The 239,544-nt window shown below is 44.6% G+C and overlaps 1 protein-coding gene and 2 pseudogenes across 2 annotated transcripts; 2 read left to right on the top strand and 1 right to left on the bottom strand.

The window, feature by feature from the left end:
* Nucleotides 1-85,163: 85,163 nt before the first annotated feature.
* LOC101045645 (DNA dC->dU-editing enzyme APOBEC-3H pseudogene) lies at nt 85,164-85,856 on the top strand (annotated as a pseudogene).
* A 33,696-nt stretch (nt 85,857-119,552) lies between these two features.
* On the bottom strand, nt 119,553-213,228 carry MELK (maternal embryonic leucine zipper kinase). 2 transcript variants are annotated; one of them, XM_039474913.2, is made up of 18 exons: nt 213,081-213,228; nt 203,648-203,743; nt 202,307-202,392; nt 195,782-195,898; nt 191,786-191,929; nt 188,895-188,963; nt 186,666-186,758; nt 183,174-183,272; nt 161,554-161,622; nt 158,345-158,443; nt 148,926-149,012; nt 147,058-147,189; nt 140,967-141,089; nt 132,795-133,026; nt 128,282-128,378; nt 127,379-127,547; nt 122,575-122,678; nt 119,553-120,076 (listed from the first exon to the last, which is right to left on the bottom strand). In XM_039474913.2, the coding sequence occupies exons 2-18, from the start codon at nt 203,703-203,705 to the stop codon at nt 119,899-119,901; spliced, it is 1,956 nt and encodes a 651-aa protein (XP_039330847.1). In that variant the 5' UTR covers nt 203,706-203,743; nt 213,081-213,228; the 3' UTR covers nt 119,553-119,898. The 2 variants fall into 2 exon arrangements, with proteins under 2 accessions (XP_039330847.1, XP_074251149.1); XM_074395048.1 differs by lacking the exon at nt 213,081-213,228 and adding an exon at nt 212,892-213,063.
* Nucleotides 173,475-173,624, top strand: LOC120366533 (U4 spliceosomal RNA; annotated as a pseudogene).
* Nucleotides 213,229-239,544: the final 26,316 nt, after the last annotated feature.

Raw genomic sequence — 239,544 nt, 5'->3', positions numbered from 1 at the left:
CAGCGTTGGCTGTTCTGAGTCTGAGGGAGGTCAGTGTGTGGAGGAGGCAGGAGGGGCCTGAACAGGTGACTTCTCACAGCCACATCAGGCCAAGGCAATGGAGGGACTTGGTGACAGCGTAGTCCTACACTGATGACTTGGGTTCTGAATTTCCTGAGAAAGGTCATTCTCCAGTAGCAACTTGGCTCATCAGCCCAAGGCAAGAGGGCACTGAAACCCAAAAGGGAGACCCGTGGATGTGTTCGAATGCTGCTGGCCTCAAAGTTCAGCTCCAGGGTCCCCTCCTCTAAGAAGCCTTCTGGGACACCCCTGCTGGCCAGCATCCCCCCCGTTTCCTTGGTTTCTGTCCTCATCCCACAGTGGCACACCCTTCAGACTATGCAGCGGGCATTCCCTGCCACTTCCTGTCTCCCTGCTGAGCTGTAGTTTCCCACAGCAGGCTTCTTGTGCTCTGCATTTTCCACTTTAGCAGACTCCATGTTTACTTGCTGAACATCTGCATGGATAAATGAATGAAAACTGCCTGTAGGGGAAAAAAAAAAAATCAAAAGAATACAATATTTCACAAAAACCCTCCAAACAGCCTCATATGGGGAGGCAAGTTGGGATACCCCAGCTGGGTGGCAGTACACATCCACATTCTAGACAGGACTCCAGAACCACGCAGGGGAAGGCTCAGCAAAGCACCAACGTTAACCTAGACTCTGTAGCCTGGCTGTTTAGTTTACTTCCCAACTTGGAACTTAACAGCTTTGTGACTTTAGCCAAGTTATCTGTCTAAATTATGTATGCCTTAGTTGCCCCATCTGTAAAATGAGGGTGATAAAATAGTTACCCTCATAAAATAGTGTGTTATTTGTAAAGTGCTTAAAGTAGTGCTTAGCACAATGTAATGAGCCCATATCCCCCTCCTCTTGGACCCACTCAAAGTCTGCTGCCTTTCTGTGTCTCATCCCCCCGCCCTGCCACAGACACCTTGCCTCTCTCACCTCGGAAACCAAGCTGCACTGGGTCAATGAGGGCCCCTGGTGGCCAAAGTGTGGAACTGTCTGACCATTGTTTCTTCACCGCCTCTGCCCTTATTTAACCCCACAGAATACTGACTATACCAAGTACCCCTTCTCCTTGCCTCTTACTGTTCACAACTCAGTGTATGCTCCCCAGGTGGCCCTTCATTCATAGACACACAACCTCTCTAGACTGTGTCCAGCTACCTTCCACTAAACTTCCTCCCTCGTCTCTGTTATTCTTCCTCCTCCCATCCTACCCCATTTTGTTACACCTGAGAGGCTGAAGTCTGTTTGGGCTGATAAGCTTACTAGTAACGCTGTGCTGCACTGTTCACAAGCCCACAGGTGGCTATTTACATTTAAATTTCAATTCCCTAGCATTTAGATACATTCACTAAAATTAAATAAAATTAAAAATTCAGTTCCTCTGTTGTATTACCCGCATTTCAAATGCTGAATAGCCACATGTAGTTAGTGGTGACGCAGTGCAGATAGAAAACAGTTTTATCATTTCAGGGAGTTCTATTGGACGACACTGGTCTACATCCCCCTAAATAAGAGAGAAGTGCAATTTTCAGCTTCTAAAAGAAAAACACATAATAAAGAACCAGTTATTTCCTTATCTCTCTATATATGTTCAACACAGATACATACATGCCTGTCTGTGTGTGTGTGTGTGTGGAGACAGAGAGAGTTTTCATGCATTATAACCACAAACCCCTTTTAAAAGTATTTGGAAGCCCTTGGAACTTCATAAATGTGTCTGACTATCATCTCTCATCTAATTCGACCTGCTTCTTCTAGAGCATCAATATTCAAGATAAATAACAACCAACTCTTCTTTCCTTCCTTCCTTCCTTTTTTGAGACAGGGTCTTGCTCTGTTGCCCAGGCTGGACTGCAGAGGTGCAATCATAGCTCATTTCAGCCTCAATCTCCTGGGCTCAAGAGATTCTTCCACCTCAGCCTCCCGAGTAGCTGAGACTACAGGCATGCACCACCATGCCTAATTTTATTTTTATTTTTAGTAGATATGAAGTCTCACTATGTTGCCCAGGCTGTTCTCAAACTCCTGAGCTCAAGTGATCCTCCAGCCTCAGCCTCCCAAGTGTTGGGATTACAGGTGTGAGTCACCATGCCCAGCCGACAACCCATTTCTTATACAGCTTTGTGAACTTAAAATTTGTTTCCTCACTGGTAGTATAGCTACCATGTTAGTGCAGCTGTAATCCAGCCACTGAATAGCTGTGTGATTTTGAACACATCCCTTACTCTCCTGGACCTGTCACCAAATGGATGATTGCAGGGGGTTACTGAGTCCCTTTTTAGCTCTAAGAAAAGTTTTGCTTCTAGAGTTGTTTTTTCATCTCATGAATGTAGAGAAGCTTGTATTAAATGGCCATTAGGGTTCACAAAAATTGATTACATAGCCTTTGTGGGCTGGCGTGGGAACCAAGTGACCATTTCACATCTATTTCTATAGAAACACGCACCCCAAGTTCCAAGCACTGCTCATGTCTCCATTGGGGCAGTCAGTACCTACAGCTCAGTGCTCTAAGCCCAGGAGCCTGTGGCAGCTGATAATGATGACTAAAGGCTTGGCCTGGGAGGCCAGGGAGGGAGCAGTGAATAATGTCTACCACCACTCCTTCCTCCAACGCAGACATAAAATATGCTCTTAAAATCGCCTGATTAGTACTAGAGAGAAAAGGTGCCAGGTAGACTTTGTTAGACAAAGACAACTGTTCCTGCTCTTATTCAGCTGTTCATGGTGTGTTAATGTTAATCCCACTGACAACGGCAGGGATAGGCCTAGGCTGGTATGCCCTTCCTCTGTGTAACCAAGTCCTTACAAGGCAGATAGTGGGGGTGTCCACACTACATGCAACAGTCCAGGAGACGGATGTCTTTCCTCCTGGAGAAGCCCAACATTTTCATTCCAACTTTTCTGGAAAAACAGCTTGGAAGGGGATCGCTCTATAGCATGTGAGAGCCTGACCCACCCCTGCTCCCAGCTGACTGGGCCAAAGACAGACATCTACACAAGCTGGCCCCATCAGACTGTCTCCTCTGAAAATCTGGGATCAGGACACTCTGACACTGGCCAAGGAGCCACAGGGAATGGCATAGGAAGGCCTTGGAAGTTTGAGGGCTGAAGCTACCATTTTGTGGAGGCCTTGATGGGCCTTGTGCAAGCAGATGATGAGCAGAAAAGCCAGATCTGAGAGCAGTAGAATGAAATGGGAGCTCAGACAGTAGCAAAGTGAGAAACCAGGCATCCAGTAGTGGACGGTGGCACTGTGGAAAGGGGAGATGTCTGAGGTCTGTCCAGTTCTGTACCTTTTGGTAACTGGGTGCCACAGAAGCCCCCAGTGTCTTCACAGCTCCTCCCCTTCTTTTAAGCCTGAGCTCCCAGTGGGCTTCTGTACCTTGTCTTGAAATGATTCCTACCCAGTCTCTCAAGAGTCTCAAAACAGAGCTATGACAAAGTGAATGGATTTTGCTTGTCTTTGCCTTTCTGCTTCCAGGGTTAATTTTTGTTGTTGTTGTTGCTGTTATTGTTGTTGTTTGTTTTGAGATGGAGTCTCACTCTGTCGCCCAGGCTGGAGTGCAGTGGTATGAACTTGGCTCACTGCAACCTCCGTCTACCATGTTCAAGCGATTCTTTGGCCTCAGCCTCCCAAATTGCTGGGATCACAGGCACATGCCACCGGTCTTGGCTAATTTTTGTATTTTTAGTAGGGATGGGGTTTTGCCATGTTGGCCAGGCTAGTCTTGAACTCCTGACCTCAGGAGATCCACCTGTCTTGGCCTCCCAAAGTGCTGGAATTCCAGGCATGAGCCACCACACACAGCCAGGGTTAATTTTTTTAAACACTGTTTGAATATAGCCTGAGGTCCCCAAAGGAGGAAACTAAATATGCAGAGAAACACTCAGGAATGGGTGAGCAAGCACTTTGGGGTTCCTCTCTCATGTGCCAGGCCTAAGTAAAGGACAGAGGGGTGCCCTTCCCCTTCTATTTCCAAATCTTAGCCTGGCTCCAGGGCTCTGCTCAGTGCCACTGCTTCCTTACGGCCTTCCCAGATCTACACACACACGCACACGCCCCCCAGCCAGGGCAAGGCTTGCTGTCTCCCAACTCCTGGGGGATAGTCCCACACCTCCATCTGACTATTCCTACTTACTGCCTTGTGTGACAGTCTGTGCATCTGGTCCTGTCCCTTACAAGCATGTGAGGTCCTTGGGAACAGAAGCTGGCTCCTGCCCACCTAACCAGTTTGGTCGGATTGACTGATATTTAGACCATCTGTTTGGTTTTGACGCATCCAGCCTCATAGGCGTTCACACAAAGCCATGGCACCAAAACCAAGTCTCTGGAATGCTCTGGAGGGTGACTGGGCACAACTCCCTCTTTTTGTAAATGAGGACACTGAGACTGAGCGAGGTTACTGAGGTGTGCACCTTGACTTTCTGCATTCCTGAGATGGCTAATCTCACTTCTCCCAGAAGCCATCTCAGATGCTCTCCATTGACATAAACATCTCCCACCGCCCAGCCTAGCTCTGTGAGACGTTATTCCATCCAATCATGGCCAAGGGAGGCATCCCAGATAAAGAAGTAAGAAGCAGCCCCAATTCTTCACTAGTGAAACTGGTGGGTTTCACTAGTTTGACAGATTTGCTCACTGAAATGACTGATGGAACATCATCACTGTTTGTGGCTTTTTGGACCCTTAATGCAGGGAACGCAGCATTTGTCCCTACATTTCTCATGTGGTTAAACAGCTAAGGGGCAGTTCAACATGACCTCCAAAAGGATGGGTTCTTGGCCAGCTCTGTAAGCTTTGCTTTTCTAATGAAGAACATTGCACATGATTATCAAATGTTCATCACCAAACATGAAAAAGTGTCATAATAGGGACCGGATGAACTTCTGATACCTATAGCATAGGTTACATATAAACTAAACCAATAGCACAAAAACACTAGTTGATTAAATTTTGGTTCTGTCTTCTGGATCAGGGATGATCAATAGGTTTCCTCTCAGTTGCCAGTGGTCATTGTTTGGTGGCAGTTACACCTGTGTTAAGAAGGATCCCGAGGGAGGTCCAGCATAAGGTGCTAATGGATGACTAGGACTTCACAGAGTAGAAATTGGGACACTGGGAAAGGTCATTCTAGCAAAGGGACATGGCAAATGCTCAGCCACATAACCATCCATGGGAACATTCACACCAAGCACCCTGGGAGCACTTGGTTCCTGACCCAAAACAGACTACAAGCCTGAGGGTTGGGGCGCGAACAGCCACTGGGAAATTTGAGTGAGAGCATGCCTGAAGGGCGGTGGTGGCCCAGAGGCCCCTGTAAGCTGTGATGGCAGGGAAATCTGAGGAGAGTCAGCTGCAGTGCAATTTTGCAAGGTCACTGTGACTCCCTCCTGCCAGGGGCTCCCTCTCCTCGCCCAGGAGGAACAAGACTGTGCCTGCTTCATCAAGAAACTCAATGTTCATTAAGGCTGTGATTCCCAGCCTTGCAGGCAGTGCCAACGTGGTAGTCCCTTAAGCCCTTCAAACGTCTGTCTATCCATCCCGGAGACTAGGTCCCCAGATTAAAGAAAGCCCAGGGATGTGGTCCCACAGCCCAGCCCCCAGGAGGCTTGCACAGCAGGGCTTAGGTCTTGCCTCTGGCCTGTGGCCCCCTTCATTCCCCTTCTCCTCATCTCCCACCACTCCCTCACCTGCAGGTGGACGTTTGACTCCAGCATTTGAAAAAAATAAAAAGTGACAGTGTGGAGCCATATTCAGGGCTGAGCTACAAAGGATTCACGCAATTATCTTTGTCAGAATTCATTTTGTCAACGCCCCTCTCCTTTTCGGGTTGCATGCCACTGATATCTTTGGGAAGTTTGAGGAGACTGAGAATAAAGTGAGGGAAATGCCAGCGACCTCTCCAGGGGGAAGTGGCTCCAGAGTGGCACAAGAAGGGACAAAGGCAGTGTGAAGGCAGAGCAGCGATGGGAGAAGAGCCACCAAAAGTCCCTGAGTCACAGTGGGAAAGGACCTTAGAGGCATCTGCTCAACCCCTGGCCTGATGTCACAGTCCCGCAATTCAAGGACAGGGCCCCATCAGAGTTGAGACCACTACAGCATTCAGGGGTGTGGGCAGCCCTAGAACATTCTTTCAGTCTGGCCTAGGACTCCCTAGAGAGACCATAGGTCCAAGCCTAGAACCATCCAGGAAAGGGCAGCCTCATGCGTAAGTCAGCCACACACAGGCTATCCCAGCCATTCACCCATATCCTTCCCACACATGCACACACGTGCTCTGCGCGTGCGCGCGCGCGCGCGCGCACACACACACACACACACACACACACCCCCTCCGCCAATGGAGAATCTAGATGCTCACTACACCTAAGTGTGCAGAGAAGCTCATGCATCCAGCTCATACTTCCGCCCCGCACTCCAGGCCTGGATGTCCAAGTCAATGGGCAATGCCTCTTTGAATAAATAATGGGCATCTCAAACTTAGCCTGTGAAAAACTGAGCACCTGATCTTCTCCCCCAGCCTCCTCTACACCTAGGCTTCCTCATCCCAGCTAACCACAACTCTGTCCTTTGAGTTGCTCTCACTAGTATCCTCAGAATCATTCTTGCTTCCTCTATTTCAGCCAAACCCCACATCAGATCTGTCAGCAAGTCCCATCAGCTCTGCTTTCTTTCAAGGTAAGTCCAAAGTCTGACCACTTCTCACACCTCCCCTGCCTCCACCTTGGTCCAGCCCCCACCCTCTCTCATCTGGATCGTGTGCCGCTGGCTCACAGCAGCCTACGTAAGCCTTAGGAGGTAAGCCCAACCACGCCACTCTTCTCAAACACACCTCTTCTCATGGCTGGATGCCACGTATACCCCTTAGACTCCTCTTCAGAAATACAGAACTTACCCCCCAGATGTTGAGAGTGGCACCAACCACCAGCCCACAGCCATCACTCCCTCAGGCACTGCCTCAGCTAAAAGTCACACCCCCTCTTCCAGGCAGCCTGCACCCAATGCCTGATCAACACCGGGGTGTAAGGCCTGGCCATCTCACCCCAACTCAGGTTGCCTGTGGAAGGTGAGCCTGTCTTCAGACCTCCCTGCAGGAGGCCTCCCACAAGGCTGCATCACAGCTCAGCTTCTCCCTCTGCCTTGTCTGCTTCCCTTCCTTCTTTCCTTTTCCTTTCCCTTAACTCTTCCTTTCCCTTCCATAGGTGTTGATCCCAAGAGAACTCCATAACAAACATTCTGCCCACTAACCTTCATCTCAGAGTCTACTTCCCGGGGAGCGAAACCCGTGACGAAGACCCCACGTGGCCTGTCCCTCTTTCTCCTGCTTTCACCACTCTCCCCTCACTCACTCTGCTCCAGTCACACTGGCTTCCTTGCTGTTCCTTAGCATGACAGGCGTGCCCCAGCCTCAGGGCCTTTGCCTGTGCTCCCCACTCTGCCTGGGAGCTTTCCCCACATCTCTACATAGCTCACTCCTCAACTCTTTCATGTCTTTACTCAGATATCAACTTCTCACGGAGGCCTTCCTTGGCCAGCCCATCTACAACTGCAATAGCCCTAACACTTCTATCCCCTCCCTATTTAATTTTCTCCTTAGCCATCACACTAGATGCATATACTGTGCTTTGCTCATTGTCTCCCCAGTAGAGTGTAAGCTCCATGAGGTCAGGAATCTTTGTTTTTTTTTTGTTCAGTGTGGTATCCCCAGTACTAGAATAGTGGGTGACACGTAATAGGTGCTCATTAGACGTATGTTGAATAAATGAATTCGATACAATGTTGTGAAATCTATCCTTTCATTCATTCACCCATTAATCCATCTCTCCACTCTTCAAGAATGTACTGAGCATCTTCTCTGGACATACCAGGCTAGGTATTGTGGGAAACTCACACACACACACACACACACACACACACACACACACACACACACCCCTCTCTGTCAATGGTTTCATGGTCCAGGAAGAAGAGGAACTATATGTGGCTGAAAGGACTCAGAGGAGCAAAAGGTCCTGCCACCTGGGAAATGAGCCCTGGGAGCCTTCCAAAAAGAGGACATGGGAGGACAGGGAGAATTCAGAGAGGGGGGCATGGAGGGAGGACACCCAAGCCAAGGGAAGGATAGGATCCAAGCTGTGGATTTCAGTGTGGAGCACAGCTCAAAGGGCACAGAGCTTTGGAAGACACTAGGAGAGACTCCTGGGATGGTTAGTGAGGCCAGCTGATGAAGACATCAGACCTTTACCTCATGGACAGTGGGGAACCCATAAAGGTCTCTGTGCAAAAGGCTGATATGATTACAAATACTCCACTTTCCAGGCAGACAGTGCAGTCATCAAAGATGGAGAAGGCCTAGAAGGAGCATCAGAAGTCGGGCTGCAGGGTGCAGAGAGCTGGCTCCAGTCCAGTATCATCACCAACTGTGCAGGTGATATTTGGTGAGACCAAACCACATTTCCTCCTTTTTGGCCCACTGGTACCTGTCATAGAACCCCAGCATCACTGAGCTGCAGGGACCTCAGAGGTCATCTAGTCCAGGTTTCTAAACACCGGGCTGGGAAATCAATTTACTGAGCTGTGAGTGTTTTTAAAATGAAATAGAAGGAAAAGGACTATGTCAGAGTACATAACTTATAGTAAAGGTAAAACTGCTTTGCAAAACTTCTGTTTCAGTTGTGTGTGTGTGTGTGTGTGTGTGTGTGTGTGTGTGTGTGTGTGTGTGTTGGTTCACAATATAAATCCCTGTCTGTGGGTCACAGTAATCAATGTTTGAAAGCCATTGATTTAGTCCACTCCTTTTCCACTGTGTGAATTTCCCTTACAGCATTCTCAGTAAACCACATGGCCACTGTTGACCACCTCCAGGAGGAGGATGCAGACCACCTCCCAAAGCAGAAGCCCCTTCTTTTGGCTGCTCTGTGCCTACGAAGTATTTCCTCACACTGATCTCAGATCTGCCTGTTTTCCTTCTTCCCGTTGGTCTTTTCTAGCTCTCTGAATATCTTTCTGAAATAAATTCAATCCCATTTCGATAACAGCATTAACAGAATTGAAGACAACTCTGCAGGACTCGTGACCGTGCTCTTTCAAGATGTCAGGGCTCACCTATTTCTACTGCCTGCCAGCACTCCTTCTCCAAGAAGCAAGACCCGAGTTTTCATTCCAGGCAACCACCCCAACTCCACTCACAATCAACACGGCTTCAGTGGGACGGACCCCAGCACCTGCTCCAGAGATGGCTAATGGGAGCACCACAGACACAGGGACAGGCTCCAGAGTGGATACATGATCCAAGCTGAGCCAACGAAAGACAGTCAGGGACTTTCACTGAAGCTATTAGGAAAAATGGTAGGGTGCTAAGATGGTAGACTATACTAAGTCCACGACTGCAGTGAACATCTTTACCAAAGCCTAGGGCAAATCTGCCAAAGGCAATGAAGCCACTGCAGAGGAAAGTAAAGAAAGAGGACAAAGAGAAAGAGAGACAGAGAGGAAGAGATGCTGAAGTCCTCATCCTCAGTACCCGGAAACTGGGTCTTTATGGACATAATCAAGTTAAAATCAGGTCATTAGAGTAATCCCTAATCCAATATGACTGCCTTCCTTATAAAACAGAGAAACTTGGACACAGAGACAGACACGGGAAGATGGGGTGGAGACACAAGGAAAATACCACATAAAGACAGAGGATTGGCACGATGCCCCTGTAAGTCAAGCATGCCAAGGAATTCTGGCAAACCACCAGAAACCAAGATGAGGAAGGATGGATCCCTACAGACCTCAGAGGGAGCATGGCCCTGCCAGCACCTTGATTTCAGACTTCCAGCTCCAGAACTACGAAACAATACATTCTGCTGTTCTAAGCCCCACCATTTGTGGCACTTTGTTACAGCCGCCTAGGACACGTGTTCAGCTGCTTACATTCACCTGGTACCTACCGTGTGCACCACACTGATAAGAGAACATTACAGATATTCACTCACTTAACAGCCACAGTAGCCCTAGAAAGCAGTGCTATTTTTATCCCCATTTTCTAAGAGAGGAAACTGAGGCACAAAGATGTTAAGTCACTCACCCAAGGTCACAGAGCTCATAAGAGGTGAGGCCAGGCTCCAAGTCCAGGCAGGGCTGACTACTAGACAATATTCTCTCTCAAGGGACTGAGGCATCCTGATGATGCTGGAAAGGCTCAGAGCCCATGGGTCCAATGTCAGTGATGGAGTCAACAGATATTTGTTTTTGCTTATGTTCTGGAGGTTCAGGGGTTTTATTTTGGTTTTTGGTTTTTCTGAGACAGGCTCTCACCCTGTCACTCAGGCTGGAGTGCAGTGGCATGACCATGGCTCTACATCCTCTGCTTCCCAGGCTCAAGTGATCCTCTCTCCTCAGCCTCCCAAGTAGCTGGGATCACAGGTGGCCACCACCACACCCGGCTAATTTTTGTATATTTTGTAGATATGGGGTCTCACTATATTGCAGAGGTGGGTCCCAAACTCCTGACCTCAAGTGATTGACCCACCTCAGCTTCCCAAAGTGCTGGGATTAAAGGCTGAATCACTGCACCCGGCCAGGTTATTGCTTAAGTTCTTTTGATTTGGGTTTCCATCACTAACCACCCCATCCCACCCCATGGGCGTCCCAGCTCTGCGGACCGTGCTCTACAGTATATGTCTCAGGCACTTTGTCATCCCACCCTCTCCATACCTCCCCTGGGTGCACTACCATTTGAGGATGTCCTTTATTTCTTGCCTTGTAACAAAGTTTCTTAAAAATGACACATGGGCCAGGCGCGGTGGCTCAAGCCTGCAATCCCAGCACTTTGGGAGGCCGAGGCGGGTGGATCACGAGGTCAAGAGATCGAGACCATCCTGGTCAACATGGTGAAACCCCGTCTCTACTAAAGATACAAAAAATTAGCTGGGCATGGTGGCACGTGCCTGTAATCCCAGCTACTCAGGAGGCTGAGGCAGGAGAATTGCCTGAACCCAGGAGGCGGAGGTTGCAGTGGGCCGAGATCGCGCCATTGCAGTCCAGGCTGGGTAACAAGAGCGAAACTCCGTCTCCAAAAAAAAAAAAAAAAAAATGACACATGGGCGGCCGGGCAAGATGGCTCACGCCTGTAATCCCAGCACTTTGGGAGGCCAAGGCAGGTGGATAATGAGGTCAGAAGTTCAAGACCAGCCTGACCCATACGGTGAAACCCCATCTCTACTAAAAATACAAAAATTAGCCAGCATGGTGGTGTGCACCTGTAGTCCCAGCTACTCAGGAGGCAGAGGAAGGAGAATCACTTGAACCCAGGAGGTGGAAGTTGCAGTGAGCCAAGACTGCACCACTGCACTCCGGCTTAGGCAGAGTGAGACTGTCTCAAAAAAAAAAAAAAAAGTGGGGGGAGCTCTCTGGACGGTCCTCAGGGTTCAAAAAGCAAAGAGTGGCTGGAAGGGGCAGCAGGGAGCCTGAAGGGAGTTTCCTGAAAAATTCTTCAGAGAAAATCTCTCTCCCAAGTTTGAAGCAGAGAGAATGAAAGGAAAGCGGAATGACAACAAATACACAAGAAGGTCATGTGTGACCTCAGGGAACTGGGCATCCGCACAGACTTGGGGGTTGACTAGAAGAGATGGAAGGAGGAAGGAGGACAAGGAGGAGACCTTGTCAATGTCTCCTTCCCCCACGTGCTCTTCAGGCCCTGTCAATCATTTCTCTGCAAGCATCTCTCCAATCCTGCCCTTTATCTCCTTTAAGAAATCCTGGAGCTGACCAAGTCCCACAAAGAGACTGTTCTAGTGCTCAAAGGGGAGGGAGACTTCCTGATGAGTACAATTTTTCAGGCTGGAGCACCACGATTTTGTGCAAGAACACAAAATCACATTCTGTAAAACCCAGAGGTCTGGAGAAGAGATACAGGAATTCGCCATCAGCTTTTGGTCCCTGTGCCCTGGAGGCAGGTGAAAGACAAAGTTTCAGGCCAAAAGATAAAAGTGTGATTAATAAGGAATGGGTGGTAAATGTTTGTAATTCGGGATCCCATACCATCAGAATGCAACACACTGAAGGAGGATTTGGAGAATTTCAGAGGCCTCTGATGGGAGGCAGTGGGGTAACACGTGCTCACCTTAGTGTTGATGACAGACAGGGTGAATGCAAGACAAAGGAGGAAGAGGTAGGATGCTGGGAGGGAAGACAGAAAACAGAAGCAATGAGGTGATGGGAAGAGAAGACAGGAGAGAAAACAGACAGTGAAAGAGAAATATAAGACGTGGAGGGGCTGGGACGGAATCGTTCCTGAGGCAGTGCGGAGGGTGGGACTGCCCACCACGTATGAGGGCAGAGATGCCCAGACCAAGGAAGGGCTCATCCGGCTGCATCGTGGGCACATAATGGGAGAACTGGGGCCCATAGGAATAGCAGAGGGGGCTAGAAGGCCAACAGATCCCACTAATAAACGACTGGCTAACCCTCATTAAACAGAACTTCACAAATGGCTTAATTTGAATTTCCAATACTTGATAGATTTCAAACCCAGAACAATTATTTCTGATGTAAAGGATCAATACACGGTTTCCTGAACTGAATCCTAAGGAAATGGAAACACTTCCAACAGGGTTGCTAGAATTAAAACTCTCTCAAATGCCAAATAGACACTGACTTACCTCTTTTTAAACAACTTTTTTGCAAGGCGAAGGTTAGCATTGTAAGGAAAGGCAGGATGAAAATTAATCTCATGTACTGTGACCTCCTCGGGCTGGGTTTGAATTACATTTCCACATGGCCTGTGAAGATCTTTCGTGTCTCTCGCTCCATTAGTTGGTGTACTTAGCAAAGGTCGGGTAATGAACAGGCGTACTTTTCTAGCCCAGAATGAGATCCTGGCACACAGCCTTCTCCTGCCTTCCCTGGTGTGTTGGAGGTCACCAGTGTGGGCGTGAGTCATCTCTGCACGCTCCCCGTCCTGAAAGTGCCTGCAGATGATGGACGCTAACTACCATTGTCACCACAGCTCCGGGAGGGCACAGGTCTCACGTGCTTCCTCAGTGCTCCGGGGGCCAGAGAGAATTTAGAGGAAATCCTCAAGTGTGTCTGTTTGACTTTTCCACAGGAGAAATTCATGTGTGCCTTTCAGGGAACTGCTTCATTTCAAGCAACTCTGCCAGCTGAAGTCAAAAGAGGGAGGAGGAAGCAGAGGATGACAAAGAAGAAGAAATGGCGAGGGATGCCAGCGTCATAAGAAAGCTTCCCATTCCCGACACCCAGCGCTTTCTGTCTGCTGGCCTCATTGACGGTTCACATTCATGTGGGTCCCTGAGCTTCACGGTCCACTGTGTCCTATTTCTTTGCCTTCAGAGTAGGATCTGAACTCACCCCTTTCGTAAGATGGCATTAGCCGAGAGGATGGGCAGACCTTGTGTTGGGTAATCATGTGCTCTTATTCTCCAGCAATGGAACCTCCCTGTTCTGGGGACATAGAGAGAGGAACTAGGTGTGGCCTTGCCCCAGGAAACTTAAAACTGAGGGAAGACGGATGTGTAACTCTTTGGCTGGCACACACCGGCACTGGGCACGCCGGTCATGCCCCCCCTCCACCTACAACCTGAGAGAACACAGCCCAGGTTTCCTGCCGTCAGAGAAGAATGTTCCACCTGTTTATGGAAGAGAATTCAGCTTATTCTCCGTCCTGCTTTTCCTCCTTCTGCCGCTTCTATCCTAGAAGTCATCCAGCCATCTGTTGGGTTATGCTTCCTCCAGTCTCTTTCCTCACTAGTTTGGAAGCTCCACATTCCATTCCTGGCTGTTTAGTGCTGACTCTTTGAACTTTTAAACACATACTGAATGTCATACTTCTCAAAGTCTGAAGAGAATGGGAACCTTTCATATCATACTCCTTCCACACTCCCCACACCCCAGACTTCTTTACCTAGGATGGTCGCCTGTCTTCAAACACACACAAAAGGCTGCTGCTTTTTTAGCTGATACTTGTGTGAAGGAGGAAGGAAGGAATGGGTAAGAACCAAGAAGACTGAACGGGGAAAAGCAAGGGGGAGGTGGCTGAGTCCAAGGACAGGAAATGGATGGTGGCTAGAGGAGTGCGGGGGAGCAATCCCCAGGCACAGTCTAAATGTCCAGGCCGCCGGACACATTGTCAACCAGCCACCCCATCTTCAGGTCCCCTGCTCTGAGACCTGGCCACCAGCAGTCCAGTGACTGAGTGAGGAAGAGTGCACTGGAGGGCACCTCCCCACTGTGCCAGAGGAGCCCCCGCAGGCAGTGAGGAAGGGCTCCATGCTGTTCTTTGGGATGAAAGCTAGCACACCAGAACAGCCAGGGCTGGGATAGTGGGGTTGACATCAAAGATCCCCAGATCTCTCCTCTCCATCCTCTGCCTCTCCTTTTCACTGGGCTAAGATTCTGCCAGTGACAAGCCCTCCCAAGGGAAAGAGAAACTGTGAGATGAGATGTGAAATCAGACAACGTTCAGAACCAGAGCCCGCCGCCGTGGCAGAGCCTCACCTCCCAAAACGCCCTTTGGAGGATCCACAGAGTTCCCCCCACCTTGCCAGCCTGTCTACTTATCATTATTATTTTTCCAGAACCAGCTATCGAGATGTATACAGAATATTCCTCATTCCATACCCAAGACTGAGAGTGATCTTTTTAAAATGGAAATTGGATCATATTCCTTCCCTGTGTAAAGTCCTTTGATTGCTTCCCATCTCCCTTAAAATAAAATCCAAGTCCTCACCATGCCCTGCAGGGCTCTCTGTGGCCTGGCCGCTGTCTGCTCCTCCCACTGGACGGCGTGCTGTTCTTCCCTTGCTCATCGTGCTCCAGCCCTGCACGGCAGCCTCTCTGATACTTGGAACGGCTGGTCTAGTTCCCAGCTCACACACTCTGCAGAGGAAGGTCCCTCCACTGAGAACACTGTCTCTCTTCTTCTCTTGTCCTGGCTCACTCCTTCTCATCTGTCAAATCTCAACCTCAATGTCACCCCCTCGGAGAACCTTCTCCAACCCCCCCATTGAAATTAAGCACCACCATCCTATATATTTTCTTCACACAGCACCATCTTTCTTTCTTTGTCGCGCTTCCCTCACTGTGCGATTACTTCTCCACGTGCAGTTTCCGTGTGTATTATCAGTCTTGTCCCACCAGGCTGCAGGTTCCACTGAAAAGGGCCCTGTCTTCTACACCACTGTTTCTCCAGCACCTAGAACAAGGCCCTGTACCTAAAGGCTACTCAGTAGTTATTTGTTAAGCAAATGAATGAATTTATTAAATAAACATTTAGTGAGCATTTCAAGGTTGTGATGACGATCAAGTGAGAAAAATGCTTATCACCATGAGCAGCCTCGTTACTATTTGTACCTGCAATAATAACTTACGATCGCATGAGCCAACCACCAGCCCATTTTGGGTTACTTCCAGTACAATCCGAACAACAGCAACAATGGAAAAGGTCAAGGTTCTGTTACACTTTGCACAGCAAGAAGCATTCACACTCTGATCATTTGGATTAATCTCCTGACTCAGGTTTGATCTATTTTTGTCGAGCAAGCAAATATATATTGATATTTGCAAAGAGCCTCACGCATGTGGTGCCTACTAAAATATGGCTGCATTTTCCATAATAATTGTTTCTAGAAGCTCATTCCCAGCTGTACTGGCTCATTTAGCTAATCTGCAGTAAGTATGGTATTGATCCCAGCACCAACGGAGGAGCACATTAACCTGGCCCAAGGAAGGGTGATCGCTTTGGCTGCATGGCCACTTCACAGGCTTGGCTGAGGTCTAAAAGCCACATTGAAATAGCCTGGAAGTCAGGCCTCTGCCCTCACCTCCCCCACCTCCTCTCCTGAGCAACACACATATTCGCAAAGGCAGGGAATCTGAGCTGGTCCCAAGGAGAGTGGCAGCGTGACAGCAGCCTCGCAAGGAGACATTATCCCTCCCATGAAAGGCTCTTGTCATTCATTCCTTCATTCGTTCATAAGAGACAATACATGACAAATGTAATAATACCCAACGCTCACTAAGATGAATCAATATTGATATTCTCATATGCTGCTTGCGGAAATGGGAATGAGCAAAATTATTTGAAAAGGCAATTTAGTAGAACGTATCAAAATGCTCATATGATTTGACCCTGTAATTCTACTTCTCTGAATATATTCTTAGGAAGTGGTCAGGGGTCTGCAGTATTGCTTATAATTATCAATGTCCAAAATTAGGGACTGGTTAACTGGCTAAGCTACTGTATATCTTTTCAGAGAATATTCTTCAGTCATTGAAAAGTATTTGTGATTTATCATGTAGGGAAGGGGTGAGGGGACAATCAGCTTTCAAAACAATGTGGATAACTTGTAGATCATTATCCCTAAAGTTTAAAACTCAATTTGCAGCCGGGCATGGTGGTTCACACCTATAGTCCCAGCTACTCCAGAGGTTGAAGTGGGAGGATTGCTTAAACCCAAGAGGTTGAGGCTACAGTGAGCCATGATGGAGCCACTGTACTCCAACCTGGGTGAAGTACAGAGCAAAACCCTGTCTCACTGTCTCAAAGAAAAAAACAAAACAAAAACAAAAAAAAAAACAAAAAAACAAGCTAAATGTGCTGATATACATAGAAAACTACTGGGTTGATCAAAGAAACGGTAGATGCACCCGAGAATGTTATGTTATTCTCCATTCTCTGTTTGAAATATTCCACAATTTTAAAAATGAAGAAAGATTGAGAAGATACATACCAAAATATTCACAGTGGATATGGGATTTTAGACTATCTTTTTCTCTGAAAGGCTGTCTCAATTTTCCAAATTTCCTAAACTTGTATTTTTTTTTAGGATCCAAAAAGAGAAAAAATAAGGCTTCCTCTGCCAACAAAGCAACATGGACACACAGTATCCAGTTGGCGAGCACCTGCCAAGGGCAGGGCCTGAGGAACAGCCATGAAACAGACATAGAAGGGTGAGAACAGGCACACCAGGCAGGAAGAAGAGCTCAGATACAAGCTCAAAAGTGGGAAAAAACGTTGTATGGGCCGGGCACTTTGGGAAGCCAAAGCAAGATGGATCAAGACCATCCTGGCCAACATGGTGAAACCCCATCTCTACTGAAAAATACAAAAATTAGCCAGGCGTGGTGGCAGGTGCCTGTAATCCCAGCTACTCAGGAGGCTGAGGCAAGAGAATCACTTGAACCTGGGAGATGGAGATTGCAGTGAGCCGAGATCGTGCCACTGCACTCCAGCTTAGCGACAGAGCGAGACTCCATCTCAAAAAAAAAAAAAAAAAGTCGTATGAACAAATTGGTAAATCCTTGTTTGGCTGTCAGGACCTGTGAAAGGTGTGGTAGGAAATCAGACTAGAAGGGTTGGAAACACCCAGAAATCAGACAATTGGGAGCCATAAAAGAGAGCTGAGGAAGAACAACGGAACCGAACGTGGTGTCAGGAGGCTCTGTGTTAGCCTGGCCCCACAGGTGGGAGTAGCGGGTGGTGGGGTGGGCTACACTGCAGCCATGGTTCTCAGTGGAGAGGCTGGAATGCAGTCAGGTGCTGAGCCAGGGCAGTGGCAGCAGAGCCACCAAGGAAACATCAACAGACAATTCCTGCCTGTCTCCCAAGACCTGGCACAGGCTCTCTGGAGTGATGGGAATAGCTTAAGCTGAGGTGCGAGACTGCCTGAGTTTGATCCTGACTTCACCACTCACTAGCTGTGTGACCATGGGCAAGTCACATAACCTTTCTGTGCCTTGGTGTTTTCATCTGCATAGTGAGGATTCTAATAGGAGGGTGTCATAGAGCTGTTGTGAGGATCCAGTGAGTTAATGCACATGCAGCATCTGGCCCAGGGCCTAGTACAGAGTAACAGCCCCATTAGCCAGCGTTGTTCCCTCTGACCCGAAGTCCACTCACAGTGCCCTGAGAAGAGCCTGCTGCCTGCAGGACCACTCGTACCTGCAAGGGGCACAAGCCAAGGCACACAGTGTGGGCTCTGTCTCTCTGATCCTCCCCAAAAAGTTATAAAAGAGTTACAATGTTAACCAAGTCAAGATCACGGAGAGACTGGAAGGATGCTGGAGAAAGGGCCAGTGGCCCAGCCTCCAGTCTCCGCGCTGCCATTAACTCCCTGAATCAGAATCCGAAGTCAGGCTGAGGATCTTTGTCCTGGGACGGAATCCCGAGGCCCCTGGCTGACGATAGCTCCTCTGGGAACGGCCTCCTCTTCTGGGCCCAGGGCCGCTTTTATAACTCCATCACCAGCCTGGGGCCAGGAAGTGAATGGGCATGGCTTCCCTTGTCTAAAGGGACCTTCAACAGAACCTATCCTGGGCCAAGATCCATCTACTCATAAGGAAATAAACAAAAACTCCAGTTACCCATCAGGTACACCTTGCACCCACCAGTTCCTAATGCAAGTACAAGTGGCTTCTTTAAAAATTAAAGGGTTGAAGGCAGAGCTGCCTTTGGTCTAAGTGGGCAGGAGAGGTTGGTGGGAGCAGGAAGTCCCCAGCAGCCCCATCTTCTCTCCTGTTTCCAGATCCATGGAAGTGATGAACAAGCTCATTACAAGGCAAAGGATATGCACAATCAATCCACACCTTTAGGGCTGGGCTACAATTTAAGGAGAGGAGATGAGAGGATAAATAAAAAGCCCTATTTTCGAGAGAGCCAGTTAAGCCTGGAGAGAGGCCATAATAATGTGCACACCAGCTCTGCTTAATTTGTCCCTGGCTCTCTCAAAATTGCCCCGAGATAATCAAAAGCAAGTGGAGAGGAACAGCACAGGCTCCAATGCAGGAATGGCTGTAGTCATTAGAACCCGACGCCTGGATCCCGCCATCAGGGAGCACGGCTGGGCACCATGGGGCCTCCCGCTGTCTTCCAGTGGCAGAAGACACTTTGGTTCTTCCTGTCTCACCCTTAAGTTGGAAAGCGTAGAACTGACACATCCACAACTGTATTTCTCAAATCATGTCTCAAAGAGATAAATGACTTCCTTCACCCGGCGTTGTCTGACCTGGGTCTGGGAATAGATACATTCATTTTATTTGAGAGCTGGAGCTCCATTTTTCTCCTGGCGCCATCTATAATCCCATCTTCTTCAATGTTTGAGGCACTCAATGTGATGAACGTGCCCCAGGCTCAGGGTGAGAGGAGGATGAAGCAGCTGATCTTCCGGCCAATCCCATGTGACAACCTGCTCTCAGGGCATGATGGATTCAAGAAGCCACCATGCAGATAAGTACCCTGGAAGGAACCGTACTTTGTTCCAAACAGGAATTCCTTCCTCTTCCTGCTAGCTTCTTCTTTACCTGGCTGTGGATGAGCTGAAGCCTGCCTCCAAGAATGGCGGGGCCCCTTCCACATCCCCAGCAGCAGGAGGTGAGGGCTGGCTGGGATCAAAGGAAGATAGGACAAGCAACCTGACCCTCACCAGACAGTCCAAACACTCAGCGCCTGCAAAGCTACGTGGGCCTGGAGAAAAATTCGCTATCAACAGTAATTCTTCTGGGGGATTCTCACATAGCAAGACCACAAAAGTGACCCTCTTCTGTCTCCTCACTGCCCATCCAGGTCAGTGCATTGGGGTCACCCAAACCCCACAAGCTTCACTTTTTTCATTCATGAGGAAGGGATCTTAACTCCTACCCTGCAAGGATTCGGAGGACCAAGAATATACACTGGTAAGATGTAAGGGCCATCACTATTCTGTCCTAACTGTGTCAAATCACAGCAGAGTGCCTGATTCAGTGTGTCTCAGCCAAAGCTACCCATCAGCACCATCAGGAAGCAGATAGGTAGGTAAGTAGGTAGGTAGGTAGATAATAGATATAGACAGATCGTGATGCCCAGGCCCCTGCCAGTGGAGCTGGTATCAGTATTTTTCAATGCGCAGCCAGGGCCAAGAAGCTCTGGCCCAGTTTTCTCATTCACCCATTCCTTTCTTCAGACCCAAGATCAGCTCCTTGTCAGCCATCAAATGGTTAACACAATTGGGTTCAGTGGGCTCCGGGGCAGCCCCTGCAGTGACCTTCATAAGGAGAGGCAAAGGAACAATGACACCCTGGTCATGACTTGTCAGAAGGGATATCGGCTTGAAGCAAAGACAATGGCGATGGCAAAGTAGTTGTTTTTGAGCCCACGTTGAGTGCTGGGCACTGTGCTGAGCACTGATGTGCACAGTGTCTCCTTCCATCCTCATTTTAACCCTCCAGGTGGCACTGATAGAAAGGCGACTTTAGTGATGAGAGCACTGAGACTTAGAGGGGTCGATAGCTGTCCACGGTCACATGGATCCTATGTGGCGGAAAAAGATTTCACCTATGGCCCCATGGTGGGGACACATTCATCACCCCACTTCCTTGATGTAACCTCATCTTAGTCAAGGAGAGGGCACAGGGAAACCCAGCCCAGAAGGCGGGAGCCAGCTTCAGCTGTGAGGTAGCTCTGGCAGAGCAGGAAGAGCGCATGCTCAGCTGACAGTCAGGTGTGGGTACACACCCGTGCTCTGAATCACTCCCAGCTGCTGACTTTCAGCACATGGTGGCAGAATGAGGCAAGCTCACAGAACGGTGACCCATTCGGATGGCAAGGGCCCGACCCCTGAGACCAAGATCTTCACAATCCTAATACACAGACTCAGGCAAAGAGTAAGCTGTGGAGGCTCCTCTCCACCAGTCCGTCATGCTTGCCCCACAGAAAGTCGCACATACATGTGTCCCTGTGCGTATGCGGGAGCTGTCCAAGGTCACTCACCAGTTACAGATAGAAATCTATTTGTAGTCTCAGGATGCTGGACTCTTAAGTGCAATGCTCCTTTTCTTAAAATGCAGAACTGCAGGAACCTTTGGCTAAGGACAGGCTCTCCCCCAGGTAAACAACCCTCCTGGTCCAATTCGGTCCCTGGACTGTTGGCCTAGATCAGCTTTATGGCTGCATGGTAGATGTGGTGGTTTGGTGCTCAGTATCCTTTCCACCCTCCTTCCAGTGGGCTGTCCTGTACCACAGGGTCAAGAAGACTCAAAGCTACATTTCTCAGATGCCCTGGCAGCTCAAAAGTGATTTGGGTACAGCGAATCAGAGGCACTTGAGTAAGCGGCTTTGGCAGATGAAGATGAGGCGGAGGCTGCACTGCCTCTGCTTCTGCTCCTTCAGCTTGTGCAGGGGTAACTGCAGGAGTCCCAGCAAGTCAAGAAGTGGAGCCCTGGGCATCACTGCTTTACTCTTGTGAAGATCACTGGTGACTGCTTCTGGATTCCCCTCCTTCCCTGACTGTGACAGAGGCGGGGGCTCCTCTGCCAGCCAATTCTACAGTGTTGTTCTGTGTGTCATTTGTGGAGACCTAGCTGAGACCCTGCTTCTCTCACCCCTCTATGATTCTGTAAGCACCTAGTCCCCTGTTTTAAATCCCTTTTGTCCTTAAACAACTAAAGGTACTTCTATTATCTGCAACTAAATGAACTGATTCATACAGGTACCCTCTCACCAATTTACCTGGGCCCAGGAATGGGACCAAAATGAATAAGGGGGAGACAGCACTGCACTGAACTAGGAGCCAGAGATGGAGACCTCTGCCTCTAGCCCACAGGGGCACCGGAGTGAGTCACCTGCCTGCCTTGAGCTTCTGTCTGCACATCTGTGCCGTGAAGACAGCCATGCAGCCCACACCCATAGGGCTGTCGCAAACACACTGGACTGGAAGCTTCAGATGCTTAGTCTGAGCGAGGAGAGAAGCTGCAAACAGGGAAACGGTCCTGGCAGATGATTCAGCCGTACAGTGGGTCACAGAGGAGGCACAGGTGCTGGAGTCCGAGAAGCATTCCTAGCAGGAGTCAGCACTGACAGGCTGGGGGAGGTGCGGTGGGAGAACCAACCAGAGCAAAGACCTAAGTGTGTCCAAGAGTCTTGGGAATTTGGGCAGTGGTAAAGTGGAGGGCAAGGTGAGGGCTGGGCTGCATTGGGAAGTGTCTCAGAAGGGCAGGAGGGCAGGGCCAGGCTGGGGACCCAGGCTTTCTTCTAGGGATTTCAGGAGCCCCAGTGGTACCAGGCAAATTTCACACCTACCAGCCTCTCAGCTCGTGCCTCTTCACAGCCGTAGCACCCAACTTCTTACGTGTCTCAACATCCACATAGGTGGGAGGGGCAAGTCCTGTTTGTCCCATTTTACAGATGAGAGAGCTGAGGCTCAGAGGTAGGAAGTGATCCAAGGTCACACAGGGAGCACATGGCGGGGAAGGAAGTAGAGAAAGTGAGCCAGGCCGGCCCTCCCCTGATGTTCAGTCCGGCTCTTCTCCACCAAGCCCCTGCAAGGCCCAGCTCGTGGGGAGGGGCTGGACCTGCTGCTGGAGCAACTGCTCTCACCTGGTTGGCTTCTGGCACACAGAGACCTGAGTTCAAGGCTGAAGAAGGGGCCTGGGCTTCTGAACAAAGACCCGGAGGCCTGGAGTGAGAACAATGGAGGCTCTGCCCACTCCCAACCCAAAGTCCTGCCAGTCTTGTGATTTTAGGAAAAGGGACATGGGACCTAGAGGTAGAAGGCTGATCCTAACTCTGTCCCTGACCCTGGGGAGGGCTCCCACCTCACTGAGTCTCAGCTTGCTTGTCTGGAAAATGGGGATAATGAACCTTACTTTTATTACTCTCAAGGTTTTTGGAGAAACGAAAGTGATCCTTGGAGAAGGGACACAGAAGCCCTTGGTCACCCCTAAGACCCAGTTGTCTGGGGTCTTCACTTGAGGCCAGGGGCGAGAGGGGTGGGGGCACATCTCTCCTGCCCCTTGGTTCCCATCTCTAACTGGTGCCCCCTTCCCCCTCTGCCCAGCCTGTGGGGAAGCCCCTGACATCTCTTTCCTGTCTGTGTCTTTGTCCTTCCTCAGGTCCCTTCTCTGAAAAATCAGGGGTGGGGTGGGACTGGGGGGTGTGGAGGCAAGGACAGTGGGAGGAAAAGCCTTCAGCAGCTCAGACTCCTTCCTGCTCTCTCGAAGGCAGAAGCCGAGACCCCTGTGAGCTGGGTTTGGTCACCATCTCACATGGCCAAGGTGCTCGCCCTGTTGTTTCCAGCATCTTAACACAGCGCAGTCACTGCTGCCATCCCACCAACAGCCCCGTGACGAGTTCCATCCCATTAACTCCTCCATATCACCATGGCAACACCGGCTCCCGACTCTCCCAAAGACAGGAGATAGGCATGCCACCAACACCAGGGTTGGACTGCGCTCCAGCCACAGCTACGCAGGGACCGGCAGAGACCTAAACTCATTCGCTGTTGTGGTAGCCACACTGCCGGAGTGCCTAGTCTGCACCCAGCACAGCACCTGCCTCCAGAAACAACCCCTCACCAAAGACACCCATGGCCACTGAGTGTTAGTTGGCACAGGGCTCTCAGCTTATTTTAGGTTAGGTTTCTCCATGATTGCTTGCCTGCCTTTTCTCTGTAAGGCGCTGAACTCTAAGCTGACTCAAGGCAAACCTGGAGTTTAGTAATTACACACAGCAGTTGTACATTCGTATTTTCTCACGACTCCCCAGGGTAAACCTCTAAAGCATATGGGGTGGCTCCCCGCACTTTATAGAAGAAATGAAAGCCTGGAGAGGTTAAGTGCCATGTCCAGGGTCACACTGCCATTAAGTGGAAGATTCACTATTTGAATTCAGGGCAGGGTTTTACTTGGTAGAGTTAACATTTATGTAGTTCTAATATGCCAGGCACTGTCTGTGCTTGATGCCTATTAACTCTTTTAATCCTCGTATCAACCCTATGCAGTAAGTACTATCAATAGCTCCGCCTTACAGATGAGGAAACTAAAGCCTAGAGAGGTGAGGTAAATTGCCCGGTCACACAGAAAGAGATGGAGCATGGACTCAAGGCCAGCAGTCTGGTCCTGAGTTTGTGTCCAGAATCACAATACCATGCTTGATTATAATTCTAATTATCCTCACTTCCAGTCGCACCCTGTCCCACCCTAAAGTCAAGAAATTGACCACCTGGCCATCCCTTCAATAGCCACGGCTGGCTCTCACTGAACCGGCTCGCCTCTCTCTCAAAAGAACTGGCTAGTTTTGAGGATTTTATCTCCCCAACCAGCCTGCTGCTTTTCCAATTTCCCTGGCTCAAAGTGATCCTGCATTTCCACTCGTCACACTGGGCTTTAAAATGCTCCCATTTGGAACAACAGCTGGGAATTGTCTTCCTTCAGAGAGAAGAGCCTTCCAATGCCCTCGCAAGGGAAGTCCCTCTTGTCCTCCCACACTCAGCCTGTCTCCAAAGACCATTAACGCAATCACTTAACAAGAGGCTGGCTCTAATAGAAAGAAAGAGGAGGAGCATTGTTAGTGGTTTGAAGGGGAAAAGAAATCATAAAATCCATCAAACCTGTATTTGTCTCATTAAAAGTGTTTCTAATTTATAATGTCCTGGAATGCAGATGCCACCCAGCTGTGCGGACCTGGTAGTACTGCCTGGCACACTGCCCCCACACACTCCTGGGCCCCCTCTCCCACCTCGCTGGGACTGCCATCAATTTCTGCTCATCAGCAGCACTTACAGTAAATGGATTCATTTGTGGCAATGGGAGCTGAGAGACAAAGGTGACAATATAATTAAGGTTTTTAATTCTATGCCTGAACAGTTAAGTCCAGAACTCATGATAATTAGCCGGCTGTAATGAAAGATCTTTAATCGTTATTTTCCCTTTGTTTCCTATAATTGTTCATTTTGGCCAACTACATTTGTCCTTTCATTTGAATCTGGCTGCACAGTTCTATGTCACTTCCATTATTCCTATAAACTCTAAAGAAAATATGTTGTGGAGCTGGTCATTTACAAAGTCGGTGGTGAGATGGCCTAGGGAGCTCGTTCATGCACATCTGCTGACGGGGGCCATGGCTACTTTCTGGAGGAGAGGAAAACTGGGCTCCCGAAATATCCACAGGACCGGGGATGTGTCTACAGAAAAGCAAGCACTCACAGGAGAGCGAGAAAGCAATAAGCCCTTCACAGCTAAACTGGCCATGAGCTGGTTTGCAAACTAGTTCTCAGAGAGATGATTGTTACTACACAGTTTCTTGATTCTCAGATGTATGCACTGTTTTTTTCACGTTAGCATTCCTCTTAGAATGTATCTTATAATTGGTGGTATATTTAATGTCATGTCTATCTTTTGTATTTCCTGAAAAGTTGTCAATTGACAGTGTTTCCGACGGTTGATGGCATCTTAGATTTGATAAATCATGATGAGCAACAAGTAACTTATTGAGGACCTGCTACGTCCCTGCTCTCATGGTCTCCACAAACTGGAGGGTCATCGACTCAGCCTCCTCTCCAATCGCTGCTGGGTGGCCAGAGAGGGCGTTTACCACTTGCTATGAACTGCTTGAACCCTGATTCAACTATGGATTCAGGTGGTCAGATTTCCTACAGGCAAGTGCCTCTCACGAACCAGAAAATGAAAGCAAGAAGGCTGGGGGTTTCTAGCAAGGAAACAGAAGAACCCAGGACTGCAAGTTCTGCCTCACAGCTGCCCAGGACTGGAGAAGAGCTCAGCTGGGGAAACTGGGTGGTGGGACTGTGCTGGAACAGAAAACCAGCCTAGGACAGATTATAGGGAACGCGCTGGGATCTGCGGGACACCTGGACAGACCTCTGTGGCTTGTGAGACATCCCATGTCATTCTCCCCTCCCTCCACTCCTTCTTTCAGTCCTGAAAGTCGTTTGCCCAAGGCCACATGCAAGCTCATATATTTCTGGAGAGGATTAGGACTCATCAGTGCCTCTTCTGATGTACTGCCCTTCAACTCACGGTTTTGGATGTTGCCTCATCTCAAATTGCCTCCAATTTCCGTAAAGAGGAAATTTCAGCCACTCCAATACAAATCTTCTTGCTCTTCTCCAATCTGTTCTACACACAAAGTCAGAGTAATTATTTGAAAATCACATGGCACTTCCCTGTAAAAATCTTCAGTGGCTTCCCAGTATCCAGAGAAAAAAACCCACTGAACTCCTGTTATAAAAACAGTCGAAGGAGTTCTGCACAGCCTGCTCTCCTCTGCTCTCACCTTGGGCCTCCCCCTCTAGCCTGGCTGCTGGGTCCTGCAGGCAGCACTCACTTCAGCTGTGGGCACTTCTCTCATGTTGTTCCCTCAGTGTGGGGACTTCTCCAACCGCCAGTGGTCCCTGCTCTCTAGTTCATCATTCAAATAGCACTACTGAAATGTCACTTTCCCAGTAGTGCTATTTGAATGATGCCCCATTATTTTGTTTCTTGACACACTTATTCAATGTGTAATTATAGACGAGGCTGCGGGTTTGTTTCCTGTGTTTCCGCCCACAGACGGTGAGGCCCATGAAGAGAGGGTCTGAAGGTATATCCTCAGAGCCCAGACCATTCAGATAGATCACCGTGTATATTCCTGCCTGCATTCTGAAAGCTCCCATGTCACTAAAACTGTGATAAAATAAATGCATTATGCAAAAGAAAGTGAAAGGAAGGGAAGCAAAGCAAGAGAAGAGAAAAAGGAGGAAGGAAGGAAGGAAGGGAGGGAGGGAGGGGAGGGAGGGAGGGAGGCAGGGAGGGAAAAGAGGGAGGGAGGCAGGGAGGGGAGAGAAAGAGAGAAGAAAAAGAAAGTGAAAAAGAGCCTAGACTTGTGCCTGGTACAGGAAGCGCCCAATCCATTTTGTTAAACCAGAGCTAACCCTTGAAGGCCTCTGCCTAGGTGAAAACGAACCTGCCAGGCACGGTGGCTCACACCTGTAATCTCAGCACTTTGGGAGGTCGAAGTGGGTGGATCAACTGAGGTCAGGAGTTTGAGACCAGCCTGGTCAACATGGTGAAAACCCGTCTCTACTAAAAATATAAAAATTAGCTGGGCTTGGTGGCAAGCTCCTGTAATTCCAGCTACTTGGGAGGCTGAGGCAGAGAATTGCTTGAACCTGGGAGGCGGAGGCTGCAGTGAGCCAAGATCACGCCAACGCACTCCAGCCTGAGAGGCCAGACCAAAACACCCTCTCAATAAACAAATAAATAAATAAAAAGGAACCTGAGGCAATGGAAGTCCCTGAAGGATGAAGTCTGGAGCCGTCACACAGGAAGGCAGCTGATGAAGGCGCAGCCCAGAGCCCTTAGGCCCTCTCAGGCCACCATGCAGCCCGGGTAGTCCCAAGAGTTCGCCCCCCAGGCGCCTAGGTCTCAAACGCGGAGGGGCGGGGCCTCCTCCGCGGGGGCGGGGCCCCGGCCCAGTTCCAGGGACGGGCGCTTCTTCAAGGCACCTCCTCATTGGCCACCCACTCGCCCAATGACGTTCCAACTCTCGGAGGTGGACGCTCTACTCACGTGGGCTCCTCTCTATGGTCCCACTTCCTCCCACCCAGAGTCTCCGGGGAACCACAACGCGTCACCCATGGGTGCCCGTGAAGCCGAGGCAACCTTCTGGACCCCAGCGCACTCTCTCGGCCTGCTCGAGCTCCTTATGCACAGGAAGGCTGACTCCTGGCCGAAGAGCAGGTTCGTCCATAATTCAGTCAACCGTCACTCAGCACCAGCTGTGTGCCAGGCTGCGTGCAGGCGCTCGGGCACAGGAGGTGATCGGTTTCTTTCTGCCCGTTCTCTCTTAGAACCGCCTCAGACACAGCCTGGGCTTAGTGACCTCCAAGTGTGGGACATCCTGTTCGCTCAGACGTCCCTCCTGATCTCCAGTCCACCTGCATGCTTGTCCCACAGTCGCCCTCCAGCCCAACCTGAGTCGTTCGTTTATTTACTCAAAAACTACTTAGCGATCACCTTCTAGAAGCCGACAGTGTGTAGTTCTGTGGATGGCGCTGTGAACGTGGCAGATGGAATTCCTGCTCTCTTATATGCTGGTTGGGCAAAGAAAGACAGAAACAAGTAAGCGATGGATGTGACTGTTTGCCATGCGGCGATCACAGCTGTGAGGAATGAAAGCCGGGCCCACGGAGGAGACCAAGTTTCCGCAGGTGGCTCTGGTCGGAGAAACCCAGTTCCCCCCACACCTGTTCCTCCGCTTTCGGTCAGTGGCGTCGCCAGTCTCTCTTGACCAGAAAACGTGGAGTCCCCAGCTCCTCCCCAGCCGGGCCGTGGACCCATCCCACGTCGCCGTCGCCCCGGCCCCTCCCTGCACGCCCGGCCGCCCTCCCCTTCGTCTCCCCATCTCTTCCCCTCGCCTCACTCGCGTCCCTCTAACCCATCTCCGCCTCCCACCCACAGCTGCTCAAAGACCTGCGCTGGCCACCAGGTGCTCTCCACAGAAACCTCATTCCAGCTCCACATTCAGTGTCCTCCACGATCCCGTCCTGACCAGCCCCCCCGTCTTAGCTTCCGTGACAACGTTTGCAACCCCGCGTGCTGCCCGGGCTGCGTGTTCACAGCGTTTGCCTCCCCTGGCCCCCGCTCACCGCTAGTCTCCTCCTCCACCCTTGGTGGCTCAGTGCCCGCGCCACCTGCCACCCACCACCGCCTCCGACACTCCCCCTCACACGCGCACACACACGCACACACACCACGCACCGCAGACACCACGCGCACACACCACACACACATCACACACACACACCACATACACATACCACATACACACCACACACACCACCTAGACCACACACACACACACCACAGACACCACGCACACACACCACACAGCACACACACACCACACACACCACTTACACATACACATACCACATACACACACACCACATACACCACACAGACCACACACACACACACACCACACACCACAGACACCAGGCCCACACGCCACACACACATCACACACACACGCCACACACACCACATACACATACCACATACACACACACCACACACACCACATAGACCACACACACACCACACATACACCACAGCACACACACCACAAACACCACAGACACCACACACCACAGCACACACACCACACACACCTCACGCACCACATACACCACAGCACACACATCACACACACACCACATACACACTACACACACACCACACACACCAAACACACACCACATACACACTACACACACACCACACACACCACCCACACCACACACACACCACACAACACATAGCACTCACACACCATATACACACACCACATACACCACATACACGCATCACACATAACACACACAACACACACACACCACTCATGCACCACACACCCCACACACACTACACACACCACACGCACCACTCACACGCCACATACACCACACACACGACACACACCATTCACACCACACACACCACACACCATAGCACATAACACACACAACAGCACACACACCACAGCACAGACACATCACACACACCAGAGTGCACACACCACACACACCACAGCACATACACACCAGAGCATACAAACACACCACTCACACCACACACACACCACACACCACAGCACACACAACACACAAAACACAACACACACACCCCAGCACACACACACCACACACACACCACAGACACCACAGCACACACACACACCAGAGCATACACACACACCACTCACACTACACACACCCTCACCCCACTCACACACCACAGCACACACACTACTCAACACACACCACTCACACACAATGTACACATACCACTCACACACCACACACACCACACGTACCACAGCACACACACACACCACTCAGACACCACACACACCACTCACACACCACAGCACACATGCACCACACACACAAACCATTCAACACACACCACTCATGCACAATACACACACCACACCACACACACAGCACTCACACCACACACCACACCACATATACACCACTCACACATCAAACACACACACTACTCACACCACAGCACACACACACCACTCACACACCACACACATCACAGCACACACACACCACAGCAGACACACACACCACACACACACACCACTCACACCATGGCTCACACACACTGCTCACATACCACAAACACACCACAGCACACATTCACTACATACCCCACTCACACACAAAGAACAGACACACACTACTCACACACTACATACACTACAGCACACACCATTCACACACATGACACATACACAGACCATTCACACACATACTAACACACATCACACACACACCATTCAGACCACAACACACACCACACACATCACACACACCACTCACCACATACACCACAGCACACACACACCACATAAACACACGACACACCACGCACACATCACTTACACATGCCACTCACACACAGCACACACGCCACCCATACCACACCACACACAAACATATCACATGCAAAGGCAACACACAGGTTACTCATCACAAATGCACCACATCATGCAGGCACACACCACACATATACCACACACACACAACACACAACAGACATACGGCACATGACACATCGCACAGAAACCCACCCCACACACACCACACAACTGTACACACCACACGCCTGTCGTCGTGGTTCCCCTTCCACCGAGGCTCTCTGCACCTCGCCTGCGCCCCTCTCACCCCGGCTGATGCTGAGCTGCTTCAGGACAACAGCACTTCCCCCACACGTGGCCCAAGGCGGTGCCGCCACAGAGGGTGACTGAGTGCATGCTGGCCCTGCCACCTGAGACTAAGCCCTCTGTGCCTCAGCTTCCCCATGTGTAAAATTCGGACTAACTGGGTGGATATATATGAGTACTTGAAACGGTGCTTGACCATCCTGCTGACTATGATGGTGACCTCTACTAGTCCCCTGTAGAGGAGTCAGAGAGACGGGGAGGAAGCAGATGCCAGCTCAGATCTCAGGGAGAGCCTTGGGGTCAGCCCCACTCCAGGTCTCTCCCAGGTCTCCCCTCCTGCTTGACAGGCTGGTAGGACCTTGAAGGAGACCCAGCTGGATGCTCTCCCCTAAAAAAGCTGGGGAGAGGCCTCTCCATACACATTGCACACACACCACGCACATGCACACCTGCCTCCATCCTGTGACTGAGCCCTGTTCCTCCACTTCCAGCAGCCGCCACCACCACCAGGGAAGGTGAGTCCTCAAGGTCACCCAACAGGTGCTGGGCCGCTGGGAAGCAGGTGTTGTCTTCAGCTGCTGGGGTCCTGAGGGAGCCAGCCATCACACTCCTCCAGGCACCTAGAGAGCTTATGGCCACCCTGGCAGGCTGTGCGAGGCGAGGGCCCCGCTCTCTCCCTCCCAGGATGGATGGGGTCCATTTGCGGCACAATGAGAAGTCGGGAGCTCACAGTCACCTTGAGCAAGGCCCTCCTCACCTGAGCAGCGCATCCCTCACTGGAGATGGCAGAAATGGTCACGTTGCTGCCTTCCCCTGTCTGCGTGACACCAGCCTGCCGCAAAGTGACTTCAAGGTCCTCTGTAACCCCCATAGAGGAACCCAGGCCTCCCTCCCGGCTCCAGACGAAAATCTGGGGAGTCCTATTGCCTCCCTATGCCCCCACTTCCCGCATGTGAAATGGCAGTGCAGCCAGCCTGGCTCCCTCCCGCACAGTGCTGCCCTGGCCAGCCGGGCTAGGGAGAGGGAGTGGGTAGGTAATGGAGACTGTCGCTATCCTCATCTCCCAGGAGGCAGGTGCCAGAACCTGGCCCCCGCCCAACCCCCTAAATATGACCCCCACCCCAGGTGGTCCTGCTCCAGAAGACAGAGAGGGCAGGATTTCAACCCACAGTTCCCCCCACCATTGACATCGAGCTGTTTGTCTACAGCTACTCAGCCAGGCAAACAACCCTTTGCATTTTGCGATTTCTTTCCTTCTTTTTGAGACAGAGTTTTGCTCTGTTCCCCAGGCTGGAGTGCAGTGGCGCAGTCTCGGCTCACTGCATCCTCCACCCGCCGGGTTCAAGCAATTCTTCTGCTTTCAACCTCCTGAGTAGCTGGGATTACAGATGCCCGCCACCACACCTGGCTGATTTTGGTATTTTCAGTAGAGATGGGGTTTCACCACGTTGGCCAGGCTGGTCTTGAACTCCTGACCTCAGGTGATCCACCCGCCTCAGCCTCCCAAAGTGCTGTGACTCAAGTAGGAGATCAATTCCATCTCAAGGCTGCTCATGAGCCTCCAAGGAGCCCACAGGGTACAGTGGTTAAAAGCACAGGTTCAAATACTGTCTCTTCTATTTATGAGCTGTGTGATCTTACACGCGTTTCCTACCCTCTCTGTGACTGTTTCTTCATCTATAAAATGGGAACAACAGCAGTTACCTTAGACAGTGACCTGGAGAATAAACGAGGTAATGAGTGTGAATGAAGGTGGTTAGGACCTTGCCCGGCACGTTGTTAATACTCAATGTGACACTCTCCCAGCGGGTCCTGCCCTTGGAGCAGCCTCCCTCAGGTGGACATCCACAACCTGGGGCTCCTGGAGCCAGCGAGCAGAGCCAAGAAGGCACAGGCTGAGGTGTCCGCCAGATGGGAATGTAAGACATGGCTCCACCAACTGGCTGTGTGAATTTGAGAAAGATACGTGTGAAATGGGCCATTTTCCCCAGAACCAGTGGAGCCTTTGTTTTCCCTTAGGACAAGTGGGAGGGAAAGAATAATGGCTGTGCCTGCGTCATAGAGCCTTGTGAGGATAGAGCAAGATAGTGGGTATTCGAGTCCTTTGGGGCTGAAGAGGGACTGCTCTAATCAGAGGCTCCACATCCAGGCAGGCAGCTGCAGGGGCCAGGCTTGCCTGAGCCTGAGGACATGCGCGACACACAGGAACCCCGGGGTGGGGGAGGGTGGAGGATCCGAGGGTCACAGATGCCTGATACCTTGATCAGGAGGGCCTCAGTGGGCTTGCAGCAGCACACCCTGGTGAGACCCCATCCTCTGACCCCAGGCGCTGAATTCCGGGCCTCTCTCCCCAGTGCCTGCCGAGGTCGCCATGACCGCAAATGCCACTCCTGAAGATTCACCCTGGCCGCAAGGCTGTTCCTGTGCCCTTGAATCTATTAAACAGAGCAAAGTGATTAATTATTTTACTGTCTTTATGGCATCAGCTTTAACTTGCTTCACATCCAGATTTCCAATTACATAAGCCAGAGTCTTCAACTCAGGAGGACGTGTGCTATTGAACTATTTATAATCAGAGTTTTTCAGAGCAGAGAAAGCTCTGCTAGGCAGGAGTTACACAACCAAAATGAATGATTTGGAGACCAAAAGACAACCTTCCCACAATCAGAGGGGTGTGAGATGCGGGTGAGGAGAACAGAGGTTGAGTCTGAATCAAGGATGGCAAACCACTTTCTCCTGAAGGGCATAGAACCCCAAGGGGAAGACATTAATTGGTGGCTGGTGTCAGGGAGACACACTCATGCCAACAGCAATCAAATGTAGCTTGGGGTAACTTAAGGTAACTGCTGTTGTTGTTCCCATTTTATAGATAAGGAAACAAAGAAACAGGCACAGAGAGGGTAGGAAACTGGTGTAAGATCACACAGCTCATAAATAGTAGAGACAGGATTTGAACCTGTGCTTTGAAGAAAATGATGTGACCTAGGTTACCCCAACCATGCCAACTCTGGGTGTAAATGGGGTCATTATTGATAACTAATGTTTCACTGTTTTGTTGTGCCCCCTCTACCTGATATTTCTGGCTGTCTAGCTGCTTCCAGTACCTCCTCAAGTATTTCTGGAAAACTCATGTTTGTACCAGTTATCCTAGCAGCTACTGCTACTCCTCCTTCTCCTTCAGCTTTCTGGCCAGTCATGGGAGAACACCCCTGCACACGCACACTGCCTCTATGCCACCTCCCACTGGGCAGCACCATCCTCACCACCATCTATCTGCACCCTGGATGGTCCACAGCCAGTCTGTGTCCCTGTGGGGACCGCCGCTTCCCTGCTCTGGCACTGTTCCAAGAAGGCTGGTGTTCCAATGCTTTTTAGAGGTTTTGTTTGGACCAACTCCCTCCCCAGAGGCTCCAGACACAAATCCATGGTAGGCTTGGACCAGGAAGAAAGTTCTTCACTCCTCCTCCTGACTGGTGGGTGACTCAGGCTGCTCCCAGGCTTAGTTTATCAACCTGGTTCTCCTTGCCACAGGTAGATTCCTGGGGGAATCTCCATTCAGTCCCCCACACAGGCTCCACTCAGGATCAAGCTGGGTAGCTGCCACAGGACCACAGGGGAACAGAAGCTGTGAGATTGTTGAGCTCTAGTTATAGGCCAAGTGTTGAGGCAGGCTGTGTCCTCACAGCACCCCATTAGGTACATGCCATTAGCCACATCGCACAGATAGCAAAACTGAAGCTCAGAGAGGGCGAGTAACTTGTTCGGGGTCCCACCACTAGAAGATTGTACCAGGCTCTACCAGGATTCATCCCAGGTCTATTGAATGCTATTTTTGTCCATTTGCACTGCTGTAATAGAATATCATAGACTGGGTAGTTATAAGAAACAGAAATTTCTTTCTCACAGTTTTGGGGGCTGGGAAGCTGAAGGTCAAGGCATCAGCAGATTTGGTGTCTGGTGGGAGCCTGCGTCCTTGTTCACAGATACCTGTCCTCTTGCTGTCTTCCTACATGGTGGAAGAAACAAAGAAGCACCCTCGGGCCTCTTTATGAAGGCACTAATCCCATTCAGGAGGGCTCTGCCCTCACAATCTAATCACCTACCAGAGGCAGCCCTCCAATACCATCATCTTGCGGTTAGGATTTCAACAGATGGCTTTGGGGACCTTTGGTAGGTTCAAGTTTTGACTTTCACTCCTGCTGCTGTTTAAGAGCACGAACTCAGTAATGCATTACCAGGACTTTATTTCATAGAAGAAATAAATGTTTTGTTTATTTGTTTTCTTCAAGGAAAGCAGTGGGCAGGACTCTCCTTGACAAACACGGGCACTGGCTTATTCCCTCCTGGAGTGTGTGTTTGCTGAAATAAAGCAGTAGTCTTTAAAAGACTACCCAAGAAAATGCATCATGCCTTCTTTAAAAAGCTGTGTGTGTGTGTGTGTGTGTGTGTGTGTGTGTGTGTGTGTGTTGTGTGTGTCTCCACGGAACTTCTTCCACTTCTTCCTGAGCACAGAGCTGGACTACATTTCCCAGCCTCACTTGGAGTTGGGCATGGCCATGTGATTGGTTCCCGCCAATGGAATGAAAGCAGACCCATGTGTTCTAGTTACAGCTCAGTCCACAAAAGCCTCCCCCAAGTGATCCTGCATGCTCCTTCCCTTTCATCAGTTTGGTACAAATGGGTGTCATGACTGTGGAAACCAGAGGTTGAAGGGAGAGGGCCGGGAGGTGAAGGAGCCTGGGTCCCTAAACCAACACTGAAAAAGGACCACCCACCTATCTAGAGTTGCCAGAATTAACAAAAACGAAAACAAAATATCTAGGTGAGTTTGAACTTCAGATAAGCAATGAATGCCTTTTTGGTATATATCCCAGCTTGGGGACAGAAGCAACCCCAGCCACCTTTCTGGACTAGTCCTAGACACAGAAAAACTGAATAGAGAGTTATCACTTAAAAAAAAATTACTTGTGGTTTATCTGAAATTCAAATTTAACTAGGTGTCATATTTTATCTAGTAACCTATACCTATCAGAACATGTGCCCAGTATTTTACAAGTGAGAAATAAACATCTGTTGTTTGGGCCATCATATAATTAGGAGTTTGTTATAGTAGCCAGCATTACCTTAACTAATGCCCTATCACTCTCCTAAGGCATCAGATATTAAATAATCCAGGCAGATGAGCTCAGTCTAGCCTGGTCAATGTACATGCAGGTGTACATGTCATCAGCTCTTCTTGCGTGGACTACTCTAGTTCAATAAGCCTTTGGGGTTTTCTCCCTTCCATGAACACATCTGGAGCACCTGGAAGGAAGAGAGAACTCACTCAGTTCTTGCCCAATCCCCACCTCCAGGAGCTCTCCACTTAGGGTAACCAGGAGGTCCACAAACAGGTGCAAACTAAGACTCAGAGAGCGCAGAGATTAGGTCATTCAGGGACCACAGGAGTGTGGGAGGGTTTTGGAGAACCGTAGCAAGAAAACTAGGTCCCTCTTGGAAACATGGCAATAGCCACCATCTTTGACACCCATAGAGCAAGCGCTTTGGTGGACAAATGACCAACCCTTTCACACTGGGACTGGCTAGATCAGGAGCTGTGGGGTCAGGAATATGGAATCTTGTAGTTGGGTTCTGGGACCCGTGGTGGGGGCTTCCTGGGAATTATTTCTAATGTGACCCAAAATAAAGAGCCAAGATTTTGAAGCTTCATAGACACAGGTTCAAATCCTGGCTTTGCTGCTTTTGAACTATCTGACCTTATTATGCAGAGTATTTCACCTCTCCCAGCCTCAGTTTCTGTCTCCATACAATGAGATAGCACCAAACAAGTACTGTAAAATTACCCAAGGTGATGAACCCAAAGCATTTAGCTCACGGTTTGTGCCTCTCTGAGGAGGTTCACTTCCTCTCTGAGGGTCTGGTACTTAAGAAGAGAGGTGAGGGGGAGCCTACCTTATTTATTACACCCCAGTTTTCCACTAATATGCATGTCCTCCACCCCTGCTTCCTTGGAACGTGGCCTAGAGACCACTGCAACCGTGCTTGGCTTGAAGGAGCTACGTTTCGGATGCCTCTATCTTTCTTTCCAATCAAGGACAAGAGTTTCCTCACCATAAAAACTGGGCTTCAAATAGAAGCTGGGCTCTAGGTCAGCCCACAAACCAGCCTCATTAATAATATTACTAAATCCCTGCCCCTTAATAGCAAAACAGACTTTAAGTGGGCTAGCCTGGAACCCAATCATTACTTCTAGCCTTGTTTCTTCAGGCCTGAGCCTTGCTCCTTCAAAAGTGTGAAATTCACACCCCAGGGATGGCAGGTGGGGCCTGAGCTCCAGCATCCAAATGCTCATTTCCAGTGCCCACAATTCACCTGCTGCTGGAAACGCTCCCGTTGATGCCTCTGGAGCCATTACCGTTTGTCAAGTTTATCTGCATTTAGGTGCAGTGGGGATTTATATGCTTCAATCTGTCTTTGCTTATGAAGCAATGGCCCAAAAAATGGTAATGACACCTCTGATGCTGCAGCATTACTGAATTCCTCACAGAGAGGATTGTCAGATCTAGCAAATAAGAACAGAACGCCCAGTTAAATTTGAATCACAGATAAACAATGTTAGTATGTAACGTAAGTATGTCCCACCTAAGCATGGGACATACTTATATTAAAAATTCTTGGCTGGGCACGGTGGCTCAAGCCTGTAATCCCAGCACTTTGGGAGGCCGAGGCGGGTGGATCACAAGGTCGAGAGATCGAGACCATCCTGGTCAACATGGTGAAACCCCGTCTCTACTAAAAATACAAAAAACTAGCTGGGCATGGTGGCGCGTGCCTGTAATCCCAGCTACTTAGGAAGCTGAGGCAGGAGAATTGCCTGAGCCCAGGAGGCGGAGGTTGCGGTGAGCCGAGATCGCGCCATTGCACTCCAGCCTGGGTAACAAGAGTGAAACCCCGTCTCAAAAAAAAAAAAAAAAAAAAAAATTCTTTGTTTATTTGCAATTCAAGTGTAACAGGGCATCTATATTGTATCTCACAACCCTTTCTCTGCATCCTTCTGGTGTACCTGGGCGATACCCAGCTAGAGAGTGTTCACAGTCAAGCAAGCAAGAACTGAGGTGGTCGGGCATCTCCCTCCTCAACCAGATTCCAACTTGGCTTTATGTGACACCTGCACCCATCCCAGCCTTCAGCAATAGGACCCCCTGCTTTTCCCTAAACACACACTTTCCCAGCTCCAGGCTTTTGCCCACACTCATCCTCTGCCTGGACCATCTGTTCCTCTGTCTCTTTTTCTCTTCTACCTTCCTGCTCCTTCAGAGCCGAGTCCCCAGGCCACCTTCTCTGTAACATGCCATGCTCCCCAGCCGGGTGATTCCTTCATCCTCTGCTTTGCCACAGTGCCCACTGTCTGTCACTCTCTTAGGACAATGAACACTTTCACTAGAGCAGATGCTTTCTTCAAAGCTCTGTGCCAGGCTCTGAGTTTGGCAGAGATGAGCAGGTCACAGACCCTTCCCTCAAGTAGCCCAAGATCGACAGGAGAAAAGAGATATGGGTAGAAATAGCCATAGAAGAAACCATTCTGGCTGCAAGGCTAGTCTAAGTGTAAGCTGGTGAAAGCAAGTGAGAAAGCAAGCAGAAAGCAATGCTCCATTTCATCTGGGGGTATTGGGGAAGACTTCCTGGAGGAGGTGGAATGGGGCTATGGTAGGACCAGTAGGAACTTCAACAAGGGACTGGAGTTCCAGGCAAGGGAGCAAATGAGCAAAAGCACGTGGCCAGAAAGGACAGGACTTACACCTGAAGAACAGCAAAAAGTGTGGGCAGCAGAGGTGTGGGTGTGAGTGTAGGTGTGGGTGATGTGAATATAAATCCAGACCTGTGAAGGCAAGGTCAGGGTGGGGGGTTGATGAATGACCCCAGTCCGGGGTCTCTGAATGATGTTCTAAATTGGCAGAATGATAGTGACTGTTTATTTTATACTTACCATGTAGCAGGCATTGTGCAGGGCACTTTATACATGTGTGATCTTATTTAATTTACCTCTCCCTCTAGCCCTACAGGGGAGATTTTGTTTTCATTTATAAATGTGGAAAATGAGAAATCAAGGACTTTGTCCAAGGTCACATAGCCTGAGAATATTGGATCTTGAACCCCAGTCTGTTTGATTCCAAAGTCTGTGTTCTACCCACACCATCCTGCCATCCCAAGGGCAATGGAGTGTCATCATAGACTTTGAGCAGAGGCACATTTGAGGCTTGGAACTGGCTTGGAAGGGGAGTGGCTGCAGATGGGTGGACCAGCTAGAGGCTGATTGTCACTCCTCAGATGAAGATGATAAGTCCCCAACACTCACTGGGCACTGAGATGGAGACAGGTTTAGTCAATTCATCTGGCAGGGGTGGGGGGCAGCAGGCTCCTGAACATCACACAGCTTTCCTTTGCTTCCTTCAAGAGCACCAGCGGGCTTCAGGCTGTGTTCCAACGGCATCAAACTTTTCTTAGTTCCTGAGCTTCCACAGTGCTCTCAGGGTAAGCCCAGCACACCTCATATCTGCCCATGAGGGGAGGAGGCCAGCCCCGAAGAAGGGGTACCCAGCCCCAAACTCTGCCCTTTAGGGTGACCAGCCATCCTAGTTTTATCAGGACAGGTTGGGGGAGATTCCCAGAGTGAGGGACTTTCAGTGGTAAACCCATTAAAGTCCCAGGCAAATTGAGATGAGTTGGTCACTCTACTGCCCAGTGAAGACATCCGTACAGGACACCTGTGCAGGAGGGTGACAACTGCAAAGAGACTAGGACACCCTGGGGTGACTCATGTTTGCCGTTGTCACTCTTCTGCATGGGTGTCTTCAAGTGCCTTCACTTCCTGGTGGCACCTGGAAAGAGGGGGATGTTTTTATTCTGTCTAGATTCAAAGCAGATAAGCTAAATTCTCTACAATGAAGTCAAGACTGCAGGTGGCTTTGTGTTTCTGTGTGTCTCTGTGTCTGTGCGTGTATCTGTGGAAATGTGCACAAGAGCTTGTATTGGGATGATGTGGGAAATCCTCAACTATTTACATGAAAATAAATATCCTTATTTATTTCAAGGGAATGGAAATTTGTGCAAAAATTATGTCCAAGGAAACTCATCTAGCATTTTTTTCTAAGAGCAAAAAAAAAAAAAAGAAAAAAGGATAAAAGAAAACTTGAACATTCAACAAAGAAAAATGGTTGAATTATGAAACTTGTATACAATAAAATATGGCAGTCATTACAAACTATATTATAAAAGATTAGGTGATGACAGTGGTAAATATTCATGATGTATAAAAAGAAGTTAATAACACAGTAGACATGATGTGACTTTTGTTTTGTTTTGTTTTGAGACAGAGTCTTGCTCTGTCGCCAGGCTTGAGTGCAGTGGCACGATCTCAGCTCAGTGCAACTTCCACCTCCCGAGTTCAAGCGATTCTCTTGCCTCAGCCTCCCAAGTAGTTGGGACTACAGGCACGTGCCACCACACCCAGCTAATTTTTGTATTTTTAGTAAGGATGGGGTGGGCACAATGGCTCACGCCTGGAATCCCAGCACTTTGGGAGGCCCAGGTGGGTGGATCACCTGAGATCGGGAGTTTGAGACCAGCCTGACAAACATGGAGAAACCCCGTATCTACTAAAAATGCAAAGTTAGCCAGGTGTGGTGGCGCATGCCTGTAACCCCAGCTACTCGGGAGGCTGAGGCAGGAGAATCGCTTGAACCTGGGAGGCAGAGGACACGGTGAGCTGAGACCGTGCCATTGCACACCAGCCTGGGTAACAAGAGCAAAACTCTATCTCAAAAAAAAAGAAAGTAGAGATGGGATAGCACCATGTTGGCCAGGATGGTCTCAATCTCTTGACCTCATGATCTGCCCACCTTGGCCTCCCAAAGTGCTGGGATTACAGGTGTGAGCTACCAGTCCCAGCTGTTTTTTAAATCCACTTTGTTTTTAAGAGCAGTGTTAGAGTGGCAGCAGAATTGAGCAGAAGGTGCAGAGTCCCTGTACATCCCGTGTGCCTGCACATGTACAGCCTCCCTGCTGCCAATGTCCCCACCAGAGTAGAGCATTTGTTACAGTCAATGACCCTACACTGACACATCATAATCACCCCAAGTCCACAGTTCATGTTAGGGTTCCCTCTTGGTGTCGTACTTTATATGGTTTGGACAAATGTATAATGACATATATCCATCATTAGAATATCAGAGTAGTTTCACTGCCCTAAAAATCCTCTGTGTTCTGCTTATTCGACCTTCTCTCTCCCTCTCTCCTGGCAACCACTGAGCTTTTCACTCTCTCCACAGTTTTGCCTTTTCCAGAATGTCATGCAGTATGTATCCTGTTCACATGGGCTTCTTTCACTCCATAACATGCATTGAAATTTCCTCCATGTCTTCTCATGGATTGATAGTTCATTCTTTTTTAGCACTGAGTAACATTCCATTATACATTGTCCAAACTCATCCGGCAGGGTGGAGCCCAGCAGGGCCCTGAACACACGTCCATGGTTTATTTATCCATTCACCTACCGAGGGATGTCTTAGCTGCTTCCAAGTTTTGAAAATTAGGAATAAAGCTGCTATAAATATCCATGTGAAGATGTTTTTGTAGACAAAATACAATTTCGATTTTTCAATTCCTTTGTTCTGGGCTTACACCAAGGAGCACGATTGCTGAGTTGTATGGTAAGAATAAGCTTAGTTTTTTGAAAAACCGCCAAATTGTCTTCCACAGTGGCCATACCATTTTGCATTCCCACCAGCAATGAATGGGAGTCCCCGTTGCTCCACACAGCCTGCTCTCCTTGTAAAGCTCCATGACAGGGCACAAATCTGAGATGTTACCTGGCAAGTCTCCTTGTCCTCCCAGGACCCCCATTCACCTTGCAACCGTCATTCCCCACGAGAGCCTGTCATACTCCACTCTGCTCCCACCACTATCCCTTGGGGTAGTTGTCAGAAAGGACCAAAGAACAGAAGTCCCAAGTTCTGAGGTTTTCAGTTCAGGATCCACGGTCAGAAGAGCAAGTCAGGAGGGCCATGACCCAGTAGAATCAGTTATCCACTGCCCACCGAGGCTGGATAAAAGGCACCCAAGCCTGGAGAGGAGGAGAAGTCTGCAGCTGAGGCTATAGACTTCTAGGTGTGGGGTAGCCCTGAACTCTGCCATCTACTCCTTTGGGCCAAATCTCATAGAAGGAGAAGAGGCTAGAAACCCCCAGATAAATGTGGACCTGCCAGGACACAGAGCTCCTGTGCCTACACCCAGTGCTGCCACGGAAGCAGTCACTGGAGAATACGTCAGTGACATGGTTCATCTAGACATGAGAGGCTCAGTGTAGCCCCCACCCCACACAGTTCCCTGCAGCCCCGTACTACACGGAAGGACATTCGGGACATTCTCACAACTCCCAAACGGGGCACTGAAGTTGGCTGGAAAAGAAGGTAAGGAGCCAGGGAGAGGTGCATGGCTAGGACAGCCCTCCCAAGAAGGGCATGGGCAGATGTGGCCACACTCAGTGGGTTTCCAGCCCAAAGAGGCCCCTCCTGCCCAGGCCAGGAGGGAAGAGGCAGAGCCACACAGCCCCTTTCTCACCACTCAGCATCAACCCAGAAGGTGGGACAGGTCTTAGCCCAAAGGAGTAGATTTGATTACCTCCTCTCCCCAGGCCAGCTCCCAGGAAGTTGAGAGCTTTCCAGAAGGGTTGTCTAGGATTCAACTCTCTCTAAACAGCAGCACCTTTCCTGCCACCCACCCATCACCCTAACAACCCACATCCCATAATAAACAATGGGAAGCATCAGCAAGAGAAGCCAGAAGAATAAACTTACAAATATGACCTTCATCCCAATTCAGAGATGTGTGCCCTTCAAGGTCTTGCCCAGTGACCTCCTGGGACCACATATGGCCAACCTCGCACCATCATGGTCAGAGGGCTCCAATCAGGGAGGCTTCAGAGCCACTGGGATCATTCGCAAAGCCCAGTCTTAGGAGAGAAGGCAAATACCACCACTGCATAGAGACACACGTGGAGAAGGTGAGGAATCTCAGATCAGACCACTCTATGCTCTCCAGTCTCAAAAGAAGGTCACAAAGGGTCCAGGATGAAAAGAGAACACAAAATACCCGTAAAGCTGTCTTACGTTCAGAACTTGTACTCCCAGCACTATGCAAGTTAACCCCTGCATTTTAGCATTTCATTGTTACAACAACCTAAGAGTAGGTGCTTCTATTTTCACTAAGTGCCTGAATATCCTGGTGTACCAGGACAGTTCTGGTCCACGCCTGCTGTCCCAATGTGCTTATTAAGAGTGCCAGCTTTCACTCAATAGTGTCCCCATCTGCGTGATCTTAACAGTCACCCTAATTATTAGCCCCTTTTGTAGGTGAAGAGACAGAGAAGTTAGGTGACCTCCCCCATGTCACACAGCTGGGATATGGTGGGGCTGAAACCCGGGCACAGTCTGTCCGACTCCAGGGAGAGCAGACTCTAGAGACTGCAGGCTGGTAGTGAGCACTAAAGAAGGGGATGGCCAGACAGGAGAGGCAGGGGTGAGATCACCCACCTTTCAGGTTTATGTTCCCAATATTTCTGAATAGACATGCATTCCTTTTTGCAAATCTCCCCATAAAAATAAAAGCCAATACAGTTTGTGACTGGGATATTCTCACAGACAAAGACAGTGAGCATCAGAGGGACAGAGGAATGTAGTCCAAGGTGCATGGAGCTCAGGGACTCTCCGCACTGAGACAGTGTGAAGGAAACCACCTCCCCAGCCTGTTCAGGCAGCATCTGGCCAGATGCCCCAGAGCCCTGTGTGTCTGTGCAGCCCCTTCTGCACCTGCTGTTGGTGGAGGGCTGGTGGAGGTGCAGCAGAAAAGACACTGTCCAACCTGGCAGCTGTTCTCTTCCACTCTCCCTCTCGGCACCACATATCTGCATCTGTGAAATGGGCCTGCTAATCCACGACCTTCCTGCTTCCTGGAGTTCTGCAAAAGGAAATAAAAGGAAAACTGGGTTTGGGGGTGTTTTCTAAAAGCGCAAGCCACAGGAGCCAACCAAGCCATCAGCACGAACACTCTACCAATGGACACTGCCAGGCCCTGTGATGTGGTCACCAGGGCCCACGACTAGAGCAGGACTCAGCTCAGCTGTGGGGGGAGCAGCGCATGGGGCTCATTTGGTTTGGGGTGATACATTCTCTTGTTAGTAGGAAGATTCCCTACCCATTCTTTTTTTTTAATCCCCCTCATAGAAGGGGTTGTGTTCTTTTTACTTTTTAAAGTAAATTTATGTAATCCCAGCACTTTGGGAGGCTGAGGCGGGTGGACCATGAGGTTAAGAGATCAAGACCATCCTGGTCAACATGGTGAAACCCCGTCTCTACTAAAAATACAAAAAATCAGCTGGGCATGGTGGCACGTGCCTGTAATCCCAGCTACTCAGGAGGCTGAGGCAGGAGAATTGCCTGAACCCAGGAGGCGGAGGTTGTGGTGAGCCGAGATCACGCCATTGCACTCCAGCCTGGGTAACAAGAGCAAAACTCCCATCTCAAAAAAAAAAAAAAAAAAATTAAGTAAATTTAAATGTAGTTCCCACCTGGGAGGAGAAGAAAATGGCAGCACTCAGCTCATGGTGTATTGATCGTGTTTCAGGCCAGACACTCCAACCTCCAACATGGAAAGGGGAAGTGAAGCTGAAAGGAAGCCATTGACAGGGGACCCCATGGTGCAGGAACAAGGGCATGATCCCGCTTGCAGCCCCTCCACTGGAAGGGGGCCCCTCCCAACTGAGGCAATGCACACACGAGTGGCCAAGCCTCCTCTGGAAGATGAGCCCTTCCTCTAGAAGCAGCCTCTCCCTTTCCACCCTCACCAACAGGAGGCAGCATGGCAACTTCCAGAGGAATGCTTACTTTCAAACGACAGTGGGACAGAGTGGGGGCCTCTGGGCCCACTCTGAGACCTTGCTGCTAAAGACAGATCCCATAGTATCTATAAACAGCATGTGAGGCTGGGCAATAAATGGAGCACTGGGTTAGGAATCCAAAGGCCCAAATCTGGAAAGTAAAATCTGTATGACTTAACCTCTAAGCTTCAGTTTCCTCATCCATGAAATGGGACCAATAAACCATGCTCTGATCACATCCCAGAATGGCAAAGCCCCTCCAATCTATGAACTGGTGAGGAAACTGAGTCCCATAGAAGGGGGTTTTATGATGCACCTACCTACCAGCCCAGTGCTTTCTTCTTGATCCTTCCCCTCTTTTCATACTCTCAAAAGAGATGCTCTGTTACTTTGTCCCCAGAACACTCTTCCTGTCATATCTGGAGTTTGATCCAAATTAATTCAGACGGAAGGTCTTTGGAGTTATTTTGTCCCCAGTGAAGGATGCCCAGTTCCTGCCTTCCCCACCCACAGCTTCCACAGTCACTCAGGTGTCAGTCTACCCTGGGTCGCTCCTTCTCACCCACGAGCCATCCAAGGTCACACTTGACAACGATTCCTGGATCACCGCAAGGGCATAGCTCAAAAGAAGTCCAGTGCTTTTCCCAACCACCTTCTCAAAAGGGCACCCTTCTCCCCACAAAGAAGCCAGGAGAGCAAGGTGACGCCTCCAAGGAATGCCATTTACAGGCAACCCTTAGCAGTGACAAGAGCAGGGCAATGACCTTCATAGGAATCCCTCGTAGTCACATTTCAGCCCTGGCCCGCGACAGGCTCCACTGACTCCTGGACATAAATTACTTGTTCATTATCAGGCCCCGACATGGGGAAGGATGTCGGCAGCTTGATTGTGTCTGATGCGGTGGCAGGCATTCTCAGGCTGGGCTGCCACTGTCCGTGGTGCTGCTTTGCATGGGCCAGCGCTGCTGCCGTCCTCACCAGGCAGGCTCAGGCCGCGAGCCACCCACCAGCTTGGTGTTTCATTCAGGCAGCCCCAGAGTCTTGGGTGCTGGGTGGGAGAGAGAATACACAAGTGCTCACAACAGGGTGGTCAGGGGTAAATGGAGATGGAAATTCAGCACCAATGTCAAGCCGCAGAGTCTGACTTGATACTTAGAGCCACCACTTACAGAGCCTTTGTTATAAGCCAGATACTGAGCTAAGTAAATTGACACTAGCTGGGATCCTTTGGTTGCAAGTGACAGAAACCCAGCTCCAACCCTCTAACCCAAAATGGAAATGTGTTGGGCAGTCCCTCAAATACTGAAACCTGAGGAAGAACAGGAATGGTGCTGGGCCACGAGTCAACTGGAACCAGGGATTCAAGTGCAATCCAAAGTCTCTCTCTCCTCCTATGCTTCTTTCCGGTTGTTCTTTTCTTTGTTACTTTTATTTTTTTAGACAGAGTCTCACTCTGTCACCCAGGCTGGAGTGCAGTGGCATGATATTAGTTCACTGCAACCTCCACCTCCCGGGTTCAAACTATTCTCATGCCTCAGCCTTCTGAGTAGCTGAGATTACAGGTGTACACCACCACACCCAGCTAATCTTTGTATTTTCAGTAGAGATGGTGTTTCACCATGTTGGCCAGGCTGGTCTCAAACTCCTGACCTTAGGTATCTGCCTGCCTCGGCCTCCCAAAGTTCTGGGATTGCAGGCGTGAACCACCAGGCCTAGCCCTGGTTGTTCTTTTCTGATGGATCAGCTGTACCCCACCTTGGCAAAGACAGGAACCCCCAGTACAGGCAACTTCAAGCTTACATCTTTTATCTTGACAACAGACAAAGGAGAGCCTTTCTTTCTCCAGCTAGAGAATAAAATCTCAAGGACAGACTCTGATTGGCTGCATTCAGTCATGTGCTCTGGACAGGGAAGTGAGTGTCATGACCCGCAGTCCTGAGAACAACCAGGAGCACTTCTTGGGAGAAGGGAAATGCTCAACTGGGCAGAAAAACCATAAAGTTCATGCAGATGTTACACACATTAGCTCAGCATTCCTCACAGCCATCCTGTGAAATAGGCACTGTTATAATCCCCATTTTGCAGGAGAGGAAACTGATAGAAAGGTTAAATTATCTGCCCACTGTCATCCAGTTAGAAAGTGGCAGGTATAGGCATCAAATCCAGGTCTAGCACAGGCTCTTTGCCTCCACTTATGAACAGAGACTTGACAACTTGAAGGAGACACTGGAAAATCTTCCCAGTCTAAACAAAGCTGAAGGGTCTGAGCTTAGGGTTTGGCTGCTAGACAAGGAGACATGGTGGGGGTGGCAGAGCATGGGCAGGGTCCACAGGTCCGCAGGGCCAGGTCCGTGCTTCTGGGTTGTCTCTCCTCTTTTTGCCATGAAGGAATGGTTACGGCAGAGATTAAACCAGAAGAGAAGTTCCAAACAATAGCTCAGGTGAGCTCAGGGGCTGTTGCGGGCTCCTCCACCTTGCTGGGGGTCTGCTCCACTGAGAAGCACTTCTCTCTGCTGCATGCCCTTCCCCTGCGGGAGGCTTTGTGCACAGAAAAAGAGGGCCTCCTGAGAGGTAGCCTCAGGTGCAAACAGGAAAAAGCAGCCCTGTATCTGGCCACATGTGCCAGAAGGGGAAAAGCCGCAACCCTACCTACCCCACCCCTCACTGGCCAAAACACACACAGCAATAAGAGGCTAAGAGAGCAGGGCAGAGCCCTTCATCACTTTGGCCATGACTGTTTTAGAGACCACTGCCCCCACCAACTCCCCGTCACCACCTGTCCTCTCCATCAGCTGTTTCCTGGAGTTAGTACTTTATACAATCCCAGAGTGAGGAGCAGGCAGGACTTGTGCTTCCATTTCACAGAGGAGCAAACTAAGGCCCAGAGAGGGTCTAACTTTCCCAAGAACACATAGCCAGTGTGTGGTTTTAATATTTTTGTCATCGCCATCGACATCTTCTCTTCCCCCACCAAAATAACAATAGTTTAGTAAAACACATAGTAATATTTACTCAATATCCGTATAACTGTGCTGGAATCGTTCCCTGGGTGGGGGCTGAGGTACAGCGGGGGCTCCTCAGGGACGCCTTTAGTCATCTGGGATGCACAGGGAAGTCTCAAGTGAAACTGCAGTTGCCAGGGAGGATTGTAGAGCAGCTCCCGGGCACTGACTCTGAGGGGAACATGGAGACCAGAACCTACCAGGGTTCAGGCCAGGAGGGCTGAGGCAGAACCACATAGGCAGCCTTGTCACCATGCAGATGGGGATACTGAGGCCCAGGGTGGAGGGCTTTGCCTGAGTGCATTCAGTGAAGGCTTGCATGAGGTGCTCCTCAGCTCCTTCTAGGGTATCCCGCTGCAACCAGAGAAGCCTTCCCTGGTCTCCCTGCCGGAATGGGTGGCACCTTCCTCGGAGCCTTCCCAAGACCTCCTTACCAGCGTTGCATGCTGTTCGATGCCTGATGCTTCATTCTCCCTCTGCCAGCCCTAGAACCCCTAGAGGGCAGGATGTGGCTGAGTCCCATCTGCTTCTCCCCCCCAGCATAGACAGCAGTTGCCTAAGAAGAATTTGAGGAACCGGAGCACCTCTGGGTCAAGCTGCCCATGCTGGGGGATCCCTCCCAGCTCTAGGAGGTTACCCTCTGGAGTAAAGAATCCCCAGAATCCTGGCTTCAGAGCAGAACTGATACAGAGCAGAACAGAAACCCACCAATGCTGGAAGGCCCAGGGGTTGCCAGGGCCTCAGCTTCCAGCAGCACTGCAGCCAGGGCTGTGCCCAGTCGTCTTTCTGCAAGACAGATGCCTTTGCCCAGAAAGTACTGCAGGGCAGCAAGGGCTAAGGGACTATCTGATCCAACCACATCCTCATCTCCTCATCCCTGAGCAGATAGAGCTGTCAGCCACTCTTCTACAACCACATCTAGTTCCCCAGAGCCAAGACCAGTGCTTGGCACACAAGAAGGATGGGAAATTTGCCGAATAAATAAAGAAATGTACCAAAGGACAGCTAAATTGGTCAGGAAGGAAATCTAACATTTATTGAGCACCACCTTTGATAAGCTAAGTGCTCCTCATAGCTTACCTCACTTAATACACAACCACCATCCTCATAACGAAATGACCCAACCAAAGCTCAGTGAAAAGAGGTGATGTGCCCAGTGTCACATCTGACCACAGACGGGGCTGTCTAGTCCCCTTGGAGTCTACAGGGAGAGTGCCCCAAGGACAGGAAGTGACTCTCGTTCACCATTGTCTCTCAGTGCCCAGCACAGGGTCTGGCCCAGAGGAGATGCCCAGCTGTCCTGAGGTTGTGGCTGGAGCCATGATGTCCCCTGGTTGGCAGCTGGGGGCCGTTCTCTGTGGCAGGGAAGAGACTGAAGCAGGCATGTCCCAGGCTTGGTCCCAGGGCCAGGAGGTCTCCTGAGGCAGAGCCCCCCCACCTCACAAGGGCTGCTCCTGCCTCCCGCTCACTGGCCCTCATAGGACGCACCCTGTGTTGCTAGCAGAGGGCTGCCGCAGCCAGTCTCTGGGCCAAACAAACCCCGAGGTCCCCAAAACTTTCCACTTCCACAAAGTGCTCTGATCTTGTCAAATTGCTACCAGAGGAGTCATAGCTGAGTGAGCACTTGCCAGGTTCCCGCAGCTCTCCTGAGAGCTGTCACCGTTCTCATCCATCATAATTGAAGCAGTCCACCTGCTCCGGGCCCATCTTTCAACTGCAATGATGGCTGAGATGCGATAGATGTGTCTTGTCATCACCTTGACTTTTTTTTGGAGAATGCAAAGGTCAGTGGGGCTTCTGGGGTGGGTGAAGGTGCTATGGACCCACCTTAGTGCAAGCCTTGACCCCCAGGGTGGAGGGCCGAGTGCCTCTCCCACCAAGTGCCAGTCCTCACAATGACCATCAGCTTTGTCAGGGCCAGAGGAGAATTAGAGCCTCCCTCCACCTTATGACCCTAGGTGCCCCCACCTGCCTACCATCTGGTTCTGCAGACAGACTCCAGAGGGGCAAGGGAGTTTGGGGGCACGGGCTCTTATGACACCCAGACCTGGCTGACCCTAAGATAGACACTTTTACACATGCCTTCTCCCAGCCATACCCATGGCCACAAGTCATGGACTTGCTTGTCGGGCAACAGAAATGGTTATCACTGGTTTTCTCCCTCAGGCCCATAAATTCAAGCAATGAGTGTGATTAGGTGCAGAAACACAGACTTCAGGCTGCCCTGCTTCTAGGACTCCAGCCCTAGATGGGCCAACAAAGTCACCTCCCTGAGCAGAGCTCTGCCCGTTCATGGTCCTCCTGCTCAGAGGCTGCCCAGGGCTCCCTCTGCATGCAGAAGAAAGACCAGACTCCTTGAAGGCTCTGGGCAATGTAGCACCAAAGAAGCAGGCAGCTTGAGAAGCAGTAGGTGCTCCAAAAAGAAATCAATGCCCACTTCATTTAAGAAAGAAATTCATTTTGTAGCCATCAGAGATGCCCAGGATACAAAGCAATGTCAAGGGAAGAATGAACTCCGTGTCTTCAGAGATCTCAAGTGTAGCTGGAATATCTCCAGGACGGCTGCTGCTGGGGCTCCCGAATGAGCTCAGCATTTTGAGGGGGAGGGGCTTGAGGTGGGCAGCCCTTCACATGTGTCCAGCCATGAGTTCTCTGCCACTCCCTCACCAGCCCTGTCTCACACTGCGACCCCTCCAGCCTTGACTCATGCAGTTTCTCCAGTCCGCAGGGCTCTGTCCCACCTTGCCATCTGCAGGCCCCTACTCCACTCTCCTTTCACTCAGCACCACATTTTCTAGCATGCACTCTGTACTGGGATGTGGAGATTATTAAAACATGGTTCCTGTTCCCAAAACCCCAACCAGCTGTCTCCCTCCTCCCACCTGCCAGGCTGCTGAGCACAGCCAGCCAGCATCAGGTGACGGTGCAGACCAGTGTGCTGCTCATTCCCACCCCTCCCCCTCAGAGCAACAGGGTCCCCTTCTGCCCATACTCACGGGTGTGAGCAGCCACAGGGGTTCTGGACGGCGGTGGGAGGAGTGTGGGGCAGCACAGGCCCCAGTTCAGGGGGGCTCTGCCTTGGAGAACCAAGAGGTCTACAGCACTTCCTGACCTCAGAATGTTCTGGGGCCAGACCCATAGTCTCAGTCAATAGTTCCGTGATTTCAGCCAAATACCAGTTTATTCTCCTCAGATCTGAGTCCCGGCCCCTTGCTTTATCCCCAGAAGGTCATCCCCTCACAGGCAGAGGAATCGGGGCCCTGGAGCTCATCTGTAATGAGATATACTGCACTTGCACCCTGAGCTCTAACGCCGTGATCATCTTGGAAACGTGAGGACCTTCCCTTAACAAGGGGATGTTGACCTGAGCAAATTTATTTTCCTCGTTGGTGCTGCATCCTATGCACTCCTGCTTACCTAAGAAGGGTTCTTGGGCCCCAGGGAGGTGCCCACAGACTGAGCAGAGGGAGGTGCAGAATGGGAGAGGCTGGGACAGTGGTCCCCTTCCCTCCTCCCAGCCGTAGTGAGAATCAGTTACGGCACAGCCGGGAAGAGGCTTCTGCCTCTAGGAGCCCTGGCAGAGACCAGATCAGAGCTGTGCACCTGCCCCCTTGCGGGAGGGGTGGGAAGCTGCACTTACCAGCAGGCATACCTGTTGGGAGAGCTCAGGATCCCTGCAATGGAAGGTTCTTCTCCTTTGGAGAGGGCGCTGCAGGTCTGAGCAGAGATTCTCAAAGCAAGGACTGGAGACAAAAAAAAAAGAAAGAAAGAAAAGATATATGGTTGAGAGGGTAGTTCGGGGTAGGAATTTCTTCAGCTCTCTACCCTCTTTCTCCCTATTGACATGATCAACAGACGTCAGTGTTCACTAAATCCGTCATAAAAAGGGTTCAGTGGCATCTGTCAGTTTTCTTAAAATATGAACTCCCCATCCTAAAAGGAGAAGCCTCAATGTTTACTCCATCTCATCCATTGAAACGAACAGCAGGACAAGGGCAGGGCGGCGACTGCCTGACCTTGGGCTGGCCAGAGCCTCTTCTGATGGCACGTGCTGCAGAGGAGAGAATAGGGGCTCCAGGATTGGAAGGGGGGCCCAAGGTCCAGTTTGACCGGTCCTGCTGGTTGCTTAGTGTCCCCATGTCTGTCTCTTCCCTCATTAGCCTGTGAACCCACTGAGACCAGAGTGAGGCTTGGTCACCTTTACTTCTCCAGGACCTAGCACTGAGAGTATTAGATATTTTAGGCACAATTTCATGATAGCAATTATGCCTTAATTTTTGATAGTGCTTTTTTTTTTTTTTTTTTTTGAGACAGTCTTGCTCTGTCACTCAGGTTGAAGTGCAATGGTACGATCTAGGCTCATTGCAACCCCCCTGCTTCACGGATTCAAGTGATTCTCCTGCCTCAGTCTCCTGAGTAGCTGGGATTACAGGCATGTGCCACCACACCTGGCTAATTTTTCTGTTCTTAGTAGAGATGAGGTTTCACCACGTTGGTCAGGCTGGTCTCGAATTCCTGACCTCGTGATCTGCTCACCTCGGCCTCCCAAAGTGTTGGGATTACAGGTGTGAGCCACCGCACCCCACCAGTACTGTGCTTTTGAAAGCACATTCCTATCAAGCACCTCATCTTACCCTTAAATCTCCCCTTTTGTAGCAGTGAGCCAAATATTATCCCCATCTGATGGATAAAGAAACTGAGATTCCATGAAATTCAGTTAAATGCCCACACTCTCCCATGCCATCCCACCTAGAAGCACACAGCTAATTAGTAGCAGCATCTGACCAGGCCCCTGCTCTGAATCCTTTTCCCGTGGTAAATTCTGCCACATTGAGATTGCCCAGGCATGGCTAGAAATCTTTGAGAAACGCCATAGCATGGGAAAGTTGCCTGACGACTATGACCTGGCATATATTATTCTGGTTTCTTCTGAAGGAAAATAAGGAAGATGGCACAAACTCGGGAACTTGACATTGACCCAGTCAAGACTGATGGTTGTGAGCAGCAAGGGACAGACATCAGCAAGAGGAGGCAGGGCCTGGGTGAGACCTTGGCATCCACATTTGCCAAAGCAAATGCCCATAGACAGTTACAATCAACCCTGAAAATCTGTGACCAGGAAGTAGAATTTAATGTAGTGGTGTAGAAACCTTTGCTTTCTGAGTCCCTGGGTTCTTTCCTTCCCTGCCTGCCAAGTGTTCAATGTTTGCCTTAGCCAACTTCTTTTAGCCGTGTGTGTGTGTGTGTGTGTGTGTGTGTGTGTGTGTGAAATTCTCTAAATTACCCAGTGCCAGCCGCTGCATCCGGGGCTCAGGTCCTGTTTCTTAATGATGATGGATGGCTTTGAAGACGCAGTGGATCAATAGGGTCTGAATTCCTAAACTCTTGACAAGAGCTGGAGAGAACACACATCTCAATGTCCACCCCAGAGAAGCAGCTGGGGCCCTGTCCCTCACAGTCCTCTTCTTCCATGGTCAGGTAAACCAGAGGTGGGGCCTTGTGGGTCACTCCGAGAGAGGGTCATTGTCCTTGGTCCACTGTGGGGCAGCAGTTGCCCCATGCATTCAAGAAACATTCAGCCATCTTATCTGGAAAGGGTCGTGCTTAGTGTCAGGGCAAGGGAGACGGAAAGAGGGAGGAGATGGTGAGGCCTGGCCCCTGTCCTAATGGAACTGAGCACCGTGAAGGAGACCCCACCATACAGAATGACCCCTATCCAGGGTAAGAGAATCATCTACCGCCGCGTGCTGCTGTGAGCCAGGTGTTACCGCCAGCTCTCAGCCTGCACCCTCTCATTTGGTCCTCAGCACTGGAGAAACTTGCTGCTGTCATCCCAGAAGGGGAAGCCGGTGAGGTCATCTGGTCAGGGCTGCAGAGCTGGTGAGGCGGAAGCAGAATTTGGGCTGGAATGCTCATCTACCGCAGATGGATAAAGAGGGAAATTACCTGGGCCTGGAGTGGGGGGCATGGAATCAGGGAAGATGAGGCTTGTGGGCCAGACCCTGGAGGACAAGAAGGATTTAGGGAAAAAAGAGAGAGAGAGAGAACATTCTAAGTAGACCCCATACCTGAAGCAAGGGCTGGGGACAGTCAGGAGAGGTTCCAGAAATAGAGAGAGATGCACCCAGCAGAGGCCACTCAGAGAGGGACAAGTGGAAGATAGAGCTGGAAAGGTGGTTCAGGGTCAAATGAGGCAAGACCAGGGAGCAGAAGGGGAGTTCCTTGAGTGGGGAGAGGGAGCCACAGAAGGTAAGGTCTTTGTGCAGGAGAGCCACCACCAGGGCAGTGAGCCCAGAAGAGCAGCCTGCACGTTGCATCGACCACGAGACAGAATCAGAGGGCGAAGCCGGGCACGGGAGGGATGGAGAGGCCTGGCCTCGGTGCCCTGGCCCCTGAGCGCCCCGCAGGTGCCACGGGAGGAGGAAGAAGGCTGGGAGGAGGCAGCTTGCTCCCCTCCACAGGTAAGTGATTGGATTAAGAGGCCTGTCTGACAGGATCTCCGTTCAGCCGCGGAGGCTAATCAACTTCCCCATCCTGTCTGCTAATAAATCCTGCTCCGGGGACCACTCGGCCTGATGATCTGTCCTCAGAGACCGCCGCAGCCTTCTTCTGGAGAACATCCTGCAGTCTATTAAGGCGGCCGCCGCGCGCTGTCAGGCCGCCGTCCCGGGGAGTCTCGGGAGGTGCCCATCACCCAGGTGCACCCGCCGGGACCCCAGCCTTTGTGCGGCCACCGCGGGGGCTGACAGCCGGCTCGCTCTGAGGGACCTGGACCCCCCAGCCCTGGCAGCTTCGATATGCCGCAGGCTCCGCGTGCATAAATTAGGAGGCGGCGATTGCGAGATCTATAATATCTATAGAGAAGATGTATAAATAAATTAAAGCTTTAATTATTTTCTTAGATTCGCTGTAGCTCTAGAGAGCTAGTGGAAAGCTGTAGGGGAAGCAGGGAAGGCCTGATTCTCTCCAGAAGACGCTCTAGTTTTCTTAGCTGCAGTGATTTCTTTTTCTCTTCTCTTCCTTCTCCTCCCCCAACCCCCAAAAGGCAAGAATTAGGGGGGTGGTCAGTGAAACAATGTCCTTTGTTGCTCAAGACGAAAAGCATATACCTTTTGACTTGCTTCCAAAAAGCATGCCCGCACCGGCATCTCCACCCCCACCCCAACACACACCCGCCCACCACCAGCTTTCTGTCTACAGACAGAGCTCAATCCCACATTTTCATCAGCTCTGGAAGAACCTCCAAGGGCATACTTAAACATGTGAAATACGCCAGAAATATTCAAGCGATCCCCATCTGACCCTGGGAGGGAGGAAGAAAGGACTGGGAAAGTAATAAAGTGTATTTATTTTTTAATCTAGATGACATGTGTTACATCATTTAAGAAGACAATTATTTTTAAAATTCAGCCTGCACACTTGGGTGATTGGAGGGGTCTGCCGCCCTGGAATCCATCAGAACCTCACTCCACTGCCGGGCCTGGGTCCACCCTCAAGGACAACTTACATTTTTAAACATTCAAAACCACGGAGGCAATTGTGAGAACTTTAGAAAGGCCTCATCACTAAGGAGCAGGAAGGGCAGGGGCCATTTATTACTGAGTCACCTTTCCCTGGAAAAGAGGGTTTCTAGTCTCAAGGCTCAGAGGATCCTAAGTACAGGCAGAGTTTCAAAACTTGGTGGAAGTTAGAGGGAGTTTCAGACGGCTGAACCTTCGCCAAACCACAAATATCTCTGAAACAAAATACTGGTTGTCTCGCTACGAAAACCCTGATAATCGCCCTCCAGAGTTGGAGTTCCTCCCTTTGTGCTGCGTGTGGCTGGTCCGGGGCCACAGCCTAGTGAGGGAGCAGCAGGATGGCCGCCCCGTCCTCGGAGGCCAAGCCCAACCCCTAACAGCCGGCTCCTGAACCGGTTTCTCACCCTCCTCCCTGCCCTCTCTCTGCTCTGGACACACGCCAGGAGGTCAGTGTACTAAAATGTGTGTCTGTTCAAAAGCATGCGTCCCTTTTCACTCAACAAATGTATTTCTAGGAATGCAATCTTAGACGTAATCAGAAAAAAATTATGCAAAGATTAGCCTCAAGGATGTTCACCACAGCATCATTTATGTTTGGTCAGATCATATGAAATTGCCATTTTTTAAGTCAAGAACAGTCCAATGTTAGAATTTTTATGTTGTTCAGTTAAAATTAAAACATTAACATTACTTTTGGCCAGGTGGGGTGACCCACACCTGTAAGCCCAGTGCTTTGGGAGGCCAAGGTGGAAGGGCTGCTTGATCCTAGGAGTTCAAGACCAACCTGGGCAACATGGTGAGACTCTGTCTCTCCAAAAAAAAAAAAAAAAACCAGAAAATTCATTGGGCTGGTGTCACTTGCCTGTGGTCCCACCTATTTGGGAAGCTGAGGAGGGAAGACTGCTTGAGCTGTGTTTGCACCACTGCACCCCAGCCTGGGCAACAGAGTGAGACTCTGTCTCAAAAAAAAAAAAGAAAAGGAAAAAAAGAAAGAAGGCTGGATGCGGTGGTTCACACCTGTAATCCCAGCACTTTGGAAGGCTGATCACATGATCTCAGGACTTCAAGACCAACTTGGGCAACATGACAAAGTCCCATCTCTAAAATTATGTATGTTATATATATAATTATATATAAAATATATATATAATTTTATATATAAATATGTGTATATATATTTCTTTTATATGTATAAGAAATGTATATATTTCTTATGTATATATAATTATATGTATATTTGTTGGAAAGTAGGTATTTCTTTTATATATATGTGTGTCTGTGTGTATGTATATATATAAATATATATGTAATAAAATCTTGGTGGAAGTTAGAGGGAGTTTGAGATGACCGAAACTTTCTTTTATATGTAATATAAAAGAAAGAAATACCTACATTTCCAATAATAGGGGGTGGTGACTCCATGTCAGCACATATTGAAATACTATGTGGCTGCTGGGAATTATGTTGCAGAAATATATTTAGTAGAAAAAGATTTTAGGATTATATGAAATGAAAAATAACGTGTACAGTCTGATCCCTTTTCTTTAAAAATGAAAAACACATATGTAGAGATAATGATGGCCTCCACGATGTTGAAAAGGGTTTTCCCTTGATAGTAGGATTGTACATGAGTTTTGTTTTCTTTTTTTTTGTTTATCTTTATTTTCTGGCTCTTATAACAAATGTGCACTACTTGTGTAATGATAAATGTAAGCAATACAAGGTGTTTTGTTTTTTTTTAAATAATAAAGCGTGGGGCTCCAAGTTGACTCTGTGATGCTGACCAAAGCTGACGAGAGGAGACTGCACCCGCCCCCACCTGGCCTCCGTGGCTCTGTGGTTGGCTGGAGTCATGACCAGGATCCCGGGACAGGGGTCACAGAGACGGGTGGCACTGGGTCATCCTCTTGGGCCAGGTCATCTGGGCAACCGCCAACCCCACAGGAGCTCCCTGGCTGCCCAGGTTCTGGCCTTAAGAGTAGAAGCAAGAGGGGCAGAAAACACATGGACAAGGATGGTTTTCACTTGAAGAAGAGCAGGACTTCTCACATCTGCATGTGGCTCCAGAGAAAGGCAGAGTGTAACCCAAGGGCAGTCACAGACCCACCACGGATTCCCCAAGCCTCCAGTCCTCCATCTTAATGGGGCCAGGTAATATTTGGGAACAATGTATCATTTGTCAGAGTCAGGTTCTTTTTTGTTTTGTTTTTTCACCGAAAAGAAATTAAAAACCTGCTGGGTTGGGAGAGAGAACCATGTCAGAAGTTGGATTCTGGAGAGGCCCTGAGTCCTGCCCTTCCCTAGGCTGAGGCCAGGATTAGAGGGATGACAAAAATCTCAGGTGGATTTGGAGAATCTTAAAATGGGAGAGTCCTGGGCCTCTTCCTCCATGTCTTCATGCCCACTGAGGATTCAGCCTGGCAGAGTTCCCAGGTGCCAAGTGTGGTGTGGGAGGGACAGAGTAGAAATGGCTATGTGTGGTGACCTAAGCAGAGAGGGCCTTAGGAGTCCCGTGGCTTCCTGTTGCAGAAGAGAGTAGCTGGATCTTCCATGCCCCTTAGCAGCCTCTAAAGTGGGTGAGATTGCTATCACCTCTGGAGAGGTGTGCTTTGAGAATGAGGGATGGTGGAGCAGCGGCCTTTGTCTCAAGGGCTGACAGCAGACATGAGTGTCTTCTAAAACACAAGGCAGCCCCCAGTTCTCTTTTGTCAAGGAACCGAGTGAACCCCCATCCAAAATTTAAACACAATCTGGCAGATGAAGGGGATGAAGAGAGAACCCAAAACAACTGAGATCACTTGGAATTCTCTGAGATAACCCTCCTGCCATGCAGCTGAATGACTCAGAAGAAAAAATAAGTTTGGGGCTGCATGCGGTGGCTCACGCCTGCAATCCCAGCACTTTGGGAGGCTGAGGTGGGTAGATCACTTAAGGCCAGGAATTCAAGACCATCCTGGCCAACATGGTGAAACCCTGTCTCCACTAAAAATACAAAAATTAGCTGGGCATGGTGGCACACACCTGTAATCCCAGCTACTTCAGAGGCTGAGGCATGAAAATCGCTTGAACCGGGAGGCAGAGGGTGCAGCGAGCCAAGATCGCACCACTGCACTTCAGCCTCAGCGACAGAGCGAGATTCTGTCTCAAAAAAAATTAAAAACAAAAATAAAAAATAAGTTCATATAGAGAAAGATAAAGTCATCTTTCTTCCAAACCTTGCAAAAGTTTGTGGCCTGAGGTTGGGTGAAACGATGGCAAGGTCCCCCTGAAAAGCACATTCTGTGGGTGACTTCTCAGGCGTTCAGGCAGCCAAGAGGCAAGAAAGGCCAGTGTGGACTGACAGGAAAGGCAGGCAGACTTGGTTGGACCCGGAAGAACCCTTAGAGACTATTGTGAACAACCTTTTGGCTAAACAGGTGGGGAAACTAAGGCAGAGGGGAACAGAGAGGTGCTTACGGACAAACATAAACCCAAGGAGCACCAGATGCAGAATCCAGCTCTTTCTATCCTCCAGGCACTACAAGTGGCCACAGAGCAACAGAGCAGAGTGGGGTTGGACGGGTGGGCACTGCAGAACTACCCCTGGGGCTGGGCCGGGCTGGCAGACAGTCCTCCAGTCCATGCTACACTCAGCGTCCAGCCCCTGGCTTGGGTATCCAGGTGCTCCGGTGCACACAGAGCCAGCTCATCTCCAGCCACGGTGTCCTGCTAATAATCACACTAACTGTCTCCACACCCGTCAGCACTAATCTTCCACACAGCCTGCCAGGGCCTGATTTATTAGCATGGAGGGCACGATCTTAAAGGGTCACAGCCCACCGCGGATCTCCAGCTCCTTTAGCAATAAGTGGCAGAACATATTTTCTCTGCTAACACTACTGTATGTTACAGGATAGATTATTTTAGGAATCAAGACTAAATTGAAACAAGGCAGGCTTGATTTTTTTCCCCCAGAACCATAGGAGAGGGTCATCTATCAGTGTGACGCAGTGGGCAAAGACGAGAGTGACTCCAAAGCCCGGGGCTCAGGTCTCTGTCTAGCATTTACTGGCCCAAGTGACCTTGGGCAAGTCATTTACACTCATCAAACCTCAGCCTCCTCAGCAATAAAGTGGGGGTACGGGCGGACAGTCCTCCATCCTAGAGAGTCTTACAAATCTAGCAGGGAAACACAAACCCACCAATGTGGGGAATGGGGAAACATACACATATGTATGGCCTTAAACATAGAAAAAACTGTTCCAATCCCTAAAAATCTTAGAAATACAGATTAAACCAATTAGAAACCATTTTTTCTTTTGAGACAGAGTCTCACTGTGTCACCCTGGCTAGAGAGCAGTGGCACGATCTCAGCTCACTGCAACCTCCGCCTCTGGGGTTCCAGTGATTCTCCTGCCTCAGCGTCCTGAGTATCTGGGATTACAGGCCCCCACCACCATGCCCAGCTAATTTTTGTATTTTTAGTACAGACAGGGTTTCACCATGTTGGTCAGGCTGGTCTCAAACTCCTGACCTCGTGAACCGCCCGCCTCAGCCTCCCAAAGTGCTGGGATTACAGGTGTGAGCCACTGCACCCAGCAGAAATAATTTTTGATAATCAAATTGACAAAAGATTAAAAGGTGATAAAAAGTCAGCATTGGTGAATGTGGGGAGATACGGACACTCTCAAACACTGAAAATACAAATCAGGACAACCTTCGTGTAGGGCAGATTTGGCCTTTAAAATGAGCTTGCCTTTGACACTGCAACTCCAAACATAGGAACTTGTTTAGAGGACTTCCTGTAAGGCCAGCATTTTGGGAGGCTGAGGCAGGAGGATTGCTTAAACCCAGGAGTTCAAGACCAGCCTGGTCAACAAAGTGGGACCTCATCTTTGTCTCTACTAAAAATCGAAAAAAATCAGTAGGGTGTGAGAGTACATGCCTGTGATCACAGCTACTTGGGAGCTGAGACAAGAGGATCACTTGAGCCCGGGAGGCTGAGGCTGCAGTGAGCCACGATCATGCCACTGCCCTCCAGCCTAGGTGACAAAGACCTCGTCTCAAATATGTGTATTTCAGACAAGGTCTGTCACCCAGGCCGGAGTGCAGTGGCACTATCTCAGCTCACTGCAACCTCCATCTGCCAGGTTCAGGTGATTCTCATGCCTCAGCCTTCCAAGTAGCTGGGATTAGAGGAACGTGCATAACACCCAGCTAATTTTTTGTATTTTTAGTAGAGATGGGGTTTCATCATGTTGGCCAGGTTGGTCTCGAGCTCCTAGCCTCAACCTCCCAAAGATCTAGGATTACAGGCATCAGCCAACTTTCCCCGCCAAAACCCTGTCTCAAATATTGTGTGTGTGTGTGTGTGTGTGTGTGTGTGTGTGTGTGTACATATATTTTTTTTAATTTAAAAAAAGGAAACACACCAAATATCTGATCATTAGGGACTGGTTAAAGTATGATACAACCATCTGATGGAATAGTGTGTATCCAGTTAAACACAGTTTCACAAAACCATTAGTAGTAACACAAAATTGTTTGTTAGGTTTTCTGAAAAGAAGGCTACAAAACAGTATGCAGAGTGGAATCTATGGAGAAAAAAATTACAAGAAAGAAAGGCTCCAAAATATTGACAGTGGAGCAATGAGATTGACAACTGAGCAATGGGATTGTAAATGGTTTTTGTCTTTTTTTTTTTTTTTTTTTTTGAGACGGAGTTTCGCTCTTGTCACCCAGGCTGGAGTGCAATGGCGCGATCTCGGCTCACCGCAACCTCCGCCTCCTGGGTTCAGGCAATTCTCCTGCCTCAGCCTCCTGAGTAGCTGGGATTACAGGCACGCGCCACCATGCCCAGCTAATTTTTTGTATTTTTAGTAGAGACGGGGTTTCACCATGTTGACCAGGTTGGTCTCGATCTCTCGACCTTGTGATCCACCCGCCTCGGCCTCCCAAAGTGCTGGGATTACAGGCTTGAGCCACCGCGCCCGGCCGGTGCCATTACATTTTTAAGTTTAAAGCAATAAAAGTTATTTATGGCAATAATAACTATTCTTTCTTCTCTGTCCCCAGGATGAAAGTAATGAACAAATGGGAAGAGCTAAAGAAACCCGACCACATAGAGGATGACAATGTCACTGCCCACCCACAGACCTTGCCTCTGTTCTGTGTCACATGCACTTGTTTGACTCTGCCAGACCTGATCATGCACTGCCTTCTCTTACAGCTATGTATATGCCCATCTCTCTTGGAGAGGTCACTGAAGGTGGGGATCACCTCCGCTTGCCATCACCACCTAGTCAGAGCTTGTGCGAGAATGGCGACCCAGTAAATGTCTGTTGAATTACTCTGAATGGCTGTCCCCTAGAGCTAAACTGCTTTGGAGGCACCTCCCTGCCTGCCAGGTACCTCTGGAGGGGTCCATGAACCTTGTCAGGGCCAGACCCAGGACAGCTCCAATCCATAACCCCTGCTCTCAGAACGGCTCCTCCTGGAAAGCCACCCGCAGCTTGCTGGTCCAGGAAAACCTGAACTACAATCCCTCCTCTGTGGGCAGTGGGTGCACAAAGGCTTTCCCAAATATGTGTTCCCTGGAACCTCTTAACCCAGGGCTTAGGTCAAGGATTCTCAGCCCACTATACAGACAAGGAAACAGGTTCTGAGAACTGGAAGCACCTGCCCACAGTAGAACCACTGAGAAGTAGAGGCTCTGCTCCCCAACCCAAGTCCAGTGCTCTGACTCCATGCTCACAGCATCCTCCTGAGCCCAGAGCAGCCAAAACCCAGACCCAAACAGATATTCTGAAACCTGCTGGCAGGGCTGGCTTTGGTCTCCAGCACCACCATTCACTAGCTATTGTTATGGCCTGAGAAGAACTCCGTGCTTTTTCTTTTTGACACAGAGTCTCACTCTGTAACCCAGGGTGGAGTGCAGTGGCACAATCTCAGCTCACTGTAACCTCTGCCTCCTGGGTTCAATCAATTCTCCCACCTCAGCCACCTGAGTAGCTGGGATTACAGGGGCATGCCATCACACCCAGCTCACTTTTTACATTTTTGGTAGCAATGGGGTTTCACCATGTTAGCCAGGCTGGTCTAGAACTCCTGACCTCAAGTGACCCACATGCCATAGCCTCCCAAAGTGCTGGGATTACAGACGTGAGCCAACATGCCCAGCCAGAACTCCATACTCCTATATTTGAGTCCTTGTGGATGAACCGTAACCTAGCTTAACAGGCAGGCAAGATTGAAAACCTAAGTTAGGAGTATGTGCCTGTAACAATAGCTGAGTTTTGGTCAATCCCAGCAGCATATTTCAATTGATAGACTGCTAAGTGTTTAAACTGTCTTAAAATAAGGCAAATGCCAAACTATAAGCAATTCAGCTGTTTCTGTACCTCACTTCTGATTTCTGTAAGTCACTTCCCTTTTTTTGTCTATACATTTGTTCTGACCAGGCAGCATCCCTGGAGTCTCCCTGAATCTGCTGTGATTCTGGGAGCTGCCTGATTTGTGAATCGTTCAGTGCTCAATTAAACTCCTTTAAATTGAATTTGGCTGAAGTTTTTCTTCTAATACTATGTAGCCTTGGAAAGTCACTTTCCTGCCCAGAGCCTGTTTTCTCATCTATAAAGTGGTCCTAATAACCTCTGTCTCAGAGGGTTCTTTAGTGATTACAGCATGGGAAGCTCTTTATACAAGATCTGATTCTGAGCATGCAATTTCTCTCCCCGGACAGATGAACTTTTGACAAAGGGCTGCCTTCAGACATGGCTGCCAGGCTGGACCCTGTTCTGTTTCTCTGTGGGAATGGCTCTGCCATCCTGTACCCTGAGCTCAGCAGGAGCTGCCCAGGAGGTTGGACGGCAAACAATGCCACAGCCTCCTCCCTCCACACCTCCACCCCTTACCCAAAAAAGGGCTCCAGATGCCTTCTATAGCTTCTTTCCAGGGCAGAGAGGGAAGGTGGGAATAATGAGAATAAGAGAGGAGACTGAGAGAGTTGGTCTCTGCCACAGGCTTCACTGGCATATATCACCTTCTATAGTGGGCTAAATCATGGCCCCATTATCAGGACTAATCCCTGGATTATCCTGTGCACTTACCTTATACAGCAAAATAGATTCTGCAGGTGTGGTTACATTGAAAATGAGATAGATGGCTGGGCCTGGTGGCTCACCCTTGTAATCCCAGCACTTTGGGAGGCCGAGGTAGGTGGATCATGAGGTCAGGAGATCAAGACCATCCTGGCTAACAGGGTGAAACCCCGTCTTTACTAAAAATACAAAAAATTATCCAGACATGGTGGTAAGTGCCTGTAGTCACAGCTACTTGGGAGGCAGAGGCAGAAGAATCGCTTGAACCTAGGAGGCGGAGGTTGCAGTGAGCCGAGACTGCGCCACTGCACTCCAGCCTGGGCAACAAAGCAAGACTCCCGTCACAAAAAAAAAAAAAAAGAAAGAAAGAAAGAAATCGGGGTAGATGTTCCTCTATTATCTGGGGGCGGGGGATAAATAGTCACAAGTGTCCTCATAAGAGAGAGGTGAGGAAGATTGAACAGAGGCAGAGGAAAAGGCAGTGTGGCCACAGAAGCAGAGACTGGAGAGATGTGGCCCCAAGCCAGGAACATGGGCAGCCACCAGGAACTGAAGAGACAAGGAAATGACTCTCCCTTAGAACCTGCAGAGGAGCGTGGCCACACCGGCACCTGCATTTCCACCCTGTAAAACTGATTTGGGACTTCTGGCCTCCAGAACTACAACAGAATAAATTTCAGTTGTTTGAAGCCACCAGCTGTGTGGCCATTTGTTACAGCAGTCACGGGAAACTGATACACTGACCGTTCCTGAGTCCACACAGAAGTTCTGTGATCCCGCGAGGTCAGGGATTTGAGACCAGCCTGGCCAACATGGTGAAGCCCCATCTCTACTAAAAATACAAAAATTAGCCAAATGTGGTGGCATGTACCTGTAGTCCCAGCTACTTGGGAGGCTGGGTCAGGAGAATTGCTTGAACCCAGGAGGAGGATGTTACAGTGAGCCAAGATTGCACCATTGCACTACAGCCTGGGCGTCACAGCAAGACTCCGTCTCAAAAAAAAAGAGAAGTTCTGTGATCCCAAACTCATAAACTCCAAGGACTAAACAAACCTTCCTGTTAAATCATGAAGAAAGTGACTCACTCAGGCCGGGCGCAGTGACTCAAGTCTGTAATCCCAGCCCTTTGGGAAGCTGAGGTAGGCGGATCACGAAGTCAGGAGTTCAAGACCAGCCTGTCCAACATAGTGAAACCACGTTTCTACTAAAAATACAAAAATTAGCTGGGTGTGGTAGTGAGTGCCTGTAGTCCCAGCTACTTAGGAGGCTGAGGCAGGAGAATGGCTTAAACCTGGGAGGTGGAGGTTGCAGTGAGCCGAGATCAGGCCACTGCACTCTAGCCTGGGCAACACAGTAAGACTCTTTTTCAAAAAAAAAGAAAGATAGAGAAAGTGACTCACTCTGGGTTTACCCACAGTCACTTGACATCAGATGTCACCTTCTGAATGCCAAAGGGCCAGTACAGGATCCAGCACAACCCTGGTGCTCTTGAAGAAGGGTCAGGAAATCCCAAAAGTGCTTCACCAGCCCCAGGACCCTGTGCCTAGCACAGCTTAGCTGTGCTCATTTATATGCAGGGCAATATGTTTACTTTTTTTTTTTTTTTTTTTTTTTGAGAAAAAAAGGGTCCTGATTCTTAAGGAAAAAAAAAGAAAGTGTTGGCATGGCCCTAAAGAATGCAGTTTTAGGAAATGAAACAGTAGCAGAATGAATTGCAAAAACTACTGGGCTAGTCTAATGTTTTCTCATATAGGCCAAGAAACGAATGCTCAGAGAGGGGAAGGAAGGGACTCACCCAAGGACACACAGCCAGTCAGCCAAGACGAAGCTGCAACTTGAGACTGCAGGTCTTCCTGCCCTGACACGCGCACACGCGCGCGCGCGCACACACACACACACACACACACACACACACCTTAGATTCCTAGTACTCCTCGTTTGCTAGCTTTCATCCTCAAGGAGCTTCTTGCATTTATTTCTAAGGGCTGCTGCAAGAAATGACCACAGACTGGGTGGCTTAGAACAACATCAGTGTATTGTCCCCTATTTCTGGAGGCCCAGAGTCCAGAACTAAGGTGTCGGCCAGCCACAGTCTCTCAGAAGACTCCAGGGGAGAAATCCTTCCTTGCCTCTTCTAATTGCTGGTGGTTCCTGGCAACTCATGTCATTCCTGGGCTTATGAGTTCCAGTACCTTCCTACAGCATTCTCCTCTGCATGTCTCTCTGTCTCCTTGTCTTACAAGGACACCCCTCACTGGATTAGGGCCCCCTAGTATGACCTCATCTTTATTTGATTACATCTGAAAAGAACCTGTATTGCATTCCCAGGTCCTGGGTGGACAAGATTTAGGGAAGGATGCTATTCAACCCAGTACACGTCTATTTATACTCTATATCTAGACAGATGAGGATCAGGGGTTTGAAAGCCCAGCCATAGCCTAATAATTAAACATCTGAAGCCTTCTCTCCGTGCGCCTCTCTGTCCTCTGCACGGTAGTAACCGCTGTCCAGTTCTTTGGCCCCATCTAGCCTGTGCGTTTTTTGCAGGCAAACGCTGTGTCCCCAGCCCCCTAACATAGCCCTGACACAAAGGAGGAACTTGGACCGATTTGCTGAACAAATGAATGAAATGAGACATTTGGAAGCCCAAATAATGTAACTTCCAGAAGCGAAACAGAAGCTAAGTGAATTGTAGCAATATCGGCGCTTGCTTCTCATCCTCTTGTAGCCTGCTGTTTTCACAATGGGCAACTGACCTGCTGGGAGTCCAGCAAATTTCCGGGGAATCTCCCTGTGGGAGTCAGGAACAAAGCTGGCATTTGGCAACTGGCCAGCAGGGGGCAGGGTGGTCTCAGGGACAGAGCCCTAGAGGCACGAGCTTGGCTCCACTTACCCAGCAGGCAAAGCCTCCCAGAATCAGAGCGTTTCCGATTGCAAGGACTCTGCAACCTAGTCCAACTCCTCTTTGTTCGTTTTTTGTTTTCCTTTTTTTTTTTTTCTTACTAGATCAGTACCGAGTCTTCTTTGAACAGATAAAAACTGAGGCCCAGACAGGGAAAGTGACTTGCCCAAGCTCAGACAGAGTTGGGATCCAGAACTCCAGACCCCATTCCCCGGGCCAATTCTAGTGTGGCATGCAGGCTTCAGTCTCCCTGGAACCAACCCTAAGCAAACAAAATATCAAAGAGCTGATCAATGCAACTTTTTAAAGGGGCGGCTCCCTGATTCAACTATATATACACAATGTATATGCTCTGACCCAGGGATGCCACTTCCAGAAATGTATCCTAGGTGCACACAAGGATGTTCATTGTGCTGTTTATAGTAGAGAAAAATTGAAATCAACATAAAAATTGGAAGCAACCAGTACAGGACTGCTTTAATAAATGATGACACGGCCAGGCGCAGTGGCTCACGCCTGTAATCCCAATACTTTGGGAGGCCAAGGCAGGTGGATCACTTGAGGTTAGGAGTTCAACACTAGCCTGGCCAACATGGTAAAACCTCATCTCTACCAAAAATATAAAAATTAGCTGGGCGTGGTGGCAGGTGCCTGTAATCCCAGCTACTCGGGAGCCTGAGGCAGAAGAACTGCCTGAATCCAGGAGGCGGAGGTTGCAGTGAGCTGAAATTACGCCATTGCACTACAGCCTGGGTGACAGAGTGAGACTCTGCCTCAATAAATAAATATATAAATAATGACATATCTGTGTTTGTGGAATACTGTGTAATCATTAAGAATAAATTTTAGAAGAATATGTATAAAGAAAAAATCATGCTAGAAAACTGAGGAAATAATACATATTGAACATTCTTAATATTTTAAAATTCTATGTGTATATAAAATATAATTTGTGGTTCCAGAGATACTCATTATTTAGCACTAATTTTCTATATATGTATATTTTTAAAATTAGACCTTACACTATTAAAATATTCACTTTAAATTAAATATATACCTAGTTTTATGCATACATACACACACACACTCAGACCTTAGACCTGGGTAAGTGTGTCCCTGCCTTGGATGTCACGACTCAAATTGTTCTGCACTTCATCAACATACATAGACAAATAGTTATTATGAAGACATAGGCACTTCTGTTACTTGGGACCTGATGATCAGGGCTGCAGAGCATAATCCTAAACATTAACTTGGGACTAACATCATTCGAGACCCAGGAAATGTGTCTCCAGCCCGTGCCCTCTGTCTTTGAGACAAAAGGGACAGAATCCCAATGCCACAACCCCACGCAGGCTGAGCTGTGGCTGACATCAGAGATGGACGATGCTTCACGGCACAGGGAAGATTTGAGCAGTGGATGTACTTAAGCATGTAAGAGAACAAATTAATTTCTCAAAAACTTCCCCTCAAGTGGCAGAAAATGCAGCATTTTCTTACATAACAAAGTATAGTCTCCCAGTAGTGCTAAGAGTCCATTTCCTTGCTTCTCTTCGTGTTCTAATTCGCGGTTCCAGAGGTACTCTAGCACTGTATCTGCATCAGCTGCACCCAACAGGGCTGAGGCAAATTTTGTGATAGCAAACAATTCACTGTACTCTGAAATTTGCCTGTGTGTAGGTCTAGACATAATATGCCATGAAGTATATTAATTCTTTACATTGATAACTATGGACTCTGGACCCTGGCCATTCAAATTGCATAGAGTTTTGTTATTTTTAATACTTAATGGAATTTAATCAAATGTTTAAAAAAATTTTAATGTCTACAGAAATAATTTTCATCTAAATTTTTAATATTTACTAATTGTAATTTGAATTTTGCCTTTTGGTCTTAACAGGTAATTTTGAATGTTTTAGAAAAGACGTCTTTCTTAGAAAAAAGTATTTAAATATTAAATACTTAAAACATATGGGATGTGGAACTCCAGTTGTACTCTTGCCCTGGGCCCTTCAAATGTTAGATCTAGACCTGTGTTTAGAAAATAGATTCTGATAGAAAATACACTAGGATGTCAAAGGAAGTTGACTCTAGATTATTGGATTGCTGTTATTTTTATTTTATTCTTTTGGATTTTTTTCTATTTTTCTAGGTTTTCTACAGTGACAAAATAGTACTTATCTATTCGCAAAAAAAAAAAAAAAGATAAATGTATATTTTCAAATGTTGCATCAGCCCTCAACCTCCTTCCGACATGGAAAGACTTTCTACCATCAACCAGGGTCCTGGCACAGGTATCTCATTCCACCCCCATCCCCATGACCACTCCAGACTTTCAGCAGGGGGGACCCCAGGGGTCCCCTCCTTCAGCCCACACTAAGCACTTGCCCCTTAGCTGGCACCCCAAGACTTCAGGGCTTCACAGCTTCACATAATGAGATACAGAAAGCTGTCCCTGAATGCTTTGTGGGTCACACTCTAGGCAAACAGTATTCTCAGCCTTGGGATTCCCCACCGCCCACACACACACACCTTACCCCCACGAGCATTAACTTAGTGCTGCCTTCAGGACTAGGTAGAAACTGATCACCCTCCCTGTAGTCTGTGCCGACCTCACATCACCCGTAGCAGGGTAGAAATGCCCCACCAGCTCGCCTTCCCCAAGTCTCCTCTGGAGGCTAGTCAGGCACAGCAGGTGGGAAAGGAGCCATCATGGTTCCATGGGCTGGTTCCGAAGCCAAGCAAATGGAATTTTTCCACATAAGAAACCCACAGTGAAGGAGAATGCTGCAAGTGTCCCTTGTAAAAAAGCAGCAGTAGGAACAGGGAGATGGAGAAGGCAGGACCTTCTCACTGGCTCCCATTCAGGCTCAGCAGTGCTCTCTAAGGAGTGTAACCTTACACCTGGAGCTTCCCCTACCTATCCCACTCCAACACCACTCCCACCCATCCCTGTCGCAGTGAGTCGCACTCACCCAGGGAGAGTTGCAGTCCCTTGTCAGACCATATATCCAGAAGGAAGCTCTTCCTGCAATTGGGAGAGGGAGACCTTGCCATCAAAGGGGGACCAGACAGGGTTCTTGAAGGTTGAAGTCAGGAAGGCCTCAGAGCTAGAATCAATCTCTCTGTTTACACAGAGACACAGAAAGTGCCACTGACTGGCCCAGAGCAATCATGTCACCATGAAAACCAAGAATTTTCTGGCACCCCCATACGGCCTGGAACTCTCCCTCACATTGTAATATTTTAAATTGAACATAGGATCCCTGCCATATTCCTCAAAGAGACATACTTACACTTCAGGGGTTTTTTTTTTTTTTTTTTTTTTTTTTTTTGAGACAGAGTTTCGCTCTTGTTACCCAGGCTGGAGTGCAATGGCGCGATCTCGGCTCACTGCAACCTCCGTCTCCTGGGTTCAAGCAATTCTCCTGCCTCAGCCTCCTGAGTAGCTGGGATTACAGGCACGTGCCACCATGCCCAGCTAATGTTTTGTATTTTTAGTAGAGATGGGGTTTCACCATGTTGACCAGGATGGTCTCGATCTCTTGACCTCGTGATCCACCCGCCTCGGCCTCCCAAAGTGCTGGGATTACAGGCTTGAGCCACCGCGCCCGGCCACTTCAGGGGTTTTTAGAAATGTATCTCCACCCAGAAGCCTGCACTGAGCTGCAAACTGAGCAATGGCAGAGACTTTAATGACCTTATTCACCACCGTAGCCTACAGGTTCCCAACGTGGTACCTGGTTCATTGATTCTGAGGTGGGTATCTTTTTTCACATTTTAATATCTCTGAAATTGAGATAAAACTTGCAGTCAATCATAAGTCAAAGTGTAATTGGCAGCATGTTTTTCCTTCATAGTAGGCAAATCATTGTGCAGTATACAATTAATTGATGGCATCTTATATTCAATGAAATATGGGAAAATACGGTCATAGTGGCCAAAACATATTTGTCAAATAAATGAACGTGCCAAGCACTATGCTAAGGTTCTACACGTACCATCTCACTTCCCCACCCCACTCCTCCTACAAGCACTATGCTAAGGTTCTACATGCACCATCTCACTTACCCTCCCCCAAATCCTCCTATGATGGAAATATTATTCCCATTTTATAGATCAGAAATTAAAACTAAGAGCAATTAAAACACCTGCCCCCCACCACACAGTAATGGTAGCCAGAATCAACATCCAGCTCCAGGGGGTCACAGTTTCGGCTGTAACCACTGAAAAGTCCAGCCTTCCAGGAGAATGCAGTTCCCTTTATTCCAAGTAAAGTATGGTGACCAACCATCTTGGTTTGCCCTGGTCCGAGGGTTCCTGGGACACAGGATTTTTAGTGCTAAAACTAGGATCAACCAGGGTGGTTGATCACCTGATCACCAAGATCAAGAGGCCCTCACTCCTCCTGCCCATCTCTGCCCGCTCCCTCCAGATGGCCTCCACCTCTTCCAGGGCCTGCACATGTGAACAGGTCTCCACCCCAGCTCTTGGGCCCCTAGGCCTGGCAGGAATTTCCAGGGCTTCGGTCCCTCTCTGAATGAACGGCTCCTCTACTTTTCTGAGCCAGGGAAGTTGCCAATGTCCCTCTACCTCTGAATGTCTCTCACCAATGGGTGCCAGATCTAGATGTTCATTGGACCTGTTGGGCTCTTCCCACAACTGATGCAACATCTGGCCAGGTTTCCCCACAGCTTCATTGAAATGATGTACCGGGCTCCGGCTCCTTAATTCCCATTTCACACTGCTACGTGGATTTCACAAGGAGCTCAACGTTCTCAGGTTCGGGAAGGCTGCTAATATTAGCACTTTTGGACCCAGATATGTAGGATCCTTTCCTGACAGAAACTTCTTAGCTCTCCTGACTGAGACTGCAGGAGTCCAGACAAGCCCCAAGTTTGTTCAGAAGGCCAAGTTACTGTTGGGCAATGCTTCCCAGTGGAATCCCAACCAGGGCTCTTATTCCAATGCAGAATCCTGGGCCTTGGCCCGGCTTGATACACCAATCTCCAGGGATAGAGCCCAGATGTCTGCAGCGGCAGGGGTATGATACATGCCGAAAGCTGTGAACCACAACTGAGGAGAGTTTCACACCATCACATGGACCCTGCCTCATGCTTCACCTCATTCCAGACCCTCCTGCAGCTGGGCCCCATTCAGGGACATCCAGAATCCTAGTTGACCACAGTCCCTTACTCTAGAACCTGTCACTGCTGACCCACAAGTTGGACAGGAGGTACCCAATAGCTCCATTCCTATTCAGGGGGATGACTATGGCCCCTAGGAAGAGCCTGCAGTCCAGTTAAAGTACTCACAGCAGCAGTTCCTGGAGCAGAGCACTACTTATCCATATAGGCAGCTTACACACCCTCTCCCGAATTCCCCTTCTCTCTATCACACCTCACCTGCCCTGCCTACTGTGCTCTCCCCTCTCCTCACCTGAGACACTCCCAGGACTCCCTGAATTCAGGTCTTTGGCGACTCCCTAGCAGTTCTTGTCCATTTTACATGAGCAGTTAATAGATGGTTATATGCCACCCCAACCTGACCGCAACTACAGAAATACAGAAGTCAGGGCTGGATTTTGCCCTCTGCTCTATCCCCAGTGCTTAGCACAGAGCTTGGCACATTGTAGGGACCTGAGAAATAATTGAGTAAATGAATATATAAATACGTCTCCACATAATCCAACAAAACAAGAACTATTATTACAATTTTTACAGCTGAGGAACCGAGGCGCAGGTTAAGTTTACTCACACTGCTCAGCTGCTAATCAGTGGGACACAACTGGAACCCACCCAGGGTCCCAGGCCTGCAAGCTCTTATCCACGACACCATTGCACCTCCGGGAGAGTCCGGGAGCTGGCAGGCCTGAGTCTAGTTTGGCAGCTGGTTTGCCCTCTGTCCTGAGACTGGGCAACATCACCACTTGTAAAATCTCACTTCCATTCCTGCTCCCAGGCTTCGACTTCTCCTTCTCTTTCTTTCTTCTCTCCCCTCTCTCCCTTCTCAGACATCCCCTGCCCACTGGGTCCACAGCCTGATAAAGTCACAAAGACCCAATAAGCCCTTCATAGGAAATTTTTCAGAATCAAGATAGAGTCATGTTGGAAACAGAAAAATCTCAGCATCCCACCCGGGTGAGTCAGAGAAACAAAGGCAAATAGATATCTAAAAGAATGGGTGCTTTCAAAAAAAAAGTCTGCCTTCAATATGAAAGAAAAATAAACAGAGAGGGGGAAAAGGCAGCTCCTGAAGATGAAGAAAATGAATATTGGAAAAACTTGGAGAAATAGATATAATAATGATCATTGGAAGCTGGCTTCTACCCTTTATAGCAAATCCTGATGAGATGCATCCTGAAGTGTAAACAGATTTGAACAATAAACTTATTGAACCATATACAATTATTTCTGGAGAGAAATGGATGAGCGGTTGGTTAGACAAATGGAAGAGGTGTGAATGATTCTTAACACTCTGATCTGGCAAAATGGTCCTTGGAAATTAATGGAACAAAAAATTATACCGGGGAAGAGAAGCATCATCAGGAGAAAGCACAAAACATAGGAACCATGAAATGAAAATGCATTCTTATGAATAAGAGAATTAATGAAATGAATTTAAGAAAAGGTCAAGTTGGGGAGAATATCAGACGGGCTACAGCTCCACAAAGCTTCTAAATTTACTGTGGCATTTGAAGCACAGGACATTGGAAGTATAAAGTCCCTGAGAAATCATTCCTTCCATCCCCTTTTTCTATAGATGAGAAACCTCAGGCCCAGGGAGGGCGAGTGACTTGCCCAAGGCCACATGGCTAGGTGGGTACAGGTCCTTATGCTGCATTAATGCCACATGTGGATGAAAGGAGGCTGTGCTTCCATCTTCTCTGGGCTGTTTTTAATGACAGTTGCCAGACATTAGACTCTAAAGTATAGTTTATTGCCCAATAAACTATTAAGCTTAGAGCTCTGCATAGACATGACCTGGGACCTGCCTGATCAGTAGAGGTCTGGACAGGCTCAGGCAGTGCACTCCATGCTAAGACCACATGGTCACGGTTCTTTAGATCCTTCTGACTAAACTGCCTGTTTTGACTGAATCAACTAAACAACGACATCCTAGTTCAGATTCTGGTATATTTATGACGCCTTCTCAATTCTCTTGCCAGGATCAATACCTCCTTCCTCTAACTCCCGTGGCTCCATGTTGACCAGTGTCTTTCTGGAATTTTAGATGTGCCTGTATGTCAAGTAGCAACTGGGGTCAGGGGCCACCTTTTCTTCATCCTCAATGTCTTTTGCAGCATCTGGCCAATGGCCAGGGCCCAGAGCTTTCTTGAAATGAAATAACTGTGTGAAATATGGTGCCAGGCCAAATGGACTCAGAGGCCAAAGTTTCCAGCACTGGCTTTATTGCTTTTATATGTCTATTCTTCCTAGGGAAACCCAGGGTAGTTTCTACCAAGGAACTTGTAGTAAAGGGTACTGGACTGTGCTCAGTCATGGGCTTGGAGTGGCTGGAATGCTGGCCTGTGAGAGGGGAGAGAGACTTCTCTTTGGTGATGGATGGACCTAGGGCCAAACTCCAGCTCTACTCCTTACCACTCTGGGCTTCATTTTCCTCATCTGTAACAAGAAGATCATAGGATTTACCTTCCAGAAATGAATGGGATTTATTCATTTATTTATTGACATGGAATCTTGCTCTGTTGCCCAGGCTGGAATGCAGTGGTGCCATCTCAGCTCGCTGCAACCTCTGCCTCCCAGGTTTAAGCAATTCTCCTGCCTCAGCCTCCTGAGTAGCTGGGATTACAGGCATGAACCACCACAACTGCCTAATTTTCAATTTTGGTTTTTTAAGATGGAGTCTCACTCTGCTGCCCAGGCTGGAGTGCAGTGGCATGATCTCAGCTCACTGCAATCTCCACCTCCCGGGTTCAAGCAATTCTCCTGCCTCAGCCTCCCGAGTAGCTGGGACTACAGGCGTGCGCTACCACACCTGGCTAATTTTTGCATTTTTAGTAGAGACAAGGTTTCACCGTGTTGGCCAGGCTTGCGTCAAACTCCTGACCTCAGGTAATCCACCGGCCTCAGCCTCTCAAAGTGCTGGGATTACAGGCGTGAGCCACTACACCGGGCCTAATTTTGTATTTTTTTTTTTTTTTTTTTTTTTTTTTTTTTTTTTGAGACGGAGTTTCGCTCTTGTTACCCAGGCTGGAGTGCAATGGCGCGATCTAGGCTCACCGCAACCTCCGCCTCCTGGGTTCAGGCAATTCTCCTGCCTCAGCCTCCTGAGTAGCTGGGATTACAGGCATGTGCCACCATGCCCAGCTAATTTTTTGTATTTTTAGTAGAGACGGGGTTTCACCATGTTGACCAGGATGGTCTCGATCTCTCGACCTCGTGATCCACCTGCCTCGGCCTCCCAAAGTGCTGGGATTACAAGCTTGAGCCACCGCGCCCGGCCCTAATTTTGTATTTTTTAGTAGAGACAAGTTTTAGCCATGTTGGCCAGGCTGGTCTCAAGCTCCTGACCTCAAATGATTCACCTGCCTCAGCCTCCCAAAGTGCTCAGATTACAGGTGTGAGCCACTGCACCCTGCCTTGAATGAGATTTAAATTTAACAATGTACAAATTACCTGGCCCATAAATACAGTAGCTTCATTCTTCATTGTGTGTGTTTTTTTCCCCCATTCTGTTTTAAAGAGACATGGTGAGATAGAAAAGGGCTCAAGCTTCAGAGCTAGGCTGACCCAGCCTTGGTTTGGAAGCCTCCTTCTCCACATACACTTGTTTGACTCGAGAAAGTTATTTAATATCTGCTGGTCTCAGTGTTATCATCTGCAGCATGGGTATAATAGTACCTACTTTATGTTCTTTGGGGGAGGATTAAAATGAGATTAGTAAAGTGCTGTGAATATTGCCTGGCAATTACTTCTAAACAAGTGGGTACTAGTATTATGTTATTCCATAGTCTGGGATGTGGTATGCCAGGCCCTCAGTTGGGGTTGGGCTTTGTGGTGGGCTCTGTGGATTTGGGGTCCCAGCTGAGAGGGCCTGCCAAGACCAAGGGGCAGAAGCTCTGTCAGCACCGCGGACAGCTCCACCGCCACTTGAGTGTGGCATTGTTCCTGAGGTTCAGGGTCCTATACTTTCAAAGGGATTCCTAGCACAGATAACTTTAAAGGAATTACGTTCCTAGTTCTCAACTTCCATATGAACTCTTTCCTGAAACTGATCTGCCTGTGGTAGAAACATCATGCCAGTTTTCTACTCCCACCTCCCCATCCGAAATCCCCTTCTTTGATGGTACAAAGAGACTCATCTTTGCACTATATGTTTTTCACACTGAATCTTATTACTGTGCATTGTCCTGCTGAGTCAAAACTGGGGTCAAATAAAGGGATCATTCGACAAATGATGTTCTCAATGTCACCTTTAATCAAGGCATTATAACCACGACTCCCAAATCCAGGGCCACCATATACAGATACGCAGGTTGTCCACTGCAAAACTCCAGGGGTTGCTATTTACATCACAGTCTCTGTGAATGACTCTCTGGAGTTTCGTAGTGCACAGCCTTCCTGGCTGTATGACAAGATTCTGATCCCATCCATATTATTGAGAGAAATGTTTTCAATAAAACTTAACTGTTTAATAATCAGTCATTAAAATTTGCAGTCCATTCATCTTATTTTAATCAAGTTTGTATTACTAACAGTTAAAATGATAACTCAATCCAAAAGAATTTTTAATACTTAGAGGCTTCTGTTCATAAGAAATAAAAAGTTCAATTTATATACATCTTTTTGTTGTGGAGAAGTATGATAGGAAAATCAATAAAAGACTTTCAAGCATAAAAATACATTACATTAGGATAAAATTCTGTGGGGGAAGTGGATTGGAAATACAATTTCCTACTGTTAAATAAGAGCTCATTTGTGTATTTTTTAAAAGGATGACTGTGGCCATCAAATCGTTATGATCTCTGTATTTTATTGAATACATTTAAAACAGCAATGTAAAAGTTTTATCTTACAATGTCTGTATTTATAATATACCAGACATTGCATCCTTTATAATTATTTTAAATTGTTATAAAATATTCTAAATGTAAAATGTTCAAGAAGGGATATAGATTTTCAAAATTGTTTTAGGCTGCACTGACCAAAAATGGCTAGCCCTACTTGATGCTGTCAACTCCCTTTAAACACTAGCCTGCCCCAGCAACTGGATGCATCCTCTGCACAAAAGAAAACATATTCTCTTTTGGATGTGTTTGTTCTTTGCTTCTCTTTAGACCCCACCCAGGCTCAGAAATAGGGACACTGTTGTGTGAGAAAGATAGTCTTTGGCTACCAGACTAGATATGCCTGCAAGTTTGCTGTCATTCCTTTCCTTGCTGAAGAACTTGGATTTTCTTCTGTATAACCTTGGGCAAGTGCTTGCCTCCCTTTGGGACCCCGCAATCTCCCTGTTAGGCAAATCAAGGGGTTCAATCAGGCCTCTTTCCACACAGAACCCAGCAGACTCGGGTGGTGGTTTGAGCTGGTTTCTCCCTCACCTAGGCTCCCTCACTGTGCAGCTACTACCACACCTGGTACACAGTAGGCCTACAGTAAATATTCCTAACCATGTGACAAACCCAAGCATAGAGAGATCTGCCTTTTCCCAATGGAAAGGTCCATAACAAAGTTTTTGACTAACACGTATAAACTTTTTTTTTTTTTTTTTTTTTTTTTTGAGACGGAGTTTCGCTCTTGTTACCCAGGCTGGAGTGCAATGGCACGATCTCAGCTCACCGCAACCTCTGCCTCCTGGGTTCAGGCAATTCTCCTGCCTCAGCCTCCTGAGTAGCTGGGATTACAGGCACACACCACCATGCCCAGCTAATTTTTTGTATTTTTAGTAGAGAGGGGGTTTCAACATGTTGACCAGGATGGTCGCGATCTCTTGACCTCGTGATCCACTGCCTCGGCCTCCCAAAGTGCTGGGATTACAGGCTTGAGCCACCGCGCCCGGCCACGTATAAACTTTTAAGACTACAGATGAAATAATCAAAGTTCTACTTATAATATTTAATTAATGTAAAATTTTAGTCATACTTACATTTAAATGCACTCACCTGGAATATATTAACATACCAATGTGTTCATCAGAAATTAAAATACTAATATAAAGTATTTGGCTAATTATATTTAGAAACACTGCTTCTTTTCCATGTTCACATTTAATTCATGAACCAATCGTATTCACTCTTCACATACATATCTGACATTAGTATCTTTGTCATCACTAAAAGCCACTTCTTGAATCATCTAGCACAGCTTTCCGGAGTGCATCATCTTCACTTCTATCTAAGTCATTGAAGATATAGGACGTTTTGCATCGTGGATGTTGCTGTTACTGGAAATTATACTCCTAGCCCCAAGTACCCATTCTCTATTCATGAGCTCTGCAAACGAACCACTTAATGTATTGTTTTTTGTTTTGTTTTTTTTTTTAGACCGAGTTTCGCTCTTGTTACCCAGGCTGGAGTGCAATGGCGCGATCTCGGCTCACCGCAACCTCCGCCTCCTGGGTTCAGGCAATTCTCCTGCCTCAGCCTCCCTAGTAGCTGGGACTACAGGCACGTGCCACCGTGCCCAGCTAATTTTTGTATTTTTAGTAGAGACAGGGTTTCACCATGTTGACCAGGATGGTCTCGATCTCTTGACCTCGTGATCCACCCACCTCGGCCTCCCAAAGTGCTGGGATTACAGGCGTGAGCCACCGCGCCTGGCAATGTATTGTTTTTTAAAGGGATTGTTAAAAGGCTTGTTTACAACATCCAACACTTGCAATTATAAGGAAAGATGACTAAATCTATGCTTCAAGTTTTCATCTCCATTTTTGCTCCAGTAAGTGACCTTTACAAGTATTTGAAACATAGGATCGATTAAAGTGACTTTGGACTTAAATATTGTTCCCAAATAGTGATTTGTGGGTCAAAATTAAATGAGAGTAAGGCCTGTAACCAGAGGGACTTGGTAAGGACTTGAATAGAAGGCAAATCCCTCTCTTTTTGAGACATAATGGGTGAATGGATGAACAGTTGGAAGTTGAGGTCTTTGGCTAAATTCAAGATCCTCTCTCCCATGTTGGGGTTTATGGAGGGCTAACCCCACAGGGTCCTCAGTGTCCTCCATTGGAATCTCCCCCAACTGACCTACCTACGTACTAGATTCCAGTTTGGGCAGAGAGACAGCCTAGTGGCAAGAGCTGTAATCCCTACCCAGACCCCAGCCAGGGAAAGGAAGACAGGCTGACCAGATGAAATGTCTGTACAAACAGCACACCAAGTTTTCTCTGCTGCCACGTGCTAAGTCTCCCAGCCAGGCTGTGAGGTGGGTGTTTATGTACATTTAGCCATGAGGAAATTAAAGTTCTGTACATTTTTCAACAGCACTTATAGAGACATGAAAATCCGGCCAATAATTATTCTCCTTAGTGGTTACAAACTTCTGCCCAGTGACTTGGAGATAGCTTTGGAGTTAGACATCCATGTTTAAATCTTTGTTCTTCTATTTAGAAGATGTATGATCAGTAGCAAGTCATTTAATCCTTCTGGGCTTCACTTTTGTACCCATAAAATTGGGATGATAATGCCGACCTCATAGTGTGTCACGAGGATTAAAATAATAGTTCTTAGCCCAGAAACCAGTACTTCTTACACACTGCCAGGAAGAAGCTGGAGCCAGTCAACTCATGTACTGAGGGTAGAGAACCAATATGGTCTGGCTCTGCATCCCCACCCAAATCTCATCTCGAATTGTAATCTGAATTGTAATCCCCAGGAGTTGAGGGAGAGACCTGATAGGAGGTGACTGGATCATGAGGGCAGTTCCTCCCATGCTATTCTCATAATAGTGAGTGAGTTCTCACGAGATCTGATAATTTTATAAGTGTTTAACACTTCTTCCTTCACATTCCCTCTCTCTCTCACCTGCTGCCATGTAAGACGTGCCTGCTTCCCCTTCTGCCATAATTATAAGTTTCCTGAAGCCTCACCAGCCATGCAGAACTGGGAGTCATTTAAATCTCTTTTGTTTATAAATTACCCAGTCTCAGGAGGTATTTCTTTATAGCAGTGTGAAAACAGGCTAATACAAGAAGGTAATATAAAAAGAGAACCAGTGTCTCCTTGGGAGCACACAGCTTTCTCTGGACAGCAAGTGACCACACTGTTTATCTCTGCACATGCAAAAATTGCAAGAAAGAAGATAAGCTTTAGTACTAAACTAGCCACCCAATGAGACACAGTACCAGTGATGGTAGCAGGGGTGTCAGCATGTGACGAGCATCTTGAATGCCCACAGCTTGTCTCTCTTAACACAAAAAAAAGATACAGTTCATTTTACAGAGGAGCAAAAAACAATACAATCAACTCTAATTCCCAGAGATAACTTCAGTGATTTTTTTGGCAGAAATTCTTCTAATTCTTTCCGTGTTGTTGCTTGGTGCTTTGTTTGTTTGTTCTTTTGGTTACAATCATAGGCTCACATTCTCCATAATATTTCATAACTTGCTTTTCTGACTTAACACTCCATGAACATATTTCCACGGCATTAACGAATATTTCACATCTTTTTAATGATTACATAAGGTTCAGTAGAATTGATTATGCCACACTTTTTAAAAACCAGCCCTTTTTTTTTTTTTTTTTTTTTTTGAGGCTTTTGGGTTGTTTTTAATTTTTTCCCTTTGCAAAGAAGGCCACTTTGAATTTTCGGGTGATTAAAGCACTTGTTCCCATCACTTTGGATTTCTCATCAGCTTAAGGAAAAAGCAATGTAATCATCATTCTCCTCAGTTGAGAGATGAGAAAACTGAGACTCACAAAGAAAAAGTGGCTTGCCCAGGGTCACTGAAAGGGCAGCATCCAATCCAGGTCTTCTGGGCTTCCAGACCAGTCAAATTCCTAACCTTTCTTTTTTTCTCATGGAGAAATGAATACTCAAAAGGATGCTTATGCCTTTTCCTCCCCAGGAGCATCTGGGTTTAAAGGGACCACGTAACCCAAGCCAGAAACCCTGACTTCCCAATGCAGTGTAGCTCCTTGTCTTCTTGCAATCCCGCCAGCCAGTTTTATTTTGATCATTGTAGTCATTGCATTATTATTTTCTTGTTTATTTACTTGTATTTTGACTGTCAGAGTGATTGGGAGTGAGAGGGGCCTGGGATACTAGACATCCTGCAAGGCAAGGATTGTGTTTAATTCAAACTGATTTTCTAGGGAGGTAACCAACATTTCGTTTTTTTGTTTTGTTTTCTAGAGACAAGTCTTGCTACGTTGTCCATGCTGATCTTAAACTCCTAGCCTCAAGTGATCCTCCTGTCTCAACCTCCTGAGTAGCTGGGTCTACGGGTACATGCCACCCTGCCTGGCTCAGTTTTTCTTTTTTTTTTTGAAAGACTATTTTACTTCCTCCAATTCATAATTTTGTCATTTCAGAAAATGACGTCATCAATGGCAATGCCATTCGTGGCATTTGAGTCACTGATGCTATCCCTCTATCAGTCTGCATTTGTGTCTGTCATATGGAAGGCAATTCTAAGTATATTTACCAATATGCTTTTTTCAGCCCTTATTTCAAAGTGTCAAAGATAAAGAGAAAACGTCATCAACATTCTGCAGGATATTATCTTTCCTCTTGCATTCAAACATTCTTTATAAATAAGTGTAAGTGCCTGAGTTCTTCACCGTGCTTTCTCATGCATATTGAAAAACATATATTTTTTAATTACTTTCCTTTTATTTCTTCCCAGGGTCCAACTGTGTTGAGAACCACTGGCTTGGTCCGCTTCCGCACTGGAAGACCAGCTCCAGGAAGGCAGGGCCTCATCTACTGCCCCAGCCCTCAGCCCTCAGCCCTCAGAAGAGCATGCAATGAAAATCAGGTGAACAAAGGCATGATGGAGGCATTAAAAGATTTTGAATGGAGAAGGTATTTCCAGGCAGAGTTCAGCTTTAACCAAGATGATTAGGTGACGTTTCTGAAATTCCTTTTCTCCAACTACAAATTAGGGTGGAAACCCCAATCTGCCTGGATATTGAGAGGATTCCAGGAGATCCCGGGTCTGGAGGCGGCTGGCCCGGTGCCTGGTGGAGGGGAGGGCTGAGTAAATGAGGGTTGTTGTTGTCATGATGAGATTTCTCAAGCAGTAAACCTTAACTCTCTATTTTCAGCTACTCCTCCTTCTCTGCTCAGAATCTGGGAGTTGTTACTAATACATTTTCCTAAGTACCTCCTATTCCCATTTATTTCCTGCCACTTCCCACACCCTGAGCCTGGGCCACCTTCAATAATCTCACTCTAATTGGAAATTGGGGCTGTCAGGATGACCTTCCTCTCCCCTCCCCGATTCTCACCTTCGTCCCCGTCCCCGTCTCTGACAGATGCGCACGTCCCCACAGCTCTGAGCAGAAGCCACCAACCAGGAGGGTGCTATGAGGGAAGACTCCCATGGGCACCGTGGTGGGCAGACCTGGTGCCCCAGACTTCAGCTGCCACGCAGGGAGTGAACCTGGCCCCTCTGCCAATTCTCCGTGATGAAATGCTGCCGCCCCCGGGGAGCCGTCTCCAGCCGTCCGCAGTGGCTCGGCAGCAGGTTTATCACACTCGCTGAGAGAAGACATAATCAATTCCCCAGCTGGCACTTTGCGCTGAATACCCACTTTTTCAGCTTGATAGCAGGACTAAATTAGTTATTTAGCAACTAGGCCCTAATTTAGAGCGAGCGAGAGCCTTGACAAGGATCATTGTTCAAGGCCATCCCCCCTTTGCCTTCAGATAGGAGGCCCACAAATCCCCAGAAGGTGATAAATAGACAATTAGAAAATAGATATATTTGGTTAGATCTACAAGGCTCCCTAGCGCTGTCAGCCTCACAATGAAGGGGGCCGGGGTAAATTGGTGGCCAATGAACACCAGCTGCACGGCCATCAGTCCTGCAGACACGCAGCCATATGTGGCCATTTATAGGCCGTCCTGAAGAATAGATCGGACCAATAAGACCAGAGGGAACTAAAAATACTTGACAAAGTTGGCTGCTCTTCATTTAACAAGAATAAAATATCTAATGGGGTGTAATGGAAGCCATCAATCACCTGCTGCCAGAGCCAGCCATAACACCACACTTTTAACTATTAATGCAACTTTTTTTCTCTAATAAGTGGAACAGGCACATCCGCTTTGTACACAGGGTGGATGTTTGGGGAGTGGAGATGAATGGGAGATGCTGGAGAGCTGTGGCCAAGGATGAATTCCGGCCTAAAAATAGGAAAGGGATGGTGGGGATGTGAAATGGTGTCGTTGCTATGGAAAACATTATGGCAGTTCCTTAAGAAGTTTAGAAGACTCACTGTATGATCCAGCAATTCCACTCCTAGGTGTTTACCCAAAAGACTTGAAAGCAGGACTCAAACAGATACTTGTACACCAGTGTTTATAGCAGCATTATTCACAATACCCAAAAGGTGGACACAACCCAAGCATCTACAAATGGACAAATGGATAAACAAAATGTAGCATATACACACATGGGAATACAACACAGCCTTCAAAAGGAAGGAAATTCTGACATATGCTACCACATGGGTGAACATTGAAAACTATTCTAAGTAAGATAAGTCATACACAAAAGAAAAAATACTGCATGATTCCACTTATATGAGGCATCTAGAGTTGTCAAATTCATAGACACAGAAGGTAGGATGGTGGTTACCAAGAGCTGGGAGGAGGGGAGAATGGGAAGTAATCATTTGATGATTATAAATATAGAGTTTCCATATGAAAAGATTTTAAAGTTCTGGAAACAGACAAAGATGATGGTTGTACAACTTTGTGAATGTACTTAGTGCTATTACATTGTATATTTAAAAATTGTATATTTAAAACCACAGATTTTATGTTGTTTCTTTTACCATAGTAAAAAATATATATATATTAACAGGAAAAAGAGAGCAGGCAAGACATTTGAAATCATCTGCTCAAATGGCAAACGTTGCTTTCAGCAGCTCGGGCTGTTTGGTTATTTCCTACAAGATGAGGTTTGTCAATCCATCTGCTTCTTTCAATTCCAAGAAGGAGTCACTGAGCCCTCCTCTGCATAGAACAAGGTTCTAGGATGTAGGATGTGTGGGAATCCGGCCATGCCTGCCCTCAAGAAGCTTTCTTTCTACTGAAGGAAACAGACACACTCAGAAAGAGTAAAAAGAACCACAAGAGCCTGCAGAACTGCGGAAGTGGCATAGGAGAGGGGAGAGGCAGAGATGGAAAAGGAAGGATGGGACCGGGGTAAGGAGGTTCTAGCACTCTTCATGAAAAGCAGGGCCTTTTGCTGTGGCGAGAAAAGGGAAGATTGAGCCACAAAGAGACAGAGGAAGGGCTCTCCAAGCAGAGGAAAGAATGTAAACAAAGGGAAAAATCCTGGTGACACTTGTAACCCACTGGGCAGGAGTGGACGACATGTAAAGGAGAGGGATAGAAGATGAGGTGGGCCAGGCATGGTGGCTCATGCCTGTAATCCCAGCACTTTGGGAGGCTGAGGCAGGCAGATCACTTGAGGCCAGGAATTCGGGACAGCCTGGTCAACATGGTGAAACCCCATCTCTACTAAAAATACAAAAAATGAGCCGGCCATGGTGATGGTGTGCACCTATAATACCAGCTACTCCAGTGACTGAGGCAGGAGAATTGCTCGAACCCAGGAGGTGGAGGTTGCAGTGAGCTGAGATCACACCACTGCACTCCACCCTGGGGCAGCATAGTGAGAGCCTATCTCAAAAAATAAATAATAAAATGAAAAATGAAAAAACAAAGGTGAGGTGGAAGATGAGGTTAAAATAAGTCAAGGAAAGCCTTCATTTATTCATTTGTTCATTCATTTTACAAATAATTGCTAAGTATGACATGCCAGATATTGGGATTTGTGAACAGAAAACCAAACACCTCATGTTCTCACTCATAAGTGGGTGTTGAACAATGAGAACACACAGATACAGGGAGGGGAACATCACACACCAGGGCCTGGGTTGTGGGGGCGGGTAGGGGAAGAATAGCAGGGGGTGGGGGGATTGGGGAGGGATAGCATTAGGAGAAATACCTAATGTAGATGACGGGGCGATGGATGTGGAAAACCACCACTATAGCACGCGTATACCTATGTAACAAAACTGCACGATCTGCACATGTACCCCAGAACTTCAAAAGTACACATTTATGTGGCCAACAAACATACGAAAAAATGCTCATCATCACTGGTCATTAAAGAAATGCAAATCAAAACCACATTGAGATACCATCTCACGCCAGTTAGAATGGTGATCATTAAAAAATCTGGAGACAGCAGATGCTGGAGAGGATGTGGAGAAATAGGAACACTTTTATACCATTGGTAGGAGTATAAATTAGTTCAACCATTGTGGAAGACAGTGTGGCAATTCCACCAGGATCTAGAAATAGAAATACCATTTGACCCAGCAATCTCATTACTGGGTACATACCCAAAGGATTATAAATTGTTTTGTTATAAAGATACATGCACACCTATGTTCACTGCGGCACTGTTTACAATAGCAAAGACTTGGAACCAACCCAAATACTTATCAACAACAGACTGGATAAAGAAAATGTGGCACATATACACCATGGAATACTATGCAGCCATAAAAAAGGGATGAGTTCATGTCCTTTGCAGGGACAAGCATGAATCTGGAAACCAGCATTCTCAGCAAACTGACACAAGAACAGAAAACCAAACACCACATGTTTTCACTCATAAGTTGGTGTTAAACAATAAGAACACATGGACACCAGGAGGGGAACATCACACACTGGGATCTGCTAGGGGAGGGATAGCAGGGAGTAGGGAGACTGGGGAGACTGGGGAGGGATAACATTAGGAGAAATATCTAATGTAGGTGACAGGGGTATGGAGGCAGCAAACCACCATGGCCTGTGTATGTAACAATCCTGCAAGATCTTCATTTATGTACCCCAGAACTTAGAGTAAAATGTAAAAGAAAAGAAATTGGTTGATTAAGTTCTACTGTGTTTGGTCTTATAATATCAGATTTAAGAATCACCTTACAGAGCAAGGGCCCTGGAAACAAAAGTGAAACAGCACCCCAGACAAGCAGAGACAAGTCTGCCAAGGAAGCTGTGGCCAGAAGCACAGATCAGAAACGTGATGCTTCTGCTAACAGCCAAAACATTCAGCTTACAGTTTAACAACTAGCGCCGCGTCAAAGGGCCTCACTACCCCAGGAGGACATACTTGTGTTACCAGCTGACGCCGCAGAATGGCTCCACGCCTACCAGAGGCTCCTTTGAAAACGAGAACAATCGCCATGCAGAAATTTGCTTTATTGACGAGATTGAGTCCACGGGACTGGACAAAACCCAGCGCTATGAAGTCACCTGTTACCTCACATGGAGCCCCTGTCCCTCCTGTGCCCAGAAGCTGGCTGCCCTCGCCAAGGCTCAAGAGACCATCTGAACCTGCGCATCTTCGCCTCCCGCCTGTACTACCGCTGGTGCTGGCGCTACCAGAAGGGGCTGCAGCTTCTGTGGGAATCCCAGATCCCCGTGGAGGCCATGGACCTCGCAGAGTTTATTGACTGCTGGGAAAACTTTGCGGATCATGAGGAACCACCTCCCTTCAACCCTTCTGAGAAGTTACAAGAGCTAGGTGAAACAAGTTAATCCATAAAGAGACGACTGGAGAGGATAAAGTCCCGGTTTGTGGATGATTTAGAGACTGGCTTGAGAAGTTTGCAGCTTGGACCTGGATCCCCCTCATCATCAAGAAGCGACTCAAGATGACTCTCCCTGGGGCATGTCATCGTATCATCACCTCATAGCCTGCTGGCCCTGTGAGCAAGCACCAAGCTCCTCAGTACCTGTTTCTTGCCCCAAACCTGGCCTTACGCAAGTACAGAAGACCTTTCTTTCCTCCTTCTTCTATTTTGCTTTTCTAAGTGGGTGAATAATTTTATAATTGAAAAAAATAAACATAATTTTTAAAGTCTGTAAAGAAAAAAAAAAGAATCATCTTACAGGACACCACTCTCTGTCCCACAACTTCATATGGAGAGAAGGGCCCAGATCCTCTTTACCTGGAATGACGATGTCTGCTTTTCACTCCGAGTGAAAGCCCTGACCTGAACTCATCTCCTAGTCCTGCAATGTGGCCGTGAAACCAATTCTGGCTGGCGGGGAAGAGGAGGAAAGAGAAAACTAGCACCTGCATCAGTGTTCAGCTGTAACGAATAGGAACAGCAGCCCAAGTGGGCCTGAGCAATGAGGAAATGGATTGGCTCCCATAACTAGCTCCCATAACTAGAAAATTAGCACCTGCATCAGTTAGGTGCTAGTTAGAAAACTAGCACCTAACTAGTTTTCCAACTAGCACCTGCATCAGTGTTCAGCTGTAATGAATGAGAACAGTAGCCCAAGTGGGCCAGAACGAAGAGGAAATGGGTTGGCTCTCATAAATGGAAGTTAGAAATACACCAGGCTCCTGTGTAAGTGGATTTGGAGGATTAGCCTTGCCATCAAGTATTCAAGAGCTTTCTGTGTCTATTGGAAATGGATTACTCACTAACAGATTTCCTTTTTCCAGAGCACACACCTAGAGTACATTTCCCAGCCTCCCTTGCAGGTAGATGTGGCCATTCTACATTCTAACTAATAGAACATGGGTAAAAGGGCACCTCCTCCAAGCCTAGGGCACAGAGACCCTCCCCGAATGCATGCCTCCATTGTGCCCTCCCTCATCTGCCAACCAGATCCAGAGGACCCATAGGTCCAAGAGAATTGCAGAACCACCCACCTGGAGCAAGGTGATTCAGGTGTTCAATTGCCAGGGCTGCCATAACAAAATACCACAGACTGGGTGCTTTAACTAACAAATGTTTTCTCTCGCGGTCTAGAGGCCGGAGGTCCAAATAACAAATAGTCCGCAGTTGGGTTTCTCCTTGTCTTGCCCACGGCTACCCTCTTGCTTTGGCCTCATCTTTTCCTCTGTGTGTGTACATCCCGGATGTTTTTGTGTGTCACAATTTCTCCTTCTTAGAAGGACACCGGTCAGACTGGATCAGGGCCCACCTTATTGGCCTCATCCTAACTTAATCACCTCTTTAAAGACCGTATCTCCAAAATCTCACTTTCTGAAGTACTGGGGTTAGGACTTGAGCATATTAATTTTGGGGGAACACCATTCAGTTCATAGAACCTCGTGAAAGCTTTTTTCCAGACTCCTAGTTGGAGTTTACAAGATCAAGTAATAAACCTGTTGTAAGGCATTGGTATGTGGGCCTTCGTTTCTTAAGCAACTAATGGGAATCATCCTGACTGACGCGCTCCCATTCTTCACTGCAGTCAACAGTGAGCTGCCTCAGAAACCTGGTTGCAAGATGGCTGCCAAGAGAATCAGGGCTGTCTGCTTTCGTGTTTACATCCATTGATACAGAGAGGGTCATTTCCAGAAGCTCTCCAGAACAGCAAGGACCCTCCTTTCCCAGAAGCCCCCTGGCAAACCTCCCCTCAATTTTCTTTGGCCAGAAATGGGTCACATGCCAGAGATCAAGCACCATGACTGGGAAGATAGAATCATTCTGATTGGCTTATATAATAAAGGCAAGTCAATTTTCCTCAAGCACATGACTGCATGGAAGAGGAAGGAATATCAGCACAAAATTGGAATTTTGTTCGATGGCGGGAAGAGAGAACAGATGTTGGGAACATCATCAACATCTGCTCCAAGACTTTTTATCAAGGTTCTCCTTATTCTAGAGCCTTTAGGGACCAGAGCTCTGCGAAGCCCAGCCCTGTATGGGCAACTTTTAAAAGACCATATAGAATGTAAGGATTTATAGATATTTTTTTGAGATCATCTATTTTAAACGAGTCTCTCTACTGTATGAATGGAGAAAGTGGGGCCCCAGGAGTCGCTGGTGATGGCAAGACCAGATGCAGGCAGCCTGACCCCCACACCAGGATTTCCTTCCATGCACCAGTGGTTCCCATACCTGACAGCTCCTCAGGAACTCCTGGGGAAATTTCTAGGAATACAGTTTCCCAGATCCTGCCCCAGGTTAAATGAGAATCTGTAGAAATGGATTACAGCATTTTGTCTTTTTAAAAAGCTTTCTAGCTTATTTTGTTTCATACAGGTTTGGAAATTAGAATATCACACTTTCTCTGTCTCTCTCTCTCTCTCTCTCTCTCTCTTTTTAAGACAGTCTTGTCCCGTCGCCCAGACTGGAGTGCAGTGGCATGATCTCAGCTCACCGCAACCTCCACCTCCCGGGTTCAAGCGATTCTCTAGCCTTAGCCTCCCAAGTAGCTGGGATTACAAATGCATGCCACTACGCCCGGCTAATTTTTGTATTTTCATAGCAATGGGATTTTGCCATGTTGGCTAGGCTGATCTTGAACTCCTGACCTTAGGTGATCTGCCCATGTCAGCCTCCCAGAGTGCTGGGATTACAAGTGTGAGCCACCATGCCCAACTAAGAATACCACACTTTTTCTAGAGAAATCATTCTTAAATTCCAACTTGCCTTAAGAACAGAAAGTCGGCCGGGCGCGGTGGCTCAAGCCTGTAATCCCAGCACTTTGGGAGGCCGAGGCGGGTGGATCACGAGGTCGAGAGATCGAGACCAACCTGGTCAACATGGTGAAACCCCGTCTCTACTAAAAATACAAAAAATTAGCTGGGCATGGTGGTGCGTGCCTGTAATCCCAGCTACTCGGGAGGCTGAGGCAGGAGAATTGCCTGAACCCAGGAGGCGGAGGTTGCGGTGAGCCGAGATCACGCCATTGCACTCCAGCCTGGGTAACAAGAGCGAAACTCCGTCTCAAAAAAAACAAAACAAAACAAAACAAAACAGAAAGTCTTGTGAATTCAGTTAATCTAGGAGAATTTTTTTAAGTCAACCCAGAAGACTAATCTTCTCATGGGCAAGTGAGACCTTCCTAGGGTCTCAGTTTCCCTCTCAATAGATGATAGATAAATGCAATTAAAAAAAAAAAAAGATTATCGATAACAACCCCAATCCCTGTATCCCCAGAGCTATTGTGAGTCCCATATGAGATGAATGGGACATAAGAGTCCTGTGAAACTGTTAAGCACTATTGTCTAATTTGTCCATCCATACCCCCTTCCAACCTAGCTAAGAAACATTTAAGAAAACATACTAAAGGTACTTCTTCCATATGGACAGAGCCATCAATCTGAAAGATCCCACGGCTGGAAAGCCAGGTCCCCACAGATGGAGGCCAGATCCTGTCCTCAACCCACCACCCACTTGGGGAGGCCCCCACCCGGCCACTGCTGACTTCATGCATTATTCAGTCACAAGAGTCACCCTACAGTGGCCTAATGGTGTCCTTCACACAGCCTGAGAGTGTCTCCAGGTAGGGCAAACAAGAAACAAAAAGCTGAATGACTTTGAACACACCTGCAGAATGCAGATGGGCCAGGTGCTTTGGCAGCGTGGGGCTGAGTGCTCTTCGTGGGGAAGGCAAACGAGGTCTGGGCATTAGAGAGGACGATGACAGCTACAGAATGTTGGCCATCAGGTTCTCGGTAATGCCTGTGGTTTGGGATTTTTGTAGTATTTTTTTCCTCCAAGAATGTCTATTTGAGTTTATTGTAAAAAGTTTCTGTATTTCAGTTTTTAAGCACACGCATGCCTCTTAACCCATTTGACCCCCAAAACCACCATGTACATAAATAGATTGAATGTTTCCTTCTCTTGAATTTGGCTTGCTCTGCTTGAGTCCTGTTTCACCAAGCTTGAATTCAATGCAGTCCCTCTGCTCACTGTTTTATACACAATGTTGAATGCAAGAACCCTACATTCTTTCTTTTTCCATCTGACTTATGCCCAATAATTAATTCATTTAGCAAATTGTGTTACTTAGGATTCACAAGTAGCAGAAAACCAACCCGAATGATCTTTTGTTTTTGATGAAGTTTTGTTTGTATTTTGTTTTGAGACAGTTTCACTCTTGCTGTTCAGGCTGGAGTGCAATGGTGCGATCTCAGCTCACTGCAACCTCTGCCTCCCAGGTTCAAGCGATTGTCCTTTCTCAGCCTCCAAGGCAGCTGGGATCACAGGTATGCACCGTCATGCCCAACTAATTTTGTATTTTTAGTAGAGATGGGTTTCACCATGTTGGTCAGGCTGATCTCGAACTCTTGACCCCAAGTGATCTACCTACCTCGGACTCCCGAGGTTGTGCTGTGATTACAGGCGTGAGCTACTGCACCCGGCGGAAGACAGAGTTATTATAACGGAAACGCGAAGTTCATGGAACCCAAGAACAGGAGTATGGCAGGGTCCCAGTACAAAACCTGGGGATACAGACTTTGCCAGGACATTCCTTTCATTTCTCTTTTCTGGCTGGATATCTATACCTTCTCTCTGTCTCTGTCTCTGTCTCTCTTTCTCTCTGCAGACAGCCTTCTCTAGTTCTTTGGGTCAAAGATTAAAAAATATGGTGAACAGTGGTGCCTGAGCTTTGCCTCTTAATGTTTCTATTCACTGAGAAGAAAGAAATCTAGCCTTCCTTCTATCCCAAATTTTAAAAGCCCTAGGAGGGAGCTTACTGTCCCAGATAACCACTCCTGGACCAATTACTAATGGGAATCACCACACCATACAGATAAAATAGGGGGGTTAGAAGGTAATCCTAAAAGAAAATGGTATGGTGCTGGGGAATGAAACAAAATGTATCCATTACACAAATATTTCTATAGTCCACCATGTATGAGACATTCGTTCAGAAATACGTATTGAGCACCTACTATGTGCGACCACTGTGGCAGATACTGGTGATAAAGCAGTGAACAAGACATTACCCTTGCTGTTAGGGAGCTTATAGTTTACCTGGCAGGATAGACAGCACGTAGTTATAGTTATACCCAATAATTGATTGCAGTTATGGTGTTATGGAAAAAGAGGACAGGATCAAAAGGGCATGTGTGGACAGGATACAGGTCAGGACAAGATACTGACCCTGTTTGGATGGAGGAGAGGTCTTCCCAGAGGAAGTGAGATTGAACCTATGAATGAAGGAGGAGGAGCAGTGAGTTGGAAACTCTACTGAGAACTCTGAAAACTTAAAGCTGGAGAGGCCACCTTCAAGAAAGTTCAATCTAACACAGCAGTGTTTCCTGAAGAATTCCATAGAACACGGGGTCTGCAGCATATTAACAAGTTTCCAATTTATTAAAAAGGTTGTGTAGTCAAATACGTTTTGGAAACACTGCACTTCACAAAGTTAAACTGTTCTTTTTACTGCAAAACTTGTTAGAGATTTTTATATGCCATGGTGCCCAGAGAATCTCCAAAGAGGTTCTCATTCTCAATCAAGACAAGCCTTTAAAAGTAGTATCTTCAAATGCAAGCAAAAGTGCTCTGTTGGAAAACCCTATCAACTTATGAACAGTAAGATACTTGCCCAAGGACACATAGCTCAGAAATGATAGAGCATGGACTCTGTTGACCTTCCCACTGGCCTTTCTTCTTCTCCATCTTCCTTGCATAACAGAGGTTACAGATGCTCAGTAACTACTTTCTAACCTCCTTTGTAGCTATGGATGGCCATGAAACCCATTTCTGCTAGGGAGATGTCAGAATTCTGCCTGAAGGCTTGTGAGAGACAAGCCTTGCTCCTGATATATAGGATGAGTTATGATATGGTTTGGCTGTCACCCCACCCAATTCTCATCTTGAATTGTAGCTCCCACAATTCCCCTGTGTTGTGGGAGGGACCCAGTGAGAGATAATTGAATCACAACGCAGTTTCCCCCATACTGTTCTCGCTGTAATGAATAAGTCTCATGAGATCTGATTTTTTTTTGGTTTTTGTTTTTGAGACAGAGTTTTACTCTTGTCACCCAGGCTGGAGTGCAATGGTGTAATCTCAGCTTACTGCAACCTCCACCTCCCAGATTCAAGTGAGTCTCCTGTCTCAGCCACCCAAGTAGCTGGGATTACAGGTGCCCACCACCACACCCAGCTATTTTTTGTATTTTTAGTAGAGATGGGATTTTGCCATCTGGTTGGCTGGGCTGGTCTCAAACTCCTGACCTCAGGTGATCCACCCACCCCAGCCTCCGAAAGTGCTGGGATTATAGGCTTGAGTCACCACACCCAGCCGATCTGATGGTTTTATAAGGGGAAACCTTTCACTTGGCTCTCATTCTCTCTTGCCTGCCACCATGTAAGATGTGCCTTTCACCTTCTGCCATGATTGTGAGGCCTCCCCAGCCATGTGGAACTGTGAGTCCATGAAACCAATTTATCTTTATAAATTACCCAGTCCTTATCAGCAACATGAAAATGGACTAATACAAACTCCTTCCCTTTCTACTTTTGGACTCTGTTGACAGCAGATGTGGTGCTCTGAGCTGCTGCAGCCATCCTGTGACCATGAGCAGAGACATCACCAACACCATGAATGTGGTAAAACAGAAAGCAGGTGGGAATGGCATTAATGTTTGGTTGTATTGTTAGGCTGCTGGACTTAACAGCAGCTCTGGGTTGGTTTCTGGCTATGAATATCCACTTTAATGAGAATGTTCTGTTATTGCAGCCCAAAGGACATCATTACTAATTCAATTCTCAGCCATGGTCATGCATCTTGAAGTTTTAAAATACAGAATGTCTTTCTGTGTAACATTTTCTTGGTAGAGTGCCTCTTAGTTTACATTTCATAGAATGTATGTATATTTCAATATATTATTTCAGCAAATATTCACAAAGGGGAAATTTATATTTATGACTTCAAAAACTCACTGTAGATTTCTCCAAGAGCTAAAAACAGAATTACCATTTGACACAGCAATTCCATTTACTGGGTATATGCCCAAAGGAAAATAAATCCTTCTACCAAAAAGACACCTGCACTCACATATTTATTGTAGCACTATTCACACAATAGCAAAGGAATCAATCAATCCAGGAATCAGTGCAGGTGCCTATCAACAGCAGATTGGGTAAAAAAAACTGTGGTGCATATACACCATGGAATACTATACAGCCATAGAAAGAACAAAATCATGTCCTTTGCGGTAACATGGTTGCAGCTGGAGGCCATTATCCGAAACAAATTAATGCAGAAACAGAAAACCAAATATTGTATGTTCTTTCTTATGGGTGAGGGCCAAACACTGGGTACACACAGACATAAAGATGGGAACAATAAATACCAGGGATTTCAAAAGCAGGGAAGGAAGGAGGAAGGCAAAGGTTGAAAAGCTACCTATCAGGTACTATGTTCACTATTTAGGTGACAAGATCATCAGAAGCGCAAACCTCAGCGTTACACGATACCTCCATGTAACTAACCTGCCTGTGTATACCCTGAATCTACGAAGAAAACACGTATCACTGTGACATTATTAACAAAACAATGCCTGAAAATATTCTCATTATATTCCAACTCTGACTGGTACCCTGTCAGAATCACACGCAAAATTTTCAGCAGCACACCAGGAAACAACAAAGGGAAGCACGTGTCTCAGATGGGCTGGCTCTGAAAGAGACATTGTCACTGCACACAGAAAACTGTTAACAGCCCAATTTATCATTTAATGACGGAAGGGATGTTGTAAGCATTTTTGCATCCTAATGTGATAGTTTATAACACAAAGGCATTTGATTACGCCGTAATTATATTTTTAGGAAAATTTGGTCAAAGGTTTTGTGTTGACATGTGACACTGTATTTTCTTCCCAATTGAAATAATGGAAAATAGGCTCCAGTCAGCGTTTTTGTAGAAAATGTCTGATTTTCAGCCGGGCTGGGTGGCTCACGCCTATAATCCCAGCACTTTGGGAGGCCGAGGCGGGTGGATCACAAGGTCAAGAGATCGAGACCATCCTGGTCAACATAGTGAAACCCTGTCTCTACTAAAAATACAAAAAATTAGCTGGGCATGGTGGCCTGTAGTCCCAGCTACTCACGAGGCTGAGGCAAGAGAATTGCTTGAACCCAGGAGGCAGAGGTTGTGGTGAGCCGAGATCGCATCATTGCACTCCAGCCTGGGTAACAAGATTGAAACTCCGTCTCAAAAAAAAAAAAAAAGAAGAAGAAGAAAAGAAAATGTCTGATTAAGAAGAAAAGAAAATGTCTGATTTTCAAGAATGGATTGCAGAAAGTACAGATGCCTGTAATTTCGTGTGGCAGGAAATCTGAATTTGAATTGTTTTAGAAATACCCCCACTGAAAAGCAAATCAATACTCTTCTTGTATTAAGAATCAATATGAGAATTGGCTATATTAAGAGTTTCTGCTTAAATGAAAGTTGCCAGGTGGAAGTCCTTAAGGGGAGGATGCTACATGAAAGTGCTACATAAACTGCATGCTGTTGGCAAGTGGTTGTGGCTTTCACTTAAAAGAAATAAAAAAATTAAAATAAAATAAAAAGAGTTTCTGCATCTTCTGCAGAACAGTGATGACTCATTTCTTTTCTATAAACCACTGAGCCATAGACCTGGCTGCGCATCACACCCATCTGAGTTTTTCAAATACATAAATGCACATGCCTCACCCTAGACAAATTAAACAATTTCTTAGGGTGGGGCTCATGCATCCAAATTTTTTTTAACTTCTCAGATCATTCTAAAGTGTAGTCAAGTTTGAGAACCATTGCTCTAAAAAACAAATTTCTCCAAGAACTTAGAAGTAGGCAAATATTGATATGACAACAAGAATTATGAAACCCACTTATTTCCTTTTTTATCTTGGCTACCAGGAAACTCAGCCAAACTTAGTAATAACTCCCTTGTTCCTAGTTCTTCAATTAGCTCTCTCCTTTCTCTAGATGTCCAGATGCTTTTATCCAGATGTCTGAATGCTTTCATCTTAATTCACTTGTGTTACAATAAAATTCCAAATTTTCTGTGTCCCATCATTAGAATTTCCACCTATCCTGACCAACCATTCTAGCACACATGACCACCCCCCACCCCCACCCCCCCACACACACACACCAGTGTTTATCCTACCATTCTACTCCTGGAAGTTACACCTCCTGCTTTTGACTATTTTTTTCCTCTCCTCCAGAAGTATGATTGCCTTAAACATGTTCTACAGTGGTTAAAACCTTGACTAATCCAATTTCCTATGAATCAGAGATATCAAATATTAATATCAACCTACTTTCTGCAGCTAAAAAATATTTTACTTTGGGAACAAAATATATGGCCTCATTTATGCCTGAGTTCGTCAACCAGCTAAAATTTTTTGTGTTGTTCTTTTCATAAGCTCTGACAAAGTGATATGGAATTAGACACCCTGTGAACTGTCTTTTTTCTTTTTGCTCTAATGTGTGAGCTGCGCTTCACTAGAGGGAATAAAATAATCCACTGTCATTTGTGTTTTTATCATATTCACTTTTGGCAGAGAATTTATTCACTCTTCAATATATAGTTATTTATGTGCTACAGTCTTGCATTTTTGCATTCCCCAGAGAATGCACCATTAAAACTCTTAATGTGACACCTCATATTTTTTAGTAGACTAGAAAATAGTTACAATTTTAATTTAAATTGAAATGACTGTGTAATAGCTGGACAAATCAGTTTGAGATCCCCAGAGCTCTTAATTGTAATCTTCCATTGTTTTCTATGCATAAATTTCTTTTCCAAAGTGCTCATCTTGAAATATTCACTCATTTTTTCAGCTGTTCCATGCTCATTCCAAACTCACTTATTTAATAATTTTCTATGGTGAACAACTTCATGATTAAACTTTAATGTTAAATATAAATGGCTGAAATAAGCATATTAGAGTGTTTAGAAAAGAAAGAGGATTCGACGTTTAAGAAATGATGAATTTAAGTATCAAGAGTAAGAAAAGGAGAGATATTCATTCTGGCCAAAAACAAAGCAGAAGCAAATATGTAATTGTGTGTGTGTGTGTGTGTGTGTGTGTGTGTGTGTGTGTGTGTACACATACGCATATATATAGAATGTGTGTGTGTGTGTGTATATATATATATATATAAAGAGAGAGAGAGAGACTGAGAGAGAGATTAGAGATATACATGGTATGGGTTTAGTATTCCTTACCCAAACTGCCAGAAGAGTTTCAAATATTTTCAGATTTGGAAATATTTGCATCATATCAGTTGAGCATCCCAAATCCAAAACTCTGAAATCTGAAATGTTCCAAAGAGGATTTCCCTTGAGCATCATTTTGGAGCTCAAAAAGTTTCAGATTTGGGAGCATTTTGGGCTTGGGGGTTAGGGGTACTCAACCTGTGGATATGATGTATAAGTCTTCTCCAAGCAATGGGGAGAAGTTAATAGGACAGAATTCTGGGCTGGAAGCAGCTGGGAAGTGTGTAGTCTAACCTACTCATTTTATGAATGCAGAACACAAGGTTCAGAAAAGGAAATGATGTTTCTCAAAATCAAATGATTTATTAACCAAGACTAGGCTAAGAGAAGAATCGGAAATGAACTAAAGGAAATGGGGGGTGAGAATTCTACCAAAGCAGTCACGATAGCTTCTTTGTGCCCACCAACACAAGCGTCAGACTGGACAACAAATTATATCATAGCCTCCCACTACCTGCCGTGTTGAGGCTGTGTTTCATGGCGTCTGATTTTTAGTTTAAAAACAACATCAACAAAAACAATGTCTGAGAAACTGTGAGAACAGATTTCGTTTTAATCCTTCTGGCAATGTTTAGAAGGTGAAAAAAAAAAAAAAAAAAAAAAGTCTCCAGGAGAAAACCGATGGAAGTCAAGCATGGTGGCTAACACCTGTAACCCCAGCATTTTGGGAGGCCAACATGGGCAGACCTCTTGAGCCCAGGAGTTCAAGACCAGCCTGGGCAACATAGCAAGACCTCATCTCTAAAAAAATAATAATAATACAAAAATTAGTGGGGTGTGGTGGCACGTGCCTGTAGTGAAAAATTTGCAGCCTAACCATGTGATAGAAAAGAAAAACCCATTTTCTGGGAAGAAACTCAAGACCCCTGCAGAAATTTGCACAAGTAATGAGGAGCCAAATGTTAATAGCCAAGACAATGGGAAAAATGTCTCCAGGGCATTTTCTCCAGGAAAATTTCTCCTGTGATGGGAGAGGCTGCTGAGATCTTCACAGCAACCCCTCTCACCACAAGTCTGGAGGCCTAGGAGGGAAAAATGGTTTTCTGTGCTGGGCCCAGGGCAGCTGGTCTGTGCAGCCTCAGAACATGGTGCCCTGTGTCCCAGCCATTCCAGTTCCAGCCATGGCTAAAAGGAGCCAAGATACAGCTTGGGCAGTTGCCTCACAGGGTGGAAGCCCCAAGTCTTCACACCTTCCTTGTGGTGTTAGGCCTGTGGGTGTGCAGAAGACAAGTGTTAAGGATTGGGAACCTCTGTCGAGATTTCAGAGGATGTATGAAAATGCCTGGATGTCTAGGCAGAAGTCTGCTGCAGCAGCAGAGCCCTCACATGGAACCTCTACTAGGGCAATGCAAAGGGGAAATGTGGGGTTGGAGCCCCCACACAGAGTCCTCACTGGGGTACTACCTAGTGGAGCTGTGAGAAGAGGACCCCCATCCTCCAGACCCCAAAATGGTAGATCCACCAACAGCTTGCACCATGCAACTGGAAAAGCCTCAGGCACTCAATGCCAGCCTGTGAAAGCAGCTGAGGGGGCCATACCCTGCAGAGTCACAGGGATGGAGCTTCCCAAGGCCTTGGGAGCCCACCTCTTGCATCACTGTGCCCTGAATGTGAGATACGGAGTCAAAGGAGAGAATTTTGGAGATCTAACATTTAATGGCTGCCCTGTCGGGTTTTTGGACTTGCATGGGGCCTGTAGCCACTTTGTTTTGGTCAATTTCTCCCATTTGGAATAAGAGCATTTACCCAATGCCTGTACCCCCATTGCAACTTGGAAGAAACTAACTTGCTTTGACTTTACGGGCTCATAGGCAAAAGAGACTTCCCTTGTCTCAGATGAGACTTTGGACTTGAACTTTTGGATTAATGCTAGAATGAGTTAATAGTTTTGGGGACTGTTGGGAAGGTATGATTGTGTCTTGAAATGTAAGAAGGACATTATATATGTATGTATATATGGTGGGGCAAAGGGCAGAATGACATGGTTTGGCTCTGTGTTCTCACCCAAATCTCATCTCAAATTGTAATTCCCACATGTTGAGGGAGGGACCTGGTGGGAAGTGACTGGATCATGGGGGCAGTTCCCCCACGCTATTCTCATGATAGTGAGTGAGTTCTATTGAGATCTGATGGTTTAAATGTGTGGTAGCCCCACTCCCTTTCTCTCCTGCCACCATGTAAGATGTGTTTTGCTTCCCCTTCACCTTCTGCCATAATTATAAGTTTCTTGAGGCCTCCCCAGTCATGCAGATCTGTGAGTCAATTAAACCTCTTCTTTATAAATTACCCAGTCTCAGGTAGTTCTGCATAGCAGTGTGAAAATGGACTAACACATTATCTAAAAGACCAAATTGCATCATGGACCTGAATACAAACTGTAAATACTGTACTGAAGTCCTCTCTCTCCTCTTCATAACATACTTTCTGTCTACAACATGAAGCAATTTTTCTTCACCTTCAACCTCATTCCCTTCTGCCTTTGATGTTCATAGATCTTACTGGTATAGCCTCTACCCTATTATTCTCGCAGCCAAATTCATGAGCATGTAGTCTGAGCTTCTTGCTTCTACTTCCCCCTCATTCTCTTGTCTTCCTGAAGCCAACCTTCTGCCCCTAGCACACTCTGAAAACTGCCCTGGCTCCTCTTTGACAGATCCAAGGGCCTCTTCTCGTTCCCTAGACTCGTCCTCTGCAGCATCCAGTATCCTAATTATCCCTCCTTCGAAGGTCTCCACTCTTGGCTTTGATGACTTACTGTTTCTTTTCTCATCTCTCTTCAACTTCTTCACCTACTTTTTAGAGCCACGACTTACAAAGGCTGGCTCTAGCTGCAGTTTGCCTAAGGCTTAGACCTAACCGTATATTGGGATGGGGCCACAGGAGATGCTGGGCCATTGGACAGGGCTCAGTTTCTTCTTCCTAAAACCTGATCCTATACTCGAACTTCTATCAAGAAACTCCTCCCTCTCTACAACCTAAAATCCAGGTCCTAGATTCTCAAGTGAAGGACCTTATAGAATTATTGCCTCTCAGGGTTTGAAGGTGACCCCAAGTAATTTAGTTTGAACACTGCCTAATCCTTATAACCCCTCCTCAGCAGTCCTAATGGAGGGACTCTGCTGCTTCTGTGTGAGCACTCCAGGGACAGAGAACTTGCCATTTCCAGGGCAAGCATCTTTCCTTCCCAGACAGCTAAAAAGAAAGTTCTGCCTTCTGTAGAGCCAAACTAGACTTATTATACCCATGCATTTGATCTTTTTAATACTACATGGGTCTACCCCATAGAGGTACAGAAGAGGCCAAATTCCTTTTGCACACATCTTCAGATTTTTGAAGATGCCTGTCCCATCTCCTCCTCAGTCTCTCCCTGCAAAGCCTGGTCACCTCCATTATTCTCACCACTCCTCACAACACAGCTTTAAATCCCCTCACAACGCTGACCCACTTAATCTAACCATTTCCAATAGTGAAGTGTGTGTGTGTGTGTGTGTGTGTGTGTGTGTGTGTGTGTGTACACAAAGAGAATTTCTTTAAGTAGTTCGTTTTTGCAAACATCAGGGAACAATTTCCAAGAGGCAGCATGACATATGATGACACAGGAACAAGGTTATACAGAGCCCAGCACATCAGACAGTCTGGAAAACCCTTAAATGAAGAATGCTTGTCTTCATGAAACCTTGATAATTTAGAAGGGACAATGACTATCAGAAGCAGTCAAGGTCTCCGTTAAATCCGGCAAAGCAAGGCGACTAGAAGGGGGGGCTTCTCGTGCAAGGGGACCCTTTGGTCTTTAGCGACATCATTATCTGTGGGTTATTATCATTACTACAAATACTAATACACTTTTATTAAGCACTGGCAATGACCCAGGGCAAGTGAGTTTAAGTTCACATTATATCCATTTTCATTATTGAGAGAAAAGAGGAGAATGAACAAGCCTATAATGTGAAATTCTAAAGTAGGAAAAATGAAAAAAGGTTAATTAAAAAAAAAAAAACTCACAGAGTAAAGAGAAAGGCTCCAACTGTTCGTAGTCAGGAGCCATGATGGATGGTAGATCTTGTCACCCTGGACTTGTCCCCTGTGATTTCTTTTCATCTTTCTCTCTCTAAAAACACATCCTCCTCTCAGTTAAGGACATGGCAGGGACAGGAGAGGGGATGAGGAGAAGGCAAGTAGACTCTGATCTCAAAGGCCCTTTGGGCTCTGAAATTCTACAAATCAATGCTTCCTAATTTTATTATCTAGCCCCAAACAAAATCAAATTTAACATTAAGCATACATTAAAATGTAAAAGTAGGCCGGGCACGGTGGCTCAAGCCTGTAATCCCAGCACTTTGGGAGGCCGAGGTGGGTGGATCACGAGGTCAAGAGATCGAGACTATCCTGGTCAATATGGTGAAACCCCGTCTCTACTAAAAATACAAAAAATTAGCTGGGCATGGTGGCGCATGCCTATAATCCCAGCTACTCAGGAGGCTGAGGCAGGAGAATTGCCTGAACCCAGGAGGCGGAGGTTGCGGTGAGCCGAGATCGCGCCATTGCACTCCAGCCTGGGTAACAAGAGCGAAACTCCGTCACAAAAAAAAAAAAAAAAAAAAAAAAAAATGTAAAAGTAAAATAAAAATACTAAATTCTGAGAAACAGCCCCTTCCCCAAAGCTCTTTTTTGTACTTCTAACATTGAAATATTGAAGTACCACCACTCTCACCTTTGGCCTCTGGTTTATGTCACTCAGGACAAATGTGAGAAGTTTCCTGTTAGCCATCAAACTTTTTCTTTGCTTTTTTGAAACAGTGTTCTCTGTCACCCAGGCTAGAGTGCAGTGGCACAAGCACAGCTCACTGCAGCCTAGACTTCATCAGGCTCAGGTGATCCTCCCACCTCAGCCTCGAGTAGCAGGGATTACAGGGGCACGTCACCATGTCCAGCCAATTCTCGTATTTTTTAAGAGATGGAGTTTCGCCATATTGGCTAGGCTGGTCTCGAACTCCTAGGCTCAAGTGATCTGCCTGCCTCGGCCTCCCAAAGTGCAGGGATTACCAGTGTGAGCCACCATGCCTGGCCCACCAAACTTCTTCGAAAGTCTCCAATGAAGCAGTATCTTTTTCTTTCTTTTTTTTGAGACCGAGTGTCACTGTTGTCGCCCAGGCTGGAATGCAGTGGCAGATCTCGGCTCACTGCAACCCCCACCTCCCAGGTTCAAGCAATTCTCCTGCCTCAGCCTCCTGAGTAGCTGGGATTATAGGCACCTGCCATCACGCTGGCTAATTTTTGCATTTTTAGTAGGTTTTGCCATGTAGGTCAGACTGGTCTCGAACTCCTGACCTCAGGTCTACTGGCCCCAGCCTCCCAAAGTGCTGGGATTACAGGCATGACCCATCGCACCCAGCCTGAAATTACATCTTTCTGCTCTATACTCTGTGTTTGGCCATTTGCATTATGCTTCTATAAAGTTATTCTTCTCCATGAAGGGAATGACTGAAGTTTTCCAGAGAGATTGTGCAAACGAGGCTGAGAATTTAGAATACCAAGGAGGTCAGCACAATGTACACCTAAATGTAGAAGAGGTGTGCTGTTCAGGCCAGCACATCTCGGGAAGGAATGTTGTATTTTGAGTATTTTTACATCAAACAGTTAGCTGTTTGTAGCTACCCTGCTGGAACTACTTATCTTGCTGAAACTTTTTTTTTTTTAACTTCTATTTTAGGTTCAGGGTAACTGTGCAGATGTGTTATGTAGGTAAGCTCTCCACCTTTCCAAAAAGGTGGAGAGTTTTTTTTTCCAAAAATCCCTGATGTAATTTGTGGTATCAGGTATGAGGAATCCTAAATTAGGTGTATGTTTGCATGTACGCAGAACCCAACCTGCAAATAAGCAGTGCCTTACCCAAGGTATTCCAGGCCTGGAGTCCAAGTGTTTGAGTTCCAAAATCTAGTGCTTTTCCCACTAATGTGCACAGCCTCATAGGCAGTGATTCAACACCACAGCTGGTCTTAGAGAATTCTACTATGTCTCACAGTAGGAAAAAGAGGTCATATGCTAGACCCTTTTCTCATATGCTATGAGAAACAGGTGGTTTCCAGTGAGGATTGTGTAGAAAGGACACACCAAAAAATCTTATATATAATCTTGTATGCATCTTAGTGCCACCCAGTGTGCTTTTCACTAGGGCCCTCAGATCTTGACGGCAGCATGATACGTGTTTTCTTTTCCATATACCACCAAGCACAAAGTGTGAAGTTCAAATTCAATCAATGTTGACTGAATACCTGAGCTAAATGAAGTTAGAAGTGAGTCAAGAACGAATAAGCTGGGTGCCGTGGCATGCACCTGTAGTCCCAGCTATTTGAAAGGCTGAGGCAAGAGGATCACTCAAGCCCATCAGTGCAAGATCAGCCTGGGCAATACAGCAAGACCCCATCTCAGAGGAGGATGAGAAGGAGGAGGAGGAGGAAGAGGAAGAAGAAATTAATATTCAATAAATGGTATTGGATCAACTGGCTGATCATGGGACAACATAGCAAGACCCCATCTCAAAGGAGGAAGAGAAGGAGCTTAGAAATATATATTTCCGTTTCCTCCATATCTTTTTATGGCTTGATAGCCCATTTCTTTTTACTGCTGAATAATATTCCTTTGCATAAATGTACCACAATTTGTTTATCCATTCACCTTCTGAAGGACATTTAGTTGCTTCCAATTTTTAGCAATTAGAAATTGCTGCTCTAAGCATTCATATGCAGGTTTTTCGTTTTTTTGTTTTTTTTTTTTTTTGGTTTTTTTTTTTTTGAGATGGAGTTTTTTTTCTTGTGACCCAGGCTGGAGTGCAGTGGCGTGATCTCGGCTCACCGCAACCTCCGCCTCCTGGGTTCAGGCAATTCTCCTGCCTCAGCCTCCTGAGTAGCTGGGATTACAGGCATGCACCACCATGCCCAGCTAATTTTTTGTATTTTTAGTAGAGACGGGGTTTCACCATGTTGACCAGGATGGTCTCGATGTCTTGACCTCGTGATCCACCCGCCTCGGCCTCCCAAAGTGCTGGGATTACAGGCTTGAGCCACCGTGCCCGGCGGACCTAAATTTTCAAACCAATTGAGTAAAGACCTAGGAGCACAATTACTGGGTTATATGGTAAGATTATGTTTAATTTTGTAAGACACTGTCAAACTGTCTTCCAAAGCGGATTTAAGATTTGGTATTTTGGCTAGCAATGAGAGAGTTCCTGCTTCTCCACATTCTCGTCAGCATTTGCTATTTGTTTGGGTAGGTGGGTGTGTGTGGGGGTGGGTGTGCGTGTGTGTGTTTTAGCCATTTTAATTGGTGTGTAGTGGTATCTCTTTAATTTGAAATTCTCTAATGACAAATGATGTTGCATCTTGTCATATGTTTATTTGCTGTCTGTGTATCTTCTTTGGTGAAGCATCTGTTCAGACCTTTTGCCCATTTTTATTTTTTTGTTTAGAACTTTCGCCCATTTTTAAATTGGGCTTTCTTACTGTTGAGTTTTAAGAATTCTTTTATATTTAGGATACAAGTCTTTTTGCAAATTGATATAAGTTTTTGCAAATATTCTCTTCCTTTCTGTAGGTTGTCTTTTCACTTTCTTGATGGTGTCCCTTGAAACAAAAAGTTTTTTTTTTAACCTTGGTGAAGTCCAGTGCATAACTTTTTTCTTTTGTTGCTTGTGCCTTTGGTAGCATATCTAAGAAACTATTGCCTAGGTCACATTTACTCCTACATTTTCTTCTAAGAATTGTTATCATTTTAGTTCTCACATTTAGGTCCCTGATCCATTTTGAATTTTATTTATTTATTTATTTATTTATTTATTTATTTTTATTGCATTTTAGGTTTTGAATTTTTATATGTAGTATGAGACAGAAAATCCAACTTCATTTTTTTTTTTACATGTGTATATCCAACTGTTCTAGCACCATTTATTAAAAAGACTATTCCTTCCCTGGCATCTTGGTCAAAACTTAATTGGCCATTGTAATGATCAGAAGAATGTGACCCCCTACACACATTCAACATCTTAATTCGTGGAATCTACAGATACAATATGCTACACGTAAGGTTGCAGATGGAATCAAGGTTGCCAGTTAGCCCACCTTAATATAGGAAAATAATCCTGCAGTATCTGAATGAGATGTAATCAAAAGCATCACTAAAAGTGAAAGAGAGAGGCAGAAGAATTCAGAGTCAGAGGGAATGTGACGATGGAAAAAGTCAGAGTGACGTGGTGTGAGAAAGACTTAACTTGCCTCTCTTAGCTTTGAAAATAGAGAAAGGGAGGGCTGGGCATGGTGGCTCACGCCTGTAATCCAAGTACTTTGAAGGCTAAGGAGGGCAGATCACCTGAGTTTGGGCATTCAAGACTAGCCTGACCAACATGGTGAAACCCCATCTTTAAAAAAAAATTATAATAATAATAAAGAAAGAAAGAAAATAGAGGAAGGGAACAATGACCCAAAGAATGTAGGCTGCTTCTAGAATCTGAAAAAAGCAAGAAAATGTATCTTACCCAGAGTCTACAGAAAGGAATGCAGCCCTGTCAGTGCCTTAATTTTGACCTGGTGGGACCTGTAATAGGCCTCGGACCTACAGAACTGTAAGATAATAAATCTGTAAGATAATAAATAAGTCTTAAACCACTACATTTGTGGTTATTATGAGAAAACTAAAACAATAATACAATTATAATGTGTTTGTATTTGGACTCTCAATTTTATTCTCTTGATCTTATATGTATAACCTTATGCCAGTACTACACCATCTTTACTACTGTAGCTTTGTAGTAAATTTTAAAACTAACAAGTGTCAGCCCTCCAACTTTGTTCCTTTTCAAGATTGTTTTGGTTATTGTGGGTCCTTGCATTTTCATATTAATTTTAGAATCAGCTTGTCAATTTCTGTTAAAAACAACAACAATACACAGCTGGGATTTTGATAGGGATTGCACTGAATCTGTAGATCAGTTTAGAGAGCACTGCCATCTTAACAATAGTACGTTTTCCAATCCATGAAGATGGGATGTCTTTCCATTTATTGAGTTATTTCTTTCAGTGATGGTTTGTAGTTTTCAGTGTACATGTGTTACACTTTTTTCTTATGTATTTTTCTTTCTTAATTGTTTTTTAAATTTCATTTTCAGATTACTCATTGTTAGTGTATAGAAACAAACTTTATTTTTATATATTGACCTTAAATCCCACAACTTTGCTAAACTTATTAGTTCTAACAGTTTTTTTTGTTTTTGTAAGTGTGTATTCCTTAGTGTTTTATATATACAAGATCATGTCATCTGCAAATAGAGATAGTTTTATTTCTTCTTTCCAATATGGGTGACTTTTATTTCTTTTTCTAGCTTAATTGCCCTGGCTAGATCTTCTAGTACAATGTTAAACAGAAGTGGCAGGAGCAGACATCCTTGCATTGTACTTGATCATAGAGTAAAAGCATCCAATCTTTCACCATGAAGTAGGATCCTAATTTTGGGTTTTCAGGTTGAGAAAGTTCCCTCCTATTCCTAGTTTGTTGATTATTTTTATCACAGAAGGGTGTTGGACTCTGTCAATTCTTTTCCGCATCTATTGAAATGATCATGTAGGGTTTTTTTTGTCTCTTATTCTCTTAAAGTAGTATATTACATTAACTTATTTTTAGATGTTAAGCCAGTTCCCAGTGCATTTTTAAAAACATCCATTTTGTGCAAAATTCTATGATTCATATACATTAATTCAGGTCATTTACAGGACATTTCTAGACATTCTAATTTCTTCTTTATAAAATTATTGTCTTACAGGCATTAGTTTCACATCAATGAAACTAAAGCAATTAGAGGGATACAGTGACTTCCTCAAGGTCATGTGTCTAACAAGGGAGAGCCGGCACTAAACCCAGTTTTGACATTTTGTTCTCCTCACCCTGTCACTCTGTCTCCATACTCCTCAAACATTAGTCTGAGGGCAGATAGCTCCCAAGGCACAAAAAGTACAGGACTAAGGGAAGGATTCACCCACAGTCAAATGATCCCCCTGTTACTTTAATGCTTTCAGGTAACAGCTGACCATCCAAGGGTTAAGGGGGGACTCCAAGTAACTGTTGAATTATTTCACCTCTCAACATGCTCCTCTCCTCCCCTGAGACCCTTATAATCAAACTCATTTCTAGAGATGACAGTTTTGGGAACCTTGAAGGTCTGGTCTGGGCTTTAACCTGGTGCTTGTTAAAGGTGGGGTCCTTGTTGAAGGACCAGATACCTCAAACCATTCACCTGTTGGGGGCATGAACTCTTCCCCTAGGCCCTCCTGCATAGGGGTAAGACTTCTCGGTGCAGTTTATCTAAAGATTCAAGACTGATAAAGAACCACTCTGAATGTTGATGGCGCTGGATCCTCTATTTGTATAGGAGGTGCTCTGCCTTTTAGCTTCTGGTTGAACCAGATATCTGTGCAGCCACTACCCGGCCATCAGGTTTTCCTAGAGCAGGCTTGTGCTCTTTCCTTCACGTCTGTATTCTGAGGTCCTTCCAATCTCCACTATCCTACATTCTCTGCATTCCAGTCACATTTTCCTGCCTAATCCATTTTCTTTGAGGTTTCCTTAGCTTCTTACTATTTTCCCAACAACATCATCAAGTCACCTGGGTTCTGAGGATCTGTATCCCTATTGATGCCAGAATAAACAGACCTTCTCAGGGTTCAGCAGTTCACATTTGCATGTTAACCATCGCCATCATCTCACCCTCCTGCTTATAGTATGTGCTCTAGATGCCTCATTACAGAGTCAGAAACATCGAAGGCACTGAATCACATCATTTTAATACATTAACCTTCAGCCTCTTGCTTACTCTTTGATTACTCCAAATACTGTTAGATGTGGCAGTGGGGATAGGACATTTTGCCATGGTAGTGAACAGGAATTCTGTGAAAGACAGTTCTTGCAATAAACTTCCTCTCCAAAGAAAGGTGCCTCACAACACCTTACACTCCAAAACAATACTCCAACACTAGGAATACCAGTGAACACAGGACTTAATATCACAGTACCTTCATTTCAATCCCTTTTCCAGAGTCTCCCATACCTTTCCCACAGCTTCTTTCAATTCCTTTAACTCCGAAACAAGTTAAATCTCTGCCAAGGTTCACTCCAAATCCTGATGTAGAGCCTGCTGGATGAGTATTGGGCCAGCCAGAAAAAGCCCCGGCTAGAGTACATCTACCTAGGAAAAGAGCAGTGACATCGCATCTGTGTCTGTACCAGTCTATCAGAGAGGCACACTCAACATTTACTGCAGTTAGCTCTGCCCCCACATTTGGCAACGGGCACCCCAGATCTGTTGTGTAATACAAATAAACCCACAACAACAAAACTACTAATACCACCACCTGATATCCAGATGTCTTGATCATTTTTGTCTTCATGGTTTCTAAAAAATCATTGTATCTACTATCTTATTTGACAGGATATTATTATTATTCCATGATGAATATGAGAAAATTGATGGTTAGGAGAGAGGTGAGCTCTCCTAAGGAGATTTTAGTTATCTGAGATTTTAGAGATAGTTAAGTGGGAGTCAGAACTAGCAGTTAAGTCTTCAGACTCCTTGTGCGGTGCTTTCTGCTACTCTCTGCTAAATCTGCTCTTCAGTGCAGCTTCACCATTTTATTTGCAGAAGGACTCTAGGGTCTTTATTCAAATATATATATACATATCTCAGAGTCAATAATAATTATCAGTAAATCATCAGGGCTGGGTTCGGTACCTCACAACTGTATCCTAGCATTTTGACATGGGAGGATCACTTGAGGCCAGGAGTTCAAGACCAGCTTGGCCAACATAGCGTGATCCCATATCTACTGAAAAGAAAATAATGAATAGTAAGCAATTTCCCCTCTTCAGAGAAGAGGGAAAGAATTGGAAAAGTTTTATATTTTTCTTCAGGAAGCTTAAGGGACAACCTAAATCAATTAATTCATATATACTTAAATTACACCATTTTTAAAGACTATCACAAATCTCTTTAGTTTGTGAAGAGATTAGTCTCAAAACTATTAATAAATATTTAATTATAAATCATTGCAAAGAATAGAATTTTCTTTTTTAAATTACATAATGCCATAGGTCCTATATTACATAACAACAACAGAAAGTTCTTTAAAATGCATGAAATTACAGTGGAATCTAGAAACTGAAAGTCTTGATTATTTTCTTGGTAGACTGTATTCTTATTCAGAGAAAAACACTTTGAATTTGTTACTTTTACAAATAAGAATCACATAACTCTCAAATGCAGTAAATACACAGTAATCTGGTCTGTATTGGTGAAGTTTTCCTGTACTTACACAGTTGTATAAGATTGCTGCTATAAAAGGCAATGTCTTTTTTTTTTTTTTTTTTTTTGAGACAGGGTTTCACCATGTTAGTCAGGCTGGTCTTTGAACTCCTGACTTCAGGTGATCCGCCCGCCTCAGCCTCCCAAAGTGCTGGGATTACAGGCGTGAGCCACCGCGCCTGACTACAGCAATGTCTTAATAAACATATATAATCATGCTTTCATATATGGTACAATTTCAGGAGAGGTAGAACTTCTATTTCTAGTACAAAAAAGAACGTGGACTTTGGAGCTTGCCATACCTGGTTTCAATCCAAACCACTTGTAAGTTCTTTGACCTTGAGAGTTACTACTTTGCCTCCCTGAGCTTGAGCTTCCTCTTCTGTAAAAAGGAACACCAGGCAAGACATGGTGTCTCATGCCTATAATCCCAGCACTTTGGGAGGCTGAGGCAGGCAGATTATGAGGTCAGGAGATTAAGCCATCCTGGCTAACATGATGAAACCTCATCTCTACTGAAAATACAGAAAATTAGCCAAGCATGGTGGCACGTGCCTGTGGTCCCAGCTACTCAGGAGGCTGAGGCAGGAGAATTGAGTGAACCCAGGAGGCAGAGGTTGCAGTGAGCCAAGACCGTGTGACTGCACTCCAGCCTCATTAACAGAAAGAGAGTTTGTCTCAAAAATAAAAAATAAAGAAAAAAGGGCCACTATCTATCTTGCAGAGTTAATGTAAAGACAAATGAGTTAATATGTATAATATGCAGAGTTGTTATACTTACCGAAATCAGGGGTCAGCAAACTTTTTCTGTGAAGGTTCAAATAATTAATACTTTATACTTTGCAGGTCTTACAGTCTCCGTTAACACTACTCAGTTCTGCCCCTGTAGCATAAAAGCAGTCACAGACAATGTGAGTTTGGTTATATTCCAATAAAAAGTCACAAAAAGAGACCACAGGCTGGCCCACAGGCCACAGTTTGCTGCTCCTTGATATGTATTATTCAGCATAGTGTCTGGCACATAGTGGGCACTCAACATATGATTGCTACTGTGATCATTATTTTATTTCTCCCTATTACTGCCAACAAACACTCAAATAATTGATCCATTATTTTCCATATTGTTACTGGATCACAGATGCTAAAGTTAAAGGAAGCTTTTAAGACAGTGGGATTTAGTTCAATACTTAAATCCCTTCTATGACAATATCCCATGAATAGCTGTCCAACATGTCTGAACAACCCAACAAGGAAACCACTGTATAAGCAGCTCTTTCTCTTGTCAGGTAGCTTTGAGTGCCGCTGAAAGCTTTTCCGTGTGAGCTCAAGTTCAATGTGGTTCAACTTCATGAGCATATACTGAGCCTCTGATGTGTTCCAGACTCTACTACATGCTGGAAACACAAAGATGAATAAGATATGACCTCTACCTCCAACTTCTCGCTGGACTTACATAGCCTGTGTGATGATTAATACTGAGTGTCAACTTGATTGGATTGAAGGATGTAAAGTATTGATCCTGGGTGTGTCTGTGAACGTGTTGCCAAAAGAGATTACCATTTGAGTCAGTGGGTTGAAAAAGGCAGGCCCACTCTTAATCTGGGTGGGCACCATCTAATCAGCTGCCAGCAAGGCTAGAATATAAAATAAGCAGAAAAACATGAAAAGGCTAGACGAGCCTAGCCTCCCAGACTACATCTTTCTCCTGTGCTGGATGCTTCCTGCCCTGGAACATCAGACTCCCAAGTTCTTCAGTTTGGCGACTCAGACTGGCTCTCCTTGCTCCTCAGCTTGCAGACAGCCTATTGTGAGACCTTGTGATCATGTAAATTAATACTTAATAAACTCATATATATATATATATATATATATATATATATATATATATATATATTCTATTAGTTCCATCCCTCTAGAGAACCCTAATACAGCTTGCTACTGTCATCCAAAACAAGGCCCCAAATCTCCCACATGTGACAGTCATTCAGCTATTTGAGGGTAATGCCCTGAGTTTTTTCAGGATCCAAACCTTTAATTTCTTCAGCCATAAGTTCCCTTATCATCTCCTCATGCTACCTTCCTCTGGATATAAAACTTCTAAATGCCCTACAAAGAACCCTAGGTGTGGCTGGCAGCAGACGACGGGGCAGACTTAAAACTGTACAGATTTAGTTTAGTGCCAGCAACCTGATCATATTTGCCTCTTAGGAACTAGCCCAGCCTCGTTTACTTAACTCATACCTATATAACACCTTGAATTTTGGTTCTACAGAATCAGAACTAAGTGATAGGTTTTAGATGATATGGCAGCCATTGATGTTTTATTTTCCTTAAAGAAAAGATTTAGGTTGGGCATGGTGGCTCATGCCTGTAATCCCAACACTTTGGGAGGAAGAGATGGGTGGATCGCCTGAGGTCAGGAGTTCGAGACCAACCTGGCCAATATGGTGAAACCGTCTCTACTAAAAACAAATACAAAAACTAGCTAGGCATGGTGGTATGCACCAGTAATCTCTGGAGGCTGAAGCATGAGAATTGCTTGAATCTGGGAGATGGAGGTTGCAGTGAGCTGAGATCACACCACTACACTCCAGCCTGGGTGACAGAGACTCTATCTAAAAAAAAAAAAGAAAAGAAAAAAGAAAAAGAAAAGATTTAGCCTAACTAGCAGACTGCCTATTTTTACTTGATCTAGTCTGATGGGTAGTAGAATAGCATTTGTCAGCTGAATTGATGAGATAAACTAAAAAATGAATAAAATTGATTTGAAAACTTCTACCTATCCACTAATGAGTAACAAATTCACAGCTCCAGCTCCCATCTCTCTCCTGGATTCCAAATAAGTCTTTCTGCATATCAGAAATTTCCACCTGGATATTATATAGGTATCTCAAACTCAATGTGTGAAAAAGTAAATTTAATCTCAACTCTCTAAAATAGAGCCCTTTCCTGTTTTATTACTTCATCTTGATAAATGGCTTGCCTATCCACCTGGACGTCTGGGCCAGAAACATCAGCACATTCTTCATTCCACCATCTCATTCCCCGTTGACAACTAAACACTTCCCAATATCTGATAATTCTATCCATCTCCTGGATTTCTCCCACTACATTTATCCTTTATGCATTTCATAAACTGCAGATTGCAACTAATCAGTGTCATAAAATAAACTGAGTAAGCCTTAATCTGTGTATTTAAGAATAAAGTAGACTTCTCCCTCAAAGTAGGATACAATAATCTGTGGCAGATTAACGTTCCTGCAAAGAACTAGAAAAAAAAAGTATTAAAATATGTTTGTTCGGCCGGACACAGTGGCTCACACCTGTAATCCCAGCACTTTGGGAGGCCAGGGCAGGCGGATCACCTGAGGTCGGGAGTTCAAGACCAGCCTGGCCAGCACGGCAAAACCCCATCTCTACTAAATATAATACTTAGCCTGATATGGTGGCACGCACCTGTAATTCCAGCTACTCAGGAGGCTGAGGCAGCAGAATCACTTATATCCAGGTGGCAGAGGTTGCAGTGAGCTGAGATCACACTACTGCACTCCAGGCTAGACAAAAGAGCAAGGCTCCACATTTAAAAAAAAAAAAAAAAAAAAAAAGGCCAGAGCATGGTGGCTCACACCTGTAATCCCAGCACTTTGGGAGGCCAAGGCAGGCAGATCACAAGGTCAGGAGTTTGAGGCCAGCCAATATGGTGAAACCCTGTCTCTACTGAAAATACAAAAATTAGCCAGGCATGGTGGTGGGCACCTGTAGTCCCAGCTACTTGAGAGGCTGAGGCAGAAGAATTGCTTGAACCCAGGAAGCAAAGGTTGCAGTGAGCCGAAGTTGCATCACTGCATACAGCCTGGGCATCAGAGCAAGACTCTGTCTCAAAGAAAAAAAAAGAAAGAATGTTTGTTCAAACTACTATGGAAAACAGTATAGACATATATTGAAGTGCTGAAAGTGGATTTGGCAATCCCACCAGGTATCTGCTCAAAGGAAAAGAAATCATTCTATGAAAATGAAACATACACACACGTTTATAGTAGCGCAATTCACAATTGCAAAGATACAGAACCAACATAAGTGCCCATCAACCAACCAGTGGATAAAGACGTGGTATATATATATACCATGGAATACTACTCAGCCACAAAAAGGAATGAAAAAATGTTTTTGCAGCAACCTGGATGGAGCTGGAGGCAATTATTCTAAATGAAGTAACTCATGAATGGAAAACCAAATATATGTTCTCACTTATAAGTGGGAACTGAGCTATGAAGATGCAAAAGCACCAGAAAGTTATAATGAACTTTGGGGACTCGGGGAAAGGTGGGAGCGGGGTGAGGGTTAAGAGACCACATGTTGGGAACAGTGTATACTGCTTGGGTAACAGGTGCATCAAAACCTCAGAAATCACCACTAGAAAACATATCCATGTAACCAAAAACCACCTGTTCCCCAAAAACTAGTCGAATAAAAATTAAATATTAAAAAAAAAAAAATTTAAAAAGTTTGTTCAAAAGCATCAGGGAGCTACTGAAGCAATGAAGATTAACAGCCAAAATGCTGGAGAGGGGAGACCTGCAGAGAGGTGACCCCAGGCTTTATCCAGAGGGGCACTGCCAAGGACCAGAGAAACAGCAGAGCTTTGTATGTTTGTACAGGGCTACAGTAACACAACTGGAGACTTGGGGACCTCAAACACATAGTTTCCCCAAGACATTCTGAAGTGTGCAAAGCTGGAAGCAAAAAATTAAGCCAAAAACTAACCAAAAGCAGTTTTCCATAATCTTGTAGTGTTGAGGAGGTAAAACTTAGATATCTTTCAAGACCTGTTGGGAGCACGGATCCTGATAAATGCAGCAGACTCTCAGTTGAAAGCCCTGGTTCACTTGAAAACATCAGTTCAGTCCTGATGGAATTAATTTGATCACCCTTGACCCTCTCTGCCTGACAGAGAAACACTGAATTCTCTTTGAGGAAGATATTATCTGAAGCTTTAACAGTTTTTAATATACAGTATCTAGCATTCAATAAAAATTCTAAGAATCATGTTGAAAAATGAAAGGAAAAAATACACAATAAAAATTTACCCACAGATGATTCTGAAACTAGAGTTATTAGACAAGGACATTTTAAAAATTGCTGTGATTTATGTCCAAGAAAACAGAAGACAAAATGAAGAGACAAAAAGATGACAAATTTCACTATAGAATTGAAATTTTTTTAAAATCAAATAAATACTTTAAAGTTAAAAATACAATAACCACACTAAAGAATCAATATAAGCCAGGTGCAGCAATGCACACCTGCAATTCCAGCTGTTTAGGAGGCTGAAGCAGGAGGATCACTGGAGCCCATGACCAGTTGGGCAACAGAGTGAAAATCCATCTCTTAAAAACATTTTTAAAAACAAAATATTTACAATTTTAAAAAAGAAATAATCTTTTTCAGTGTTTAGAAAGACTCCATTAAAAAAACAATCAATACGTAAGTATGACTGCAGATTAGGCACACAAGAAGACAAAATTAATGAGCTAGAAGACACATTAGTAAGTAAACTAAAGCACACAAAGAGTGGAAAACATACAAAAGGGAATAAAAGCATGTGAGACACAAGGAATAGGTTCAACTTACACATGAGTCGAGCCTCAGAAGGAAAGAATGAAGCAGAAGCAGCATTTGAAGAGGTAACAGTAGAGAATATTTCAAAACTGATAAAAGACATCAACATAAAGATTCAAGTCTCTCAACAAACTCCAACCAGCACAAATTCCAAGAAACAAAACAAACAAAATGTATATCAAAGTCAACCTACTGAAAACCAAAAACAAATAATTTTTTAAGCAGCCAGAGGAAAATAAACATTATTTTCAAAGAAGCAAAAATAGGCCGGGCGCAGTGGCTCACACCTGTAATCCCAGCACTTTGGGAGACCGAGGAGGGTGGACACCTGAGGTCAGGAGTTCGAGACCACCCTGGCCAACATGGTGAAACCCTGACTCTTTAAAAAAAAAAAAAAAAAAAAGCAACAATAAAACTGACAGCTGATTTATCAAAAGAAATGATTAAAGCCAGAAGACAATGCAATGGCATCTTTAAAATGCTGAAAGAACAGGCAGGAAAGCAAACTTGCCCATCTAGAATTCTATTCCTAGTGGGAAAATCTTTTTAACATGAAAGTAAAATAAAAATGTCTTTAGACAAACAAAATGAGAATTCACCCCACTGGCAGACCTGCACTAAAATGCATATATAAGGGAGTTGTTTACGCAAAGGTGAAAGGCAATAAAAACACAAAATCAGGAAGAAATCAAAGGCAATGAAAAGGGTAAATGGGTGAGTAAATATAAAAGAATACTAATTGTAAAACACAGTAACTGCAATGGCTTTTGAAATTTAAAATGCAGACAACAATAATGCAAAACACAGAAGCGGGTAATGTATTTAAACTATTGGAAAATGTTTTCTTTGTTTGGAAAATGCTATGGTAGACTATAATAAACCATGTATGTTAAAATCTAGCATGATCACTAACAAAGAAGCAAACAATGTACAGCATGTTAATAGAGAGCAAATAATAAAATAATATAAAGTATTTGAATTAAAGAAAGACAAGGAAAGATAAATATAAAATAGGTGGAAAAAAGGTAAACAAATAGTAAAATGGTAGCTGTAAATTCAACTATATAAGTAATTACATTAAAAGTAAATTAGTGTAATTCACTAAATGAAACAAATTTAAGAGAAAACCCATGTAATCATCTTGATACAGAAAAAGGATATGACAAAGTTCAGCATTCATTCATGAACAAAAATCAAAACAAACTAGGAATAGAAGGGCTCTTCATTGAACTGATGGCAAATATTTATGAAAAAACAGCTGTTAACATTGTACCTAAAGGTAAAAGACTTACTCTTTCCACATAAGATCAGGAACAAGGCAGTAATGTCTTCTCTCACCACATTTATGCAACATCATACCAGAGGCCTTTGCAAATGTGATACGGTAAAGAAATGAAATAAAAGGCCCAAAATTTAAAAAGGAAAAAAGAAAATGGCTTTATTCACAAATGACATGACTATTTACACAGAAAACCCTTAAGAATCGACCAAAAAAGCTACCAGAATAGTGAGTTTAGGAAAGTTGCAAAATACAATGCCAATATATAAAACCCAATTGTATTTCTACAATGAACAATTAGAAATTGAAATTTCAAAAATACCAGTTCAAAGGCATCAAAAACACATGGAGGCACCGATGAGACAAATTAAAGGTGACCAAATATTATGTTCGCGGATCAAAAGAATCAATATTTTTCCTGACATGACTTAAAAAAAGAATTGGGCTGGGCGTGGTGGCTTCATGCCTGTAATCCCAGCACTTTGGGAGGCCAAGGTGGGCAGATTACTTGAGGTCAAAAGTTTGAGACCAGCCTGACGAACATAGTGAAACCCTGCCTGTACTAAAAATGCAAAAATTAGCTGGATGTGGTAGCACATGCCTGTAGTCTCAGCTACTTGGGAGGCTGAGGCAGGATGTGAAGGTTGCAGTGAGCCAATATTGCACCACTGTACTCCAGCCTGGGCAACAGAGGGAGACTCTGCCTTGAAAACAAAACAAAAAAAAAAAACAAAAAACCCACGCATATGTGCTAGTAACTGTTGGTAGTTTCTTCTACAAATAATACACTGACCACAGGATCCATTAATTCCATTCCTGGATATTTACCCACATGAAAAGAAAACACATGCATACAGCAAAACCTGCACATGGATGAATATAGCAGCATAAAAGCACAAAAGTGAAAACTCAAAAGTCCTTCAACTGGTGAATAAACAAATTTGGGTATTTCCAATTGACTACTGTCAACAATATTATTCAAACTATTATTCAACAATAAAAAATGAGCTACTAATATAGACAACCACATGGTTAAGACTCAAAATCATCATGCTAAATGAAAAGAAATTATACCCAAAAGTCCCATGTAGTAAATGATTCCATTTATATAATACTCTGGGGAAAAAAAAAAAAAAAAAAAAAAAAAACTATAGCGATGGAAGTCAGATCGGTGATTTCCAGGGACTGGGAGGTGGAAGGATTATCTATAAAAGAGCAAGATCAAACTTTTTAGGATGATGGAAACATTCTAATTTCAACTATGGTGGTAGTTACACAACTACATATATTCATCAAAACTCATCGAAGTGTACACCTAAAAAGGGTAAATTCCACTTTATGTAAATCATATCTCAATAAACCTGATCCCCTAAAAGGATTTTAATTTTAAAGTAAATGTGCTAAAGAACCCCAATTTAAAGATTACAATTGTCAGACTAGATATTTATAAGAGAAAATAGAATATGTTGTCACTTGCAGTAAGGCTAAGCAGTGTTTCATATATGCTTACATGTGATGGATCCCAAATTTATTAGGGAAACGTGACTTAAAACCAAATGAGATTGCTACTACTAATGCACTGTAAGTGCTTCCATGACCAGTTGGGCAACAGAGTGAAAATCCATCTCTTAAAAACATTTTTAAAAACAAAATACTTACAATTTTAAAAAAGAAATAATCTTTTTCAGTGTCTAGAAAGACTCCATTAAAAAAACAATCAATACATAAGTAAGTCCACCATGTGTACTTGCTGCTTGCTGTGGTTAATGGTCAAAAAATTTTGAGAATCACTGTTCCAGACCACGTAACCTCCCACAGGTATAGAAGATTAATCATACTATTTTATAAAAATAGGTAAATGGGACTTCAGAAAATTAAAAATTTTTCTTATTCAAAATACACTATCAAGAAAGTTAAAAAGCCCACAGAATGGAAAAAAAACATTTCCATATCATATATTAAATATTATATATATATATTATCATGTAGCTGGTAACATATATATCTAGAATATATAAAGAACTCTTACAACTCAACAATAAAAATACAATTCAGTTTAAAATGTGCAAAGGATCTGAATAGACATTTCTCCAAAAAAGATATACAAATGGCCAAAAGCATATTAAAAGCTGCTCTATATTATTAATCATTAGGGAAAAGACAATCAAAATCACAAAACAGGATGGCTAAAATTAAAAAGACAGATAACAAGTGTTTGATAGAATACGAAAAGCTAGAATCCTCACATCACTGGTGGGACATAAAATGGTGCAGTAGCTTTGGAAAAAGTTTGATAGTTCCTCAAAACATCAAATGACTCAGCAATTCCACTCCTAGGTATATACACAAGAGAAATGAAAATATGTTCACACAAAACTTGTATACAAGCATTCACAGCAGCATTCATAGTAGTCAGTGGAAATGGCTAAATATCTCCATTGGCTATTACGAATGTTTGATAGACGTATTAGCCAAATGTCTATCAAGCGATAAATAAAATGTGATATATCCATATAATGGAATATTAGCTACAAAATGAAGTATTAATATATGCTACAACATGCTAAATCTTGAAAATATTTTGCTAAGTAAAAGTAGCTAAACCCTAAAGGTCCTATATTGCATGATTCCATTTATATGACATGCCCACACCAGCCAAATCCATAGAAACAGAAAGTAGGTAAGTGGTGGACAGAAGATGGCTGGTGGGGAATGGGGAATGACTGCTAATGGGTATGGAGCTTCTATTAGAGATTATAAAAATGTTCTAAAATTACATTGTGGTGATGGCTGTACAACTATGAATATACTTTTATTTATTTGAGACGGACTTTCACTCTGTCACACAGACTGGAGTGCAGTGGCACAATCTAGGCTCACGGCAACCTCCGCCCAGGTTCAAGTGATTCTCCTGCCTCAGCCTCCCAAGTAGGTGGGGTAACAGACACACCCCACCACGCCCGGCTACCTTTTTTGTATTTTTAGTAGAGACGGGCTTTCACCGTGTTGGCCAAGCTGGTCTCGAACCCCTGACCTCAGGTGATCCACCCGCTCAGCCTCCCAAAGTGCTGACATTACAGACATGAACCACCACGCCCAGCCTGAATATACTTTTTAAAAACCCCACTGAATTGTACATTCTTATAAGGGGTAAATCTTATAATATGTGAATTATATCTTAATAAAGCTATTGTTAAAAAATTTAAAACTCTTTGACAGCTCTCCTTTGCCAAAACATTTATTCTAATATGGGGCATTCAAGTACTTTCATGACTTACTTCCATCTAAACTTTCAACCCTCATTTCCTATCCTTTCCCGCTTCCACCATCTTCTGCTTCTACCCCAAATATATAATGACATTTTATAATTCCCTGTCTTGGCACATATTGTTCTGTCAAAAATGTTATGCTCCCAAGCTGGGATGGTGGCTCATGCCTGTAATCCCAGCACTTTGGAAGGCTGAAGTGGGAACACTGCTTGAGAACAAGAGTTTTAGATCAGCCTAGGCAACAAATGCTACAAATATCATCTGATCCTGTGAATAGATTCTGAACTTCTTGGGGTTACTAGAGAGCAGCATCTTCAGTCCCAGGACCTAATGCTTGTGAGCATTTAGTAAACATTTATTGAATAAATGAATGATAAAACATTCCCTTCACTACTGACCAGAAGGAGTGCTATTTTTCCTCCAACTAGTTTAATTGGTGAAATCCATACAAATATAACTTGAGTTCTAGCCTTTGGAGACCAATAAAATGAAATAAAAATAAAAATTTAGGGCCAACATTGAGACTTATGGAAATTACCATAAAGTAACATTTCAGGGGGAGGTTCATAGTTCGGATACTTATCATTTGTTGAACGAACATACTTACTGAAGTCGATATTCTTTTATTCAACATATTAAATGTGTTGTTTAACTCTGGTAACCACAGCTGTGACTTACTTAACGATCTCAATAAATCCTACTTAAATCAGAGACAGGAAAAAATTATGCAAATGAATTCTTATCTGTTTTTTCTGCCCAAGGCATATTTGATAACTGATAAAACATATTCCAAATAGTCTCTACTTAATAGTCAGGGAGCCATTTGAGGTTTTATTTGGATCAAAATCAAACACAAAGAAGAAAAGACTGCTAAATTCACAAATGGTTTTATTTCAGAAAGAAATTATATATTAAAAAGAGACATAGTTAAGAGCTTACATTCGCATACGGAAGTGAACCTAGGAAAGTCAACGGTTATTAATATATAAAACCACATGATTAAAAAAAGATAGTAACAGATAATGACAGATAGACTTGCCTTAGATTCATCCACAAAATAATATCTTTTGCTTAAAAACAAAGATACTGGTCTTAAGATAGCTCTTTAGAAACAAGTTGGTAGTTCCAATGAACTTTAAAATCAAAGAGATCATAACAGTCTTTGTGTAGACTGTGTCACACCCACACTCATCCGGCAAGATGGAAGCATCCAACAGTTACACTTTGCAGCTAGATAGGATGTCTTCCACTAATCTCTTGTAAACCCAGGCATCGCCCTTAAGCCGCTGCCTCCTGATACCCACCACATCAGGTTTTTGAAGCTGGCATACTTCTAGTTCAAACTGCATTGTCACTTTGCCAAAATCTGACTGTGTTTGACACTTCAGTGTATAGCTGTGAAAAACAAGATAAGAAGCTAGTTAGTAGCAGAACCATATTCTGTGTAAGAGTTTTCTAAGCCTTTAGGAGGCCAGTGGAGGAAATGAACCATTATTTCATATTAAGCAATGTATTAGGCTGTTTACAGTTTCCAAATGACCTAGCTATGGTTTAGTAATAGAGTATGACTGGTGTTTTCCCAGAAGCTGAACTAGGATCCTAAGAATAAGCATGAAAAGGCTTTATTAGTAATTCTCCCTTGCTCCAGAGAAAAACCCCTCTTTCATAGCTATACATGCCATTCATGCTCAAGAAATCTGGTATTCTTTATACAACCCTTTCAACGGTGTAATCCTCGAGCACCGGGCATTTCCACAACATTCACTACGAAGGAAAGTGTAAGAAAAATAAATAACATATCGTGTGTGTGAGTCTTGTCAGAAACTTCCGTCTATCATATAAATAAAGCTGAAGCCACTAACCTGTCAGAAAGGCACGTGTGTTTTTGAGGTTTTTCTAATTAGTAATAAGAGGTTATGATCATCACTTTATGGCAGAAAGAAAAGCAGAAGAAAAAGCCAAAGGAGATGGTATATTCCCATAATTGAAATGTATGGCATTTACAGCTAGAATTGCCCCATTATCCACTCTGAGAATGGAAAGGCCCAGTCAAAATGAAGTCTGAAACTCATCTTAACATATATGCATGATCCTGAAAAGTTGCATAAATTTAATTCCTGTAAATAATTTTTAATTCATTTACATTCTATTTTAGGGTTTTATTTGTCTTACTAATCTTCAATAAATAGGACTGATTTTAAGTTTAAATTCCCTAAATACTTAAGGGTTCCTGATTAGGTGCTGTTCCACAGATGTGTGGAGAAGTTACATTGTTTCTGTTATGTATTTTTTTCTGTTTTATACTGTTATGTACCAAAATATTCTTTTTCTTACTTAGTCATGTGTTTTGGGAAAGAGGCTTGATCTCTCAAAAATAAGCAGTCAACATCAGAAATGCCAAAAGAAGCACCCTGTAGTGAAGATTCTTGACAGGAAGATGAAGCATAGAACAATTTAGCCACATGGAAGATAACAGATCATTGAGAGGCCTGTGACAGAGACATGGCTAGAGGCTCGTAAGCCCCAAGCATGAAGAGATCAGAGTGAGAGAGATGTGTTTTAATGAAGCCCAAGAGGAATGCCAGGGTTCATAGAAGGAATGCTTGCCAACATTTACACATAAGTAAAAAGTAAAATTATATCTGCACAAGCTTGTTTCTTAAAATCTCACTCCATATTGACTATTCTATTACATGTTTAAATCCATGTGTGTCTCTACCAGCTGCCTTAATTAAGAAATTTTAAAGAGAAATAATTGAATGGAAATGCTTAGAAATATGGACACCTTGGGTAACCAGAAGAGGCCTGGCTACTGAGACCAGGAGATCATAACCAAGGCGCCTTTGATGGCAGCTCCTTCAACAGCAGGAGACAGTTAAGGTGAAAAAACTTCCTAAAGCACTGAAAACCCAGCCCTATAAAATAGCCAGTCATGAAGAGAAGGATTCTATATAAATCCCTGATTTGTTTGAAATGTCTCACAAATTTCTATTATAATTTATAAACATTATTGTAAAGCAGAAAATCAAAGGAAAATAGAGGATCTAAAAGAAATCCAGAAGAATTTTGAATTTTCCTATTTTGAAATAAAAAGTCTAACTTTGGGCAGGGCACAGTGGCTCAGGGCTGTAATCCTAGCACTTTGGGAGGACAAGGTGGGTGGATCATGGGGTCAGGAGTTCAAGACCAGCCTGACCAACATGGTGAAACCCCGTCTCTACTAAAAAAATGCAAAAATTAGCCAAGAGTGGTGGCACATGCCTGTAATCCTAGCTCCTCAGGAGTCGAAGGTTGCAATGAGCTGAGATCGTGCCACTGCACTCCAGCCTGGGAGACACAGCAAGACTTCATCCAAAAAAAAAAGAAAATCTAACTTTGAAAGTGGGGCAATGTCTGTGCTTCTAAAACTTTTATTGCTTGAACCAAACAAAAGAGAATAAATTATAAGCAATGACATTACCTTAAAAGCTTTTGAGAATGAGGTGGGAGAAATACATTTTTTCTAAAGCATGGGGGTGGGGAGATCAACTCCCATTTTCTCTTTGGTATTTTTCAGACAGAGTCTTGTTCTGTTGGAGTGCAGTGGTGTGATCTCAGCTTATTGCAGCCTCCACCTCCCGGGTTCAAGTGAATCTCATGCCTCAGCCTTCCAAGCAGCTGGGACTACAGGCATGTGCCACCATGCCCAGCTAATTGTTTGTATTTTCAGTAGAGACGAGGTTTCTCCATATTGGCCAGGTTGATCTTGAACTCCTGGCCTCAAATGATCTGCCCACTTCAGCCTCCCAAAGTGCTGAGATTACAGGCGTGAGCCACCACGCCCAACCAAACCTTATTTTCTCAAAGTCCAAAAGAAACTAATAAATGCAACAGCTTGTAAATGTGCTTCTTACCCCTTTTGTACAAAGTCAACATGCTTCTTTGGAAGAATAGACATTATCTCATTCAAGAGTTGATCTGGATTCACTAATCTGGTTGTAGTCACATTATAGTGAAGCTTAAAAAACAAAAAAAAAGAGATGAGAAATAAATTTTAACATCAACAAAAGACCATCACACCATATCAAGAGTTCCAAAATTCCTCAATATAGTACCTTTTCAAATGGAACTATTTCCAGAAAAATATCCAAGGAATTTACAGCCAACTCTTAGTGAGTTAACAGCACACTGGGAAAGCTTGGAGAAATGATGGTTATTAGTAACCACACCCATAGCTTTCTTTTCATACTTTCATCTTCCTCTCCCACCAATCCTTTTAAAGAAATAAATATTAAAGAGCATACATCTATCTGTTTGAGCTTCGCCTGTTTTTCCCTTCCCACACTACCGAAGAGACATTAACAGTCCTGAAATGTACACCACCTCAAGATAAACAAACACCATACAAAGTTTGCTTTGTACGTAGTTGGATATGTTTCCTTAATTTGTTCAGAATTATTTAAAGACTATTATAGAATTCCAGGAGCAGATTTTATGACAGGTCTAAGAGGAAATAAATGTAACAGGTAATCCTGTAAAAAAGTAATGTCATATTATTTTTTTCTCATTGACTGGGAGCATAATCCTCAGAGATAATTTCATTCCTAATTGATATTTATCACTCTTTGATTCAACAACTATTTTTTGAATGTTTACTATGTACTAGACACTGTTTTAGTGGGTCCTGGACACACAAAAATCCCTCCCTTCCTAGTAAGTATCTTCACTGTCAAACAAAACCATAGTTTCTATGTCTTTCAGGTTTGAGTTCTTTGTATTAATAACAAAATGCTGAGGTAGAAAAGTATTCCAACTATCTTACTTTTCAAAATAAGAACCTAGGCCCAAAGAAGAAATATAAATTTATTTTATTTTATTTTTATTTTTTTAAGATGGGGTTTCACCATCATGACCAGGCTGGTCTGGAACTCCTGACCTCGGCCCCCCAAAGTGCTAAGATTACAGGTGTGAGCCACCATGCCTGGCCATAAATTTCTTAAGGTACTGCTTCTCATAGTGTGATTTAAGATATATAAGACAGACAAGATAATTCTGGGTGGCACATGGATAAATAGTTTTAAATATGTATTTGTTCCCATATGATTTAGAAAAACATAATTAACAACAACAAAAAAAAACCCTAATGATATATAGTTTCCTTTTAAATAAATTTGAGTTCTAAAAAATTATCTTGATTGTGGTCATGGTTTCACAGGTGGTATACATAATGCCAAAGCATATTAGTTGTACCTTAAAACATGCACCGTTGATGGGGTGTGGTGGCTCCTAACTGTAATCCCAGCACTTTGGGAAGCCAAGGTAGGAGGATTACTTGAGCTCAGGTGTTCGAGACCAGTCTAGGTAACATAGTGAGACCTTGTCTCTGCAAACATTAAGAATTAGCCAGGCGTGGTGGCACATGTCCCAGCTACTCAGGAGGCTGAGGCAGGCGGATGGCTTGAGCCCAGGAGGTTGAGGCTGCAATGAGCTATGATCATGTCATTGCACTGCAGCCTGTGCAAGACGCTGTCTCAAAAAATTAACAAATAAAATGTGTGCAGTTTATTGTATGTCAGTTATATCTCTATAAATATATTTCTTAAAAGTGAGTCAATATAAAGAAAACACCAGATAAATAACAGTGTACACAATCTCCCATATAGCAAACATCGTCAAACTGAGTGTTAACGAAGCAATCCTCTGTTACTTGGTTCCTGATCCAGGGCTCTTTTCACTAAAATAAACTGGCTCTATCAAGATGATATTAATAATAAACTGAATACTTTCAAACCACAACATAAATTACTGCTTTGGTAAAATGAAGACTTAATCCTACTTTACTTAAATTTCGGATTTTTATAGACTGCTTCCTAAAAGAGGGCGTGAATACATATAATTTGCTATCTTTTTTTTTTTTTTTTTTTTTTTTGAGACAGAGTTTCACTTTTGCTGCCCAGGCTGGAGTACAATGGCGTGATCTCGGCTCGCCAAACCTCTGCCTCCTGGGTTCAAGCGATCCTCCTGTCTCAGCCTCCTGAGTAGCTGGGAATATGGGTATCCGCCACCACGCCTGGCTAACTTTGTACTTTTTACTGGAGATGGGGTTTCTCCATGTTGGCCAGGTTGGTCTCGAACTCCCGACCTCAGGTGATCCGCCTGCCTCGGCCTCCCAAAGTGATGGGACCACAGGCGTTAATTTGCTATCTTAAAAAAGGTATTCTTTCTACTACTCTTCTGATAAATTTATAGTTTTTAATAAAGTATGCAGAGCTGGTGAAACAAAGTTCATTTCCCAAAGAAAGTCCTTCAGTTCTACAAAAACTTAAAAGCATTAAAAAGTGTTAAGGATTCAAAGTTAAATAAATTTGTCGATCTTAGGACTGTGCTAATCAGGACCATTGGTGTATATATGAGGATAAAATGCTCAACACTGGCAAGAATATTGGACATTGGAAACACCACCTTATACTAATGAAGTATTTAATATGCCATGTAGCATCCCATATGTAGAGTCTTATTTCTACATCTCAGCCCTGTGAGGCTGCCAGGGGAGGTATTATTTCCAGATTTTACAAATGAAGAAATTGAGGAGATCAGGAATAAAATGACTTATCAAAGCTATACGGTACAAAGCTGCAGTCAGAACCCAGGTCTTCTCATTCCCAATTTTGTGGTTTTTCTCCTACATTCTGGAAGTATTGGGGAACTACCTAGAAAGCCAACTAACACCACAGTAGTTTCTATTGAAAATGCATTCAGGTTCCAAAATATTTACATAAGTGACCATTTTTAGTACATTATTCATTACTATGGTAACTGCTTAGCTTCTCTATTGTGTGTGTGTGCGGTGTGCGTGTGTGGTTGAACTAGTTTCCCTAATTTTATTTAACATTTTTCAGTGCAATGGTATTATCGGTTTTTTTAAATACCAATATCAGTGCTTGAAATACTTAAGTATCTCCAACCAGAAAAATTTCAGAACAAAAGGATTAAAATATGCCTAATAAACAGCCATATGTAATATAAACTTCTCAGTATACTACACAAGTTAAAGGCAATGAATGCTAGTGGATAAGTTCTATCTTATTCCACTTTAAAACAGAACACAAATGAGATCTCAGAACATTCTCCTCGGAAACACCCTCTTGCCCAATAGCTCAGCATTTTCATTCCCCCAAACCATCCAGATTTGCTCATTATGAGAGTCTCAGCACAAAAACTAAACATGACCCAGTCCCCAAATGATGAGCACACTACCATCTTCTCCCCCCAGCTCTGGGCCCACACCTCTTGGAACATGTTTTTACTACAGCACTGAGTCCAGTGTGTCAGAACAAGATCCCAGCCTGTTTGCACGGTCAGCCTAAGAGTTCCTCAAGGACGTAGGCTGTGTCTCATTCATCCTTTTACCTCTAAAGTCCTCCCCTTCCACCAAACAAAAATATATTCGTTAGAGGTTTGAATGAATGCTCAGAGAGAATCCAAGAGAATAAGTACTTTATATCTGCTAATAGCTTATTTTTCTTTCCCTTCCTTAACAAAATATATTGTCCACACCAGTGACACATTAACCATTTTAAAGCATACTGGGTATATTAAATAAGACCTTCTTAGCCAGGTCCTGAGGTCCTTCCGGTCTATCTCCCTAGCTTATCATTCACTATTTTCCTGACACACGCCGGACTCAAAGTTCCAATTATCTTCCTATGCATTCAAATTTTTTTTTTTTTGAGACGGAGTTTCGCTCTTGTTACCCAGGCTGGAGTGCAATGGCGCGATCTCGGCTCACCGCAACCTCCGCCTCCTGGGCTCAGGCAATTCCCCTGCCTCAGGCTCCTGAGTAGCTGGGATTACAGGCACGTGCCACCATGCCCAGCTAATTTTTTGTATTTTTAGTAGAGACGGGGTTTCACCATGTTGACCAGGATGGTCTCGATCTCTCGACCTCGTGATCCACCCGCCTCGGCCTCCCAAAGTGCTGGGATTACAGGCTTGAGCCACCGCACCCGGCGCATTCAAATATTTCATGAGGGCCTACAAAGTATCCATGAACCAGGGACACAACTAAGCTCAAGACCCCTCCTTAAGGCAGCTAGCTCTCAGCTCTCCATCTGTGCCCCCTGCTTCCTCACCTCCATGCTGTCCCTGTGCTAATCCCTCCACTTGCTCTTGAATATTTGAATGATAGCTCTTTGCTCCCTGAAGGTATTGGCTCTATTTACCCACTGCACAGTAACACGCAGATTTCAGCTGCTCAAAAAACATACAATTGGCCGGGCGCGGTGGCTCAAGCCTGTAATCCCAGCACTTTGGGAGGCCGAGGCGGGTGCATCACGAGGTCAAGAGATCGAGACCATCCTGGTCAACATGGTGAAACCCCGTCTCTACTAAAAATACAAAAAATTAGCTGGGCATGGTGGCGCGTGCCTGTAATCCCAGCTACTCAGGAGGCTGAGGCAGGAGAATTGCCTGAACCCAGGAGGCGGAGGTTGCGGTGAGCCGAGATCGCGCCATTGCACTCCAGCCTGGGTAACAAGAGCGAAACTCCGTCTCAAAAACAAAAAAAAAACAAAAAAAAAACAAAAAAAAAAACATACAATTAACTAAGTGAATACTCAAATAAAAAATACTAATCGATTCATTCAGTACCTTTTTAAAAAAGCAGTCCATTAGCAGTCAGCTTCTGAAATCTCTATGAAAGGATTCCAGCCTGCTTACCTTTAGTCTTCTGGGCCCGTCTCTGACACAGCCCTTCCTTTTGCTCCTGGTGAGCACAGTGATCACCTTATCCAATCCCCTTTCAAGGCTCCCAAACACTTTGGTTCCCTTTCTTTTTGGAGTCTCTTCCATATGTGCTTGGTTGAGATCCAGTTCCACTGAATGGCACCTGAAACAAAACATAAAACAAGGCACAAGTAGAGCTGGGCCTCTGGCCTGTGGGGCCCACAAGGGAGGACTTCCGTCCCTTCACACACATTAGGGTGCCTCACTCAGGTATGCCAGGGCCTGATCACCTCACTCCTCCTCAGGGAGCACCAAAGCCATCTCCCACTGGACAGGAGCTGTCACCCTTCCCCCAGGCAACTGGCACTCAGCAAAACTGTTTATCCCCTGTATTTCCTTTTTAAAAACTGTCATATATACAGAAAAGTTCAAAGAAGGGTACAATGAATACCGAAATATCCTTCTAGATTCAACAACTGTTCATATTGTGCCACATTTGCTTTCTGTATGTATATAGATAATACATTAATGTATATATGTATATGTGTATACGTATATAGATATATATTCTGATGTATATTCATCAGTGCATATATCTACATACAGTGCAGTGGTACGATCTCAGCTCACTGCAACCTTCACCTCCAGGTTCTCTTATTAGCAAATAAGTAAATTTAATGTATGTAGTACTACATACATTAAATTTATATTTATATATGCGTATATATATATATATATACACACACACACACACATATATATGTATATATCTATACATATTCCTACTCTCCAAAAGAATCTAGGTGATGATTTACCTTAATCAGGTCTATTACTATATTTTTTTAAACCTTGTTACATATACTAAAGATTAGAGTCTAAAAAAAACCGAACACTTACCGCCTCTCAGGGCTAATGACACCTGCCATTAATTTGTCTGTTCCTGTTAAATTTACTGGCGTTTTAATTGGAGTTTCTTTCAGGCACTGGTCTCTAGCTATTAGAAACAGAACAAACAAAATCCATATGTAGCACATACTATGGTTTTGAAATTTCTATTATTAATAATAATGCATGCATCAAACTACTCATTGACTCAGAAATATAATCACTTGACCTGTAATGTCAAATGCTCTAATTCCTTCAAGAAATGTTTCCCTATGATTTATAATAAAAACAAAACCATTCTGCCTTGTATGTGTGGCTCTTATTTTTCTTCACTGCAAATTGAGGCCATGTTTTTAATTTTATTACAAATATCGTACGATAAACCTAAATAGATCACATAAATACAAATCTCATAACTACTCATTGTTTTTTCTATAAATAAAAGTCAATCTGTATTTTTATAAAGGCCCAATTTATGCTTTTAATTGATCTAGTATTAAAAAGTGTTAATTCAGGCCGGGCGCGGTGGCTCAAGCTTGTAATCCCAGCACTTTGGGAGGCCGAGGCGGGTGGATCACAAGGTCAAGAGATCGAGACCATCCTGGTCAACATGGTGAAACCCCGTCTCTACTATAAATACAAAAAATTAGCTGGGCATGGTGGCACGTGCCTGTAATCCCAGCTACTCAGGAGGCTGAGGCAGGAGAATTGCCTGAACCCAGGAGGCCGAGGTTGCGGTGAGCCGAGATCGCGCCATTGCACTCCAGCCTGGGTAACCAGAGCGAAACTCTGTCTCAAAAAAAAAAAAAAAGTGTTAATTCAATTCATAGCCCAATTCAACTCTTGTGAGGCAAAAAGAACAGACCCCTGTGAAAGCTTAAGTTATTAAAGAGATGTAAGCTTTGGCCGAGTGTGGTGGCTCACACCTGTAATCCCTACACTTTGGGAGGCAGAGGCGGGTGGATCACAAGGTCAGCAGTTCAAGACCAGCCTGGCCAACATAGTGAAACCCCATCTCTACTAAAGATACAAAAACTTAACCAGGCATGGTGGTGCACACCTGTAATCCCAACTACTCAGGAGGCTGAGGCAAGAGAATCACTTGAGCCCAGGAGGCGGAGGTTGCAGTGAACCAAGATCACGCCATTGCACTCTAGCCTGGGTGACAGGGCAAGACTCCATCTCAAAAAAAAAAAAGAGATGTAAGCTTTGATTATTTTTTATATTCTCTGCTCCAGAATTTTGCATTTCATTCTAAGTAGGGTATTTGCATTTCCAGATAGTTTGTGACAAATTTGCATTAACAAATCTGGTTACACTGATTAGCTCATGATCTAAAAGTTTTACCCTTTAGAGATAATATTCACATTATAGTAACAAAGATATAACATCAATATTTTAAAAAGAGATTAGGAGCTTAGTTTTATTTATGACTATTTGGCTATATTCTCACTTTCCACAAGAATAAAAAAAATAAGAGCAATGAGAAACATCTATAAAAACAGTTTTCATCTTTGTATACAGACAGTATCTATCACTATATAGAACTGCCCTTCAGCAAACTGCCAATGCCTGCATTGTACAGGAGTGATAAAAATGAAATTCACACTTATGTCAAAAAATAACTCACAATGAAAGTAAAATGCAGGGCCAGGCACAGTGGCTCATCCCTGTAATTCCAGAACTTTGGGAGACTGAGGCGGATGGATCACCTGAGGTCAAGAGTTCAAGACCCACCCTGGCCAACATGTTGAAATCCCATCTCTACTAAAAATACAAAAATTTAGCCAGGCATGGTGGTGCATGCTTGTAATCCCAGCTACTCAGGAGGCTGAGGCAAGAGAATCGCTTGAACCCAGGAGGCAGAGGTTGCAGTGAGCCAAGATCATGCCACTGCAATCCAGCCTGGCTAACAAAAGCAAAACTCTGCCCCCCCGAAAAAAAGGAAAGGAAAGGGCAAAAAAAAAAAAGAAAGTAAAATGTAAAGTGCCAATGGAAGCTAGCAATTACGGCTTTAGCCACTTACTTCCTTAAGTGGCTCCTATGCTTAAAAAAAACAACCAATAATAGCTTTGACCAACACAATCTTTCTCATAGTGACAACGTATGTCAACTGATGATATTTCAAGATTGTAAAATAAATTCCAAACTACCCACATTGCAAAACCTTCAGAGTTACACAAAAAGTTAAGAAATGTCAATAATGAAAGTGACTATGGCATTAAAAGTTTTTTTTTAAATAAAAAAGCCCTGGGCCAGGCATGGTGGCTCACAGCTGTAACCCCAGGACTTCAGGAGGCTGAGGCAGAGGCAGGCGGATCACCTGAAGTCAGGAATTCGAGACCAGCCTGACCAATATGGTGAAACCCCATCTCTACTAAAAATAAGAAAATTGGTTGGGTGCTGTGGCTCACACCTGTAATCCTAGCACTTTGGGAGGCTGAGGTGGGTGGATCACCTGAGGTCAGGAGTTCAAGACCAGCCTGGCCATCATGGTGAAACCCCATTTTTTTTTTAAAAAAAAAAAAGGTAAAAAAATATATATATATGAAAATTAGCCGGGCACAGTGGCAGGAGCCTGTAATCCCAGCTACTTGGGAGGCTGAGGCAGGACGACTGCTTGAACCCGGGAGGCGGAGGTTGCAGTGAGTAAAGATCGTGCCATTGCACTCCAGCCTAGGTGACAGAGCAAGACTCCATCTCAAAAACATTTAAAAAAAAAAAAAAAAAAAAAAGGTCCGGGTGCGGTGGCTCAAGCCTGTAATCCCAGCACTTTGGGAGGCCGAGGCGGGTGGATCACGAGGTCGAGAGATCGAGACCATCCTGGTCAACGTGGTGAAACCCCGTCTCTACTAAAAATACAAAAAATTAGCTGGGCATGGTGGCGCGTGCCTGTAGTCCCAGCTACTCAGGAGGCTGAGGCAGGAGAATTGCTTGAACCCAGGAGGTGGAGGTTGCGGTGAGCCGAGATCGTGCCATTGCACTCCAGCCTGGGTAACAAGAGCAACACTCTGTCTCAAAAAAAAAAGAAAAAAGAAAACAAGAAAAGAAAGGCCTTGAATGAGCTAAGGTGAGCTAAGGTCCATTTTATCTCCCTGCCCAATCCTATGATTCACAAAGGGTGTTGTGTTTACAGTAAGAGAAATAACAGAAGAGAAAGAGACCCCTTCACTGGGAAAGAATGCAATAGCAGCAACCATTGTCTGGTAGAGGCTATCTCACTGAATCCTCATAACAACCACAGCCACCACCCCCACACACAATATCACACACACACACACACACACACACACACACATCATCATCATCAGGACACCAAACTGGCCTCACATTTTGGGGGAAACTGCTATTTGAGTTGATGAAATGGAGAATGTCATAAACATAAAAATGGGACTTCTAGCAAATATTTGACAAAAGTCTTCCGTAATAGCTTTACAGATAAGAAGTTAATCCTTCAAACTGGCCATGAGTTCCATTAGTAAACTAGCAGCACAATGGTAGAATGTGGTTTTGCAGCAGTTCACATGGCAATGCTCCAGAGTTTAGGACTGTCAGAACCTTAACAATAGAGAAGGTCACAACTGCTGGGGTAAAAAAAGACTAATAAAGTTTAGGTAACTTTTTTTTAAGTGACATAAACAGGATCACTGTAAATAAAATTCCTTCAGGCTTTTAATTTATTCCTTCATTCCATAAATATGGCCCCTATTATTTACTAGGCATCAGGCACCTACTATGTACCAGACAGGTACGGCCCCTACTATAGACCATGCCATGCTGCAATAAACAAGGCAGACAATCTCTACTGTCATGACACTTACCACCCTATCCTAGTGAGACCCAACCCTAGAAAACTCAGTTTAGTTCCAGGCACTGTATTCTAAGAGGTAGATTGACCAAATAGAATGTGTCCAGATGAGGCCAGCAACCAAAACAGTGAAGTATCATAGAGGAAACCAAGGGAAATTAGGAAGTTGTATAACTGGACATAGATATCTGGAAGGACATCACAGATTCACACTATCTGCTGAGGATAGGCAGTAATACCATGGGGCAGAACAGGACCAGGCACACGAACTGGAGATCCAGATGAGTAAAGGCTGAACAGAGGCATCAGCTTGAGTCATAAGTCGGGGTAAATGGGCAAGCAAGGTCTAAACCTGGGTATATGACTTTGGGTAAATCACTTCACTTCACTCCTGAATTTCAGGTTTCTTAGCTGTGAAAAAGGGAGTTGGATTAAATGAGCTCTAACTTGCCTTTCAGCTTTGATATCCTAGATGCTATGATTCAACTCTATAAATGTGAAAAAGAGGAAACACTTGGTATCATTTGAGAAAGAAATTAAAATTGACAAATATGCTTTCAACTAATGCAAATAACATAGTATGATTTTAAAAAAAAAAAGCAGCTTGACTTCTAGAAATTCCTGAAAGCAATGCTAGTCATTTCTGACCTGCTGTATGTTTACTTAATGTGGTAAGAAAAATGAAACTTCTTACTGCTTAATTCACTTAGCAAATACCTTTTGAGGGTGTAGTGTAACAATTTGGCGTAGTGAGTATTTCTCTCTTATGCTGGTTCTTATTAACTGGAGTCTTTGGCTCAGGAAACATAATGCACTCTTCATTCTTTATAGCGGACTTAGGAGTATATACATTTTCTTTGTTCTTTAGTTTATTTGCAGATGCTCTGCATAAGACTGGAGTTAATGATTTAGATTCCATCCCATTTGAGTCTGTCCAATACTTGGTAAACTGGAAAAAAAAGTTACTAGATAAGCACACTGAAGAAGAAAAGTCAGTTTCTTTAAAACATTCCTTAATCATTTGCAAACTACCTTGTACTAATTTTATTAAAATGAAATATTACCAAAGGATATTATTGACAATATTAGGAAATTTGAAAATATAGTTTTAATACATGTAGATCACTTTAGTCTATTCTACTGACAGTAATTTTCAACACAATACAGGCTGAGTATTTACACATAGCCAGATCCTAGGCAATATTGTGAACAGCCACAAATCAATCACTAAGAAATGCTTTCCAGACCCAGATACTCACGGCTTGCCTCTAATATGTACCAAAAAATAAAAGTTTAGTCAGCAATTAGGGCAGAAAAAACATGTTAAACTACTCTAACAGAAATGTTGGATAAAAGATACTTCTTAATTCTTTAAAATTTAGGGTTGAGCTTGCAAAAGAGTAAGGAAAATCCTGAGAGGCCAAACTAAAAACATAAGAACAAATTCAAAGATGTAACCAAGGTTGAAACTTTCTGTTGCCCTAAGGGCATCTATCTTTTATCTCTGATAGCCTATAGCATGTGCTTTTACAGCCACAGAAGCCTTGGGCCTCTGCAAGGTGGTAAGTTAGATCCAAAGCTCCCATGTAAAGCCAGGAAGGGCTATAACTAAAATGAAAGGTTCAGTTAAATATAAATCTGCTCTTCAAAGGGAATACGCAAGAAAAAGTATCTCTCTTGGTTCTGAAGGAGGAGAAAAATGAAGTTTCTTTTAATAAATTTTATGTAACCAAGGGCCAGTCTGCAGATAAATTAAGGGTCCAAATTAATACAATCTGCAAGGTCCCAGAAACCCCAAGCCTAAATTTAACTTAAAGTAGTCCTAGGCTGGTTGTGCCCCAGGAACCTGGTAGAAGCAAGCACAACTCCTATCTGAAAGAAAAGCTTCAATCCAATCCAACTCAAGCCCTCAACCCTTAACTCAAGCCTCAAATAATTTCCATGGAGTTCAAAGAAAAATAAACCCATACAAAAAATTACAAAAGATACAAGTACTGTGAGCATAAAGATTTCAGATATTAAAATTATCAAATACAAGCCGGGCGCGGTGGCTCATGCCTGTAATCCCAGCACTCTGGGAGGCCAAGGCGGGTGGATCACGAGGTCAAGAGATCGAGACCATCCTAGTCAACATGGTGAAACCCCGTCTCTACTAAAAACACAAAAAATTAGCTGAGCATGGTGGCGCGTGCCTGTAATCCCAGCTACTCAGGAGGCTGAGGCAGGAGAATTGCCTGAACCCAGGAGGCGGAGGTTGTGGTGAGCCGAGATTGTGCCATTGCACTCCAGCCTGGGTAACAAGAGCGAAACTCTGTCTCAAAAATAAATAAATAAAAATAAAAATAAATAAAATTATCAAATACAGAACATAAATGTTCACATGTTTAAAACAGTGAAACAAAAACATGAGAAAAGAATAAAAGACTACCAAAACGGTTCAAATAGATTTGAAAAAGACTAAAATCTTCTAGAAATAAAAACATGATAAAAATGAAAAGTTCGGGCCGGGCGCGGTGGCTCAAGCCTGTAATCCCAGCACTTTGGGAGGCCGAGGTGGGTGGATCACGAGGTCAAGAGATCAAGACCATCCTGGTCAACATGGTGAAACCCCGTCTCTACTAAAAATACAAAAAGTTAGCTGGGCATGGTGGTGCGTGCCTGTAATCCCAGCTACTCAGGAGGCTGAGGCAGGAGAATTGCCTGAACCCAGGAGGCCGAGGTTGCAGTGAGCCGAGATCGCGCCATTGCACTCCAGCCTGGGTAACAAGAGCGAAACTCCGTCTCAAAAAAAAAAAAATGAAAAGTTCAATGCACATGTCAAATAACAGATTAAAAGAAATAGAGACTTTTTGAATAAAAATATAAATCTGAAATTACTCTGAATGTAGTCAAGAGAGAAAAAGATGTAAGATATATGAAAGATGGTTTAAGGAAACCGAAAATGAAATAAAATGGGTCTAACATACGCCTATTCTAAGTTCCAGATAGATAATATGGACACAGCAAAAGCAGCAATTCTCTCTCCTTCTTTTCCCAAAGGAAAAGAAATCAGTACATCAAAAATACACCTGCACTTGAATATTCATCTCAATACTATTCACAATAGCAAAGACATGATACCAACCCAAGTGTCCATCAATGGATGACTGGATAAAGGAAATGAGACATACTGTTCAGCCATAAAAAAGAATGAAATCCTATCTTTTGCGGCAACATGAATGGAAGTGGAGGTTATTTTAAGTGAAACATGCCAGACACAGAATGACAAATGTTGCGTGTTCTCACTCATAAATGGGTGCTAAAAAAGGTGTACACATGGATGTAGGGAGTGGAATGGTAGAAAATGTAGACTTAAAAGGGTGAGGAGATGGGAGGGGGTGGGTGATGAGAAATTACTTAAGGGGTACAATGTATGTTTTTCAGGTGACACCCTAAAACCTCTCACTTGACCACTATGTATGTAAGAAAAGTGTGCCCTATAAATTTATATAAATATTGTTTTTTAAAAAAAACAAACAAAAGCAGGACGGACATGCTGGCTCACGCCTGTAATCCCAGCACTTTGGGATTACCTTAGGTCAGGAGTTCAAGACCAGCCTGGCCAACACAGTGAAACCCCGTCTCCACTAATAATACAAAAATTAGCTGGGAATAGTGGCGGGTGCCTGTAATCCCAGCTACTCAGGAGGCTAAGTCAGGAGAATCGGTTGAACCCGCGAGGCAGAGGTTGCTGTGAACCAAGATTGCACCACTGCATTCCAGCCTGGGCAACAAGAGTGAAACTCTGTCTCAAAAAAAAAAAAAAAAAAAGGAGAGAAAAAGAAAAAGCAGTAATTATTCAAGAAATTTTCCAAAATTGATTAAAAATATAAATCCTCATACATAGGAAGCATGATGAATCATAACCAGGATACATAAAAGAAATCCAGAACTCTACTAACCATATTACACAACTCTAGAGGACACTATCCACAGACAGCACACAGATGGTGTGTTCCCTCGGGCTGTGCAACGCAGTAGCCCTAATACTGAAACTTGCAGAACACCAAAAACAAAGAGAAGGTCCTACAAGGAGCCAGAGAGAAAAGACAGATTAACTAAAAAGGCACTAGATGTAACCCTAGCACTTTGAGAGGCCAACACAAGCGATCACTTGAGGTCAGAAGTTTGAGACCAGCCTGGTCGCCGCGGTGAAACCCCATCTCTACTAAAAATGCAAAAATGAGCCAGGCATGATGGCAGGTGCCTGTAATCCCAGCTGCTTGGGAGGCTGAGGCAGGAGAATTGATTCAAGCTGGGAGTCAGAGGTTGCAGTGAGCCAAGATCACGCCACCACACTCTAGCCAGGGTGACGGAGCAAGACTCCATTCCCCCCCTCCAAAAAAAGGATACAGATTCACTTTACATTTGGTTAAATATGTTGAAAATTTAGAGTAAATAGCCGGGCGCGGTGGCTCAAGCCTGTAATCCCAGCACTTTGGGAGGCTGAGGCGGGTGGATCACGAGGTCAAGAGATCGAGACCATCCTGGTCAACATGGTGAAACCCCGTTTCTACTAAAGACACAAAAAAATTAGCTGGGCATGGTGGCACGTGCCTGTAATCCCAGCTACTCAGGAGGCTGAGGCAGGAGAATTGCTTGAACCCAGGAGGCGGAGGTTGCGGTGAGCCGAGATCGTGCCATTGCACTCCGGCCTGGGTAACAAGAGTGAAACTCCGTCTCAAAAAAAAAAGAAAATTTAGAGTAAATATTAAAAGAATAGAAACCAATAAAATGTGGGGGAAATTAACATAAAAAAACACAAGAAATAAGTGGGAAATACAGAAAAAGGCAAACAGAAAACATAAAAACTGACAGATACATAATAAATATAAATTGGGTAAGCTCTCAATTCAAAAGATAAAGATTTTCAGTTTGCATACCAAATCTAGCTGTTATTTTTAAAGAGACAAACCTAAATGTAAGGTATGAAAGGTTTCATTGTCTTATCTGTAACAATACCACATATCTTAATTTCTTTAATTTTATAACAGTTCTTGTATCAGGTTGAGCAGTTTCCTCCCATCTTCTTATTGTTTAGGAGTAATTTAGTTATTCTTGCCCCTTTGTATTTCCACATACATTTTATTTTAGTTTAGTTTTTTTTTTTCCCACCTGCAATTGTCTTGATCAAGTTAAAATCCACATACATTTTAGAATCATTTTGCACTATTTTATATCCACTGAAAAGTTGAGATTACATTTAAAATTCATTTTGGGAAAAACTGCAATCTATACTTTCAAATCTCCCTATCCATAAACAAAGTATACCTCTGTACTTTCAGAACTCTGCCTATTAGCCGAGGATAACAGCATTTACTCATAGAAAATAGCTAAGTAGAAACAGTGAGCTTTGAGGTGTTTTAATTTGCCCTATTCCCATTCTCCTTTCTCCAGCTCTGTGATAGTCTTAGAAACTCACAGCCCAAATCACGATGACAACCAGCAACCTAGGAGCCTCTGGAGGGGGAAGAACAAGTTAGAGCTCCTTCAGAGCTTTATGCTCAGAAACCTGTCATTATTTACCCTGGCTAGTACTTCCCTAGAAGACCCTACTATGAAAGCTGTCTTTATTTGACCTTACTCAGAGCCTGCCCAGTGGGAACAGCCTTTTCCCAGCAGCATCGGTTAAAAAGATTTAGAGGTGCCAGGCAGTGGCTCACACCTGCAATCCCAGCACTTTGGGAGGCCAAGGCAAGTGGATCTCTTGAGTCCAGGAATTTGCGACTGGCCTGGGCAAAACATAGAGACCCTGTCTCTACAAAAGAATTTTGTAAAAATTACCTGGGCATGGTGGCACACACTTATAGTCCCAGCTACTCAGGAGGCTGAGGCAAGAAAACTGCTCGAGCCCAGGAGGTCGAGGCTGCAGTGAGCCATGATCACACCCCACTGGACTCCAGCCTGGTTGACAGAGTGAGACTCTATCTCAAAAAAAAAAGACAATTGTCACACATTGTGGCTGCCAAAACAGTGGGTAATAGCTGGTGACAACAAACTAACAAAAAGGCTGAAAAGAAAACATTGGAAAATAAGATGTCCACAGTGACCTGGAAAAACTGCAAAATATACCAGGGAATCTGCAAGCCCAATGTACGTGTATAGGATGTGCTCATACCTACGGCTGTGCATTTGCTCAGGAAAGACTTTAGAAGGGGCTTGGCATGGTGGCTCATACCTGTAATCCCAGCACCTTAGGAGGCCAAGGCAGGTGGATCACCTGGCGTTAGGAGTTCAAGACCAGCCTGATCAACATGGTGAAACCCCATTGCTACTAAAAATACAAAATCAGACAGGCATGATGGCACATGCCTGTAATCCCAGCTATTTGGGCAGCTGAGGCAGGAGAACTGCTTGAATCCAGGAGGCGAAGGTTGCAGTAAGCTGAGATTACGCCATTGCATTCCAGCCTGAACAACAAGAGTGAAACTCCGTCTCAAATTTAAAAAAAAAAAAAAAAAAAAACCTTAGAAGGATCTAAGATCTCACTGCAAGCTGACCTTGAGGTCTACGCAAATAGGAAGTGAAAGCTAAGGCAGAGTTATCAACTGCCTGGCTGAAAGCTGAAGGCATATTCCAGATTTACACAGAGCCCACACAAAGACTGAGAGACATGTTGATGCCAGGATCTAAGGAAATCTTGACAACCATTAGCTGATCACTACACTAATAGAGCAGAGAAAAGGTACAGTAAAAATATGGTATTATATAATCTCATGGACCACCATCATAAATGCAGCTCAACACTGACCTAAACAATTTTACAGAATTAGTTCAGAAAAGTCACTAAACAACAACAAACAGCAATGATACCAAATCCTGAAGAGGGAATAAATCTGATTACCAGAGCTGCCACATTATATTATTTAAAATGTCTAGTTTTCAACAATTACAAGACATATACATGCAAAGAAATGAAAAAGTATGGCCGGGCACAGTAGCTCACGCCTGTATTCCTAGCACTTTGGGAGGCTGAGGTGGGTGGATCACCTGAGGTCAGGAGTTCAAGACCAGCCTGGCCAACATGGTGAAACCCCATCTCTACAAAAATCCCAAAAAAAAAAAAAAAAAAAAAAATTAGCCAGACATGATGGCGGGTGCCTGGAATCCCAGCTACACAGGAAGCAGAGGCAGGAGAATCTCTTGAACAGGAGGCAGAGGTTGCAGTAAGCCAAGATTGTACCCTTGCACTCCAACCTAGACAACAGAGCAAGACACTGACTCAAAAAAAAATTATGGCCCATATACAGGGAAAAAAAAAAGTCAATAGAAATTGTCCTTGAAGAAGTCCAGACATGGGACTTAGCAGGCAAAGACTGAAAATCAGTTTTTAAATATGATAAAATAACAACAGGAATGTCTAAAAAACTAAGGGAAAGTATAAAAGCAGTGTCACAACAAATACAGAGTATAAATAAATATAAAACTACTTAAAAGAACCAAACAAATTCTGGAGTTAAAGAGTATAATAACCGTAACAAGGCCGGGCGCGGTGGCTCAAGCCTGTAATCCCAGCACTTTGGGAGACCAAGGCGGGTGGATCACGAGGTCGAGAGATCGAGACCATCCTGGTCAACATGGTGAAACCCCGTCTCGACTAAAAATACAAAAAATTAGCTGGGCATAGTGGCGCGTGCCTGTAATCCCAGCTACTCAGGAGGCTGAGGCAGGAGAATTGCCTGAACCCAGGAGGCGGAGGTTGCGGTGAGCCGAGATTGCGCCATTGCACTCCAGCCTGGGTAACAAGAGTGAAACACCGTCTCAAAAAAAAAAAAAACAAAAAAAAAAAAACCGTAACAAAAAATTCACTAGAGGGATTAAACAGCACTTTCAGTAAGCAGAAGAAAGAAACTTGGAAACAGGTTAACTGAAATTAGTCTGAGAAACAGAATGAATAGATAAAAGAAAAATGAACAGGGCCTCAGAGTACTGTAGGGCACCATCAAGTGTGCCAATATACATGGAAGGGGAGTCCCAGAAAATAGAACAAAGAGAGTGGGGCAAATAAAATATTTGAAAACTTCCCAAATTTGATTTAAAAAATTCATCTATACTAATTTTCATTAATCCAAAAAGCTCAACAAACTTAAAGTACAATAAAAATTATGAAAAGGAAAGAAAAACAGATAATTGCCACCAAGAGTTGGGAGGGGAAGTTGACCACAAGGGGAATGAGGGAATTCTGAGTAGTAATAGAACTGTTTTATATCTTAATTTGGTGGTTGTTATACAACTGTATGCGTTTGTCAAAACACACAGAATTACACACACAAAAAAGGTGACTTTCACTATTTAACTACATGTAAAGTATATCCCTTATTATATCTCATTTTAAACAAAAAAGAAGGCTGAGCACGGTGGCTCATGTCTGTAATCCCAGCATTTTGGGAGGCTGAGGTGAGTGGATCACCTGAAGTCAGGAGTTCGAGACCAGCCTGTCCAACACGGTAAAACCCCATCTCTACTAAAAATATAAAAATTAGCCAGGTACCTGTAATCCCAGCTACTTGGAAGGCACGAAACTCACTTGAAACTGGGAGGCAGAGGTTGCAGTGAGCTGAGATTGTGCCACTGTACTCCAGCCTGGCCAACAGAGCAAGACTAGGTCTCAAAAAATAATAATAAACAGGAAATAAAGGAGCAGTGAAGTGCTCTAAAATAGAGACTTGGCTTTCTTCAACTCGGATATAATTGACTTCCCTTTCATTCCTAATCCAATTATCTCATTAACATTTTCAGTGGCTTAAGAATTCATTAAATTTGCAAGCACACCTTGGTTTCACATTAGTCTGGTTGTTTTTATAATTGAAACAATATATTCTGCTTTAAATAGTAATAAAAATTACTAACCTGTGATGTTTGGGGAGTAGCAACACTTGTTGATAAATTATCTTCACAAGAATCATAGTCTGTTAATCCAGCCACATAATTTCCATCACTTGTGTTCACATCTTCCAGGCTCCAATTCTTTGACTTTTCAATGAAAAGACAGAAGAACTTAAAGACAACAGTACTATGATTCAATATTTAAAATACAGTCATGCATCATTTAACAACACAAGACACATTCTGAGAAACACATTATTAGGTAATTTTATCATTGTGTGAACATCATAAAAGGTACTTACACCAACTGAGATGTCAGAGCCTACTGCACACCTAGGCTACACCTAGGACCTACTGCTCCTACACTACAAACCTGTGTAGCATGTTACTCTACTAAATACTATAGGTCAATTTAACACAACAGTTAAGTATTTACGTATCTAAACAAATCCAAACATAGAAAAAGGCCAGGCACGGTGGTTCATGCCTATAATCCCTGCACTTTGGAAGCCCAGGGGTGGGCAGATCACTTAAGCTCAGCCATTGGAGACCAGCCTGGGCAATATGGCAATATGGTGAAACCCCGTCTCTACAAAAAAAATACAAAAATTAGCCAGGCATGGGCCTGTAGTCCCAGGTTCTTAGGAGGCTGAGGTGGGAGGATCGCTTGAGTCCTCGAGGTGGAGGTTGCAATGAGCCGAGACTGTGCCACTGCATTCCAGACTGGGTAATACAAAGAGACTGTATTCCAAAAAAATTTAAAAAATAAAAAAAAAGAAAGAAAAGGTACAGAAAAAACATGGTATTATAATTTTATGGAACCACCATCATATATGCATTTCAACGTTGCCTTTATGCAGCACACAACTGTATTCCAGGCACAGAGTAAGGCCCTGGAAACAAAAATGAATAGGAGACAATATATTGAAGAAGCTGACCATCCAGTACAGAAAAAGGAAGTCAGAAAATTTCAGTTCAAATTATCAGAAAGGAAAATCTCCAACTCTCAAATAATGTCTTGCAATATTCTTATGTTACATGGCATACTACTTTTTGTTATCATGTGATCACCATACCAGACAACTCTATTGCAAATTTACAAATAAAAACATTTGACAAAGTAGAAGACGGAGGGGAAACAACTTCCAAATATAGGTTTCTTCTTTGTAAGAACCTACAGGGTAGTTAATAATCTCCAGCAGGAAGAAAATTAGCCTTATGAAGGATCTCCCAGGGATAGGACATCTGGGGTCTTGTGCTAACAACGCCACCAAAATAACTGTGTTCTTTCATTCTTCCCCCTCCATAAACTAAGGGTATACTAATTATACCCTGAAGACTGTGGGTGTACTTGGACTTTTTACTTCTCCTCTCTCCCTTTTCCCTTAATATCTTGTTAATACAGCCAGGCAATTTTACTTAAATTTCTTATATCTCATCCTTTTTTTCCCAAAGTCTCACTGCCACTATCCTAGATCAAGGACAAATCTTCTCATACCTAGACTATTCAGACAGACAATACAGTTTCTACCACTAATCTTTCCAACTTCTCAACCTAGGATGACGGAGTTCTCCAGGATTACCAATAACCACCAATTAGAACTGGCTGCATGGAGAGGTAGGCTGAGAAAAATCCTAAAGCTAAGTCTAGGCTTGGTGGAGAGAAGTACAGTGCTGTACGAATGACAGCTGTCACGGATACTGCAGTAGGGACTGATAGCACACATATCACCCCTGAGTGAACAATTCTATATACCACTGGATGAATTTTTCGAAATCATGTTCATGTCTCTCTCTCTTGCGCAAAAATCAATGGCTCCTCAGTAACTACTGAACAAAGTTTAGGCTGGTCCGAAGGTAGCGAGTTATCTCAATTGATTGTTCACAGTCAGTTACAGATCAAACTCTTGTCCTACTCTTCCCCCCTTCTCACTGCTGCACTTGACTAGTCTTAAAAAAATAAAAAATAGGCCGGGCGCGGTGGCTCAAGCCTGTAATCCCAGCACTTTGGGAGGCCGAGGCGGGTGGATCACAAGGTCAAGAGATCGAGACCATCCTGGTCAACATGGTGAAACCCCGTCTCTACTAAAAATACAAAAAAGTAGCTGGGCATGGTGGCGTGTGCCTGTAATCCCAGCTACTCGGGAGGCTGAGGCAGGAGAATTGCCTGAACCCAGGAGGCGGAGGTTGCGGTGAGCTGAGATCGTGCCATTGCACTCCAGCCTGGGTAACAAGAGCGAAACTCCGTCTCAAAAAAATAAATAAATAAAATAAAATAAAAAATAAAAAATAAAATAAAGATTTAAAAAATTTCAGGTTCTCAGGGCCGAGCGCGGTGGCTCAAGCCTGTAATCCCAGCACTTTGGGAGGCCGAGGCGGGTGGATCACGAGGTCGAGAGATCAAGACCATCCTGGTCAACATGGTGAAACCCCGTCTCTACTAAAAATACAAAAAATTAGCTGGGCATGGTGGCACTTGCCTGTAATCCCAGCTACTCGGGAGGCTGAGGCAGGAGAATTGCCTGAACCCAGGAGGCGGAGGTTGCGGTGAGCCGAGATCGTGCCATTGCACTCCAGCCTGGGTAACAAGAGCGAAACTCCATCTCAAAAAAAAAAAAAAAAAAAAAAAAAAAAATTTCAGGTTCTCTGTTATCTGGCTCTTGCCTACTCTTCCAGCTCATTTGCTTGCTCTCTCTCTTCCGGTACTTGAACTCTTCTTTTTTAACGCAACAAGTCCAGCCACTGTCAACAGAATACACCAAGCACAATTAGGTGCCCATGCTTTTGCTGATTCCACTTATCTTGCCCTGAATGTTGTACCACTTCTTTTCCATCCTTCTAACCTCGACTGTTGGTCCAGTTTGGATCCCATGGTGATAACTCCTGTCCTCTAAAGCTCCCCAGCACAACTCTGACCACTTCTCTGGCCCCCATCATCTACTATGATGCAGTATTATCTATGTATATATATGCCTTGCCTCAACTTGACTATTAGAGAACAAGTACCATACTTTACACAAACTGGTTTCCCAGCAGCCCAGCATGGGACCTGAAAATGCTAATGACACTGATAATGATGTGGTCTTCTGTGGTTCCTGGACCAGTCTGTATTAGTGTTTCACTGAAAGGACCATCTATTGATTGATTGACCAGGATTATTTACTTTCTTATAAACAACACCCCAGAGAAAAGGGATAATTCTATCAAGGGGAAGAACAGTACAAACAGACTATGTGACTTGCTTCATGTCTCAATATGCACAAAGATCAGAAGACCCCAAAATTTGATTTTTATTTCATTTCTTATCATTAAAATGTCTCTTTATCTGCAATAAAATTGATTTAATAATATGACTGTCCAAATAATTAAATTATTAGGTAAATGTTCATTATGTAGTAGATGGAAGATAAGAGTAAATATCTTCCCAGGTCTTTTCCACTTACAACTCATGTGAGCAGATCAATTGAGACCAGGTCAATTCAGATATAAGAAAATCCAGGCCAGGCACGGCGCTCGCACTTATAATCCCAGCACTTTGAGCCGAGGCAGGTGGATCATCTAAGTTCAGGAGTTCGAGACCAGGTTGGCCAACAAGGTGAAACCCTGTCTCTACTAAAAATATGAAAATCAGCGGGGGAGAGGGGCGGTGGCGCACACCTGTAATCCCAGCTACTCCAGAGGCTGAGGCAGGAGAATCACTTGAACCCGGGAGATGGAGTTTGCAGTGAGCCGAGATCATGCCACTGCACTCCAGCCTGGACAACAAGAGCAAAACTCCATCTCAAAAAAAAAAAAAATCCAATGGCTCAAGAAAACGTCTTAGGCCCCTTAAGTAAACTGTTATAAAATTTAAAATTTAGTCAAAGTGATTTTTCACTTAAGCAGAAGCAAAATTCAGGGTTTTGCATTTTCCTGGACCCAAATGTGTTACCTGCACCTGAAAGTTTAAAGGGTTTGGCAGTGTAGGCAGGATGGGGGATTGGCTGATTCATGGGGCTCATGTGCAAAAGAGCTGCCTAGGCAGAGAATATTTACAAACCATTAAAACTCTCCAAAACAGACTAGAAAACCAACGCAGGAATAAAATTATCTCCCTTCAGAGATTTCTTTACACAACAGCCAGTGTACTGACCAACTAGAGATGGAAAAAGGAGGGCAGGTTAGGTCTGGCAGGGACATAAGACCCACTATGCCTGTAGCACATGACTGACAAGTAGTAAAAGGAGATCTAAATGAGGTATTAAAGGAAACTGTGGGAGGGGGAATTCAACAAAACAGGTGGCATTTTAACTTTTTTTTTTTTACAGGCCTATAAAGGGAAAACAAAAATCACTTCATCTACACAGTCAATTGCGTTATTTTGGATTCCATAAAGAAGGCCAATTACTTCTCTCTGAGGATGAATTGCAATTTCCTAGTGCTTAGATTATTTATGTTGCAACCTGAATTAATCTGAGGGAAGACGACATTACATAGTTCCATACCCATGTGGCAAAGTATTTGGAGAGCTGAATTTTAAGCCATGGGAAATACAAAGCATCATACAGAAAACAAGGACTAACACAAGCATTTAGGGATGACACAGTGCCTCCAAATATGTAAGCTTCTTCATCATTTTAAATGTCCATGACAGGCCAGGTGCAGTCGCTCACGCCAATAATCCCAGCACTTTGGGAAGCCAAGGAGGGAGGACTGCTTGAGCCCAGGCATTTGAGACCAGTCTGGGCAACATGGCTAGACCCCATCTCTACAGAAAATTAAAAATTAGCCAGGTGTGGTGGCATGCACCTGTAGACCCAGCTACTAGGGAGGGTGAGGTGGGTGGATCACTTGAGCCTGGAAAGTTAAGACTGCATGGCCGGGCGCAGTGCCTCACGCCTGTAATCCCAGCACTTTGGGAGGCCGAGGCGGGTGGATCACGAGGTCAAGAGATCGAGACCACCCTGGTCAACATGGTGAAACCCCGTCTCTACTAAAAATACAAAAAAGTAGCTGGGCATGGTCACGCGTGCCTGTAATCCCAGCTACTCAGGAGGCTGAGGCAGGAGAATTGCCTGAACCCAGGAGGCGGAGGTTGCGGTGAGCCGAGGTCGCGCCATTGCACTCCAGCCTGGGTAACGAGCGAAACTCTGTCTCAAAAAAAAAACCAAAAAAACAAACAAGACTGCAATGAGCCATGACTGCACCACTGTATTACATGAACTCTAGCTACTGCTCAAAATAACACAGGAAGAAACACTAATCAACATGCTCCATTTCAGCAAAGGAATGCAAATTATAAAAGAAACAAAAACCTAAACCCTTAACATAAATATCAAATATTTATCAAAATATTTCATGTCACATAAAGCATCATATATTCTGTATCACAGATCTTATTCCCCAAAATTTTTAAATTTTTCTCTTAATTCAATAATGTGTCCTTTAAAAGCATCTGAATGCATGTAAATTATATAAAATTACACTTTTTAAAAATGACTGGAAAGACACAGTAAATATTAACTATCTCATCCACAGGTAGTAAGTTTATAAGTAAATTATATTTTCCTTTTAGCTTATCGATGGCTTAAACATTTTCTAAAGCCATCAAGAATTTGCTATTATGGGGGGAAAAAAAGGGGTTTGGGGGAGGAGGTTTATAAAATACGATGTTAACGTTCAGAATTTTAGAGACTGGGTGTTGTGGCTCACGCCTATAATCCCAAGCACTTTGGGAGGCCAAGGAGGGCAAATCACTTGAGGTCAGAAGTTTGATATAAGCTTGGCCAACATGGCAAAACCCCATCTTTACTAAAAATACAAAAATTAGCCGGGCATAATGGTGCACATCTGTAATTCCAGCTAGGCTAAGGCACAAGAATGGCTGAGCTGAGGTCATGCCATTGCACTACAGCCTGGGCAATAGAGTAAGTCTCTGTCTCAAAAAATAAATAAATTTAGAGTTCAACTCCAGAACTTCCCATTTGTCTCATCAAAAATATTGAAGTCACAAAATGTCTTGCCTCTGACTCCTTGACACCAGAAAGTTTACTTTCCTAGTGGTATATGCCCTCAGAAACAGGGAGGGCACATGGCAAGACCCAAAGGTGTTCACAAGACAGGCCGTAACACTTACCTTGATATCTGCGAATGGGGTAACACTGGCTTGTCCACAGGAAAAAGAAGGAAGCCTTAAACGAACTGGTTTTCCCCGAGCCTTCTTGGCTAGAAGCAGAAGATAGGTAGCTGTGAGGTGATCATATTGCCACTAGAGGAAAAGAAAATCAAGTTGGTTAGAAGACTACATGTTTGTGGAGATGATATTCTACTTTAAATTAACTTTCTTCTTCAATGTAACATTCAGGACTTTAAGAGCCAATAGGTTTACAAGGCATATGATAAAAAATAGCAACCACCGCACCACACCTCCACACACATGCAATTTCCACTCCCCCTAAGGAACAACTTTTAAACAGTTTAGCTATTTCTTCTGCTATTAATTCTGTATTTTTTTTTTTTTTTTTGAGACGGAGTTTCGCCCTTGTTACCCAGGCTGGAGTGCAATGGCACAATCTCGGCTCACCGCAACCTCCGCCTCCTGGGTTCAGGCAATTCTCCTGCCTCAGCTCCTGAGTAGCTGGGAATACAGGCACGCGCCACTATGTCCAGCTAATTTTTTGTATTTTTAGTAGAGACAGGGTTTCACCATGTTGACCAGGATGGTCTCGATCTCCTGACCTCGTGATCCATCCACCTCAGCCTCCCAAAGTGCTGGGATTACAGGCTTGAGCCACTGCGCCCAGCCAGCAAAGCTTTGTTTAATTTTTAAAAAAAAATTGCTTAATGACTCCATCTTGCGAGTTAAAGAACAGATAAAACAAACATAAATCATAGGTGATAGATGACAGAGCACTGGGCCAGGAGCAAAGCAAGGGAGAAGTCTCACCCTTTACATTAGAGACAGCTGTGACTGCCTTAATCTCTTAAAACACACACACACACACACACACTCAAAACACAGGTATGATCTAGGGCAGGCGTCCCCAGACTTTTTACACAGGGGGCCAGTTCACTGTCCCTCAGACCGTTGGAGAGCCGCCACATACTGTGCTCCTCTCACTGACCACCAATGAAAGAGGTGCCGCTTCCTGAAGTGCGGCGGGGGGCCGGATAAATGGCCTCAGGGGGCCGCATGCGGCCTGCAGGCCACAGTTTGGGGACGCCTGATCTAGAGACTGAGTATCTGAAATAGCCAATAAGCCAACACCAGAATTCATAATGCTTTTATGGTATTTGGTTTGTCTCCTTAGGAGTGACGTGACACTGCTGGGTTGCTTTCAAGTGAGAAGAAAATTGCTTTACATCTACCTCATTTCCACAGCAGAAATCTGGTTGCATGTGAAGTAGTCAAAATTAGAACTCTGTCCATTCTCTGTACACTAGTTTGTTGTTTCTTAATTATTTTTTCACGATAATTCTTCATCAATGTTTTAAGTATCAAATGTTCATTTTTAAATAAGATATCTTAACACATCAGGATTGTGTGAAAATCATACATAAATATTTTTTAAATTCAGTATTTGTACCCATAATAAAATCATTGGTCTGAAAATGCTATACTATTTTTCATATACTGATAAAATAAAAAACAATGAAACAAAAGGTATTAGTCTCAAATTCAAGCTGTATTTCTTTTTTTTTTTTGAGACAGAGTTTAGCTCTTGTCACCCAGGCTGGAGTGCAGCGGTGCAACCTTGGCTCATTGCAACCACCGCCACCTGGGTTCAAGCGATTCTCATGCCTCAGCCTCCTCAGTAGCTGGGATTACAGGCGTGCACCACCACACCCAGCTAATTTTTGTGTTTTTAGTAGAGACAGGGTTTCACCATGTTGGCCAAGCTAGTCTCAAACTGCTAACCTCAAGTGATCCTCCCACCTCAGCCTCCCAAAGTGCTGGGAGTACAGGCATGAGTCACCATGCCCAGTCCATGCTGTATTTCTTACCAGTGAAATTAAATCCTCCATGGTTTGCCTGTTGTTTCTGTGATGTACAGAAAGTTCTGTTATGCAATCATCATCGAGGTGAATAAACTACAAAAAAAAATTATACACTTTATTAACAAAAATTACAAATATATTCATTGCTTTGAAATTTTAAAATCAGCATAATTACTTTATACAATCAAACACCATTATGTAAAAGTAAAACGAATTTGTCAGTTTCTTGGGAAAGAATAAACATTCTCTATAATCTTTTAAGATGCAAGCATATGCCAGCAATCATTTCAAGAAGATGAGCTCTTTCCCAGCTCTTCATATCCCTATCATCTGAGCAATTGTTGTTAAAGTTCTTTTGTACAAGGCCAGGCGCAGTGGCTCACACCTGTAATCCTAGCATTTTGGGAGGCCAAGGCAGGTGGACCACCTGAGGTCAGGAGTTCAAGACCAGCCTAGCCAGCATGGTGAAACCCTGTCTCTACTAAAAATACAAAAATTAGCAGGGTGTGGTGGCAGGCACCTATGATCCCAGCCACTTGGGAGGCTAAGGCACAAGTATCGCTTGAACTCAGGAGGCAGAGGTTACAGTGAGCCCAAGATCGTGCCATTGCACTCCAGCCTAGGCAACAGAGCGAGACTCTGTCTCAAAAAAAAAAATAAAATAAAGTTCTGTTGTACAGCCCAGGAACTGTATACCCACCTTCCCTACCAAAAGACCTGCACTGGTATTTTCATCAAAGAGCAGCCACCTAGGCATCTAAAATCAGTGGCTACAACAGACTGGTAAAAGGGTGATTCAGACTTGTAGAGCATAGGGTGCCTGAGGTTATATTTAGGTTTAGCATAATTCAAGGAGCCTTTATGATGATGCCATAAATACCATACAATCATTATTATGCTGAACCACAACTTTAAAAAAGAATAAGAGCCTCTACACAAAATTCATTTTGCTAAAGGACAGAAATTATCCAAGTAATCCCTACATGATGGTAACTCACTAAAGGTGGGGCCGGAAATGGGTTCTCAGAACCAAACAAGGATCACTGAGAACAAAAAGGCAGGAATGGCCTGGCCTGGACCTGGAAGAAAGCTCAGAAGATAACATGGGAAGAGAAGCAGGAGAATATAACTTTAAAGTTCACCTTTCCAACATAAAAACTCTCTTAAGCCAGGTGTGGTAACTCATGCCTACAACCCCAGCACTTTGGGAGGCTGAGGTGAGCAGATCACCTGAGGTCAGGAGTTTGAGACCAGCCTGACCAACGTGGAGAAACCCTGTCTCTACTAAAAATACAAAATTAGCCGGGCATGGTGGCACACGCCTGTGATTCCAGCTACTCAGCTACTCGGGAGGCTGTGGCAGGAGGACTGCTTGAACCCAGAAGGCAGAGGTTGCAGTGAGCCCAGATGACACCACTGCACTCCAGCCTGGGCAACAAGAGCAAAACTATGTCTCCAAAAAAAAAAAAAAAAAAAAAAAAAGAACTCTCAGCCCCAGTGAGGGATGCTTTACATTTACATTGTGCTTAAAGGTCTCCTCTCCAAGGTACACAGAACAGCTGGAATGGTTAGCATCTCCCTCCTGCTGCCTGAGGTCTGTCTTCCTGTGATCTCTGTCCACTGGGAGTTGGTACAACCTGATGGCTAACAGGGTTTGGAATTAGACAGACCTTAGTTTTAATTGCAACAGGACTTAATAACCATGTGGCCTTGAACATGACTAGACCTCCGAGTCTCAGTTTTATCATCGGTTAGAGCAGGCGTCCCCAAACTTTTTACACAGGGAGCCAGTTCACTGTCCCTCAGACCGTTGGAGGGCCGCCACATACTGTGCTCCTCTCACTGACCACCAATGAAAGAGGTGCCCCTTCCTGAAGTGCGGCAGGGGACCGGATAAATGGCCTTAGGGGGTCGCAGTTTGGGGACGCCTGGGTTAGAGAGAGAAGGTACATGCCCTGCAATACATGTAACATAGAACAAGTTCAACATCTCAATAGAGTTGGCCCTCAAAAAATGGTTATTTCACCAACAGTCATAATTCTATTTCTTCTGTGATATAAGAGCCTTTCAGAAATTTGAGTATTCCTATTATGGGCAACCTTTCCTCTCCAAGTCTTCTGTTTCTAGATCTGTCAACCTTCACATTAATGATTAACTCCCTTTACGATTCTGGCCCTTTCCGTAGATCACACTGCAGGTTGATGCTACACATGGAAGTGAGGTATTCAGAACCAAACATAACATGAAAGAGAGGTCTGCCCAGCACAAGGCAGAGCAGTATCATGAGCTTCCCTTGTTTTGAACATTGCACTTGTATCAATGAGCTCAAGAGAAAGTCAGGCTGCCATCATGAAAATAAACAGTAAAGACAAATTTTTCCCCTCAATTCACATGTTGAAACCTAATTACTAGTGTAATAGTATTAGGGAGTTGTGCCTTTGGGAGAAGAGTAGGTCATGTGTGGGTTCTGCCCTCATAAATAGGGTTAGTACCCTGATATAAGAGGCCCCAGGCCAAAGTGCAATGGCTCATGCCCGTAATCCACAGGGCTTTGGGAGGCTGAGGTGGGAGGATCACTTGAAGCCAGGAGTTGGAGACTGGCCTGGGCAACATAGCAAGACCCCATCACTACAAAAAAATATTCAAAAATTAGCCAGGTGCAATGCCTCACATGTGTAGTCCCAGCTACTCAGGAGGCTGAGGTGGGAGGATCACTTGAAGCCAAGAGTTCAAGGTTATAGTAAGGTTTGATCAAGCCACTGCACTCCAGCCTGGGTCAAAGAGTGAGACCCTATCTCTTAAAAAAAAAAAAAAAAAAAAAAAAAAGGCCCCAGAGGTCTTTCCCTCTGTCCCATTCCAACATGTGAGGACACAGCAAGAAAGAATCCTTCTATGAACCAGAAAGTGGGCCCTCATCAAACACCCAATCTGCTGGTGCCTTAACCTTTTTTTTTCTTTCTTTATTTTTACTCTCCAGAACCCTGGACTCTATGATACCTTGCTCTTGAACTTCCCAACCTCCAGAACTGTGAGAAATACATTTCTGTCCTCTCTAAGACACCCAATTTATGGTATTTTGTCACAGCAGCTCAGACTAAGAAAGCCTTGCATTATTGACTGGTACAAGCACAACCTCGTGGGTTACAAAGTTGAGACCACAGTTTATACTAGTGGTACTGTGAAAGCCCAAAGTGCTAAGACTAAGTTTTCATTGTGCTGCTTTGACTGTGGCTGCTCCTGGAACTACAGATTCCCCCTCAAGATGATCTCAACCTCAGAAGCCTAGACATTTTAATACTTGCCTTGTTGATGTAATCACTACTGAAACAAGAAAAGAAATTTTTGAGGTTCCCTCCATCATCTTAAGTTTACAAAAGATTTTTTTTTAAACTCTAAAAGAATCCCTTTCTCCCAGAGCCTCCTTCCTGTACCTTTAGCGTAAGCCATATGTATGAGAAAGGGAGGAGATGGAAGAAGGGGGTGCCACCATCTCTGCTGGGCTCCTGAGCTAGAAACAATGAAATGAGTGGGGTAGAAAAGATACCAAAGGTCTGAAAAACATGATTCATCTCAAGCTGTGTTTTCTAAAGAGGATCAATACTTAAAGCGCTCTGAATTCTCAGCAACACATACTCAAGTTAAATTAAGTACAAAAATGCATCAAAAAATGCATACCAAAAGCTAGCCAATTATTTTGGATTATCCGTGCCTACTACATTTCCTGTTCACTAGGGCAGAAAATGGAACTGACTATAAATTCTATTTGATACAATACTTGGGTACCAGAACTACGTATGAAAATGGCAGGAGGAGATCATGCATAGAGTTATAGAACAGCATCTATACCTTAAATATTCAAGTAAATCTGAATTTTTTAAATAATTCACTCAACGAAACACAATACTGAAAGAGAAAAGCAAATCCTTCAAAAAGCAACAACAATCCATTATACTTCTGTATATAATTCACTAGATCCTGTAACAGCTCTGCAAGGCAGGCAAAAGAGATTAATGATATACCATGTAAAGGTACTCTATAAATGGCAAAATGTGACCCAAACATGCACAGATTGACATTAGAATACCCATATTAGAAGTAATAAAATGAAGACTCAGAAATGTTACTGTAATTTGCCTAAGACTGGCATTTTTCATTCCTAGCCCCACATTTTTCTACCATAACACAATACCATCTCTCCATCACTCTGCTAAACAGAGACCAGATAAGCAATGCTTGCCACAAAGGCTACAAATACACAGAACATGGGCCCGAGCTTGAATCAGCTAGCCTATCAGATCCATTCCATTCCAGAACCCTTTAGTGTGGGTTCAAATCCTGGTTCTACAATTACTTGTTTGACCTTGAGCAAGTTGCTTAATGATTCTGTGTCTCAGTTGCCTCATCTGCAAAAGGGGGTAATAATAGTACCTACATCAGACAGTTGGTGTACAGATTAAGCCCATAGGATAGTGCCTGACTCTTAAAAGTACTATCCTAAGATTCCTGCCTATATTATACCACAATATAATATACAGAGAGCCTGTTCTATAATAGTACACTATTTTACTCTACATACTCAGTAAATAGTAGCAATTATTACATTAAGATGCAAGGGAATGCCGGGGGCGGTGGCTCAAGCCTATAATCCCAGCACTTTGGGAGGCCGAGGCGGGTGGATCACAAGGTCGAGAGATTGAGACCATCCTGGTCAACGTGGTGAAACCCCGTCTCTACTAAAAATACAAAAAATTAGCTGGGCATGGTGGCACGTGCCTGTAATCCCAGCTACTCAGGAGGCTGAGGCAGGAGAATTACTTGAACCCAGGAGGTGGAGGTTGCGGTGAGCCGAGATCGCGCCATTGCACTCCAGCCTGGGTAACGAGCGAAACTCCTTCTCAAAAAAAAAAAAAAAAAAAAAGATGCAAGGGAAACTGTACACTCTTTTGGAACACTCAAAACTATGTATTTTACTTTATACTGTGTCCCAAATAAAAAAGACTCTTGGGGTTGTAGAAAGCAGAGACGTTCTTCATTTTGGCATCTCTTCTAACACAAACAGTAATGTATCCTATCCTATTAGAATCATGGCTGAGAAGATATGGAAAACTCTCCACACATGGAGAAATGATGACCCCCAATGGCTGAACATAGGCATTTGCACCACCTATCTCTCCACCTCAAGAGGGGCACATCACAGCTTCCCTGGTTCTGCTGCTGCACGGCTCAGAAACTTGCACATTCTGCTGTTCTTAGGATCTTGGTGTGGCTGCTTTTAGAATTATGTTGTTATTTTCTGAAGAGATATTAAAGATGTCATGTAGGACCAGGGGACATCCTTGGATAAGAGAAGTTTTAGGAGTTGACAATCATAGAAGCATCAGGATTGATTTCAGTTCAGGCAACATGGCCCATTAATAGCGGGCAGAATAGTGAGAAGGGGCTTGAAGCAAGTATAGTTTATCTTTCCAAGATGAGCTGGCCACTGGGAAGGGTATTTACACTGGTATGATTATTCCATAAAGCAAATAACCCACAGAAGTACCAATACTACACCGCAGCATATCTGAGACACACTTCTAAGCTATTCTGCTGATTCATGCACATGTCCTAGTCCATTGTAAAGTTTTGGTGAGGTATCAGAGAATATCCTGAATTATCTGGAAAGCCTATTAAATATTAAAATACTTTTCTTTGGACCAGGCTCAGTGGCTCATGCCTGTAATCCTAGCACTTTGGGAGGCTGAGGCAGGCAGATCATGAGGTCAGGAGTTCAAGATCAGCCTGGCCAACATGAGGAAACACCATCTCTACTAAAAAATACAAAATTTAGCCAGGCGCGGTAGCAGGTGCCTGTAGTCCCAGGTACGCAGGAGGCTAAGGCAGGAGAATCGCTTGAACCCGAGAGGCAGAGGTTACAGTAAGCCAAGATTATGCCACTGCATTCCAGCCTGGGCAACAGAGCAAGACTCCCTCTCAAAAAAAAAAGCATTTTTAAAAAACAATGTAGATATAATATTTTTAGAATTGCTTAAACTTAAATAACACTTAGGGTTGTTTATGTTTTTTACATATGCACATATTACACCAGTTCTGTAAGTACAGTCTGCAGATGCCTGAGGGTCTCCAAGGTCAAACTATTTTTATAACAATATTATTTTTCAGCTGGGCGTGGTGGCTCACACCTGTAATCCTAGCACTTTGGGAGGCCAAAGTGGGTGGATCACCTGAGGTCAGGAGTTCCAGACCAGCCTGGCCATCATGGTGAAACCCCATCTTTTTTATAAAAAAATAATATTAAGCCGGGCACGGTGGCTCAAGCCTGTAATCCCAGCACTTTGGGAGGCTGAGGCGGGTGGATCACGAGGTCAAGAGATCAAGACCATCTCGATCAACATGGTGAAACCCCATCTCTACTAAAAATACAAAAAATTAGCTGGGCATGGTGGCGCATGCCTGTAATCCCAGCTACTCAGGAGGCTGAGGCAGGAGAGTTGCCTGAACCCAGGAGGCGGAGGTTGCGGTGAGCCGAGATCACGCCATTGCACTCCAGCCTGGGTAACAAGAGCGAAACTCCGTCTCAAAAAAAAAAAAATAATAATAATAATAATATTATTATTATTATTTTTCATTTTTCTCTTTTTTTTTTTGAGACAGAGTCTCACTCTGTCGCCAGGTACCAGGCTCGAATGCAGTGGCACAATCTTGGCTCACTGCAACCTCCTCCTCCTGGGTTCAAGCAATTCTCCTGTCTCAGCCTCCTGAGTAGCTGGGACTACAGGCACATGCCACCACACTCAGTTAATTTTTGTATTTTTAGTAGAGACGAGGTTTCACCATGTTGGTCAGGATGGTCTTGATCCTTTGACCTTGTGATTCGCCCGCCTCAGCCTCCCAAAATGCTGGGATTACAGGCGTCAGCCACCATGCCCAGCTTATTTTTCATTTTTCAAAGTGTTGACATTTGTATGGATGGTACGAAAGTAGTGATAAATAAAATTGCTGGCAGCCAGGTATGGTGGCTCCCAGCATTATGGAAGGCTGAGGCAGGCAGACCACCTGAGGTCAGGAGTTCAAGACCAGCTTGGCCAACATGGTGAAATCCCATTTCTACTAAAAATACAAAAGTTAGCCAGACGTTGTGGCATGTGCCAGTAATCCCAGTTACTCGGGAGGCTGAGGCAGAATTGCTTAAAACCGAGAGACAGAGGTTACAGTGAGCCGAGATCGCACCACTGCACTTCAGCCTGGTGAGATTCCCTCTCAAAAAAATTAAAAATTAAAATAAATAAATAAATAAAATTGCTGGCACCTTAGTACAAATCAAATACAGCAGCATCAAACTATACTAAAATATTGTATTATTTGTCATACACCCATAGTTCCAAAAAAAAGTCAGCTTCAATTAAGAATTTCCTTGATACAGCCAAGCACGGTGATTCATGCCTGTAATCTCAGCACTTTGGGAGGCCAAAGTGGGCGGATCACCTGAGGTCAGGAGTTCCAGATCAGCCTGGCCAACATGGCGAAACCCCATCTCTACTAAAAATACAAAAATTAGCCAGGCGTAGTAGCATGTGCCTGTAATCCCAGCTACTTGGGAGGCTAAAGCAGGAGCATCAGTTGAACCTGGGAGGCAGAGGTTATAGTGAGCCGGGATCCCACCATTGCACACCAGCCTGGACAAGATGAGTAAAACTCCATCTTGGGGGGAAAAAATTTCCCTGATAAACCGGTAAAAGACATTAATTTGATTACATTTACTTTGAGTACATGTTTTTAATATTCTGTGTGACTAAACAGGAAGTAGCATTATGCACTGCTACATACCAAAGTATGATAGCTATCTCAAGGAAAAGCACCTATGTGACTGAATTATGAGCTCAATTAGCTATTTTTTCTTTTTGTTTCAAGACAGAGTCTCACTCTGTCACCCAAGGCTGGAGTGCAGTGGTTCAATCTTGGCTCACTGCAACCTCTGCCTTCCTGGGCTCAAGCAAATCTCCTGCCTCAGCCTTCTGAGTACCTGAAATTACAGGCATGCACCATCATACCAGCTAATTTTTTGTATTTTTAGGAGAGACAGGGTTTTACCACGTTGGCCAGGCTGGTCTAGAACTCCTGACCTCAAGTGATCTGCCTGCCTCAGCCTCCCAAAGTACTGGAATTACAGGTGTGAGCTACCCAGCCTGGCCTAATTAGCCACTGTTTTCAAAAAATACCATTTTGACTGGAAAGAACACTGACAAACTATAGTTATTTAGACTTAAATGTTTAGCAGACATTTCCTCAAAAATGAATCAAGAGAACTTGTCAGTTCAAGGAAAATAACTGACATATTTGTTGTTAATGATAGAATTTGAGCTTTCAAGCAAAAATTAGAATTTTAGAAAACTTTTATCTGCCACCATGATCTTGAGTGCTTTCCAATAGTTAAGGACTTTTCTACTGAGAGCAGTGGTGATTCTAAGGAATGTGATTTAACATTGAATAATGAAATGTTTTAACATTTGAAAGATTTGCCTAACTCAGTGAACCAGTGTTTTCCAAATAACCAATGCATCATGTTATGTGGGGGAAAGATCCATTGGACAGACCAAAGGATTTGATGGAATAAAGTGCAAAATTTCATTGACTTCAGATTCCCCATGCTATTACCCTTTAAGAAACTACCATTTGTCAAGTTTTAATGGAATATCAGAAACTGTCTAAAAAGGCTATTAAAATTCTTCTCCCTTTTCCTACTACATATCTGCATTTTATTCCTAGGCTTCAATCAAGACAACATAGCAAAACAGACCAAACACAGAAGCAGGTGACTATACAGGTGTCTTCTATTAAGCCAGACTAAAGAAATTTGCAAAGATGTAAAACAACCCTGTTCTTTTCTCTAAATTTATTTTGTAAATGGTTATTCTTCTAAAAAATATCTGTGTTAATATGTAATAGGTTTATTATATCATTTTTTAATAAATAAATAAATATTAAGAGTATAAAGGGGTCCTCAAACTAAAAAGTTGGAGAACTACTGTACCCTCATAACTTCTCTGGGAAGTAGAACTGGTTTAACCTACTTTTTACAGATGAATAAATAGGTTCTGCAAAGTTAAGTAACTTGCCCAAGACTTCCAGAGCCCCGTGACTGACTAAACAAGAGAAACACCTGGGAGCTTTTAAAAACTCCCATTAAGTGTTCTGGGGTGGCAGCAGGCATTTCTTTTTAAGGTCTCAGGTAATTCTCTATTTGCAGATGGGGTTAAGGAACCATTGTCCATTAGGTTACAAATCTCCCAAACACTAATCTGATTAATAAGTCTACAAAATATATTTTCTTGTATATTTAGACCACATCATTGTAGGTTCTGAATTTACCCAAAGACCACACAAAGTTTTAAAAAATTTTTTTTACTGGATTTCATTTTACTTACAGGATTCTTGCTTTGCCACTCAACAGGATAGTTGTAATCTTGCATGATCCAGGGATGGTTCAATAGATTTTTCATAGAAATCCGTTTCTTTGGGTCCACCTAGTGGCCATTAAAAAGTAGCTAGAGATTAACATTTCAAATAGAGAACGTAGAACACCTTTCCTCCTGAGAACTCAAAATGCATTAGAAGAGATGTAAACTTTATCATCACAAAAATGCTGCCAAAGACCTTAAAATGGCCTTGGAATAAATTCTTTAAAGAAGCCAATAGAGGCAAGAAAACTATAGCAACCAACACAGGCTTGAAAGATAAATGTTTAGCAAACATGAATTTCATTGGTATGGACATTATTCAAGAAGTTCAGTCAATCTATTGTATGATGTAATAGTCTTTTGCTGGAAAACCTATTCATGGGAAATATTCACCAATTTAACATTCAAGCAGCCACAATGCAGGGCATTCATACTGAATATGCAATCTCTACCTCCGATGAGCTTACAATCACACAGAACAAGTTGAAAAGCACACCTTTCCATTTGTAATTTTCAAATGTAAGGAGAGAAAATTTAATCAACAAAGATTAAAATTTTTTTTTGGAGTCCAGAAGAAAGTGTAAGGCCTTTTCAATCTCATTATGGAGATTGAGTGGTCTGGCCCTACTTAATCAAGGTGAGTGAGCCTGAGGTAAATTTTGAATAAAAGAAGATGACTTAATAGATGAAAAAAACAGAAGATATTCTGAATACATAACGAAAAAAATACTGCACTAATAAGATACTCATATTTTCAAAGTGTTTCCTATCAATCTCATTTTGTCCTCATAACACTACATAGCAGTGAGGCCAGGCTCAGAACCCCCATTTTACAGACCAGATTAGGTGACACATTGATTGACTGGTAGAGTGCTTACCTAGACTTCACTTCTATCTTTCACCCTCAGAGACTCATTCCACTAAATCTGTGGATTTCAAAGTGTGGTCCCAAGACCAGCAGCATCAGCCAGCATCTTCTGCGAGCTTGTTAGAAATGCAAAATTTCAGTCCTGCCCCAGATCTACTGAATCATACACTCTGGGGCTGGAGCCAAGCAATCTGTGTTTTAACAAGCCCATGGGGTAATTTTGATACCTGCTGAAATTTAAGAACCAGTGCACTAGATCACAGGGCCCATTCAATAGTATACCCACTCATGCAAGCATTTACTCAGTATCCACTAATGTATTTAATGTGCAAGAGTTGGGAACAGGTAAGATACGGTGGCTCATACCTGTAATCTCAGCACTTTGGGAGGCTGAGGCAGGCAGATCACTTGAGCTCAGGAGTTCAAAACCAGCCTGCGCAACATAGCAAAAACCCATCTTTACAAAAAATACATAGTTTTCTGAAAGTAAGGAATAAAATGATAAATAATTTAAAAACAACCAAAAAAAAAAAAACTAAAGAAAAAATACAGGAAATTAGTCAGGTGTGGTGGTGTGCACCAGAGGTACCCGCTACTTAGAAGACTGAGGCAGAAGGATCACTTGAGCCTGGGTTTCGAAGCTGTAGTGAGCCTAGATCATAACTCCAGCCTGGGCGACAGAGTGAGACCCTGTCTATAAAAAAAAAAAATTTTTTTAAGAGGCCAGGCTGGGCGCAGTGGCTCACACTTGTAATCCCAGTATTTTGGGAGGCCAAGTTGGTGGATCACCTAAGGTCAGGAGTTCAAGACCAGCCTGGGCAACACGGTGAAATCCCATCTCTACTAAAAATACAAAAACCAGCTGGATGTGGTGGCACACGCTTGTAATCCCAGCTACTCAGGCGGCCAAGGCACAAGAATCGCTTGAACTCGGGAACCCAAGAGACGAAGGCTGCAGTGAGCCAGTATCATGCCATTGGACTTCAGCCTGGGCAACAGAGCAAAACTCTCTCTCAAAAAAAAAAAAAAGAAAAAAAGAGGCCAGTGGCTCACACCTGTACTCCCAGCACTTTGGGAGGCCAAGGCAGGCGGAAAACTTGAAGTCAGAAGTTTGAGAGCAGCCTGGCCAACATGGTGAAACCCTGTCTCTACTAAAAATGCAAAAACTAGCCAGGCATGGTGGCACACGCCTGTAGTACCAGCTACTCAGGAGGCTGAGGCAGGAGGATCATTTGAAACTGGGAGGCAGAGGTCTCCAGCCTGGGTGACAGAGGGAGACTTCGTCTCAAAAAAAAAAAAAAAAAAAAGACATATCAGCTAAGACATATGGTAGATGTCTAAAATAAATTGGGTATGGTGATTCACACCTATAATCCCAGCACTTTGTGAGGCTGAGGCAGGCACATAACTTGAGATCAGGAGTTCAAGACCAGCCTGGCTAACATGCCAAAACTCCATCTCTACTAAAAATATAAAAATTAGGCCGGGCACGGTGGCTCAAGCCTGTAATCCCAGCACTTTGGGAGGCCGAGGCGGGTGGATCACAAGGTCAAGAGATCGAGACCATCCTGGTCAACATGGTGAAACCCTGTCTCTACTAAAAATACAAAAAAATTAGCTGGGCATGGTGGTGCGTGCCTGTAATCCCAGCTACTCAGGAGGCTGAGGCAGGAGAATTGCCTGTACCCAGGAGGCGGAGGTTGCGGTGAGCCAAGATCGTGCCATTGCACTCCAGCCTGGGTAACAAGAGCGAAACTCCGTCTCAAAAAAAAAAAAAAATTAGCCAAGCATAGTGGTTCACACCTATAATCCCAGCTACTTAGGAGGCAGAGGCAAGACAATCGTTTGAACAAAAAAATTAGCCAGCATGGCAGCTCACTCCTATAATCTCACCTACTCGGAAGGCAGAAGTACTTGAACCCAGAAGGCAGAAGCACTTGAACCCAGAAGGCAAAGGTTGCAGTGAGCCAAATCACCCCACTGCACTCCAGCCTGGGTCTTCGAAGGAGTGAGACTCTGTCTCAAAAAAAGATTTGGGAATAAAAGAGAGTGGAGCAAGGGCTAGTTACAAAAAACAGACAATGCTCAAGAAAAAGTAAGAAAAGCCATATCAGCTAAGACATATGGTAGGTGTCTAAAATAAACTGGTTTTACAACGTAATTAAGAAAGGACCTAATAGAGGATATTTTCAAGGTAGATTTGAGTGGGATTTTTTTAAGCTAATCGTAAATGTAGTAGCAGCACAGATATCTTAAAAGTTGAATCAAACAATTACAATATACTTCTTTATTTAAAAATAAAGTTTACCTGCAGCATTTGTTGAAGAAGCAGAATACTACTGGGAGAGAGCCACTTGGGAACATTGTATTTTCCTCTCTAAAAAAGACAAAACATTTAAGAGATTTAGGTTGTCAGCCTTGACACAAATTCCTAAGGTAATAACATGCTGGAGGTTTACTTCTAAGCTTGAAGACTTCACCCAACTATAATACTTGGTAAACATTAATAACTAAAAAAATCAATTTGTTGGCTGGGCACGGTAGCTCACGCCTGTAATCCTAGTACTTTGAGAGGCCAAGGTGGGCGGATCACCTGAGATCAGGAGTTCAAGACCAGCCTAGAAAACATGGTGAAACCCCATCTCTACTAAAAATACAAAAATTAGCCAGGCGTGGTGGCAGGCACCTGTAATCCCAGCTACTCTGGAGGCTGAGGCAGTAGAATTGCTTGAACCTGGGAGGTGCTGGTTGCAGTCAGCCGAGATAGCACCACTGCACTCCAGCCTAGGTGACAGACAAGATTCCGTCTCAAAAACAAAAAAAGAAAGAAAAAAATAAATTTCTTGCCTTAAAGAACAAAATCAAGCATATTAAATACTATCATTACCTCTAAATTATCCACATATCAGAGAAGGGCTAGAGCACAAAGAATATAACAGTAGCAAACATAAATGTTATACGGCTTTGTAATCTGTAGTATCAAATGAACAGCAAGTATAGATTGTAGTCCATTTTTGTACTGCCGAAACAAATATTAGTTTATAATCTCAGAGCAATTATCAGTCGACAAAATGAAGCAGCAGAAAAGCATATTTGGTGATAGGACATAGGCTATGGTTAAAAACAGGTCCTCCACAAAGCAGAATTCACAAACTTTGAGGGAAACTGGTGAAAGCCACTTTCTACGGTAAATACCTTTTTTAGGACTAGAAGAGACTCAGGAGGCAAATGTATTCAACCTAGTATACTCAGAAATTAAGTCATCCAAGATCAGGGACTTGCTAAATACTAACACGTGACAGAATACCTTACAGAACTGCCACACACATCATCTTTCCAAATTCAGAGGAAGCAATACCAGAGTTTCTCACAGCAGAAATCACATTGTTTAATGATGCTAAGATAACAGGTTAAAATTAGCTGGGCATGGTGGCGCGTGCCTGTAATCCCAGCTACTCAGGAGGCTGAGGCAGGAGAATTGCCTGAACCCAGGAGGCGGAGGTTGCGGTGAGCTGAGATCGCACCATTACACTCCAGCCTGGGTAACAAGAGTGAAACTCCATCCCAAAAAAAAAAATAAATAAATAAAACAACAGGTTAATTATTTGAGAAAAACTGATTAACCTGTAATTCATAGAACATACCAAAATTAATTCTACCCAGATTAAATGAAAATACAAAACCATAACAGTTCTTAAATAAAGCACGAGTGGTTATTTTTAGAATCTTTCTAGACATGACAGCAAAGCTAACAACTATAAAGACTAATATATGACAAAATTAAAACGTGATATTTCTGTACAACAAAACATAACTAACAAAGTTAACAACAAATTGAGAAAAAAAAAACCTTTTCCAAAGGTCACAGGCAACTGTCACTTACTACTGCTGAATCCCAGAGAGTTGGCTAGAGCATCTAAAACCCATCCTTCCCAGGGATAGGCATGGAGCCCAGACAGCAGTGAGCCTTCAGGTTGGGGTCTAGTGGGCTGCAGATGAGGCTTGGTAGGGAGAAGTAAATTCAAGGCTTCATTGCTACAATTCAAAAACAAACTCTGAGATGGGCACAGTGGCTCATGCCGAATCCCAGCACTTTGGAAGGCCAAAGTCAGGAGTTTGAGACCAGCCTGACCAACATGGTGAGACCCCATCTCTACTTAATACAAAAAAATAACCAGCCATGGTGGTGCATGTCGGTAATCCCACCTACTTGGAAGGCTAAGGCAGGAGAATCACTTGAACCTGAGAGGCGGAGGTTGCAGTGAGCCAAGACTGTGCCACTGCACTCTACCCTGGGCAACAAGAGTGAAATTCAGTCTCAAAAACAAAACAAAACAAAACAAAAAACCTTGCCAGTTTCTGCCTCTGGCTAGTGGTAAGGTGCCCTGGCAAGGTGTAAATGAGAATGCGCTCTCTGGGTAATATGGCGTGCTTTAGATAAAGGGAATGAAAAATGTAATCGTATTAATTTTTTTTCTTTTTTTGAGTCAGAGTTTCGCTCTTGTTGCCCAGGCTGGAGTACAATGGCATGATCTCGGCTCACCACAACCTCCGTCTCCCAGGTTCAAGCGATTCTCCTGCCTCAGCCTCCTGAGTAGCTGGGATTATAGCCATGCACCACAATGCCTGGCTAATTTTGTATTTTTAGCAGAGACAGGGTTTCTCCATGTTGGTCAGGTTGGTCTTGAACTCCCGACCTCAGGTGATTCACCCGCCTCAGCCTCCCAAAGTGCTGGGATTACAGGCATGAGCCACCATGCCCGGCCTAAATGTAGTAAAGTTAAAGTAATTTGTAAAATGAAAGCTACTGTTCTTCCTAGGAAACACTCACAAGTCAGTCTGTCTACTCTCATCAGAGAGGTTGGTTTTTGACCCTTTCTTTTTAGATTGATTGTTTAACAATGCTTCTCTGGGACTTTGATTACTTCTTTAACATAATTGAAAGCCAGCCTGCCATACATCTTAGGACTCTGAGTGATCCATACCTGTCTATTTTCCCCCTCACCTTTAAGGTGGAATGATTATGTAACAATTATACCCTAGACGGTTCACAAGAACAGAGAACGCCAATGCTGGTGCTAGTCAATGGCTTCCTCACCTACCTGCCTCCATCATTCTAGCCGCATTCATTTACAGTAGGGTTGTGTGTGTATGTTTGTATGTGTGTGTGCGTGCACGTGTGCATGCACACTTGTGCTTGTCCTTGTCTCCCTTGTGTTCTGGGATCAGACTGAGTGTCGGGCTGCTATTTCTTGTGGCCCAGAAGAAGAGTTTTTATTTCTGTAATTGGCCACAGGGAAAAGGCGTGGAAACTGTCAACAGACCAACTCAAAATTACAAAGTTTTTCAGAGCTTATATACCCTCTAAGCTATAGGTCTATGTGTAAGTGTGCACTTGTCTAAAAACGTAAATGATTAACTTTTAAGCTATAACTAAGGTCTGAGTCCTCAAGACCTTCTGGAGCCTCAGTAAGTTTACTTAATTTAAATGGGTCTAGGTGCTAGGGTGATTACCTTATCTTGTATCCTGCTAAATCACAAAGGTTTGGGGAGTTCCTTTAGACCCCAATGAACTTATTTGTGGAGGCCTGGAGAGTTTCTTCAGACCCCCAATAAAAATTGCTTAATCCTAAAAGGGTCCTGCTAAGAATTCCTTCGTTATCTTGTCATGCTTCAAGGCCCAGGCAAAGCCTAGACAAAACTCTTGGTGGGCTCTTAGTTACATTCCAGCCTTTGTATAAGGTCACAGGCTCAATCAGCTTTTAACGTATCATCTAGCTACTCAGTCAGTGCTGGGACAGTTGTAATGGAGGCCTGCATTATTAAGTCCTGGTCTGACACACTTGGACTTAAATTTCTAAACTAGAATCCTTATTCAGTGCATTTTGTCTTTCATTCACTTTGGAGACCCTCTGGAGTTTGTCACAGACCAGTTCCTAATTGTATCATAAACAATTCTTTTTTTTTTTTTTTTTTTTTTTTTTTTTTTTTGATACGGAGTTTCGCTCTTGTTACCCAGGCTGGAGTGCAATGGCGCGATCTCAGCTCACCGCAACCGCCGCCTCCTGGGTTCAAGCAATTCTCCTGCCTCAGCCTCCTGAGCAGCTGGGATTACAGGCACGCGCCACCATGCCCAGCTAATTTTTTGTATTTTTAGTAGAGATGGGGTTTCACCATGTTGACCAGGATGGTCTCTATCTCTTGACCTCGTGATCCGCCCGCCTCGGCCTCCCAAAGTGCTGGGATTACAGGCTTGAGCCACCGCGCTGAGCCCAAACAATTCTTGATGAATGTTACTATTCATAAATTTTTTCTTTTTGAGACAAGAGTCTCATGGCACAATCTTAGCTCACTGCAACCTCTGCCTCGCGGGTTTAAGAGATTCTCCTGCCTCAGTCTCCCAAGTAGCTGCGATTACAGGCATGCGCCACCATCCACAGCTAGTTTTTGTATTTTTAGCAGAGACAAGGTCTCACTACATTGGCCAAGCTGGTCTCAAACTTCTGGCCTCAGGTGATCCACCCGCCTTGGCCTCCCAGAGTGCTGGGATTACAGGCATGAGCCACCGTGCCAAGCTCAAAGTTTGTTTTTGAACAATAGTAATGAAGCCTTAAATTCATTTCTCTCTACCATGCCTCTTCTACAGCCAACTGGACCCCAACCTGAAGGCTCACTGATTCCCGGGCTCCATGCCTATCCTGGTAAGGAGGGGTTTTAGATACACTAGCCAACTCTCTGGGACTCAGCAGTAGTAAGTCACAGTCGCTGGATGACCGGCCCTGACCTAGTTGGCCCCACTCTCATATCTGAGCTTTACTTTATTCCTGAGACCCAGGCTTTTCATGATCCCAATCCTGAGGACTTGCCTTGTTTTTTTTTTCTTGGCATGTTTGCCCGGTCTCAAGTATTTCAGCCTGCTCTTGCCAGGGTACCATACAGAGGGGAGACCAGCTTGGAGCAAAGATCTTCCTACGTCCTGATCAAATGAGTGTGAGCTGCCTGAGTCTCTGGTCACGGCCTGCTTCTAGAGTGTCCTCTGCCAGCTTTACTCCCTGTACTCTGTGTAGTCTTCCCTCTGCTGCTTGCAGAGCCGTTTGCTGCTTACTCTCTGGACACTTATCTGTACTGGGTTGAACAGTAACCCTCCAACTGTGCAAGAATCCATTTCTGTTGTTTAACCCACCACTCCGCAGTACTTTGCTACAACAACCCTAGGAAGCTGATACACCATCTATGAGGGTTTTGCCGCTTCATATCACCTCTCCCCCACCAGCATCTGCCCACCTCAAGGACAAGCCTGATTCCAGGTTTCAGCCCTTTCTGGTCTGCTCCAACACACAAATAACAGGCCCATAATCAGATCTATCATAATAAAAGAGACATTATGCCTTTAAATTCTGAAACTACCATCTAAAACAAAAGTACTCTTAACTAAAACTAGGAGTACACCACAGAAACCAAATGTAAAAATAAATACTCAGACCAAAGTACTAAATAAAGAGAGCTCTACCAGACTGATTCCAAATTCCTCTTTGCCTTTTTATCAACCCTTTTTATCAACCTATTTTGAATTCTTAAAGTATCTTTTAATAGCTCCCCTGTGCTTTGCTATAAGCTGGCACCATGGAAGCAATCCTATCCAGAAAGAAGCAGAGAAAACAAGTGAATGAGAAGTGTGGTGTTTGGCACATTGGAATAGCAATGGATTGGAGTCATATATTATGTTTGAATCCCAGTTCCGCCTCTTACTAGCTCTATGGGCTTCTAAGAGTTACTCAGTCTCTCCAGCCCTGTTTCCTAAGACAGGCTCTGAAAACAAATTGCCTAGGTTCAAATCCACAATGTACCTCTTGCTTACTCTGTGGGACCTTATACAAGCTATTTGACCTTGTTGTGCTTTAGTTTCGTCATCTTAAAAAAAAAAAAAAAAAAAAAAAAAAAAGTATAATAACAATACCTACTGCATAAAATTTTTGCTAAGATTCAATGATTTAGTATACATAAAGCACTTAGCACCATGTCAGGGACACAGTAAGAATTTGTTAAATGTTAGCTTTGAAAGCTGCTGCTGCTACTATTCCTACCATTATACTATCTATAATACAACTAATGCCACTTACAGGATTATAACACAAGAGAATGTATGTGAAAGCACTCGGCATACTGCTTTGCACATACGAGACAATAAATATGTACTGAATCTGAAACAAATGGGAGGAGATAGAAATATTCAAAAAAGTAGTACTCCTTTTCTGAGAGCCAGAGAGGGGCACACTGGCCAAAAGCCATGTATTCAAAGGTGCTAAATGCTCAGTACAGCAAGAAAGGCTAAAGCCATTCTGAGGAATGTCACAGGCCTTCCCAATGGAGCACTGCCCCACCGCTGCTATCTCAGATCTCAGGATTGTCTGGTAAGGTACACATCCCCTAGTCAAGCCCTGGTCACATCACCTCCTGAAATGTACCCATCCACTTCCCCTATTTGGGCAAAACACCTCTGTAGAGTATCATCCACAAGTGGGTCGTAAGGCCTGTGACTCATTGCCATGTCCTAACATTCTCAACTTCATTCTCTGTACTGAAATACTGGCCAAAATAGAGGCCAGAAAAAGAACTCTGCTGCCAGGCTTAACCCAATCTCTTATTTGCACAGAGTGCTTTAAAATGCACAAAACACTTGTACATATATTTTACCCTGTGTAGTAGGCAGGAACTATTAACCATATTATACAAATGGAGAAACCAAGTCTCAGCCACGGAGACTAAGACCTTGCTCAATATTGTAGGGCACTGGTGCTCAACTGGGGATAATTTGTCCTAAAAGGGGACATCTGGCAGTGTACGGAAACATTCTGAATTATCACAACTTGGGGATTACCCCTAGCAATTAGTGGGTAAAGGTCATGGATGCTGCTAAACATCCTATAATGCATGACAGCCCCCAACAACAAAGAATTATGTGGTTCAAATGCCAATAGTGTTAACTCTGAGAAACACTGCTTCTCAACAAAAAAGGGTCAGAGATGGGACCCTTGTTCCTGCTACTCTTTAAAGAGCAAAAAAGGGTCGAGATATGACCCTTGTTTCTGCTATTCTTTAAAGAATTTGTGTTTGTTTATTTAAGGGACAATTATCTTGCAAATGAGAGCCAGAAACAAATAACAGTGGAGAATCCAAGTGAAGAGGGGGAGAAAAGATCTATGGATTAAGCAAAATAATCCTAGTGGCTTGAAATCATTTTTCACATTGTTCTAAGAAAGGCAGGCCATCTCTCCAACACATAATCATAATGCTATAGTCAACTCTATAATTACAAAAGTATAATCTCATAGAGACAACTTGCTCATTTTCTTTAAAATCATAAATTATGATTGTTAGGAAGCAATTTTATTTTCAAACTACTCAATTTTCATTTGCGAAATTATTTATACTCCCCTAATATTTGTACACCGCAGCTGGAGTACAGTCGTGCTTGTCTTTGAATGCAGTGACGACAAACGAATATAGGTGACATTAATAAGATTAATACTCAAGCTATTAGTAATCATGCTAGAAATTGCAGTTGAGCATTTGGGTTAAAATAGACAACAAATACAAAAGATAAACGAAGTCTGCCTTTTAAACAAGAGTTACATACGGTGCGTCAAATATTGCTGGGTTTTTCAATCAAACCAAGAACTGAGGAAAGTGTTATTCCCAAGTGAGGAATTTTAGAACATTCTAGGCAAAGATACATACTGCATGCAAGTGATACGACACCTTAATTAGATTCAACCAGCAGACTGTATTACACTGTGACTCGGAACAATAGTTCTGAGCCAAGATTACAATAAATTTCAAAATCTATAATGTGTGAAATTAAATTCCACAATAATGCATAAAAGTCCTAATTTGAATCAATTTTCAACTTGCAAATACATGAAAAACTAAAAAATGAAATTCAGAGCAGGAGAAACAAAGAATATACAGTATTAGTAAATAATATTAATTAGGAAGACCAAATCTCCACTGAACAAGAATTAGACATTTTCTACCACATTCTCCACTGTAAAGAGATTTAATTTTTCAAAAATATCAGAACTTGGATCTAACATCTACTGTTAGACTCTAACACTTGTATTATTTTAAGGTAAGCTCTCTCCCTCAAAGGATTAATCTAGGATCCACTAATGCATTTGAATAAATAAAAGTAGCAAACACTGAAGTTTGTATGTTGCTACATTCACCTTTTATTGATAAAACAATATACTGGTAATAGTATTAATTCCATGGCTGCCATATGAATGTGAACTTGCAGTAACAACAAATGAAGACAAACAGCATAGAGGATTAAGGTCCAGATAGGTAAAAAAATATAGCAAAGGTTAGAGGTAAGTCAATAAATTAGGACCACCATGAATATAATAAAGTTCCATTTCAGTAAGGTATTAACAGTTACTTATTTTATCTTTGTGGATAAGACTACAAAATCTTGGTTAAGTATAGCTGAAATAGAATAAAACTAAAAACCAATACCCAGAACACTTAGGGAGTAGTACTGTTCTATTCAATTTTTTAATCAACAACTTAGTTTAGAGATATTTAAGAAATGTGCAAATGGTGCAATGCTGGCAGGGACAGCTGTTACTACATAAGAGCAGAATCGAGATTAAAAATTTCAAAAGAAGAGAATGCTAGACTAAAACAAGAAAAACTGAATGAAGAAACAGAAGTCAAAGAACTTATAGCTAATCAGAGCTGGAACAGATCTTGAAAATAATTGATTACTGCAGTGCACAAACGCTGCTGACAAAGGAAACAAGGACCAGTAAGTACAGGTGACAACAAAAATGCATGGGAAAGCCGATGCATAAATATCTAAATTAATTAGGAGAACTAACTTGTAGCCTTAGTAAATCAGAAAAGATGGGATGTCTGGGAAGATTCCCAAATTAATAGACAGAATTAAATTTGCCTATTAATTTTGGGATGGGGATCCTTCCTCCTCTAATTGGGAGGGATCCTTACTCCTTCCAAATTAATCGGGATTAATTAATTTTGGGCTGAGGATCCTTCCTCTTTTAGGCATCTGTGATTTTCAGGTGACTAGCAACTACAGAGTTGAGAAAGAATATTTCATAGTGGTTATAAGAATGGGCTCTGAGCTTCACTGCTAGGGTTCAAATCCCAGCTCTGCTACTCACTAACTGTTAAGACCCTGAATAACTTATTTAAGGTCTCTGTCCTTCATTTCTTCATCTATAAGAGGAAGACAACAATAGCAACCGCCTCATTTAGAGCAGAGCCTGGTAAATAACAAAAGCTCATGCATGTTAAGTATTACTTTTGTGACAACAGGATGAGAATGTGCATGCCAGCAAACATTTTATTTTTTCTGAGCAACCATGTGCAACAGCCACAAAGATATGCAACACACACACTTCAGAAAGCTCTAACCATTTGGAGGTGGGAAACAAGGAAGTAGGGAAGAAAGCAGAAAGAATTAAATAACAAAAAGACTGCTACAGATGCTGTAGACAGAAGAGATCTCATTCAGCACAACTCAAACCAACACAGAACTCCATTTCTGGACACCTACAGAGACTCAGACCTGGCCTGCAGAAGGCATCTCCCCCACTTTCTACATCAGTTTTTGGGGGTTCAAAACTCACTGAAAACTTTATCATTCCATTTTTTTTTTAAATCAACATTTGCAAACCAAATTCAACAGTAATGTGTTTGGGGTTTTTTTTGTTTGTTTTTTGAGATGGTGTCTTGCTCTGTTGCCCAGGTTGGAATGCAATGGTGAGATCTTGGCTCACTGCGACCTCTGTCTCCAGGGTTCAAGTGATTCTTCTGCCTCAGTCTCCCAAATAGCTGGGACTACAGGCGTGCACCACCACGCCTGGCTAATTTTTGTATTTTTAGTAGAGACTGGGTTTCACCATATTGGCCAAGCTGGTCTTGAATTCCTGACCTTGTGATCCACCCACCTTAGCCTCCCAAAGTGCTGGGATTATAGCGCCCAACAGTAATGTTTTAATTCTTTATACAGAATATATTTATGCACTACTGTGGAATTAAAAATTAATTTTAAAAAATTATATAAAGAAAATAAAAATAAACCAAAAAAAATTATATATATGAACAGAATAAAGGAAGTTTCACAGTAAAATACTATGCAGCCATTAAAAAGATTAAACCTGGACATGGTGCTATGTATCAATATGAAACAATCTTCAAAAGTAAAGCATTAGGCCAGGTGCTATGGCTCACACCTGGAACCCCAGCAATTTGGGAGGCCAAGGCAGAAGGATCACTTGAGGCCAAAAGTTCAAGACCAGCCTGGCCAACATGGTGAAACCCCCATCCCTACTAAAAATACAAAAATTAGCCAGGCATGGTGGCAGATTCCTGTAATCTCAGGTACTTGGGAGGCTGAGGCAAGAGAATCACCAGGAGGTGGAGGTTGCAGTGAGCCAAAATCACACCACTGCACTCCAATCCAGCTAGCCTAGGTGAGAGAGAGAGACCTGGTTCTTAAAAAAAAAAAAAAAAAAAAAAAAAAAAAAAAAAAAAAGGAAAGCATTCCGTTTTAAAAGGAGGTGGTCAAAATGCATTAGCTGTGTGAATTATATAATACCAAAGGATATACTACAAATATATAGTAGTATATATATATATATATATATATACTGGGCCAGGCACAGTGGCTCACACCTGCAATTCCAGCACTTTGGGAGGCCAAGGCAGGTAGATCACTTGAGGTCAGGAGTTGGAGACCAGCCTGGGCAACATGGCGAAACCCTGTCTCTACTAAAAATACAAAAATTAGCTGGGTGTGATGGTGCATACCTGTAGTCCCAGCTACTCAACTGTCTGAGGCAGAAGAATTGCTTTGAACCCGAGAGGTGGAAACTGCAGTGAGCCAAGATCGTGCCACTGCACTCCAGTCTGGGTGACAGAGCAAGACTCTGCCTCAAAAAAATAAATAATTAAATACATACATACATACATAGCTGCCTCAAGGAAAGAAAAGAAAGGGCTGAGTGGGGAGAGACTTTTTTTTTTTTTTTTTTTTATACTTTAGCATTGCTTTAATTTTCTTTTTCCTTTTTTTTTCTGAGATAAAGAGTCTTGCTCCATCAGCAAGGCTGGAGTGCAGTGGCACAATATCAGCTCACTGCAACCTCTACCTTCTGGGTTCAAGTTATTCTCATGCCTCAGCCTCCCAAGTAGCTGGGATTACAGGCATGTGCCACCATGTTTGGCTAATTTTTGTATTTTAGAAGAGACGGGGTTTCACCACATTGGCCAGGCTGGTCTTGAACTCCTGATCTCAGGTGATCTGCCCACCTCAGCCTCCCAAAGTGCTGGGATTACAGGCGTGAGCCACTGCACCCAGCCATACTAATTTTCTACCATATATACTTTGTTTTTCATTATAAAAATAATTAACTAAATGCTAGTTTTTTAATGAACTACAAACCTGAGCGTTTTAGGTCAATGTTCAAGGAAAGGAGCAGGCAGGCTTTAGGAGTTGTGGGGAATCACTCTTCTATAGGTCACTAACTATAGTGGGGTCAACAAGCTTTTTCTGTACAGGGACAAATAGTTAAGTATTTTTGGTTTTGCAGCTCATATAATTTGTCATAACTACTCAACTCCATCACGGTGGGAAAGCAGCCATGACAATATACAAACAAACAGGTATGGCTGTGTTACAACTTTATGTAAACAAACGAGTGATAGGCCAGATTTGGCCCGTATGTCATAATTTGTCAGTCTCTTCTGTATCACCCACCCAAGATGACTAGTTTTAATCAACATTTCCTTGCCTTTCGCACTCTAGAAAGGAGTAAATTAAGCTGCAGCACAGATGCCTGATTATTCATACACTCAGAAATGTGTCTCATGAGCCAGGCATAGGTGGCTCATGCCTGTAATCCCAGCACTTTGGGAGGCTGAGTCGGGTAGATCACTTGAGGTCAGGAGTTCGAGACCAGCCTGACCAACATGGAGAAAGCTGTCTCTACTAAAAATACAGAATTAGCCAGGCGTGGTGGCACCTGTAATCCCAGCTACTCAGGAAGCTGAGGCAGGAGAATGGCTTGAACCTCAGAGGTGGAGGTCGTGGTGAGCCAAGATCACACCATTGCACTCCAACCTGGGCAACAAGAGTGAAACTCCCTCTCAAAAAAAAGAAAAGAAAGAAACATTTCTTTCTCATGTACTCAAGTGTCAGGGTTAAGCTTTGCACAGCAGCAGTATCATAGCCAATGAGGTTTATCCAAGGCACAATTATTGCTAATTGAAAACTTTTCCCAATACCCCACCCCGCCCCCAGTGACAACTTGCAATATAGTCGGCATTGACAATTTTTGAAAGTCTCTACAGAGACTGAAGCAAAATAAAATAAAATGAAATAAAATTAAATTAAAAGTCAGGGTTGGTAGGAATGATGTCTAAAGAGATCAGCTAGCACTTTCCAACAGGATAAGACAGAGCTATGCCCCCATCTATCTACTCCTTCTGTTTAACTTGCCCCTAATGCCTGGATAGTAAGTACTTGGAAGAGCTAAAGACATGCCCTCCTGCCAAGCATTCTTCTCACATGTGAATTATATCATTTTAACATCGTAAATCAAAGACTTGTATAATCATGACTATAAAGTAGATAATCAAAGTCTATAATTAGTAAATCCACATAATGCCTCATTTTGTTTTACACATCATACATCTTTATTGAGACATTTTATGGTCAAGGCAAATATTCCAAATTTTAGCTGGATAAAATGACTCTATTTATCTTTTACGGCATAGTATCTTAACTGCAGTCCCAAAATACTCATAACCAAGAAATATGGTTAGAAGGCTCAATGTTTACAGAAGAATGCCAATCCTAGTCCCAGCTATACTCATGGTCCCTCTTGTTCTTATTCAGCATCATGGAATACCCATAACTTCAGGTAATTTCCAGGGATAATAATCCCTAATTAACTGACACTCAGTAACCTGGCTAAGAGGTATTATACTTATCAAGGGACTGCCTAAAGAATGTGTAGAGTTGGCCAGGCGTGGTGGCTCACGCCTGTAATCCCAACACTTTGGGAGGCTGAGATGGGTGGATCATTTGAGGTCAGGAGTGCAAGACCAGACCAGCCAACATGGTGAAACACTGTGCGTGGTGGTACACCCCTGTAATCCCAGCTACTCGGGAGGCTGAGGCAGAACTGCTTGAACTTGGGAGGTGCAGGCTGCAGTGAGCTGAGATCATGCCACTGCCCTCCAGCCTGGGCAACAGAGCAAGACTCTGTCTCAAAAAAAAAAAAAAAAAAAAAAATTAGAATACGTAGAGTTGACCATTCACTCATTCTTGATTGGTGGTCTTCAAAGTCAGGGCATGTGTACCACAGAGGATATGCAAGATGATCACCGAGGTATGGAAAGAGACTATTATTAAGACTTCTATTTATATTATTTTTCTATCTAACACAAATTGAGCTTTGTTAATACTTAGTATCGGCACTGGTAGTACACTCACTAGTCTACATAACCTATACTATGAGACACTCTCAAGAAAGAATGGTATTGCAAAGCACTATGCTTTACAGGAGCACAGTTAAAAGGATTTACAGATTATAGTACATGTTTTAATGAAACTAAATCCTCATTGAATAGACAAGTGGCTCAAGACTCTTTCAAAGAAACCACAGATTGAAGACTATGAATACAAGCAAACAGTAACAGAGCTGACATTTCTACTTTTAGTGTGTCAACCAAAACACAAAGTTAAAAAAAAAAAAAAAACCTGATTAGATTTAACAAGTTGTCTACAAAATTTGAAATCAGCAAGACTATTTTAAATAAGGACTTACATACACCATTGTTAACAATGAACCTCAAATATATGGCTATGTCTATATGGCTACGTTGCCATCACATTTGATTTTTTTTTTGGAGACAGAGTTTCTCTCCATCGCCCAGGATGGAGTGCAGTGGCACAATCTCAGCTCACTGCCACCTCTGCCTCCCGGGTTCAAGTGATTATCACGTCTCAGCCTCCAAAGCAGCTGAAATTACAGGAATGCACCATCATGACCAGCAAATTCTTGTATTTTTAGTAGAGATGGGGTTTCACCATGGTGGTCAGGCTAGTCCCGGCCTCAAGTGATCTGCCCTGCTTGGCTTCCCAAAGTGCTGGGATTACAGGCGTGAGCCACTGGGCCCGACCTTCGTTTTTTTTTAAAAAAAGATATAGGGTCGGCCGGGCACGGTGGCTCAAGCCTGTAATCCCAGCACTTTGGGAGGCCGAGGCAGGTAGATCACGAGGTCGAGAGATCGAGACCATCCTGGTCAACATGGTGAAACCCCGTCTCTACTAAAAATACAAAAAATTAGCTGGGCATGGTGACGCGTGCCTGTAATCCCAGCTACTCAGGAGGCTGAGGCAGGAGAATTGCCTGAACCCAGGAGGCAGAGGTTGTGATGAGCCGAGATCGCGCCATTGCACTCCAGCCTGGGTAACAAGAGCGAAACTCCGTCTCAAAAAAAAAAAAAAAAAAAAAAGATACAGGGTCTATAGCCTGGGCTGGAGTACAACCATAGCTCACTGCAGCCTTGAACTCCTAAGCTCAAGCTATCCTCCCACCTCAGCCTCCTGAGTAAGTAGGACTAAAGACAAATGCCACTATGCCCAGCTAATTTTTCTCATTTTTTGAACAGACAGAGTCTCACTATGTTGTCCAGGCTGGTCTCAAACTTCTGGCCTCAAGGCATGTACCTGCCTCAGCCTCCCAAAGGGCTGGGATTATAGGTATGAGCCACCACACCTAGGCTACAATTAGATCTTTAAAATCCAGAATCCAAGCCGGGCGCGGTGGCTCAAGCCTGTAATCCCAGCACTTTGGGAGGCCGAGGCGGGTGGATCACGAGGTCGAGAGATCGAGACCAACCTGGTCAACATGGTGAAACCCCGTCTCTACTAAAAATACAAAAAATCAGCTGGGCATGGTGGCGTGTGCCTGTAATCCCAGCTACTTAGGAGGCTGAGGCAGGAGAATTGCCTGAACCCAGGAGGCGGAGGTTGTGGTGAGCCGAGATCGCGCCATTGCACTCCAGCCTGGGTAACAAGAGCGAAACTCCGTCTCAAAAAAAAAAAAAAAAAAAAAAAAAAAAAAAAATCCAGAATCCAGAATATGAAAGCAAATCTCTAGTTTTTTGTTTTTTTTTTTTTTTTGAGACGGAGTTTCGCTCTTTTTATCCAGGCTGGAGTGCAATGGCGAGATCTCGGCTCACCACAACCTCCGCCTCCTGGGTTCAGGAAATTCTCCTGCCTCAGTCTCCTGAGTAGCTGGATTATAGGCACGCACCACCATGCCCAGCTAATTTTTTGTATTTTTAGTAGAGACGGGGTTTCACCATGTTGACCAGGATGGTCTCGATCTCTTGACCTTGTGATCCACCCACCTCGGCCTCCCAAAGTGTTGGGATTACAGGCGTGAGCCACCGCGCCTGGCCCAAATCTCTAGTTTTTTGGTTTTTGTTTTTCTAATTTTTAAAAGAAAAGATGGGGTTTCACCATGATGGCCAGGCTGGTTTTGAACTCCTGACCTGAGGTGATCTATCCAACTCCGCCTCCCAAAGTGCTAGGATTACAGGCGTGAGCCACCGCGCCCGGCTTCTAGTTTTTTTTTTTTTTTTTTTTTTTTTTGAGACGGAGTTTCACTCTTGTTACCCAGGCTGGAGTGCAATGGCGCGATCTCGGCTCACCGCAACCTCCGCCTCCTGGGTTCAGGCAATTCTCCTGCCTCAGCCTCCGGAGTAGCTGGGATTACAGGCACGCGCCACCATGCTCAGCTAATTTTTTGCACCATTAGTAGAGACGGGGTTTCACCATGTTGACCAGGATGGTCTCGATCTCTTGACCTCGTGATCCACCCGCCTCGGCCTCCCAAAGTGCTGGGATTACAGGCTTGAGCCACCACGCCCGGCCTAGTTTTTTTTTTTTTAAATGATGTTTAAAGTCAGGAAAACACACCAAAGCAAATTCCGGATGAATCAAACATTTGAACATTTTTAAAAAGTAAAATCATAAAAACACTAGAAGAAAACACAGACAAAAATACAAAAAACACAGAAAAAAATAAAGTCAAAAAGCCCTTCCAAATATTATAATAAAAAATTGACAGGCTGGGCACAGTGGTTCATGCCTATAACCCCAACACTTTAGGAGGGCAAGGTGGAAGGATCACTTGAGTCCAGAGACAAGCCTCAGCAACATAGCAAGTCCCTATCCCTACAAAAAATATAAAAATTAGCCAAGTGTGGTGGCACACACCTGTAGTTCCGGCTACTCAGGAGGCTGAGGCAGGAGGATTGCTTGAGCCCAGGAGGTTGCAGTTGCAGTGAGCTATGACTGCACCACTGTACTCCGGCCTGGGTAACAGAGCAAGACTCTATCAAGAAAGCAAGAAAGACAGAAAGCAAGAAAGCAAGTAAACAAGCAAGCAAGACATTGATGAATTTCACTAAATAAAAACTAAAAATTCCTGCAAATCAAAAATAAGTCTTAAACACAGTGATACACTGTATTGGTGGGGGTTATGGAGAAACTGGCATGATTATGCTACTTCGTCTCAAAAAAAAAAAAAAGACATCCAGTATTACCCACTTTTTACCACCTCCACTGCCACCATCCCTTATCTGAATCATTACAATATCCTCCTAACCAGTTGCCCTGGTTCTCTTCTTCACTTCCTACAGTCATCTCCACACAGCAGCCAGTGTGATCCTGTCAAAAACTAAAGCAAATCACGCCTCTCCTCTGCCTGAAACCCTCCAATGGCTCCCCATTTCAACTTAGAAAAAAATGCCAAAGTCCTTATGAAGCCCACCAAGCCCAAAGCAACTTACCTCCTGTTCTGGAGGTTTCCTTTCCTACTACCCTCCTCAGTTACTACACTCAGGCTGCACTGGCCCTCTTGCCCTCCCTTGACAATGCCAGGCATGTTCCTACCTCCCAGTCTTTGCTTAGCTGTTCCCTCTGCCTGAAATATTTTTCTCCTAGCTATCCACTTGACACTCACCTCCTTCTAGTTTGCTCACATCTCATCTCCATGAAGTTTATCCTAACCACCTTATTTAATAATGCAACCTACTGTCCCTTTCCTCCACAACTCCATCTGTACTCCTGACTCCTCCTTATCCTACTCAATTTTTTTCTCTTTTCCAAAGCACATATCATCTTTTAGTAAAATTTACGTATTATGCTTATTGTCTTTTTCTGTATTCCCACAGTAGTGGGGATGCAGAAGATAAACTCCATGAGGACAGGGATCTTTCATCCATTTTATTCATGGATATATCCCACACATCTAGAAAAGTGCCTGGCATATATTAGGTGTTTGGTAACTATTTTACTCCTCCCTAAGGTGAAAGGACATTAAATAAATGAGTAAATGAAAAAACAAATGAACACATAAACAAGTGGATGTCTTTCTGATTAGAGAACATCTGAACAGAGACCTGAAAGAAGGGAGGGAACAAAGCATCTCTCCTAGAGAAAAGCCATTTCAGGTGAAAGGGTAAGTACAAGTGCCCCGAGGCAGGCACACCTTAACATGTTCCAGAAACAAGGAGAAAAAAGAAACAAGGAGGACAATGTGGCCGGCACAAGTGAGGCAGAAAGACCCCAAGGGCAGTGACAGGAAGCCAGGTTACATGTGGGAAAACCCACAGCACACAGGGAAAACGCTGGCTTGCACTTGGGTGAGATGAGAAAGAGGCCACTAGAGAGTTTCAAATGAAATGTTATAAGCTATGTTAGTTAAATGTTACATGTTAAAAATCTTTCCAGGCCGGGCACGGTGGCTCAAGCCTGTAATCCCAGTACTTTGGGAGGCCGAGGCGAGTGGATCACGAGGTCGACAGATCGAGACCATCCTGGTCAACATGGTGAAACCCTGTCTCTACTAAAAATAACAAAAAATTAGGTGGGCATGGTGGCACGTGCCTGTAATCCCAGCTACTCAGGAGGCTGAGGCAGGAGAACTGCTTGAACCCGGGAGGTGGAGGTTGCGGTGAGCCGAGATCGCGCCATTGCACTCCAGCCTGGGTAACAAGAGCGAAACTCCGTCTCAAAAAAAAAATACAAGTTGAGCAACCCTTATCCAAATACTTGGGAACAGAAGTTTCGGATTTTAGGCTTTGGAATATGTGCATCATATGCTTACCAACTGAATATCCCAAATCCGAAAATCCGAAACCTGAAATGCTCCAGTAGGCGTATCCTTTGAGCATCAGCTCAGCACTTAAAAAGTGTCAGATTTTGGAGCATTTTGAATTTTGAATTTTCAGATTAGAGATACTCAACCTGTACTAGAATACAATTGTTTCAGAATAAGAAACACAGCTCTACTTTACAGAAAAGAGTAGCAAAAAGAGGGAAGAATTTAAGAAGCCAACCTAATATTTTGCAAAAGTATAAGTGGATAAATGTTACTGAGCTGCCCAAAGACCACTTCTTTGACTGAAGCCAAAGCCACAAAGTGATCCTAACCCTACCCTCCTCTGTATCCTGATGTTGACTAGTCGGGTGTGGCTCTATGGAGTCAGGAACTGCCAGTCAATATGCAGAAGCCAGAGCAACGAATGCGACCCAGCAAAGCTTCGTGAAGGCTCAAGAAGGGATGGGAAGAAAACAGGCTGTCTTGGCTATAGCAGCGGGCTCTAGGAGGCCAGCCTCCGGCCCACTGCCCCATTTATCTCCCCTTCCCAAGGAGAAGCCTGCACACACACGGCTCCCAAAGCAGTGTTAACAGCTACGGCTCACACTGCTTCTCTTTGACCCTGCAGAATCAGTGCTCCTTAGCCTTCAAGTTGTTGCAACTACTGCAATTCCATCTCTTCCCAAAGCTATTCTCTGAAGCCTGGGAATCAACTTTAAAGAATCTTCCAACGTGGGATATCGGAACTATAAGTCAAAGAAAAGGTGAAGATTGAACTCTGTGTCCTTAGACTTGGTGTTCTATAGAGTGGGCAACAAGCCAACCGGGACTACCACTTACAACACTGTGCACTACTTCCTGGAAGTGAGAGTTGCTTTAGGTAGTCTCCTCATCTAACTGTTAGAGATCCAATGATCCAGCTACATAAAACTGCCCATTCCCCCCACATCTCTCCCACTTCTATGCCTTTGCTTATACTATCTGTACTATCAGAATGTTTTTGCCCAAATCCCTTTCTGAAGTGCTTCTACCCTTCTTTTAAAGACCTGCTCAACCCTCACTTCCCCTAAGATGCCCTCCCAGATCCCACCCCAACTCCTACATTAACTTTATTTATACTGTTATACTATGGCATTCCTCACCCTTTGCCCTTTTTAGATAGCTTTATACCTGTCTCCAACAAGAAATCAGGCCTGGTAAATAATAACAATGTTTCATACATCTTTTCTATGCCATTCAGTACCTTATATAAAGCAGAAAATCAGGAAATATTTGGGTTTTTTTTGATTGTTTTTTTTTTTTGAGACGGAGTTTCGCTCTTGTTACCCAGGCTGGAGTGCAATGGCGCGATCTCGGCTCACCGCAACCTCCGCCTCCCGGGTTCAGGCAATTCTCCTGCCTCAGCCTCCTGAGTAGCTGGGATTACAGGCACGCGCCACCATGTCCAGCTAATTTTTTGTATTTTTTTTTTATTAGAGACGGGGTTTCACCATGTTGACCAGCATGGTCTCGATCTCTTGACCTCGTGATCCACCCGCCTCGGTCTCCCAAAGTGCTGGGATTACAGGCTTGAGCCACCGCGCCCGGCGATGAAATATTTGTTAAACAGAATTGGATTCAAGAAGCATTCAGAAGGCCGGGCACAGTAGCTCATGCCTGTCATCTCAGCACTTTGGAAGGCTGAGGTAGGAGGATCACTTGAGCCCAGGAGTTTGTACCAGCCTGGGTAATATAGGGAAGATCCTATCACTACAAAAAAAATTTTTTTTAATTAGCTGGATGTAGTGGTGCAGTGCCTGTGGTCCCCGCTAGTTGGGAGGCCGAGGTGGGAGGATCACTTGAGCCCAGGAGGTCGAGGCTACAGTGAGCCATGATCGCACCCCTGCACTGCAGCCTGGGTGACAGAGTAAGAACTTGTCTCAAAAAGGAAGAGAGAAAAGCAATCTGAGAAGCTGCTCTGCCAGTCTGACTCTGGTTTGCTATGGAACACAAGATGTTCTTTCTTCCTGCTTACATGCCTTCTTTTGTTAGCTTGCTTTGAAATATTAATTCTTTAAAATAATTTTCTTATTTTCCTTCCTGTGATTTTTTTCTAATTTTTTTAACTGACTATAATTCACATACCCTAAAAGTCACCCTTTTAAAGTGTACCTTTTAGTACATTCACAAAGTTGTGTAATCATCACCATTTTCTAATTCCAGAATGTTTTCATCATCCCAAAAAGAAACCCCATACCCACAGGTAGTCACTCTCCAACCACAACCTCAAGTAACAACTAATCTACTCTCTGTCTCTGATATATAGGATTTTAACAAAGCTTACAGTAGGTGATCTCAATTGTGGTTTTATCATACCCTGAAGCCAAAATTTTATCTTCCAAAAAAAGAAAAGAGGAGGTTCTTATTTTATAAGTCAAAAGGAAAATGTGATTTGACACAGCGTTCTGTTTTTGTTTTCTTATGTTTTTTCATTGAGGAAGTATAATATATATACAGAAGTTTGTATATCACAAAAGTATACCTCAGTAAGTTTTCAAAAACTGAATACTACAGTCCCCCTTATCAGCAGGTAATACTTTCCAAGATGCCAGTGGATGCCAGAAACCACAGATAGTACTGAACTCCATATATGCTATGTTTCTTTCTATACATGTATACCTTTGATAAAGTTTAATTTATATATTATGCACAGTAAGAGATTAACAATAACATAATAAAACAGAACAATTAGCCAGGCGTGGTGACTCATATCTATAATCCTAGCACTTTGGGAGGCTGCGGTGGACAGATCACCTGAGGTCGGGAGTTCGAGACCAGCCTGACCAACATGGGAAAAACCCCGTCTCTACTAAAAATACAAAGATTAGCCAGGCAGGGTGGCACATGCCTGTAATCCCAGCTGCTCAGGAGGCTAAGGCAGGAAAATCACTTGAACCGGGGAGGCAAAGGTTGAGGTGAGCCAAGATCACACCATTGCACCCCAGCCTGGGCAGCAAGAGCGAAACTCCATCTCAAAAAATATAATATAATAAAACAATTATAACAATATACTGTTAAAAATGTTATGTGAATGTGCCTCTTTCCCTCAAAATATCGTACTGTATTATACTCACCTATTTTCAGACCACAGCTGACCATGGGTAACTAAGACTGGAGAAAGCAAAAGCACTGACAAGGGGAAACTACCATAAACAAGGGTAACCAACACCCAAATGAAGAAACAGAACAGAAGCCCACTCCTTAACCACTCTCAAAGAATAACTATGATTTTGACTTCTAACAGCATAGAAGTCTATTACATCTCCCCAGCCGCATAAAGTAACTTTTTTGCCTGTTTTTGTGCAATTACGAATGGACATATACTACGCAGTATAGAAAAGTTCTATATTGAGGCCGGGAATGGTGGCTCACTCCTGTAATCCCAGCACTTTGGGAGGCCGAGGTGGGCAGATCTCGAGATCAAAAGATAGAGACCACCCTGGCCAACATGATGAAACCCCATCTCTACTAAAAATACAAAAATTAGCTGGGAGTGGTGGCGCATGCCTGTAGTCCCAGCTACTCAGGAGACTGAGGCAGGAGAATCGCTTGAACCCGGGTGACGGAGGTTGCAGTGAGCCGAGATTGGACCACTGCACTCCAGCCTGGCAACAGAGCGAGACTCCGCCTCAAAAAACAAAAAAAAGTTCTACACTGGAATTCTATGCCTTGTAATACTCACCATAATCTTCTTGTATAAAGCCATTATATTATCATCATCAAATGGTAGAAATCCACACATAAGAACATATAAGAGTATTCCCATGCTCCAAACATCTGCCTGAGAGAAAGAGGGAAGAAAAATATCACTGAAACAAAAATTCAAACATATTTCAGAATGGCAGGACTCTTAATATCACAGAATTGTCACAAAGCTAAAAAAGAGCTCAAAGATCAACCATTTCAACCTGCTCATTCTACAGAGAACCTGAAGCTAAGGAGGCTTGTCTAAAGTCACCCAGTCAATTGCAGGCCATCCAGAAAGCCTCCTGACTTCCAGTTCAATGCATTCTCCTCTACCTGGACTCTAACACTTAATAGAAAACAATTTCCAGTAAGCTGGGCTGGATTTGGCATGATAAGAACATGAGACAGTTCTACAGTGCTACTGAAGGTTTAGACTACATATGAAGATTATGTAAACAGGCATGAGGATGTCTTAAAATTTATTGTTACTCAGCAAGTATGACTAAGCTGCACTATAAAAGCCTCTCTATGTAGAGAACTTTATTAAAGTTCAATTATTGACTTTTTAAATATAGAGACAGGCAGGCACAGTGGCTCACACCTGTAATCCCAGCACTTTGGGAAGCCAAGGTGGGCAGATCACCTGAGGTCAGGAGTTCAAGACCAGCCTGGCCAACATGGTGAAACCCAGTCTCTACTAAAATTATAAAAATTAGCTGGCATGGTGGCACATGCCCATAGTCCCAGCTATTCAGGAGTCTAAGGCAGGACAATCACTTAAACCCAGGAGGCAGAGATTGTAGTGAACCAAGATTGCACCACTGCACTCCAACCTGGGTGACAGAGTAAAACTCTGTCTCAAAAGAAAGAAAGAAAAAAAAAATATATATATATATACATATATATATACATATACATATATATATATATATATATATATATATATATATGTATATATATATATATATATGGAGAGAGAGAGGGAGAGACACTAGAAATTAAACTGTCAGCACAAATGGTCCTACAAATATCAAAATCTCAGAAAAGATCTTAACCTTATATGGGATATCCATGTGTTCCATGAGTCCTAAGCAGTAACTATTTATTCAAGCAGTATTTGACCTTTGTCGGTAATGATGCTACCATTAGCTGAGGAGAAGTCATAGCTCTTACTCTCAATTGAGCCTTAGGAAATTTTTTTTTTTTTTGGAGACAGAGTCTTACCCTGTCGCCTAGGCTGGAGTGCAGTGGTATAATCTCAGCTCACTGCAACATTTGCCTCCCAGGCTTAGGAAAGTTTAAGAAAAAAGAAAGGCCGGGTACGGTCGCTCAAGCCTGTAATCCCAGCACTTTGGGAGGCCGAGGCGGGTGGATCACAAGGTCAAGAGATCGAGACCATCCTGGTCAACATGGTGAAACCCCATCTCTACCAAAAATACAAAAAATTAGCTGGGCATGGTGGCACGTGCCTGTAATCCCAGCTACTCAGGAGGCTGAGGCAGGAGAATTGCCTGAACCCAGGAGGCGGAGGTTGTGGTGAGCCGAGATTGTGCCATTGCACGCCAGCCTGGGTAACAAGAGCGAAACTCCGCCTCAAAAAAAAAAAAGAGGAAAGAAGAAAACAAAGAAAGAAAAGAAACCAAGAAAGAGAAAACAGAGTTAAAACAACTTGAGCAGCATCACATGTCTGGGTAGTACTTATACTTCAATGCATTCTCCTCTACCTGGACTCTAACACTTAATAGAAAATAATTTCCAGTAGGCTGGGCTGGATTTGGCATGATAAGAACATAACGTAACACAATGGGAAGGTAACCTAAATCTTACCCCTAGTCCCATCTACCAAATCACATCAAATTATTAGGACTCCATTATGATCCCTCAAGTAAACAATTTGCTTTGAAGAAAACACCTGATTACTCTTCCAAGTTGTAGAAGGGCAGAAATTGACCATTTGTGCCTCAGAGATGTCGAATATTTAATCTATAAATTGAGGCATGACGGCATGACACTCATCCATGACATTAAATTCAAAGCAGATAGAGTGCGGTGGCTCAAGCCTGTAATATCAGCACTTTGGAAGGCTGAGACATGTGGATCACCTGAGGTCAGGAGTTTGAGACCAGCCCAGTCAACATGGTGAAACTCTGTCTCTACTAAAAATACAAAATTTAGCCAGGTGTGGTGGCAGGCACCTATATAATTCCAGCTACTCGGGAAACTGAGGCAGGAGAATCACTTGAACCTGGGAGGTAGAGGTTGAAGTGAGCTAAGATCCCACCATGGCACTCTAGCCTAGGCAGCAGAGTGAGACTCCATCTCAAAAAATTCAAAGCAAAGAGGTTGCACAGGAAAATGTGAACTACATGACCTCATCAAATACCACAAGATAGGCCGGGCACGGTGACTCACACCTATAATCCCAGCACTTTGGGAGGCAAGGTGGGTGGATCATTTGAGATCAGGAGTTCGAGACCAGCCTGGCTAACATGGTGAAACCCTATCTCTATTAAAAATATAAAATTAGCCAGCTGTGGTGGTGCATGTCTGTAATTCTAGCTACATGGTCTTTTGTTCTACCCAGCTGGACTAACCAGTCCAAACTATGGCACTATTTTTTTTTTTTTTTTTGAGACGGAGTTTCGCTCTTGTTACCCAGGCTGGAGCACAATGGCGCGATCTCGGCTCACCACAACCTCCGCCTCCTGGGTTCAAGCAATTCTCCTGCCTCAGCCTCCTGAGTAGCTGGAATTACAGGCATGTGCCACCATGCCCAGTTAATTTTTTGTATTTTTAGTCGAGACGGGGTTTCACCATGTTGACCAGGATGGTCTTGATCTCCTGACCTCGTGATCCACCCACCTCGGCCTCCCAAAGTGCTGAGATTACAGGCTTGAGCCACCGCGCCCGGCCTATGGCACTATTTAATACAAAAGCAACCACAAGGACATCAGAAATATCCCTGCTTCATAAGTATATTATGTATTACTATATTTATTGCAAGGTATTCATTTCATTTATAAGTATACATATGTCACTCTCCAAATACACTGAACTCTTTGATTAACAAGATTATTTCTTTTTTTTTTTTGAGACGGAGTTTCGCTCGTTACCCAGGCTAGAGTGCAATGGCGCGATCTCGGCTCACCGCAACCTCCGCCTCCCGGGTTCAGGCAATTCTCCTGCCTCAGCCTCCTGAGTAGCTGGGATTACAGGCACGTGCCACCATGCCCAGCTAATTTTTTGTATTTTTAGTAGAGACGGGGTTTCACCATGTTGACCAGGATGGTCTCGATCTCTCGACCTCGTGATCCACCCGCCTCGGCCTCCCAAAGTGCTGGGATTACAGGCTTGAGCCACCACGCCCGGCCAACAAGATTATTTCTTACTTCATCATTACATCTCCAATGCACAGTGCCTGATTCACTACAGGTCACCAAGATAAATGTCTGTTGATTATATAATGAATTAATGAATGAATAATTACCTCTGATCCAAGATATGATTTGCCTTGTATTAATTCAGGTGCTGCATAAGCCAGACTTCCACAGCATGTCTGTAGATGATAATCCTTGTTACCCTGCCAATAAGATAAAAATGAAATACTTATTAATTATAGCCCTTAAGAGAATAAAACCTTGATAAACATTCCTTTTGTTGTTGTTCTGTTTTGAGACAAAGTCTCACTCTATCACCCAGGCTGGAGTGCAGTGGCACGATGTCGGCTTACTGCAACCTGCGCCTCTTGGATTCAAGCAACTCTCCTGTCTAAGCCTCCCGAGTAACCAGGATTACAGGCACCCAGCACGCCACCATGCCCAACTAATTTTTGTATTTTTGATAGAGATGGAGTTTCGCCACATTGTCCAGGTTAGTCTCAAACTCCTGACCTCAGGTGATCCGCCCACCTCAGCCTCCCAAACTGCTGGGATTATAGGCATGAGCCAGTGCGCCTGACCAATAAATATTCTTTGAGCACAAGCAAAGAGAAGCTAGATGAAGAACTACCCCACATAATAAAGGATTTCTACAACCAACACAATACTCTGTGTGCACATGTGTGCATGCACGTGTGGTCTCTGCTTCTCTAGATTCCCAAAACCATTACAACCTGGCATGAACAAATCCTTTTCCCCTTAGCTCAGTCAAATCAGGTTCATACTTCCCTAAATACCCATATACATAATAATCAGCCTAGCATATATCCAAGCACCCATGTCTTTCCATCCTCAAGTATTCCAGGGGGAAAAAGAATTTATTTACTGGAACTTATCTCCAGTAACAAATCTTTACAAATACAGAAGAGCTTCTATTTTCTTAGAGGGGAAAAAGCAATATGTTACATAAAACAGTGCCATGAATGTCTGTTTTCTAGATGCAGTTATAAGACAAATCACTCCCTTAGCTTCCAGATCTGTTAAAATGAGAAATCTGCTCATCCTCCTCTGCCCTCCCACAGAAATACCAAGACACAATGAAAACAAGGCTACAGTCCAACAGCTGTATAGAGTTCTTACAGCTGGCAAAGGATTTGTGAAATTGTGAGATGTCATTTACAACTGAAACAGCATGCCCAGGAATACGCTCCTCAGAAGAAGGCTGAGGCCTCTCCCAGGCAACCCCGCGTTCTTAGATGGTGTCTGTGTGGGTAATCCGTGGCAGCCATAAATGAAGGCTCACAGGGTCTGTCACAAACCTTCTCCACTCCCTCCAGTGGAGAATGACTTATGACTTAAACCAGTTTATCTATTCCAAGTATGTTTTCTCTTTACACATCTGCCAATAAAAGTAAATAAATAAATAAATAATAAAAACCCTGCCTTCCTGCCTTCTAGCATTTGGTTCCCAGGAAAAAGGTTCCACTGAGAGTCTCTGAAAAGTCAAGGGAGGGAGAGAAGAATCAGAAAAAAAAAATCAGACATTCTGCCAAAGGGGCAAAATCTGCTTCCCTTTGCACCTAGCTAATTCTGATCAGGGCAGTAAACAGTCATGGGACTACAAAAGGCTGAGACAAGTCTGCAATTTCAACATTCTTAATGAGTGTAGACAGCTCATTTTAGAGACTGTGAGTACCATGATTAGAGAACTCCAGAGGAAGCCTCCAACAGGCAGCCACACAAGAGATCTGCTGCAGACAGCAAAGCTAGAAAGTTCAAAGTCACCTCAAAGAGAAGTTATGCTGGAGAACACCAATACTTAACCATGGAATGCAAACTAAGGAAATATATAACAGTTATAAATTTAGAAGTGCATATGGGCTTTTTCCTTCTTTTAAAAGGAAAAGGGATTGTTTCTCAAAATGTAACTGTTAGTTATAGAACCATTTGGAGAATAGATTTGCACTAAATTCTCAACTTTTATCTAAACAAACAAAGGCATCATCTAGTGGCAATATACTCAAACTGCAAGCACATGGTCAAGTCAGCATTCCTGCTGTAATAGCCTCAAGTCACCTCTGTACTGCAAATTCTCCCAGTATACCTAGTCTTCAGCAGAACCAACCCTGAAAGTAGGGCAGTGACTCTCAATCTTGATTACATGCTATGATCATCTAGAGAACTTACAAAAACTACTGATACCAGAAATGAAATTTAACATTCTTCTCAATGGATGCAACCAAGCTCAATAAAGACTAAGTGGAAGTCAGGACCAAATCACACACTAAGAAATGAATACATTTACAAAGAACATAGATGCATCTTATTTCTGCACTTACCTTGGGCTTTGCACAGAGACCAAAGTCAATCAGCTTCAATTTATGATATTCATCAAAGAGCAAATTTTCCTGGGAAAACAAAGATATTTTGATAACCATATACTGACTTCCTTATATCACACTCCACTTCCAGCTATTTCTAAAAATGATTTAAGGCCAAGTGTGGCAACTCATGCCAGTAATCCCAGCACTTTGGGAGGCAGAGATGAGAGGATCATTTGAATCCCGTGTTCAAGACCAGCCTGGGCAACATAGCAAGACCTGGTCTCATTTTTTTAAAATAAATAAATGAGTAAAAATGATTTAAAGTTGTTTCTATTAAAAAGTATGGGTACAACAAACCAAAAATGACTAGAAATTAATGAAATGACAAGATGTATAGAAGGGAAAAGAGGCCGGGCGCGGTGGCTCAAGCCTGTAATCCCAGCACTTTGGGAGGCCGAGGCGGGTGGATCACGAGGTCAAGAGATCGAGACCATCCTGGTCAACATGGTGAAACCCCGTCTCTACTAAAATTACAAAAAAATTAGCTGGGCGTGGTGGTGCATGCCTGTAATCCCAGCTACTCAGGAGGCTGAGGCAGGAGAATTGCCTGAACCCAGGAGGCGGAGGTTGCGGTGAGCCGAGATCGTGCCATTGCACTCCAGCCTGGGCAACAAGAGCGAAACTCCATCTCAAAAAAAAAAAGAAGGGAAAAGAGGAATAATGTTGATCACTCTATCACTTCCCCACAAGACTCACTAGCATAAACCATTTTCTCCTTGGTGTTCTGAGGGTCAACTACAAGCAAACACAATTTATACCAAAAGCAAATATAAACCAAAAGAGTGAGTTCAAATTGACGAATTCAGTATAAACAGATGGAAAAAGATAGTTTCCAGCCAGGTGTGGTGGCTCACACCTGTGATCCCAGCACTTTGAGAGGCTGAAGCAGGCAAATCACTTGAAGTTAGGAGTTTAAGACCAGCCTCACCAACGTGGTGAAACCCCATGCCTACTAAAAATACAAAAATTAGCCAGGCATGGTGGCGAGCACCTGTAATTCCAGCTACGCAGGAGGCTAAGGCAGGAGAATCACCTGAACCTGGGAGGCAAAGGTTGCAGTGAGCCAAGATCACACCACTGACTCCAGCCAGAGTAACAGAACAAGACTCAGTATCCAAAAAAATAATAAATAAAATGAAATAAAATAAAAATACAAAAAATTAGCTGGGCATGGTGGCATACACCTGTAGTCCCAGCTACTCAGGGGGGCTGAGTTGGGAGGAACACTTGAGCCCAAGAGGTTGAGACTACAGTGAGCCCTGATCATGCCACTGCACTTCAGCCTGGGTGAGAGTGAGACCCTGTTTAAAAAAAAAAAAAAACATTTATAAAGTTACACACAATTGACAGATAACAAAATGCTCATAAATGCATCCAAAAAGCCTACCAAGGCCAGGAGTAGTGGCTCACACCTGTAATCCCAGCACTTTGGGAGGCCCGGGCAAAAGGACACCTTGAGGTCAGGAGTTCAAGACCAGCCTGGGCAACATGGTGAAACCTCATCTTTGCAAATAATTTAAAAACTGGCTAGGCGCCGGGCGCAGTGGCTCAAGCCTGTAATCCCAGCACTTTGGGAGGCCGAGGCGGGTGGATCACGAGGTCGAGAGATCGAGACCATCCTGGTCAACATGGTGAAACCCCATCTCTACTAAAAATACAAAAAATTAGCTGGGCACGATGGCTCGTGCCTGTAATCCCAGCTACTCAGGAGGCTGAGGCAGAAGAATTGCCTGAACCCAGGAGGCGGAGGTTGCAGTGAGCCAAGAGCGCGCCATTGCACTCCAGCCTGGGTAACAAGAGCGAAACTCCGCCTCAAAAAAAAAAAAAAAAAAAACTGGCTAGGCATGGTGGAGACCAGCCTAGTCAACATGGTGAAACCCCATCTCTACTAAAAATAAAAAAATTAGCCGGGCATGGTGATGCATGCCTGTAATCCCAGCTACTAGCCAGACTGAGGCAGGAGTATCACCTGAACCTGGGAGGTGGGGGTTGCAGTGAACTCAGATCGTGCCACTGCACTCCAACCTAGGCAACAAAGTGAGACTCTGTCTCAAAAAAAAAAAAAAAAAAAAAATAGGCATAGTGGTGTGCACCTGTCCTCCCAGCTACTTAAGAGACTGAGGTGGTTGGATCACTTGAGCCCTGAAGGTCAAGGCTGCAGTAAGACAAAATTACACCACTGCACTCCTGTTTGGACAACAGAAAAAAAGAACACCTTCCAAAAGTCAAAAGTAAGAGGAAAAAAGGCCAAGTGTAGTGACTCATGTCTGTAATCCCAACACTTTGGAAGGCCAAGGCAGTTGGATCACCTGAGGTCAGGAGTTCAAGGCCAGCCTGGCCAACATGTTGAAACCCCATGTCCACTAAAAATAGTAAAAGTAAGAAATGTCAGGCTGGGCGCGGTGGCTCAAGCCTGTAATCCCAGCACTTTGGGAGGCCAAGGCGGGTGGATCACGAGGTCAAGAGATCGAGACCATCCTGGTCAACATGGTGAAACTCCGTCTCTACTAAAAATACTAAAAATTAGCTGGGCATGATGGCACATGCCTGTAATCCCAGCTACTCAGGAGGCTGAGGCAGGAGAATTGCCTGAACCCAGGAGGCGGAGGTTGCGGTGAGCCGAGATCGCGCCATTGCACTCCAGCCTGGGCAACAAGAGCGAAACTCCGTCTCAAAAAAAAAAAAAAAAAAAAGAAAGAAATGTCATAGATTATGACAGGAACAACAACAACAAAAAGAAGTAAACCTAAGACAGATACCTAAACAGATCATTTGGAAACCTAAAAATTACAGGTAAATGATGTTGAACTCTCAGGTAAGCATCTAACTGTGATGTAGTCACTTACTGGTTTGAGGTCCCTGTGAGCATAGCCCTGGCTGTGCACGTAAGCGACGGCAGATACTATCTGACGGAAGACAACCCTGGTCTCCTCTTCTGACAGGCGATCCTGGGAAATTATGTAGTCAAACAGCTCTCCTCCAGGGCAGTACTTCAACAGCAACAGAATCACAGATATCGGTACAACTTATAAAAACTACTTCACGGAAATTTAAAATTAAAAAGTACACTTAACTCAGAGATATTATTAATTTGACTTTATAAGCAAGGGAACTGAGTAAGGTATATTCAAAAATACACTCTCAGGATCAAACAAGTCAATAATGACTCCAGGAATGAGAACAATAACTCTTTCCTTGAACAGTTTTATTACAGTAAGTAGAAGTAAAACCAACTACCACTGTGATTTTAAAAAAGCTCACCCAGGGTTTTATATTTTTATAGCAAAGTATTAAAACCCATTCTCATCTTAATGCACACTCATTTAGTGTAATTACCTGAAATTTTAAAACCCAGCAATAATTATTGTTTCTCCATCCCAAAGACCAGTGGTTTTCAATCTGTACCAGGAGCCCGGGTCTACAGAGGTATCTCAGAGGCTGCAGAACAGGCACCGGAGCACAAGGCTCCCATCCCTTTTCCAGGGCAGCCCCACTTTTCTGTAAGCTGGGTTTTCATTTTAGCAATATCAATTAAAATTACAAATGCATACAGATTTGACCTCACAGTTGCACATTTAGTTATTGCTCTTACAGATGTACTCTCTCATATCAAAAAACCGTACCTTGGCCAGGCACAGTGACTCACACCTGTAAACCCAGCACTTTGGGAGGCAAAGGCAGGTGGATCACTTGACGTCAGGAGTTTGAGACTAGCCTGGCCAACATGGTGAAACCCTGTCTCTACTAAAAATACAAAAAATTAGCCAGCGTGGTGGTGGGCACCTGTAATCCCAGCAACTCGGGAGGCTAAGGCAGGAGAATCACTTGAACCTGGGAGGCAGAGGTTGCCGTGAGCCGAGATCACACCACTGCACTGCAGCCTGGGTGACAGAGTGAGACTCTGTCTCAAAAAACAAACAAGGGCCGGGCGCGGTGGCTCAAGCCTGTAATCCCAGCACTTTGGGAGGCCGAGGCAGGTGGATGACGAGGTCAAGAGATTGAGACCACCCTGGTCAACATGGTGAAACCCCGTCTCTACTAAAAATACAAAAATTAGCTGGGTATGGTGGCGCGTGCCTGTAATCCCAGCTACTCAGGGGGCTGAGGCAGGAGAATTGCCTGAACCCAGGAGGCGGAGGTTGCAGTGAGCCGAGAAAGCACCATTGCACTCCAGACTGGGTAACAAGAGTGAAACTCCAGCCGGGCGCGGTGGCTCAAGCCTGTAATCCCAGCACTTTGGGAGGCCGAAGCGGGTGGATCACAAGGTTGAGAGATCGAGACCATCCTGGTCAACATGGTGAAACCCCGTCTCTACTAAAAATACAAAAAAAATTAGCTGGGCATGGTGGTGCGTGCCTGTAATCCCAGCTACTCAGGAGGCTGGGGCAGGAGAATTGCTTGAACCCAGGAGGCGGAGGTTGCGGTGAGCCGAGACGCGCCATTGCACTCCAGCCTGGGTAACAAGAGCGAAACTCCGTCTCAAAAAAAAAAAAAAAAAAAAAAGAGTGAAACTCCATCTCAAAAAACAAACAAACAAACAAACAACAACAATAGCAACAAAGTACCTTAAAGCATTTACTACAGCAGCAGTATTTGTAAAAGCAAAACACTAGAAACAACTGTCTTAGTCCATTTGGGCTGCTATAACAAAATACCTTACACTGGGTCATTTCTAAGCAACAGAAATGTACTGCTCACAGTTCCGAAGGCTGGGCAATATAACATCAAGGTGCCAGTAGATTCAGTGTCTACTGAGATCCTGTTGCTTACAGTTGGCATGTCCTATGTATTGTCATGTGGTAGAAGGGAGCAAATAGGCCCCCTAAAACCTCTTGTATAAGGGCACTAATCCATTCACAAGGGCTCTGCTCTCATAACCTAATCATCTCCTTAAACAACCCCACCTCTTAATACTACCACACTGGGGATTAAGTTTCAACATATGAATTTGTGGGGAACACTAGCATTTAGACCTAAATGCTGATACTATATATAAACTATGACACGGAATGGAATTCTAGGCAGTAATTAAACAAAAGAGGAAGCTCTTTACAAACTGATATGGAACAATGTCCAGTATTAAGTTAATAAAAGAATACAGATTGATATAATGGCTTGCAAAAGTATTATGCTGAGGAAAAAAAGCCAAACAAAAGAATAATCGAAAGAATACTGTATGAGTCATTTACATTACATTCTAGAGCAGATTAAACTAATCTGCAGTGATAGAAATCAGATTAGTAGTTGCTGGTAAGGGCAGGGTGGTTATGATTACATGGAAAATTTCATAAGGGCTAGAGAAAACTTTCTGAGGTGACAGATGTTTTATATTTTGACTGGGGTGGGAGGTACATGAGTATACACATTTGTCAAACTGCATACCTAATGTGTACATTTTATTCCATGTAAATTATACCTCAATAGTAAATGTTTTAATGTTATCCAATAAGTTTTACAAAAACAGCCTACTTCATATTTTCAAATACAGAACAAAATAAAGACAAAAACGTCTAAAATATCTGAATGTGCATAGATGGTCTCTAAGATAAAATGTTGTATGGGAAAAAAGCAAAATGCAAAGTAATACTAAAATTTGTGACCATTTGTGTGATAGAAACCAGTAACTATACAAACACACATATAAAATACATATATATATAAAATATACATAGGTATCTACAAGAGACACAAGAAAAAAGCACTTTGGGAGGCCAAGGTGAGCAGATTGCCTGAGGTCAGAAGTTTGAGATCAGCCTTTGCATATTATTTGGCTGAGACTAACAAAAACAAAATAAGTTGAATAATACAAGTTCTAAAGACATCTTTCAAGACAAAAAGGGCAGGTTAAAACTTGAAATTGCTTGATTTACATAACAGACAGTGGAAGCTACCATGTGCTGTAGGTAGAACTGTTTTGGGATCAGGATAAGCCTAATCCTTGGGGCCTTTTAAGAAGAGAGAAATTTGGACAAAGACACAGCTATGCAGAGTGGAAAACACCCTTTGAAGACAGAGGCCAAGATGGGAGTGGTGCATCTATAAACCAAGGCGTGCCAAGGACTGCCAGCAACTACCAGAAACTAGGAAAGAGGGAGGAAACAGATTCCCCCTCAGAACCTCCAGTAGGCACCAGCCTTGCCCACATTTTGATTTCAGACTTCAAACCTCCAAAACTGTGAGACAGTAAGTTTCTGTTGTTTTAAGCCACCAAGTCTGTAGTAATTTGTTCCAACAGCCCTAGGGAATTAATATACCACATAAAACTGGAATGAGTCTTTCCCTCTGGGAGCAAATTCTAACACATTCTATCTACTAAACCATACTACCCCATTAGGGGTGTATTAGAAAGATGACATTTAGGGCCGGGAACGGTGGCTCACGCTTGTAATTCCAGCACTTGGGGAGGCTGAAGCGGATGGATCATGAGGTCAAGAGATCGAGACCATCCTGGTCAACATGGTGAAACCCCGTCTCTACCAAAAATACAAAACATTAGCTGGGCATGGTGGCGTGTGCCTGTAATCCCAGCTACCCGGGAGGCTGAGGCAGGAGAATTGCCTGAACCCAGGAGGCGGAGGTTGTGGTGAGCCGAGATCGCGCCATTGCACTCCAGCCTGGGTAACAAGAGCGAAACTCCGTCTCAAAAAAAAAAAAAGAAAGAAAGATGACATTTATACTGAATCTCCAATTTATTATATACATCTATTTGATCTAACTTGTTACAAATGGAGCAAAACAGATAAGCCACTTAATATCTATTCTAAACTTTCAGGTGAAATGTACTTTTGTCTTTTACTATTAAGTGACCAAATGTTTTCAGGTCTCTAGAACATACTACTAACCTCAAGAACCATAAATATTTTGTTGGCTGTCTCTAGCACATGGTAGAGTTGACATATATGCTGATGTCTCAGGTTCTTCAAGGCATCAATCTCCGTTTTGATTCGGGGCAAATCACTCTGTGACAAAACATCATATGGAATGAGCAATAAACTTATTCAGGTGGTGTTCCAAGCTCCAATACTAACAGCTTTAATATTAAGTAGCAAAAGCTATCAAAAGCCCCAAAACAAATTTTGTTCACACTACAGAAAAATATAACAAAACATATTTGCATGTACATAAAAAGGGCATTGGAGAGTTTATGAAAGACAAGTTCAATGGGGGTCAATAGTACAACATCCAGAAAACAATCTCAGATTCCCTAGAAGGTTAGCATTCCAAACAGCGAACATGACAGAAACACCACTCAGTTATCATGCCTGAGCTACCACTTCCAGCCTCAGCAACATCGTTTAAGAAGTATGCTGAGGCCGGGCGCGGTGGCTCAAGCCTGTAATCCCAGCGCTTTGGAAGGCCGAGGCGGGTGGATAATGAGGTCAAGAGATTGAGACCATCTTGGTCAACAGGGTGAAACCCTGTCTCTACTAAAAAATACAAAAAATTAGCTGGGCATGGTGGCGTGTACCTGTAATCCCAGCTACTCAGGAGGCTGAGGCAGAAGAATTGCCTGAAACCAGGAGGTGGAGGTTGTGGTGAGCCGAGATTGTGCCATTGCACTCCAGCCTGAGTAACAAGAGCGAAACTCTGTCTCAAAAAAAAAAAAAAAAAAAAAGAAGTATGCTGAGCAAAAAACCAGTGAACTTAGGTGAAAGGTATGTGGGTATTCACCACAATCTGTCTCTTATCTTTTCTGGGGTCTTGAAAGTTTCTATTTCTTTTCTTTGAGACAGATCTCATTCTGTCATCCAGGCTGGAGAACAGTGGCGCAATCTCAGCTCACTGCAACCTCCACCTCCCAGATTCCAGCGATTCTCTTGCCTCAGCCTCCCCAGGAGCTGGGACTACAGGTGCGTGCCACCACACCCAGCTAATTTTTTGTATTTTTAGTAAAAACAGGGTTTCACTGTGTTAGTCAAGATGGTATCCATCTCCTGACCTTGTGATACACCTGCCTCAACCTCCCCAAGTGCTGGGATTACAGGCATGAGCCACTGCACCCAGCTGGAAACTTTCAAAATAAAAAGGTAGGTGGGGAGAGGAAGATAAGCCAAGCTGAAAAAACTTTAAAGGACAAAAACCTGTAGGTACCATCAAGTAACAAGTAAAACTTCATTACAAAAATGGACTCCGGTCGGGCGCGGTGGCTCATGCCTGTAATTCCAGCACTTTGGGAGGCTGAGGCAGGCAGATCACGAGTTCAGGAGTACAAACCAGCCTGGCCAACATGGTGAAACTCCATCTCTACTAAAAATACAAATATTAGCCAGGCACAGTGGCAGGCGCCTGTAATCCCAGCTACTCAGGAGGCTGAGGCAGCATTGCTTGAACCCAGCAACTGAAGGTTGCAGTGAGCTGAGATCACACCACTATACTCCAGCCTGGGTGACAGAGCAAGACTCCATCTCAAAAATAAAATAAAATAAGACACCATCTAATGGCCAGTGGCTCAGGATCCAATTTCCCAGGACTATGCAACTAGATGTCACATCTTGACAAAGAATCATCTGTAACTTTGTATATTTTTTCTTTTCCTTTTTTTTTAAATAGAGACGGGGTTTCATCATGTTGGCCAGGATGGTCTCGATCTCTTGACCTCATGATCCGCCCACCTCAGTCTCCCAAAGTGCTGGGATTACAGGCGTGAGCCACCGCGCCAGGCCACTTTGACTATTTTTTTTTTTTTTTTTTTTTTTTTGAGACAGCCTTTCACTCTTGTTACCCAGGCTGGAGTGCAATGGCGCGATCTCGGCTCACCGCAACCTCCGCCTCCTGGGTTCAAGCAATTCTCCTGCCTCAGCCTCCTGAGTAGCTGGGATTACAGGCACGTGCCACCATGCCCAGCTAATTTTTTGTATTTTTGGTAGAGACGGGGTTTCACCATGTTGACCAGGATGGTCTCCGTCTCTCAACCTCGTGATCCACCCGCCTCGGCCTCCCAAAGTGCTGGGATTACAGGCTTGAGCCACCGCGCCCAGCGACTATCTTAATATGATAATCTTTTTTCCTTCTTTGGGGAGAGAAAGCCTGATGACTAAAAACATGGAAGTAATCAAAATATTATTAAAATCCTAGGAAATAACTAAAGCATAATAACAATAGAAAATATAAAAACAAGTTTAGAAATAATAATTAACGTCATATTGATGTTTTAGAATAAGTTTTGAGTATTACTGTGATAACACATTTTGTAATAACATTTTGTTTGCTATTTCAGTATTTGAAGTGTTAAAGTGAGTAAGTCATATTAAAGTTATAATTGAAATTTAAATTGCTTAAAGGAATTAATCAAATTGATACTCATGTTTAAATGCTCAAGAAAAATGATTTAATGCTTTTTTATTAGATTAATAAATACAAAATATTGAATAAAACAAAAAAATTGAATAACAGCCTGAATTGCACACTAACAGATAATTAAAAATAATTTCTTATACAGGTTACTGTATAATCTTAGCATATATTTAGGAATAAATTCAAAGAATGTAATGACATTGCTATAACAAAACTACTTACACTCTGATTTTTTTTTTTTTGGAGACAGGGTCTTGCTCTGTCACCCAGTCTGGAGTGCAATGGCGCCATCTTGGCTCACTGCACCACAACTCCCAAACTCAAGTGATCTTCCCACCTCAGCCCCCAAAGTAGCTTGGACTACAGGTGTGTACCACCATGTCTGGCTATTTTTTTTTTTGTATTTTTTGTAAAGAATTTCACCACATTGCCCAGCCTGGTCTCCAATTCCTGAGCTCAGGCAATCCACCCACCTTGGCCTTCCAAAGGGCTGGGATTACAGGTGTGAGCCACTATGCCTGGCTCCCTTTGACTTATTTATATGTGTTAATCAGAACTTATATCCTTAAAAATTAAAAAAGTCAGTAACAATTGATGTTAAGCACTGTCTCATTCCAACTATATATATATATATATATATATTTTTTTTTTTTTTAGACAAGGTCTTGCTCTGTTGCCCAGGATAGAGTCCACTAGTGCAATCACAGCTCACTGCAACCTCAACCTACTGGCTCAAGGAATCTTTTCACCACCACCTCCAGAGTAACTGGGATTACAGGCGTGCACTACCACACCTGGCTAATTTTCTTTTATTATTTTTTTGTAGAGACAAGTCTTGCCATATTGCCCAGGCTAGTCTCAAACTCTTGGCCTCAAGCAATCCTCTGGCCTCAGCTTCCCAAAGTGCTGGAATTACAGGCATAAGCCACCACACCCAATCAAAAATTATTTTTTATGTTTGGTAATTAAGAACATTTATAGGGCCGGGCGCGGTGGCTCACGCCTATAATCCCAGCACTTTCGGAGGCCGAGGCAGGTGGATCACGAGGTCAAGAGATGGAGACCATCCTGGTCAACATGGTGAAACCTCGTCTCTACCAAAAATACAAAAAAATTAGCTGGGCGTGGTGGTGCGTGCCTGTAATCCCAGCTACTCAGGAGGCTGAGGCAGGAGAATTGCCTGAACCCAGGAGGTGGAGGTTGCGGTGAGCCGAGATCGCACCATTGCACTCCAGCCTGGGTAACAAGAGCGAAACTCCATCTCAAAAAAAAAAAAAAAGAACATTTATAAAACGTTAGGCCGAAAGTGGTAGCTCACACCTGTAATCCCAGCACTTTGGGAGGCCAAGGTGGGTGGATCAGTTGAGGTCAGGAGTGCAAGAACAGCCTGGCCAACATGATGAAATCTTGTCTCTACTGAAAACATAAAAATTAGCAGGGGTGATGACGTGTGCCTGTAGTTCCAGCTACTCAGGTGGCTGAGGCAGGAGAATTGCTTGAATCTGGGAGGCAGAGGTTGCAGTGAGCAGAGATGGCAGAACCGCACTGCAGCCTGGGTGAGAGCAAGACTCTGTCTCAAACAAACAAACAAACAAACAAACAAACAAATAAAGGTGGAAGGATTTAGGAAAAAAAGATGACTCAAGGTGACTTCAAACACTGGAAAGGGTACAGAAGCCCCCCAAAAAATACCAAAAAAGACAGGCTTTATTTCAATTTAAAAGTAACTTTTTGGGCCAGGCGCAGTGGTTCACACCTGTAATCCCAGCACTTTGGGAGTTCGAGGCAGGAGGATCACGAGGTCGAGATCGAGACCAACCTGGCCAACATGGTGAAACCCTTTCTCTACTAAAAATACAAAAATTAGCCAGGTGTGGTGGCGTGCACCTGTTGTCCCAGCTACTAGGGAAGCTGAGGCAGGAGAATTGCTTGAACCCAGGAAGCACAGGTTGCAGTGAGCCGAGATCACGCCACAGCACTGCAGCCTGGTGCCTGGTGATAGAGTGAGGCTCTGTCTCAAAATAAAAAAAAAAAAAGGAACTTTTTTTTTTTTGAAATGGAGTTTCACTCTTGTTACCCAGGCTGGAGTGCAATGGTGTGATCTCGGCTCACCACAACCTCCGCCTCCTGGGTTCAGGCAATTCTCCTGCCTCAGCCTCCTGAGTAGCTGGGATTACAGGCATGCACCACCATGCCCAGCTAATTTTTTTGTATTTTTAGTAGAGACGGGGTTTCACTATGTTGACCAGGATAGTCTCGATCTCTTGACCTCTTGATCCACCCGCCTCGGCCTCCCAAAGTGCTGGGATTACAAGCTTGAGCCACCGCGCCCAGCCAAAAAAGGAACTTTTTATACATTGTAGCCAAGCCCACAAATTGAATGTGCTGCTTTAGGAGGTAACAAGCTGTTCATCCTGGAAGAATTCACATAGAGGAAAAAGAGATTGATTAGGAAAAGGATTTCGTGACATAACTTCTAAAGCCATTTTGAATAAAATGCTGGGACAGGCCAAGTACGGTGGCTCATGCCTGTACTCCCTGCACTTTGGGAGGCTGAGATGGGAAGATTGCTTGAGGCCAGGAATTTGAGACCAGCCTAGGCAATATAGTGAGACCTTGTTTCTAGAAAAATTTTTAAAAATTAGCTGTGCAGGTGGCACGTGCCTCTGGTCACAGCCACTTAGGAGGCTGAGGCAGGAGGATAGATTGAGCCTGGCAGGTTTAGGCTGCGGTGAGTTCTGATTGTGCAACTGCCCTCCAGCCTGGGTGACAAAGCAAGACTCTGTCTCAAAAAAAAAAAAAAAAAAGCTAGGACATAACATTTATCTATCTACTCATCTATACTACAAAACAGATTTACATTTAGTAAGAGTATTATAAGAAAATGAAGATGGGGGCCAGGCACAGTGGCTCACACCTGTAATCCCAGCACTTTGGAAGGCCAAGGCAGGCAGATTTCGTGGATCAGGAGTTGGAGACCATCCTGCCCAACATAGTGAAACCCCCATCTCTACTAAAAATACAAAAATTAGCCAGGTGTGGTGGCACGTGCCTGCAGTCCCAGCTACTTGGGAGGCTGAGACAGGAGAATTGCTTGAACCCGAGAGGCAGAGGTTGCAGAGAGCTGAGACCACACCCCTGTACTCCAGCCTAGGTGACAGATTCCGTCTCAAAAAAAATAAATAAAATAAAGATGGGACATATTAATATCCAGAAAGACTGACAGACTACAGACTACAAATGGATGCTACAGACTTCAAATATATATAAAACTGCCCTGCACTAAAATCTGAAGGACAAAGTAATCCCTTCCCTCAGATTACTTTTTAAAACCACAGAGCTATATTTTTTGGGGGTTTTTTTTTTTTTTTGAGACGGAGTTTCGCTCTTGTTACCCAGGCTGGAGTGCAATGGCGCGATCTCGGCTCACCGCAACCTCCACCTCCCGGGTTCAGGCAATTCTCCTGCCTCAGCCTCCTGAGTAGCTGGGATTACAGGCACGTGCCACCATGCCCAGCTAATTTTTTGTACTTTTAGTAGAGACAGGGTTTCACCATGTTGACCAGGATGGTCTCAATCTCTTGACCTCGTGATCCACCCGCCTCGGCCTCCTAAAGTGCTGGGATTACAGGCTTGAGCCACCGTGCCCGGCAGGTTTTTTTTTTTTTTGAGACGGAGTATCACTCTTGTTGCCGATACTGGAGTGCAATGGCATGATCTCAGCTCACGGCAACCTCCGCCTCCCGGGTTCAAGTGATTCTCCTGCCTCAGCCTCCTGAGTAGCTGGCATTAGAGGCATGGGCCACTATGCCCAGTTAATTTTGTATTTTTAGTAGACACAGGGTTTCTCCGTGCTGGTCAGGATGGTCTCGACCTCCTGACCTCGAGTGATATGCCTTGGCCTCCCAAAGTGATGGGATTACAGGCGTGAGCCACCACGCCCAGGCTATATGTTTTTAAAAGCTATAAAAATCATATTCTAAGATTAGTAACTAGAACATCAGAACAATTCAGGTTTTAATTCACAAAACTGATCTCTAAGTAGAGTATTTTTAAAATAAATTTAAACTTACCCCTAGTGTGTTTTTATCCATGATTTTTATAGCTACCATTTCTCCAGTAAGGATATGGCAGGCAAGTTTGACCTTTGCAAAGCCACCTAAGTAGAAAAATGTATTATGAAAAGATAATCAAGGACTCAGGCACAAACACCTTTTTATATATAATAATTTTAAAAGACTCTATCAAGCCAAATTTTCCTGGAAGTTTTTGGCTTTTTTTTTCCTGTTGCTTCCTCTTATCCAATGTCTAGCTGAAGGTTTTTATTTTTTTACCATGATAATAATATCTCTAACTTTGTAATCAAAAAGAAAACAGAATTCACTTTAGAAATTTGCTTTATGATTAACACTGAATTAAATTTCCTTTATAATTAACACTGCTAGAATACAATATAAAGTTCCCGAGACCACTCAGTTTAAAAACTTTGAAGATAAGCAAATATGTTTCAAAACTGGATCAAAAGCTGGATAAACATCTCCACTCAGAGAGCTAAAAGAAATCTCCAAATTAACATTTCCGAAAAGAATTTCCCAGTAGTCTCTCCCATGGTCTTCTTTATTTCAACAAAGGGCAACTCCATTTTCCTTGGTTCTCAGGCCAAAAGCCCTGGAACCATTATTAGCCCTTCTCTCTCTCTCTAGCACCTCAGTAAATCCCATTGGCTCTGTCTTCAAAATATATCAATGGTTACCTTGGGGAAACTAGGGAGGTACTCCCTGGAAATAGTTTATGTCTGGATCTGAGCAGGGAATATATGGGTATGTGTATACATATACATATGTAAAACTTTACTGAGATTAATGCACTTTGCATATTTTACTATGTTATACCTTAATAAAAAAACACACACATCGGGGTATATATATATGTGTAAAGTGTATAAAATCCCACCCCTGTCATTGCTTTTACCACCTCACCCTCATCCATGCCACCATCATCGCTAGCATCAACACCTGAATTATTGCAATAGCCTCCTAACATATCTCTGCCTCTGCTCTTGCCCTCCCTCACCCAACCTTTTATCTACCAAGCAGCCAGAGCAACTCTATAAAAACAAAGGTCAGATTACCCCTTAGCTCAAAACTCTCCAATAACTTTTATTTAGAATAAAAGTCAAGAAATAAAAGAAATATTTAGAATAAATTTTTTATTTAGAATAAAAGTCAAAGTCCTTGAAATAACCTACAGGGCTTCTCCTACTGCTCTCCTCTCTGCTTGTGCCACTTTATCTTACTGTAGTAAGTAGAAGAATTTTAAAACTATATGGGTTACACTAAAAAGCTCATGCCTACCCAATAATCTATACTCTCAAATAGTTTATTTATCCACTGCCCCCCAAAAAATACAATTACCTGTACCAATAGTTTCATGTAATTCATAATATTTGAGAAGTTCATCGTAATCTTTCATAGTACTCTTGGAAGTTTAGTCAGAATTAGAAAAAGTACCTGAAAGACAGAGATAGTACATAATCAGTAAATGAAATGATACTGGATCATCTCGACCATTCTTTTTTTTTTCTGAGATGGAGTTTCGCTCTTGTTGCCGAGGCTGGAGTGCAATGGCGCGATCTCGTCTCACTGCAACCTCCGCCTCCTAGATTCAGGCAATTCTCCTGCCTCAGCCTCCTGAGTAGCTGGGATTACAGGCACACGCCACCATGCCCAGCTAATTTTTCTGTATTTTTAGTAGAGACGGGGTTTCACCACGTTGACCAGGATGGTCTCGATCTCTTGACCTCGTGATCCACTCGCCTCGGCCTCCCAAAGTGCTGGGATTACAGGCTTGAGCCACCGCGCCCGGCCATCTCCACCATTCTTATAGCAGTATATTCTAGTGGAGAAGACAAAGGCAAATAAGTAGACAACAAAGTAATAACTATAATTTATAGGCCAGGCATGGTGGCTCATGCCTGTAATCCCAGCACTTTGGGAAGCCAAGATGGGCAGATCACAAGGTCAGGAGTTCGAGATCAGCCTGGTCAACATGGTGAAACCCCCATCTCTACTAAAAATAGAAAGATTAGCCGGGCGTGGTGGCATACGCCTGCAATCCCAGCTACTGAGGAGGCTGAGGCAGAAGAATTGCTTGAACCCAGGAGGCTGAGGTTGTAGCAAGCTGAGATCACGCCACTGTACTCCAGCCTACGTGACAAAGCAAGACTGCATCTCAAAAAAATTATTATAATTTATAATAAATACTGAAATAAAAATAAGTAAAAGTGGTTTCTGAGAAGGTAACATTTAATCCAAGCTCTAATTCAAAGGATGAGAATTGAGAAAATCAGCCCTGTGGGTAATCAGACTGTGATATGACATCCTTAGCCCCACCTCATTCTTCCCTCATCTGCCCCTTTCAATTCACTCTGACACTACCCAAAATTCTCAGGAGTATGGTTTCTCTTGCTGCAGCAAGCTAAACACATCTAATGATTACAGGCTTGAGCCACCGCGCCTGGCATTCTTTTTTTTTTTTTTTTAATTTTTTTATAAAGATAGGGTTTCACCATGTTGGCTAGGCTGGTCTTGAACTCCTGGCCTCAGATGATCCACCCACCTTGGCCTCCCAAAGTGCTAGGATTACAGGCGTGAGCCACTGCACCCGGCCTCAGTGAGCTGTGACTCTTAAGGCCTATAGGCCAAAGACCACATCTGTAGTAAAAATCATTAGATGGTGTCGGGCGCGGTGGCTCACGCCTGTAATCCCATCACTTTGGGAGGCCAAGGCAGGTGGATCATGAGATCAGGAGATCGAGACCATCCTGGTCAACATGGTGAAACCCTGTCTCTACTGAAAATACTAAAAATTAGCTGGGCATGGTGGCGTGTGCCTGTAGTTCCGGCTACTCAGGAGGCTGAGGCAGGAGAATTGCCTGAACCCAGGAGGCGGATGTTGTGGTGAGCCGAGATCACGCCATTGCACTCTAGCCTGGGTAACAAGAGCAGAACTCTGTCTCAAAAAAAAAAAAGAAAAAGACCAGCCTGACCAACATGGAGACATCCTGTCTCTTAAAAAAAAAAAAGAGTCATAGCCCACAAAGAATTAAAGGGAGAATATTCCAGAAAGAGGGAATTTGGGTGCAAAGATCCCAGAGGAAGTAAAAGTTGACAGGTACTGAACTGAGACTGCTTTAGAGGTAACAGGTGATGGAAACGCAGATCTGGAGCTGGACAACTGGTTAGCCATGAGGCGAGGGAAAAAAAAAAACCACATTGGATCTCTAGCTCACATTATACCAAATCAGTAATAGTAAAGACTTAAAAGTAAAAGGCTGGGTGGGCGCGGTGGCTCACGCCGGTAATCCCAGCACTTTGGGAGGCAAAGGAGGGCGGATCACGAGGTCTGGAGTTAGAGACCAGCCTGGCCAACATGGTGAAACCCTGTCTCTACTAAACATACAAAAATTAGCTGGGCATGGTGGTGCACGCCTGTAGTCCCAGCTACTCGGGAGGCTGAGGCAGGAAAATTGCTTAAACCTGGGAGGCAGTGAGCCGAGATCAAGACACTGCACTCCAGCCTGGGTAACAGAGCAAGACTCCATCTCAAAAAATTTAAAAAAATAAAAAATAAAAAACAAATATTTGAAATGTTTAAAACATAGATAGCTAAGGTCTTACCCATACCAAACCTACAACTAGAAGTGACAAAAGGAAGAAGCATAACGATAGCTGGTCGTGGTGGCTCACATCTATAATCCCAGCAATTTGGGAAGCCAAGGCGGGAGGATTACCTGGGGCCTAGAGTTCAAGACCAGCCAGGGCAATAAAGCAAGACCTTGTCTCTACTAAAAATTAAAAACTAGTCAGGGCCGGGTGCAGTGGCTCATACTTGTAATCCCAACACTTTGGGAGGCTGAGGCAGGTGGATCACTTGAGGTCAGGAGTCACATGCCACCACTTACAGCTGGTTGGTTGGTTTGTTTGAGATGGAGTCTCGGCCAGGCGCAGTGGCTCACGCCTGTAATACTAGCACTTTGGGAGGCCGAGGGGGGTGGATCTCCTGAGGCCAGGAGTTCAAGACCAGCCTAGCCATCATGGTGAAACCCCATCTTAAAAAAAAAAAAAAAAAAAGAGGGCCGGGCGCAGTGGCTCAAGCCTGTAATCCCAGCACTTTGGGAGGCCAAGGCGGGTGGATCACGAGGTCAAGAGATCGAGACCATCCTGGTCAATATGGTGAAACCCCGTTTCTACTAAAAATACAAAAAAAAGTAGCTGGGCATGGTGGCACATGCCTGTAATCCGAGCTACTCAGGAGGCTGAGGCAGGAGAATTGCCTGAACCCAGGAGGCGGAGGTTGCAGTGAGCCGAGATCGTGCCATTGCACTCCAGCCTGGGTAACAAGAGAGAAACTCTGTCTCAAAAAAAAAAAAAAAGAGATGGAGTCTCACTCTGTTACCCAGGTTGGAGTGCAGTGGCGCAATCTCAGCTCACTGTAACCTCCACCTCCCACGTTCAAGCGATTCTCCTGTCTCAACCTCCCCAGTATCTGGGACTACAGGCACACACCACCACACCAGGCTATTTTTTGTATTTTTAGTAGAGACTGGGTTTTGCCATATTGGCCAGGCTGATCTCAAACTCCTGACCTCAGGTGATCCACCCTCCTTGGCCTCCCAAAGTGCTGGGATTATAGGCATGAGCCACTGCACCGGCCAAATAAGCCTGTTTAAAGCTCAAATTGATGAGTGGCAGGTACCACATAAACTACCTTCAATTTCTGTGTTCTTCACCCTGTCCTTATCCGGAACTCAGTGACTAGCATGTTACTAAGTTCTGTTACTAAGCCTTAATAATGGCTATGAATTTCAAAGACCTAGAGTGTGAGTTCGACCTCAGAAGTGTTGTAAGCTTATAAAAGACGACAGAGTAATAGAGTAATTCATACAACGATAGGCAGTCTTCTTAAACTGAGGTGGAGAAAAATCTGAATGAAGTTATCAAAACCCCAAGAACCACAAAAGACATTTAAAAAATACCATTTTTCAATGCCTGAAACACTGATTCCATGAATCATTTCACTTGGAGAGAAAAGGTAAATTATTATCAGCAAGTAAAAAGCCAGTCAGGCACAGTGGCTTATGCCTGCAATTCCAGCACTTTGGGAGGTGGAGGGGAGTGGACCACCTGAGGTCAGGAGTTTGAGACCAGGAGAAACATGGAGAAACCCCGTCTCTATTAAACTACAAAAATTAGCCAGGCATGATAGTCACCTGTAATCCCAGCTACTCGGGAGGCTGAGGAAGGAGAATCACTCACTCAGCCCGGGAGGTGGAGGTTGCAGGGAGCCAAGACCGAACCAAGCCAAGACCTACACTCCAGCCTGCACGATAGGAATGAGATTCCACCTCAAAAAATAAAAAAATTTAAAAGGTCAGGCACGGTGGCTCATACCTGTAATCCCAGCACTTTGAGAGGCTGAGGCGGGCAGATCTCAAGGTCAGGAGTTAGAGACCAGCCTGGCCAATATGGTGAAACCACATCTCTATTTTTGTTTTTTGTTTTTTTGAGACGGAGTTTTGCTCTTGTTACCCAGGCTGGAGTGCAATGACGTGATCTCGGCTCACTGCAACCTCTGCCTCCTGGGTTCAAGCAATTCTTCTGCCTCAGCCTCCCAAGTAGCTGGGATTATAGGTATGCACCACCAAGCCCAGCTAATTTTTTTGTATTTTTTTTTTAAGTAGAGACTGGGTTTCACCACGTTAGTCAGGCTAGTCTCGAACTCCTGACCTCATGATCCGCCCGCCTCAGCCTCCCAAGAGTGCTGAGATTACAGGCGTGAGCCACAGTGCCCAGCTTCCATCTCTATTAAAAATACAAAAATAAGGCCAGGCATGGTGGCTCACACCTGTAATCCCAGCACTTTGGGAGGCTGAGGTGGGCGGATCAACTGAGGTCAAGAGTTCGAGACTAGCCTGGCCAAGATGGTGAAACCCCGTCTCTATAAAAAAAAAAAAATTAGCCAGGCTTGGTGGCACGTGTATGTAGTCCCAGCTACTCAGGAGGCTGAGGCAGAAGAATTGCTTGAATCCAGGAGGCGGAGGCTGCAGTGAGCAGAGATCGTGCCACTGCACTACAGCCTGGGCAACAGAGCAAGATTCTGTCTCAAAAAAAAAAATATATATTGGTCAATCAATAGAAAACTAGAGCAGAGGCCAGGTGCAGTGACCAGCACCCGGCTGGTCAGGCTGGTCTTAAACTCCTGATCTCAGGTTATCTGCCCGCCTCAGCCTTCCAAAGTGCTGGGATTACAGGCGTGAGCCACCACACCCGGCCTCAGTGAGCTGTGACTCTTAAGGCCTATAGGCCAAAGACCACATCTGTAGTAAAAATCATTAGATGGTGTCGGTCTACTTTTTTTTTTTTTTTTTTTTTTTTTTGAGACGGAGTTTCGCTCTTGTTACCCAGGCTGGAGTGCAATGGCGCGATCTCGGCTCACCGCAACCTCCGCCTCCTGGGCTCAGGCAATTCTCCTGCCTCAGCCTCCTGAGTAGCTGGGATTACAGGCACGCACCACCATGCCCAGCTAATTTTTTGTATTTTTAGTAGAGACGGGGTTTCACCACATTGACCAGGATGGTCTCGATCTCTCGACCTCGTGATCCACCCACCTCGGCCTCCCAAAGTGCTGGGATTACAGGCTTGAGCCACCGCGCCCGGCCTAAAAAAAAACTACTTTTAACAGCAACACTAATTCAGAAACATTTTAAAGGGCATTTGTCAGTGGGGCAAATGTGGGAATGAACTGGAACCTCATCCTAAAAAAAAAACAGGAATTATAGGACTAAGAAATCAAAAGATGATAAAAACAGTAAAAGTATAGAGCTCAACCTAAGGCTGAGAAATCTCCAGAGCCCTGATACAGGAGATGAAAGAGAAACAGCAGGTTGGACACGGTGGCTCATGCCCGTAATCCCAGCACTTTGGGAGGCCAAGGCAGGTGGATTATCTGAGGTCGGGAGTTCAAGACCAGCCTGACCAACATGGAGAAACCCCATCTCTACTGAAAATTTAAAAAAAATTAGCCAGGCGTGGTGGCACATGCCTGTAATCCCAGCTACTCCAGAAGCTGAGGCAGGAGAATCGCTTGAACCCGGGAGGCAGAGGTTGTGGTGAGCCAAGATCATGCCATTGCACTCCATAAGAGCGAAACTCCATCTCAAAAAAAAAAAAAAAAAAAAGAGCAGGAGAATGAAAATGGAGGAACAATGGGCTATAAATCTGAATGCATGTCTACATGCCACGAAAAGGACTGAGCTATTTCAAACTGTTACTCTCAGAAAGAGAAGGCAATTTGTAAGATTTTGGAATTCACTTCCCAGATTAGGGATTTAAGAATGTCATAATTACGGCCAGGTGTGGTGGCTCACACCTATAATACCAGCACTTTGGGAGGCCGAGACGGGTGGATCACGAGGTCAAGAGATCCAGACCATCCTGGTCAACATGGTGAAACCCCGTCTCTACTAAAAATACAAAAGTTAGCTGGGTATGGTGGCACATGCCTGTAGTCCCAGCTACTCGGGAGGCTGAGGCAGGAGAATTGCTTGAACCCAGGAGACAAAGGTTGCAGTGAGCCGAGATCGCACCATTGCACTCCAGCCTGGGTAAGAAGAACGAAACTCCGTCTCAAAAAAAAAAAAGAATGTCATAATTACAAAAATAAAAAGTGTCATAATTAACTTGATAGACTTCTCCCAAAAGAGTTATAAACATCCTTGGCCGGGTGAAGTGGCTCACACCTGTAATCCAAGCACTTTGGAGGCCAAGGCGGGTGGATCACCTGAGGTCGGGAGTTCAAGAGCAGCCTGACCAACATGGTAAAACCCCGTCTTTAGCTAAAAAAAAAAAAAAAAAAAAAAAAAAGAACAAAAAAAGAGTTATAAACATCCAGGTCATGGCCTCTGGTCAACCAGCAGAGATGGACTAGTTGTCCATTTAACAACTAAGGTAAGACTGAAGCCATGCACTTTTTTTTTTCTTCCATTTTCTTTATCTACCCCCTTCTCTCAAATTACACATCTTTGGATAAGTAACATCAATGTGTACTTAAGATTATAGCTACTGAATCCAGGGAACATCATTGTTGCTGCTGTATGAGAAAACTGGTGCTGGCCGGGCGCGGTGGCTCACGCCTGTAATCCCAGCACTATGGGAGGCCGAGGTAGGTGGATCACCTGATGTCAGGAGTTCAAAACCAGCCTGACCAACATGGAGAATCACTTGAACCTGGGAGGCCAAGACGGCGGTGAGCCGAGATCGCGCCATTGCACTCCAGCCTGGGCAACAAAAGGGAAACTCTGTCTAAAAAAAAAAAAAAAAAAAAAAAAAGGGAGAAAACTGGTGCTTACATTACAAACTGCTACACTGATAGCAGATTATACTTGATTTGTAAATCTTTGTGACTGTGGAGCTGGTTCTAAATAATCTTATGTGCCCTGTTTATCCTTTACAGTTTGTTAATACAGAATACAGAAAAACCTTGTGAATGGAGTAATCCAACTTGTAGCTGTTGGAGGTATATTATCAGTCAATGTGAAAGACTGCCTCTCAACTGTGAATAATGAAGAAGGAAATTAGACCCCAATCAGACACCTGAGTGCCTTTCTGAGCTTGACTAAATAAACAGAAGAATGGCCAGGCGCGGTGGCGCGTCTGTAGTCCCAGCTACTTGGGAGGCTGAGGTGGGAGGACCGCTTGAGCCCAGGAGTTCTGGGCTGTAGTGTGCTTTGCCAATCGGGTATCCGCACTAAGTGTGGCATCAATATGGTAACCTCGTGGGAGCAGGGAACCATCAGGTTGCCTAAGTGGGAGTGAACCGGCCCAGGTCGGAAATGGAGCACGTCAAAACTCCGTGCTGATCAGTAGTGGGATCATGCCTGTGAATAGCCACGGCACTCCAGCCTGGGCAACATAGCGAGACCCCATCTCTCAAAAAAAAAAGAAAAGAATTGGGGGTATATATAATTGGGGTCTTTAACGTCTCTGAAGAGCAAGGAATTGGCTAGATAATAAGAAGTTTATGGTGAAATTTTACAGGATAGTAATAAATTGGGGGCATTTTTTAACAGTATCATTTGGGTTATTATTACTTGATGTGTAATACATTTGTCTTGTCTAGTCAGCTTGGAAAGACATTGATGCTGAGGATAATTTCAAACAGGAAGTAGAATACAGAATGGTGCTTTGGATTTTGTTTGTTTGTTTGCTTGAGACTGGGTCTCACTCTGTCACCAAGGCTAGAGTGCGGTAGCACGATCTCGGCTCACCACAACCTCCACCTCCTGGGTTCAAGCAATTCTCATGCCTCAGCCTCCCCAGTCGCTGGGATTACAGTCATGCACCACGCAATGTCTGGCTTTTTTTTTTTTTTTTTTTTTTTTTTGAGACGGAGTTTCGCTCTCGTTACCAAGGTTGGAGTGCAATGGCGCGATCTCGGCTCACCACAACCTCCGCCTCCTGGGTTCAGGCAATTCTCCTGCCTCAGCCTCCTGAGTACCTGGGACTACAGGCACGCGCCACCATGCCCAGCTAAATTTTTGTATTTTTAGTAGAGACGTAGTTTCCCCATGTTGGCCAGGCAGTCTAGAACTCCTGGCCTCAAGTGATCTGCCCACCTCGGCCTCCCCAAGTGCTGGGATTACAGGCGTGAGGCACCACGCCGAGCTCAGAATGACTTATAATGTGGCCTTGCAACACATTTAATTAGCAGCCTGCCCTGCTCCCTTGCAAAGGCTTCTAGAAGCACCAACGAGGCACTCATTGGGATTGATTTGCCCATCTAGTTGGTCCATAATAGTTACACAGAAAGGACAGATCCTCAGGTGAAACAAGCCCACAAAGGTGTAGTAAGGGCTTTTCTGGTTTTCTAATTTCTCCCAGACCCCATGGGAAACAAAAACCAAAATATACACCAAAGTTAGGAACACTGGCCTCTAAGCAACAATCCAGGCTCCTGGCTGGGCGTAGTGGCTCACGCCTGTAATCCAAGCACTTTGGAGGCCAACGCAGGCGGATTACCTGAGGTCGGGAGTTCAAGACCTGCCTGACCAACATGGTGAAACCCCATCTTTAAAAAGAAAAAAAACAATCCAGGCTCCTAATGCTCACCTCATTCCACTAACAAAGGAGAAATGCCAAAGGTTAAACTCAAAAACAATTACTCATCCTAAGTACTAGGGGCCTGATCCCTATCTCGGGCAGCCTTTCCTGAGGGGGTCTCCCCTTTCTCGCTCCCTCCTCCCCACACCAGGTTTCTTGGTGGGAGCAACCCCGTTGCTCCTATTACTGATACAGCATTCGGTGAAAATTCCCCTTTTGGTGGGAGGCTCTGAAGCCACTACTTTGGGGAGATGACAGGAGAGGACAGATTTGGACTGAAAAGGTAGTGATAACATATCTCCTTTTTTACTGGACTGCTCCAGTAAACTGAGTTGTACAAACAGAAAAAACTCGAAACCCAACTTTGAACTTTTTTCACGGAAACTGGAAACAGGAAGTGGAAATTCACATCTACCGTAGCCTCCTAGGTGGCAAACGTTTGGCCTTAACACCTCTTCAATAACCCTGTTAAGCAGACACGGTCATTATCCCCACTTACAGAGGAGAAAACCGCGGGTCGGAAAGGTTAAATATCTCATCCAGGGAATAGGGCTGGTAAAGTGCAGGGTTCCGATGAAATCCTCCAGTCTCCCGAGAGGCCGGAGCAAACTGGACTTGGGCCGCTGAGCCCCGCACAGCCCAGACCCCAGACCCCGCAGGGCTGTGGCGGGCAGGCAAGAGAACTGACCTGAGGCGCGGAGGGCAGGGCGGGGCAGCGCCCGACAAAAGGACAGAGGCGCCGGACAGAAGGACAGAGACCCGCTGTCCTGAGAGAAGCAGCTGCTACAGAGTACCTAGGAACCTTTTCGACCGCCGGGTTCTGGCCGCTTCCGCCCGCCAAGGGAATCAAATCTCCTGGGCCGGAAGGGGCGGGGCGTGCGAGGGAAGCGGGCGCGCACGGCAGGCGGGGGCGCGCACAGTGCGGGTTGGGGGTTCTCACCCGGGCAATGGCTCGCGGTCTTTGCGGAGCCCTGAAAGGGATGGCCGGGAGGTCCACTGGGCTGCGAGGTGACCTTGTGTGAGGCCTTGGTCTTGCCCTGGAGGGCACGTGGTAATTTTCCAGGTGCCGTGGATACGTGAAGTCTCCACATAACCCAACTTTCTTTTTTTTTTTTTTTAAAGAGACGGGGTTTCACCATTCTGGTAATGGTTGGTCTCGAACTCCTGACCTCGTGATCCTCCCGCCTCGGCCTCCCAAAGTGCTGGGATTACAGGCGACGGCCACCGCGCCGGGCTCCACATAACCCAACTTTCTTACTTTCTCTTCCTAAAACTGATCTGCCCTCTGGCAATCACAATTCTCATTTTCATGCTGCCTTGCCCACTGGCCGTTCTCCCACCCAACAAAGACAGGAGTACCTCCCCCTCTCCAAAATGTGTTGCCACAGAGGAATAAGAACGCCAGTAGCTGAGACTATAGGCACGCCCCACCACAGCTGGCTAAATTTTTTGTGGGTAGAGATGGGATCTCACTATCTCGGCCAGGCTGGTCTCGAACTCCTGGCCTCAAGGGATCATCCCACCTCGGCCTCCCAAAGTGCTGGGATTACAGATGTGAGCCACTGTGTCCGGCTCAGAAAATATTTAGACAAATTAAATTTTACAGGGTTTAATTGACCAAAGAATCAGTCCAGAATCCAGCAATTTCCAGAACCAAAATAGGTTAAGAGTGACTTAGGCTACCATATCTTCAAATAACATTTGTGGACAGAAAAAGGAAAATTACATAGAAATGGCCGTGAAGTGCCGCGCGCAGTGGCTCACGCCTGTAATCTCAGTACTTTGGGAGGCTGAGGTGGGTGGATTGTGAGGTCAAGAGATCGAGACCATCCTGGTCAACATGGTGAAACCCCATCTCTACTAAAAAAAAATACAAAAAATTAGCTGGGCATGGTGGCGCGTGCCTGTAATCCCAGCTACTCAGGAGACTGAGGCAGGAGAATTGCCTGAACCCAGGAGGCGGAGGTTGCGGTGAGCCGAGATCGCGCCATTGCACTCCAGCCTGGGTAACGAGAGTGAAACTCCGTCTCAAATAAATAAATAAATAGCCGGGCGCGGTGGCTCAAGCCTGTAATCCCAGCACTTTGGGAGGCCGAGGCGGGTGGATCACGAGGTCGAGAGATCGAGACCATCCTGGTCAACATGGTGAAACCCCGTCTCTACTAAAAATACAAAAAATTAGCTGGGCATGGTGGCACGTGCCTGTAATCCCAGCTACTCAGGAGGCTGAGGCAGGAGAATTGCCTGAACCCAGGAGGCGGAGGTTGCGGTGAGCGGAGATCGCGCCATTGCACTCCAGCCTGGGTAACAAGAGCGAAACTCCGTCTCAAAAAAAAAAAAAATTAATTAAAATAATTAAATTAAATTAATAAATAAATAAATAAATAAATAAATAAGATATTCAGTAAACCACAGTATAAACAGTTATACTGCCATCTAGGCTTTGTTGTTCCACTTATAGAGCACAGGCAGAGTAGATTCAGCATAATTCGTAAGGGCTCAAGGATTTTCAGACTGGCAAATGAGCACTGGCTTCAACTCCAAGTGACCAGCCACATTAGCTCCTAACAAGAGAGTCAACCTGTCCTTGGAAGATTTGAAGCCAGGCATTGACATCTATGAAAGTCCTAGATGGCATCCTCTTCCAACCCAGGGCTATTTCTTCTACATTGAAAATCTATTATTCAGTGGAGCCGCCTTCATCAAGGATCTTAGCCAGATCTTCTGGATAACTTCCCGCATCTTCTACATCAGCACTTCCTGCTTCACCACGCACTCTTATATTACAGAGACAGCTTCTTTCCTTAAATCTCATGAACCAACTGCTAGCTTCCAGCTTTTTTTCTGCAGCTTCCTCACCTCTTTCAGCCAGCGCAGAATTGAGGAGAGTTGTGACCTTGCTTTGGATTAGGCTTTGGCTCAAGGAATTTGGTGACTGGTTTGATCTTCTATACAGACTACTACCTATCAGCAGTAAGGCTGTTTCGCATTCTTATCACTCATGTGTTCAGTGGAGTAGCACTTTTAATTTTCTTCAAGAACTTTTCCTTTGCATTCACAATTTAGCTAATTATTTGGCACAAGAGGCCTCCCTTTCAGCCTATCAGATTTAGACATGCCTTCCTCACTAAGCTTAATCATTTCTAGCTTTTTATTTCGAGTGACAGATGTGTAACTCTTCCTCTCAGTCGAACACTTAGAGGCCATTGTAGGGTTATTAATTGGCTTAATTTCAACATTGTTGTGTCCCAGGGAATAGGAAGGCCTGAGGAGACAGAGGGAGATGGGGAACAGCCAGTGAAGCAGTCAGAACACCACAACATTTCTCAATTAAGTGTGCAGTCTAATTATGGGTGTAGTTCATGGTACCCCAAAACAGTTATAAGAAGAGCTTCAAGATCACTGGTCGTAGTTCATCATCACACATAAACTATAATGAAAAAATGTTGAAATATTGTGAAAATTACCAAAAGGTGACACACAGACACAAGATGAGCATGGGCTGTTGGAAAAATGATACCGATAGACTTGCTCCATACAGCGTTGCCACAAAGCAACCTTCAGTTTGAAAAAAAAATGCAAAATGCAACATCTGTGAAGCACAATAAAGCAAAGCGAAATAAAAGGACGTATGCTTGTATATGTATATTTACAATAATCCAGAAATTACATCCTTTGCAATCCTTCAAAGTTATGATTAAAAAAACTTAGATGTCAGGAGAATTGCTTGAACCCTGGAGGCAGAGGTTGCAGTGAGCCGAGATCACACCATTGCACTCCAGCCTTGGTGACAAGAGCGAAACTCCATCTCAAAAAAAAAAAAAAAAAACTTAGATGTCAACTTAAAATATTTCAAGACTATTTTCAGAGTACATATTCAAATAGTTCGAATATCACTGAATTAAGGAGAGTAATTGTGGAATAATGAAAAACAGCCTAATGCAAGAAGGCTGCAGCTCCGGGATAAGGGGCCTGAGAAAAGAGTGTGGCCCTCTGTGGGCCTGTTTCCTCAAAACAACAATACAATACCATAAGGAGGTCACATTATGATTCTGCTGCTCCCTGTTTCAAGAGTCACTCACTGGGTAGGTCAGGCCATTTTGGATATAAAATCTTTAAAAAAAAAAAAAACAAACGAGATTTCACCATGTTTGTCAGGCTGGTTTTGAACTCCCGACCTCAGGTGATCTGCCCGCCTTGGCCTCCAAAGTGCTTGGATTACAGGTGTGAGCCCCCACACCCAGCCCCCCCCTTTTTTTTTTTGAAGCAGAATCTCACTCTGTCACCCAGGCTGGAGTGCAATGGCACAATCTTGGCTCACTGCAACTTCTATCTCCTGGGTTTAAGCAGTTTCCCTGACTCAGCCTCCCGAGTAGCTACAATGATAGGCTCACACCACCATGCCTGGCTAATTTTTGTATTTTTTTTTTAGTAGAGACTGGATTTCACCATGTTGGCCAGGCTGGTCTCAAACCCCTAACCTTATGATCCACCTGCCTCAGCCTCCCAAAGTGCTGGGATTACAGGCATGAGCCACCACACCCAGCCAGATGTAACATCTCTACCAGGAATCTAAAACTCACAATGGGCCAGGCACGGTGGCTCACGCCTGTAATCTCAGAACTTTGGGAGGCTGAGGCGGGCAGGTCACAGGTTAGGAGTTCAAGACCAACCTGACCAACATGGTGAAACCCCAGGCCGGGAACTGTGGCTCACTCCTGTAATCCCAGTACTTTGGGAGGCCAAGGCCAGTGGATCACCTGAGGTCAAGAGTTCAAGACCAGCCTGACCAACATGGTGAAACGCTGTCTCTACTAAAAATACAAAAATTAGCTGGGCATGCTGGCATGGGCCTATAGTCCTAGCTACTTGGGAAGCTAAGGCAGGAGAATTGCTTGAACCCTGGAGGTGGAGGTTGCAGTGAGCCTAGAGCCTGCCACTGCACTCCAGCCTGGGTAACAAGCAAGACTCCATCTCAAAAAAAAAAAAAAAATTTCTTGTTCTTGGAAAAGGACACTAAAGTATTTGTCACCCAGTGCGATCCTCAAACTCCTGGGCTCAGGTAATGCTCCCACACTGGCCTCCTGAGTAGCTGAGACTACAGGTGCATGCCACCATACCCAGCTAATTTTTAAATTTTTTGTAGAGACCAGGTCTAGCTATTTTGCACAGACTGGAACAACCTGCTTCTTTCTTTGTTTCTTTCTTTGTTTTTTTTTTTTTTTTTTTTTTTTTTGAGATAGAATCTTACTCTCTTGCCCAGGCTGAAGTGCAGTGGCATGAGCTCAGCTCATGGTAACCTCTGCCTCCTGGGTTCAAGCAATTCTCCTGCCTCAGCCTCCTGAGTAGCTGGGACTACAGGAACACAGTACCACACCCAGCTAATTTTTATATTTTTAGTAGAGATGGGGTTTCACCATGTTGGCCAGGCTGGGATTACAGGCGTGTGCCATTGCACCTGGCCCAACAACTCACTTCCTTTCTTTTTTTTTTTTTTTGAGATGAAGTCTCGCTTTGTCACCCAGGCTGGAATGCAGTGGCATGGTCTTGGCTCACTGCAACCTCTGCCTCCCGGGTTCAAGCGATTCTCATGCCTCAGCCTCCAGAGTAACTAGAATTACAGGCGTGCACCTCCATGCTCGCCTAATTTTTTGTATTTTTAGTAGAAACGGGGTTTCACCATGTTGGTCAGGGTGGTCTTGAACTCCTGAGCTAGTGATCCTCCTGCCTCAGCCTCCCAAACTTCTGGGATTATAGGCGTGAGCCACCATGCCTGACCAAACAACTCACTTGCAAATGGTTCAGAATATAAGTTAGAGAAAAAAATGGAATGCTGGGGTGCTGGCTTCACTAAATCAGAACTAGGAGAAAGGAAAAGGTAAGAAAGTGAAGAGGATGCCGGGCGCAGTGGCTCACGCCTGTAATCCTAACACTTAGGGAGGCCGAGGTGGGTGGATCACCTGAGGTCAGGAGTTCAAGACCAGCCTGGCCATCATGGAGAAACCCCATCTTTTTAAAAAAAAAAAAAGAAAGTGAAGAGGATGAGAATTCCAGCAGACACAGAAGACACCCTCAGCAGGAGTTATATTTTATTTTATATTTTATTTTATTTTATTTTATTTATTTATTTTTTTTTTGTGAGACGGAGTTTCGCTCTTGTTACCCAGGCTGGAGTACAATGGTGCAATCTCGGCTCACCGCAACCTCCTCCTCCTGGGTTCAGGCAATTCTCCTGCCTCAGCCTCCTGAGTAGCTGGGATTATAGGCACGCGCCACCATGCCCAGCTAATTTTTTTGTATTTTTAGTAGAGACGGGGTTTCACCATGTTGACCAGGTTGGTCTCGATCTCTTGACCTTGTGATCCACCCGCCTCGGCCTCCCAAAGTGCTGGGATTACAGGCTTGAGCCACCGTGCCCGGCCGTTTATATTTTATTTTTTGAGATGGAGTTTCATTCTCATTGCCCGGGTTGGAGTGCAATGGCATGATCTCAGCTCACTGCAACCTCCACCTCCTGGGTTCAAGTGATTCTCCTGCCTCAGCCTCCTGATTAGCTGGGGACTACAGGTGCAGGCCAGCATGCCCAGCTAATTTTTGTATTTTTAGTAGAAACAGGGTCTCACCATGTTGGCCAGGATGGTCTTGATCTCCTGACTTCATAATCCACCACCTTGGCCTCCCAAAGTGCTGTGACTACAGGTGTGAGCCACTGTGCCCAGCCTCAGCTGGGACTTTTTTTTTTTTTTTTTTTTTTTTGAGACGGAGTTTCGCTCTTGTTTTTTTTTTTTTGTTTTTTTTTTTGAGACGGAGTTTCGCTCTTGTTACCCAGGCTGGAGTGCAATGGCACGATCTCGGCTCACCGCAACCTCCGCCTCCTGGGCTCAGGCAATTCTCCTGCCTCAGCTTCCTAAGTAGCTGGGATTACAGGCACGCGCCACCACGCCCAGCTAGTTTTTTGTATTTTTAGTAGAGACGGGGTTTCACCATGTTGACCAGGATGGTCTCGATCTCTCGACCTTGTGATCCACCCGCCTCGGCCTCCCAAAGTGCTGGGATTACAGGCTTGAGCCACCGTGCCCGGCGAGTTTCGCTCTTGTTACCCAAGCTGGAGTGCAATGGCGCAATCTCGGCTCACCACAACCTCCGCCTCCTGGGTTCAGGCAATTCTCCTGCCTCAGCCTCCTGAGTAGCTGGAATTACAGGCACGCGCCACCATGCCCAGCTGATTTTTTGTATTTTAGTAGAGACGGGGTTTCACCATGTTGACCAGGATGGTCTCGATCTCTTGACCTCGTGATCCACCCGCCTCGGCCTCCCAAAGTGCTGGGATTACAGGCTTGAGCCACCGTGCCCGGCCCAGCTGGGACTTTTTAAGAGTCATTTTGCTGGGCGCAGTGGCTCAAGCCTGTAATCCCAGCACTTTGGAAGTCCAAGGCGGGTGGATCACGAGGTCAGGAGATCGAGATCATCATGGTCAACATGGTGATACCACGTCTCTACTAAAAACACAAAAAAATCAGCTGGGCATGGTGGCGCGTGCCTGTAGTCCCAGCTGCTCGGGAGGCTGAGGCAGGAGAATTGCCTGAACCCAGGAGGCGGAGGTTGTGGTGAGCCGAGATCGCGTCATTGCACTCCAGCCTGGGTAACAAGAATGAAACTCCGTCTCAAAAAAAAGAAAAGAAAAGAGTCATTTTAATGTACAGCCAAGAGCCACTTAATGAGGGGGACAAGTCTGAGAAATGCGTTATTATGTGATTTGGTCATTGTGAAACATCACAGTGCTCTGGACTACTTACTAAGTCAGGAAAGATTTAAAGATACCAAAGGCAGGCTGTGCGCATGGCTCACACCTGTAATCCCAGCTCTTTAGGAGGCCAAGGCAGTGGCAGAATTGCTTGAGGCCAGAAGTTTAGACCAGTTTGGGCAACATGGCAAAAACCCATCTCTACAAAAATTTTCTAAAAATTAGTATGGCATGGTAGGTCATATCTGTGGTCCCAGCTACTCGAGAAGCTGAAGCTAGAGGATCCCTTGAGCCAGTGAAGTCAAGGCTGCAGTGAGTGACAGAGCAAGACTCTGTCTCTTAAAAAAAAAAATAAAAAGATACTAAAGGCTGAGCGTGGTGGCTCATGCCTATAATCCTAGCACTTTGGAAGGCCAAGGCGGGTGGATCACTCGAGGTCAGGAGTTTGAGACAAGCCTGGCCAACATGGTGAAACCCATCTCTACAAAAAATACAGAAATTAGCCAGGCATGGTGTTGCATGGCTGTAGTCCCAGCTACTTGGGAGGCTGAAGCAAGAGAATGGCTTGAACCCAAGAAGCAGAGGTTACAGTGAGCCAAGATTGCACCATTGCACACCAGCCTGGGCAACAGAGCAAGACTCTGTCTCAAAAAAAAAAAAAAAGATACTAAAGAGAAAGTTAAGTCTCCCAGGAGGGAAAATGGATGCCAATGAAGGGGCATGGCACAAACAAAAAATAGCAGCACCACTATAAGGGCATGTAGGGTGGAGACAGGAAGGACAAGTGACTCCAATATAGACCACAAAAAAAGATAGGCACATAACTGGTTGAGAACAAGTCTTGACATCAAACTCCAGCATCACCACTGTTTTACAAAACATGCACACCACAGTTTAATATTTCCGGCTGTTGTGAGAATTAAATGAGATATGGATATAAGGTTCCTGAGCTTAATCAATTTTCTTTTTTTTTTTTTTTTTTTTTGAGAATTCCTAAGTCTCAAGAGCTTAATAAATTGTAACTATTCTTTCATGCTATAAAGACACAGCATTAAGCCAGGGCCATGGCTCACACCTGTAATCCTAGCACTTTGGGAGGCTGAGGCAGGCGGATTATGAGGTCAGGAGTTCAAGACCTGCCTGGTCAGCATGGTGAAACCCTGTCTCTACTAAAAATATAAAAATTAGCTGGGTGTGGTGGTGCGCGCCTGTAATCCCAGCTACTCAGGATGCTGAGGTAGGAGAACAGCTTGACCCCAGGAGGTAGAGATTGCAATGAGCTAAGATTGCACCACTGCACTCCAGCCTAGGCAACAGAGCAAGACTCCATCTCAAAAAAAAAAATAATTAGGCCGGGCGCGGTGGCTCAAGCCTGTAATCCCAGCACTTTGGGAGGCCGAGGCGGGTGAATCAAGAGGTCAAGAGATTGAGACCATCCTGGTCAACATGGTGAAACCCCGTCTCTACTAAAAATACAGAAAATTAGCTGGGCATGGTGGCGCATGCCTGTAATCCCAGCTACTCAGGAGGCTGAGGCAGGAGAATTGCCTGAACCCAGGAGGCGGAGGTTGCGGTGAGCCAAGATCGCTCCATTGCACTCCAGCCTGGGTACAAGAGTGAAACTCCGTCTCAAAAAAAAAAATAATAATAATAATAATAATAATAATAATTAGACTATTCTATTTTATTTTTTACATACAGGATCTTCCTGTGTCACCCAGGCTGGAGTATAATGGCTGATCATAGTTCACTGCAGCCAAGCAATCCTCATGCCTCAGCCTTCCAAAGTGCTGTGATTACAGGCGTGAGCCAGCACCCAGCAGCATTATTTCATTTTATTTTATTTATATATTTATTTTTGAGACAGAGTCTCGCTCTGTCAAGACTGGAATGCAGTGAAAATTAAATAAGATATGGATATAAGGTTCTTGGGCTTAATAAATTGTAACTATTATTTCATGCTATAATGATATAGCATTAGGCCAGGTGCGGTGGCTCACACCTATAATCCCAGCACTTTGGGAGCCTAAGGCAGGTGGATCACGAGGTCAGTAGTTCGAACCAGCCTGTCCAGCAGGGTGAAATTCCATCTCTACTAAAAGTACAAAAATTAGCGGGGGATGGTGGCACGCATCTGTAATCCCAGCTACTTGGGAGGTGTAATCTCAACTCACTGCAACTTCCACCTCCTGGGTTCAAGTGATTCTCCTGCTTCAGCCTCCAGAGTAGCTAGGACTACAGGCACGCACCACCATGCCTTGCTAATTTTTGTATTTGTGGTAGAGACAGGGTTTCACCGTCTAGGCCAGGCTGGCCTCAAACTCCTGACCTCAAGTGATCTACCCGCCTCAGCCTACGAAACTGCTGGGATTACAAGTGTGAGCCACAGCACCCGGCCTTATTTTAAAAGTAGCTTCCAGCTTGGACAACTTAGCAAGACCCCATCTCTATCAAAACAAAAAAGGTAAAAAAAAAGACTAGCCAGGCGTGGTGGTGTGTGCTAGTCGTCCCGACTACTCAAGAGGCTGAGATGGGAGGATAGCTTGAGCCCAGGAGGTTGATGCTGCAGTGCGCAATGATTGCACCACTGCACTCCAGCCTGGGTGACTCTCTCTAAAAAGAAAAATAATAAAATAAAAGTAGCTTTGAAATATCATGTTTGAGAATCATGATGATTTATTGTAGGTTCAGTGAAGAGGACAAGTCCTGCCTTCTGGGATCCTTTTACTACTCCTTGAACCTGAGGCTATGGCACCCTGCTACCACCCGGTGGCAGCAGACCCCAGTCACGGGGTTCATTGTTAGGCGAGATGACTCCTTTACAAAGATTATGGACAGAAAGACAACCAGACTTGAGGCACCTCCTGATGGAATGCACAGCACCGTCTTGGTTTAGCCTTGTTAAAAAACCTAAATCCAATTAAGGCTCTAGATCCAACTACCAGTTTACAGGAAATGTAAGAGAGAAAGGAACATGCTCAACAACATCAGGCAGCAAAATCCACACTGGAAAACTACAGGACAAATATCTAGTTTCCTACAAATAAATAAATAAATAAATGTAAGGAAAAGAAAAAGCCGGAAGGAGAATCTTCAGATTAAAATGACTGAAGAGGCAAATTAACAAATCACAATAAAAAGCATTCACGGCCGAGAGCAGTGTCTCATGCCTGTAATTCCAGCACTTTGGGAGACCAAGGCCAGTGGATCACCTGAGGTTGGGAGTTCGAGACCAGCCTGACCAACATGGAGAAATCTGGCCTCTCCTAAAAATACAAAACTTAGCCAGGCGTGGTGGTGTGTCCCTGTAATCCCAGCTACTCAGGAGGCTGAGGCAGGAGAATCGCTTGAACCCAGGAGGTGGAGGTTGCGGTGAGCCAAGATCTCTCCATTGCACCCTAGTCTGGGCAACAAGAATGAAATTCCATCTCAAAAAAATTAAAAAGTATTCATGGGACAATCAGGGAAATGTGAATGCTGACTGGATACTGGATGATACTAAGGAATCATTGTTAAACTTTTGGGGAGCTGCTGGTGCTATTGTGATTATATTTTTCAAAGGAAGTACTTTTAAGTTTTTTTTTTGTTTTTTTTTTTTTAGACAGTTTCACTCTTGTTGCCCATTCTTGGCTCTCTGCAACCTCCTTCTCCCAGGTTCAAGCAATTCTCCTGCCACAGCCTCCCAAGTAGCTGCGATTACAGCCATGCACCATCACACCCGGCCAAACACTTTGAAGTTTTTAGAGAGATACATAATGAAATACAGGTAAATGATAGAATGTCCATGATTTACTTCAAAATAATCTGGGACAGAGAATGGATGAGAGATGGAAACAAAACTGGCCAATAGTTAACAGTTGTTAAAGCTGAGTTACGGTATTTGAAAATTATATCTTTGCTACTCAAAATGTCAGCAGACAAGCAGCATGGCAGGGCCTGGCAGGGCACAGTGGCTCACGCCTGTAATCCCAACACTTTCAGAGGCTGAGGCAAGAGGATCACTTGAGCCCAGGAGTTCAAGACCAGCCTGGGCAGCACAACGAAATCCTGTCTCTACAAAAAATACAAAAATAGGCCAAGCGCGTTGGCTTGCACCTGTAATCCCAGCACTTTGGGAGGCCAAAACTTTGGGAGTTTTGCTCTTGTCGCCCAGGCTGGAGTGTAACGGAGGGATCTCGGCTCACTACAACCTCCACTTCCTGGGTTCAAGTGATTCTCCTGCCTCAGGCTCCCTAGTAGCTGGGATTACAGGCACCTGCCACCATGCCCAGCTGATTTTTGTATTTTTAGTAGAGACAGAGTTTCACCATGTTGGCCAGGCTTGTCTCGAAATCCTGATCTTAAGTCATTCACCTGCCTAAGCCTCCCAAAGTGCTGGGATTACAGGTGTGAGCCACTGCGCCCAGACTGTTATTATTACCTTTGAGACAGAGTCTCACTCTGTCACCCAGGCTGGAGCGCAGTGGTACAATTTCAGCTCACTGCAACCTCTCCCTCCTGGATTCAAGTGATTCTCATGCCTCAGCCTCCTGAGTAGCTGGGACTACAGCCACATGCCACCATATCCGGCTAATTTTTTATATTTTTAGTAGAGACAGGGTTTCTCCATGTTGCCCAGGCTAATCTCAAACTCCTCACCTCAGGTGATCCACCTGTCTCAACCTCCCAAAGTGCTGGGATTGCAGGCATGAGCCACCGCACCCGGCCTGAAGAATTTAAATTATGGCTGAGATTTAAAAAAAATAATAGTAGCCGGGCGCGGTGGCTCAAGCCTGTAATCCCAGCACTTTGGGAGGCCGAGGCGGGTGGATCACGAGGTCGAGAGATTGAGACCATCCTGGTCAACATGGTGAAACCCCGTCTCTACTAAAAGTGCAAAAAATTAGCTGGGCATGGTGGCACGTGCCTGTAATCCCAGCTACTCAGGAGGCTGAGGCAGGAGAATTGCCTGAGCCCAGGAGGCGGAGGCTGCGGTGAGCCGAGATCGCGCCATTGCACTCCAGCCTGGGTAACAAGGGCGAAACTCCGTCTCAAAAAATAAAAAATAAAATAAATAATAGTAATACAAATTAAAAAAAATAAATAAAAGAGACAGAGTCTTACTCTGTTGTCCAGGCTGGAGAACAATGGTGCAATCTCGGCTCACCACAACTTCCACCTCCTGGGTTCAAGCGATTCTCCTGCCTCAGCCTCCCAAGTAGCTGAGATTACAGACATGCACCACCACACCCAGCTAATTTTGCATTTTTAGTGAAGACAGGGGTTTTTTTTGTGTTGGTCAGGCTGGTCTCAAACTCCTGACCTCAGGTGATCCGCCTGCCTCGGCCTCCCAAAGTGCAGGGATTACAGGTGTGAGCCACTACGCCCAGCCCATAAATTTCTTTTTCAAGAAATGAACCTTTATTTTACCTGTACCTTACATTGTTTTATCTCCGTAGGATGACAAGAAGCAGCCTTGGGCAGCGTGGGATCTTTTCCTCTGCACAGCTTCTCTCCCCAAAGTTGCTGCCGTCTCCCCACCTTGGCATCACTAAGATGTATCTCTCCCCAGGAGGTCTTCAGTCTCACTGCTTGCTTTGCTATAACATCTTCCTTTGATCCCAACCATGTAACTTCTTTGAGTCTAGTTTTCATTCAGCTACTTCTGTGTCCCTCTGAGTCTCCCGGGGATCATTCAGCATGGCCAGCGCTATGCGTAGTCACAGGAAATTCAGGCTGCTGTGGAAGCTTCTGCCTGCCTAGCTTCTCAAGCTCCTCTGTGCACCAGCACCACTAGGAGGACCTGGTGCAATACTGACTGTTGGGCTCTACTCCCAAAGTTCCCGATTCCCTGAGTCCAGGGCAAAGCTAGAGAATTTACATTTCAAACAAGCTTCCAGTGCGGGGAAAAGATGTTGGGAACCAAGAGCCTTGATTTATCACACAGCCATTTATTAACTGGAGCTCTAACCAGGAAGGGTGTCAGACTTCTACATTCAGATTACCCAAACAAATTAGAAGTTCTGTTATTTATGGCTATTTGGTCTGTATCCCCCAGGCCTTGGCTTAGTGGGAAAGTGGGTAGACAGGGCTCATTCTTAATGAAAGACTCATAATATCTACACGTTCCTCCATTCCCCAATTCTTCTCCTCCCCCATTCAGAGAATCTTTATCTAAACTACAGGGCAGCAAATCTTTTCTATAAAGATCCAAATAGAGTTGGGTGCGGTGGCTCATGCCTGTAATTTCAACATGTGGGAAGCCAAGGTGGGAGGATCTTTTAAGCCCAGGAGTTGAGACCAGCTTGGAAAATGTAGTGAAACCCCCAAAAAATCCAAATAGTAGGTATTTCAGGCTTTGTGGGCCATGTAGTTTCTCTTATAATTACTCAATTCTGGCAGGGCATGTTGGCTCATGGCTATAATCCCAGCACTTTGGGAGGCCAAGGAGGATCACGAGGTCAGGAGTTGGAGACCAGCCTGGCCAAGATGGTGAAACCCTGTCTCCACTAAAAATACAAAAAAAATGGCCGGGCGCGGTGGCTCAAGCCTGTAATCCCAGCACTTTGGGAGGCCGAGGTGGGTGGATCACGAGGTCAAGAGATCGAGACCATCCGGGTCAACATGGTGAAACCCCATCTCTACTAAAAATACAAAACATTAGCTGGGCATAGTGGCGCGTGCCTGTAATCCCAGCCACTCAGGAGGCTGAGGCAGGAGAATTACCTGAACCCAGGAGGCGGAGGTTGTGGTGAGCGGAGATCGCGCCATTGCACTCCAGCCTGGGTAACAAGAGTGAAACTCCGTCTCAAATAATAATAATAATAATAATACAAAAAATTAGTGGGGCATGGTTGCACATGCCTGTAATCCCAGCTACTTAGGAGGCTGAGGCAGGAGAATCGCCTGAACCCAGGAGGCGGAGGTTGCAGTGAGCCGAGATCGCGCCATTGCACTCCAGCCTGGGTAACAAGAGCGAAACTCCGTCTCAAACAAAACAAAACAAAACATTAGCCAGGCATGGTGGCTCATGACTGTAATCTCAGCTACTCAGGAGGCTGAGGCAGGAGAATCTCTTGCACCCGGGAGGCGGAGGTTGTGGTGAGCCAAGATCGCACCATTGCACTCCAGCTTGGGAGACAGAGTGAGACTCTGTCTCAAAAAAGAAAAAAAATTACTCAGCTCTGCATTTGTATACAAAATAACCATAAATAATAAATATATAAATAAATATATATAAATAATAAGTAAATGAACAAGCATGGCTCTCTTCATATAAACATTTATTTATGGACCCTGAAATTGGATTTTCGTGTAATTATTATTATTCTCATTTTTACTTTCTTCAAGCATATTAAAACCATTCTTAGCTCACAGTCTTTTTTTTTTTTTTTTTTGAGAGGGAGTTTCGCTCTTGTTACCCAGGCTGGAGTGCAATGGCGCGATCTCGGCTCACTGCAACCTCCGCCTCCTGGGTTCAGGCAATTCTCCTGCCTCAGCCTCCCGAGTAGCTGGGATTACAGGCACGCGCCACCATGCCCAGCTATTTTTTTTTGTATTTTTAGTAGAGACGGGGTTTCACCATGTTGACCAGGATGGTCTCGATCTCTTGACCTTGTGATCCATCCGCCTCGGCCTCCCAAAGTGCTGGGATTACAGGCTTGAGCCACCGCGCCCGGCCAGCTCACAGTCTTTATAAGAAACAGGCAACAGACTGGATCTGGCCCACAGGAAGGATGTGGCCTACTAGTCATAGTTTGCTGACCCCCAGCCCTACATCATAATCTCTACATAACCTTTTTCAAATTTAAAATCTGGCTTTTTGGGGGATAGAACTTGGCAACAAATTACTAATACATGAGATGCCTCCACATCAGCTTAAGACAAGAAATAAAGAGGGCTCTTTTTTGTTTGTTTGTTTTTGAAACAGAGTCTGGCTCTGTCACCCAGCTAGAGTGCAGTGGTGTGATCTCGGCTCATTGCAACCTCTCTGCAGGAGATTCAAGTGAATCTTCCCACCTCAGCCTTCCAAGTAGCTGGGACCACAGGCATGTGCCACCACGGCCGGCTAATTTTTTTGTATTTTTAGTAGAGATGGGGTTTCACTGTGTTAGACAGGATGGTCTAGATCTCCTGACCTTGTAATCCGCCCACCTCAACCTTCCAAAGTGCTGGGATTACAGGTGTGGCGTGAGCCACCATGCCCAGATTTATAAAGAGGACTCATATCTTTAACTGCTGGGTAAATGATAGCTAAATTCTCATTTATTTCAAACATGATTATTATAGATGAGAGGAGGTCTTGAGCAAATTATAAAGAATAAATAGCCAGGTGCATTGTTTCATGCCTGTAATCCCAGCATATTGGGAGGCTGAGGCAGGCAGATCACGAGGTCAAGAGATAGAGACCATCCTGGCCAACAGAGTGAAACCCCATCTCCACTAAAATAAAAAAAAAATTTAGCTGGGCGTGGTGGTGAGCACCTGTAGTCGCAGCTACTTGGGAGGCTGAGGCAGGAGAATTGCTTGAACCCGGGAGGCAGAGGTTGCAGTGAGCCAAGATTGCACCACTGCACTCCAGCCTGGCACCTGGCGACAAAGTGAGACTCTATCTCAAAAAAAAAAAAAAAAAAAAAAAAAAAATCAAGAATGGATAGTGATCATCAGGGTCCACATTCTATAGTTTGATACTTAATGTTGCTGAAGAGCTAAAAATCTTCAGCTCTCCCAGTTTAAGTGAAAAAAAAGAAAAAAACACCTAATATTTGGTCTTAATTGATTATTTCACAAAATAGCATAGCATATGCTTAATAATGAGTGAATGTCCTTTCAGAACAGTGATTTTCAACCTTCACTGCATATTAGAGTCACCTGGAAATATATATATGTATTTTTTGAGATATAGTTTTGCTCTTGTTGCCCATGCTGGAGTGCAATGGCTCACTGCAATCTCTGCCTCCCAGGTTCAAGCGATTCTCCTGCCTCAGCCTTCCCAGTAGCTGGGATTACAGGCATGTGCCACCACGCCCAGCTAATTTTTGTATTTTTAGTACAGACAAGGTTTAACCAAGTTGCTCAGGCTAGTCTTGAACTCCTGACCTTAGGTGATCCACCTGCCTCAGCCTCCCAAAGTGCTGGGATTACAGGCACGGGCCACTGTGCCCAGTCCTGGAAAGCTTTTAAAACTCCAAATGTCCAGACTGAACTTCCACCAATTAAATAAGAATCTGGGAACAAGAACTCTCCAGGTAATTCTAATTTGCATCTAAGTTTACAAACCACTACTGTAGTGTAATATTCAGGAGTTCTGCTCTTTGTCCAGGTGCACTGTGTTGTGCCAAATACCAAAAGACCCAATTTGCAACACTTGTATAATCCTGTGTAGCCTAACTCCTAAGTAGGTGCAGATCCTTCGAATTATAGATGCCTGGTCTTTCTTCTTGCCTTGAACCTGTATGCCAGGACATGTGAATTCCAGGTAGGCTTCTGGGTTCTGTATCTGTAACCTTGGCAACAAACTAGGCTGCAAATACAAATCAACGTAAAAGACAGTAAAAGACATAAACAGACACTTCACAAAAGAAGACATATAAATAACCACATGGAAACGTTCTGAATATTTTTAGTAATCAAGGAAATGCATATTAAAGCCACAATAAGATACAATTTCATACCCACTGGCAGTACCAAAAGACTAACAATACCAAATATTGGCAAGGATAGAACAACTGGAACTCTCATACACTGTTGGTGAGAGCAAAAAATAACACAACTACTGTCTTAAATAAACTCTTTAGCGGTTTCTTATAAAGTTAGATATTCACTTATGCAACAACCCAGCAATTCCACTCCTAGGAAATAAAAACAAGTCGACCAGAAATGTTCAAGAATGTTCACAGGCCCGGCGCGGTGGCTCAAGCCTGTAATCCCAGCACTTTGGGAGGCCGAGGCGGGTGGATCACAAGGTCAAGAGATCGAGACCATCCTGGTCAACATGGTGAAACCCTGTCTCTACTAAAAATACAAAAAATTAGCTGGGCATGGTGGCGCATGCCTGTAATCCCAGCTACTCAGGAGGCTGAGACAGGAGAATTGCTTGAACCCAGGAGGCGGAGGTTGTGGTGAGCCGAGATCGCGCCATTGCACTCCAGCCTGGGTAACAAGAGCGAAACTCTGTCTCAAAAAAAAAAAAAAAAAAAAAAAAATTATCAGAGAAAAAGGCTGTGGGCCCTACAGCTCATCATTGATCATCATGGATCCTTCACTCCAGAAGGTCTCTGTACTCTGGCTAAGATGTGAATGGGCACAAATACTGAGGAGAACTCTGACCACAGCTGATGCTCCAGAGCTTCTTCCCCATGAGGGCAAACACCTAGAGTGGCACAGGGAAGAAGAGTTCAGGGAATATCATGTAGTGCAGTTAGCAAGCAGCACAATTTTGCTGTTCCTTGGGGGATGTAAAGGGAAGCATTGGGAAACAGAAATGGCAAGAAGACCCTCAAATGCCAGGCTGAAGAGCCTAATCTGTATCAGAGGCAATGAAGTCTGCTAGAGGTTTTGAGCAGACAATGCTTCTGAAATAAATGCCTTCTTGAGGGTTTTATTGATTCACCTTTGATTCCTTCTTAATGCCTTTTGGAATTCTGAGGAATTCACAAAGCCAGTTAGTGGAAGCCCCTCCTCCAGAATTCTGTCAAACTCATAATCTTTAGTACTCTGATGATCAGCAGAAACATGAATAGTGGCTGTTAGCTTTGGTGTCAGACTTATTGTATCCTTTTCTAAGATCAGGCAGAGGCCTTCATGGAAGTTTTCCAGAGTATCTACCTTTCTGATTCCATTTTTCTCACCTCTCATTCACTCCTATTTTCCATTCCACTATTATTATTATCATTTTGTGTGTGTGAGATGGAGTTTCATATTTGTTGCCCAGGCTGGAGTGCAGTGGTGCAATCTTGGTTCACTGTACCCTCTGCCTCCTGGGTTTAAGCAATTCTTCTGCCTCAGTTTCCCAAGTAGCTGGGATTACAGGCATCTGCCACTAGAGCCAGCTAATTTTTTTTTTTTTTTTTTTTTTTTTTTTAGTAGAGACAAGGTTTTACCATGTTGGCCAGGATGGTCTCAAACTCCTGACCTCAGGTGATCCACCCGCCTCGTCCTCCCAAAATGCTAGGATTATAGGCATGAGCCACTGCACCCAGCCTTCCACTATTCTTCTTAAACCACTATCACACAGAACACCAATTCTATCAATTAGGACTCTGTATTAGTGTATCTATTGCTACATTACAAATTACCCCAAAACTTAGTTGCATTAAAACAATGATAATCTGGGTACATGCTCTCAGGATCTCCTGGGGCTGTGTCATGAGCCAAAAATTAAAATTTAAAAAAAAAAAAAAAAAAGGCCAGGCACAGCAGCTCATGCCTGTAATCCCATCACTTTGGGAGGTCAAGGCAGGCGGATCAGCTGAGGTCAGAAGTTTGAGACCAGCCTGGCCAACATGGTGAGACCTCATCTCTACTAAAAATACCAGAAAATTAGGTAGGTATGGTGACGTGCACCTGTAATCCCAGCTGTTGGGGAAGCTGAGGCAGGAGAATTGCTTGAACATACGAGGCAGAGGTTGCAGTGAACCAAGATCCCACCACTGCACATACAGCCTGTGCAAAAAGAGTGAAACTCCATCTCAAAAAAAAAAGCGGGGGGCTGCAATCTCAGCGCTTAGGGAGGCTGAGGTGGGCAGATCACGAGGTTAGGAGATAAAGACCATCCTAGCCAACATGGTGAAACCCCATCTCTACTAAAAATACAAAAAATTAGCCAGGTGTGGTGGCATGTGTCTGTAGTCCCACCTACTCAGAAGCCTGAGGCAGGAGAATCTTTTGAACCTGGGAAGCCAAGATCGCACCACTTCACTCCAGCCTGGGTGACAGATTGAGACTCTGGCAAAATCATCATCATCATCATCATCATCATCATCATCATCATATATTATCTTCCACACTTTCTGTGGGCCAGGATATTGGATCGAACACAGCCAGAATGGCACGTCTCTGTTCCAGGATAGCCCGGGTCTTGGAAGATTTGAATGCTGGGCACTAGAATCACCTCAAGGCTCATTCACTCACATCTGGTGATAGATTCTGGCTGTCCTGAGACCTTAGCTAAGATTGTTGGCTAGAACACTACATGTGACCTCTCCAAGTGGCTTAGGTTTCCTTAAAATATGGAGGCCAGATTACAAAGGTAAGCATTAAGAGAGAGAAAAAGAGAGTCTGTACCTTGAAAGTCAATAGCATCATGGTGCCATCTATACTCCTTGGTTAGGGCAGTCACAAGCCCCACCCAGGGGTGGGAAAACAAACTCCACCAGATAGTAGGAAGAGTATCAGTCATTGCAAGAAGAACATGTGGAATGGGATAAATATATTGATGGAGCCATCTTTGGAAAATACAATCTGTTAAAGATTCTTTTCTTCCATGTTGCAGAAAACCCAAACCTAACTGGCTTTAAAAAGGGGGAATTTATTGGCTCACATATGTGAAAACTCCAGGGGTTGGGCTGACTCCAAATAAGGCTTGACTGAGTCTGGAACTATGTCACCAGAACCCAGTTTCTCATTTTCATCTCTGGGTTCAGTTTTTCCTGTGCTGGCTGGAGCCTCAGACAGATTCTCCCCGTCAAGATGCTGCTGCAGCTCCATCCACATATCTTCTCTTAATCAATTACTGCAGGAGCCGGGCGCGGTGGCTCAAGCCTGTAATCCCAGCACTTTGGGAGGCTGAGGCGGGTGGATCACGAGGTCGAGAGATCGAGACCATCCTGGTCAACATGGTGAAACCCCGTCTCTACTAAAAATACAAAAAAAATTAGCTGGGCATGGTGGCGCGTGCCTGTAATCCCAGCTACTCAGGAGGCTGAGGCAGGAGAATTGCCTGAACCCAGGAGGCGGAGGTTGCGGTGAGTCGAGATCACGCCATTGCACTCCAGCCTGGGTAACAAGAGCGAAACTCCATCTCAAAAAACAAACAAACAAACAAAAAAAAAAATCAATTACTGCAGGAAAAGAGAAGTCTGCTTCTCTGATAGTTCACAAAAATAACCTGGAAAATGAGTTTCTTTGGCACTAATTGTCTTGACTTGGCTCTTATGCCAGTCCCTGAACAATTCACTGTCATACAGGAAATGTTCTATGTGAATCAGCTTAGCCTTGAGTCAACATAGCCACCTAAGGCCCTAGGGACAAATCAGCATCATTATAAGTCACAAGTCTTCTGTAATAGACATTAATTCAAGTACAAGGACAGACATCAGGCTCCTATTTTTCTCATATCACAAAAAGTCTGAAGTCAGGCCAGGGGAGGGTAGCTGACACTTGTAATCCCAGCACTTTGGGAGGCCAAGGTGGGTGGATCATTTAAGATCAGGAGTTTGAGACCAGCCTGGCCAACATGGTGAAACCTCATCTCTACTGAAATTACAAAAATTAGCCAGGAGTGGTGGCATGTGTCTATAATCCCAGCTACTTGAGAGGCTGACGCAGGAGAATTGCTTGAACCTGGAAGGCAGAGGTTGCCGTGAGCCGAGATTGTGCCACTGCACCCCAGTCTGGGCAACAGAGTTGGACTCTGTGTCAAAAAAAAAAAAAAAAAAAAACACAGTCTGAAGGAATATAGTAACATATTGACCCAGTGGCTCAAGAACTCCGGCTGGTAGAGCTGGGATTCTCTTGATTTTTCACTGTTTCTCACAAGATGGGTGCCCTAGTTCTAGTCACGCATCTTTTGGTTTTTTTTTTTTTTTGAGACGGAGTTTCGCTCTTGTTACCCAGGCTGGAGTGCAATGGCGCGATCTCGGCTCACCGCAACCTCCACCTCCTGGGCTCAGGCAATTCTCCTGCCTCAGCCTCCTGAGTAGCTGGGATTACAGGCACGCACCACCATGCCCAGCTAACTTTTTGTATTTTTAGTAGAGACGGGGTTTCACCTTGTTGACCAGGATGGTCTCGATCTCTCGACCTCGTGATCCACCCGCCTCGGCCTCCCAAAGTGCTGGGATTACAGGCTTGAGCCACCGCGCCCGGCCTGCATCTTTTGTTTTTATTGTATTTCTATTATTATTTTGAGAGGGTGTCTTGCTCTGTTACCCAGGCTGGAGTGCAGTGGCACAATCTCGGCTCACCATAACCTCTGCTTCCTGGATTTAAGCAATTCTCCTGCCTCAGCTTTCCAAGTAGTTGGGGTTACAGGCGCCTGCTTCCACGCCTGGCTAATTTTTGTATTTTTAGTAGAAACAGCATTTCACCATGTTGGCCAGGCTGGTCTCAAACTCCTGACCTCATTGATCCACCTGCCTCAGCCTCCCAAAGTGCTGGGATTACAGGCATGAGCTACCTAGCCTGGCCTAGCTTTTGTATTTTTACTAGATACGGGTTTTACCAAGTTGGCCAGGCTGGCCTTGAACTCCTCACCTCAAGTGATTTACTCATCTTGGCCTCCCAAAGTGCTGGGATTACAGGCATGAGTCACTGCTCCTGGCCTAGTTCTAGTCATTTATGTCTACCTGAATATCATGTCTGTTCTGGGATACATACCACCTGGCCACTGCTTGCTATAAGGTAGTTGGGAAAGTGAATACAGGAGAGGCAGATAAGGGAGAAGAGGGTTGGGAATGGGAATTGGGTTATCCAACCCATGGTTTGCCACATCAAAGCCTGGATATAGAAATGCATTAGCTGATACTTTGAGAGGCCAAAGTGGGCAGATCACTTGAGGTCAGAAGTTCGTGGCCGGGCGCGGTGGCTCAAGCCTGTAATCCCAGCACTTTGGGAGGCTGAGGCGGGTGGATCACGAGGTCGAGAGATCGAGACCAACCTGGTCAACATGGTGAAACCCCGTCTCTACTAAAAATACAAAAAATTAGCTGGGCATGGTGGTGCGTGCCTATAATCCCAGCTACTCAGGAGGCTGAGGCAGGAGAATTGCCTGAACCCAGGAAGTGGAGGTTGCGGTGAGCCAAGATCACGCCATTGCACTCCAGCCTGGGTAACAAGAGCGAGACTCCGTCTCAAAAAAAAAAAAAAAAAAAAAAAAAAAGAAGTTCGAGGCCAGCCTGGCCAACGTGGTGAAACTCTACTAAAAAGACAAAAAAAAAAAAAAAAAAAAAATAGCTGGACATGGTAGTATGTGCCTGTAGTCCCAGCTATTTGGGAAGCTGAGACAGGAGAATCGCTTGAACCCAGGAGGCGGAGGTTGCAATGAGCAAGATTGCGCCACTGCATGCCAGCCTGGATCACCGATGGGGACTCCATCTCAAAAAAAAAAAAAAAAAAAAAAAGGGATGTCTCTTCCCTAGCAAAACTATTGTTGAGTATACAGCATAGCATAAGAGGTCTAAGGAAACTTTGGATGGCAAACGTGAGAAATGACCACTACTCTAGTGTCTTTCCCTTTAATTCTGCCAAAGTATTTTCTTTCTTTCTTTCCTTTCTTTTTTTTTTTTTTTTTTTGAGACGAAGTTTCGCTCTTGTTACCCAGGCTGGAGTGCAATGGCGTGAGCTCAGCTCACCGCAACCTCCGCCTCCTGGGTTCAGGCAATTCTCCTGCCTCAGCCTCCTGAGTAGCTGGGATTACAGGCACGCGCCACCATGCCTGGCTAATTTTTTGTATTTTTAGTAGAGACGGGGTTTCACCATGTTGACCAGGATGGTCTCGATCTCTTGACCTCGTGATCCACCCGCCTCGGCCTCCCAAAGTGCTGGGATTACAGGCTTGAGCCACCGCGCCCGGTTTAAGACATTTTCTTACTGGATCTCTCTTTTGCATTTGACACTGTTGATTAGTCCCTCACTTCTGCAGCTCCTCACTTATTCATTAAAACTCCATTTCCTGGTCTGGAGAAGTGACTCACTCCTGTAATCTTAGCAATTTGGGAGGTGGAGGCGAGTGGATCACTTGAGCTCAGAAGTTCAAGACCAGCGTGGGCAGCATGACAAAACCCTATCTCTACCAGAAATGCAAACATTAGGCCAGGCGTGGTGGCTCACGCCTGTAATCCAAGCACTTTGGCAGCAGATCATCTGAGGTTGGAGTTCAAGACCAGCCTGACTAACATTGTGAAACCCCGTCTTTATATATTAAAAAAAAGAAATGCAAACATTAGCTGGGTCTGGTGGCTTGTGCCTGTAGTCCCAGCTACTTGGGGGTTTGAGGTGGGAGGATCTCTGTGCCCCAGAGGCAGAGGCCGCAGTGAGCTGAGATCATGCCACTGCACTCCATCCTGGGTGAGACTCTGTCTCAAAAACAGAAGCAAAAAACCTCCATTTCCCATGGCCTGGTGTGGTGGCCTCACACCCGTAATCCCACCACCAGCACTTTGGGAGGCTGAGGTGGGAGGATTGCTTGAGGCCAGGAATTCAAGACCAGCATGGGCAACATAGCAAGACCCTGTCTAAAACAAAAACAAACTAAAAAACTCTGTTCCCCTTGCTTCTGTGAAACTGGGCTTCCCTGGTTGTACTTGCACCTCTCTGATCATGTTATTTATGCATTGGAGAGGCCCTTTTTCTTCTCCTTGTCCCACACCTATGAACTGGACAGTGGCCAAATTCTCATTCCGTCTGCTCTCTTCTTTTTGTCATTTTTCCTGAACTCACTGCTCAGTTCAGGTATTTTCATTCTTAGTTCTACAATAAAGAAATTTAAGCCGGGCGCGGTGGCTCAAGCCTGTAATCCCAGCACTTTGGGAGGCCGAGGCGGGTGGATCACGAGGTCGAGAGATCGAGACCATCCTGGTAAACAAGGTGAAACCCCCATCTCTACTAAAAATACAAAAAATTAGCTGGGCATGGTGGCGCGTGCCTGTAATCCCAGCTACTCAGGAGGCTGAGGCAGGAGAATTGCCTGAACCCAGGAGGCGGAGGTTGCGGTGAGCCGAGATCGCGCCATTGCACTCCAGCCTGGGTAACAAGAGTGAAACTCCGTCTCAAAAAAAAAAAAAAAAAAAAAAGAAATTTAAGGTTGTTAATCTTCTTGTAAGTGGAGATTTGGCACATTCCCATACGCTCTGTTATGTAGTGCTCTCCTTTTAGTAAATATCTGAATAGATTTTGCTTTCCTTGAATTTATTTTGTGATATGAATAATGCATAGTCGGCTTTCTTTTTGTTTGCACTTGCCTGTTGTCTTTTCCTAAAGGTTATGTTTAATGTTTCTGCTCATTCATATGTTGCATACACTTGACTTAAATACATATACTTGACTTCCATCTAAAACACACACCAACCCTCTTGATTTGCCATTAGTTTAAATGCCAGTGGTTGCACAGCCAGGGATTTCTGAACTTGTGGCCCACTACTAAAAGCACTTTGAATGTCCTTGATAGTCTTCCTGTAAGAGATATTCTCTTACAGGGGATGTGTCTCCTGTAAGGGAAGGAACTATGGCAACTAAATCAGGCAGGGTTCTTTGGTTGCAAGCAACAGAAAGCAACCATGGTTAACTTAAGAAAAAATGGGCCCGGTACAGTGGCTCATGCCCATAATCCCAGCACTTTGGGAGGCTGAGGTGGGCAGATTACCTGAGGTCCGGAGTTCAAGACTAGCCTGATCAACATGGAGAAACCCGTCCCTACTAAAAATACAAAAAATTAGCCAGGCATGGTGGTGCGTGCCTGTAGTCCCAGCTACTCAGGAGGCTGAGGTTGTGGTGAGCCAAGATCACTCCATTGCACTCCAGCCTGGGCAACAACAGTGAAAGTCTATCTCAAAAAAAAAAAAAAAAAAAAAAAAGAAAAGAAAAAAAGGAAATAGAAAAAATGATGAGCTAGCTCACAGATGAAAGGGAGTGGCTTGCCGGGCGCGGTGGCTCAAGCCTGTAATCCCAGCACTTTGGGAGGCCGAGGCGGGTGGATCACAAGGTCAAGAGATCGAGACCATCCTGGTCAACATGGTGAAACCCCGTCTCTACTAAAAATACGAAAAAAATAGCTGGGCATGGTGGTGCGTGCCTGTAATCCCAGCTACTCAGGAGGCTGAGGCAGGAGAATTGCCTGAACCCAGGAGGCGGAGGTTGCGGTGAGCCGAGATCGCGCCATTGCACTCCAGCCTGGGTAACAAGAGCGAAACTCCGTCTCAAAAAAAAAAAAAAAAAAAAAAAAAAAAAGAAAGGGAGTGGCTGAAAAACTAAATCCCCTATTACTTACAGGGGAACATACATATTTATTAAACATAGTATGAAATGTCTTTCATTCCTTTCCCTTAGCCAAACACTGTTTTAAGCACTAGGAAAGCAGTGGAGAACATGATAAAAACAACCCCTGTTGGCCGGGCGCGGTGGCTCAAGCCTGTAATCCCAGCAGTTTGGGAGGCCGAGGCGGGTGGATCACGAGGTCAAGAGATCGAGACCATGCTGGTCAACATGGTGAAACCCCATCTCTACTAAAAATACAAAAAAATTAGCTGGGCATGGTGGCACGTGCCTGTAATCCCAGCTACTCAGGAGGCTGAGGCAGGAGAATTGCCTGAACCCAGGAGGTGGAGGTTGCGGTGAGCGGAGATCGTGCCATTGCACTCCAGCCTGGGTAACAAGAGCGAAACTCCGTCTCAAAAAAAAAAACAACAACAACCCCTGTTTAGAAGACATATAGAGCTAGCATTGATCTGGACCCATGCCTAGGGCCCATCAGCCTCTCTTCCTACCACATTTCAATGCATACCCTAAATACAACAGCCACATACTTCCCTGGTGCACCAGGCTCTTTAATGTTTCCATAACTTGGATTATGAAATTTTCTCTGTACTCATTATTCTTTCCTGCAAAGTCCTCTCTCACATCTTTGCTTGGTGACCTTCTGCTTAGTCTTGAAAAATCAACCAAAATGTCCCCACTATTAGATCAACAACCTCCGCCCCCAATTTTTTCTTTTCAGTTCAAAGCTATTTTAGTTGTAGTCAATGGTGTTGGCTGATAAAAATTAAAATGTCATTTTTATAATTAATAAAGTCTAAGTTGGAGAACATGGCTTATGTTTGAGGCCAAATGACCTTATTAATTTTTGGTGCTATGCTGAGCATGGTGGCTCACACCTGTAATCCTAGCATTTTGAGAGGCTGATGTGGAAGGATCTCTGGAGTCCAGGAGTTAAGACCAACCTGGGCAACATAGAGAAATCATGTCTCTACCAAAAAAAAAAAAAAAAAAAAATTATCTGAGCTTGGTGGCATATGCCTGAGTAGTTGGAAAACTACTCAGGAGACTGAAGTGGGAGGATCACTTGAGCCTATGAGTTAAGACCAGCCTGGGCAATATAGGGAGACCACACACCTACAAATAATTTTTTTTTTTAGTCCAGATTCTGTTGCCCACGCTGGAGTGTAGTGCCGCAATCTTGGCTCACTGTAAACTTGCCTTCCAGGTTCAAGTGATT

Source organism: Saimiri boliviensis, chromosome 2 (genome assembly GCF_048565385.1).
Source record: "Saimiri boliviensis isolate mSaiBol1 chromosome 2, mSaiBol1.pri, whole genome shotgun sequence".
NCBI lineage: Eukaryota > Metazoa > Chordata > Mammalia > Primates > Cebidae > Saimiri > Saimiri boliviensis.
Note: the sequence above shows the minus strand (reverse complement) of the source record. Positions and strands in the feature narration are given on the sequence as shown.

Coding starts and splice junctions, on each gene's coding strand:
- MELK (XM_039474913.2), bottom strand. CDS start 203,705: ATGAAAGATTACGATGAACTTCTCAAATATTATGAATTACATGAAACT. Junction 191,930..195,781: donor AAATATTTATGGTTCTTGAG/GTTAGTAGTATG, acceptor TTGCTGTTGAAG/TACTGCCCTGGAGGAGAGCT. Junction 161,623..183,173: donor CTTTATACAAGAAGATTATG/GTGAGTATTACA, acceptor TGTCTTTTTTAG/AGAGGAAAATACAATGTTCC.